The following is a 265,688-nucleotide window of genomic DNA, read 5'->3' as shown; positions in this document are numbered from 1 at the left end:
AATCTCATGCTTTTCCTTTAATGTGTAGCAGTTGGGGTGTGCATAAGAGCAGCTTATCTGATTCCGGCAGGCAGGTTATAGACCCAGCTCTCATGCTGTTTGCGACATCTGCAACACTTCTCTTCGTATCGAATTTCTTCGTATCTTCATTTTTCTCTCGTTTTTCCCGCTAAAAGTCCATTTCATTTCATTCCTCTGTTTTTATTTCCAATAAACTTTTATTGTTAGTGACCTAGACGGCGAGTTACCCTCCAAAGGCCCAAAATTGCTGTTATTGATTTGGTAACATCTGTATCCCTCTCCCTCCCCTTCAATAGGGATCAACATCGATGGTGACTGCTCTGAGACACTGCATGCCTTGCTGACCTTTCCTTTGAGACTTCTGCAGGCACATAAAGGCACTTGATGTGCTGGTGGCTACTAGGTCATTTGGTCAGCAAAACACATAGTCAGACATGGTTAGAGTTTCAGTATTTAATTGTTCACAGAATCACTTGCTGAAAGCAGGTATAGCTTGAACCACCAACAGCTTGAATTAGAATATTCCAAAACTGCAGTGGCTCCAGCTGCTCCAGATGTTTGAGGACTTTTGCAAGGTTCATTCCCTGTCGGCTGTGGCAGCATTGCTGAGGATGCATGTGTGGCTTAACTTTAGTGTCATCTAATGATAGCACAAGTAGAGATAATTTCCAGTGATCATTGTTTCCATGTTTCCATGGTTACTGGATCATTTTCTATTTTTGCTTCATGAAGCTATAAAAAAACCAGAATGTCTTCCAAATCTTTGCAAGGTTAAAGTTAAATCATGAGTAGACAATCTAGCCATTTTTGCTTCATCTGTGCAACCTTCTTACTCCCTTTTCACCCTTTCCATCAATTTTCACCTGCTGATCCAAAGCAAAGCTACTCCTCAGAGATAATCCCAAAGGGGACAACAATCAAATTCTTTCCTATGCAGTCCTGGAGAGACTTCGGACATCATTCATTCAAATAAAAAAAAAAGAAAAAAGAAATAAATATTGATTCTAAGGTCTAAGGAGGTTTGTATTTGTATAAAAAACAGGTAAAGCAGATGCAAAAAAGTCGGCAGTAACCTCCTGCTCCATTTCAATAGCAATTGGCCCCCCTACTATAATTATATTATAATAGGCCTCCTCTCCATAATTATATTGGTCCCCCTACAAGGGCATGAACCTGTCAGCTACAGGTACGTTTAGGGTGTAGTATTTAATGAAACCTCCATAGAAATACGTGTTGTTGCACTTAAAAAATTCAGTGGGTTTTTTTCAGTTTTCAGTCCCAGGGGATAAGAGAGCACAGTGATAGGTCCTTAGTTAGCAACCAGTCTGTACCAATAGGTTCTTCCATTCAAAGACAGAAGCTCAGATCTGTGTGAGCTATATGGCTATTTTAGGTCACTGCTCCTGAACAGTGTAGCCCTGTTGCTCTGAGGAGTGTCACAAAAGCACAGTGTAATACTGATCTGACTAGACTTCAAAGGTGTCTGCTCATTTGGATGTACTTTAGTGCCTTTCAAAGTGCACATGGAGGAATAAATACATATAGCCCAAATGTCCCTCCTGGCGTTTTAAAGGTTTCAGCTTCACATCACAGAAATACCCACCAAATTTTTGGAGACATTAACTATGAAGTTTACAAGACCTTTCCTAGAGATTTCTCCCCATCTTCTGTGGTCACTGGAAACTGCATTTTACTAAAACTCCCCAGTCATTGTATTGCACCACTATTGCATGTAAGTCTCTCAGACACATGCAGAGACAGAGATTGGAAAGAGACTGCTTGAAGATTTTGCAATGCAAAAGAAATGTAAAAGTAGAGAAGAAAATTAAAAGGCTGAGACATTAAATTATTCACCCAATTTCATACATGTCAGGTATCCCCTGCTTGCATATTTTATTAGGACTTTAGTCTTTCTAGTTTGTTGCTGTCAAATGTTTTCTTTGCTTCATATGATTCACATATACATGGACATGGCATGAAATATCCCAGGAACAGAATTAGGCATATTCCACCCTTGCATAAATTTCTGCTGGAGAAATTAGGTTTTTGAAATCAGAAGGCAGTTTTGTTAGCATCATATCCCCACTGTCTCATGCCAAGAAACTGCCTCAGGGTAACTGCACTGGAAGTATAAATTCCTCATTTCTTCCTCAACTGCCTTTTGGAGTTTCCTTCAGAAGAAATCAGTCTGCTTTCAGATACTGTGATTTGGAAAACAGACTTCAACAGGGCTTCAAGTAACAGCGAGTAACATGCAAAGGACTTACAAAGCCACTCTTTTATGCCCTCAAATGGTGACATCCTATTGTTCCTTTGCAAACAGGAAGTAGTTAAATTCCTTTTCATAGTAATAGAAAAGACTGACAGCATTTTTGTGATGAAAACTTCAAATTTTATACTGGATTGTGTTTTCCTTCAACTCTATCAAGTGTCACTGAGGAGCAATGCTGGGAGTTCAAAAGACAAGCAACAAAAAGTATGCTGCTAACATGTTCCTGTCATGTACACTGTGAATACATTATTTTTTTCTTAAATGATGAAACAGAGAGACCTGTAAAGCAACAATCTATTTGTAATGGGATTCTGCACCCAGAGTCCTGGTACACAGTCTTGTCTGAGACTGAAAGTCTGCCAGTATCAGACTGAGACAAGATGAGGGGAAACATTTGCCCAGTGAGAGCACAGGTGAGCAGCAGAAAGTGACAAGTCCTGTGCTACATCTCTGCCTGCACACAGCAAGGCTGGAGAATTTTGCCAGTCAAGGTCAATCTGTGCAGATGGAGGGAATGGTGAAAGGCAGGTGGTGGGATAAGCACTTTGAAACACATGTATCTGCTGGCAGCTTTATCATCCAGACTTAAGATTTTCTTTCTCCTAGTTTCTTGAGCCAAAACTTTACTTTGAATAATATTGGGGAATGTGAGACTGCTAGAATTTTGTCCTACTGACTGAATCTTTCTGGAGATCAATTCAAAGATGCCTTGAGTTTAAATAATATAAATTGGATATTCTTGTTGGGAGAAAAGTCTGGATATTTTTTCCTCACAGCTAGGGAGGAAAAGCAACAGATAGCATAGCCACATTTTCAGAGTTCTAACTCTGAAGAAAAAAAAGTGCTTAAAACAATCTAAAAGGGAGGAAACTAAAACATATCAGCCTCTTAGATAACTGTAATATTAAAAAAGTCATGTTCTCTATTCTGACAGTTTGTAGAAACCTGAGGCACTTACATCATAAAGAACAAAGTTATTTCAGCATTGTTCTTATTTTTGTAGAAGGAATGACTTTGAACTGTGAGCAGATTCACAATTTAATTTTGAAAGAAATGAATGTTCCCCCCCAGAATGATCTGCAGCTGGGACTGGTGTGAGTGGTCTGGTTTGCAGCCCCAGCACAGTCTGGGGATTTACAGAAAAAGAAGAAATTTCTCAGTTCTCGCTGCAGGTGTGGCCTGAGAAGTCAGCTTTGTGTGCAGAGCTTATGTAGGTCCTGTGGTGTAAAAGGATTTTCAGATACTGATTGCATTCTATGTACAGCTTTGATCACACTTTCTCTGACTTGTTTTGCATCACCTCTTTGAACTGTGCCTGCTGTCTAATCAATGATTAACTTCCTGCACATACCATTGGACTCCAGAGGATGGTGGCCTTAAGCAATGTCCCTGAATTCACCCTAGATACAAAGGTGCATTTGTGTTCCCTGACTCCCTTTGACTTAGGGATGTGAGCCCCATTACAGAGAAGCATCTCCTCACAAACCCCCTGAAACCACACCATAGAATTGATTGCACCATAGAAAGTTTCTGAGCAGCTGTGTGGATCAGAGGGTGCTCCCAGGAGTTATCTCCCAGAGGCACCACACAGAGGCTTGGGTTTCAGCAGCACTGGGAACTTCACTGGAAAAATTAAGTCAATTGCAGATAATTGAATGTGTTTCCTAATTCAAAAAGTGTTGCACCTTGTACAGCCCATCAAGGGAGATGATGGCTGCAGCCATGGGGAAAGTGCAAAGAGAAGGCTGGTAGGAGTGACTTGAGGGGCAACCTTTCTATGAAGCACATGAGGGATTTCCTGGGCTGTCACTGATGCTGCACAGCACTGCTTGGAGAGTTTCAAACTGCCCACAGTGCGGGGAGCTCCCACTTCTGGTTTGCTCTAACTGAGAGGTTTCTCCTGGTCATGAGATTGATTTTCCCTGGTAGTACTGAAACTCTTCCTTTTCTGGATCTAATTAGCCTAGAGATGTTACCAGTCATATTCCAGGACTTCCAGGAGTCAGTTCCTTGAGCAGTCTTTATCTCACAGACAGACCAGACTGAATTTCTTGTGCAGTGTCATGGCTTACCAGGATTAAAAAGTAATATGTCAGCAGGCACCTGCATGCAAGCATATACCCCTCTTAGAGAGACATCAGATGTGACACAAGTAGGGCGTGTAGGAGGATCAAACACCAGACAGTAACAGGCTACCAAGAGAATTTCAGCAGCTGAGTGTCTAAAGCAGCAATCTGTTCAAACAGCAGTGAGGGACACAGAGTATTCGGGGTAAGAAGGGTCAGATCTGTAATTTCTTTAATGTTTTAAAATGGCTTTCTTGGACTTTTAGAGCACTTCAACAGGCAAGTAAGATGTAATTCAATGCTGGAAATGGAGGAAAAGGACTGAGTTACAGTAGTCAAAATCTGTTATAAAAGTGTACTGCATTGGCATGTCTTGATGGATGTGGGTTCTCAACCCTTTTGAGAGCAGGAATGTATATGTAGGCGGCAAAATACAGATTTGAACCTTAACTGAAAAGATTGTGAATGGAGATATTTTACAGGTACCTGTTCTTATAATGAAAAAAATTATTTTTCCATCTCAGCCTTTCTCCCTCTTTTCTGTCAGAATTTTGATATCTGGTAGGCTACAGGAAGCATCAGCATGCTGCAGTACCTCAAGGCTAAGACCCTAATGCATGTGTAAGGGGTAAATGACCTTTGGATGAGGTAGAGCTTCCAAGTCAGAGAAGAAATGAAGTCTGACCACTGCAGGTTTTAGCTCAAAAGTTTCCACATATTGGCACAATCTAACTTCAGTACTAAACGAGACTAGGGTAGCAACCACTTATGACCCACAGACTGAATTGCAGGATTCCCAGTAGACCGTATGTCATTCCCCAGTCCACTCAACAGGTTCAGGGAAAGGTAGTTTGATTCACTCTGGGTGATATGCAGGAAAGCCAGCAAAATTCTCAGGAGGCTCAACAACAAACTTTTATTTGAAAACTTTAGGCCATTAAGGTAGAATAAGGTACCTGGCAAATTTTAAAACAGCATCCAGACTATGTAAGGCACTTCTCAAACTTTAACTCAGCAAACTTAAACATAACCAACTTTAACCTTACTCAGACACAAGGAATTGACTGGAGCTTTTTTTAGTCTGGTTTACAATATTTTGAGAAGTTAGGAGAAGAAAGAGAGAAGGAAAGAGAAAGAAAGGAAAGAAAGAAAGAGAAAGAAAGGATAAGAATAGAAAGATGTTACCACTCATGGATCCAGTGATGAGGCTTGATTGTTGAAATTTAGATGTCCCGTCATCAAAGCAATGGTTGCAGTCTTGATAGAATTGAGGCTGGGGGTAGGGGGAAGCCTGTGAAACACAAAGTTCAGTGGGTTTTCAGGTATAGGTGGGAATATGTGTTCGGGTATAGGTGGGAATGCCCACATACCTCCCTTGTGGGGGGAGTTTTACACTGTCTGATGCAACACTGTGGATCATGACAGGCCTCTGATGGAAGGCCCCAGAAAATGAGTCTGTGGGTGCTTCAGGGGTCTTTGGTTGTTTATGACTCCTTCTAAGACATGACAGCTGCCTCTTACATCAGTATTTTTAGCCAGTTAAGCCCCCTCAAAAGGGATTAATACCTTCAGGCCTATGTGTAAATGTCCCAGTACTTCCCAGAGGGAACTTTTCATACCTGAGCCAGTTGTGTAACGGAGAACATGATAAAAAAGCATTATTCCACCTGGTAGGATCTGCTTCTTATTGGCCTCTTCCCTTATCTGGCTCAAAACCCAGATTTTTGCTAGACAAAATTTGATTTGTCATGGTCATCCTCTGGTGCTTACCCTCTCTGCACCTGGGCTATTACCTTGCACATTGACAGCAAAGCACCCCTGCTTTTGAAAGTGGTCAACTGTTTGAGCCATTAACCATTACATTTCAGTCTCTCACACCCTAAAAAATAGAAGCTGAGAAAGCAGAGTAGACCTTCTAGGAGGCTTCTGTTTGCTTTAAGCCTCTCCTGGAATAATCCACTGTCTTACACCCCACTGGTTGTTACATCCCACTGACTTCACTCTTTTTATTGGATTTGTAAATTTTCATAGTTGGCTCTGCATTTATGTGTAAGCATGCTGGGTTGTACAGTATCTGAAGGGAAGGTGCAAAGATGATAGAATTAGGCTCTCCTCAATGGCAAGATGAGATAATAAGAACAAATTGAAACACAGGAGGTTCCCTCTGAATATCAGGAAACAGTTTTTCACTGTGTAACAGGTTGCTCAGGAAGGTTGTAGAGTCTCTTTCCTTCGAGAAATTTAAAAGCCATCTGGATATGATCCTAGGCAACAGGTTTTACATAGCCATGCTTGAGCAAGGGAGTTGAACCAGAAGACCTGCAACTAACCTAAACCACTTTGTGATTCTGCAATTCAGTGAAATGATCCCACTTTTATAGGTGTTTTCAGTGTTTGTCTCACATTTTTCTTGTCTCTCAGTACAGATACAGAAGCAACTCTAATAATGCCTTTACTATATTTGCAAATAAAACAAATCTCATATACCTGGTGGATACTGACTGAGATGTTGGTCAAGAACACCAAAGGCAAGAATTTTGGATGACCAAAGAATGTTTCAGTGATCTGCTTTTGACTGAAAGTTTCCTACCTGCTCCTAGAAAGGTTGCTATAGATTTGTGGGCAACTAATGTTCACTTCACATATACTGCTTGTGGGGAGCTAGTCACACTCTCAGATGCTGCTTTCTGTACAACACGACTGATAATTGCAAAGCTCTGGTTTTCCATTTGATGTATGTGAAAAGGTAAATGGGACAAAAACAGAGCACATGGACACTGGCAAAGGAAGGCTTTCTCCACACTGGAAAAATTCTGACTTCACATCTCCTAGTCCAGTGCAAAGCTGCTGCTTGGTTAGCCAGCGCTTCATTCCCGTGTTTCACCCTCCATGGGGAAATTTCTATCTCTGGAGATGTAGACAGCCTGGTTTGTGCAAACCCTACTCTTGTCATAGTCCAGCTCAGGATTCCCCTGCTGAAGCCACCCCAGGAAACCGCTTCCCTATAAGTCCAACCTCATGACATAGTCCATCTGGGTACTCGTGATGTTCAGAACCAGTTGGCCGTCTGTGCTGGAGACAGCCAAATGCTCCTCAGTCTGAGAGAGCCCAGTTCAGCTACTCTCACTGTCAATATAAGGGAAGAGTGGAAGCTGGTGCTGCTGGTGCACAGTGAGAGTCACTGAGTGACTCTCTCCACAGTGAGAACACACCCCAAGTCCCCCACACAGCCCATAGTGCCCATGGATGTCACCATGCTGGCTCCACACAGCTGGCTCACATCATCTGAGCAGGCTGCTGCTGGCAGTATTGATCTTGCTCACCAATGCAGCATGTTTGCCAAGATTTATTGTAATGTAGGAGGCCTTGGTGAACATAACTAAAGGCAAGGGACTGAGATGAAGCTCAGCCCATTTTGTCTCCTGAGCTCCACTTTGTCATATCAGAGTGATTCCAGCTAGCTGGAGCTGCTGCAGTTTGATCATAATGTTAAAGGGGAAGACATATTCCTTAAAAAACCCACCCACCCAGCCCTTAAAAAACACTGTAAGAGTGATTTGAGATAGACCTGCACAGAATAAGTGTGCCATGCTTGGGCCTAGATAGATGTGGGAAAGGAAGAAAAAGGATGCAGCATATGAGATGGAAAAGACATCTTCAGCCAGGGGAGCAGGGATAAAGACAGCTCCAGTGAGGGCTGCAGTGAGGATCATGCCTGCAGCTCATGCCAGGTGACATCTGTGAGCAACTGATGAGTTGAGAGTCCAGAGGGAAAGCACTGGCACATGCTCTGATCAGGATGGCCAACAGTTTGGGAAAAAAGTCAAAAAAGCACAATGAGGTTTAGTTATTTCCTCCTCCTTGCTAATTATTCACATGTTACAAGGCTGTCATGGTTCTCTTTCACAGCCTCTTTACCCCATCCTCACTTACAGTGTTCTCAGATGTTTCTTCTTTTAAGGAAATAAAGAATTGAATTAACACGCTGACTGCAAACTGTCACTCAGTCACAATTCTTGGCTGTTGTGTCTCATTCTCAGAATCTCTTGCCTTGCCTTGTTGAAAGATAAACTCTTTGGGAAAAGAACTGTTCAGTGCCCTGGGCTGTAGTGAGAAGAAAGAGTTTTTCAGCTGGGTACAGAATTACCAATAACAAAAATATCCTTTTTCTTATTTATGCTTGACAATTTTCAGGAGTCATTGTCTTGTGTACAAGTTGTGTGGTTATGGGTGAAAAAAATAGCTTATAGCTACTTGCATGAGTGATGATGCATTGTCAAATAAAAAAACCTATAATTAGTGATAATATATGAATTGAATGCTAGACTCCCATGGTTTGGTACTCAGACACTGATTTATGATTTACAAAAATGGCTTATAGCTATGATCTCCATGCTGCCATTACACCAAACCAATATTTCATCTCTATCTGTACATCTCCTGGGAATCTGAAGCAAAATCAGAGCATGCAATCATTCAGAAAAGGAGGAAACATTGCTTTTATGTCATGGTTTATTTTCCTTTCTTAACTCTGATTTCTACCTTGAAGTTAGACTGGCTAAAAATGTACAAAAGTTGTTTCTTTGCACTTTGTGATATCTTTGACAAAATGATCTTTAAATTTCATTTCCAGAAGAACGATACAGTTTATGTTTAAGAGAAGTAAGCTTCAAAAAGCATAGTAGGGAATATTATATTCTCTTTGCTTGAGGTATGGTGTCATTGATTTTGAGCTTTCAACTGATATCAGACAAAAAAGAGCCTTTCTTCTGAATCAGCTGCACTTCAGAAGTTGCAATTGGAAAGAAAATGGATCCATACCTCACTATATTTAATTCCTCAAACGTAAGCCTGAATCCCATAACTTTCTCTCAGTCATTTAAGAGTCTTTATGCAGTCCCACTGTGTTTCATAGATTTGTGCAGCCATCAGAGAAGACTGTGACATTGTTTGCTCCTGGTTTCATTCTCTGAGAGTCACAGGAGCATTGCTTTGGGTTTGAGCTTCCTGGTCTCACTTTAAAATTTTGGACCTACAAACTCAGTGGGAAATGAAGGGTAATACCTGTGATCTTACAGAGTTGCACTGCAATACAGCACACAATGTAGGGCTGTGTTGACACGGCCCTGGAGTGACCAGGCCTAGCCCAGGGGGGCTGTTGTCACTCTGGGTCTGGACATGGGCTGTCATCCCCAGACATCTCCAGGCCCAAGGGGACTGGATGTGGCAAAGCAGAGGGAAGAACCAGACTGGGGTTCTAGTTTCATCACAGGACAGGGACTGGTGGTGTTTTAAGAGGATTAATGTAAAAGTATTGCACAGGTCTGGTTTGTATTCTGCTGCTTTCCACCAGTCTGTGAAGGGTCTGAATTTGCACACAAATTCCCTTTGTGAGTTGAGCTGCCTCTCTAGCTCTCCTGAGGGTGACATGTGGAAAATGGAGTACCTGCATTTGAATTTTAAATTTCTTGTATTACATGGGAATTACCATTAGTATTACTATACTGATAGTGCTTTAGATTCACTAAATGCCAGCACTGACTTTCTTGAAGCCAGCTTTACAACCATCTCATATGCAGTGACATAACTGTGAAGAAACTGTTGTGGAGAACTTTGCGTGCACTCAGCCACTGTTAATAGAGAGAGAAAATAATTCCAGGGGTTTTATTTTGACAAGCAGTGTCTCTGTAGAAAAAATAATGTGCAATAAGCACTGTGTGTAGGATCGCCAGCCAGAGTTAAATGGATAATTCTTATTTGATATTCACATACAGTGCATAGTTCACTTGGCAATCACAAGGTCTGTTTATCTTTTAATACTCTCATTTGGATGTGATTATGAGATATTTTGCATAAAAGTAAAAAAAACAATGCTTTCACTAGAAATGTTTTAGATTTAGTCAATGCATTTCAAAATAGAACTTTTTTCATCTGTCTTCTAAGTTTGAAAATACTCTTTATATTAGTATTAGTATTGTCCCAAGTTGTGGTATAAAAAAATTACCCTTTATGTCAATGTGTACCATGACATCCACAGAGCAGAAAAACAAACTTTTCCTACTGCCAGTTGGTTCTAAACCAACTTGTTTTGCAACAGATATAAAGAGCTGTGCCACACAGGCATGCAGGGAAACTAATTTCATCAGCAGGCATGGCAGTGTGCTTGCCAGCATTTTGTAAGCCAAAATCTCCTGACAGCTTTTTTTGGAAGGATCAGCATAAGTCAGGCTGACCGTAAATTCAGAACACTTCCTTTACTATGTGGCTGATCTCAACATTTAGTGAGCACATGCAATAGTAACCACTTTAAGGATTTATAGCTGTACTTGGTAAGTGAGGAGGTATAAGATATACTGCCGAGCCAGCAAGACTGCAAAGTTCTACTGTGATAGATCTTACTGAGAGGAAGTACTGCAAAGCTGTCAATAGCTGCTTGTAAACAGTAGGGCTCAAAATAGGGAAAACGTGTTTTTTCCCCTGTCAGAATGGCACAAAGGCTTGGCTGAAGCCCTTGCCTGGCCTATCCATCTGGCTGATGTGAGAAATGAGATATCGATTTTTCTGATACCGTACAATTAGAAACTAAGAGGAGCCACAAGGCTAGCAAACAACACACAGTTTATTACACTCTCAATGAGATGTTGGAAAACTTTTACAACACGTATCTTTTTATTTACTAAATAAAACTTGATTCACATTATTAACAAAAGAAATGTAGAACACACACCTCTAGATTTGCTTCTGGTGAGAATTGATATAGTCAGGAACTGGCTTGCTGCAGCTTCCCATGCTACAGAGGATTTGTTCCTGAAAGGAAATCATTCTTTTTTTAAAAATCAGCTGTAAGTTTGAAATGTTTCAGAATCACTCCATTAGATTAGAAACACATTTGCTGCTCATTTCAAGGAAATGTGTGCAGCCAAACCCATTCTGCATCATTGAAACTCTCAATCTAAGCACCCATAATGATCTCTTATCTAGAAAATAGTGAACAAGAGGAAATCAGAGTGGAAAATATGATTTATTATATATTATATTATATTATATTATGAAATCACAGGGTAAAGTCAAAAGTATCTGTAGGTACTTACAAGAAATTAAAATCTCAATATACAAGAACATTAGATACTTCATTCTTTCTACTTAAAGTCACTTAGCTATAAGAATCAAAACATAGTAGTTTGAAGATCCAGAAATAACAGTGGGAATGAGAACAACATGCTCCTGGAATCAGTAGCAAGTTTGCATTATTTTATCTCTGCTAGAGAGGCATGGTAGCTGAAAACTTTCTTAATAAGCCAAAAAGTCCCAGAGGGCTGCAGTTTCCCATAGAAAAAACATATTTTAATCATAGACCATATCTTTTAATGATAGTCCAGCACTCACGTCCTAAGCATCTGTTCTGCTGACTGCCATTACTTTAAATAGCCACAGCATCAGTCTGTCTGCATCTAAATGAGCAAGGGGATAAACAGGCCTTTTTCAGTTTCCCAAAGTGTTGCCAGTGAGAAGGACAAAGGCCCAGCAGGATGGCCCCAGTGAAAGGCACAGATCCCCACGGCAGGCAGGCAGGCAGGGAGCCGCTCTGCTCAGAGCACCCTGGAGAACACCATGCTCCTCCTGACAAGAATTTTTCTAGGAATTGTTTTGGAGCAAGCCAGTTCAAAAGAAGGAGTTGAATATTCCTCAATATTTCCCAAAAAAAACCAGCCGTAAATGCAGAGTGATCCTGACCATGTAATCATATGGGAAGAGATAAAACATGAAAAACCATGTCCAGCAATTTGCATAAACAACCCTCACAATGAAACAAGCCTCATCATCTATACATGTATCTAATTTGAAGAAAACATGTGAGACATGGAGTCCAACCTTGACTAGCACTAAGCTGAGAACATGGAGTGGGTGAAACTCCCTTCTTTGTGCCCTTTGTTTTTGTTCAGGGTTCTGTACCCCATCCTGGGGCATATGCTAGCTAGCCAGGGGCTGTGGGTACCCCCTGGGCACAGCATGCACATCCCCTGTAACAAGGTCAAAAATTCCACCATCCCTTCAAACCCTTCCCGTGCAGGTCTCCTGCAGGTTCAAATTGGGTCTGAGCTCCATGAAGGCATGTGGGGACTGTCTGTGCCCATGTCACCCTGGGAATATCTACTGAACTCATCAGTGGTTTGCAGACAGGCATTGGGGAGGAGGTTCTTCTTAGCTGGACTGTACAGTTGGGGTTTTTTTCTTTGTAAGTGGATCCTTCCAAAGCCAATGAGACTGAGGGCTCTCCCTAAGACAGAATAGATCTACTGCATTTTTTATCTGGAATACTGTGTCCAAAACACTGTGTCCCTACTTTGATGAATAGCCCTTCTACTCTATTTTGCTGTTCAGGAGAGAAGAGCTGTTTAGCTACAACCTGTTCTGTCCTGGAGAGCTTCACAGGACCTGACACTTGCTTCCTTCTATGGAAACATGTTCATTCTTCTTTAAAAATTCATTATATCTATGAAAGGTTCATAAGAATTTTTTCTCTGGTTCATTTTCAGTGGCATTCTTTGGCATTACAGAGTTTATTACAACTGACTTCTGATGAGAGAATTTTGATCCAGAATCTCATATGGCTTATAGCCATATAAGATCCAACTGTAAGTCCCTCTAAGCCAACAGTCATCTGGTGGGCTCTTGGCTAGGGGAGGATAGGGAGTGTGGGGTTACATGACAACAGCTGCATGCACACTCCCAAAGAGCACCGCAGCTCGGGAAACACCAGTACCTCCCTGGCCAACTCATCCTGGTATCACAGGCCCATGCAGGGCTATACCTGCAGACCCAAGAGCACAATGCCCGAGTGCCAGGGGTGAGCCAGCACGGGGCACAGTGAGGGTGTGCTGCCAGTGCTTGACCCTGACCAGCACCAAGATGGAACAGCTGTTAATGGAGCCACCTGGCCTGGGGGCCAAGGGGAATGGCTCTGGGGGTGGGGCATATGGTGAATTCATGGTCTGAAGGCAGGGAGCCATGGCAGGTTCCCCACCCCAGGGCCACCAGACTCAGCACTCTCTAACAGGAATGGTTTACTCCAACCCTTGCTTTTGAGAAATTCTCACAGCCATCTTGCGAGCATATACATCAGGTCAGATGTATATACTGACAAGATGCTTGTTTTGACTCCCATCAAGGCTTCAGAAGGAGCTAGATGCTCAGCTGTCTAGCACATCTAGTCTGACAAGTTAAAGCCACCCTATTTGCTTGGGAGAATGCATGTGTTTGTGTGTGTCTCAGCTGTACTTCCAAATAGAATATTAAGAAGTATATCAGGACGGTATAGTTTCAAATGACCACTTCAAACAGTGTAAAGAAAGCCAGATGCTTTATGTTCCCCATGACTTGCTGTCCAGCAAAGGCATTCTAGGAGAACTTCTATTTTTCAGTCAGGTGTTGTCCATTTTGAATTAGTTGCTATACCTTTTTTTTCCCCTTTTAGCTTCCAGATTCAAGCCTAGAAGTGTATTTGTTCAAAGTGGTTATCATAAATAATTGAATTACACTAAGAAGTGAAAGTTTTCATTGGCTGATTTGTACAGTTGGGAGAGCAAAGTGGTTGTGACCTTCTGGCTCTATCTTTGACAAGCATATAATTGGAAGGCAAGAGGGAAGCTCAAAAGCATGCTACTACATGGAAAATGAGCCACTTTTGCTTATGAAGATAAGACATTGTTCTTCTAAATGGCTTCTCATTTATGCAATGCACAGTCTCTTTTAACAGCTCTGTTGATTTTTCCAGATATTCTTCAGTGGCTTGGTTGGTTAGGTATGGTTTGGTTTTAGTGGTCAGAGAACCTGAAAGACAAATGAGTGAAGACATTGTGCCAGGAACAGTGCCAGGAACATCAGCAGATAAACCTCAGGAACACAGAAAAACAAGAGCAGGGAAAGGAAAAGGAGGAGGAAAAATGTCCCAGATGAATTATTGTGGTTTTTTTCTGTCCCACTAATGGTCCTCAAAGAAAGGTGAAAATTCCTTCACATAGAAGTGAAGGGAATGACTTCCTTTGTTTTTTAATCATGAAGCAGAATTGGCTCCCTTATGGGTCACTTGAAATGCCTGTGAGCTCATGTCCTCTGAAGTTCATTCACTGGCTTTAAATCTTTCATGTCAATGTAAATAACTTGTGATCACAAAGAGAGAACCAGGTTCCTTACCTACCTGTCACCACCTAAACATGGGAGGGACTTTAGAAAAAACACCATGATGCCATTGATTCTGCTCATCTGCACTGCCCTAGTGCTTTCAAATGGTTTATTATTTATGGAGACAATTTTAGGCCTAGTGTAAAATACATTGTTCTTCTTGAAAAACCAAACCATACTATATTAAGCATGAATTTTATAGAATTTTTTATATTGTTAGCTCTTGATGCATACTTGGAAATGCACTTTGCAACAGTCCTTGTAGTCTCAGTGTCAATTTTTTATTAATGCTTTTCCTGTAATTTTGCATTTGTCTCTAATGTAGGTTGGGAGTAAACTGAAAGCTCTCCAGTGACTAATACGGCATTTTTGAAGTTTCATGGATGTTAACAAAAGACTGTGCAGTCCAGTGAATGAAGGCTACTCAGTAATTTATAAATTACACTAAGATTATATCCCATGTATATATTTTTAAACTAAAAATTATTTACTAAAAGCTTGTGACTGTAAAACAGTATTTTTAAAAGAATTTAGCAGTCCATGAATGAAAATGGCAAGTGCATGATCAGCTGCCATTCTGCTATTTGATTTTCTCTAAATCTCTGTGCATTGGCAGTGCTGAAAAACTCTTGACATTGGGCCCTTGGTCTGTGAAATTCAGCTTGCTGTCTCCTCAGAGGCATTCACTAAAGGGCAATTGAAAGTCCCAGGTGCAGGGCTTGGGGGGGCACACTGATGGAAGGTCCTCTCATCCACCACATGTCTTGCAGCAACTGGACATCCAGGAATGCAAGTGTTTTGGGCAAAAAGGAGACTGAGCTCAGTTCTAGGCTATGGCACTTAGCTGGGAGGAGAGACGGCATTTTTTTTTTTTTTTATCAGATTAAAAAGAAGCATAGGAAAAAGGAAAAGGTGGGAATGGGACCAGAAATGTGCAGGAGGTTATGGCTGGGCACTTACTTCCTGGGCAAGTGAAGAAGGAAACAGAGAAGGGTCTTGCACTCCAGTCTGCTCCATCCCAGAAGAGCACTGAGACATGCAACTGCAACACAGCTCAGCTGCATACAGCTCCTTTTTAGGTGAGTGATTCTAGATCTTCCCAAGGAGCCCTTGAAATCAAACATTCACCTGATTCATTACTGCCATTTCAGAGACTGCTCTCTGAAAATTTACAGTGCTGAAGCAAATATTTCAGAAAAAAATTCTCTATTTCTATTCATTTCTTCAGGCTAAAAATTTTCTGATATATACCTTACAAATTCAGGTAGTGATAAATAGAGTTCTTTAAAGACAGGCTTTGGTTTGACAAATTATGTCATTGTCCCATATCAATAACATTGCCAGTTCTAACAACACACATTATCCAGTAAGCTTATATATATCTGTTTTCTTTAAATACATTGAAAAAATGTTTGCTGCTTTAATGGGGTACATATAATTATAGCATAGGCCTTGTAGGAAAGAATATAGATTTGAGGAACTACTACTGTACTGTAGAGATAAAGGTACACATGATTAAGAAGAAAAAATTATATTCAGAGTTCAAAAGAAGTTTTGCCCCAGAATAAATGTAAATTACTTTTCTGCTGTTTCAGGGTTTGGGGTTTCTTTCTGGGTTTGAAGTTATTATTCTGACCATACAGGAGGGAAAGTATATGCAGCCATACAAATAAGATCAAAAATTTGGTCCATTTGAACTTTGGCCTATCAACTAAAAATGATGTGAATTAACTGAGGCTGTGTAACTAAGCAGAGCTAGGAAATGTCAGCTATGTTAATGAGCAAGCAGACATTTATCAGGCAACCACTGTGAAAGTAATCTTGCTAAGCCATTGAAGATAAACCAACAGGTTGCATCTGTAATTAGGGATACCAAGGCACACAACTTGGTGTGGACCCATGCTTTTCCCAGCCATGGTGTTTCAGTCACATGTCTGCAAGTTTTTCTTGTTTTTTGTGTCTGTAATTTTTTGCATCGCTGCCCCTAATTGTGCACTCTTTGGAAAGCTGCCCCATATCAAATGGATCCTTTTTTTAGGACACTTCAAGAGACACAGACAGGGCCTTCCTGACATTGTCACCCAAGTTTCCTCTTAGAAACCAGAATACATTAAAGATACATTTGACTTATTTTATTTTTGCCTCAGTCAAACAAAATAGGTCAAATTTATTTCTCATTGTCATAAGTTTCACATTTTTATATATTTATAGCTTCTTTGAACTTCATCCTGATGGAGAAAGTGATGGAAGAGAACATCTGCACTATGCTGGATGTGATATGTAAGTGCTCCAACCATACTAAAAACAATGGGCTGGTGACACTCTTTCATTTAGCATGTGAATAAATATTTCAGGGCCTGGCTCTGTGAGAGACTGAATGTCTTCCACCAGAGGACTGCACATGATCCCCAGCGTTTCAAAAGACAGTGTAAATCTAACCCACTCTGGGAGAGGTACCAGATGCTCCCACATACACCTGAACATACATTAACTTGTTGAACCCCATGTTTCATGGGACCCCCACGACCAAGAAGACCAGAGAGAACCAACAGGACAACTTCTGGATCCATGGGTTGTGATACCTTTCTACTTAATCTGTTTCTCTGTCACTCTTTTTCTCTACATCCCCTGCTTTTTTCATATTTCTTTCTATCTCTGCCTCACATTTATTATTAAATAAAATCCTTGCTATAGACTTCAGCATATGGTCAGTTTGCACCTTAATTCAGGGGGCACATTCCTGGGAGATCCTTCCTTTCTTATTAGAGAGGTATCTCTCTAATAAACAAAATAATCAGATCTTAACACAGGTCCTTATATGAGGGAAAATCTCCCAAGGCTTCTCTGGGTCTTGGATCAACTTCCTGAAGTCTGTTGGTGTCTCCTTGGCAGAGCTCATTGGTTCTCAAGACAGCAAGCTACCAGTTGCCAGCATCTGTGGCAGCTCTCCTTCTGCTGCCAGGTCTCCATGGCAGGAGGCTCCTGTCAGAACCAGGTGCTTTTGACCCAAACCAGCACAAAGGGTGTGGCCACACAGCCAGAAGCAAGCAGTGCCCACCTCCTGAGGACCTTGAGCCACAGCAGTGCAGCTTCATGTGCTCGCCCAGCCCCACTGCAGAGGAGTCAGCTGTACCTGAGCAAAGAAGGGGACAGCAGCATCCCTAAACTGCTCTTCCACCATCCCCTGATCATGTTCAGCTGCCTTTAATCAGTTGTGCAACATGTCTAAAGCTCAGCACCAGGAGTTGTTCAGTCAAAGACACTTTTTTACCCTGAAGAAGTTTTTTAACCACTGACCAATATCTGCACTATTCAGTCAGTGCCAGCTCAGGATTTTCTGGTGTAGACCAGTATACAGTACTCAGCAAATACACTATAACTTCACCTCCAGGTTTTTCCCTGATCTTACTCTCAAAATCTGGAAAAAAATTATTACCAAATTCACTTGAAACCATTCCATATATTTATTTTTGAACACAGAAAGCATTTTGGTGACAGTGAACTCTCTGCTTCTCTATTTTCTCATAAATGTCCATGTGTCTTAAGTTTTGATTCACACCAGGCAGGCAATGGCTGCAGTTGACCTTGTAGTGATTGATTTTTCAGAATCCAGGTTTATACTTATAAAGTAGATTAATGCAAACCTGCCAGAACACAGCTGAAGAACACAATAAAACACAGAAACTATTTCAAATACTAGATCAAACACAGTTTTGCCTTCAATGTGTATTGGGCAAAATTCATCTCTCTATAATATTTACTTTTGCTGACCAGGTGTATATATTTCAGGAATATATTTCATATATGAACCTTAAATTCTAATAGCTAAAAAAATTCCAATTCAACAGCTGAGAAGCTTTATGTGCAAAAGGATATTACCCACAAGAAGTCATTCAAATACATGAAGCATGCAAAAATCCCTTGAAAGATACACAAATGACAAAAACTTGCTATATAAGAAACAAAAAGATCACTTAAATGGGCCATATAATGTCTGAATATCTATAGCTTTTCTGGGAATTGATGAAGCATTTTAAATTTCAGTATAAGGGGATTAAGAAATTAGACCTATGATTGTGAGGGTGCAAACTGGCCTTCTGAGCTGAAGATTTTGGAAACCGCTTCTGTTAAAAAAAAAAAAAAAAAAGTGCATTCTTGGTTTGCTTTATTCATTCAAAAAGAAAACAAAGTTAATTAGAATTTCAGCAACCACTTACTCAGTTTGGTTCAATTTCCAGAGTAATAGAAAACACAGGTGAACCTGAAATGTGAAAACTGGGACTAAGGTAAGAACTTGACTCCAATATTTATCCAAATTCATTGGCCTTAATTGTACAGTATATTAGGAACATATGCACAGTGGGAATCTATATATTTGAGTTTTTCTAAAGAGATGGTTAACACTGGCTAAATCATCTGAACCAACATGAGTGATCTCTAGCCCAAGGAGTGACAAATTCCATGTAAGAAAGTTTGAAAAGGTGGGAGAATAAAAGCACCTGTTATGGAAGCCATGCAGAGAGAGGCCAACACTGAAAGTGATCTGCCAGGTACTGTCACTGGAGGCCACAGAGGAGATGAGGGTGGGAACAGCACCAGATAATTCCCATTATTGTGACAGGGATGTTAAAAGAAAGTGTTCTTGCTGCTGAGGCTGCCCAGAGCAGGCAGCCAGTGTCACTCACAGTGCTCAGTGCTCAGTGTGGGTTTCTGCTCAGTGGTGGGGGTGTCACAGGTTCCATGGGCTGCTCTTCTCTTTCCTTTGAGCACAACAGCAGCCAAACAGCCTCTCAAGCTTACCAAGAGAGGAAAGAATAATTTCTTCCTCACCTGCTGTGTTCTTCAAAGGAGCATCAGGGCCCATCAAATGCAATAATTACCCAATGAAAATTTAAAATTAAAGAAGAGACTGATTTTTAAAAGATCATTGAAGTAACATCAGTGTTATCCCCTCAGCTTGTCACCAGCACTGTCTACAAGGCCAAATTTTAACACCTTCTTCATTAACTGACTTTGACATCTGTAACCACGGTATTTTCTGAAAAATCCCTTTGCCAGGATTTCTTCTCCTGGGAAGCTGAGAGGCCTCAGAAAAGAATGAAAACAATAATTTTCTGATTGCTTGGGAATGTGGTCTGGAGATCGTTTACCAACAGGTGCATCTTTGATTGGTTCCATGTGAATTGCTTTTAATTAATGACCAATCACCATCAGCTGTGTTGAACTCTGAGGAGTCAGTCACGAGCTTTCATTATCATTCTTTTCAAGCCTGCTGATGAATCCTTTCTCTTTCTTTAGTATAGTTTTAGTATATAATTTCTTTTAATATAATATAATATCATAAAATAATAAATAAACATGGAGTCAAATTCTCATCTCTCACCTCATCCTGGGGACCTCACAACACCACAGACATCCATTTGTCACCAGACTGACCCATCTGGGCTGTGGTGTGCACATGTTAGGGTGATATGGGGGCTCTTGGGACAGGACCAATCCCACCCCTGCATCTCTTTGCACTGACAAACCATGTGACCTGCAAAATCCACATGCAGCAACCAAAAGGGGAGGCTTTGCCTTGCTTGCAAGGTTGCAAGAGGAATCAGTATGAGCTGGGTCATTCTGGTCACTGCTCATGGAGCACCCAGCTACATATAGCTGATAAAACCAGCAGGATTACACCTTTGGGTAGGGTGGTGGTGGTGCCTACAACTGTCTTGGGCAGGATGCTCCAGCTGTGATACAGTGCCTGCTTCAAAGGGGGCCACACCCATCCTGCATTGGCCTTTCCAGGCATTTTTCACATTTTTAACAAAGGCACTAAGAAAATGAATAGGAAAATGCTGTGGTTCAGCCAGTCAGATGAAATATTCAAAAGCAGCATCAGCTAAGGAGCTTCTTGTAAAAACTAAGGTAACCATGCATAAGGCTGCATCCCACTTCTTGTTCAGAGCAGCAGTCATTAAAAGAGGACAGGACCAAGTTAACACCAGTGGGATTGGTTTTTTTGCTTTGTTCCCTCTTCCTCTCCATGAAATTTCTTTTCCCACCATGAAATTGCAGCGGAGTCTACTTTGTTGTTCTATTTAGATGGAAGCTCTCTACGTGTAGTGATGCAATTCTAGTTATTCTGGTTTTCATATATGACTCAGTCCCAAAATAAGCCCTTAGATGATTTCATTTTATAATTCCAATCAATACTGCTGATACACATATGACATACTGAGAGTTATATTTGAATGGTAACATGAGATTACTGTGAAAACAATAACTATGCTTCATCTGAAATTTTGAGTTTGGCTATCCTATGGACAAAAATTATGCAATCAATAGATTTTTATGATTTAAACTTGGAAGTTTAACCTGGAAGTTATAGAAACAATCTATGAAGAGATTAGTAGGATATAGGGATGTAGATCTCCTGCTATAGTAAACAATGCCTGTTTGGTATTTTATAGACTATATAATTTCTGACAATAAGAAAATATTGGTTAGTGCAGACCTAGATGAGTAAGTGATTTCAAGAGCTGATTTTTTTTATTTTTATCATTCTGCATTAGCACCTTACTGTCAAAAAGAAAAAAAAGTGAAATACAGTGACATGCTAGTGGCCATTCACAAGGCTGATACACGGCCACAGAGAGATGGAAAATAGGTTTCAACACCACCTTTTTCTTTTCAAGCCCTCTCTAAAATGCTTCTCCTTACTCAAAACTCCAGTAGTACACTTTGTCTTTTCTCCCAGGACAGAGGTTTGGCCAAATCAACAAGAAGCTTTTAATTTTTAATTGGAAATTAAAACAGCAACAGGAGACATAGCCAGCATTGTGACTTAGTGAATACGACTGTGACTTGGGTAGAAGACACAACTGCTGTGGGCTTTTTACTGGTGCACTGAAGAAGAGACACAGGCCACCCACTCAGGAGATGCCAGAGCTGCTCTAGCCTTCTTACTTGTACTACTCTGAAACATTTTCTTTTTAGAGTTGGCAAAAGCTAGCTAGCGATTTTTAGCTTAAATTATTAACTGCTTTGGGGACAAGCTAAACTGCATTTGCCTGTGAGTAAGTTACATTATTAAAAAATAACTAGCAGAGCCCTACTTTAAAGCTGCTGCTATTTTTATCTGTGAAACCAAGGGAGTTCCCTCCTATTGAGAGGGCATGTGAGCTCAGCACTGCCATTTGCTGCACTTTGGGGAATCTGTGGAGGGGGAGATCCTACTGCATGCACATCCTGCATTTGAAGCCAGCTCAAATGTGGCTCATGAGATTGAGGTGACCCAGGATGAACTTGCTGTAGGCCAGTAGAGCTAATGGTAAGATCCTATGCTGGAAATGAAGGAAGGCACTTTTACAGCCCTCCCTGCACAAACACCCACTTTTAGGCATCCTATAAAAATGCAATGGCTAGTATTGCCCCTAGTAAATTTGTATGTACCAGAAATTCACAGGTGCACAGTTAGGTCCCTTTTCAACAGTTTTACAATGCTGCTGAATTTTGTCAACTTGTTTCACCATAGCACTGAATTCAGCATTGCAACTGAAGATATCTCTGCCATTATATCTATAAGTCTATTAACTTAGGGCAATTACTCTGCAGAGAGGTGACAATTCCTTTATGGAAGTTATTGAATTTTTGGTACTGCAAACAGTACATCAATAATGAAAGGCCAGTAAGACAGCACAATGACCCTGCATCATTCAGAATTGTTTTGGGGTTTTTTTATTGACTATATTGTCTAACAGATAATTTAGGCTTAGAAATTAGGCATCAATTTTTCATCATATTTAAATTTACTTTTCAAGGAAAATTAAAAGCACAAGGTACTAATTACTGGCTGGGCTGAACAGGAGGGAGATGGGGCGGGGGGGGAAGAGGGGTGAAAAGGAATGAAAACGAGGGTCACCAATATGCCTTCTTGGAGTTTGCTGACCTTTAGAAGAATTCCCAACTGATTAGCAACCTTAAGCATTGATAAATTAGACAATATTCACTGAGCCCATTCTCATTTTTTATTTAGTAGAGACTTCCAGCTTTGTTCAGTAGTATGACTTCTGCTCTTTACATACATGCAACACCGAGTGTCTCTCCAAGGATCAGATTCAAGTTTTTACCTTATGTCTCAGTTTTTGGATTTTTGGCCTATTAGTGTACAGGCCTGTGCTTCACAAACCCACAATAGTAGAAAGATCCTCCAACACTCAGGTCATGGTAAGTGACAATGAAAATGGATGGTGTTTTGTCATCTATACACCATTTCAGTTTTGATTAAAAGCTGGTACTAAACACCAGTATTTATTAGAAAAGAGATTGAGGAAATATTTTGGAGAAACTTTTCCTTAGAGTTCTCATATTTGTCATAGCTCTGAAACCAAAGTCAGAGGATGCACAGAACCAGATTAAAGACAGAGACACCTGCCTCACCTGCAACTTTTCTATTCACTGCCAAAACAGGGATGCTTACAATGTTACTTACAATGTTCTGTGGATATCTACTCTACCAGCTCCAGCAGTTCTCTTAAGAGCTTTGTACAGCTACTCACAGAGCTCAAAGATTCTGCCCTTGAAAAATGTTCATTCTTTAGAAAACCCTCTGGTCTTCATGCATTTTCTATGTCTATCTTGTACCTATTCTTGAATTAAATTGAAGTGCAGTTCTCAGAGGGTATACAACTTCTGCTAAACCTTCTCTCAGAAACAGGCAAGCAGCAGCTCATGAAATCCACTGGAGATGTGCCTCAGAGTCTGAGGCAAAAACCTGACCTCCTGACAATTACTAGCAGGCAAGAAAACATTGCAGAGAAAGCATCCTTTTTGGGAGGGAGCTAACTCTCCTCTTTAAAAATAGTGATTGCAGATTGCCAGGAATAGGACAAAACAGAAAAAAAACCCTGTGAATACCTGTTATTTGTGGACTAGACAAGGAAAAGGTTTTATTTGGTCTGGACATCTTCATAACTTTATTTTTTTCAATGTAAAATATCTATTTCAGTATTTTTCCCTCCAATTTTTAGTTTCTTGGACTTGTTTAGACTATTAGCATTTTGTGGCCTAGCATCCCTTGTATCCCATAATCCAAAATCATCCAGGTTCTAGGGAATACCTACCTGGATACATGCAATTGCATGACTTTCCTTTGATCTCCTGCAGTACATGAAACTGAAGTAATATCTGTTTGCAGGAAATAATTCTGTTTTGTAAAACCACATACCTGGACCTCCCTTAAGCTTTGTATCACACAGGAGCAATATTATTGGAAGTTTTGCCTGTCCAGGTTTCATGACCATCTACTGAACTTGTAAGAGAGATGGTGAAGAGCAGCAAGGCACTTTGAAAAGAATATGAGTACTAAAGTAGCATTTAAAGAATGCTGTCATCTTGGGCATCTTCCTCCTCTCCTCTTTTGCCTCCGCTGTTTGTGATGCATTCTTTACAAATTCAGCCTTTTCAGTCTGCAATTTTTAAGCATTGCTTTATTCTTTATTTCTCTTTGAGAATAACACAGGTTTGGTCACGTACCCTCCTTTATTTACTGTCCCAACAGAGCAGTAGTGACAAAAGGGTTTGCATTTTGCAGTAATCCTCACGCATTAAGATCCTTCACACAAACAACAAAAACAGCTGCAGAGCTTATGGAAGACAAACCAACCCTTGGCAGCTGGGGAGAGGAGGAATTTGGAGAAGATCCCCTGCAAATCTGAACAGATCCAAGTCACACACAAATGGTCTCTACTGACTCTGCCAACACCCCACTGGCACACAGGGGATCTTTAGGAATGTGAATTTGCTATTTAATCCACTGTAATGACAAATTACTTATGTGTATCTTAACAAAGATAAGACATGATAGGCATAAGGCCGTGCTGGGCATAAGCTCCCACACTTACAGGAGCTACATAGGCAACACTTCACCTGTATTGTCCAGATTCCCAGGAATACTGGCAAAGAAGTAACAGCATACATGAAAATTAAGTCCTTGAAAAGGAAAGATGGCACAAACAGAAATTTAAGGTAAGAGAAATATTTATTTAAATTTGCACAATAACGAGCTTATACTGAACAAAGTCAATCAAGAAATAATAGTAAGTGCAGTAAAACAAGGAAATATCGATGACTTTTCCCATCAGAAAACATTAAGAAGCCATGCCTGTGCATCACGGGTTTTCTTTATTTTTTTTTTGGATTTTTTCTTGTTTTCTTTTTATTTTTTACAGTAACTTCTATCTTTTTTTTTCAGCGCACATACTGTACATATCACATCTTAGCTGCTAGGTTCATTATTCCTGAAGGCTTCATCCCTTTACTCAAACATCTGCTAAGTTCTGCAGTAAGCAATCAAACACATTTGTGCAGTTCCAAATATGATTAGGTAAATCTGCTGCATCTGGTCAAGCGTTGGACTCTCAAAGCTTCAGAAGACCCTGTAAGAGCTCCTAGTTGATTTTAGATCTTGACATCATTATGTACAGCATTACAATGTGTCACTTTACACTAACCTAAACATTCTGCACAAGGATGCCAGACAGACAAATAGCCAGAAGATTTGGGCTTAACCTCATACAAAGGTTTACACATCTGAGCTTGTCTTGAGTTCCATAAATTTCACTCTGATTCAGGTAACTGAGTTCATCACATATCTGCACTTCAGATGGACAAAACCAACCTAATTTTAGTTTTAATTTTGAACAATTTTTGGTCTAAAGGTCTATTTCTGTGAAGGAAAATTCTTTATCCAGAAACTGCTTGTGAGAGATAGTTGTTGGTGTCACAGTTCCTGAAGGCACTGTGGATCCACTGAGCAACAGACATGGCCATTCTAAAGGATGGAAAAACAGAAAGAAGAATTGAAACAATTTGCATTTTGTACAAAACAAGTAAATTTAACAAGCTCAGCTGCTTGCAAATACCCATCAGATTTGAACATACAGATTTGTAAAATACAAAAGATGTACAGACTTGGATCAGATTCACAACATTGTCCTCATGTCCTTATGTTGCCTGAGGGAACAGGCTATTATGATTCCTCTAATTGCTTGGCTTGCTGTGGTCTGTGTCCCAGAGCTACAACACTCAAACTGAAAGAAGCTGGGATCAGTGGAAGGAATGCTCCCCACATAAAGGTATCAGGCATCTGCTCAAATACCTAAAGCTGTTGAACAAGACAAGGCACTTGGGAGTTTTATTCATATGAGGCAGAAGAGATTCTGGGTTTTATTTAGCCCTGAATGCTTCAACTTCATGCATCCTGGCTGTAACACCAGCAAACATTAATCCACAAACTTTTTCCAAATAGTCCAGATACTCTTATGAGAATACTAAGGGCAATTAAGGGAACAGATTGCCTATGGACATCATTAAATACTGGAGAAATAATTTCTGCATCTCTACTACTTCTTAAGTCTGATTCTTAAAATGCAGATAAAAATGACTATTATTTATAAATTAGTCCAAATACATTCAATTGACTAAACCAACAGGACTTATTAAAACCAAGGTCTGAATAATTCAAGCATTTTCTTTCACCCCTGTTACAGGAAGTTATAATCCTACTCTCCCCATTCTTTACTTGTGATTAGAATTGTTTTTGTGGCTAAGTCTGCTTTAGCTGATGCCCAGGTTTCTAAATTCTTAAAGGATTTGTGTAAACCTATTTTGCTATAGCTTGTTTAGAGAGGCTTAGACTGGAGCTTTGACCTTCCATGAGACGCTTTACAGAGAAGAGTGGGATGACACAGGATGAATGAGAAGGAACACTATACAAACTGGGCACACCAGACCCTGATCTGGAGGGAGTGGGCTGCTTGCCTGCAGAACTGCAATATTAAAATGCTGGCAACATGAGCAGATAATGTATTTCAAAATCAACACTGCTCTGTAAGGAGAACTGAATAAGATTTGGGCTTGTTTAGGAACTAAGTGGTACCTAACTAAGTGTTAGGCAATCACACCTGAGACATTAAAATTATGGAGTTTGGCAGAGTACCTGTTTTAATCCTCGCTATGTCCACATGGCAGCAATAGATTTGATAAGTCTGTGTATGTGTTTATACTGAATACCAATTAGTCAATGCTTAAGGTTCAGTCTTTGTTTAACACAAAAGGCCAGATGGGAGCAGCACTTAGGTGGCCATGTCAGAACTGATACATGCCTTCTGCATTGCCACTGATTAGCAGCACAACAAGAGCACATTTCCCAGCACCAAGTCTCAAAAGTGCTTCAGGGAAGAACCACACACAATAATTTCTTTTACAGATGGGGAACCAGATGCATAAGAATCTTAGCAACTTGCCTGAGCAAAAAGTAACTTCTGGCATTGAAACTGGTGTAAAGCACCAGCTATTGACCCCAAAAGTACAGGTTTTTTAACATCTTCTGAGCAACAGCTGGCTTTCTAACCATTAGCCAGTCTGTCAGATCACAGCATTTTCTTCTAATCACTGACCCATTCTGACATCAGGACAAATGCTGACACTTACTTGGTGCATACCACTGCCCTTTGAAAAGGACTGTGCCTCGACAGCAGCACCTATTGCACCCAGTATTGCATCAGAAAAAGCAGAGGAAGGAAGTGATGCTTGACAGCTTCTGCTGCCTGATCACACAGAATTCTCACAGAAGGAGGTGTTGAAGATAGATTTTTTTTTTTTACGAGCAACTTTTCAAGTAGTTAATTGTACCATGTATTGGAGTTTGGGAAGCACCTTGCTTGGGAAGAACAGAGAATAAAGCATAAAATCAACTGTGAATTTCAGTAGTAATTAAGAAACTGGGCATGAATCTTGCTCTCTCTCCTTGGCTGCTGTGGAAACACATATTGTCACTATTCAGTATTGAGTGGCAAAAACCACAATTAACTTTATGATCTTATTTTGAATAGAAACACTTTTGTTAAGCCCTTTTTCTTTTTCATCCGCAAAAAGAAATGCCACAATTCACATATGCCTGTAGCCATTAATTTTTCTCCTCAATCAATTTCTTTGAGTACAGAACCAGTAAATGTTCTAAACACATTGATTAAAGTACAAAATCTATGTAATCATATAACTAGTCCTTTTTTTCAGAAAACAATTACTATTCTCAGAAAGCAACTCAATCAGTTCCAGTAACACTATAATATCACACTGAACAAATTTCTTGTGCAAAGTCTAGGCTCACAGAGCCATACTTGCATGTTTCCAAGAGAGCATGGAGCTTGGAGCTCCATGTTTAAATTCAAATTGAGCTATCCCGTTGGAAAAGTGAAGGCCAGTACCTTGTCCACAGCACTCTGCAGCATGGGTTGTCCTGCTCCTGATCTGCTAGCATGTCAAACTGTGCTTCTAGCACTTGCAACAGTACAGTTAACTAAGCTGAACACTTTTACTGTCACCTCTGCTGCTTTAAAACAAGCGTAGACACCAACTGTTCCTTGACCAGACTCAGTGCCACATTAATATTTATGTGCCACAGAACAAGCTGGGAAGAAGCATCTCAGCCCCACCTTTATAACCTTGATTACCTTGCACTGGCAGAGGGTGCACTCTGTGCCATGCTTTATCCAGGAGGATCCAGTGAAGCGAATGACGTTGGTTTCATCCAGACACGTTTTGGTGATGTCGTTGCGAATGGTGTCGGCTTGGCAGGGGTCGGTGACACAGCGGGGACAGCACTCGTTCTCAGGGAGCACACTGAACTCACAGTCCACCTCTGGGCATGGCAAGGGCCAGCAGTCAACCTCTCCTTGCTGTTTTCAGAAAGAACAAGATATTATTATTAGCTTTTATTCTGTTCCTCATCCATTCCTCTGAATCAGCATTATGTTTCCTAGCTGGCTATTCTTTCCCATCTGGTGCTGTTCAGAATTCAGTACAGAAAACATTGATATTCATTGACCGTGGGACACATGGTGATTTTTTCAGGTGCTTTTTTCTGCATGCCATTCAGACAGTAGATGAGATTTAACTTGGTTCAGTAGACTCTCCATCAAGCTGCAGGTGAAAATTCACCACAAAATTATGCAATACAGGATTGTGGCCCTACTTCTGCAAGGGAGAGAAGTTGTAACATGACTGCAACTGCAAAAATGTGCCAAAATTTTCAGGGCTTTTTTTCAATTTTTCAGTGTTCTTTTTTTTTTCCCCAATGCAATAGGGAACACCACCACATTTTCAATGAGAGGACCTCCACCCACTCCACTCTCCATCCACTTAGGATATTATAAGCAGAATACCTGAAGTTCCAAGCTTTATCACACGTTCTGCATGGTGGATTTAGCACAGACAAGCTAAGAAAAGGTCTGGGCAGAGACTTGTGTTGGGCCAGCATATCCTTATGGGAACTTACTTTATGCCTGAACACAAATCTAAAGATGTTTAATAAAGCATATCTAGAAGCTGGAATAAATTATATACTAGAAGTTGGAAACAGCTTCCCTTCACTCTGGACAAAGGCAAAAGTTACAGATCTATTGGTCAAAGAAAAGACTTCACAGAAGTCAATCATATACTTTTTTTTTTTTTTAAGCAGATTTCTGACTTCCAACTTATTCAGCTCATTTGAGCACAGATTTAACAGTCTGGACTTAAGGGGGGCAAAAATAACAGCATTTAGCCCTAGGAAATTGGTTTATTCACAAAATATGTATTTAATTCTTTGGGAATGAGGAGTTTGCGATCTCCAAAGCAGAAGCTGAAAAAAAATCACAGACACTTGTAATAGCCCCAGATTTCCTCCACTTGTTGCAGAAAGTATTGCAAAGTTAGTCTTTTAAAAAAATCTCATCTGGGTCAATCTTCTTCTTTTGAATTGTGTGATGGTAAGACTGAAAGCAATTTTTTAATCCAGTCACTGATCTTGACAATCTATTTTTTGCAGTGATGGACAGTACAGGGAGTAGACATTGTCACCCCAAAAAGTCCATGGTCACTGAAAGAAAGCAGACTTTTGCTACAGAAGTAGCATCTTGAAAACAAAAGAAACATCTATTGAGAACCTAAATTGTAGGTTGGTTATTTTTTCATTTTTAAGATATTTAATGTAGCACATGGTTATCTATTTCACTGAATTTTGGCAGTGGTAGCACTGTGAGCACAGTCTACAGAAATGGGCTTCTGGCTGTTATTCATGATACCCTGACAAGCCAAAGCTGCTACATGGACCAGCCTTTATACTTGGAAATAACTTATGAAAAAAGCTAGTTGCTTTTATCCTGCGATTTTCTCTGTCACAGAAACTTCATGAGCAGTATTTTGCAGAATACATTTGCTTAGAGTCCAAAATACATGCCTAGGAAAAAGGTGACAAGCTTTAACAGATTTTTTCAAACTTCATTTCACTCTTTTGAAAAATGCAAGAAGTCTTATTATTTTTCTATTACTTGAAATGTCTGAATGAATAAATAAGTTTAAGTTTACCAGCATCCTTGAAAAGATCAGCTGTGATAATAAATACATATTTAGAATTTCCTTATAGAGCTTCATCAGTCTCTGAATAAGTGAGCGTGAGTGCTGCTGTGTAGGTGCCATATCCAAATGACCTCCACTATGCTGAAACCACCTTCATGATTAAGTAATTTATATTATGTCTATTGTGTCAAAGCACATTTCTGACAGAAACAGAAAATACTGACAAAAATCGAGGAAAACCAGATTTTAATTATACATGCACTTCAGGGAAAATTAAGTGGATGTTAATGCATGAAAATGAAACTATTCACAGATCAGAATATCTCATATCATTTTCCCTCCTGTCTGTGCAGCTGTAATCAGGGACCTTACCAGACAGCGGCACTGCTGACAGTTCTGTATCCAGGAATCACCACTGTTATAGGAAAACTCCCCACTCTGATGTAAACATTGACTGCTGAGCCTTGGGTCACACTCAGGACAGCAGAAGAGGTCAACGGTGGGATTTTGGCAGTCACAGACCATTCGCCGGCACATCACATATCCATTCTGGTATTAGAAGAGACACACACAGTGATGGCAGAAATTTGCACAACTAGCCAAACTCCAGCCAAAATTTTGTATTTTACCATGATTCTAAGCCATTAACAGCTCACAAGTTTTCCACCACACAGTATCTTTGCCAAAATACAATTCAAACCAAGCCAGAAATCCCCTTACACACTCACTAACAACCGTAAAATTCCCCTGTTGTCTTACGCACATCCTTCATACAACCGATGTCCAGGCAGTGCTCCCCTGAGGTGGTGAAACCCAAGGACATCTTCCCCAAGGGTTAGACTTTAATGGAGTGCACTAAGTTTTTAATTCTCATATAGATGCTTGATGAATCTTGCTTTAAACTTCTTAGAATATCACGGTTTCATAGAAAACCAGATTGGAGGGGGTCAAGGAAGAGAAGATCAACCCCTCTGCTCTGTAATTATTCACATAGGAAGATGATAGGTGATTTGAAACGAAACCATGTATGCTAAAGTTGAGCTGCTGAAATGCTCAGGACACTGTCAGCAGTGTTTTGGCCCTTTATTTTCCATCAGCACTTAGCTTGGGACCAAACTTCCCACAGCAAACATTTGAGGAAGTTAGCTGAATTATCCTGCACACACAGAACCTATTTCTATTTATAGTCATCTGCTTGAGATACTGGCATCAGACTCCAGCCCCAATAGGTGTCTAGACAGTTAATTTGCATGAAAATACTGCTACTCTCACCCAGAGAACACAGGTGGCATCTCTGCTAACAAAACAGCACTGTCATCCTTCTCCCAGTACCACATAATAAACTTCCAATGAATGTTTTGCTCATGCAGGTTGGAGAGAGAAACTATCTCCAAAACCCTATGTAATACATGATTTTATTTCTGTAGCTCCACACATGCACCTGAGAAGGCAGCTGAAACAGGAATTTCACTTGTATCCTGATGCTCTGCCCTTCATCCCTACCAGCACCTTGCAGAAGCAGCTACTTGCATTTGTACTGACCTGGCACGAGCAGACAGAGCATCTGTCATTCTCCAGCACCCAAATCTGACCATTGTGCTTGATTTTGCCTTCATGGATACAGTCTCCTGTGCAGTTCTTGCCATGGGGACACCGACAGTCATACCCGCCGTCCAAGTTAAAGCACACAGTGTCATTGGCACAGCTATGCCTTCCAGTTCCACATTCATCAATGTCTGCAAAAACATGCCATGGAATGCTCTCAGACCACATCCAATTAACAAAAGTTTTCTTGTGGCAGTCAATACAAATGATTCTTAGCCATTAAGACCTTCAGCTGAAAATTAATTTGTAGTTCACCAGAATGGGGAGATCTTAAAAACGAACAAAAAAATTTTTACGAGTCACATCAGCTCTTTTGGATCATGTTTTAACCTGATATTTTGAGTTTTGCTATACATATTTCTAAGTCAATGCTATTGAGTACAGTAGATAGAATGAAGAAACCACAAGAAACATGAGAGAAATAATAATTCTTAGCTCCCTAAAAAGCCTTAGTTTGTGGCAACCATACATGAGACATGTTCTGTGAAACAAGAACAGCTTCAGAATCGTGTTCTTAAAGCCTTTTGCTGGCTCTGTCTAGAACATTGGAGTTCACTTGATGAGAATTTAATGTGAAAGGTGATGTCTGACCTGCAAGCTCATTTAAGTAAGCACAACATGCTTTAAATTTCACCATTGATTAGAATGTAAAAACTAGAATATTTTAAATATTCAAGTTGCAGTGACAACTATAGCCCTTCTGTCTAGAAGAGAAAATAAAGAAAAAAATCCTGTCTCCAGTGAATAAAAATAAATTACCTCAAAACAAATATTTCTCAAAGAATTAAAAAGTACTTTAAAGGCCTACTTCTTTAAGGTACACACAACTATTTTGCAAAGGCAAACTAGCAGCACACACTGCCTTCTACTCAAATAGTCTTTATTTAGTTTTTACAGCTGTTTAAATGGAGAAAAATGGTCCTGGAAAGAAGCTTCAAAGGGGCATGAAGTAAATGGATATATGCAATAAAAAGTGGAAAACAGAGTAAAGACTAGAACTACAGTGATCGTAAATATTGAGATATTGAGTTCAACTCTAAACACAATTTCTCAGCACTATAGTCCAAGTTTGATTAAAGTTCATTAAAACTAGTGATGTTATAATTAAATGTCCACCAGAGGAGTGAGATAAAATAAGCAATATGGTCATGCATGTATCTTTCACCACCAGCATAAAACCCTAAAAAATAAAACACTCAGCTTTGGGTTCAACAACGGAAATGAAACCTCCAATCCACCTCAAGCACACTCAGTTTAAAGCAAAATAATTCAATTACCATTTTAATTCTAAGCGTGGCTATGGTCAAAAAACCAAAAAAGTTAACAAGTTGGTAACATGAATATGAATTGGGATGAAAAACAGCAGGGAAATTATTAGAACTCCATTGCACAAATCAGCAGCATAGTGGGTTTCCTTCAAATCCTTTGTGCAGTAACAGTGGCATAATCTTAAAAAGAATTGCAAAATTACTAGGGCTTATGGGAAGATTGGGGGAAATATCATTTGAGAAAAAATAAAAAGACATGGATTGCTCATGGATTGCTCATCTCTAAAAGAAAATGAGCAAGAGGAGATATACCAAAAAAATAAAAAAAAGAATACTCCAAAGAAGAAGACATGTTGAGAGCTTTTCTCTCCATACTGGCTAACATACTAGATAAGGGACAGTGAATGGAACTGAAAGACAACAAATTTATGCTTGATAAAAGCAAATAACTTTTCATACAATGCATAAACAAACTACGACACTCACTGCTACAGAATCCTAGGAGGCAAAAAACAATTGCATAGGCAAAAGTGTATAAAGCCAGCCAGAATATTCAATTTTCAGTGCTAACAGATATTTGGAGAGATTGTGATTTTTGGATACATTTCATGCGTTAGGGCCCATGGTACACATATTTATGTAACAGATAATCCAGAACAGGCAAATCATCTCAGATCTCTACATCTTCTACCTCCCTGCCTTCTGAGGCATCTGGAGGCAGTCACTGCTGCAACAGGGCAGGAGATAACTGGGACCATGAACCTAAGTCAGTGTGTCTGAAACATGACTGGCCCATCAGACACCCCAACAGTCAGGATACATAACCAGTGGAACAGTGGCCCTGCAGAGGCTGTCCAGAATCTCAGCCTGAAGGTTTTTAGAAAAGTAGAGAACAGGAATGGTTTGAGTGATGCCAGTTTGGGCAGAGCAGGGATGGAAGAGCTACTCTTTCCCTCCTATATTTTCTCTTAAATCCAGCCAGAAAGTAATATAACCTGGCAATTTAAAATTAAGGTATAGCTGTTCTTAAGTCATGTAATAACAAGAACAGACACAAATTCAGTTTAAATGTAATGATTTGGATTAACAGCAAGATTATCTTTATTATCAAAGTAATTTTTGATAAATTACTTTCCAAAACTTGTATTCATTTGTTTAGGACACTCTTTTGTACATAATTTTCACACAGCTGTCATAAATTAATAATGTCACTTCTCAGCAACCTATCTACTTAACAGAAGGCAGACATACTTAATGAGGTAACTGGACAAAGTTCAGCTGTCATGTAAATAAGAAAGCTTTCCTTTAAACAACAAATGGTAATCCTATAAACACTGACTCTGCTTTCAGCACTCAAACACAAGTCTATTTCACAACTTTCCCATGAGAAAAAGGCTTCTGAGATTTATTTTTCAACACAGTCACAGTTAGTGAAAATAATGGAAGTTTCATCATTGACTCTGGTATTGAGCCGAGCTTATCTGGCATTGAGAACTTCTGAAAATTCCCAAACTTGTTTTTTTCAGTTGTTTGATTTATGAAAATAAATGTTCTGGATAGGACAATTTAAATATCCCTAGTCACAGCAGGAGCTATTTACATTTTGATTCTAACCTAATCAGAAACAGCAGTGTGTTTATGATGCAGCAAGAGAAACACCAATTTTTCATGCATGAAACTCTCATCTGCATTATTCATCCACATCAAACTTCAGGCATTATCAGCAAAGAACTTGCACACATATCATCCACACCAAGCAAAACTTTGTTCAGTTATTTTTATTTAAGACTTTTAATAGATGGTGAATCATGTTACTGAAATTGTGCTTACAGCCATAACCAGCTATGGACAAGGGACACTGGGTGCTGCATCTTTTGTGTTTGAAAAGGGAAGATGGTAAGATTACAGATTGCATATTCCACTCTATCCAGCCACAAAGCATTTTATGACTTCTTCCATGCTGTTAACAAAACACACAATCAAACAACCTCCAGCCCCCTCCCAAAAGATACTAAAACAAAAAATCCCCAAAAGAGTCCCCCACAAACAACTCAAGAACAAATAGTTCACTTCAGGATATTTACAACACACTGCTTAAGAACCAAGCAGCTTGAATGTTAGGACATTAGAACATTATGTCTTAAAAGACTTGGAGGTTTGCCTCAATAAAAAAACCCGACAGAAATGAAATGTAACTAGTTATCTAGTGCTAAACTGAGAATCAGTTCTTATTTATCAAACCTACATGAAAAATTACAGCAGCTTTCATCTGTCTCATTTTTATTTTTAAAGATTTTCCTTTTCTTACATCATCTCTTACAACCTAATGTTGCAATAACAAAGGCATATCATGGGAGAAGAGGTAGTGATACATGTTACAGAAAACCAGGAGTTAATTCTATTACAAATAATTTACTGCCCACACAGGAAAAATACCGGACCAAAGCCATACAATATGGTGACAGTAGTTAGAATGACTAAACTCCTTCTCTGCAGTATTTGTGAGACTGCAGACATAGAAAACTCCATAAAAATGGGAATTTCAATTGCTCCAGGTTGTGACCCAAGGTTGTATTTAAGAGATTCACTGACTGTTTCCTGGAAGAGGTAGTCAAAGAAACACAGAGGAACAAAACACCATTTCATTTGTCCCTGAGCAGCAAGCAGCCTCTGATTCAGAATGTCTCATTGTTCTGATATTGGTTAGACTCACTTTTTTAAAGAAAAGGGGAACATTTGTATCACTGAGAAATATTGGAAGAGAGGACTCGGGAGGGTGGACAGCTCCTTTGCTCTGAAGCCACTGAAGTTTCTGTTACCTTTGCTCTGAGGAATAGCATTAGCTCAGCAAGGTGAAAGTACCAGGATACCTGAGTACCTTTTGCTTAAGGCAAAAAGGAAGGAGTACATTTGCTAGGGAACCCAAGCTCATCTGAACAGAAAGCTCTATTTCTGTTCTTTTCTGTCCTGAGTAGATCTATTGACTGGTGTAATCATTCTTCAAAAAGCAAGTGAATTGTGAATAATTTATTTCTGAGTTCATTTAAGCCACCTGTGAGAGTGCATACCAGATGTGGAAGATGAAGAGCTGAGACTTCAGATGTTGGTAACATCAGCTTGACAGAAATGTCATTTCCTTCTACAGTAAATGTGTTCAAATTGCTGTTTTATAAAATATAGCGGTCAAGTTTCTGTTTTAGCAGTCCTTTTATAAAAGACGAGAAAATCTGGAAATTTTGTTTTCTTTCCACACTCCAGAATATTGAAATACTAATGTGTCTCCATATCTACCTTCTGTGATGCTTACGGTGGGTTCACAAATTTAATACTGAAGCCTTAATGCCTATAGCTCTATTTGGGATAAATGGAAAAAAGAAAGAAGTCACTTTATTTGCTGACCTTTAATGATCATGAATAAAAGCAAAAGGATTTTGATGGAGCTTTGTGAGTGCTAGTAAGGTTTCCTGCTGAAGAGTAATGATTTTTTATTTCCTGTTTCACTTAATTGCTGTCAAAAACAAAGCTTCTGATAAACCTAAGTGTAGGACTCCAAACTGACAGTGGTTTTAACTTCAAGAAATCTCATGTACTAGTTAAAATGCCAGATGCGGTGTGAGATAAATTGAGACATCCCGACAGCCAGCAATTCCTCTGCCTTCCAGATCCAGAGACATAGATGCTAGAGTTACCATTTTGGACTTTGCTCACTCAGTAATGCTGGGGAGCATACTGAGGCTTATAATATGCCTCCATCCCTCATTATCCTGGATTGTTGAAAACAGACTTCAAATGGAGCTTCAGCCTCTGTGCTGTCAGGCTGGCTGCTCTGTCACACAGAGAAGTAAGTGATTCTAATTCTGGAACAGGATGGCAGAAAAAACCCATAAGATACTTCAGAACAGAAAATCCAAATGGGACTTCACATATGGATAAACCCTTACAACCAAAAAAAGATTCTTTTATGAATTGGACATTCTGGATTGATCTAGCCAAACCTTTCATTTGCATCTGTCTCATTTAAAGAATGTAGTACCTGCTGAGAGTGAAGGTACATTGATCTCACATTCTATACTAACAACAGCTGGTACCTGACAGATACTCTTGGTAAGTCCTAAGGGGCTGCCTTAATTAGGTGAGCTTTCTTTGGATGTGGATGTGTGCCAAACGTCCAACAACTGCTGAGGCATAACCTGCACTATTCTGGTACAAACCAATATAGCCTCTCTCTTCAACTGATTATGCAAGCTTTTAGACATTGCAAAGGACAAATTCAAAGGAACAAGGATGTTACACAGAACTGCAGGGCAAACATTAATGGGGCCTGAACTTTCTTATTTTAGGATTTTGCCCTCAGTTGTTCTAGTTTTTTTTACTGCAATGAAGCCTGAGGATGCAATATCTACTCCCTTAGCCCAGCTTTCTTTATGAAATGGTACATAAGAGACAACCTTCAGTACCAATAAGACTGTTTAAAGAAACTATAAAGAAAAGCTGTCAGGGGCAAAGAGGAAGATACAAGTTAATATACCATACTGAGTGCTATATTTACATATATAAAATTTAAGACTTCGCAAAGCCATACAATCTCAAGAACTACATGGCTGATATTCACTTTTCTGAAAATATAACAAGGCATAACATAATTTTATTTCCAAGGGAAAAACAGCAAGTGCTGCTAAGAGGTTGAAGCCCTACAGCTGCATTTCCCATAATTTCTCTCAGTAATTTTTAGAGACACCATAGGTCTATCTGGGGGTATAATGTGAATCAAAACTATTAGCAAAGAGATCTCTAGGTCTTCCATTGCCTGTAGGTACAATAAAATGGGATCATGAATTTTTGCATTCAAGTACATTAGTCAAAATATTCAATATTCTCAGTATGCCGAAGAAGCAGCAGTAGTCAAGGTCAATAGACGTGTAAAATAGGCAATTCAGTAACTATTATTTTATTATCAAGCATGGACAAAGTCTAGTGCTACCAAGGAGCCCAGCTCTAGGTAGGAATATTTAGTATGATGTCCTAAAAGAGATAGGTGCACCATTGGAATTCTGTTAAAATAAGGCTTTTAAGGAAATGCTCCTGTGCATCTGTGATTTTAACAGAGGTGTTTCCACATGGATTTTTAAAATTGGAGTCTTTGCTGAAGGAAACAACTGATTACACTGATCACTGAAACGCTTTGTGCAGTATTATCAGCACATGTGCAGGGGACACAAAGAGACCCAGCTTCGAGGAAGATGATGTAGAACAATCAAGAAAGAAAACCTTCCTTGGCTTTTAAAGGTGTTTTCCTCTAGAAGAAGGAACTTCAAGGCAACTCTAAAACTTACAAAAGATGAGTCAAGTCAAGCCTATTATGCGCTCTATACAAAACAATACTTTGAAGTAGTTTGCACTGTTCCTTCTACAGCTCTGCAAGCTGAAGCACTCGCATAAGATAGAAAGTTTCAGAGGATGCTGGTCCTGGATAGAGTTGAACATGAGAATTGGAGAACTGTGTTTCGAAATTAGAGATTAGTATAGCCTGGAAGCTGCTGCCCCATTAAAGTGACTGTCTAAAAGACCATCCACCAACAGCTCAATCTAATCACATCTAACTAGGGGTTACTGAAGAACTATCAAAAGCAATCCATTTTCTTTTGTCTGTAAAGCCAATAGGGAAATTTCTTACAGGGGAAAGATCTGACAGCAGAGAAGACAATTGCTTCTGCACTACGGTGTTGTGCTCCTGCAAGTTCAACTTCCCACACTGCAATGGATTTTAGGTTGTCTCTTCATGCCCCTTCTGGTTTTATTTTTATCTGAGACAATATGTCACAAGCTCCAATCCAATAAAAAATGATGTGGTAAAACTAATCAAATATGTAAACTTCCTTCCCACTAAAGCAGGGCTGGAGCAACCTGGTCTAGGGAGATGTGTCCCTGCCCAGGGGGGTTGGAACTACGTGATCTTTAAGGTACCTTCCAATCCAAGACGTTCTGTAATTTTGTGATCTCAAGTTGCTAAGGATCCCAAATGTTTGGAGCTGCAATCAATCAAACTGAAAGTGTTCCACTGTTAGTCACTAGGGTTGTCAGCAATGAAGATAGTTTTCTGGCATCTGTGATTTAATTCTAATTACTTGTTATCCTCTGTGTACGTTTAATAAAGAGCTTCTGGCTCTTTGTAGAAAAGATCAAAACAGTCTAATAATTGCAGCTTCTGTACACATGTAGCAATCCCCACATTTCATTTCGCTTGGCTTTTCATTTGTTTAGAATTTGCTGCTTAATTGATACTTGTTTGAACACATTGTAACACAGCCACTTTATATCTTGTATCTCTCTTGAGATAGCATGTGCCAAACCACTATCTTCAACCCACCAGGTAAGCCCTATACTGACATTGAAGATAAAACTTGGGATATTGAGAATATTTCCATAAATGCCTGAGTGGACTATTTATTTCCTGTGCCACGAGTGACAGAAGTGCAATGTTATAATCAGAGGGATCACAACTTATTCTTTGCACCTTCCTGTCCTAACTCCTGGCCAGCCAACACTGACATTTAGTTAGTTCTTGACAAAGAAAGCTCAACTTATGAAAGCAGTGGTTGCCTTAAATTGCTGATTCCTCCTGGGAATACAGGCTTTCAGCTGTGATGAAAATGTGTTGAAATAAAGTATTGATGATGGGTATACCAGAAAGGTCATTCTCACTCCTGGAGAACTGTCTGTGTGTCTGCCTTAGAGAAATTAATTCAATTGCTTCCCTTTGGGACCGATGCAGCCCACCAGTGTGAGTTTAAATAGCAAGAAGAAAGCTTACACTGTGAGCACTGAATATTTCAGTACTCAGAGAAAGAAGGGAGTAAGGGTGATAATTTTGCCCTGAGAAGTGCATGGCATAAAAAGACTGGATTGCTCTGTTATTTAGGAGCAGCAGCATGAAATATCTTAAGATATCTTAATGAATAGCGTTATAAGATGTTATTAAGATTAAGATATCTTAATGAATAGCATTCCATACTAAGAGATCTGCATCTTAAAGTAATTGTGTTCTTATTAATCTGCTGTTCTCTCTAACGTCATTCATGAACACAGAAAACCTTTCCATCTCCTTGTTGCCCTCTTGTCCCCTACACCTTGAGCCAGCCCTACGTCCACTGAGCTCCCTAGTTTGTAGTGCAGGTCTGCAAATTGCTGCCTTCTAGAAGCACTTAGCCATTACACAGGAGAAACACCACATATACATATACCTTACCTATACCTTGGATATACACACAGTATATCCAAGGTATAGGTAAGGGTCTCAGGGATACATAATCATTTTCTGTAGTGGGAAATATTTTTATCAAGAACTATTTCAGTGTACAAGGAACACAAAGTAGAAGAAATGAGGTCTGGATTGAGGCCCATTTCCTATACACAAAGAATCTGACATACAAACAGATTACTGTGGAGTGACAGATTACAGTGCATGCTACCAGCCCACGGGAAATCACTTATGCAAGGGACAAGCACAGAAGCAGATGCAGGGCCAGAGAAATTGCATTTCAATCACCATGCCTGATTTTATATATTATGTTAGTAAAACACAGAAATGCTCCACTAATGCTCCACATTCTAGGAATATTCATATTTTTATTCTTTTGCCTTTGATGATGATGCTTATTTAGACTGTAATTCTTTTGGGTCAAGGTTTAAATTTCACTGTAGTTTTCAAGACAATGCTTGACCAGTACAATCTGAAACACTAGACATTTTCTGTACATTTTCATGTGAACCATAAGAGTACCCCACCTTTTTTAGACACTGACCTTCACAGGATTCTCCACTTGGTGAAAACATCCCATTGTCATGGTAGCCATCTCTGCATTCGCAGTGGTACCAGCCGGGCAGGTTAATGCAGTTAGCACGGCTGTCGCACTGAACAAAGCCATCCGAGCACTCATCAATGTCTGTTTATTAACAACAACAAAACAGAGGAAAATTCACACAGAGAAAATTGCTGTATTCATTCAAGGAAAGAATGATATCCCTGGTGTTTCTAGGTTTCACAGAATTATTTTCATTACTGACACTTGAATTTGCAGAATTAATGGCAATGAAGTTTTGAATTGTTTCCATAAAAATACTTGGCTAATGATTTTGGGCCTAACAGCAGCAGAGGTACTGCTTATCCCAATTTACTGCCTACATAGTAACAACTCATTTTCTCACAAAACATGACAGGTAATCTGACATCTGTTTAAACTGCCCCTAATATGAAGAAAATAATTAGGTCCCAGTTCATATAATAAGATCTTAACCCTTTGAGTAATGCAGGCTGCCTGATAAAAGATAGTTCTTTTTGTACGGGTATATAAAAACATTAAATATTTACTCCGGTCCTTGCTTATGCTTTTGGTGACACCAATTTTAGGTTAGAAGGGCTTCCCTATCCTGTGGAGTTCCTGTTGATTTATTGATTTATTGATTATCCTGTTGGTCCTTATTGACCAGCACTTCTGAATCTCAACATAACTGACTGCAGGCTCCTCTCTAATCATCAAAGAAAACAACTAGGTTTCCAAGCAAATGCTTAAATCATGAGGGTGAAACACAGCACATTCTCCTTCTCCTGGAAATTACTTTGGGAAGTGTGTCTCTTAAGCCAGCAACTTCCACTGACTAAACTTTACAATAGCAATTTATCATATAATGGATATTTTTTTAAATGCACTCACTAGATTCAAAATCCACCAAAGCATGTTCTAAAGACCTGTACTCACGGACTTAGCAGAGATGCAGAGAAGTTTGTGACATGTTCACTTCCAGTGCCTTCAGGTACACAGTAAGCTGTACTAAAGAATAGGTCCCAGAGTATGAATGCTGTTAACAGTTAGGGAATACTGGAGTATGGAGTCAAACAGGAGTAAAACTGAGCTGTTCCCCCATCAGATCACTGCCTTATCACTGCGTTTTATAGCAGAAGTAGCATACCTATCTGAGCATCAAGCTGACTGAGAGGTGCCTACAGAACCAACACAAAGGGAGGCAAAACATGTGCAAATTGCCTTGAGAAACAAAAAGCTCTAATCACCCTCCACCATGAGTTTGAACAATGAATAAACTCTCAGTGTACTGGCCACTCAGGCCAAAGCAAGGATTAAACCTTTCTTCAAAGGTTGAACCTTTAAAACTAAAAGCTGAAGTAATAAATTAAGACTCAAACTCTTGAAGTACATCAGCAGTTGACCTAGCATCCTCTAGGACACAGATATGAAGGAGAGGTGTGATGTGACCACTGAGATACATGTGAAATACCTCAAAATTCTGCCCACAGTTACCTCCCATTTTTATGTCATTTGCTATTTTCATAGGAGGAAGTGTAAACTGGCTAAGAAAATAAACTGTCAGCTACAATAAAGTAAGGAATCAGAATAATAATGTGTGGCTAGATAGACATACTCTTACCAAAAATTTTGTGAAACCTATTCAAAGACAAACTTTTTAAAACCCTGAGACTTCCTCATCTATTGAGAACACTTTGTTCCACATTTCAAGGTGATAAAAATATTAGTGTGTGGGGAACACCTGCATCAACTACAAGGTAAAGCGCAGTCACCCACATTTGGTTTTGAGTTGTGTTTTTCTTATACATGACGGGGGTATGTGGGATGCACTCTGGGTATTTTATTTTCATGCTAAATAATTGTTTTAAAAATGTCTTTGAAATAACTGTACAACTGTATAATGAGCATATTGGTTTTTAAAAGTTTTACAGATCTTTGACAAAACCTCATTAGAAATTTTTGCTATGATGAATCAATCTGATTTTCTATTAACAGTAGCTCTAAACAGGCATCCCTGATGTACATTATCAGTATTTATGATGATAAAAACAACCAGTACTCCTGCTGCAATATTGCAGCAAGTGTACATTTTGCTGCTTTGTGCACCACAAATCAAGCCGTAAGTCTCTACTGGTTTAAAAAAAATTTCAACTCCACTATGAATTCCAAGATAATCATCTGAGTAGTTGTGCTGCAGGACTGAGAAATGCCAAACCTTTACAATCTTCCACTGCTCAGTGTGTTTCCTTCTAAATCAGTATAAACTCTGGCCTTTTTCTTGTGAGCAGCCAGGAGCCAGTGGGACCTCAGAGGTGTTTGAGAGATCAGAGGAAGATCAATGAAAATTATGTTACAGTACTGAGAAAAGGTTGGCTTGCAGTCTGTGTCTTATCTACTGCTACTTGCTCAGAAAGTCACAGATAACTCATGAAAAAGGAAAAGAAAAGAAGAAAGGACTGCAACCTGGAAGTTCCCTTACCACGGGGGAATATGCTGCCTGGTTGCCAGCTGGCCAGGCAGAACAGAAGTGACCCTGCTGAACACTTGGGATCACCTGGCCAGTACAACAGAACTTGTGGTTGGCTAAAGCTGCAAACCCCAGAGAACCAATAGTGCATGCCCACTCAGAGGCTGAAGGAGAAGAGCTGCTGTCAAGATTTGATGTTAATCCTCATACTGGCTACTAAATAACGTCGCATTAAGACACTGGATGGCATATACTTCTTTGGGAAACTGGAATGAATTTATCAGTGATGAGCTGGAGAAACAAGTGTTATTCAGGTCGAAGTAACAGATATGAATTAAAGAAAGAGGAGTCTGTGCTCCTCTTTTCTGAAAATTTTATTTGTGAATCTATAAGCCTTACAAGTGTAAGAGCAATATCACTTGCACAAGTGGAATGCATTCAGATGAACTCCTTGATTATTCAGGAAAAACAAGCCATGAACGTCACATCAGTATTGGTAAAGCAACAACAAAAGTACCTTCTCTGTATTTATTTGCAAACTAGCTGATGAATCTGTAACACAAGAAACATTACTTGGAATAAAATGCTTTATCTGATGTCAATAAACAAAGAAATACATTCTTCTGGTTTTGTTGTGACTGCATGCAAAATTGGAGTGGAGTTACATAAGAGAGCCTCATCGTAAGCATGTATAGAAGCACACTGCAGGTCTTGAAGAATGTCTTATCCTCACAGACTGCATGCATTGGAACCATTGCTGCATCCATGCTGAATAAGCCATTACTCCTTTCAGGATTTTGCAGCAAAGAAAGGAAATCCAAAACACTTCTCACCACTAATTTTTAGGTAAATGACATCTTAAGCACCTGCCAGTCGGTTTCAGGATATAGATGTTTTTTTATGCACAGAATTTTGTTTTCATTCTCACAGCTAATGCTGATTATTAATTCACATAGAAACGTGCTCTGTAATGGGACAAAATGTGACTGTTGCAACTCTGTTAAACAGGAAACCGCAGCAGAAATGTCTTACAAAGCAAAAGCACTGATTTAATGGAAAAATTTCTTGACATTTGGATAAAAAGATTTCTGTTTTCAAATAGGCATAGCATGGCTCAGGAAGTGCTGCAAAAGTATCTACAACTGAAATTATCTTATTAGTATGGGAAAGGCAGACAGAAATAATTTTCCCCTGTCCTATGGTGAAACCTTCTTGGATGAGTCATCTTGCAGCTGCTCAGTCAGAGGTGTGAGCTGACAAGAGAAGAAAAACTGATTGAAGTTTTGCTTGGCCAGTGGCTATGGTCTATCAGTGGGCTATATGGAATATTAACAGTGATAATGAAGTCCTGTTTGATGCTGTACTAGAAAAGCATGGAAAATGAAATATTACCCTATAAAAGAAAGTTAGCAAAAGGCTTTATATTTTCACTTATGCCAGTCAGCCTTCTTATTTCCATATTTTGTTACCCATTTTTCAACTCAAAATTTTAAACTTTTTTTGCTGAAGCCTCATTCTAATAAAGTAGACACAAAATCAGAGGCATTTTGAAAGTAAGAGCTCTATATGCCTAGCTCCCCTTGACATGACATTTGCTCTCCCAGATACCTTCCTTGTACCTCAGGATCACTCATTTCCTTAACTGTGCCAACAGTTTCAGCTATTATACCCTTTTCTTTTGGGAACACTGAGAAAACTCTGCTCCCTGAAGAGTAAAGTAAGATCATTAGCAAATTATCCACTGGTACAAAAAGAAGAAAAGTAGAACTAGCTGTCTGATTCATATTATTAGAGAATTTCTGTATAATAGGACTTTTTGAAGACTGAAAGTGATATAAAATTGCCAATTAGAAAGATAGCAGTTCTTTTGCATCCAGCAACAGGACCAAGCTCTAATGTAGTCAAGCTGTACTCAACAAAGAGCCATGGTGTGGGGGAGGGGTGTTGCTACCATTGTATTTTACTCCTTTCAAGACTTAAATGTTAATCATCAAATCCTCCTCTTAGAAAAGCCTGCATTCACAAACTTAGAGGAACACAGAGCAAAACACAGTCCATAAATATTTTCTGTCATAAACTGCTTTATCCAAGTCAATACAAACCAAAGTCCTTGCTTGTCAAAAAGTCAACACCACAGATTGGAAGCTGTGTATATTTAGAACTTAGCTGTCTCCACACTGGAAGGTTTTCTGCGACAGAATAATATCTGGCACCTAGCTAAGATTGCCAATTAATAGAGTTTCCCAATTGCAATAATCTGTCCCAGTGCTAGCTGGGTTTTGTCACTGGGTATGGCTACAGAGATTAATGAGCAGCCAACATCTTCCAAAATGTTCAGTCACTCCTGACTCAGCCTAAATTTGAGATCCCATTTCAATGGCAACAGCCTTTCCAGCCTCATGCTAACCTCCCAAGCCATCCACATCCCAGCCCCATATATAGCATAAATAAAGTGCAAACAAACAACTGAAAGAAAAAATAATTTCAGCCACAGATCACTGAATAAGTGCTTTAGGAGACTTGGAAGCTGCTTAAACAGGCAAATCTTCAATATTTGGGATTTTTTCATGGGTACATTTGGAACAGTCAGACTCCAATATGCCTTTGCATATGTCAATACAATTTCAAGGACATTATGTCTGGCTTGTATGTAAAAAGGTCATGTTTCAACTATTCAGATTTATGCTCAGATAACAGAATATACAGCAGTATTAAGATGATGTCTGGGTTATCTAATTTTAGTAAATACATATGAAAGAAGGAAAAGGCCTTATTCAATAGGACTAAATAAAAGTTCACTGTACTACATGAAGTATTTGCTATCAAGGACTCAGTTTTCTGGACTAGCCTTGAAAAGGGTTCATCTCTGCTGCAACTTCTAAAGTCCCATGTCTTGCATTTAAGAACCAAAAAGTGTTTGTTTTGGATTTCATGTGACAACAGATTAGTTCAATATACTGGAGCTATCTTTGTTAAAACAAAACAGTAAGGATTTTGGGATTTCTATTCCACTACATTCTCATATACCATATGCATATAAATATCAAAAAGAGGAATAAACCCCCCAAGAATATAGTGGCGAAGAATGCTGACATAATCCAGGAAGATATCAGTTATACCAGAAAACTTAAGTTGTTTGGAATTACTTTTAAATCTATTTTGTAAAGTTTGATCAGCTCCTTTTTTTTTTTTTTGTAACACTGCACCTGACTTCAAAAAGAACTTTCTCCCTCTGTCAATCACAGTCCTAGAGCCTGATTTTTGTTTACAGTCTCACTCTGATTTGTCATGTTTGAGGAACTCTTTAAAGATATGATATCATATCTTGATTACTAGAACATTCTTTTCATTGTATGGGTTCTCACATCAAAGTTGTCATTAAACCATAGAATATTCTTGATTTTAATTACAATTTCATCCCAACATTTTATTCAGTTACAAGTTTAAATCATAAACAGCAAGATTACGGATGGCCCATGGGACGCAGCAGGGAGAGGAGTCACCCACAATTCTACCCTACCATAACACAGCTCCATGAGCAGAAGAACTTTTTCTACACAGCACTAGAAACACCAGTTATCTCAGATACAGCCTTCAGAGAAAAGTAAAGACTGTGGCACTTCCTCTCCCTGCTCCCCTGGATAATGAATAAGGCCTATCTTGGGGGAAAAAAAAATATTTGGAATGTCTTTGGAATTGCTGCTTCCATCTCAACACCTCCCAGATCTAGCAGAACTTCTGGTTAAGTCATCTTAAAATTGCTTTGACAGGTGGAGCCAGTGCTGCAGATGATATGTTCTTCACTAAAAATTTCCAACTGTCATGTTGCATGAAAAAATAGCTACTATTATAACAGGTCTTTTTTTTTTTCATTTTAATCCCAGCAAGACCATGATTGCAGTTTATAAAGTACCCTGTCCATGGAAAACTAATTTAGTTACATTAATGAAAAGGAAGCGAAATGTGATTGAGAATGTAATACAGAATTATAGTTCATTAATTCTTCAAGTATGCAATTTTCCAGGCTCCTGATCCCCCATTGATTTCTGCACACCCCCATAGGTCCTGCTAAATGCCAGGAAAAAAGAAATTCAATCCTGTTGGTATTTCATGTGTGGCAGTGGCAGTGCTCCAAAATTAGACAGAAATGTTATCAAAGGGAATTTTCCACTGACTGCTTCACCATGTGGCCCTGCTAACAATTCTTTGTTGTGAAAAATTGATCAATTACAGATCACACCAATAATTGAAACTATGCCTCCCATTGCACACTCAATGTCATCAAAGGAACTGTATTTGTAGCAAATACAAATTGAAATTCAGAGCACCTAATTGGCCATGAACTAGGTGCATTCATGAATACTGTAAAATAAAAATAATTTTTTTTCAGCTCTATTGTGTGACACTGATTATGCCAATCCTCATTAGAAAGACTAATTAAGAGGAATTGGGCCTTATTTGTAGTTGTTGACAAATAGGTGGTTTTGCTTTCACTGAGTTCATCATTCTCAGTACAGCATCTCATGTTAACTGTAACACATGCTTCTGTTTGCTCATTAGCCCTATCTTGAAAAAGAAAAGTACTTCTTTTCTCCAAGATAGCAAAATCACTTTTATACCTTGACATACCTGTTTCAGACACCTACTAGTATCTGAAAGTCACATCACTCCATCTGCACAAGAGAAACAGGACTAACAAACACACTAGTGGCCAGCTGCTAAAGATGGGGAAGGGTAGCTGAGTTCTAAGCAACAGGGAACTAATTTGAAAAGAGAAGAACTAGTTTTGCCAAATGTTACCTCTTTTCCAGTGGTGTGAAGGAAGCCTTCACTTGCACAGTGTACTGACAAAAGGTCTTGGGTTTCCTCAAGTCAGGAGTCAAGACAGTCATAACCATGAGTTAGGATGTCTACACATGAAAGGCTGATGCAACCAGCACATTCTCAGCCTTGTAAAAGGTTGTTTCAGATCAGCTCTGTTAAGAATTGCAGTAAATTCCCAAGCATTTAGTTCAGAGGTAAATTATGGAAAACAAACAAAAGAGCCCTCAAAGCAACTCAAACACAGCTTGGGGAACTAGGAATTGTTTTTGACACCCTGATTTTGAGCTTGGTCTCCTGCCACAGTCCTCTACTCTTTGGTCAGGTTATTGCACATAGTATATGTGTGCTAAAGTTTAAGAAATTCTTACATACATGTTCTTACCAGTGGTTTCTTACCAGGACTCTTAGTCCACAGACAACTAATTTGCATTGCTACTCCTGAACTGTCAAATCAGGTAGAGATTGTATAAAATTGCTGAAGCACAAAAAAAGGAAAAAAACCACACACATCATTCTTTCATGCTATAGCTGACAACAACTCATCAAGAAAACAATAAATACTCTCAATATAAGTATGAAAAAGCTGTAGAAACAGCTTAAAACTAAATCACTATTCCTTTGCTTGGGCTATAAACATATCATTGGCATGATATGTACAGAGACTGCAGACATCCTCATGTTGACAGCAAAAGGAAGAGCTCCATAGGGATACAGGACAATGACTGGCAGTGTTATAGATTTTAATTCCACTAATAGTTGAATGACTCATAATTTATGAGAGAGCTTACAGTGAGTGATGAAGGTCATCCCCATCTTCCTTATATAACAGAAGAAAATTCTATTATAATGCTGCCCAGCTGAACTATTCACATTCTATTTATAGCCCACTGTATTTTAAGAATGTAGTTGAAACTTTAGTTTTCATGTTTAATAAAGGACTTTTTTCCCCATAGCAAATAATAGCTAAGTAGTGGATACATTTAGATTTTTTTAGAAATAACATGAAAATCCTGTCTCCTTAGAGCTCTTTTGTAGTATTCTCTCTTCCCTGGTTTCTTTCTCCCCATTTTTTTTTTCTTAAAGTGCTACATATATGATTGGAGTTTTGCAACAAGCTAAAGAAAGATATAAAGAGAAAAAGGTAAGTATCCGTACATGACTCTTCAGCAAAGAAAAAATCTTTTGTGATTTAAAACTGTTGACAGTGAGGAAGGAAAGAAATCATATCCACCCAAGAAGCTGTGTCAGGCAAGGAATATGGAGAAAAAGACACAGAAGGATGAAGCAGCAAGGCATCTTTAGTTATAAAACTGAAAGGATGAGGTAAGCAGGGTTCATGCCTAAATCTAGAATGCACATTAAATTCAATATAGGCATTTTTTTTTAAATTCTTTCAAAGATTTTCTTTGAGAATAGTTATAAATAAAAATGAAAGCAAAGTAAAGCAAGTAAACATTCTAAGCTTCTAAAGTAGTTTCACTGCCATTTTTGAGCTTGTTTTTCCTATCTGAGAAAAATTCAGGTGAGAACAGGGAGCCTGATCTTCCTTTCAAACATTTCAAGCCGGCAAAAGTATCTGATCTGCAGAACCCTGGCTTACCTCTTTGCTTGCTGCAGATCTCATTGTTTACTCTCAAAGGCAAGTTTTAAACCTTTTTTTTTTTTCTCTATATAATGAGATAGCCAGTTTTGAAAATGCCCTCCGGGAAGGTCAAAGGGGTTTTTTTTAGGTTTTACAAATTCACTGACTTCCCACTGACAAACAATATGCTATAAACCCCACCATGTTTTCTCTCAGCTATTGACATATTTAACAGAGGGGCAAGGGGAGAAGAAATGAGATTATCTGCTACTGTCCTCTAATGGAAACTTTGTCACCTATTCAATTTTCCTTGTGTGGCTTGATCCCAAATCTGTAAAATGAGGAGAAAGTGAGGTACCATCTACCCCTTGCCCTTTCTCTCCCACCTGCTTTATTTGGTAGTACAGATAGAGCACAGAAGTCACAAGGACACTCACTGATAGTAACTGTCCATATTAGGGCTGATGTTATTTAATGCCTTCATTAATGCCATGGATGAAGGGATCGAGTGCACCCTCAGCACGTTTGCAGTGACACTGAGCTGAGTGGTGCAGTTGACACACCTGGAGCACAGGATGCCGTCCAGAGGGACCTGGACAGGCCTGAGCAGTGGGTCCATGGGAATCTCATGGGGTTTGACGAGACCAAGGGCAGGGTGCTGCACCTGGGTTGGGGCAAACCCTGGTATGAGCACAGGCTGGGGATGGACAGATGGAGAGCAGCCCTGCTGAGAAGGGCTGGGGGTGCTGGGCGAGGAGAGGCTGGACATGACCCAGAGAGTCAAAGCTGGGCATGGTCCAGTAAGCTAAACACATCCTGGGCTGCATCAAAAGAGACAGGATTAGACAGTCGAGGGAGGTGATTCTGCCCCTCCTCTGCCCCTCTACTCCACTCTGGAGAGACCTCACCCACAGTGCTGCAGCCAGCTATGGGGTCCCCACCACAGGGAGCTCATGGACCTGCTGGGGTGAGTCCACAGGAGATCCAACAAGATCATTAGAGGGATGAAGCACTTCTCCGATGAGGAAAGGCTGAGAGAATTTGAATTGTTCAGCCAGGAAAAGAGAAGACTTCAGGGTAACCTAATTGTGGCCTTCCAGCACCTGAAGGGAACTTAAAGGAAAGATTGGATGAGACAATTTACAAAGAGCATGCAGTGACAGAACAAAGGGGAATGGCTTGAAAACCATTCAAGTAGGTCTAAATCAGATGTTAGGAAGAAGTTATTTACTATGAGGGTGGTGCAGCTGGAAGAGGTTGCCCAGAGAAGCTGTGGATGCCCATTCCTGAAGGTGTTCAAGGCCGGGTTGGACAGAGCTCTGAGCAACCTGGTACAGGGAAAAGGGTCTCTGCCAACAGCAGAGGGGCTGGAACTAGATGCTCCTAAAGGTCCCTTCTAATCTCAATCATTCTATGTTTTTGTGATACTATGACTGAAGTCTTGCATTATTTTTTTTCAGACAGATCTCACAATGTAGACCACAAATATTTTTGTAGAAGTATAATAGCCCCCATACAGTTCTGCTGCTCTCTAAGGATGTTTGATTTTTACAGATACTTGAAATACTAGTCTGATATAGCACCAGCACCCAGTCATTAACTTCATATTGTTATACATTCTCAAGGAAAATATTTGGAAAAAGGGAAGAGCAGGAAGTTGTTTTGTACACAAACACGAGTTTCAGAATCTCACAAACAGCTTATCTACACCATTTATGCCAAGTTTGCAACCCATCCATTGGCTGCACATGTCTATCTTTCTGTAGCCTTAATTAACACTTGGAACATTGTTAACAGAGCATTCCTTGCAGGAATGGCACATTCTCCAGGGGTTAGCTGAACACAGTTTCTGAGATTGCCAATCATGTTTTCTTTTTCTGTTTTAAACTTCCTCTTAATAGTAAATACAAAGACTTGGCTTTTATGGGAGCATAGTTAGCTGAAGTTTGCTGAAATTATTAATTATAATAACAATTGAAATGTCAATAATTTATTATTTGCTAGATTCTTATCAGTATTGAGGAATATACAGTATTCTCTTTTGAGCAACACTCCTTTCTGAATCTAAACTTGAACTGTAAACATCACAGACTCAGGTTTCTATGCTTATTTCTGAATAAAAACCTACAAATTTATTAATCTTTTCCATGAGGAAAAAAATCTTATGGAGAAGAGTTTCAGCAGAAACTCTGTGCTGTAGTTTCTGGTACTCTCTGTAAATGATCTTCCAAATTATTTTGAGCTGGAGAATAAACTTTAACCACTTTATGCCCTTCACACAAATGAATGGAGAATCTTCAGGCAAGACAAAGGGAACACAGATGCTATGTTGAGTTTGCATGGTCAGGTTTTCTAAGGCAGAGAGGCTACAGCAGTGGCTGCTGTGAGAAGTTGTCTGAAGCTTTCCCCATGTCCAAGAGAGCCAACACCAGCCCCCTCCAAGACGGACTTGCCACCGGCCAAGCCCAAGCTGGGATAGTGTATTTAAGAAGGGGAAAAAGGTACAACACAGTTAGCTACTGCAGAGTTTATCAACAGAAGAGAAGCTGGAAAGATGATGATTCCTAACCTCATGATTTATGTAAGGCTTATCAAGAAGACTACAGGAACAAAAATACAGGAACCAAAAGCACTCTCTGCTCCAGAGCAGACAAAGAGATTTTTCAGAAACGTTCTAGGAATATCAGATTTCACAGTACAAATTAGGCCTGTCTGCCTGGAACAGTCACGCTCTGTGAGTGGGGTTATTTCTCCCTATTTATCTCCAGTCAGAAGCAGATACAGATATTGTGCCCTATGCAGTACATCAGGAAACTCCATTAACCAGAAGCATGTAAGCAGTGCAGAAGTCCAAATTCCTAGGATTACTGTTCTGAGAAACTATTTCTCTGAAACTGAGGCAAGTAAAAAAAAATATTAAAAAAAAAATAAATTTCCAAGTTCTGAAAGGACTTGGTGATACCACCAAGATATTGGATTTGACAGTTCAAGGGAGCCCAGTTCAGTATTTGAGTGAGTCATTGCTCTTATGCACATACAGTGTCTAAGTAGCTACTACATACAGTCGCTCAAAAGGTAAAATTTAATCGTTTTCACCCTGGGCAACACGAAAAGTATAGTAAAGTGACTGTGCAAATAACTGTGTTGATTTTAGCCTACTCCTTACAAGTTCTTGGTTGCATTTCAAAAGTCACCTTATATTTTGAAAGCATTAAAAATTTTTACAACCACAAGGAAAGCAGCACTGTTATCCCTCAGATGAGTGGTACATTTATATGGCTTTGTAAGGATATACCTCATACAGCCATATCCTGCTAACCTCTCCGCAAGTCACCAAAAAAATTCTACTTGAGGATGCTTATTTCAAATTGCATAATTGTAGTTCATTGATACGACTGCAGAACACAAATTATACATTCAAAATTCATTATTAAGGTTCCTGGAAATTTATCATAGTGACATATTAGTGTAAGTAAGAACTAGCCACTATGCTTAAAGAAGACACAGAAGCTGGTGTTATAGGATTCTTCCCATAAGTTTGCTCATGATTGTACTATCTGCTTTTCCTATGGACAACACTAAACACACTAGTTATGTGCATTGCCCCAATAAACCAAGGCTAGCTCAAACACTGTTCTAGCTTCTGAAATGAGTAGCTGACATGCAACATAGCCATCTTTGAGAATGGCAAGACTGTAATGCAGACTACTCGTTACTCACCCTGTGCAAGCTGAGGAATGACTTTATGTAGCAGAGATGCAATTTATAAAGCATGTTTCAACATCCTCAGCAAAATCATTACATTATTTTTAGCAGCTGGGCCCTGTCTCTTTCTTCTGAAATGGAAACCACAGAAGATATTATTAAATGAAGCGTAATTCAGAAGTGTTTCCATTTCAGAGATTCAGCTCCCAAGGATAAAAAGCACACCCTGTTAACGTTTAGGTTAAGCCTGTTTAAATAGGACATTGAGATCTCTGTATTTTCATCTATATTCAAGCTACGGCTGGAAAGCTGAAACCTCTGAACCCAACATGCCACATATCCAAATTTCAACAGGGCAGGAAGCTAGGAGACTTGCCAAGGAAATGGAGAGCACTTGGAAGTACTCAAAGAAGAAAAATGGCAATGATTCCCCAAGGCTATGGCAACAAAGTCCAGCAATGAGCTGGACATGTAGTAAACTGGATCTCAACTACTTGCAAGGCACAATTGAGTTTCTTTGGGCTCTGTTCAGGGCGATTTTTGAGGATTTTTTTTTGGTTTTTTTTTTTTTTTTTGCATGCACCAAAGGAAAAGCTTATATTAGCTCACAAACTTTGAAAATTACTGTCATTGAAATGCAAGACTTTCAGTGACTCCAAAGGCCTGACTTTCAGAACATAATGAATTCCTATGGCACACTGGCATCTTTTAAAATGTTTTATGCCGCAAATCATGCTTAAGAACTATTTGTTTGCAGAAGTTTTTTCTAGACTCTATAGAGTAGCTCAACTTCCTCTTATTTCCACGAATTCAAGTCAGACCTTAATGCAAATAGAATATTCCCTGACAAAAATATCCTCTAACTTCTAAATTTCAAACTTAGGAGCCCAAAACCAGGAACCTGAATACTCAAGACACCAAATTCCAAACAAGTCCAGTGGACTGTGAAAACAAATAAAACTGGGGAGGTGTCCCTTCTTACTCTTGCTTTGGACAGTCCATGCCTGTGTTCCCTTTATGTTTATTCCACTTCTCTTGCTCCCTTCTTCTGTTTGTTCCTTCACTAAACCCCCCAGCAATCCCTTAAGGATTTCAGAGAATGAAAATATTAGCCCTAATGTGCTTTCTGCTCAAAGAGTCTCTTGTTATACTCATCTACCCCAGGACACAACTGGCTTCCCCTGCTAGACTATGAAGGGCACACATCTTACTCCAGCTTTGTGCAGGACCTTGCACACTTATACCACAAAATTCAGCCTCTTGGTTTTATTGTTATAAATCCCAATCTGCTATCAGTAACTTAAAACAGAGCAAATGGCAGATTCCTGAGTTGCTCAGAAAGTTTTGACTGTGATACTCTCACAGCTTACAGACAGTGAAGCCAAGAATTCTTAAGAATTCTGCCAAAAGTCATTTTGGTTCGTAAAGCCTTGTTTCAAACTCTATAGGCTTCAAATACCATTTGTGTCACAGCTTTACCTTCAGAGCCTACCTGGCCACAAGATGATGGTGGTTGTTTGAACTGAACACAAGGGATCAAGAGCTTAAATGGAAGCCGTTCTCTTGTCATGCTGAAAGTACTAAACCACTTCATTTTTGCAAACTCATCCAAATTAACAAGCTCTCTGGTTACTTTGACAAAGTCTTCTTTTCCAATACAAATAAAACATTTTTCCTAATAACTGGGAAATCATAATTAGAAGATTTTCACAAGCTTTCTTTGAAACAGAAGTAAAAACAGCCTTTAATACCCTGAGGTCTATTAGGGTCAGTGCACATGAAAAAACTTATCTGGATTTGCTGAGAAGAGTAATAGTTATGCATATTAATTATATAGCTTATATAGATTATTTAGCTTATACAGAAAGTAGCACAAAACTGACAAGGTCTGATCTACAACAATTATTTATCAAAACCACTTCTCTGGGTCATATTTCAGCATGCTGAACCACAAATGTTGCAAGAATCTGTTTTAGCAACATCCCTTAAGGGGGAAGTTTTCCATACATGGAAAAGAAAAAGGAGAAAAAATGCAGAGATCCAAATAATATCTTTTACTTGTCTTTGGCTATTTCTGATAAGAGCTCAGGTGAGAGAGGGTCATCTCACCCTCATCTCACAGTCACCACTTTTTTCCATAAATTCAGTTACACCTTTAATTAAGCCAAATATTAGTAATAATGTATGGCTGAATTAATGTAGAATCTCTAAGCTAAAATTTTTCTCAATTGTTGCTTTCAAAGGTAACAGCTTTGTCTGCCAGTTTATTTTCAGCAGCTTGAATGTGGATTGTTTAGTAACAGGTGGACATGATTCCTGCAATAACCAAGGAAAATTCATTAGCAGGAAATTCAAATAGCAGAAAATCATCCAAAAACTTGCAGCCACCTGTTAACAAAATCTACATCAAAACACTACTAGTAGCACACTCTGCTTTTTTATCTCATGCATAATTAAAAGCTATCCACAGGAATACTCAAAGCACAAAACAAGTGTGGAAACTCAAAAAAGAAGCTGACAAGCAGCAAAAATGCAGTAATCTTGTATGCATACACTAATAGATACGCATATATAGTAGGAGAACAGGTTCACCAGATTAATGGAGAGTTGCAGTAACATCAAGCAAATCTAACAAAGTAATCCTGTTCTGAGTTCTAAATCTAATAAACTTCAAATACCATTTAAGACAGAGCTTAAAAATGCCAATTGAAGAATTCAAAATTTTGCAATCAAAGAAGACAGTATTAAATCAGGTATTTTGAAAAAGTTTACCAGGCACAAATACATTTGGATTTACTTGGTAGTCTCATCTCTACACTGCAGAAAGCTGCTCTACTTGATAAACTGCTGGTGTGCCTTATAAAACTTTAAATTTTTTTAATCTATAAACCCCACTTCCCTAAGCCAATGAATGTATCTCCAACATCAATAATGTCTCAATCTGTATCCTTTGGGAGGAGACACAGAAATTCTCCCACTAATTTTTGTGACTTGATGACTTTTAGCCTAGTTTTTATGGCTTAATACCATTTTTTTAAAAATGTGGTATAGGCTGATATATCTGCATATGATTCTTCCATCTGCTGCGTCATTCCACTGGTCCATTTCCACATAACACAGGTCATGATTATTCTAAAAGGCTCCCAACAGATCATTCAAAGGTGTTGTAACAGCCCCATGTGCTCTGTTAACTGTAAGACAGTCCACAGTGAATACAGCACATTGAAATAGCCAACCAGCAGTAACAGTTGATTCTCCTTCTTGTGTTTCCAACAGAAATGAGACTCCTGCTGATGCCCCAGAAGCCCCATTTTGGAAGCAAAAAAATTGTATGAACCTCCTCTTACTTACATAGGACTTCACTTCTCTTTACAAATCTAGCAGAATTTAGGCTGCACAAGCAGGACCTAAGCATGGACAGCATCATCCCTCTCAGGCTTTGGGAGAAATATAGATACTGATTGAGTATGCAAAGATGGGTTTTGGAAAGGAAATTCTAAACAGTGAGATGCTCAACACCTCCTTTTTTGGTCTTTTTAGGTAAGATTTGCCTTCAGGTGTCCCAGGTCACCAAGACCAGTGGAAAATTCTGTCTGAAGCAAGAAAAATCTGCCCATGGTGGAGAAGGATCAATATCTAAATAAACTGGAAAAAAACACAGGTCAATCAAACCTGACTGGATGCACCCAGGATTGCTGAGGAAGCTGGATCATGTCACACTTGAGGCCAACCTGAATTGTCTTTGAAAGGTCAGGGTGACTGAAAGAAGCTCCTCAGAAACGGAAGAAAGAAAATACTCTTCCTATCTTTGAAAAAGGCAAGGATCCAGAGAACTATAGATTAGTCAGTCTTACCTCCACCCTGGGAATATTATGGTATCCTCTAAACAGGATTAAGGACAAGAAAGTAATTTGGAACAGACAACACTGATTTATGAAGAGGAATAAAGATGACTAGGTTTGGTGAAAGGGAGAAGAGCAGTACATGTTGGTTACCTTAGTAAAATTTTTGATACTCACATAACATCCTGAGACAAGCTAAAAAGTGCAGGCTAAATAAATAGACAGAGAGATAGACAGAAAACCTGCAGAGTGCCCAGTGTCAGAGAGCTCTGATCAGCTGTACAACATCCATTTGGAGACTAGTCACTTATCAAACATACACCAAGGTAAACACCAGGCGCTGGGCCAGGACCGTTTAACATCTGCTCAATAAGGCAGAGAGCACCCTCAGCACATTTTCAGATTACTGGAAATTTGGAGGAGAAGTTGCTACACCAGATTTAATGATAGTGACATTCAGAGGGACCTCCACAGGCTTGAGAAACTGGCCACTGGGAATTTCTTCAAGTTCAGAGGGAAATGCAAAGTCCTACAACAATTAAGAAACAACCTCAGGCACCAGAAGGGCAGTGGAAAAGCTACTTGATTGAAACCAACCTGGAGGTTGGTGCACATGAGCTGAATATGAGGCAGCATTGTGCACTTGTAGCAAAGGCGGCCAACAACCTCCAGAGTTGCATTAGGATGAGTACTGCCAGCAGGTCACGGGACATGATCGTGCCCCCCTATTTCATACTGCTAGATCCTCTCTGGAGTGCTGGATCTTGCACTGTTTTCCCTAGTACAGGACAGACATGGAGCAAAGCCAGTGCAGTGCAGTGAAGATGATTTATGGATTAGAGCACCTGTCATACCAGGAGAGGCTAATAGAGCTGAGATGCTCAGCCTGGAAATGAAAAGGCTGAAGGGAAACTTGTAACCGTGTAAAAATACCTAACAGCGATGGAAGAAGCTAGAAACTCTCAGTCACGTCCAGAAAAGGGACTAGGGACATGGCAAATTTTATGTGAACATAATGAAAATAATTTTTTTGTACTCTGAGGGTGATTGAAAACTGGAATTGGTTGCCCAGAGAATTTGTGGAGTCTCCAACCCTAAAAACACTCCAAATCCAACAGGGCACAGTCCTGTATGCCAGCTGTAGAAGCTAGTTTTATTTGACCCTGCTCTGAGCAGGGGGGTGAGACAAGATGATCTCCAGAAGTCCCTTCCAACTTCATCCTTTCTTTTCTATGATTTTGAGAAATGATTTAAACAGAACTCCTAAACCACCTTTTACAGAAGGAAACAGTAAGAACTGATGATTGCATTTTCTAGGTTATTGTTGGGGTGTGGATTCAATCTCCTGATAATTAATTCATAGGTTCGGCAGCTGCCGACAATGTCTACGTAACTGAATATTTTAAGTTTAAAATCCCAGGATTCTTCAATAAGCAGTTTTAAAATATGTGTATCATAAACAGAAATAAGTGATGTGCAATTTTAAAACAAATTTGGCACCTTTACATGAATCTTCCCCCTTCTCTGTATGCGACAGCAATGGAAGACATCTGCCTAGAGAAGATTGCATCACCTTTGCAGACACAGAGACTGTTCAAAGGGAAGCTTCCAGCATAAATTATTTGTAGTACGAACATCTTGAAACATTTCAAGCCTAACGAGGAGTACCTTCAGCAAAACTCAGCTACATTTGCTATGAGTGAATGTGTACTGTTTGAAGCTCCAGTTTTCTTTTAAGGCTATATACAGCACCCTCTTTCTTACAGTGCAGTCTCAAAAAAAAATCAGCTTTTACTCTTTACCCACCAGATACTTCATCCATTCGCCACTCTCACCATATTTCAGATTGCATGTTTCAAAGCCATGCACAAGTAGATGATGATCCTACTCTGCATATTAGTCTCCACATGAGCTCACCAGACCTGTGCTCCTGTTGCCGACCTCTAGCATTATTTATTTCTACAGCAGGAAAAAAATACCATGTTCAACAGAAATTAAACAGGAGAGAGGGTCTTCTCCTCAGAAAACTAAGCTATGAAATTGGTTTGGGGCTGGCAATTGGCTCCACATCATAGCAACATTATCACTAGCTATGTGATATCCGGTCACCACCATACTAACTTGATATTAAACATTGAGATCAGGTATTCAGAAAGGCACAAGATGTGCTCCAAGCCTCTGCCTGCCTCCCTATATGTTTCCTGAAGGGCAGGGAGGATGGAAGTTAGGCCAGCAGTTCAGATTCTTTTGAAAGACATTTGGGGCTGAATGCAGTTAATCTAACTTAAGTCAGCTTAAGGTACTTGAATTTACTAGACTGGGGACTGAGTGTCCCTGGTTTGTCCTATAAAGAAGGGAGTATAGGCAGGACTTCCAGGGTCAATTCTAAAAAGCCAGTAAGGTCTCTCTTTGATAGTGACTATTAATATTGACTATAGAAGGAAACTAAGGAGAATATGCTTCCAGTCTACACACTTCAGGATAGGAGTACAAAGCTGCAGGAGATGATTATGCACTTTGAAACTATACATGTTATATTTAGTTGAAACCAGGAGAGCAGTTCAAGGAGCATATAAGACAGCTATCACTAAAACAAATTAACTGCTTTAATACTTCAGCAATATCTTAGCATACAATTTATTCCAAGCAGTGTTACAATGGAGTGACCTTGGTACCCTGTACTATGGTATGTACAGTCTGTAAAATAGCGAGCAATATTTGAAAACTTGTTCTTTTAACATTGTTTTAGAAATACATGAGCAATTAGGATGCTGCTTTTCACATAGCAGCCCTTGTTTGTTCTGTGGGAATATCTGATCAAATACAGAAGAATGAAAACAACCACATTTCTCACCTCTCAAATAGACCAGATAATACAGAATTCAGACTGGTCTGTGTTTTTCATTAAACAAGATATGTTTACAAGTCAAATGAAAGCAATACTTGCTCAAATGACCTCCTTTCTACTGTTTGGAAGATTTATTGAAGGCAATATAGAACAGCAACAATAGTCAATCACAGGTGGCAGACTGCCCTTTTATTAGGCATACTGAAGCCAATTAATCTAAGAAAGCTTTCTCCCTTTACCTCCTGGAGGCAAGTATGCTTAGAATGCACTTAAAAATTCTGCAGCAATAAAGGTGCTGAAGCTATTAATTTGAACTTTGAAAAATTATTTACAGGCACTTGAGATGCTAAGAATTAACATTCTCCATACTCTACTGGGCAATATAATTTGATTAGATCTAAGACTTAAAAAATAAAGTTCTAAAACAAAGCCTTGTGATACTGCCATCCTCAGGGGTAGCAGGGGAAGATAAAGGAATGCTTGTGAAAGGAGGTAAAAGCAGTAGGAACACTGAAACCTGCCTTAACACTGAGTAAAATAAGCTGGGTTAATCACAAGTCTTCAAATAAGGTTGCAAATGAAGGTGGGTTACTGAACTGGGAACACATATACAGCACAAAAGTAATCAGTTACTTAAATTTATTTCCAGATGTCAGATTATCTGTTATTTATATAAGACACCAAAGGCCATTTGAGGTGAAAAGCAAGTCCGTAATAATCTTATTAATTATGAAACATCAAAACCCAAGATGTCTTAATTCATGTTCTAATTTTTGCAGTCCATGTGCTTCTAATTAGAATTGCTGTAATATATTCTCTTGGGAAGCATATAAGAAAAGTGAGTAACGTTTTAGTGGCAGCTTCCTCTTTTAGGGCAGAACCTTAAATTCTCCTTTATTCTTGGATTACTTGAAACATCCTCCTTGGATTATCTTCATTGTAAATTAAGTTATAATCTTACCAGTTTCACAGCTGGGCCCAGTGAAGCCTTGTGGGCAGGCACACACATTGGAAGCAATGCAGGCTCCTCCGTTTCTGCACCCGTCTTTGCAAAATGCTGCAAGATGCAAAAGCACAGTGTCAGGGTAAGAGAATCCCACTCAGCAGCCCTGCAGGTGGGCACAGTCTGCCAGCAGGCTGGCACAGAACGCCGCCCGTGTGGCACAGAGTGCAGACACTGCCTCCTCCCAAGGATAGAGGTCACAAAGAGATGGTTTATGGCCCCCCTGCCTCACTGGCCAGATGGGCTGACAAGCTACAGAAGGAGATTAGAGTAAATCATCTGAAGACAACAGCTCCCATATGTGCTCCTTCACATGCACTGGGAAGCAGTGAAAGACAACATCTTCCCTTGGAACAGACTCTTTCCTAGGGCAGTGCTGGTCTGTTCTGCTGCCCAAATAAAGGCCTGAACATAACAGGCACAAACTGTCTGGCTACCTCAGTCCTTTATTAAGTAATTTAATAGAAACAATAAAAATACTAATTTTGTTTCAAGGGATTCTGAAGAACTTTGAAACTTTTAGCATTTACAGCTTAAAGTCAATCCTTGGGTTTGTTCTTTGGCATGCTGCGCTTACGTATTTTTGGTGTAGCATTCTCCAGGAGTGTGTGCTTTCAAGAGCCACTTCTGTAGACCCAGAAATGCAACCAACTCTGCTTGAAAACATAGTAGCTGTTAGTTGTTCTGATAGCATCTGCAATATGGAATTGGAAATGCTCTGGCCAGAAGAAACTGTAGGTGAAACTAGGCATCTGGAAGTTATAGCCAACACAAAGAGCTGCTTCGGGGCACTGGTCTAGCCCTGCCAGAGGTAACCAGCCAGAGGTGCCAGGCTTTGGTTTGCAGCTGCTCTGTGTAACTGCAGCACTGATGAGCTCTTATGGCTGAGGGAAAACTGTTATCTGCTGCTATCCAGCTCTCAGTTTTGAGACACCAGCCCTGTGGTGAGGGAGCATTGCCACTGAGACACGTAAGCTTCCTGATCCAGAGGTGCATCGTGCACAGGACTGCAGCTGGTAGCACAGTGCATTGAAAGCTGCCAAAGACATGGGGGCAAGAGGCATATCCAGGTCTCTTTGACAGACACTGGCATCCGAGCCAGGGCTGCGGAGAAGTACATGTCTCAGATTTCAATACACAGTCTTAGAGCCTTCTCCTGCATACTGTCTTCTCAATATTGAGGAGGGAGGGCAGGTATATTCTTTTCTTTCACAGTGGGGCCAGGTGCCCTCTGAATTGTCAGATCTGCAGTCAGAGCCCTTACTCAGAAGAGCTGAACACAGTGCTACAGGGTTATGCACCTTCTCTTTGATCCAAAGAATCTTTTAGTAGCTGACTCCCCTCCAGCAGAATAATTTGGGACTACTACCAAGCACAGGGCAGGAATGAGCTGTGTTCTTCTGAAAGAAGTTGCTTTGGGTTTAAACCTCATCAGGGTAAGACTTTCTTCTTACTCCCCAGAGAGTCCAGCACAAAAGGACATATTTGCTGACACATGTCCCTCTACCCATGTGTTTGACTGGAAGTGAACCAGGGTGCGATGTTTTACAAAGAGCTTTTCTTTGGTAATATAGAAAAATTGTACTGTTAATCAGGTGATGGAATAACTAGTGGTAAGACCTTAATCAGACTTAGCAATTAAAGAAATTCTGGGTTGCTTAGATTTGGCAATAGACAGCAGCAGAAGGCATCTATGTGACATTACCAATGTTAGCTCTGGACTTTTAGATTCTATGAGATCAAGAGCACCAAGGCCCAACCTCAAGGAACACTGGCTGTGATATTGCTGCATCTGTCCCACTTCTCACATCTGAGCTTATTCCCCTACAGCTACAATACTTTTATTTTCAAGCACTCTCTATATCCTGTGGTCAGAGCTTGAGAAATTCCAAGGATTTGGGCCCAGCTACCAAGTATAATTTCTTCTGATGTGAAATGCAACAGGAATAAAAGCAGTCTTGTACCTCTGGGAAAGCATCTTTTTAAGACTAGAAATTTAAGTCCTAATATTTAGCAGTGAATCAGAATGTTAGAATACACATTAGAAAACACTGCCTCACTTGTAGTGGAAGTTTTGTATGCCCATGTCTACTGCTTTTCTCACTTAGGATAACAAGACATACCAAACAATTTTTAGTTCATCCAAGTAAAACAGCAAGTCACTGACCACGGACAATATAAATCTGACAATGTTTTCACAGACTAAGTTTTTTGGTAACTGCAGGCCTCCTTGAATGCTGTACCATATATAGAAACTGCTGACACAAAAAATGAAACATAACTACTTCAAATTTTAGAGCCTAATATCTCTGTATGCATCATCTTCAAATTACTGCAGACTGCCAATGCAAAGTCAGTGTATATAAGCCTGTGAAGATCATATAGGTGAAGGACCCAAGTGCCTAGCTTGGCGTTTTGTCTCTCTTGTTCAAGGCAAACTACCAGAACTGCATCAACAATGACAGAGCATCTCTTTCAGGTTTCCAGCAGCTTACCTTTGCAGATGGTGCCATTTCCCGTGTACCCTGGCTTGCAGACGCAGTTGTGCCCACCCACGGTGTTAAAGCAGAGTGCATTCTCATCACAGTTGTGCTGGTTTGTTACACATTCGTCATGCTCTGAAAAGGGAAGCAAGAATGGTCCTGAATTTTTAAAAACCACAACAAAATAGGAGATTTGTATAGGTTTCCAGATTAGAAAAGAGAAACACAGTAGTATTTACTGGCAATGTATCCTATGTGAACGTGTAACCATGGGACAGGCAGGGTATCTATTTTTATCCCATACTAGTATGTAGTAACTGCACTGCAGTTCCACCTTCATTAACAGGGAGCCACCATCATTACACTTTCTATGTGGGCTACAGTATTCTCTTAAACATTTGCCGAAGAGCTGGCTAGCATACTGAAAAACCATATGCTACTTCTACTGTGTAATTTATTCATGCAGGTTGATCTTATGTGGGATTCTTTGGGTTTCCTTCAGAAAGCTGACTAACGGTGTGAGACGCACGCTCCAATCTGCAAACGCCGTGGTTAGCAGAAGGCAGGTCTTCAAAGTGCAGCCCATGTTTTCCTTCCCCTCAGCCCATACAAAGCACTTTATTTAGATGAAATAAATAACCTGGAAACAGAGGTCTGCCTGCTTTTCAAGGGGCTTCTAGCATGGTATGTCTTAGCACCGGAGTGTGATGGATGAGACTCCTCAGTCTGGTGACTAGGACATGCTAGGAAATATCCCTTTTGGGAATAAATTAACAGTCTGGAGAATGTGATTTTGTGTTGGCTTGTAGTGCACTACTTAATCTGGAAAAAAAGAGCATTGCTTAAGTATTTAGGGTACAGAACTTTTTAATGTTTTAGCTTGTGATTTTTAAGAAATGGTAAATGGAATCTTAAAATAAGATGCCCTAATGCGTCATTTCAAAATGATACATGAAAAGCTCTATTATTTTCAAAATGCAGTATCTTAGTCTGTAGGCGTCAAAATAAAATGCTTCGATCTTCTGGAAATACTCCTTGCATTTTTTGTTAAATCAACAGTATTCATCTATCCACATATAATTTCAGAGTCCTGAAATTTAAATTTCAGGAAAACCAGCTGTTTGGAGAACATAAAGACATCTAATTTCAATCAGCACACATGGGCTAACCTGCATGTGAAGTTTTCATAGCTATCATTCTGGCCAGGTTTTAGTGAATTTTATTAGTGCAGCTTAGACCAGTTCTGCCTTTTTAGCCTAATCTGGAATCAGATGCTCTTTCTTCCCCCATTTTGAGGGGGAAGACTGCTCTGAATCTTCCTCTTTATAAATAACGACTGCACATATCCCACTGAGTTGTCAAGAAAATTAATTTCTTAACATTTGCAAATCACTATGGAAATTTTCAACGTGCTATTTCAATAGTGGCCATAAAACTGTAGGAGTATAAAACTGGCAGAATGACACATATCCAATCCATCAGTAGAGGCAAATTTTCCTCTAGTAATGGCAGGGACCTGTTATTTAAAAGGAGGAAACATTCACCTTAATATAACTAATAAATTTTAAATGCTACACAAGTTTAGTTTTATTTTTGTGGGTTTGCTGTTGTTAAGTGTTTATTTGTTTGGTTTTTAATAACATTAACCTAATATCCCTCTTCTAAACAAGGAGTTGTGTCTGTTGTACCACCAATCATGCTCTCTTCAACCCTCCCTGGGTAGAGCAGAGCACAGGCTGCAGGCCTCTGCCCTACAGCATGAGATTTAATTACTTTGCTCTCAGCACGAATAACCAAAATTGTTATTGTTCACCAAATGATCCAGCCCCTCTAAAATCCACTTAACAATATTTGGCTCTGACCTCCTAACATAGTGAAATCACTTATGCTGGCTGAAACAGAATTTATGTGAAACCACTCCATAATACAAAAATAAAGTAATGGTCATGCAAATTTGGTTTAAAAGTATAATCTATATTGTAACAGTACCCTGGCTTTCTTATTTTATGTTAATATTATGATATTATTTAAATATGGGGTTTTATTTAAATATTAATTATTTTGTATTTTTTAAATAACACACAAGAAGTAAATTATTATGAGAATATGTGAAACTTATTCATCAGGCCAAAATACCCTGCAAAGACATTATCTTGGTATCTCAGGAGAAGGAATACATCACACTGGTAAACTCAGCTTAAATAACTACATTTGACAAATTAAGTATCATGCTCAAAGAGCAAGCATAGCCATCCATCTTATGCCTTAGGAATGCAGAAGCACCCCTGGCATGTACAGCAGCTCTTAACGAGAGGAAAGAGTATATTAGAGAGCAGCAGGTGATTGCAGACTGCCACAGCAGGAGGAAGGGCTCTATGTGTGTGGCTGGAACAGCTCTGGAAGCCCACCAAGGTTTGCAGGAGCAGAGCCTTGAAGATCATTTGCACAGGTGAGTGTCCTTCATATAAAGAGATGACTGCCACATTTGAGTGTGCCTTGCTTTTTGGGGGTAAGAAAAACTACTGAGTCTTTGAAGATGGAATTTTCTTTTTCTTAAAGCATACAAGATCAATAAAATTAACTTTCCATGGGCTAAATAGCAGGACTTGGATGCAAAGGTAATATCCCTGGTATCCTACTCTACGTAAGCTTTGGGGTTTCTTATCCTCATGCAAGAAAGTTCATGGAGTATGCTTCTGCACAAACTGTATTGAAACAGCCATCACTTCTTCTGTGGTTACCTGCTCAAACTTCAGATCTATTTTTATTGAAATCACATATTACTGACTCATAAAAAATTCATGTTTTAATAAATGATTCCTGGATTGAAGTTTACATGTCATTTTTAGGTGGAAAATGTTTCAGAGAGGAGAAAATCTGTGATCCAATTAAAGGAGATTTTAACATGATTGGAATACAAAAAAATTGGCAAAAAAAGGAGGATCAGTAGGTTTTACAATCCATCTAAATTTGTTTCTCTGTATCACCTGATCTTAGCTTCAATAACACAAAATCATCTAAAGACAGTGTTTCTTCATACTGCTTTCTACAGTGACACCTAACAGAGCAGACAGCTTAAACTTCAGGAGTGGCTCTTTTATGGACTGCTTACATGGCTAAACTACACCTGAAGAAATCCTGTACAGAAACCATGTCACTACATCTTCTCTTTCAGCACTTGGCACACTATCCACACCAATTTAGAGCCCACCAGAAACAGGTTTATCGCTAGTGATAACAAGACAGATTGTTCAGCTTTATTAAAACAGAAATACTTATTCTTAACAAAAAGGGTGGTGCTCTGTTCATAATTCTTCCTTAGTTCATGCTTATCACTTTGGTTTCTTTTTTTAATCAAACACTTGGAAAGTCACCTTAAAAGAAAAAGGAGAAAATTGCAGTTCCTGAGTTGAGCAACCTTAAATACCAAATCAGAAACTGCAGAAGCAGATAGGACCATGCATTATAAAGAAGCAAAAAAGCAATTTATAAAAGAATCATTAAAACAGACGCTACAATCTGGTTTTTAATTTCAAAAACCAGTCTTGAAACATTATTTGCCTGATTTAGAAATGCTAAAATTTTATTTCTCGAGGCCATTTATTTCAAAACTCTTTAGAAATCATGCCACATTAAATGAATGTTCCATACTTATTTCACTGCACACTATAATGAAGATAGGGACAGGCTGGAGACAATTACAGAGGCAAAGAAATGAAAATTATTTCTGCAGAGAAATTTCAATGAAATTTTAATGAAATTTTAATGATTTCCCAACCTGAACTTGCATAAACAAAGACCAAATGCACTGGTTTCAACGAATCCTAAAGCTTTATTACCTAGTATATCTGAAATCCATTTTGCACTGTCCAGGACTTAAGCTCAACACTGTTGAATTTCATAACAGCACTGTTCTGGGAATCAAATGAAGTCTTAAATACTCTATTTATATTGACTAAACTACCTCTGGAATGAGATCTTTCTAGATAGAGAAAAAATTTTAATTCAAAATTTGCTATTGCCTCATGGTAAGAATAACAGTAAAAGTAAGTGCTTATGTATGTCTCATTAAATAATTCTTAGGATACAGACAACAAGGCAAAAATTATGTGATGATGCAATTGATTTACTTTTGCATATTTGTGTATGCAAATACATTATACACACAAAAATATATATACATATATATATACATGTATGTGTATACATATATACATGCATGTATATACGTGTATATCTATACATACACATATATATGTATATATATACATATACAGGATATATGTGAAGAATATAGTAAAGGTTAAGAATTTTATTTTGACTTATTGTGAAATACTATTTAAGAATATCCCACATTGCTTGTTTGAGAAAAACTTTACTTCAGCAGGGTATCTAGGGTGAAGTATTGCCCCCTACAAAGTGAGACTGGTGGAATAAACTGATCCAGACCTACTAGATGCTGTGATGCATCTCAATGCAGTGACAGCTGGGGACCTGTCTTTCCGAATTTGTTATCTGTGCAGAGATTCTTGCTGAACTTAGTAAAATTTAATATGTTGTCCACAAGGTGTGGCACCTGCCTCCTCGTTCACACTATGCAACATCAGCCCCTATCCTTCCTACTGCATATTTTATGATTAAAAATAAATGTCTGTATAAAATTTCCTACATGCACACTGTGAATCTTCCCAATATATGCCTTGTGTATCCAGATTCTGAAAAGGTCTAAGAAAAAAAAATAATCATAATCCAATCCAATAGCAAATAGGAATGACAACTGAGTTGAATCCCTTACTTAGGGATGGAAAATATGCTGGCAGTTTTCATGAATCATCCATTAACAACACTGGAAAATATGGGCTGAGATAATTTTTAAGGTGCAGAAATGCATAAAAGTTCCCAAAAATTTAAATAGAATACATCCCTGCAACTGTAATCTTGAAACATGATGCAACAGATATTCACTGCTCCGCGAAGAACTTGTGAACCCAGATTAAATTAAAATAATTTAAATAATAAGAATGTATTAGGTATTTTTCCCTTTTGATCTCTCTGCATTCAAAAATTACAATTACTTCGGCCTTCTGTCTCCTTTGCATTGATTTGGTATAGAACTACAGAACCATGGTGACCAGCTGGCTATCTGGTGTGGCAGTGACAACAGATGAGATTTACTTGCATTATCAATAGCCAACACACTTAAATGCGCACTTAGAGTTTATCTTAATTACAAGGGGTTTTTCTCCCACTTATAGTTCATGTACAAGACAAAAATTAGTAGCAATTATATATGTAATATGGAAGACTTATTCCATTAAGATCATTTGAGAAATGACAGATGGTTAATCTCTTTTAAGACTTCATATTAACTCATTTAAACTCTAATTGGCAGAGTTAATTTAAATCGCAGTATATGTACACTATTTTTAAAGAGCAAATGCTGTAAATTTATTGATCTATTTGCTGGAAAGTGTCCAAAGAAGGGCACTGAAACTGGTAAAGGGACCAGAGAACAAGTCTTATGAGGAGTGTCTCAGGGAACTGGGATTGTTTAGCCTGAAAAAAAGGAGGCCAAGGAGGATCTTCTCCACAACCAGCTGACAGGAGGTTGTACACAGGTGAGGGCTCAGTCTCATCTCCAAAGCAGCAGGCAACAGGACAAGAGAATTGACGTCAAATTGTGCTTGGCGGTTTAGATTGGATACTAGAAATACATTCTTCACTGTAAGGGCTGTCAAGCACTGGAACAGGCTGCCCAGTGAAGGGTTTGAGTAACCATCCCTGGAGGCATTTAAAAGACATTTACATGTGGCACTTTGGGACATAGTTCGGTGGTGGACTTGGCAGTGATGGGTTGGACCTCATGATCTTAAAGGACTTTTCCAACCTAAAAGAGTCAATGATTTTATATTTTCCATATATTTATGTTAAAATTTTTGATTTATATTTCCCAATTCATTTTTTTCTATAGACATTTCTTAATTTAAATGCAAAATAAAACCTGTGTTTTAATTACACATAGAGTTATAATCACACAGTTTACCCTTAGTTAATGCTTGAGTCATTAATGACCACCAGCAGCTTCAGTTCAAAGCTGGGGACACCAAAAGCCAGGTCTACAAGAGTTTGTTCCCTATTAATCCTGTTGCTTGACTGATTTTTCTCTTCATATATCCCCATACATATATTTTTGTCTTCATATATTCCCATATATCCATGCTATTCTTGGTCCTCATTTTCTAATTCTTTCTTCAGTGCAGTCATAAATGACAATTTCTGTAGAGCAGCTTCTTGCTCCCACCCACAGCAGGATCAGGGAGATAATCAGAAGGGGAAAAGCCATAAAACTCATGTTTTGAGACAAAAAAGACAAGTTGATGGATAAAATACATATTTTGTGGCAGGCCTACCCTTATTCCCTCCATCTTCCTCTACAGCTCTTCATTTAATGCCTTCAACTTTGTTAAACCCACCTAAGATTCATCTTCTTCAAAATGTGTTTTGTAATTTCCAATTTCATGGAAAAATACACATTTTTACAAAATACACTCCTCTCATGAAGGCTTCTATTGCAATATTAATCAGTGTTACTCCATGATAAAAATTACATCCTGTAATTTTTATACTTTTCCACCAGTTAGGCAGAGTACATATATTAAAGAATATTTTGCCTGACAGCTGAAGTTAAAAAAGCTTTCATTAAACTCCACTTTCTTTCAAGTCTGCCATTTTCTATATTCCCTCTTCAATAGAAAAGTTTAAGAGAAGGATTTTCTAAAGCATTTAGCAGAGACCCAACTGTTTCCCCTACAGGAATGTCTGTAATTCCTACTGATTACAATGGCAGGATTGTAGCGTAAATGCAAAATTATTCTGAAATCCTACTTTAAGAGATTTCAGTCAAGATCTTGACATGGACCTTGTCACCCACTTCTTTTTGCCTTAATTCAAACTGATCTCTTAGTATCTTTCACCAGTGACATTTTAAAATGAGGTTTCCAGCTTTTAAAAGGTATTTAATTGAGTACACTTTCCAGACTTCCTTCACAGATTAATTTTTTTTTTAATCTAGCCAGATGCACTATTTATTCCCAGGTAAATCTTACTTAATTCCAACTTCTTTGTATACAAAAACTCCCAGACACTTATGATAAACTGATGCTTTCAATATCTTCTATTATGTGGTCAAAAGTGGTGACAGTAAATTCTGCATCTCCAGTGGTGCTCCCTACTTTATTGCTAGTAGAACAGTCAGACTAGAGCTGCAAGTACTATTTCCTCAGCCAACTGAAAAATGTATATTTTAATTCTTCTAATTCCAACCCTTTTATTTACAGCTTCCTTACTAAAAGGCTCCATGTTATTACAAGTCTGCCACTAGCAAGAGATACCCGCTGGATATTTGGCCTCCCTCCCACACATATTTCTGCTACACAAATAAAAGCTGTAAAGTAACCTGACTGCTGTTGAGGCTGGCAACTTGCTGCCTGTTCTCATATTTCATTAGTACCAACTTTGAGATTACTCACATGACCAGAAGGCTCAATAAAAACACCTCTGAACACTTTCTCAGCACAAAGTTAACAGAAGGTGGATATGCAAAAGTGATAGAAGGAAGATGTCTCAGCAATCAAAACTGCCAGAGAACAGTAATGTTCTCAAAACTCTCTAGAAACAGCTGGTGCTGCTTCTATTCTTTTTGGAATAGCACTGTGGCCAGGGTTTGTCAACACATTTCAGGGGCTCCTGGAAAATCAGTTATAACATCACAGCATTATAACCTAAGTCAGCACTTGTCTGGCAAGGCACCACAGTGGTGGATGAAATGCTGCTGCTGCTTTGATCCTGCTCTTGTCTGCAGGAACCTGGAGAAACTTACCTAACCATAAATGTTGGGAAACAAATGGGCTTTTTTTCTTTCTTCTCATGCAACAGAGAATTCTTAATCCGTTAAGTAGTTCCTCTCATTTCCCTGGCAGTGCTGTGACACAGACACTCAGATCACTCACTGTCTATAAAGACAGCACTATTTTTGATAAGACAAGATGCTTGAGCTCCCAAGGGAGAGAAGGCCTTCTTTCAGTGTTGCTCACCTGATGTTAAAGAGAGTTCTCTACTCAAAAACAGGGACAAAGTTATACTTCAGTGATGGTAAGGTAAGGCAATATTGCTGCTTTTCCCTTCGGTCAGCCTTGATGCCATCTCCAGTGATACAGCCAATTTTCCCTAGCATACATCCTCCCTGGTGGTTTACAGAGGCACACCAAAACAGCACAGCAGATGTATCCTTCATGAACAGTGCATGCCAGCTGCCTCCCCTGGCCACAAAAGCACCTGGGGAGAATGGCACAGCCAGTGCTCAGCACTGTGCAGGATCAGGGAGGAGCTAACCCACACACCCGGCCTTGAGAGCCATGAAGTGCTCCTGCCTGCTGCAGTTCAGATAGAGCCCTTGATGCCAGAAGATAACCTGCAGAGCTGCCTGAACTGATTCTAACAAAAAGCTGCACGGCACTGTAAAGGAGATGCAATGAAATGTGCTCTCACCTTCCTTCCCCCACCACTGTAATGGTATGAAACTTGACACTGGCTAGCTTGTTTCATGGGTAGATTTTCCAGACCACATGTTTTTGTTGCCACAGTTCAATTGCTATTGTCTATCAAGCTTACAAATAATTAGTTCTGTACTTACATGCATCATAAAATCATTAAGGTTGGAATACCTATAAGATACTTACGTGTATTTTATATTGATAAATAAATACTTGCATAAGCACATCTTAGCAAACTGCATATATCTGAAAAATTCTGCCATCAAATTTGCTGCCTTTTTTAAGGACACCATGAATTGTTCTAACATGCAAAACCACAGATATGAAATCTACAGTATTTTTCAGGTCTCAAGAAGTCAAAATATTAATTTAGAATCGATCAAGTTAAGACAAAAGTAAACTTTGACCAGATATTCCATTTTGCTACTATTACTATCATCCCAGAATGACTTCACCTCTGTAACCCTACTTCCTTCAAGAGTCTGCCCTTTGGAAAAGTTACAATTTAAGCAGAGATGCTGTGAACAACTCTGGAGTACTTAAATCTAAGATGAAGCCCATCCTATGGAAGGTGAATTAAGGTAAACACGGCGTATTCAAAGCAGACTGTAATATCTGTTCAGACTACCACCACCAACAACTTTATTTACTTCTCAGGCATTAAAATGATGCAGACAGAATTAAAGTGCACCCAATTTCACCTTCTGAAGGGTTAGGAACAAGGTAACAAACTTTTCTTTCCAAATATTTGCACACTCCAAAATTTCAAAAACACTTGAACAAATTAGAACAGATACTCTTGATGAGTGCTCACCTTTCTAGAAATCAATCTTATCTTGAGTAACACTGCCATTTATCCCTGCTTTGAGCAGTGTGAAACCTTTAGTTTTGTTTCTTTAAATGCACTGTCATTAAAAGACTCTACTACAGGTTTCCAAATCCTAAACATCAAAGTTAACACAGTGTGACAGCTGGTGTGTTCCAAACTCATCACATTTATGCGTCTGTAACAGGATAAATGACACAATTACCTGCTGTAATTACTCTTGCTGACAATATATTTTTCCTGGTGATTGGTCTGTGAGACTCAGAGCTACTTATCTTTGTCAGTCCAGTCCAAATCTCCATTTCCATGTGACTTGGACATTAACTTACAAAGTATTTACAAATTAGTTCAAATATCTGTCAAGACAGATATTTGGGATAGTATAAATTCATCTTTTATTGCGTGATTAAGCAGTATACCACTCTAATATTATTTTGCATTAGAAAATAACTATGCATGATTAAATTCTGTGCCCCATTCAAAGTAAATTGGAAAGGAGACACACTCAAACAAGTGAGTATAATGAAGAAATAAAATCTAAATAAATAAGGACATTGATTTTTTTTAAATGTTTATTCCTAAAGCAAAACCTGAATTGAAAAAAACAAAAGGATAAAACATTTAGATATTTAATTCTAAATGCTTTCTTGTGACAATTTTAAAGAACAGCTACAGAAGACAGCAGTGACTTTTTATTTTGAGCAGTGGGAGTTACAGGCTAATCAAGCTAGCTTATGGCATGTGTTTTCTCTGGAACAACTTTTACTTTGAAAATATGAAATAGATACAATTCCTTGCACCATTTCTCCAAATAAAATATTTTGGAGGATGTGAAAAGACTGCAGCATATAACAACAGAAATAAGCAAATACTGTCTTTTTGAGATTATTTGGAAGCTTGTCAGGATGAAAAAATACTCCCACAAAAACTCCTGTGAACCATTTAGTTGGAGCAGCTTCCTATTTTATTGCTAAGCTTGTTGAGAGAGCTCTTGGTCCTTGATACAAACATTGATATATTCAAAGGTTTTTTTGTTATTTGATGAGATGGGGGTATGTCAATTTTTGCACAACTGACTACATGAAGAGTAAAGGGCATGGTTTCAAGAAGGTGAATGGAATACCGTTCCTGAAATAATTTTGATTTTCAGTTTTCTAGATCAATCTTGAAGATGCCACAAACCCACCAGCGTTTTCTTAAAAAAAAACAAGACAGAACAGTTTTGTGAGTTTTGTGTATTGATAATACCAGGAAAATATCAAGTATCTTTAATAGACACAGAAACATTACCTCACAAAATGCAATTTCACTAAAAGGGAAATTTCAACCAAACCCCTTAGGATTATATTGTACAGCAGCACAACACAGACAGCAATGCTCCCCTTTGTATCAATGTGATTTTTTCAAGTTACTGATGATGATTTCACTGGTCTTCCTTGGGGCATTAGCAGATCACAACCCTAAGGATGGCCAACATATTATCTCAGTGTTTGTGCCTTCTTGTTGAGCCGCTCTTTTTGAGTGCTGTGAAGAGGCCTTGCCAAAGACTCTGTTGACTTTATCCATTTACACGAGCTGGCAAACACTGACAGAGCAAATACAGGAACTGAAACTAGTTTTAGACAAAATCAGAAGGGCAGAGGAAGTGAGAATTTAACCTGCACACTATGCAATCATGCATGACCAACCACAACCTGGCTGCAGAATCATCAGCAGATTTCAGTGTGAACCAGAAGTTAACATGCAAAACTAAAAACATAAACCGTTCTTTGGGACTACACATAGGCACGCAGACACTGGGTGAGTACAAGGTTTTCTAAGTTGATAATCATCAGTCCAAAAGACTGACAAAAGGTAGCAAATATTGATAGAGAACAATTGCAGAGATAAACTGTCACAGAAGATGACATACTTAGTTGCAATGACTGACAGTATAAAACAGGAGTTAAGGAAATCGTCTTCCATTATTATAAAGCAGATTAACCTCTCATAGGCATTTCATGAAAAACAAAGGACACTTCTAACTTGTTCAGGAGTCAGTGATTATAAGATGTGCCATTTGGCATGCATTTGGAATCAAACTGTAAAAATTAAAGGTTCCCATGCCCATAGATTCTCTGAACTGAAATAATTCAGATATTCCTATCTATCAAAACAGGAATCTTCCATATTCATTCAAAGAAAAAATTGCAACTGTAATATTAAAAGAAAAGGCTTCTGAAGCCCTGGAAAATATTAAAAAATATTATGTCTCCCCTTAACAGTGTTGGAAGTTAGCTTTCTCACTCTCTTTCTTCTCTAAAAACTGTGTTGTCTTAGATTAGAAATGTTTTTTTGACAGTAGAATGCCAAAAGACAGACATGATGCTCATATACTGCCAGTAGTATCCACTACCCTGAAACCCCAGCTAAATGGTATCATGGCTATAGACAACTTACTGTGAATGTGTAGAAAACCACTGACTTCAATACAGTATGATCACATAACCTTAAATAACCCCACTGTTCCTTTTTTTAAAAACTGTCTTGCTTCATGCAGTAGCTCCAGTCTCTCACTGACCTTGGCTGGAGTCCCTCTGAGAGCAGGCAACACTCTCCCAGCATGAGGCAATCACCAGCTGGCTCAGACTTGATAGATGTGAGCCATCCAACTTCCCTCACTTCTGGCTTGCTCAGTGAGACAGCAGCAGATTCCCATCTCCTGAGCCAGAAAGATCCTTATGACTTCAAACAAACTGTCCTCAAGGCTGCCTACTGTGTTTCCTGATCTGTACAGTCTATCTGTCACAGCCTGTGATCATCCACAGGAGGACAGGCCAGGGGACGTCCAGCTGTGAAGAGATGTCCCGCTGCAATGAATCAAGGTCTTGGGTTGGATCTGCTAATCCTATCATGATGATTGCCTCCAATCTGTAAATAGATAAGTGAGTTGGGTCCAGCTGAATTCTTGACCTCTGTTGATTAGAATGTAAGTTTAGACAAAAGAGATGTACATTAGAGTGTCTTAACTGCAAACTAAATGCCACCTTCTGCATCAATGTCAGCAAAATTCTAACATAAAGGGTCAATGTAATTACCTCAGGAATTAATAATTCATTTAGTGCTGCATGATTTGTCAGATTTTCTATTTTTTACAATATACTGTGTTAATTTTGCTATACTCCTACACTTCTACGTTCCAATCATATTGTACTGACACAGCACATAACTGCACTGTAGAAGCTGACAAGGGATGCTGAGTGATTGAAAAGCTGTAGAGTGCTTCAGAACACTGAGAAAAATGAGGTACACTGGATGTCTGTCCTGATGCTGTGATATAAATATTAAGAAACATCAATGCTTGGAAATATTGTAATTTCAATTTTTTTACATTTAAAAGAAAAGGTTTCACTTTTTTCTGAGTTAGTTGTAAGCTGAGTATATTCTCAGTTCTGTTCTAGAAGTCCTTTAATATATTGAAAAATTCCTCACTGCAGGAAGAATGCAAAATAAATTATTCCTTGTAGAAGAAAATAATCAATTCTGATGTATGCTTCTGCAGAAAGATAAATTTTAAACTGAATACAGAAATTGTAGAAATGCAAAATTGAGACTGCTTTTGATATAATACTATTTACCAACCTTTTCTCCCAAGGCCAATAGGGAATCCATGTTATATAGTGCATTGATAGACACATAGATAAGCACATACACACACACACACATATATCAAATAAATATGTAAATAATAAATATGAATAAATATTTGGTAAAAAAATTATTTATGTAAAAGAATTATGTATTTAGTACTGAAAATCATGCATTCACATCTTTGTCAAGGGAATACACTTTCTGTTTAACAACTCAAATCATGTTCTACCAAGGACCCTTTAAAAATGCGTTGGATTTTGATCAGCTGAGAAATCCATCCTGCTATAATTGCATAGCCAGATGAACAGTTGTCATGAACTGGGTCAGTAACCAAGGAGAAGATGGGACCTAAAAATTATCCTCTAGGAAAAAAAAAGTTCTCATTCCAAGTTGAAACAGACTCCAAACTAAGTTGCCAAGGATAACCTGATTCAATCCAAATAAAGCATAATTGAGTTCAGTTGTATAAGATACAGCAGATATATAAAAATTACTTGTGTTGTTATCTTAGTAATGTGGTTGCATAGCAACAAGCTCAGTCTGAGCGATCATTCCTTTATTAGCTTTGTGAATTATCGTACCGCTAGGAAGTGGATATTGGAGAGAATTTATCCTCAAAGAAGATTGAGAGCTTTGTGTAGGCTGACATACTATAAAGCAGAATGGAAACTGGGCCAAGTAATAGAAACCAGAATCAAATAGGCTTTGAGTTAAAAAGGCTCCATGCACACAAGCTGACTTCTACAGTGCTTATGACTAACAGCAACCCTGGCAGTATAGCTGGACACCATCGCCTCTGAGGAGTTTGCATTGCTCTGTGTGATAATGCATGTACACATTACTTCTAACATAACTGGGGTGGGGGTGTAACCAAAATTGGAGATGGGGAGACAGATGGTTCATTTGCCCACATCATATATTCTCCAGTGGTTTGCTGACTAAAACATTTCCTTAGTCAAGCTGTGGTATGCCAGTACAGTGATGTTACAACCAGCCCCTGTCAGTATGCTTGTTTATTGCTCTGTCCCTTGCACCATACTGAGCAATTATTCTGCTTTTATTTAAGCGCTGTCAATGAACTCAGCTCCTCTATAAGCTGCAGAACTTGAGGAAAACTTGAATGTTGCTGAATTAATAAAAAATAAGTCAAGGGAAATAAACAGGAAGAAATTAGCTTTTTTATTGTTATTTCTCACATTGCAGCATTTTCATGTACCCAAGTTGGGACACTATAAGCCTATGACTCCTCTGAGGTAACATTCCACTTTTTTAACTTCCTTGCAGCAGTGAGGGGTAAAGGGCATACATAGTGCTGAATGAAGTTGAGGCCATATTTAGTCACTTATTAAAATGTGGTCTCATTTATCGAAGTACTAAGCACTATGAGTTCTTATTGCCTTCAAGATGACTTGTGGATACACGTGTGTGTCTGAAAAAGCAGGCAAATTTTATATTTTAACTTAGGACAAGCATGCAGCTTTAAACAGAAGATGGATGACTTCATTCAACTCTGGATTACTTCAGTCTTACCCTAGCTTTTTTCCATGGAAACTCAGATAACCACATTACTCTTAGAAGAGATTAGTGTTGGTGCTAAAACACAGCATACACGCCTCACATGTAAGCTAGATTTATAATTTTAAATACATAAAGGTATTCCTTTTCAGTTTTCAAAACTCATTTTTGGGATCTGAAATGTTGAGTTGGAAAAAAAAAAAAAAAGCTAGCAATACATGATATTGGAAAATACCCACACTTCACTTCACAGGTAGCTGAAATCCTACCAATGGGTAGGACCATTTTGTACCAACTGGTACAAAATCATTTTCCACCTCACATCAGAACCCAGAAATTAACTTTTCCTGAACATGTGAATTGGTATGTGCTCTAGGGAATAAAGATGGATTTTACCTTCAGCATTCTCACAAGAAACTCAACAAAACTTTTTCTCAAATCTCCCTGCCATTAACCTTCACTGCTACTGCACAGTATAGAAAAAAGTACGAGATTTCTCAGACTGTTTATGTCCCAAACAATTGATGGATTTATAAGTCAAAAATAAACCAATGAAATCTGAACAGAAGCCCAGAGGCAGATGCACTTTTATGAACTTGAGTTTCTAGATGCCAAGAGGAATCATTTTTCCAAAGTGTGTCAGAGTACTATGTTAATAAAAACCCCATATGACAGGGACTGTATTTCCCCTCAAAAATAAATGTAGCTTGCAAGAAACAGAGGATAACAACGTGGCTAAAAGCTGAAGTCTTGATAATCTGGGCATCTGAATTTGATAATCTGGGCATCTGAATTACAAATGGTATGAGCTGTAATTCCAATGAAGTTGCATGTCCTTATAACTGGAATTTTAAAGTCCTTCCAGATACCAGACTGCTGGTTCCCAAAGTGGAGGAATCTGCTCTTAGGGGATAAAGATGAATGCATTTGCACTGCAAAGACACCCCTCTGTTTTCTCATAAGCACCCTAAGGAGTTATATTGTGAACAAAGCATTAATGAATGAAAAGGAGGCAAGCCCAAACTTTGGCTACACACTATATGAAAAAAGGAGCAAAATACCAAACCAAAAGGTATTATTCTTAAGCATGGACATCACTAGTGGCATTAGCTGAACTCCAAGCAGATGTGTAGGTCGTTTATAAGTCACAGATAGCTAGAAGAATAGGGCCAAACAGGAGAGCTTAGGAAAGACACAGTTTTGATTGCTATGGGCAAAGCAAATGTAAAATAAATCCCACTGATGTAGCCAGTTGGAAAACATTAATGGCTGCATGGGAAAAATGGCAGAAAGGTGGACAAAAAACTATCAGACACATGAGAGTTGAATGGGCTAAGTGTGGCAATCAGTTCTCTATGTATTATGTCAAGGGGAATTTTTCCAGTCATCCCACAGGATCATTAGAGAGTAAAGACTATGGGTCAGACTTGAAAAACTAATGTCAAAAGGTATGGCCACGTATCTGCAGGCCAGTACTTTCCCCTACATTTCCCTTTTGCTATTGAAACCTCCCAAATAATTATTGATTAGCATTAATGTTATCATAATCCCTACTTTATGCACATTCATCATTGTTATGCAGCTAAATGTGTAGTTTTCTCCTTAAATCTTTTCCATATGTCAAATCAATCTCCCCAGCCGCTTAATTATTTTAATGTTGATCTTGGAATTCCTTCCAATTTGCAACAGATTTGTGATTTAATTTGATTTGCAAAATACGCAGAGCTGCTAGTATGCCCAAGAATTAACGTTTCAGGTGTCACTCAACTTACTACAACCATGTTTCTTGGTAATTTATGTGAAAACTATTATTAGACTTCAGTTTACTGCGAGAGGCTATCACAGAAAATAAATGCTGCTGAATGCATTGACACCATTTTCAGAAAAATGTTGTTAGGAAAATCTCTGAGACTCAGAAAGACACATAGGCTGGGGCAGAGGAGGAGGGAGGTCCAGCTGGATACAGTTAGCTATTGCCTGGTGAATTCAAAATACTCCTCATTGCTTTGAGTAGTTTTTTGCCATATGACCAAGTCAAAAAGGCCAAAGACCAAAGCTGTGGGCTTTGAGCAACCTGATCTAGTGGAAACTGTTCCTTCCCATGGCAGAAGGGTGGAACTAAATGGTCTTCCAAGTCATTTCCAACCCAAACCATTCTATGATTCTATGAATCTAAAGAACTACCTAATCTCTTCTATTTTGACTCTGAGGAAAAACAACCCCAAATGTACCACACATAGTTATGAGATGTTATATGAAAATCCTTCACCATTTTCTTTAGAAGTCAGAAAACAAACCAAGGAGCACAAACGTGATGGTACCAGGCTATAATGTACAATAATGGTCTCAGACTTAAAATCTCCACTTGGCTTGCCAAATTTTCTGGCAAAAAATCAGCATGACTTGGCTAAAGTTAAAATTAAAAGGAAAGACAAAATAATCTGAAATGGATTGACAAAAGTGGTTATGAAAAAACATTATATGGTCTGCAGACACTTAAAACATGTATGTGAGCATCCAGCTCCACATGTGGCAGTGGTCCCACACAGCTCAAATGGACATCATTGCTAATTTGGCCAGAGCATGCTTGGAAGAAGTAGCCCACAATTTGCAACATTCCTGGTGTGCTTTCAATAATTAATCAGTTAAGAATTCATATGTATTTTCTGCTAAAGTACAGCATAATTGCAAAGTCTCACTACTGGTGTCTGGGTACAAAGTTGTAGATTACTCACTTCTCTCAAAAAAAACCCAAAACCAAACCCTAACAAACCACAAAACACAGACAGAAAAAAAAAAACCTACGAGAAATATGTAATACATAATTTCATAAACTCCAGAAAACAGCATGTGCAATCATTAATTCAGAGATTCTGGCTCCTATACTCACACATCAAAGGACTGACTGGAAGAAGAGCATATATCATCTTGCCCAGACCTCAGGCACAGGGGGAACTGAATATACTGTCCTGAAGAGCACCCACACTTGCCCCTCCAGTGCTACCAAATGTGAAACATGAGACCTCAGGAGGTCTCTGAGAGGGCAACATCAGCTGCATTACCTCACCCACATCATCTCAGTGACTCCAAACCCCAGGAGAGGCAGAGCACACTACCAGCACTTCCATCAGAGCAACTTCCCCCTTTTATGCCAAATGGAAAGCAAAAAAATAAATAAAAGGTGGTCCATGATTTTGCACATAAACAGAGCCTTAAAAGCCATCTGAGGCTCAGAAGATCCATGGCTTCTCCAGATCAGGGAATGCACCTTCCTCTGCCTTAATACAGTCTCCAGAGGAGGCACTAAGTCTCACAGGGTCTTGCATCTTCTCTTCAATTCTTATTGGATTACTCAGTTAGGCGAGCGGTCCCAATGGAGACAACTAAAGACAATTGTTGAGACTAAACATGATTGACCATTCACTGTGCTATGAGCCACAGTGTGAAAAAGAGAGCTCCCACCTCTCATTTCCTAACCTCTCCCATAATAAATTGTGGAGGAAAAGACATTCACTATGCTGCTCAGAGCAATGCTACCAGCTGCAAATTACAAGACTGAAAGACTGGAGGTGACACTGTGTTCTTCCTTGTTTCCAGAAGTAAAACTTTCTTTTTTAAAGCCAAGAAAACAGTACATGCATTTCTGTAATCCCATGCAAAGTAAAGATGTGAATATTATTATTTCAGAAAATAATTAAAGCATCCTGATCTGATCCCAGCTAACAGTGACAGTACAGCAGCACACTAGTGCACATATAAAACTACCCCAGCAGAGACTCATGCCGTTATCTACCTTCCTTCCCCTGGCACAACATCATTACATTCCAGCTTCTGGAAAGCAAAGTGGAAGGGGAATGAGACGTTATCATTGTAGGATACCAAAGCATGGTAGCCCAGGGCATATTTTTATGACTTTAATTTGCAGTTTGTGCACCCATTTGGCATATGGGTGTAACTTAAAAGCTGTCTGTCCTTCTCATAGCTATGATTGATTTCTGAACATAAAAATCAGTCATGAACAACAGATTTCTGTGTAAACACAGTTGTGACTAACTCAACCTAACCCTGAGAATCTTAGTTCCACTATGAATACAAATAACACTACCTGAAATTGATGTCTTCATTACATCTTTTGTTGTGAAAACAAAAACGTAATTCAAATCTATTGCAAAACTTGCAATAAACAAAAGAAACTGGAGCTGTTTTGGAAGCAGCTATGGGTTGTCTAAATCAGTCTTTTGTGTGGACGACTCTGACAGAGATAGATAGCACAGATTTCTTTTCAAATGTCTCGTACAGGAGAAAAACCCTTCAATGTCACTGATTTTATGTCTCTTTTCTCTTTTGATCAATGACTGCTAAATTATATGTATGTTCACAGGATAGAACAATAAGGTATGTTAGTCTGCCAGCAAGTTGTGGACATCAGTTACATCATAACCTGCCTAATCAAGGTCCACACATAATTTTTCGACATCTTTTTCAGGGATTCACCTATCCTGTGCAAACAATGACATATTAATGCCGAGTTACAGAACAATTTTTTTCCTGCTCAGTAATATTCCAAAGGATGTGTTACCAGAGCTGCCTCTCCAGTTTATAGTGGCAGCTATTTTACGCACAACTACAGTTCCATAACTGAATTAAATTGCACAGCATTACAAGAAACTGTGACCTGAAATATATTTTAAAAATTTTAACACTTAGTAACACAAAGGGTAAATTGTCGCTTGTTTGCCCTATTCTTGTTATTCCTGAACTGGATTTAAAAACAGCCTCCTCCTCAGTTTCTTTGATATTTCAGTTGGCAAGTTAAACCTAGAATTGCCAATAAGGCAAATAGAGACTTGCTAAGAACTTTAAACTCTGCAGAGGGAAAAAGAGGGTTGAATAACTAATACATTTATCATAAACATTGACAAAATTCAAAGTGCACTGGGCTTTGTACACAAGTACTGAGAGATTTGGACAGAAGTGCATACTATACAACCCCACCAACATAGTCCTGAATACATATTAACTTAATTAATGAACCAGTGCCTCCACAGTGAAGGTGCTCACACAATAGCTGTGGAACCAGAAAAAATAATGCAGTTATTTTGTGACATATACACTTTATGATGTCAGGTTGCCATTCATTGAAATTCCATCATCCAGCAGGGACTGTATCCTCATGGTTGCCTGTACCCAAAATCCAATATGTAAAATTTAACTTCAAAAAAACTCCAGGTCCCAAATAATAGTAAGTGGCATTGCTCATACACATAGAGTCTTTGACGTGCACACACAGCATGACTTACAGCTCAGATGGCCTAGCAGGTCTTATGATTTGAAATCTTACAAAACTTTTTCATCTAATTCCTTTTTTTAGCATTGACTTTTCCCAGCTTGATCGACAAAGGTGGAAAATAAATAATTCATTTTGTCACCCATCAGGCTGATTTCACAGGAAACTATGATTTACAAATGTGGAACTACATTCAGTTTGGAGTGTTGGATCTAAAATGGATTTCTAACACCTTTTACAGAAGTTTGACTGCCTAGAGCTCTTAAATACTCTGTATTTCATAACAGTTATGTTTCAGCAAGTATGAGGAATGCAATATGAGGACCCTCAAGAACTACCTTTATTATACTTATAGGCACCCAATGCCCCAGCAAAGTTGGTGATGCTTTACCATTTGCAAAGTTCAATCAGAACAGAAAGTTAAGGGAAGCCAAGCAGAAAAAGCATCCCACAGATTTAGATACAGTTGGTCCTAAAATAATCCCAATATTCACACTCAGGAGATAGTGAAACAATTTCTTTACTCAGTGGAGAGTGTGGAAAATGTAAGAGAATGATCAGAAACATACTGGCTGCTTCAGGAAGGACCTCCTGTGGGCAAGCTTTATAACTTGGGCCTTCAAGAAGTGGGTTTACTGCAGTAAAACAGTGCTTGCCAACGTATGAGAGGAATGACAAGTATAGGTAAGACAGCATTCACAAAAATCACATGGATGTGATTTGAAATCCATGTCCCTGAGTGTTGTGCATGTTCAGGCAAGGAAATCATGCGAGATCATAAGAAGCTGTTTCTGTACCAAGACATATCATCGATGCTAAAAATCCAAGACACAATAGACAGAAAAAAATCAGAAATTAATTTCACAGTGCTGCCTTCACATTCCAAATACTCTCATACATTTATAGCAAATTTCTGTTAGATAATACAAACTTCAAGAACGCTTTACTGAAAAAATGAAGCCTTTTATAGAAAAAGCTAATTTGTTACCCTGTGCACGCAAAATAGGGATTCTATTTTTTTCACTGAGTAAACATGTCACATCATCAATTCATATTTTCTTTATGTTGTAGGAAAAAATACATGAACACGTAGAGTGGGTCTGATACAGAAGGTTGTTTCAGATGTCCCATGTTCGTTCATTCCATAACCCTAAATTATCTTGCAATAAAAGAAGAGTAGAAGAGAGAAAGTCACTATGAAGCAAACATGTCCCCTGGCAGTAGAGCAAAAAGGGAAGATACAGAGGTGAGACTGACCATGTTGTCCAGTGGCTCAAGGCAAGCAGAACTCCTGCCCTCTGAACCTGGGAGAACTGAGCCTGGAGAGTCCAGAATGAGGACACAGCCACTCTTAATATGTACCAAATTTAAATCCATCCAAAGTTTGCAGAAGAGTTGCTATAATCCAAGAGAAGCTGTACTGGTGTGGAACACGAAAACCACATAAAACAGCACTACTTTTGCTCACTTATTTTCCTCTTCAGTCTCCTACCTTCACCTTTTTAATCAGCACCCAAAACAGTGCAGACCCATAAGACAATCCAGCCTACTTTACAATTTCAGGAAAACAATATGACCTACACATAATCTGTAAAATTCATTAGATTTCTGTACCGCATTATGGTGTTTATGCTGTTTAACATGTCATTTAGATGTTCTGTGACTCCAACAAAGAATAACTTCAGAAGAATCATATCAGTATTCCTAAATACCACCATCCTGCTATTTCCTTGCAGAAACACACAGCCCTTACCTGTACATGAATAATCATCAATGCGGATGTATCCAGTTTTGCAGACACACATGAAGGATCCTGGTGTATTCACACACATGGTGTTCTCACGACAGTAGTGCCGTCCTTCTGCACACTCATCAATATCTGTCAACAAGGCAAAGAGGAACACAAGTCAAACTCAGCAGTTATTTTTTGCAATCTCTCAATACACTGCTGTTCACTTCCATCAGTAGTGGGCTAGACTAAAGAGTTACTTAAATGCCAGTGCATTTTGGAAGCTTTTTGGCTTTCTCCTTTTAAAAAACCTGCTTGAAATATTCAAACAAGGGAAGCACCATGAGTTTCTGTGAACAGCTGTTAGTGGAGTTACAAAGAAGATTACACTGGCTTACATCTTTCCTTTTGAAGTACCTCTGATGTTATTCCTATCATTTAAATAGAACAGGGGAAAAAAAAAACATAGTCCCCAACAACTGAACAATGACCTCAGCACTGCAATGTCATCCAGCACTGCACTCTGTGCAGTCACCTCAGTCACCAGCACACAAAACACACAGCTATATGCACACTACATGCCTTTGATCTAATGGGAACTATTGTTTGGAAAGTAACTGTAAGGAACAGGGTAAGATCTGAAAAGACCCTGAAACTTAGTATAAATTTCTCTTAAAACAATAAAATAGTCAATCAGTATTTTTAATATATTTAAACACATGCATCTGTACCTGCAAATATCTACATACGTATGTATATAGATACATATGCACACTGTACCTGAAAGGAACCTGTGAGACTCTCACTCATATATAGATCTGCTCTGACAGAACAAAATGCAACTTGATAAAATACTTGCTGGGGCAGAACACCTGTTGCAGTATAAGGTCCTAGAGCAAACTCCCAACATAAATGACTGTAGGCATGGAATTCAAAACCTTATTTGTTTTGGTACTCTCTTGGGTTTCAAAATCAGACATATTTCTTTTATCAGGTTACAATTCAATGGTAAGACAGAGAAAGCACTACGAATAACAAAAAACCTTCTGCATAGTATTATTATACTGTAAAAAAGAAAAGCTATATTAATTTGGAAGTGGTCAGTAGCACACTGTTCCTGTAACAGTAATGATAAAGACATCATTACTGAGATGCTCAGTACAGCTATTTCTATTGCCATGCAATGTGTCACTGAACCTTGCTACCAAAGTATGCTAAAAATCAAATGGGTGGATTGTTGGCCCAGTTTCTTTCCTGCTCATCAGTTTTGATTTTTTTCTTGTTTTCAATTATGTTTATAGCTTTCAGTGTTGAAAATAAAATCTCTGTATGGAAAAGCACTGTGTTGCAGAGTCTAATGATAACTCAAGATAAAAGACTGTATATACAAACTCAAATCAGGGTTGATTTCTCAATGCTGCGATGCTAAATGTCAACGTTATTAACTCCTGCATTTTGCTCCTGCTTAGGTTGTATGCTTATCCTCCATTTCTTCTTATCCTCCCTGTATCTTTAAATCAAAAGGAATTTACCAACTGCACTCATTAACTGCTCTTTTCTTCCCCCCTTTGCATTCTTAGAAGATAATCTGCCTTCCTGTACAAGCAGTGTGACGCACTGAATATTACTGATTCTGTAGTAAATTCCTAATTTCATCCAGTTTTGGAAAAAGAATTTTCCACAGGTCCTCTGCCCACAGGACTCTGCTGGAGAAGCTGGGGGCAGTTCACTACCTAACACGAAGGCGTCCACTGCAAAAGAATTTCATGGCTGATGTACTTTGGCTGGTTTCCTTCCCTTTACCTTGTAAATTCTGCAGGCATGAGAGAATCATAGGTGTATTAAGGTGCTAGTTTGGAAAAGTTAATATCACAATTTTTATGTACACGTGTACTTGCACAAATGAGCATGCATTTACAGTGAACACAGTGAGCACACTAAAGCTCCAAACACATTCTGTGAACTTCATCTAAGAACACCAAAAAAAAGTGAAGCTATCATAAGACCACTACAGCTGGTTTTGCACAGAGAGTGGAATGGGGCACAGATCTCCCAACTTACAGATGTTCTACAGAAACGCAAGTGTGCTGTTCAGAAAAGCAGCCAACGGTTAAAACATATGACTCAGCCTCTACAACAAATGATGCAACTTGTGTCTTTCATAATTCCAGCTAACAACTCCGTATTAAATTAATTGTGTTGATTTATACTTAAGTAACAACATCAGTCTTCGAGTAATTAGAGGTCTTGTGTTCTCAGTATCAACAGACTGCCTAGAAGCCAGCTCTGGCACTCTCAGAAAATTCTACTTAAAAATCCAGTGCCTCAGAACCATTAAACAGAACTTTCTGAAAACTATAATAATGATTGCTCTGGAAGGTAAATAGCCACAGGAGATCCAAAATGCCAACAGTTTTTATTTTGCAGGGAAAAACTTAAAGTCACTCCTTTGATTCAAATCTCCTAATTCAGAAGTGCTCTAAATAAAAGCTTTCACTTTGCCAGCATACCACATATTAAGATTTTAAAAAATGTTTTATTTATAATCATCTTTTTTTTCACAAACCTTGCTTGTTCAACTGATTAAAAAAAAGGGAAGAAAACTCAACCCACATCTATTCAGGTTAATTCTGAAGTGTTCATTTGGACAAATCTGATGTACTGTTTTTTTCAAACTGATTTGCAAAGGAATTGCTCATATTTTTTAAATGCTCACTAGAACTCAGAACTCCCACCTAACCCTCTGTTATTGCTACTAGCACAAGTTTATTTTACATTGGCACCTGAACACCCTCTATACCATGGACACACAGCAGGTAAGAAGATACTTTTACAAACAATTTACAACTTTAATACTAGATAAAGATAATTAATACAAAAAAGGGTAAAATAACAGTCAAATGACAACTAGTCACACAGAGATTGACCATACTAAAAGCCTGCAATTCCACTCCCCCTTTGGCACTCCATATGGGAGCTTAGGTTAAGGTATTACAGATCAAGGAGTACTGAACTAGGGCAGGGAATGAGCCCAACATCTGTTGTTTTTCAAAGCTACCAAAATAAAAGCCTCTTCATCCTGTTCACTGGTTGAAAACACCAGTGTAGCCAGTCATGGTGTGAGCCCAGTCAGCAGCCAAGCCCCAGGCAGCCACTTGCTCACTCTCCAAACAGTGGGATCAAGGAGAGAATCAGAAGGATAAAAGATAGAAAACTTGTGGATTGAAATATAGACAGTTTACTAGGGAAAGCAAAGGCTGCACACACAAGCAAAGCAAAACCAGGGGTTAATTCACTGCTTTGCAATGGCAGGCACGTGCTCAGCCATCTCCAGGAGAGCAGGGCCCCATCACATCTAAAGGTGCCTTGGGAAGACAAACTCTATCAGTCCAAAAATCCTCCCTTCCTCCTCCTTCCCTGCAGTGCATACACTGAGCATGATGGCACATGGTCTGGGATCTCCCTGTGGCCAGTTTGGGTCACCTGTCCTGGCTGTGTCTCCTCCCAACCCCCCAGGCACTCCCAGTCTCCTCCCCAGTGTGGCAGCAAAAAAAGTAGGAAAAGCCTTGACTTTGTGTAAGCTCTGCTCAACAAAAACATCTCTATTATCACTGTGTTCAGCAAAATCCCAAAATACAGCCCCACACAGCCACTGTGAAGAAAATTAACCCTCCTAGGCCAAAACAAGCATGCCACCTTTAGATAGAAATGCACAGTAGAAAATCTTATGCATTTCCATATCTAAGAAATCCTACAACATCTATCTTAATTTCCTTTTGCCAAAAAGCCTCGTTAGCATATTAATGCATATTCAGGTTTTACTGTTCAGCCAGTAAGATACTGAAGTCAGTTCAATAGGATGAATGCACCACTCCAATGGCTCTACACATTCAACAATAAAGACTTGTGTGATTGAAGTCTGTGATGTGATACTGAGCCACCAGCTGTGATGTACTGACAACAGTGTAGTCATGGAGATCATCAACCTGCTCTGTTCCCAGTGGAACAGATAAAAGGGGCACCTCTGGGAAAACTGGTTAGTGCAAAAGTGTTTGGAATCTGCACTTCAATGATTTATTTATACTTGCAAAAACATCAAAAACAGAAAAAAAAAAAACAAACTGAAAAACCTGCCTTTCTTGATTCCCCCAAGCACTCAAACAAAATTTATGCAAAATATATAACCGAAGAAAAGTTTCCCTGTACCCCGTTCTCCTGCACCCTAATGAGTTTGCTTCCCCAGAGTAAAATTCCCAGTTATATTTTACAATCCCATTAATAAGAACAGAACTTGACCTGCAATCTATAAATCATTGTTGACTAAAGCCTCACAGTAACAAACAAAGCCTCTCCTTAGGCCTCCCTATATACATCACTGCCTTTATCTAGCACAAAAGCCTTCCAGATCAAATGAATCTGGTCATTATCACTAAGTCAGTAATTATCAGCTGTTATGAGAAGAGGCTACTCCCAGAACTGAGGATCCTTTATGGATAGTGTCCTGCCTCCAGATATTTCCCTTAAAACTCAATAGTGTCTAACACCAGTGATCCCTGGTCACCCTTAAAGAGGTATATGGCAGCCAGGGAGATCACTGGTGTTAGACACTATCCAGTTTTAATGGAAGGGCTAAAACTCTTGCAGGATTTTTTGCAACAAGTAACATTAACTACCCAGTAAGAAAGGGAACAGGGACATGAAAAGCCTTATTTATTAAAAAATTATTTAATAAACACATTAAAAATTACCCTGAACACAAGAGTGGAGTAGATTAGACCTACAATTTAAAATAAAACAAATAAAACCCCTATGGGTTTTATCTTAATAAAACAATATGTTTTCACAGCCTATAAATATCAAGCACCACCTTTACCTGCTCAAGAGGCTAATGTTTTTTCATCACTCACACAACTTCATCAGCACAACTCCATCCTTATCTGAGGAGATCTGCTCTTACTCTGCTGGTAAGAGCAAGGGCATCACCACTCTCTACTCCTGTGAATCCTGGGCCTCCCCGCTGAGAATCCCAAGGATGGATACCAGTTACTATGATCCCAACATAGGCCTTTCAGGCCCTTAGCTTTATCACTACCAACCTGACTCATACAGAGAGACAAGCAGGGAAAAATTGAGACTCTTCTCTTGGCCCTGACCTAGAAAAAGGGCATCATAAAATCAGCAGGTGCTACTCAACAATTAAGGTACTATGAAAATGAACAGTGACCACTCACAGTAACCAATACCATTGAAAAGGTAAATGAGGATTTAAAACCTTTACAGCAAACATAACCTGTTCTGCACCTGGAACAGGATCACAGAGGAAAAGAAGTTCTGTCCATTTACTTTCTCTTTGTCATCTCTCCACCAACAAGTCCTACCTTTCTCACTTTCTACCTCTGACATCAAGCTTCTCTGCTGTTTTCCTCCTGCAACCACTTTCTACCTACATTTAGTCCTGTCTTCAGATTTTGCTCACTTTGTCTCTCCTCCTGTACTCAACCCATCAGCTCTTATTCCTTAAAAGAAAAAGAACAGAGCATAACTTTGAAGTAAGATCCCACCAGCTTACCCATCTGTGAAAGTATTTGGCTTTTGTATTTCCACCACCAAACACACTACCTTCCCAACTGCTCAAATGTTTAGTATGCTAAAACTTCCTCATTGCTCTAATAAAAATATTCCCAGTAGGGTCTCTCCTACTCCCTTGATCTTATTTCCAAGCTCCTACTCTCTTCAGTTTCCCTCCATTTTCACCTACTGCCTCGTTTCAAAATCTTGTGTGTTTTGGTTTCCATAACACTGTCTTCTACATGTCTCTTTTCATATAAACCCTTTCTCACTTGCCATCTAAGATGAAAAAGTATCTTGGGGCTCTGGCACAGCCCTTCCTCCTCCTCCTCCCACTACTATTTCTAAACTCTCCATCACCTGTCAAGCCTATGGTTTGACTATTGCTGTTGCCTCCAGTCAGTTACAAAACAATCATTGCACTTTTGTATTGCTTTGCTCTATCAAATCCACTGCAGCAGTTTTTACAACTGACATATCCCACAAAGGATGTAACCATCAACTTCAATCAAAATTGTGTATTTTTTCACATTATTTATTCCAGCTGACAGCACCACCATAGTTGTTATCACTCCTACCCTCTTTAGATAATTTTCAACTTTTTCTTCTCTTTAAACCCTGTGCTTTTGCTGCTACCAACAGCCAGTGAAAAGCCTGGCCCCTACAGCAAAATTAGCAAGAGGTAACATGTATACAATCTAAGTCCAAAATTGTTTTTTGCTCTTGGGGAGTTTTATTACTTTTATTTTTGTCTACCTTTCTAGACCTGTGTGTCTCTCCTCCCCCAAAGAGAAAAGCACTAGAACCTAAGGAATCACAATTAATCTAGCCCTGTGAATCAACTATAAGAACATACTTCTCATGCTGAGTTAAAGCATACAAAAATTACCTCAAGCATACACAAAGACCAAGAAGAAAAGGGTAAAATAACCTTCCATTATTCCTACCATGCTGGTCCCAAAAAAGAACTTGGCTGCTAACAACTCATGCAGCAGTGCATAGGGAGGATAAGAAGAATTGGGCAGTTACTAGTGTATATTGATTTTATTGAATTATTAACAGATCTGTAGAGAAACTGGGTGAGGTGGATTCTAAGTGTTAGCACTCTTGTAAGTAATCTAAGAAGATGTTATTGATGAAATTGATAAAGCATTAATTAGACTAAAAATAAATTCTAACTGCTGCTTCTTCACATAGGGCATATTATTTCCTAGCCCCTAACTAAACTGCACAGTTAACACATATATATTGTACACATGCTGGTTCTTTTCCCTTCACGCTCTTTTAAATCTCTGATCTTTGCTTAAGTTCATGATTTCTCTGTTCATCTCCTGCAGCCTCTGAAGAGGCCATCAGGACAAAAAAATACTTGAAATAAAAGCAAAGTCACTCAAGGTTTACGTTCCTTGACTCAAGTTCTATATAGCTTTGCAAGGACACAATGCAACAATACAGCATTTCAGAAATATCATTTTTAACAGTACAAAGAGTTGTTTTTATTTCAACTTGCCCCAGTTTTTGGAAAGGAAGACAGGCTGTAGAGATAAAACTGTCCTTGTTAAGACATGCAGTAGGAGATATTGCTCAGCAGCTACTTGTGAATGTGAGACTCTTGGAAGAAATGGAAGTCTTTATCTCAGTCTTGTGAAAACATTACTGGACTCCACAAATATGTAGTTTTAAAAATATGTATCACATGAAAATTTTGAAAACAAATATTGTCTGCCATCATGGAATATTTTACTTGTCAAACTGCATCTTCTTACAATTTAATACCTTATAATTAATTCATATAGTAGTGTACATGTGATGAAACAAGTACCTATATATAGCTATTTGTCAGACATGAAAGCATCCCAGGAGGCCTTTCGTTAGGCTCCAAATAACTAGTCTGATACAGATGCATACTGAGAATAAAAAGGATGTTGTATATGACTAATTAGTCAATTCTGAAAATCAGAACAACTTACTGGAACTCCAGGTCATGATCCAACGCCCTTCAGCACTGGACTTAGTTAGGATTACATCTTTAAATCTGAATTGCAAAATAATATTTTTCTTTTCTTAGTTAAGTATGACAACTTATCATTTTGAACTGTGAATGTCAAGAATTTCAAATACTTGCCACTCATCGTGTTTTTGTTTTCCCCTATTTTAAAAGGGTAATGAGGAGCATTAATATTTTTATACAGAGACTACAAATATCTATTGGGTTCTTCTCAGGAAGACAAGGCACAGATTGTACTGAACCAATGTACTTTAAAGCTCCCTCTTGGAAGACAGCAAAGACAGCACCTGTGAGCAGTGGTAAGGCCCCCACGTGTGGGTTAAACTGTCTTTGGGTCTAAACCATGCAGCATATTCTTGTGAGCTACCTAGTAGATCACTGCCTCTTCTACAGAAAAGTGTGATACCACAACTCAGCTGTCCCTCAAACTGTGCCAAACTAGTTACAGGTACCAGAACAAACACTGTGGCTGCTATTGCTCTGCACTCTTCATGAAAGAACATTTGTTTTAAATTCAGTTTGCCCTAACGTAAGGCATTTCTCTGTCCTTTTTACAACTCTTGGGAATCCAGCCTTTATGTATTGTTAAGAAATGTTGCACTTTTAGACTGAGGTTTTAAAAGTTACAAAAGAAACCCGACCATTTGGCTGTGGGTACTTTTCACATAGTCAAAACACCTAATTTTTTCAGTAGTCACCTCCCAGCTAACAGTGAAAACTGAACCGAAGGTAAAATAAGAACAAAACTAAGGCTTTATTTTCTTTTCTCTTTTGCTTGCAGATCTACTTAATTTAAAAATTTAAAATCTACTTAATTTAAAAAACTCTCACCTTCTCATCTGAAGACAAATCACATCATATGTTTATATTGCAAGTGGAAAAGGGCTGCTCTCAGTGCAATAAAACCTCTCCTTACCAGATAGTAGTAGCAGAGTTTAAAAAAGTTTTCAAGAAGCTCCCTTCATATGATTAGTTTCAGCTGTTTGTTTTTTTCTTAATTGTAGTAACATCTTTCTCAACCCTGGCTATGGCTGGATGATAGAATCATTCCAAACATAATTAATGCAGAAGTAAACAAAATCAAGTAACACTGAATACATCCTAAAATTTGTACATATACAAACTATCTCACTGCTACAAGTGATGACACAATCTGTACCTCGGTGGGAACCACAGTCTATGAACTGGCGTCAGGAATACTGCTTCTGCACTTTAAGTTAGGAATAAACTTTACTATTTTCCTTAACTAAGGCTATATCAGACAAGAAGGATTGGTCCCACTCCACCACACTGACACATTAAAACTGCTTTTCTAATTCCACATATTAAGATTTCTCACTAACATAATGATGGAAATAAGATGACAGTGCTTTTGATGAGAAAAATATTAATAATTGATAATACATTAATGCTATTTAACATTAACATTTCAATTTAATATTAATACAATTTAATTAGTTTTTTATAGAAATTTGGAAATAAAATTCCTCCCTCCTAGAGTGAAAGTTTTTCTTTCTGCTTGATTGGTTTCCCAACCCAACTCAAAATGACTAGGTAGTGACTCAAACAAACTGCCAGCTGATGGAGATGGAAATCTTTATTTCTTATCTATATGTGATACTATTGACACTTTTCACTTCCAAAAAATACTTTTTCTCAGAAGAGGGAAGTGTGAGTAGCCTCCCGAGGTTCACAAAAGCTGACAGTACTGCAGAGCTTTTAAGTAGGACTTTTACTCAAAAAAAATGGTGCACACCATGAAGACAGCAAAGCTATCAAATAGCTCAGTACTGTCTATTAAAGACCCAGAAGACTTAATAGAATATATTATAATACTTTGAGGGTTATCTCTATTATGGAAGTCTCTTGCTTACACTCTCCCAATATTACACTTAATTTAAGAAAAAGTATGTTCTTTATAACTCTACTTGGCCAATATGATGCAACACATATCCCACTGCAATTTGATTGTAACTACTTATCCTTTGTAGGATATCTTCTCTTCACTACAATCTGTGGAAGTCTAATTTTGAAAATGTACTTTATTTTTGTAATCCAGTAGTTAAAACCAACAAGATTAACAAGAAGATTAACAACAGATTGTACTAATTAAGTAAGTGAAGAAGTGAAATATTCCTATTTTTGGGGAAGAGGGTTAATAGTATTTTTAAGCATACACAGGGATAAATTAGTAAATCTTTCCAAACAGAATAGTAACATACAACTGTGAGCTAAGGGACACCTGATAAAGTCTAACCAAGTGTCATTTCTGGCGTGCTCCAGAAATCTCTGGAACAAGGCAATTTCTCCTCTAAGACTGCTTACTTTCCTCCATTAGCAATGATTCAAATCAAGCCAGCTTATTCAAAAGCATATTTCTCAACTGAAAACCATCTCCCCTCAAGGGACAATCATCAGTGAAGCTGATGTAATTCTCAAATCCAGACAAAGTCATTCAGTCTTTGGTCTAATTTCATCTGCTACACTTGAAACTGGGACAAACATGACAACAGCAGAGAAACTAGAAGAGTTAGTGAGGAGAAAGAATAAATTAGAATATAAATTGAAAATTGTTTCACAAAAAATCATTTTAAGTTAACTATGTTGTATACTGTGTAAATAGTACAACTAAATTTCCAAATATCAAAAAATAAACATCATGTCCACACACCCATAACATAAATTTGTCACATGTAGAGGGCTGACCCTGGTCAACAATTTGGCACCCAGCAGTTCCTTTCTTGCTCAACCCCTCAGTGGGATGGAGGGATTAACAAAAAGAGTGAAAGTGAGAAAACACTCATGAGTTGATATAAATGAAATATTTTTGATATCATAAAATAACTGAAGGGGGATAGGAAAAAAAAAGGACTCAAAGGTAACCACTCTCCAGCTACCACCAGCAGACTGATGCTTGACCAATCTCTGAGAAACAGCAACACTGTACTCCTGTTTTCACGACTGAGAATGGCATCACAAACCTAAACCACAGCACCACACAGGCTGCTATGAGGAAATTTAACTCTATCACAGCCAAGATAAATATGCGATGTAAAATCGCCTCTGCATCAGGCAAAATCCTCTTGGTAAACAAGTAAATAATGCAGTTTTCTCAGATCATGTTCTGTCTTGGTCTCCACAAAAATTATTGTATTTTCTTGTCTTCTTTCTCAAGCTTCCTCTGTCCTCTATTTAATCAGCAATCCTTGGCAGTACTTCTGAACTGAAACCATATTTTGCAGAGAGATAGTTGAAATATGCTCCTCTAGATGCATCAGATTACCTTGGCAGCCAAGAGTCACAAGCTTTATCCTGAAAAGCCTTTTCAGCATAATTCCACCATCATAAAAGCAGGGGGTATTGAAAATTATTTGAAATATATTCCAGAGAGTAATCTTCAGTTTGAGAGTACTGCACATGTAGCTTCAGAAAAACTAATTACACTTTACCAGAACACCTGTTTTAGTAAGCTGTTATTGTTAGGTAGGATGCTGTATTAAAAGCACCTACACCTGGGCAGCAGAGCATAATCCATACACAACCTGCTCACAAAGTATCTCAAACTGCATAATAGCCTGAGGCAGAAAATAGATTTATAAGTATTTGGAATAAGGCTTCCAGCATGTAAATTAAGAAATACCAATTCTTTAAGTACTGCTTTATGCAGTACTCTGAAGGAAAGCTAAATGGGATGTAAATATTAACAAATATTATTATAATATAACAACACCATAAAAGCATCTAGAGACATCACACAGCTTTGGAAAAGCACTGGTTCATTCTAGGACAGAAGCCAAACTCTTCCATCATTCAGGTGAAATTTATGCAGCTTTTTCAGACCCACACTGAAACCAGTTTTGAGGTTTTTATTTTTGCTTTTCTCCTTAAGGAGTAGTTCTGCAAATGGGAGCATCATTACTTCTGTTTATTCTTTCCATTTTGATAGTGCTAGAGCACAAATCAGGATTGTATTTAGTGAAACTTGGCTCTAACACAGAACCAATGACATCCAATTTTGCAGTATATCTGAAGTTTGTGCAGTGCAAACACAGAAAGATCTGTGGGCTCTAGGCATTACAAAAAGCCTTCTCTGAAAGGCTTTGTGTTAACTCTACAGTTCTATACCTGGCACTGCTTGCAATTAAACACCGAATAATAGCAGAGTGAAGAAAGGGTATCCACTGAGAAAGGGAGGTTGGGACATTTCAGCCTTTCAAGATGAGGCCCAGGACTCTGAAAAGACTTGGTGTTACACTACTGCCATTGTGCCTTTTGCCGTTTGTTAGTTTAGTATATAAAGTAAGAGTCACTCTCCAGAAATAAAATCCCCTGCTCAAAGAGACACTTGAACTGAAAAAGGGATACAATAATAAAAGCACAACTCTGAAGAAACATGGGTATTTTAGTCCCCTGCTCCTTCCATAAAAACAATCCTGAAGTTTTGATTTGTGGCCTTATCTCCCACCCTTCCAGCATACAACCCCACAGTCATTCAGGGATGGACAGTCAAGGGCAGGTCTGGACCCCAGTACCAACTGTGCATGGCTCAAGTGTGGTGCCAACACCACAGCTACAGAACAGAACCAGAAGCAAAGCCAGGATGTTTGCCTGTTGAGGCAGCTTCACCTCTGGCAGGGAGAACCTCTAGGGAAGTGAGCCAACTCCTGAGCTTTGCTCATGTGGGTACATCTTCCTAATGTAACTTACTCCCATCACCTTCAACATGGGCAAGTGTTCCGGGACCAGGAACATTTTTAGGTTACAATTTAATGCCTATACCTGTAATAAGCAAAATTATTATTTTTATGTAAATAACACGTCCCAATCTTTTATTCACTTATGCATGCTCTCTGAAAGAAGTTAAGCAGATTCGTAATTACCACCCAGAACCAATGTCATTTTCCCATACAGAAACAATTGGGCCAAGAAATCTTCTCAAAAGATCATCATATTGAAATCAGGTACTGCACAAACTGGTAAATCCTCTTATAATAAGAATGCATCAGCCTCACATATGATAATCTACTGTGCCCTCATCAAACATTTCACCCTCAATGCTGATTAAAAAGTTTCTTTTCTTTTTTTGCTTATGGCATGCCTGGCAAGTTACACACAAAGCAACAAACTCTAATGTGAGAGACATGGAGATCACCAAGAAAGTGCAATTTGTTTTTTTGCTTTCATTTGGCAGAGTAACAATAGAGCTGCACGTAAAAAAACCTCTTAAAGCCCCTAAATTCACCAAAACTCCATTGCTCCAGTGACTCCCTAAAATAGGGAATGGCTGCTGAGTTCCCAGGAACACAGATCCACAGCCTAAACCACAGCAGTCTCCAGGGACTCTGGTATAAAAAGCAATTGATGCTACAAGTTACACAGCAGGTCCTGGTGTCAGATACCTCCTGGAACATGATGAGGGGCAAGGGATTTGGTTCTGGAAGATTTTTAGTTCTGCTTCTCAAAATCAGCTTACATCAGAAGGCTTACCATAAAAAATAAGTAGAGATGTATATAAAGCTGCATTAATTATATGCTCCTTTCCCAAAACCAGCCACAAATTCTCAAATGTAAGTCTACAAATGAGCATCCCCGCTGACGTTAATGCAGCTACTAACTCAAGCAAGCACTGGGCATTAACTTCAGCAGAGTTCAGCCAAAGGAACAATCTTAAAAGGCCTCAATTTATCCCATTTATTGTGCATCACCAGAGAATAATGCAGGTATTAGGTGGGACTGCAGACCACCTTAAACTACATCTCCTCATAAATGCTTGACTTTCAATTTAATCTGAACAGAACTGCTTACTAGTCAAAGCCCATTCTGCTGCCATCACTTAAGCTTTATGGTGAGAAGGGCCTGACAGCACACTGGTATTGTGTTTACAGAATCAGGGTTTTCATGAGGCAGAGCAACAGTTAGCACCAACACTGGGAGACTCTGCAGAGGATTTTGGCTTTCACTGCTGGAGTGGGGATGAGTTCCTTTCATCTGATGATGCTACATTTTACAGAAACACAATGTTTCTGTACTGATTAAATTTCTCTTCTGATTAAGTAGCTTGTTGCTTCCTGATAACAATAGAGCAACACAAATAATGAATCTTTACTCAGTAAAGATTAACAATGTGATTAACAATACTAGAATCTATAGCATTTCTTGCTTCCTGAGGAGAGAAAATAGGAACATGCAGCACTCAAAACAGAAACTAAATGTCACACTAGTAAGTTTTTCAAATGGTTGAATTTAGATTGCCTAAGTATCTGAATACCTTGGAAAACAAAGGAAAACTCTCCTATGGAAGCACGTTTCTAATTCAAGATCTCAGCCATATTAAGTGCTTACCTCCATGCTGATCAGATTTTTTTAGTTTTCTTTTAATGAACTTATTTGAAGAGATTATTTTAGCTGATCAACATCTAATTCACTGTATTGAATATGTCAATCCCTTTGACAGCTTATGAATCTATGGACTCATCCCACAGTAATTTATAGAGAAGTGCCAAGCCTGTGCACAGGGCATCACCTTCACAGTAGGCATTGTCCTCTCGAAGGGCTCGGAAGCCGTCCCGGCAGCTACAGACAGCTCTGTCCTCCAGGTTCCGGCACACAGAATGCTCCATGCAGTTATGTCCTTCAGTGCAAAAGTCATGGCCTGTACGGAAACAAGCATGATTGAGGGTTAAAAAGAATCCAGGGATTACAAAACATACCTGTCAAAGACAGTGCAATCTTTTTCTCGGCTCTTTTTCTCAGTTAGGTCAAAGAATACCTTTCTATTGTCTGTGAGATACAGAAAAATAAATTGTACCAAGAATGAAATGGATGAGAGGAGTAGTAAAGGCCACCAGAGCGGACTGTCTCTAGGTCTTCAATTCAATTTCAGGTTATAGCACTGATCTGAAGCAGCTGGGTAGGAGGTTTGCTCAAATCCCCTTACTGTCTCCTTGTCATTGTTAATTACTTTCACAGGACATGTCTTAATTATATAGTTCTTGTCATTTTCTTTTTTTGTGTGTTTGTTTGTTTGCACATTTATAAAAGACCTTAACAGCTTAGACACTCAGCATCTCATTTACTAGTGATATTACTTTTAGCACTTTTAGTTCCCAGGTGTATTTGCAAAATCCTTCTATATTTAACCAAAAGTCTTTGATTAACATTGACTTGTTTTGCTTTGCTCTTATCTCTTCCCTTCCTCCACTAACTGAATACTCTTTCCTTATTACATCATTCTTTCCATTACAGAGAATTTTATTTTTAAATCTCACCTGTTAGCCATCCCTGTTTTCCTATTTTCTTATTTTTTTTTCCTGAGTGTGGCCATTTTACATTGTACCTTAATTATAAATTTTTAAGATTATGAAGTTCTTTTCCAGGCAGGAAAATTTAGATTGAACCTTTGAACTCAGTAGGTTTCTTTTTAAATTTCTTCTGTTTGCTCTCATGAAATCTAATGATTTAACGTTGTTGAACAACATGAACTGGTTCTAGAAACTGACTTGAACCTTTCACAGTTTCCAGATCTGTAGATAAAGGTGTAGAGCTTGTCTCCTTCCCTGTTTTCTCATTAATTTTATTTGTTTCAAGTTTCCTTCTTTCACTGAAGCATTAATTGATCAAGCAGCAGCAGTGTTTTCCAATAATTACTTTCTTCTCTGAAGACCACAGAGACCTTGGGAGCGTAGGCTAAGCTCAGGGGACAAGGACTGGTGTAACAGCAACAGCTCCAGAGTGCAAGCTGGCATCAGGCTGCAACACAAGCCTCTTGCAAAATAGCAAAAAAATATTTTTGGCAGTAAGATTATTAGTGTTATCATTCCACCTGGTTTCTGCTTCATATTTTGCTGTGAAAGAGCTTCTAACCCTAACCTCACAGAAGCTTAGTTAAACAAGGACCCCAAGCAGGACAGTGGCAGCAGAGATGCTTGGAGGTCAGGTCAAAGAATTCTTTTGCACCTAAACAGCTCAGGAACAGTGTAAAACAACAGGAATGAAGCCAAAGAAGAAAAGGAAGCAGAAGATCCCATAAAGACAAAATGTTTTAGTACTGAGACCCAGTGACATGGTTATGACGGAAACAATCACAGACCTACTGTGATACGACAGGCTAATGCTTTTCTTCCTCCTGCTGTGGGTTGTTCCTCTAAACCAAAGGCATGCTTAGGTAATGCTACCCAGACATCATTATCCACCACAGCCACCACAGTGATGGGATCTAACACAGAACATTATGGAGCAAAACATTCTACAGTTTAATTGTGCCAGAGGGTCTCCAATACTCCTTGACGACAGCAGCAGCAGGTGCATCAGGAGCAGCCTCTGGCCATGGCAACATCTCCTTTTTGCCTTTTTGCTTCCCTCCTCACTGAATCCTCAGTTCATGGAAAAGCAAGAGGCTTATTTCTGGATTGTATTGGATTGCATCAGATTTTGACATTAACTATGAAGATATATGTCATCCAGAAAGTATGAGGGCTTTCATACTGATTATTATTAAGATTCTCAACATTCATATAGTGGCTGCATTAATAAACAAAATGCATGCTACTGAATAATAGCCTACAGCAGCTTCTCATTTAAAGAATAAGCTCCTCGCCTCATGAGAAGCCAAGCTAGCATAGCTCAGGGAGGATTGAAACTATTCAGAAAGCACTCAACCAACATATATTAAAATTTTCTAGCTATACCAGCCATAAGAAACATAGACTCCTTTTCTCTAAGCTACTGAAGATTTTACAGAAAATTACCATTAAAAAAATCCTTTTGGACTGTGACAGACTTGAAGACCTGTCTTCTCTTAACTTCTTCTACTTCCTTATCCCTCTGCTTGATGTCATTAATCATATTCTTCATGTTTGTGCTGAGTTGCACAGAAATAGCCATAGCTGCAATCTTTGCTGATGTATACCTAAAATCAGGCCAAGAGCCTAACACATTCCTTCATGCCAGGTTTCAATTTATCTTATTTAGTTATAGAAGAAACAGATGTAGCCACTTGAAGATGCAAATGCTAATAGCTTTGAAGATACCAGTGTTAGTCCAGATCAAAAGGGTGGGCCAAGGACTCAGAGCACTTCCTACATCGCTCTCCTTTGGTAAGGATCAGACTGGGTGTAGCACACAAAGGTGCACAGCAGACAAAAATATTTCCCAAAGTTTCTGCTTATAGATGTAGACTACAACCCCAGGGAGGTGAACAAGTTACCCAAGTACTTGAACAACTGCTTAGCACAAATGGCCCTCTGAAAGAGATATCTCAAAGCACTCCAGAAAGATGCTGGGAAACATGAATATTTCTCCAGTCTATTTCATTTGGACACTGGAGTGGGTGAAGGGAAGAAAAATCACTAATTATATACATGATTTCTTAGACTCTCCACCCATTTTTGGCTGGAATAAAACACAAAAACTTGTTTCACAGAATTTACATTACTAAACATTTTACTAACAACTTTCAGATGTCACAGTGCAGTTGTTACCTATTCAGCTTCCCAAGATCTACAGTGATCATCATGCATAGGAGTGTCTTATTCAAAATTATCAGAAAAAAAAATCCATTTGCAATCTATAAGAATGAAAAATTACACTGAGCTTATATATATCCTGCTACTACCTTACCTTTACAGACTTTGCAGCAACTGTGGGATAAGGGGATCTGTTGAGATTCTGGGCAGTTCAAAGCTGGACAGATGTCTCTTGGAATTCGCTGCATTTTGTGGTCCTGTTAAATTGAGGTAATTGATCAATACTGCGAGATAGGAAATAAAGGAAGTTGTAACTTTAGTGGAGTTTCACCATTATAATGTACACAAAGCCAAGCCTAGGCCAAACTCCAGGTACCTTCAAAAACCATTTGAGAGGACAACATAGCACAACAAAAGCATCAGGAACTGTCCTATACTCAAACCTTTTCAAGCAAGCAGAAGTGTGGCAACAACTCTCATTCTTCTCTTATCATAGCTGTCAAGTAACTTGTCTCAGAAGTTTCTCTTAGCATTATGCCTGTAAGAGTTACAATTATTTCTCAAAAACTGAGGCAGCAGATTCCAGAGTCAAGGGTCCCCATAATGAAAACTCTAAAGAAGCTTGTTATATATACAGCAAGTAAAATCAAACTTGAGCATCTCTGATCTCACTGCTTTCAGTGGCAGTAACACTGAAAGAAACTGGCACTGAGTCCCTATTAGGAAAGAAAGGTTTTTATTAGGCATCTGGAAGTGTACAACACCACAAGAAGGTGCACAAGCACGTTCAGGCACTCAGTGCAGGTCACCTGAAATTGCTGCAGTACGGCCACACAAAATGCTTGCCTTAGCAACCTGGCTACCATGGGTGTACCTCCTTTAGGCTCCCTCAGGCCATAAAGAATGTGTCTTGATGTACTCTAGTCATGATAGGGGCAAAGAAAGAAAATAAGGCAAACAACAGCACGTTCCTCAGAGGCATCTGCCATAAAATAAGTAATGTGGTTAAAATAAGACTTCAATGAACTCAGCACTATGCATTTCTGCATGCAAGAAAAACATCTACAATAATGCATCTGCCCTTGTATTTGTGTGTATTATTATTATTATTATTATTAGTCTAGTATTTAATTTTAAATCCTCTTTAAGCATGAAATATAAAGATGAACATGTCCACAATGGCCAATATCAAAATGACTGCTCAAACTTTACCTTAAACAATCTTGACAGAGAGACCAGCCTTAATCTTATAATACAATAAAGCAAATCAGACAGAGATGTGCTGTACACCAGAACAAACAAAACCCAACAATCCCATAAGCTAAATTAACCTTTGATAGAAATAACATCAATTAAGGTAGTCTGGATTTTATTTTAATCTTTTATAATTCTAATTTGGAAGATAATCTTTCATTCACTTATTTATAATATTCAAACAGAGAAGTGCACACCTATAGCATACACAATTCCAGCAGCCAATCAAAACAAAACATGAGGCTTTTAATTACATCCAGACAAAATGAAAAATTTCCATACATTGCCTTGATAACATCATTATAATCTTTCAAGCATGAAACCAGTACCTGTGCCATTCCTATTAATACCTCTTGACCTGAAGTCATTTATTATATCCTTTTATGAGAACTCTGGTAGAAATAAAATAATTCCCATCTATGAATTCCTAACTGACCAACAAAGTTTACAGATTTTATGCTCTCTGAATCATCATTCACGAGGCTGTTCAGAAGAAACTGTGCATACTTCAATCCTTGAAAAAGCAACATTTCAATCCAAGCCAAAGTTGCTGCTTACTATTTCTACCAAGACAGTGAGGCAGCCTACCAGAAAATGAGTCTAATCAACAAAACACAGACTAGCCCAGACAACAGAGGCATTTTTTTTTCATACAGTATCACAATTTCCAGCTGCAAGGAACACAAGGCAATGTCACATAACTTTTGATCATTGTTAATTATATCCATTGACTAATCATAGAATTCATGTCTGGGGTGCCATGTCAAAAATACAAGCTCATAGCCCCAAAAAAGCCTACAGCTGAATCCAAAATTATTTCTGGTCAGCTTCTTTTTGCCATTCTCAAAAGAGTGTGAAAGGCCCTACTGCAGCAATTAAGCTCATAAGGATTAAAATCAACAGCAGTTAGAAAAGAATTCCCAGTTCTTCTTTGTAAGATACACTTTTTAACAACTGTATGAAAATGTTTGAGATTTCCAGAAACTGGTCTGATAGGCTGCTGCATGATGAGAAGGGAGAGGAATTGCTCGCCTTTTTTTCTCTGCTGAGAAATGTGTGTTCAGGTTTTCAACTCCAGCCCACAGCCTGCAGCTCTCTAAACAGACAGGATTTTTCCCCATCCCTCCCCTAGAGAGACAACACACAACTCACTGCAGCAGTTTGTGTAATTCTTAACCCACAGCTGTCCCTGAGGTATATTTTACCCTTAAAGTATATTTTTGCCCTGAAGAGCAGCTGTATTCATGCAGCAGGGCAAGACTGACTCAGCATCAGGTATATTCTGTTTACAAATAAATCACCAAGCCTACCCCATTTCCATCACTAGAAATACCAGATACCTGGTGTACCAGCTCTTTTTCTTCTTTTCCCCCTAGCTTTTCCTCTGAAGAATGATCCTGAATTCCAAACTATGCCCCCATTACATCTGTGTATCTCTTACCCCTGAGCACATAATTTTGAACAATAACACTGCAGATGGAAACATAAGGTAAGCTGTTGATGTTTCATTACTGATGGTGGGGACAAAATAAATTTATTTGCAAAAATTTGATGTGGAACTCAGACAACATAAACACAGGACCTATTGGATGCCTTTTCTGTCACTTCCTAAGGTACACCTACCTATATTTCAAAAGCGTGACTTTGATATTTCTAACATGCAAGAATTTTTATTCCATCAAGAGTATTCTTACCTTGCACTCAAAAAGAACACAGTCCCCTGAGCCTGAATACACAGTTTCTCTTTGTCCTTCAAAGTAGGTTCTGCCTTCAAATACACACACCGCTTCAGAGAGAAAAAACAAAACAAAACAACACAACACAATGATTTTTGTATAAACATGTTGGCATGCTACTTATAGAATAGATATATTTTCTTAAAGAGAACTGCATTTCAGAATAAAAAGACTGATTCAGCTGCAAGAATATTCTAAACCCATCTACACGACTCTAGGATATCATAAGAAAAAAATTTAGAGGAGAAAAAGTCCCCACAAAGTCCCCAAAGGCACATGTAAGTAGAAAGGTGAAGGATGTTGAAGCAATATGGAGTACAGATAGCTACTGAGAAGGCAGAAGAGACATGTCTCAGGTGACACCAAGAAAGGTGACTGCCTTTAACACAGCTCATGGCTGCACAGGAAAACGGAGTGTGAGAGCAGAGCCAGTGGCATTAATATATAATTAGTTTCTTGAGAGGAATGTTGCATGATGAAGGGTGATCACTGAAGCCACATGTTTATTTGTTATCACAGTCCTTTGATGTTTCCTCACCCCACACATTATGTTATTTAAACATTATGGATTTGTATCTTGAATATCCCCGTTCTTTATCATTACTGCTAAGGCATATTAAAGTATATGAATTTTATCATACAGTAATTATTTTTGTGACTGTCTTTTTTTTTATCCCCCAACAAAAACAGGATCAAGTCTCCAATGATCAAATGACAGATGTCATTTGGTGTTTGTCATAGCATGGCCTTGGTGCCATTCCTGCACCCCAGCAGCACCAGGTTTTACAGCAGCATGCTGACACAGCTCGTACTGGATTGCTCACTAAAACTCCTATTCAGTATTTAAGACTTACATAAAACATCTTCACAGCAAACTGTCTTGCCTTTTTTTTTTTTAATGGGTCCATTACTGCAATTGCATTATGCAAAGTATAAAGGCTGAGTAACATAACTGCTAGGTACAGAAAATCAGATGTCTGTCTCTGTTGCTTAGGACACAGTCAAGGCTCATCAAGTTAGCATAATCATGAAATAACAGGAATAGGTTACAACTTTCAAGTTCCAGATTACATAGTTAGGGGTCTAATTTGCTAACCATTGATTTGAAGATGCAAATCAATTATACTTTCACAGAAGGATTTCTCTATTATGTATAAATAGACTGCATTTTTTAGACAATTTTAAAATATCTAAAAGTACAAGACTTCTTGTTTTATTCATTTTTTACTTTGAATGACCTATATTAATTAGCATTATTCCTGCTATTTTCATTTCTTCTTTACTTTCGTTTTTTAACTTGCAGCTCTTTCTTACTACTTCATCAGCATGAAAAAATTAAAGTTTTGGAACTGATGATGAAAAATGATGAGTATAGCAACAAAAATGGGGTTTTTGAAAATCAAAAATATTGGTTATAATTACATTATAAAATATATATTATCCTGTGTGATATAAGCATCCAAAGTGCTCTCCCAGGCCTTATCTCAACTCACTAATTTTTTGTTACATTTCCTCTTTCCTATACAGCTATGGAGGGGAGTGGGAGAGCGGCCTTGGGAGGTGCCTGGAGTCCAGCCAGGTTCAACCCACTACATGCAGAGTGTGTGACTCACAAAGAGTCATAAAAGCTCAATACTGTGTCTCCTTCCTCTCCCCTTCTCCCCAGACTTCCTTCTCCTAGAAGGAAGTATATTAAATTATTCTATAAAAACCTTTACCACAAACTAGCAGATTTTGAATCTAGGCTAGACAAGACAATCACCCAGTCATACATATCACCTCCTATGCATTACATGCCATGACACTAAACTGAAATATTCAAAATATTAAGCCCTTTCCCTTGTCCCATACATTTCAGTTTCTAAGAACAACTAAATGTGACAGGAAAAAATACAGTGCAGTATTGCCTGAGGATCACACAATGGCAATGAACTGTTAATTTAACACATCCTCATGTTCCCAACAGGAAGACTATGACTGTTCACAGAAAAGGCAGAAGACATCAAAATCACTGTCATTCTATCTTAGAAGAAAATATGCTCCTGAAGCCAAAATACTCTGAACATATGAGTGAGACTAGCCAGGCATCTTAAAAAAAGTAAAACAAAGTTAAAAAAAAAAAAAAACTAAAACAAAAAACCACCTCAAAACATAGTCCACTGAATCCAGTCTCCTTCTTAATGGCAACAAACCTGATTCTTCAAAGAAACATAGAAAATAACACGTACAGAAGAACCATCAAAAGAAAACATCCACCCTAGTGTGAAATCATAATGCTATTTTTTATTTCACCAACAGTCTTTGGAAGTCTTTGCATTCTAATGCAGTGACACAGTATTAAAAACACTTGCTTTCAACAAGAAAATCAGCTCTTCTCCATAAAGTCTTGGAAACAAGAAAAACTTAGAAATTCTGAGTCTGTGAGAGATGGCTCTGCCCAGGTGGCCCTTGACCCTTTCCCATGTATCTTTATGCACCCAAGGATTGTTCTCAAAGGTTAGAACACGGCAGCAGAGTGCATGATTCGAGCCTGTGTGGTTGCCAGAAATTTCAAGCAGAGCTTACATGCCCACCTCCACCATCACAACACTTGGCCACCATGCAGCTAAGAAAATTATATCTCATCCATTGAACTCTCCTAAATAAACAATCCAAGCCTTTTGCTGTAGTTTTGCCAGCAAGGTTATAATGTCTCCAGGAATCAGGGACCTGCCTATATAGAATGGCCAAACTATGTCTGATAAAAGAGAGAAAACCCAACAAACAATAAATGCCCAATTTAAAAGAACTAATGGAAACTGAATTGAAAACCTGCTAAGCTGAATAATCTAAGCACAAGCTTAAGCATGTCTTCTTATGGACTGCTGCTCTCACTGACAACATTCAAAAGGGGTATTTCTTCTTAAAACCATGGCTCCATGTTTAGTTATCATGACGGGCACTGGTGGGTTTTGTGATGGTGTAAGTTTGCTAGTGAATACTGTCCTTTCTTTTCCCAATGCTGCCACAAATGCCTCTTTTTTCTGTTTCTTGCCAGTCCACTCCTCTTCCACTGCCCACTGAAAGGCATCCTGACAAACAGTAAAGGGCAGATTTACATCAAGCTACCTAGAAGCTTCTAAAAACTTTAAGATAATCTGGTTAGGTGAGTATTAAGCACACACAGAAAGATTTCTAGAAAGACAAATCTACTAACATTTTTCTGTACCCCTTTCATCCTAAGACATTGGCACCCACACCCCAGGCAGTGTGGAACAGAATGTTCCTCCTGCCTCCTGACAGCAACTGTCACAATCAGTAAACATCCCATGATGCTGGTAACTCCTGTCTTTATTTTCTTTCAGAAATAAAGATGTTTCAACAACATGAACATCTGGACTAGAACTGTGTAAATGGAAAAGTCCGGCGAAGATTTAATTTCTGCTTGGCTAGATGCTTCCCAGGATACTCTGATTAGTTTGTGATTGGTATCTCTCTGGGGAAGCATATAATCCTTCATCTTCCGAAGTCCTTTCATTCAATAGACTGAGTCACAGTCAAGACATTACCTGATGATTAGCTGTTCCAGATCTTGATAGTTATTGCCTATGTAGGATTTCATCTACAGCTGAAATACATCAACCATTTCTCTTGCCATCAAATTTCCACATTCCCCTAGTACCTAAAGATAATATATATTGTTCAAAGCAGAGGTTTCTAAGATGAAACAGGAAGCCTACAAAACCTGCTTAGAAGTTTGACTACTCTTTATCTATTTGTATGCAGACAGTGATCAAATATTACACTGGTAAGCATCTGTGTACAGGGTCTAAAAAATTATTAGCAAGGTCTGCTTACATTTACACAGCTGTATTAATAATGCAACTATCCTTTAGTATTATCTAAAGGATATTATCACATTGTGATGACATGGAATCTTCTCCATGTTCTTCCAGCAAAAAGAATCTTTCAGGAGCCCCCTTGCTGTTGTGTCTGTTCAATTAATTATCAATAGTTTGTTAAATCATCCCTTCTCTTCCACAATCCTTCTTCCCACTGGCCTCCAAATGACACTTTCCTTTTGAATTATTTGAAATGTCCATGCAAGATCCATGACCCACCAAACTCCTGCCATCCGTTCACTGAGTTCTCAGAATGTCAAGTAGAACATTTTCTCATTTCTGCATTTATCACCTTCACTGTCTACATTGGGCATGCCTTCCCCTGAGGAATGTACATACACTTCCCTGTGGTATCTCAGTTAGTTTGGATTCAGACTTATCACCAAGGGAAAGCAGGAAGTTCAGCACGTTGGTCAACTCCTCAAACCACTTTAATTTCTTGTATTCACAACTGCCCAATGAGTGGCAGATAGGACTTGCAGTTTTGTGAAATTTGTCAGTAATTATGAATGGACAACCTAAAAACCGGTAATTAAGTCTATCTTGCCTCATTCTTTGTTCACTTATGTTGGTTGGTTGGCAGGGAGGAAACACATCCAAAATTATCTCACACAGAAAAACCCCCAAACCTGTCTCATTCACTTGTTTTTCCTACATCCTCCCTGGAATCTCTTTGATTACATTTTCTGCTGTTCAGAGATGAAGGCCTAGGCATTGTGTAAGTCCCATTAATCCTACTTTGCAAGCTTACATAGCGCAAAACCACAGTGTGGCTCTATCCTTACAAGTACAGAGATAATCACTACCTCCCTGAATTTCTTTCTCTTGACAGCCACATCATTACTAGGCATGGCTCTCACCCCTTTCTCATTTATCTTTGGGATTTGGGCATTATTTCTTCTTTGCTCATTCTCTGGAAAGCACAAACTCCTCTGTTGCTGCAGTCAGTGAGGCTGCAGACTTACTTCATTTCATGCCATCTCCCTCAACAATTCAAAATTATTCCAAATTTCAAGCTGAAAAATATATTGCAAATTTCTCCAGTCAATCACTGCTGAAAAGCTGCATATATCTGCTTCTGCTTCCTCAGCTGAAAAAAAAAAGTATTTGAAATTTTATCATTACAAGGAACCAATTACTATTTGTGTCTTACATCTTATTAGCTGGAAAGGCTAAATGTTTCTATTGCATTTAAAACACAAAGTCACTGTTCGATATCCGTCTTAGAATCACTCGAGAGTATCTACAGTGTGAGAGACACCTCCAACACTAACAGGCTGTTTAGTCACAGTGGCAAGGAGTCAATCTGAAATCCTGAATTCCTTCCCCTACTTCTCATATTTCCTATATTTCCATCAACTGCTACCAGAAAATTACATAATTCATCTATCCTATGTGGTATTGTTGAGAAGCTTTCTATAGAAATCATTTCAATCCTGGAATACAGGCTCCTTGAGTCATCCTTAAAGACTAAACAGGTAATCCAAGCTCTGAAAAAGCAGCGAAAACATGACTAAAAACTCTATTGACAGCAGTTCAGCTGAGGTAAATAGACCTAACAGCTGAGTAAAACTTTTAAAGTAGACTGCCAGGCAGGGGAGTCTGGGAAAGAGGCTGCAGCCAATCAAAGCCAATGGACACTAATTGCAAAAATGGAGGTGTATCTTGGTAAGCAAAGATCCAGTCGGGACAATGTGTTTGATGCCAGCTTCCCCTAAAAAGGGCATTACTGCTATTCACCCTGCAACTTCAGCTTGGTTAAACAGAGCAGCCAAAACGGTTCTAGTGAATGACAGGCAAAACTTTGGCTTTAGTGCAATGGACCATATTCTGCTTGTTAAAGAGAACTGGAGTATTTTGGACTATATACATAGCATTTTCAAAACTTGGACATGCCTAATGTGAACAAAATGCCCACCCATTTTATAACAAATTCACTATATTCAGGTTTGTTGTCAATCCAGTACCCAAACAACTTTCACAGCAAAATGTCAAACTATAAAATCAAACACCTTAGACAAAAGCCTTAGAGGGTGTCAAGAGAGGAAAAGCAATTGAGGTTAATATTAATTAAATGACAACTGTATTACAATTATCTTAAAGGTTTATAAATAGCATAAGAATCTGACAGACAAAAAGAACTCCAAGGCAAATATTCAAATACAGGCCTGCTTAATCCCTACAAAGATGGGATTTGACATTATCTGATCAATTCCTTATGTCAGCTATCCACAACACCAGTGACATAGCTATATTTAGTGAAGGTGCTAATAGATAATTTATCAAATGCTGGCAGGGAAATTTGTACTTTGGTTCACCTTTTCTCAGCTGGACTGCTGGCTAGTTGTAAAAGATACTTTTCTGAAAACTTGGTTAAGAGAAAAATAGCAGAGTTTAGAAAACTAGACACCTTCCTAGAGCACCTTATGCTTCAAGACATGCTTAAATTCACCCATACACCCACCGGAATGCCTCAAGTCACAGGTATTCACATGGAAGATGAAATTGAATAAACTGATTCAGATTGAGTATTGAGAATTTATGAAATTAATGAAAAACTGCTTAAGACTTGCACACTTTTGAGTCAGTATTTTGAAATCTATGAGAGCTAAACAGGTATCACCAATCAGCATTAATTTATTACATAAAAAGAGGCTTGTGTTCTCCATTGTAAGTTAAAACCATCCATGGACATGACATGGGTGGGAAGACACGCACCTACTTCTGCAGCTGTGCTCACAAGATTTAACTCTGCTCCCCAGATACTTCCAACAGGTGGCAGAGGAAAAATCAAATAATGTATTTTGTTCATTAGGATATTTTGCCCAGATTTGCCACTAAGAAAAAGAGTGCTCCAACTATGCATAATTTTAAAAGACATACTTTTGCCCATGACAACTGAGATGGTGGCTTTCTGCAGCTTTGTGGACACAAATGATGTGAACATGTTCAGTAAAAGGCAAGTGCCTCTCTGAGCAGCACTGTTTTCCCAGATTCTGACAGTTTCATTTGACAGCATTAAAAAGATCCTATGCAAGCTACAAAACTATAAGCTCCACCACCTTATAGTAAAGCTGGCATTTATTAGGGTGAAGAAAACTTGGAAGTGAAGTTTCCATGCTTCCAAGTTAAAGGTTCCACACAGCTTCTGCTCCAAAAATTTACAGCAACCTTCAACAGTCATGGAGGATTTTGACCAACAGCTTGTCATATTATTTAAGTACTTACAGACTACACTTATATTTAAGCAACTATCAGGGACCCTACAGATGCTTTTATTCTCAACCAGAACATCCTTGGTCCAGAACAGTTTCCACAGATGTTTTAGCTAGAAATTCTGCACTATCACTTTGCTGCACACACCTCCCTAGTGAAGGCACAGCATCATGTGACCTGGAATCCATCTCACTGTATTTATTTTCCTCTCAGATCCAAGTTCTTTCACTTCTCCTAGGAACCGCAGCCCCTGGTTAAGCTGGCTGTTACAGCAATACTCACGTTTGCCTTCTTGGTGCAGGCCAGTCTGATGTGCTCAGACATTCCCAGGAGTCGAGCACCACATCCACTGCTGTTGTTAGCTCTTTCTTTCAAAGCACCTGCATCTAGCTCTGTACAGCAACTGACAGGGTTTCATGCTCCCAACTCTTCTTCCATCCACTTCTGTTCCCACATAAGGAATCTGCCAATCCTTCCATCCCTCCCTTCAGCCAGAATGACAGGATTAGCTGGCATAATCACAAACACTCCAGATAACTGCATTTAACATTCTTAAGCTAAGTCCTTAGCATTAGGTCAGCAAAAGGTTTTTAACACAGACAGCAGCGTAAACGCATTTTTGGAAATCTTGATTAAAACTGGTTACCGAACTGGCTTTCTCAGTTTTTTATATACTCAATCCCAACCTTCATTATCTAATAATATTTAACCAAAATTTAACATTAAAAAATCAGGTATTAACAATAGTTTTAGAAATTTTCAAGAGACAGTTTTTAAAAGAAACCTATGTGCATCTAACATTCTGTTTCCCGGCTCCTAGAAGTGACTATTATCCATTGTGCATTCCCAAACAATATAATACTTCATGTCTGAAGTCAGTTCAGGATTTGAAATAATTAAAAATTTAAAAGTAGCTGGAGCAGATGTTCACAGATTCTGCTATGTCACAGCTAATTTCTCCCAAATGTATCTGTCGATACTCCGATTCATCACAGAAAAACAGTAAACTGGAGTTCATAGCAGCTGTTAATGTAACTACACTCCTTTTTTTCCTTGGGAACATTAGTGAAAGAAAGCTTTATAGTTGCTGATAATTTTTAAAAAATCATATCTGTAAATACTCCTATTGTCCTTAGGAGGACCTTTCTAAACATCAGGCAGAATTCACACACTGTGCAGTTAAGTCTGTTTATCTATATGGAGCTGTATTCAACTCCAACTGAGCTCTGGCTGCAGCACTTTTCTCCCTACAGTGGCAAGCAGCATCTCTGTATTCCTCCTATGTCCCCTGACCTTGCTTCCACTGGGCATATACCTTTCCTTTTTGGCCTTAGCTCCATCCAAAAGGTCCCTTTTCAGTCAAGCTGACCTTCTGTCTTATCTGCTTGACTTCCAGCATTTTGGAATTGCCTGCTCCTGTGCTCTTAAAAAAGGGTGTTTAAGAAGTGACCAGCACAGACAGAACCAGTGATTCCCCAAGGATGTGATTTATTAATTTATATGTCTATTTTAACTTTCTACTGTATTCATCTATTCCCATGTTTCTTCACAGCAACTCACCAACAGAATACTACAAAGTTAATAAAATGGAAAAACGTGTGCTTAGGGGCTCACATTGTACTACCACCACTGTTCATAAAGAGTTACAGAAGACAATGGACAACATTTAAGCATCCCATAGTCATATGCTACTACTGTTAAGAAGCCTGTCTGAGAAATTCACAACAACCATACCAAAACTCTTATCTCTTCTATGCTATACTCAGATTTCATTTCTCCTTTACATGCCTTGAAGATCTACAAGGTTTCTAGATAAAGCATGATGAAAACATCTACAAAACTAAATTCCCCTTTACAAGACTGTAAAATTAGCCTAGAGAGAAACACTGCACTTTAGTCAATATGGATATAACTTAGTGAGACATCTAAAGGAAATAATACCTGAATTTACATGTCTTTATCAAAATAACAACAACATAGAGACAAGCATGCCTGTTCATCTTACCTACCTTCAAAGTACCTGACGTGCTTGCTTACTAGACAAAACAGGTTATGTGCCTGTTTTCCAGATGATTCAAGTATATTTACTTGCTTTGATTTCAGGATGGGGGGGAAAATCTTACAACTGAAACCAGGTGTTTTCTGAACCAATTTATTGCATCAAACAATAATGTCACTGTAATTCTAACACTACTATGTGTGTAGTACATACAGAGACATCAGAAACAAAAGGATAATTTGTTGGACAATAGGAAAAAAAAAAGGAAACTGAATAATATCGTCAAATTTTTTCATCTGTTAGGAAAAGAAAAAAATTCTAGATGTAGAATAATGTTAAGGGATTTTGAGAAAATGTCACAAATTAAAATGAAATCAGGAAAACAGTCAAAATTATACTTGAAAATAATTTAAAGCAAGAAGGGGAATACCAGAATTTTCACTTACAATCAGAATCTTACACAAATAATTTCAACAAGCAGAAGGTGAAAATGAACTAATCAGCTACCCTGTAGAGAAAGGCTTAGGATGATCAGCCATCCTCCAAAACAAATGAACAGGGCTTTCTTCTTAATAGAAACTGGTAAAAAATCAAAACACCCAAAAAGGTAAAACTTACTAAAAATTCTCTATATTGGCAGAACAGAGTTACAGAAACCCCACAGAGTCCTGTGACTGGTACAGTGACAAAAGCAAACTGCAGAAACTCTTCAAATAAAGAGGATTGCAATGACCTTTTTGAAGGCAACAGATGAGGAAAGGAGGATAAAGGTCTGCTACATCATATCAGACAAGATTTTCATTTTAAAGTTGTGTCTCACATGGGACTAAGTGACCATTATTTGAAGCTGAATATATTTTATGAGCTGACAGATGTAGAAACAGTGATCAATAACAGCCTGGAGGTCTATACATCACACTTCAGATATCTGCAAGCAGTAGTTAAGAGAAGTATACCAAGCAGTAGATGGTTTAACTCAGTACATGTTTCCACTGAAAAAATGTCAAACTTCTGCAGTCCAAAAGACAGAAAGCCATGGGTTTAAATCATTATCTTCACAAAAAGACAAATAAAGGGTAACAGTGTACATCATTTTATATTAATCTCACTGAACCAACTTCATTCATATTTTACCATCCCTTCCATGGGAAATAAGATCACATTATTGACAGTTTTGTGGTGAGTTTTCTTCCAATAATTTATTTATTGAGTTTCAGCCTTGACAACCTTCCATTTTTTCATTTCACAGACATAGGCAATATCAAAAAACTGTATGTATGCCTTCTTGTACACTCCCATATTTCCTTCCAGTGTCTCCCCTAGGCCAGCTTTCCATCTAAACAATCCTTGTCAATGTGGCAATCCTGTTCTGAACAGGAGTATGTCAAGTGCAGACTGGTCTTTGAAAAATTGTGCAAGCCAAGAATCCCATTTGGTTGGTTGGATGGGTTTTGCAACGCCTTTACTCCATCAGTACTCTCTGCCTCCAACTTCTCACACTTCTGTGACCTTGTCCAAAACCTTTAGTTCTGGGGGTTTCAGCTAAGGCTTTCCTCTTTTTTTTTTTTCCACAGCACATACCCATTGAAGACATTTGCTACTGCTACTATAGGTATTTCCAAGATCTAGAGAGTAAAAGGTCCAGGCAAAACCAGAACATGAGCTACAAGCTGCTGATTTGGCAACGTGCTTCTGGTTATGGGACCAAAAAAAAATCCCCAACAACTCCCCACACAAAAATCCTGAAATAAAGCAAAAAAAACCAAAAAAAAAAACCAAAACCCACCACCAAAACAAATCAAACAAAAAGAACCTCATAGATCAATGATGCACATATAGTGACATAAGCACATCACTGCTGAGAACAAACATATTGAAATCAACACACAGGCATGTGAATGTTTACATATCCTAGATTATTTTTGTAATTATAATTAGAACCTTTTTTTTTAAATTATTATTTCATAGCTACCTAAGAAATTCTGCTGAAATCAGCATTACTAAAGTTAGGGTACCAACTTATTAGAAGCTGGAACACTGCCAATCTGTCCACTCCCAGCTGTCTGAAAGCAAATATATTCATATCTAGCATCTGTTAATGCTTTATTTGCACTGGAAATTAACTAAAATAATAATACACTGCAGGTATTTTATATTTTATGAACTCCCTGGTAAGAATATAATGAAAAAGGAATGGAAAATATTAGCTCTTTTCCCACACAACCTCAACAAAATAGGTTATAAGGAAAGCATAGCATGGCCTACAGCAAAATTCTCCATGTAAAAAAAAATATTTTTAATTCTCTGCCAATAAAGTTACCAATATTATGTTTCCATTTCCTTCTTTAGTGCAGATTGCTACATATGCAGTGTAATGTATTTTAATGAATAAGGATTTTCTTAAGCATACTTTATTTTAGTATTAACTCCTCAGGCACACAGTAAAACTACATGATTTTACCATTAACTGGAGTTCTCCTTGTATACTGATACACTGCCTCCAGATCTAGAGTCTTCTGGTGGAGCTCCATTATGCATGGGGTCCAGAGTAGCTAAAAGGCCACTCACCTAGGAGGAAGCCACACTTCAAGGCATGAAAAGTCTAAGACAGGCACAGGCACTGACTCCCCCCAGTCCTCCTTTGGTAACAAGGAAAAACAAAATTCAAAGAACATAGGGAAGTAGGAAAGGAAACCAAGTAGGAAAGGAAACAAGACATTTTGAGAAGTCCAAAATTTCACTATGCTGTAAGCTATATTTTAATTTATAGAGAACAACAGACATACAAGGAATGGGTTTCCTGCTCAGAGGGGAATGGCAAGTCAAAAAAGACTCTGTTTTCCTTCTGATGAGGAATACTGCCCTTACAAGGCTTACAAAGAACAAAGGTCACCTGAGACTTCATGCTCGGCAGCAAAAATCCCCTAACAATTCTGTCATGGGCTATTTAACAGAGATAAACCAACTACTGCTGTAGTGTAAGAGTAGTTTGAAAATTTCTATAGCTTTACAATAGAAAATACAGCAGAGACTGAGCACCTTGGGTCATGGGTTAGACTGGCCCTGCCCACCAAAGCCAAGGGGATTCCTTCCACTGTCTTCAGCTGGCTTTGAGCTCAGGAAAGGCCCCAAGACATTCTTAGAGTGTCTCAACTTCCTGAGATGTTACACATCCCAGAAAAGTGAAATCTCTGAGGAGATCTTCCCAAAGTGTGTAAACTCCTGCTGGAAAGGACTGAAGAAGAGAAAGACAGGCTGTTCTCAGTGGTGCCCAGTAACAGGACAGGAGGCAATGGGCACAGACCAGAACACACAAAAATCCATTTGGAGAGCAGAAAATACTTTGTTACTGCGAGGGTGACCGAGCACTGGCACAGGTTGCCCAGGAGGATGTGGGGTCTCCATCTGTGTAGATACTCAAAAGCTGCGTGGCCACAGCCCTGGGCAGCCTGCTCCACACAGCCCTGCTTGAGCAGGAGGGTGGGACCAGGAGGCCTCCAGAGCTCCCTTCCAACCTCAGCCCTCTGGTGAGACTGACACTGTAGGAGCTATGCTGGATTCACACATGACAGGTGCAGCTAGTGCGCTTTTCTATTGCGGCTTTGTAAATCTAAAACATCTCCACTGATCTTATTGACGTACCTGAGTTCAAGGACATTTTTTTTCCTCTTGCAAAAGTATTTAATTAGAAATAATATTTTTGTCCTATTTTCTAAATGAATATGGATACTGGCTTTCTTTTGAAATCACAAAAAGTAATAAAATGGTTTAAACAGTTGGTAAAGTACAGTATAATTCATCTCAGTAGTACAAATGGTACAACACAGTACAAGTACAATAAAAATGCTTTTTATTTGTCATTCCAGTGTGGTACTATCATTATATGTAATTCAAAAGCCTGAAAAATAAGGTTGATGTGAATCATTTCAGCACAGAAAATCCAGATAGTAGAGGCTAAATGGACACTATTCTGCTAAATAACATTCAGAAGTTCTGCATGCTGACTATGGGAGGTTATAGTAAATATTACAGCTCTACGAAACAATCTAGTGCTGGCTATAGTCAAGATATCTTTTAATACGATTTTGAAGTAGGCTAATTTATCTGAATTTTCATATTAAAAAGAAACCTCAGAAGAACAGAATTTATGCTCTGTATGCACTTATATTCTGTAAAAAGCCACACATAAGTATTTAAAATCAAAAAGCAACTATTTGTTTTTATTAACCAGAATGTTGCTTCTCCTTTATATTCTAAAGTGTGCATTTTTTAAAGAACTATGATAAATGAGAAATCATTGTTTTACTGCTAAAAACTGCCTCTTCTTCCTGCAGTACTGATGCCTGCTCTGCCACCCCAAGCCTGCTGGCTGCCCACAGCCCTCAGACTCATGCCATGTTCCAGCCAGCCTGCTGGAGATGCTCTTCCATTTCCCTTCTTCTGATTCACTTCAAGGATGAGATGACCTGTTCAGTCAGTGACTAATCATTTCTCCAAGCTGCAGCCTCTTCTCTGTGCCACACTGAATGCAGAAACTTCTCCAGCACTTGGCTGAACAAGGCAGGGGCTGGCACCCCACTTGGCTACTGATGGAAGTCACCTCAGGCTAGAGGATGAAAGCCCAGGGGAAAAAGTGGCAATTTTGTACAAATATGGAACTTGGTAAACAGCACAGGCCTAAGTCCACAACGCTTGAAACTACCTGGATTAATTATGAATTTCAGAGTAAATTTAACCCATATTCCTTAAGTTTCTAGATTAAAATTTTGCACTCTTGCTGATGCTTAATTGCTGCTGCAAAGAAGAAGCAGATGGGCTTTCACAGCTCCTTCTCTCTGTGTCAGTAGACCACAAGCGCTGGAGTTTGCAGAAGAGTTTGGGGGAAAAAATGGGTATGAAGAAAAATTATGAAGAGCAAGATGAGAAATCCCTTTAATTTTAATCATAAAATTAAAAGTTTCTGCAAGATAGCAAGACAGATCACTGCACCAGAAACCCATGCATGTTAAGAGCTACAATGTCGATATTTGCTTTAATTATTTTACTAAAAATCCAAGTTATAGAACCCCTTTACACACACTCTCTCTCCACACCTGCTAACACCAGAACTGTGACCTGATCCAATACAACACTAATGTTTCTCAAAGTTGCTTAAAATACTTGTGTTAGACTGAGAACTTGGCTACAATGCACCAGAAACCCATCAAGTATCCTGTCTCAAAAAAAAAAACCAAAACAAACAGGTATAAGGAAAAATCACAGCCTGCAGATTTGAGCATAATGGCTCAGATTTTAACCTCTACTGGAGTCTATTGGGATGGATTTAAATAGTTTGCTGTTAGGTTAATAAGTATCTGCAGTGTCACTGGGAGGAAGAGAGTGATGAGAAGAGAGCAATTGCTTCCTGTAAATCAGTCTTTGGTGATGGGAATTATTACTGCACCAGATATTGGCACAAATATCACTGCTGGTCTTAGAGTAACAAAAATCACTTAGTTTGTTTCAAATACACTAGTTCCATTTTAAAAAGAATGCATATAGCTTTTGGAGGTGATGCATTGGTGTTAACGCACTGACTAATGAAAACATTACCATAATAGGATCTGCTGACCAAGCACCAATTCTCTCAGCTGCTAAGACATTGGCAGTCCTTCCACAATTCACTTAAAATAAATGAACTTGTCCTTGTACTTCTTAAGCCAAGCCTGTGGTCTAAAGCAATATTTATAGGTTCAGTAGGAAAGCTTAATCTCTCCTCAATTTGTACTGGTACCCATCACCACACAAAGCATTTGTCTCCACAGAGGACAAAAAAAAATTAATGATCTTTTGCACATACCTTCTCAGAATTCTTTAAAATTGCATTGAGCATAGAAAAAAGTAGTCTCTTCCTTCCAGCTTCAAACAATTCTCCACAGGAAGCTCCCATTGACCTAAGATGTATGCTATGGCAGCTGGACTGAGTTTTGCATTGTCTACAGCTGAAACATACATCCAACACACTGGCCCATTCATCTGCCCCAGAAGATTGCTGCTTCTTTGAGCCCATTACAGCTAATAGAAAACACAGTGATAATTTGCATTCATTGCCATTCCCCATGCTACCAGCATTGACCTTCACACAAGACAAAACAGTACAAGTTGTCTGAATGGCCTGAAACAAAGGTATGGAGTTAAGAGAGAAGATCAGGGTTTGGTTTTTTGTTTGCTTTGTGGCTTTTTTCCTTTGGCTTACAAAAAGAACCAAAGTCAAAGTAACATTTGTTTTTAAAAAAATATCTAAACCATTCCTTACTAAGTGTTCTTCCCTGAACTAAACATTTAAGAAAAACATGAATAGACAATTGTGCTGAAATTTCCAAAGTGTTGAAAATGTCATTGAACAAGACGAAACAAAGCTTTGCTGTCCAAAATGTAAATGGGCTGAAATTTAATTCCTAGGATTTGGCAGCATGGGAAAGTCTCTTAGCACAACAGTTTAATGCCAGAATCAAGCTTAAAAATCCAGCACTTTCCATTCCTATCTTACACACCTGATATGCATCACAGTAACTGATGCAAGATTAGTCTCACGACTTCAGCTGTCTAAAAGTTCAGTATCTGATCTAATCACCTGGGCTCTGTATACAAAGCCATGGAAGGAGCTGTCCACTTCCAGAAGGCAACTCATCCCATCCCTTCCAGCCCCTCTCAGCACCAAGTGCCTTCTGGAGGTTCCAGTCCCTGCAGCTTGTTATCAAGAGAGCCAAACTGGTGATGTCCACAACTAGTAAATGAAACCCATCAGGTAAATGAAACAGCAAATGGCAGCAGGCTTGAAAATGCTTGGTTATGGTGTGTAACTCTCTCTGCAGTCTGAGTGTTAGCACACATCATGGCATCATGTCACACTGTACCAGCCAAGATGCTCTGAAGCAGTGCCAAGCACAAGCTTGGGGCACAGCCCTGATCAGAGGCCATTCCCAGCCAACCATCTGGATGCAGATAATCTGCTGGGGGTGGGAAAGGGGAAGAGACTTCAGCCATGTGAGCCACAAGTGCCACAGGACTGTGCCTGCCCTATTTCATTTACTAGTATAAGTGAAGCCACTTCAGATTGTATTCCCAAATTCTACATGCCTAAAACCATGCAGAATGACTCCATCCTCTGTCACTGAGGGGAAAAATAAAACCAACCAAAAAAGCCCAACCAAAAAAAAAAAAAAAAAAAGAAACAAAAATCCCAGAAAGCCTGCTTGCTGGTCACTGAAACAGCCAGAAGTGCTGTACTCTTAACTCTTCTCTGCCAGCTGTCATTAAATCCAACATCACTTTTTTGATTTTTGGTGGCTTTGTTTTAACACCAGCAGAAGAAAGGAAGTGTGGAGGGAAGCACTCAGCCCTGGGGGAGTGAGACACAGCCAAAGGCTCCAGCAGCTGTCACTGCCTGGGCACTTCTACTCAAACAACAGCCTGGCAGAAACAGCCCATCATCTGGTATGAGATAACAAATACCAGGGGAAGCATCATATCCATACATGTTCTGTCTTGAAACAAATACTAAATCCAGCTAAAGAACGGTCTATCAGGCATCATTTTTTCTCAGCACTTATGATTGCTTATCCAAAACCAAGGCTATGGCTCCATGAGCAACACTCCCTAACTGGGGGTAACCCCCTAAGCTGTTTTCCCAATTATAAGCCATCTGTGTTCACTCTGTATTATCCAGTCAGAAGCTACATCTCTTCCTGTTGTTCTGAGCACTGCAAACAATTAAGTTATTCTCAGAACCTGTCCAAATGGAGCCACTGAGCTTTGAACCCCTCCAGCAAAACCAAGTTCAACAAGCACACTGACCTCAATCAGCTCAGACCCTGACCCAAAGACATGAAGACAGAATACAGCTGGCATAAGTATATGAACTCAGAGACAACTTAGCATTTCCACCAATCTGGCCTGGAGAATAAGTGAGAGTCATGCAGCCTCCATTGCCTCTAACTTCCACTGTTTCACTGGAATTTAACTACCCTGTCAATGAGACTCCAATTTACATTCTCTGTCCTTTGGTTCCAGGAATCCAGCCACTGTAAAAATTGTGTGATTTTTATTTTTTTTAAAGTCACTTTAAATAATCTAGATGAAATTAGGAAAAAAATTTCAAAAGCAATTTTTATTTATGTTTTCTGATCTAATTATTTTTCTGGTAGTTTGTCAAGAAAGTGGTATGTTTTCATGTTAGCTATAAATTGAAATATGTACTGGCATCAAATTAGCAACACTCAAAGCTAAGACACTTTGATAATATTAAGAATATCAAACAGGAAATTTCAGACATCAGTGTGCTGTACCAGAAGTGCATCTTAATTCAAAGAAGTATCAATGCTCTCTGACAAGGTCAGTGTCCATATGCTCATTCACATTTCTTGACTTTTGTCAAGACTTCCAATAAAAACAACTTTGGAAGAAGTCATATGATGTGAGTGCTTCCCCACTAACACCCGAATAGAGAATTCCCAACTCAATTTACAGGCAGTACATTACAAAAACAAACTTCAGAGGATCAGGTTTTCAAATTCTGCCAACATGGTCAGAGATTCAGATAGCCTCAACAAGAGGCTTGAATGCCACACGTATCACATTCCTGAATTACCAATTACCCTGAGTTATGTAATATGCATGGAAATTCTGTGTAGCTGGTTAAAAAAAGTATTTGAATTTTTATTTCCTCTTAATTAGAATTAATCTACTTGAGTAAGTTAATAAGGTTTCATAAAAAGGGATGGTTTGTGTAACTTCTAACACAATTAAATATTAATAAACTCCTGTGGGAGCTAGATCAATGGAGTACAAAACATCTTCCTGAGTTTTATCTTAAAACATGTCATTTTAACCAGCTATGTATTTCTCTACACTCTGTAAGAAGTTTTATACAGCAGCAGAACAGTGATGAAACCACACAGAAAAATCTCAACATTTACAGAATAAAGAAGTGTGCGCATCTCATTCTCAATTTTAAGAATGGATTTCACCATTCTGAAATAACTAGCTATCACATATGGAATACACATACATAATCAATCTGAAATACTATATATAGTCCATCTAGATAGTGATTAACCTGAAATTCCCCTTCTCTGGCTCTACTTGCAACAAAACCAGAATACCATAAAACCTAAAGTTAATAATGTGTCCAATCCTAAAATACAAAATAAATCACCTTTTTCCATTTTTTCCTTTAATTCTTTAATGACCTTTTGTGAAATAGCACCCCTAGGTGTCTGGGTTTTGCTGGTTTCTTCTTTTCTCTTAACTAAGGAAGAAGAATCAAAAAATCTGAACCTCCATTTCTAAGCTCAATAACATAAGGTTGGTAGTACTCTCTTCATGTGATAAAGGTGCTGGAGACCCTGGTCAAACATCAGGCAATTGTTCCTGAATTTGTAGCAGCTTGGTCTAAAGCATAGATAATGGAAGTCTGCAGAAAGCTTTGTAAGCAAATATTTTTTTCTTTTTAAATTTTGAAAATAAATATGTGTTCTAAATAAAAACAACACAACTAAACTGAAACAAAATATCCCACATGAAATATTAAGACCTTCTGTTATCAGTTCCCCAGAACACTTGAAAGTTTGAAGTCTAAGTTCCCTGACTCCACAACCCAACTATTTAATGACCAGTTCTTTCACTGACATACTTACAGAAAGGTTCATATTATTTAATATTTCAAAGCATTCATTAGCAAGAGGCACAACAGTGAAACTTACACTGACATTCCTTGCAGCACTTGCCATCCACGTAGGCCAGAGCAGAGTTCAGAGGACAGTCAGCGAGGGGGCAAACCAGAGCCTCGCACTGCACAGTGCCGTTCTAGGAGAACAAAAGGTGCTTAACTGGGGGTTTTATTTAGCAGTAGCAGAGATGTTCTCAAACACAGGAACTTGAAAATCTATTTTTAAACACAATGAACTTTCTAACAACCTCCAAAAAAAGATAGTTTAATGTGGGTCTTTTAATAACTGCAAGAAGAGAAACCATACCTTCAGAATGTCACATACAATCTTTTAACATGAATGATGTGCTCACTGAGATGATAATGATTAATTTTTTTTTTCAGAGGCAAACCTATTTGGAGGCAAAACATTCTGCCAATCAGGAAAAATCTGACAGATTACTGTGAAAAGACAACTGCACAGAACAATACTCTGTGTCTGATTTTTTGTTAGAGAGAATGTATGTCTAAAAGGTAACAATATTATAGCTGTGAGAAAAATCCAAGACAAAAATATGCAATGAATTTAACTCTAAATTCAAAGAATTTTAAACATTTATCAGCCAGATTTGATGCTATAAAATACTAAAAGCAAAATGAAAAAATGAAAACCCATCCAGAAATATAAAGGTAAAAAAAATATTAAGCTTAAAGAGACCCATTTAGCCAATTATAGATAGCAGTAAATCAATCTAAGGTGCAGTACACACAACAACCACCTTTTCACTGGCTTCTAATGGCCTTTGGATTAAGGACTTAATGAGTTCAAATGGAATTAAAGAGTTTTATATGAATGGACAGCAATACAGACACCCTAGCTTAGTATCTGGAAGGATACTTGCAATCACATATGGAGTTGTGATACTGGGGAATCTTCCATCCACCAAATCTTTTTCATTGGTAATATAACAAAGCTTGCATATGACCCTGACATTTTACTTTTTATTACTTATTGAGAGGTAACCAAAGGCAACCAAAGGAAATCGGGCACAAGGGATCTATTAAATCATTTGGTAAGAAAAAGGCTGTGTTTTTAGAGACAAAAAGCAAGGACTTAAAATTCCAGAGAAACTGTTTGCAACTCAGTGCAATGGAATAACATGAAATCTAAGTATATTCCCTAGCACCTGCGAATTTATTAATACTATTCCTTAGATTTGGAACAGATTTTTAACTTCTTTTTTGTTAGTACCTAGCATACATCTGGAAGTTCTCAATAAACCTATTCAGAGGAAACACTGGAATTCCTGACTCTCCACTCAAACCATAGCCATACCATGCAAGTGCAGTTCTTACAGCCATCCGTCCAGGATTCAAACTCTCTGTAGGTTGTGCCCTTCATTGTGCAGGTTCTCTCACAGTAGCACTGATCCAACTTGTTCATCCTCTGCTCAGCTTGAGACAACTGTATTTACAGTTCACAAAAATGGTTTTGAATTTTTAAGTGGCCTCCATATTAGTAAAAACACAATTCAAACTGTCCCCAGTACACAGATGAGAGAATACATTTAGGAAAACACAATCAGAGACAATAAAACAATTTAATCATGTTGTATTGTTAAATAAAACATGATTAAACCACCAGCCATTCAGAGACGGAAATTGAGAAGTGAGACACAATGCATTTCATCTTTCTTATCACCCTGACATCAGGGACATCATAAAACAAAATGAGCAGGTCAAGATGGGTACAGCTCCTCATTTCTCATCTTTGTATGGGCACACTGATCAGGAATCTTGCTCCACATAAAGTACTCGCAGACAGAGGGGCCAAATAAGCTCAGAACCGACATTAGTAATTTTTTTCTGTTCTTCAGCCAAGGCATTTCTAACGTTAGTGTATCAAAGCAGCTAGGTAACAGCATTCCAGCAGATATCTAAAGAACTGACATTTAAAATCACAGCAGTCTATTTTCACCTGAACACATGAATGTTTTTGGTGTAATATTCTACAGGAAAGAAAGAAGAAAGTCCTGGTTTGGTTCCTGATTCTTAGTTCCTTGTCTTGCATATATTTTGTCTGAACGCGCCTTTGGCAGCTCAGGTCTTGAAAAGTCTTGGTAAGTTTTGCTGTAATAAACACAGTTACCTATTTCATTCTAGGTTTGATTGATTTATTAGCCTTATAGGTAGAGTTTGGATATCTATGAGCCCTTTCCTTGCTCAGGGATTTGGATGCTCTTTACTATTAAAATTCATGATTCTATAAAAATATTAAAACACAAGAAAACTCTCTGAACTGAGAATCTGTATGTATAAATTAGGCAGAGATATATAAAGACGCAAACATACCATGCAGGGATGTTCTGCACACAGCCATACAAGCATGAATAATCTAAAAATACAGCAAATAAAGACTGGCAATCCCAATTTCTTCTATGAATAGAGTCCTAGTAAACATTACCTTAGCTGATGTTTTTGCTAAAATGTCTTGCAGTTCCATAATTTTCTGCACAAGTCCATGGAAGTCATTACAAGTTGGGCATGCTGGAATAATACAATACATGTTAATAAATTAACTCACAATAGGTTCAATCATGCCAAAGTTGACAAACAATACACTTAAATCCAAGGTTTTAAGAAAGCTTGTAGGACAGAAAGAAGGTAAAAAGCACACCTTTCATTTTATGATACAAGAATTAATAGACTTACTGCGATTAAGATCTGGGCACTGAGAAATAAATCCTTGAGGCATGACAAGTAATTGCACATCTTGCATTATGCCCTATGTGTTAGTGGAGAGAAAACAAAAGGATACATTCTTTTTACCTGTCAAAATTATGTTTTTTCATTCACCATGTAAAACATTAAAGCCCACAAAGAAAAATTACCTGATTTAAAAAAAATACTTATGAATAAACAGCTTCGTGTCTGGACCCAATTCAGTGATAGAAGAATAAGTAGAAATAAAAATAGATGTACAGGCGTACTGAATAATTTTTAGAGACATAAGATTAAATGTCAAGATATAATTATGTGGCAAGAGTTTGGTGGGTTTGAATTCATTGTTATTTTTAGTTAGTCACTGCAGAAAAGCTTGCAAATGACCTTTAAAAAGTAATTTGAAAACAGCTGCAGTTTCAGTTACTTAGAAATACTCTTTTAAATAAAATGCAAATTTTTTACAAGCTATAACTCTTAAATATATTTGAAGACTAAAGAAACTAGAGTCAAGAAAAATATATTAATGCAAACCCTTAATGAGTTTGTGCTGGTTTTGGCTGGAGTAGAGGTAATTTTCTTCACAGAAAAGTAGCTGGCATGAAGTTGTGTTTTGGATTTGTGCTGGAAACATCACTGATAACACTAGGATGCTACAGAAATTACACAACAGCAAGGCCTTTTCTGCTTCTCCTACCACCCCACCAGTGAGGAGGCTGGGGATGCACAAGGATTTGGGAGAGACACAGCCAGGACAGCTGCCCCAGCTGACCAAAGAAGGGGTCATATCTGAGACCATAGGGCATCAGGCACAGCATTTAAAGCTGGGACAAGAAGGAAGCAGGGAACGTTTGGAGTGGTGGCATTTGCCTTCCCAAGTAACCATTACAGAGCCCTGCTTTCCTGGGGATGGCTGAACACCTGCTTGCCTATGGAAAGTGGTGAATGAATTCCTTGTTTTGCTTTGCTTTACCTATTAAACGCTGTATCAAACCACAAATTTTTTAGCTTTTACCCTTCCAATTCCCTTCCCCATCCCACCAGGGAGGGAAGTGAGCAAGTGGCTAGGTGGTGCTAGCTGGGGTTAGACCACAACAAATTCTGATGGGGATCCTTCCACAAAGCTTGCAAAATGCTGAGCAACTACATGTCTGTTACACAGCTGCAGAGCTGCATGTTGTTAAGAACTCAGGGAGATTTCAGCATGAAATTCAACTACGATGTCTGGAAAGGGATGATTTCACCCAGAAGAATAGATCCCATGCTTGCTGGCAGATTTTACATGCTTAGTTAAGATATAATTAGTAGCCAGTATGCTGCTCTCCAATAGCAAAGGCCAAAGAGCAATTTCAAAGCAATCCAAGAGCTGTGTTATGATTACAGAAGCACAAACTGATTGAGCACAAACAGATGACCTCCTGAGGTCATCTGCTCCAACTTCCCTGCTCAAGCAGGATCAGCTATAGCAGATTGCCTAGGACTGTGTCCAAACAGCTTCTGACTATCTCCATAGTCGTCCTTCTTTGACAAGTCTCACAGTAGAATTGTTTTCTGATGTGGAGGTGTTTCAGGTTTTGCCCATTGCTTCTTGGCCTGTCAGTGGGCCCTAGTGAGATAAGTCTGGATTCCTTATCTTCATTTCCCTCACATTTATCCACACTGATGAGATCCTCCTGAGCCTTCTCTTCTCCAGGCTGAACAATTCCAAATCTCTCAGCCTCTCATCATATGAAAGATGATTCAATCCCTTTAATAATTTATTTCACTCTATCTTTCAGGGAATGCATACCTTAAAATAACCATGTGCGGTATTCCTCTGTCCCAGCCAAAAGGTTGTACCCAAAGGTAAGTCCATGAAAGGCTTCTCCACAACTCTTTCATAAATTCTGAAAAGGAACAGGAAAATACAATCCCAGGTTGTTATCATTTAATTTACTCAGAACTCAAATATTCCAAATGTGACAACTTCTTATAAAACAGCACTCTTTACTTACTTATTGCAATCCACATGTAAAATCAAGTGAGAGGCACTGATTGCTAAGGAAAGTCTGTGCCATTTATCATCTGCCAAAATGTATGGGAACACTTCTGTGTGGGAGCGATGACTGCCTGAACGATAATGCAACCTGATTTCATTTCGATGACCGCTGCTTTCCAGCTCCAGGTACCTGTACCATAAATGCATCATCATGTCATGAACCATTCTTTTCAGCACAGCAACATTTTACATAAGACATCTTCTCATCATCATGCAAGAACTATTTAAAAAAAGGCAGAAAAACATGCAGATACAAAGGCAAAAGTAGACCCTTTTCAGATTTCCACTGCATCTCACTTCTCAGCTACAAATAATAGCAGGTTCAAACTTTCATGTAACTACACAAAATTCCAAGCCAAATATGTTTTCCTCTAACAAAACCATTTTCCATAACATGATCTGAATTACACTATTATAAATAATTGCCTGATACAATGAAAGCACAATAGGAATACTCTGAAGGTCTGAATGCACAAAAGACAACTCCAAGTTCTGCAGTAGCCACATCATTAGTAATTACCAAGGGAAGTAAAGACTGAGACTGAACACTGCTTTGTTGGCTTTTATATGAACTGTTACATCTTCTTTCATTTTCTGTAATAAAATTTCTCCAAAAATATATAAAATCAAGAAATGCTAACTCCTCGGAACAATTTATTTTATTTATTTGCTTTGTTAAATTATGTGTATTTGCAGGGTGGGTGTACACATACATATATACACATCTATATATGTATACACATATATATGTAAATATGGATATATATTTAGCAAAAAGCCAGCAGTGCAGCTGTGCTACATGCATCTAGCAGATTGCAAATACAAGCTTTGATGGTGAAATTCCAGCTGTTCAATTTAAAAAGCACTCCACAACCAAACTCAGTTCTTAGACAGGCTGTCTCACATGTCGGACATCTTCTGGGAAAAAGCCTGACTAACTGTTTGTCTTTTTAAAGTACTAGGTTTCTCATTTTAAAATTCCCCAAGAAAATTATTTTTACACAGGAAAGAGAAACGGAAATAGAGATTCTCTAACAATCATTTGCAACCTAAAGTTAAAGAGCAAGGAGAATAACGGATGGGGTAAGATACACAACAACTGGGAGAATGGACAATTCCTTTTTGTCTATTTTTGTGGCTACATCTGCAATCAGACATGGCAGTGGCTTGTAAGCTGAGTGCATGTCATGGGTGTTGCCATTTACTTTAACAGACTATCTATATTAAGGAATAGAAAAAGACAATGATTGTGGTTTTGAAGAGTAAAAATGAGACCAAATCAAAACTATCCTGTACAATCATCATCTCTAGGAGAAGGCTGGGCTTACTGCACATTCTTGCTTCCTTCAGGGTGTTCCACAGTGGAACATACCTAGCAACAGCACAAAAACAACTAGTTTTTTGCAAAACCAGCAAAGGACAATTTCTTCTTCCTCCCCAGTATTAAGAAAGCAGTTAACTAGAGTCAGATATAAATTTTATAATCAATTTACCTCCTCATCACCCAAAAATAATTTTTGCATTGGCAAGAAGTGGAAACTAATTGAAGGCCTGGCTGGAAAAATTGCACAACAGTGGCAGGACATCAGTCAACTTAATAACCTCCTTCATAACTCAAGCTTCGAGGATAAAAATAAGGTTACTCTCAACCCAAAAGAGAAGGGGAACATTAGAGAATTTGACTCCTCCAGCAACTTTTAAGTGTCTCCACCCAGCTGCAGAAAATAAATGGAAAACAAAAGGCATGGATATGTTGAAGCATTCATTACCTGCTGGTAGCACTAAGAGCTCTCCTTCATTCCAAGTCAATAGCAGAACTGATGGCAGCACACAAAGATGCAGGCAGGGAAGAAACTACACTACTAGACATACAGTCACCACAGAAAGTCTAAAACAAACATTTGTGTTGCCCTTATGCATGTAAGATAATGAAATCTCTGCAGATGAACCATGGATTTTTTAATAGAAAGAAGACATTGCTGTATAAATTTCATGAATTAAGAACTGCTGAGAGAGGATGCTGACAATCAATGATGCTGTAATAAGCAAGAAAATTTTCCTACACAAAGCTGCACAGAAACTGTGGACACTTGTGGTTTTGTTTTAATGGTGATTAACACACTGTTTTGATATTCATAGACAATATCTTTTGTTCTTCCATTTGGTAAACTAACAAATATAACTACCTTTGAAATGAGAAAACATGCATCAAAATGAAAAAGAAAATAACAGCCATTAGGAGAATTATTAGGAGAATCATTTATGGTTTATTAATAATCTGTAGAGGCAGCAGCAAAACACAATTAGAAAAGCAAGTAAAATGACAGTCAAAGCAATACTGCTTTCAGCTTGAACAAATGCCATGATGCTGAAATACAGACATGAAAGTGAATCATTTCTACTCAAATTTTTTACAAAATGCTGTGCTTGCTATTCCCCTTTTCTACATTTGTTTAACTGCCTGGACTTACCCAGTTCTGTCTCAGCCTCATGAGTTTCAGGAGATAGAACAAGACTCAGCAGTGACAAACATATATGAGTGAAAATGCAAAGTCTGCCCACAGTGAGGCTTCTTGTTCCATCCATGAGGCTCTAACACTTGGGTACATGGTTTCCAAAGGTTTGGAAGAATCTTTCAGAAAATATGATAAGCATTAACAAACAGACCTGGATTTTAGAAATTCATGTCTGGTGACAAAACCACTCTATACTTCTCGGTACAGTCCAGATTACTCATCATTTGAGAGAAAAAGGAGGGTGCTCTCAACTCCTGAAGGACTTGCTCCCAAAAGAAAGAGTAACTGCATTGTACTGCAGTCTTCTCCTGGCCAAGAATCTCATTACTGAAAAGCTTCAGGGGAACCTCATCAGCTGAATCACCAGCTCCTTGTCCACATCAGCCTAGCCCAGCCCAGTCATTGCAGTGAGAGCAGCAGCCAAAGATATCCCATTTTAAACATCACTGTTGCTTCTCCCAACAGCTCCAAGGTCTTCTATGCTGCAGAAGGCAAATGACTATTGGGAGTGAAAATAAACCACAATGAGAAACCCAACACAACAGCAGAACCTGCACCTCTCTTTCTAAAATCTGTAATCTCTGTGGTTGTTTAATCACTACCAGCCTACCTGATTTTAAGTCCCCCCAAACAACCACACCCACCTTGGGTTAAACTTGGATTTAACTTCACAGGGAGATTATATGTGCTTATGTTTTGCTATGTTCAACATGCAGAGAAGAAAATGCCAACCTGGAAAAAAAGGTTGCTACATCTCTGTAGATCACTCTGTGTGTGCACAATCACTGCAAAGGCAACAGCCAAGGCCACAGCATCAGATCAGCTGCTCTGCCTGGAAACCAGCCAGCCAGTGATCCCTAATGTACTGACTGTCTTTGTAAGAGGAAGAAATTTGTTTTGAATGCCCTGGAGGAATCTGAGACAGAAAACAGTGATGCTTGCTCTGCTGCTCAGCACTGATCTATTGTAACTTCTAGGTAAGAGCTGGGACTCAGCAGATCTGCTCAGCTGTGGAGCTCTAAAGACCATCCACAGGGCATGTGGTCACTCCAGCCTAGGCACAACCCACTCTTTGCGAGGTGACAGAGGAGCACAAGGGAGACTCTGAAGTAAAAGTCAGGATGTACAGCAAAAAGTTAGAGATTTAGGGGGTGAAACACCAGCTGGTCTCAGTGCCCACAGCAGCAGTCTTTGAGAAAAGGGAGCTATGGCCATTCCAGCTAACAGGCAGTGTTGGCAACGCCAGGTCTTGGATGGCTCACTTGTTCATTTGGCATCCTTTCTCATACAACAAATGCACACACTTACTCCACACAACTAATAATTTCAACTTGCATTTACACCATGTAGACAAGTACTTCAGAAGCTAAAGGCAAAATATCATGTCTGCTGCTTATGAATTTATAACAGGGTGGTGGGGTTTCTTAACTTTTCCTACTCACATTTATAGGTATAATGCTAAAATATTTCTTCATGGCTCTTTGGCCTATACTGAAAAAAAGGCAAATAAATAAAATTAAAGAGCAATATGTACTTAAGAAAAAAAATTTAAAATCCTTATCTCCATTACTTATAAAAAAAATCTTTATCTGAAAATTTTTGCTGTCAAAGTTGTGCCTTTTTTTGTTGTTTATTAACATAAAACATTAAAAAAGAAAAAGGAGATCCTACAAAGTAGGCCTCATTGCACAATAGCAGCAAGCAATCCTGCTAGGAGTAGATTATGAAGATATAAAAGCAACTCATGCAGCACTACCATATTCAGTAATGCATTATTTGTTATTTTCTGTGGTATCATGACTGGGTGGTCAGGAGCATGAGTTTTATTCTTCTGTCTTTCAGAACACTTAATTTGGAAGTAACACTAAGTGTTATGAAACACTAAGTACAAGTTTTTATTGCTTAGTGCATCCCCTAGAACAACATGGCACCAAAATATCCCCAGACAGATTATAATTTTTTCAACCGAAATGATTCTATGGCTATATGAAAAGTCAATTGGTGGCTTCATTTTACCTGTAAGAATCTAGTTCCCACCTCTCACTCACATTACTGCTTGATCTTACTGGTTTTATCCTTTTCCATCTAGAGCTCTACCTAGACAAGAGAAGACTAGCATTTTTATCAGAGAATTATTAGTTAAAAATTTTTCTTTGCTTTTCTGGATTAGTTGTAGCCCTTAGTGCAAGTGCACAATGGGCAGGAACGCCACCAATTCCATTTCTCACCCTTCCTTTTGCTGAATGTAGTTTTAAAGGTGGACTGTCATTTTCTGATTTAGGGCATTTTTGTTCAAAAACATTGATCCATTCATTAAAATCAAATCTTTTGACAGAAATAAACATTCTCACAGCAAAACTTGTGGGGCCTAGGATGTCATCCTTGCTAAAATGGGAGAAAGAGAGAGAGCAAATATAAGATTCTCTGGAAGACTTTCTCAAATATCTTTAATGCCATGATTATTACCTATATGAAAGCAGAAATCCCAAGTGACGAGAGCTCAAAAATTAGAAGATCCATATCGACACAGATTATATAAACAGCAGAACAGCAAAACCATTCTCTCAAATTTCTATTATAAAACTGGTGCTCCACTTCAACTCATATCCATCTTGATGATCTCTCACACTTTTTCCCTGAAACTGGTGGGCTTTTCCACACTGACTGGTGGAAACAGGCCTGGGCCAATGCTGCTTCACAGACTGCCCTGACATCATGTGCAAGGGTACTAACTGCAGGAGACAAAAGCTTGCCAACAAGATGCTAACAATTATGCAAAATGGACAGCAGCAAGCCATTGCTCCAGCCTGGGCACTGTTTGGTCTACTAGCAAGCCCTTGGCAGGCACTGCCAACAAATCTGCATCAACACTGCATCAACTGGAGAGAAAAAAAAGGAGAATGTCAATCCTCAGGGCACTTGTCTAAGGTGGAAAAAAAAAAATACAAGTTCCCGCTCCAAACCAGGCAGAGCAGAAATTAACCTTGTGAGGAAAATGCCTCTGAAGCACCCCAGTCAGACACCAACTGATCATTCTGGCATTTACATCTCTCTTGTTTATTTTCTTCCACCACAAAAACACTCATGCACTTCAGCTTTGTTCCAGCACAGCACTGCTCCTTGTACTGGACAGATACGGAGAACAGCTGTGGAGGAGGAAGGTGCATGCATGATGTGCTCAGGTGATGGAGCCAGCACTGGGACGTGCATGGAGGAACACCCTCCCTGTTGGGATGTTCATGGGAGAGAACGGCCAGGCAAGAGATAACAGCAGGGCAGAGAGGCATCATCCACACACATGCACCTGCACAAGCTACTGCTGCACAGCTTCTCTCCACACAGAAAGAAGCACAAGGTAGCAGCTAGAAGTGAGATTGCAGTACCCTGATGTGGAAGTGGAAGTTAGGAAACAAACACGTGAGGCTGTTCAAATCCTTTCCAAAACTGCGCCACTCAGTGTCTGTGCCTGATTCAAACTAATAAAGCAGGCAGGGAAAAAAATGTGTGTCAGTAAGATATTGCTCTTATCAACTCCTTGCAGCCCCTCATCTGATTTCATTGGGACTGCTGTGGTCTGGAAGCCTTTGAAGTCAAGACCCTGCCTCTCACCTGAGAGACCTCTTTGCTTACCTCCCACATTTTGAGGTCAACCAAATCAGGGAGGCAAAATCTTGCCTTACCCCCACTGCAGTGTTCATAGCTTCTGCTGGGTTTAGTGCTATGATCCAAGAGCCCATGGCCATCACAAAAGCAAGATCCTCCAGCCCATCCAATGCTACTGCTGATGACAAGGCAAGGCTCCCAGCTGGCCTTTCCACAACCCTTATGGGAGCTCAGAAGGAGCCAGAAGCAAGAACTGAGGTCTCACCAAGCTTTTCAAAGCACTCCAAGGAAAGCTGTTCTTGCAAAAGGTGTGGGCTTGGTCTTGGAAAAATTCAACCCCAATATTACAGCACATTGCCCTTGCCGTTCCTATTTGGGCCATGCATATGAAATCAAATTCCCAAATTTAAGAAATAATTCTGAAACACTATTTCATGTCTTTGAGCAATTGCTCTCATTCCTCCCATTTCTCTCACTAGTTTCATTTATCAATATATAATATATATTCCATTTTGTTCTCACTAATATATATTCACATTCCCAGGAATATGACTCTTGCCTGCCTGAAGCTTCCTCTTCTACTAAAAATCAACAAGGGAAGAACTTTCTCAACTCAATCACTGTAAAAACAAATGGCATAAACCATGACTCTCATTCCCTTTTCTTGACAAATTTTCTCCAAGGAGAGCAAGAGGACTGTAAATACAATAAAGAACTTTCTAGTAGATGTATTAGTAAAAGAAAAAGGCAGTTTCAACATAACTGTTTCTACTTCCGACCCCAAAAGAATACAGATTTCTCCGTTATTTGTTTGCTCATAGAAAGCCTTATAAACAACATAGGAAGAAAAACAAAATCTGTCAAAACTCACATTTCAGCTATTTCAGTGACAGTTTTCAACATCACAGGAAGAAACAAATCTTCTGTCTCTTATTCAAGAAGGCCTGTCACTAATCTCAATTCAAAAGGTTCCAAATGCATATAAGCATTCTGTAAGATGTTCTCAGGCTATTCACCCTGGATTAGCTGGCACTGCAATGATTTACACTGGACAGGCTGGCCTCACTTGATTTAACAAAAAGTTATGGAACAGTTAGGTGCATGAACTACAGAAACTTACATCCTACTGCCAATTATTTTTCTTTTTCTTTGGTCAAGAGTATAAGCTAAACTGAAGCAAAAAACCCCATATCCAAGCAAGAGTGACATGGCATCAACCAATTTTATGATAATCTTTGTAGCCAACACTCAAAGAAACACATCATCCCTAACACCACGAAGGCATTAAACAGAGTGTAACACAAAATTGCTGCTTTACAAATATTTCCATCTAACACCATGCTCAAGGATAGAAGTTAAATCTCCCAAACCAACGCAAACAAGGAACTTTTTTCTTTTGGGATAAAGAGCCTGGTCAAGCTGTCAGTGTCTATAGAGAGAATCCTTTGTCCCACAGAATCTTCTCACGCACTGGAAAAGCAGTGAATGAATGAATGAATGAATGAATGAATGAATGAATGAATGAATGAATGAATGAAAATACCTTTTTTTGACACCTTTGATGAAACGTGCAAACTGCATCAAAAGAATAGAAGACTGACACCAGAGAAGTTTAAAATCACTACAGGAATTCAAAAGCTGTTACAAATAAATTCCAGTGTGTTCATAATTATTATCAGACCAGCAAGAAACAGAAACTAAGATTTAATACCAAATAAACAAAATACAGAACACTACCTTCTCTCTTCCAACAAAGAACATCATGGAGTGTTCTAAAAGCAGAAATAAGCTACTGCCTCTTTTGGCACAGGGAACAGCCATATACAGCTTTAATGTTTGAAAATTAATCCCATATTACCTAACATCTGCTCTGCAGTTATTGGCTTAAGTAGCGAATATTGGCTTAAGCGGTAAATACTGAAAGCTTTTCTCAGTGTAAGAGTTTTGCAGCAGATTTTGTGGTGTCAGAGAGGACACTTCACACTGCAGTCCAGAAATACTGACACTCATACATCAAAAGCAGGGAACGTACAGTTCCACCTCTATTTTAATACAATGGTCAAATGAGAGAACAAAATTCATGCATCGGGAATTCACCTCTGGCAACTTATCTCCTTGTAGCATAAATCAGTACGAGAGAAAATGTCACAGATAAGTTCCTCCCACATACTGAAAGAGGTTTGAAACGGTTGTACAGTACAGCCCATTTGACTGCAGATAATCACAAGACACCAACTGCTGTGAAAACAAATGCTAAGGAAGGCAGAAATTGAATAAATTAGTAGAGATACAAATTAAGTGTAGGAAATGCCTGTCCATAACATACTATTGATTTCAGATCTCTGTTGCAGGATATAAAAAGCAGAAACCAAAGGAAAGAATCTTTAAACTACAACCCAGCAGCTTCATCCTTTAAGGGCTTAATATGAAGTATCTCAAGAGATATGAATGCAAGATTAGTTACATAAAACCATCTAACCACAAAAGGAGGAAAAAGCTTTATTATCATCAGCTCCACTGTTGATGATTAAATGAAAATATATGACGGAATAGCAAGACCAAACATATATTACAACTCCACCACAGAGTAAAACAATCTCTCTGCTGGTTCTTCCATCAAGAAGAAGGTGAGACAAATTCAGAACTGAGGAGGATAATACAGCCTTAACTGAAAGATGAAATACAGAGCAATCAGTGTTTAACAGTGATTCTACTCAGATTTTAGGTATCCCTTCATTAACACAATTGAAAATATTTACCTTGCTACCATGAAGTACAACACATTTTAGGCAGGGCACTCTCTCTGGTCAAGGTAAAGCCCTGAAGCCAAGAAGACATTTATAACTTCTATCTTTCAGGCATATGTCATATAAATCTGCCATATATAAAAGATGTGTTCAGCTGCTTGAAATTCATCTGAACTATTACTGATGTGTAATTTGAATTCCCTGACACCACAAGAATTTTTTCTGAAATTATCACCTCCACACTGTGCCCAAAACTACCACTGCCTGAACTCCTTGGCTGCTCTAATCAGTGGGGAAAATCCAATGTCTGTGGAAATGTATGGGCAAGTTAGGAAAGGACAGTTACAGGTATTGTTTCAGATTCTTTCACTTTAAGACTAATTTTAAAATATTTTAATACATTAAATACTATAGAAATGCATTATCATTGTAAGAGGGGAAGTCAGCTTTGATACTTAATTAGGAAAAGAACAAAGCATTTAAGTGAGTATGAAAAGGTTACTATATTTTCAGCAGAACATTTCAGGAGCATATTTTTGTGATGACAGCAACAGCCCAGCCTCAGCAAATGCCCAAGCCTGAGATTTACATGGAGAACTTCTGTATCTCTCTGAAAGCCCAAGGACAGCAGTCAACACATGACATTAGAAGGGAAACTGTGAGACCAGCCCTGTTAACTTCTTAAGACACAAAGCCTTAAATAGCTGCATGACCATGTCTCAGTGGAAGTATTCATCTTTGATGATTCTCAAAAGGGAGCCAGCAAAAAGGAACAAAAATAAAAACTTCATAAAACTAGACAACACAGACTGAATCACTCAACTCAGTCAACTCTGAATCACATAAACGATTTTAAGTTTATAAACAAAATTACACATTTAAAAAACCCCTACAATTCAGGAAATGCCCTCAATGTAAATTCACATAATTGCACCAACATCCCTAGATCCATGCAAAGAGAGGATGAGTTTTTACTCTGACTTATTTTCAAAAAGACAAAGTATTAATAAATGCACCTTTTCCCACTTCTTAGACATTTTTATTTTCTTGTACCGTAGAAATGGTTTTACCCTAGAACCAACAGCTGCCATGCAAGCTCTGCAAAATAAAGCACATGAAAAGGTACTTGTGTGATAACTAATTACATCATTCAGTTACTGCCACCTTCAGCCTTCCTCACCCTCATTCAGCTCCTCACTGCAGAAATGTCAGAGCTAGTACTGACCTCTGTAAACTGAACTGCAAGGCAGCAGTTCAATGCTAGTGTAACTTGTTTTCACATCCGTGTGATAAAAGGCTGAGGCTAGTGCAAAGCTAGTGCCAGTCAGGTCTGGCATTACTACTTTTCCCACTAACTACAATAACTGCTGTGACAGAGACTTCACAAAAAGTTAAGAACTAAAAGAGCTGTTATAGCCAAGTCCCTGGTCAGAGGTGGGCAAGGTCAGAGGTGGAGATCCAGCACTGAAGAAGCAGCTATTGAATATAGGCCATCCAAATGCTTCCTTTTAACAACTACCTTCTCTTGTCTTTATTGTCATTCATCATAAAAGAACATTAAAACCATAAAAGAAACTACACAAGGTGCTTGTCTGGTTGCAGTACTACCCACACCTAGGTCAGCCCTCATTTCAGCACAGTGAAACTGAACAAACACTACTCTGGCACACACACAACTCTCCATACAACCCTAGCACAGAAGAGACCTGAATGTGTTTATTAAAAGCCTAAGGGCACATCTAATGCCATCCATGAGACATTTAACTACTCCTTTACAAGTATGAAAATCCTGTTATAAACTTGGCATAATGATCCTTGGGAGTGTTGTCCTTCTTCTTGTTTGTTTTGTGGTTTGTGTTTTGGTTGGTCTTTTTGTTTGTTTTTTTACAAACAGCTAAATTGCAGAAGATGAGGCCTCTTCTGCAGAAATTGACTGGAGCATCTTCCAGCACAAAATAATTGTCACCATGCTTCCTAATGAAAACTTGTACCCTTATGTAAAAGAAACACACATTTTGCTGTGCTTGAACATGTCTTTTTTGTTGTTGTTATTTTGTAGTGACACTGTCAAGAAAGAATTATGGGATTGTACACAAGAAAATAAAAATAACTAGGAACCTAAAAGCAGAGCTCACCTGTTTCTTGTGCTAATGACTGTTTAGAAAGTGCGCATTTGAAAACTCCTTTTTATTCTGTCAGAGAATGATAGGGCAGTTATCTTTAATAGCTATTACTCAAGCATATATATAAAAAGTATCTTATTTCTCTAGCAGTCTTGATTCTATTGAAAGGATAATCCTTAAATCCTATGTGTCATTCACTTTAGTTTTTTAAGGTTGACAACATTTTGAGTAAAGTGCTTTGCCATTCATGGGAAGATGGAAACCCATAACTGGAGGATTTTTTTTCTTTTTTAAGGACTGCTTGCATTGTCAAAAACAATGAAGAGGTGGACTTACAGGGCCAGGCTTTGTCAGTCAGTGTAGGTATAGTGACATACATAGTGACAGTTTTACACCAGCTGAGAATCAGCTTTTTGTGGTTATGAACAACAATGGAGAACTAGCTTTCCATGCCCTTGGTGGTAAGAGACATGTAAAGAAAAACCCCTCCCGACCTTCCCCTGTGACTTTTGACAAATTTGCACAATGTACCTATCCAAGCACTATAAATAGTTACAAGTTATCTGCTACACAAAAATTTTGTTCTAATTTATGTTCAATTTTTTATGCATGAATTCATATAGTTGCATTAGCCAGCAGACAGGTATCAGTACTTACCTGTGATCTAAATGGTGAATAGAGAGAATAACCCCTGAATTCAAATGGGCTTGTTTTAAGGTCACCAGGATTGTGAATTCACATTTATTTCTTAACTTCTGAAAAAAGATTTCAGCTGTTTCTGGAGATGCCTTCACATTTCTTGAAGTACCTAAAATAAACATGAGAGGAAAAAACACTCAGTATAAAATCTTACTTTACTTTACATTCTCATTCAAATAGCTTACAAAATAACAGGCTGTTTCTGAGAAGCACAATTGAACAGGCAAAAGCAGGGATCAAAGTATTTAAAACATTAGTTTTGCATACAGTGGAAGCCATTTAAAGGAAAGAGAACACATTTTCTAGGACACCTGTTCTGTTCTGGGGAGGGGTGGTATTTTGTTTTGATCCAGGGTCATAACCCTTACTTTCTTCAGGGGTGGCCAGATGGTACCTTTAATATCCCATCCAAAGTTTGAGCTCACTAGCAGTGAAGCACAGTGACAACACCAGGCATGAGCCTAAACCCTGACATGTGACCTGATCAACTTTTTAATGACTTCTAATAGATGTTATGCCTAATAGCATAAATACATAAATAAATAAACTAATTTAAAAAACAACAAACAATTTACTCAGCTTTAAGTAATAGTTTAAAAATTCACCAAATTTCAAAATATTTTATCACTAATTAATTGCTCTATACTCCATTTGGGTAGTATTTTCCTGCTGCTTCTTGCACAGGATGTCATGAACATTTATTGTATACATGTGCCACTACTCTAACAAAAACTTTTAAAAACCCACACAAAGCCTAGACTGATGCAATATTTCTGCTGAATTTGCACATAACATGCATAGAAAATAAAAAAGGCCCAAGCTTAAAACCTCTAGAGAGATAATTTACAAATAAGATGTCAAATGCTAGAAAAATAATTCCCAATCTCCAGAATACATTATACCAGAAAAAAAATTAATATACATTTTTAATGCACAAAATCAATTCATTAGCATGTGTAATCAACTGTGTAAGAACTAAATCAGTCCACAAGCTTCTTGTCACAGCAATTTGACCACTCTGGTCTACTTGGGACACTAACTCAGGAACAGCTGTCAAGAGTGGACAGCAACAGAACTGGTGATTTTCTTTCAGCAGCACTGGAGCTGGGCTCTCAAGTACACCACTTCCAGCTTACACTATTCTTAAAACAGTTTTACTCTTTAAGCTGGACCTATGAAGATGCTGGTCTCCATTAACAGAAACAGTTTATTGTGGTTTATGGATCAGGAATATTTAAATATCTGTTCAGGAAACGCAACAACCTGTGCAACTGTGAAGTCCTAACCAAGCTCCTGAACAGTGTCACACCCAGTCGAATTTCATTTGTTTTACACAAAGGGGAACCCAAAAGAAAGAAAAAAAGGAAGAAGTTAATTTCTACCAAATTCCTATGATAGTCTCATAAGCAACTGATGAAAAAATATATGCTTAACACCCCTACCCTTAAAGAAGGCCAGTCCATAGATTTATAACTATCCCCGATCCCACAGGCCCTTTTATTCTAACTGGAGCTATTGGGATGCGAACACTGCATTACAGCTGGCCTGTGCTCTAGCAAAGAAACAAACCCTCACCATCACATGGATGTCTCCAGAACCACCTCAGTCCTCATTGCTGTGTGAGAGGCAGGGGAAACAGAGCTGCCACAACACCCACAAGGCAGGAATAATTTATGAGGTATCTTCATGTCACCCTGAATCATTACCTGATCACTACAGCGGATGAGAATTTTCCATCCTTTATTCTATAAAACCTTATCTGGGTACCCTATAATCATCCATTGTGACCTCAGACAACCTTCTCGTATACAGACAACAGCAGTAAGACCTGATTGCATCATGCTGGCAGCCTAAATACTAAGGTTACCATCACGCTAAATGCTTGGAGTCTTATATTGCCAAAACACATGGCCATTCAGTTTTGGTATTGCAAATAGGTCAGATTGTACTTGCTGCTCAAAAAAGCTACACAGCCTTTTGAATTATTACTACTCTTATGAAGCACAACATTCTTTGCTCAGGGCAGGCACCAGGTGGAGTTCTTAAAAGCAAGATGACTGAAAGGTCCTTGATCTGTCAGATCCATTCTTTTCACACTAACACAAGAGTGCAAATCCCTCCTTCCAACTGCCTTTGAACACTAGCAGTAGGTGCTTGATAGATCACCAGCTGTGCTCAATAAATATTGCTTCAGGCTTCTTCTTGATATTTGTCTCCTAGTAATCAGTTTAAGACCCAACAAAAATACTTCACTGGAACTGGGCTTCTTCCATAATAGCTTGGAAAAATCAAACTGGTATATCTCAGTCAATAATTTGCAGTTTCTCAATAGTTACATGAAAACCTCATACTGCAAACATTTCTAATACACAAAGAGGCATATTTTTTTTCAACTTAAGAGTGCAAAAATAAGGAGAGAATTATTAGTTTGAACAAGAAATTTGTCTCTAACCACAATATGTATATTTTGGGTTTATTTTCCTAGAATATTGCGTGTGTTTGGTTTGACCACAGCAATTCACAAATCCATAGCGTCATCACTCCATCTTTAACTTACAGAAACATGAAAGTGACAATTAAAGAAACAAAAAATCCAAACTCAAAGCATGTCTCACTCCTTGCTCAGGCTAGATCCTTTAAGAGTTAACATTGCAAAGCAGCCTGAAAGCCCAGTGAGGAAAACCACTGACCATAAGACCTGCAGGAACTCAGCTCTTCAGAAGACAAGCTTAGCGGCTGCCTATGCTCCCAAAAGCCCCCGCTATTAGGATACATTTCCCCCTCAGAGACAGTCTGCTATCAGAGCTCTGCAGCAAATACCAACATCACACCAGCGTCTCCTGGAGGTGTCAAGAGCAGGCAGTGTCATTTCAGTCATGCTCATGAGATAATCATTACTGCACTTTACCAAAGACAGCAAGTAACTTTCACCAGGACTTGCTCCACAAGTCCAAAGGACTTCCACCAGTCCAAACAGGTAGTGGACAAAGAAGCAGTTTTAGCCTCTGCAGTCATGCTCTCATCTTCCCTGTGGTGACAACTGCATTCATAAAAAACTTATGAGGAACTATTACAGGCAACTGATCCAGTCTTAACTGATCAAGCCATGCCTCCTCACAACAAACAAAAAAACAAAACAAAACAAAACCAAAAAAAAAAAAAAAAGGTGCTGGAAGTAGCCACCAACAAGTTATGGGCAGTAAGCAGGAAAATTTCCATACACAGCACCAGCAAGATACTAAATCATACTAAACCACAAGCCATTGACTACCATCATTCATTTCCAGACCACAATAAAAGAAAACAGTTATTAAATGGAATGAGTACCTTTTCCGAGTAAAGAGTGTGCTCTCAAATTTTTGAAGAGCATCTGAAAGTACACATACAGTATGAACTGAATTATAAAACTAATTCTGGCAGAATAGTCTTTGAAGGAGGCATTCTAACTAATTGAGCTCACAGTTTGCTTTATGTGCACATAATCAGCTTCTAATAGCAGCATCTATAAATCAATTCTGCATCTGACTGCAGCTCTGCTGAACTATCGAAATTAAATTCTAGTGGCTTGTGAGAAGAAGGAGGGCTGAAGGCTAAAATGAGGCTGAAAAATATAATTGGCTCAATTTTGTTTCAATTTCCTACACTAGGAGGGATGAGTGTCAGCAGCATATATTCACATCCTGTCACGTTCCCATATTCAAATTTTTGGTTAATATTTTTGCAACTAGGGATTTCACACAGCCTTCAAAGGGCAACTGTTTACTTGATATGGTTCTTTTATTTAGATAACAAATATAAACTAGGCTGCACCCAGTCAACCGGGCAGCATTCAAAGCCAATTCAATAGCAAAATCTTCACGAGGCTGACAGTACAGCAGGATTTTAAGGGGAGCACAGTGCATTCAAATTCAGGAGTTGCATTCCTCTAATGAAAAATGAAGATATAAAGAAGTAAAACAACCTTTATTAGACCAAAGCCTTGCTAGATGTGACATGCATTAAATTCTTCAGTAGAAAGGCTGGTTGTTTTGCTATTTAAACTGCTATAAGATCAGCTCATAAAACATTTTGAACTACTTTACCTATAAATTTTTCTGTTCCCTTCTCAAAGATTCCCAGTTGTTTTAGAGAGAACAGCAAAAAAAGCAGCTGTAGTTTTCCAACCTACACGAACCTGAGTTGGATTCTCCAAGGCTGTAGCAAGGAGCTCTCCAAGAGTCTGGGGGAAGGTGTTGCAGTTTCAACTGAAGTTTAAAAGACTACAAGATACAGGGTAAACACTAACCCTGTAAGACTCCCACTGGGGCCATTCCCAAAGGGTGTGCCTACACTACAGGGCCAGGAGCACTGCCCAGCTCCCAAACCTGGGTGAACTCTAGGACTACAATCAAAACGTACATCAGGATACAGCCAGGTACATCCAGACCTCTATGCACTCAAGTGCCCCCCATAAACTGAATCCAACCTGATCTCCCCAGAACAAACACTCACAAATGCCAGGAACAAGGACTCTAGTAATTACTTTCTCAAGTGGCATGATCAGGAGCTTGGGGTACCCCACAGACTGTTTAGGGACATAGCCCACAAACTGCCCTTGTAGTTTTGACACCCCCATGGTGTGGCATTTCTGCCTTCTTATATCCACTAAAGAAATGCTTCAGCAAGGACACATGCAGATAGAAATGCAGTAGGTGAGAAGGAGAAAAGGAAGAGGGCAAAATGCTCTTCAGCCGAGACAAAACAATCGAAACAAAAACTGACTTGAAGCCAAATCATTAAATCAAATAAAAACAAGGGGGAAAATGTCACAGTTTGTTCTTGCAGCATTTGGGGAGGTTCCAACTGCCTTTGCTTTGTAGCTTCCTCTGTTCTGAATGTCAGCTGCAGCTTTGGTGTGTCATCCAGCAAGGGCTTTCCTCCAGCTCAAACCATATGTGAAGTCCCACAAGTCACAGTGGGCTGACACTAAAGACCAGAAGACCTGTTTCTGAAAACATTTTTCCCCCAATTACATTGGATGTTCATACTTATGTCCTTCAAAAACAGTAAGCATATCACACCTGGACAAAACTCTGGCTAACCTATATGCTACGTACTTTGATGTTTAAAGTCATTTTGGCACAGCTGAGAACAAATCCACTGTGGGACAAGAGGAGGGAAAGGTACTGAGAGCCTGGACAACTGGGCTTGAATCAGGACAACTAGGATAGACTTTGCAAATCCATGACTGTCCGTGGAAGACGACAGCCATAATATAATACATATTCCCTGTGAACTGACAATATTACCACTGAAATCTGCCTAGAAGCATTCTGCAAGAGATGATACAAAACAAGTCTGGGGGTGATTATACTAGTGGCTGGGTTAAGCCTCTGAGCTGATATACCAACCAGCTGCTTCTAGAAAGCAAGGCAAGTCAGATGGGACCAAATCATTCTGCAATGGATTCAGTACCATGGCTCTCTATCTTAGTCTTAACCTGCACAATGCTAAGACACTTAGACATCTTTCATCTTTCCTTGGGCTGTTATCCCTTCAGCAAAGAGGGAATTTATACCAGGATTACAAGTGGGAATAATTTCCTGTAATGTAAAACAGCCCAGCTGCACCACAAAAAGTCAGGCATGCTCTTCCAAAAATGTCAGGTCCATGAACAAGGATTTCATGACTTTTGGACTCAGCAGGCAAAAAGTAAATAAAAGATAAATAGTTATAGAACAGGTTCTAGTGACTGTATCTGCAATAACATATTTCTGACAGTTTTTCAAACCTTTTGCAAATGACAGGATAAAAAAATCTAATTGCAGGCAAACCAGAACTTTGAACAAATAGGACTGCAGATTAGAAGTCTGTATTCTCAGCACAGGAGGCTGAAACAGCTGATTTGCTAACAAGCAATACAGATCCTGCCACACTGGATTGTTAATAAACAATTCCTATCAAACTGCCACAGAAAATGAGAATGTGCTCTCCTGAACACTTCTGAAAGGAATTTTAGAAATGTATAGATCAACACACAGGGAAACAGCACACATAGAAAAGTACTATCAGGAATTTTTCAAGGCATACATGATACAGAAAACTTCTGCTCCTTGTACCCCAGAAATACTATCTCTTTCCCAGCAACTGTCATCATGCAAGATACTATCACCAGGAGAGAAGGTGCTACTCATTGGGGACCTATGACAAGACAGCAAAATAATGAAGATAAAAGACTTCTGTTCTTGTTACTGAAATTCCACTCCTAGGAAATTAAAATGTGTGCTGCACAGGATGCTCTGCACCATGTATTTTTCATTGTAATGCTTTCTGGTGATTTATAGGTTACAGGTTATCGATTTTAAGTTGCAATAGCTTTTTTGATTACCAGTTTTTCCTGGCCTATACTTCAACACTATTCTTAAACCCCTTTTAAGTTTTGAAGATGTTTTGTACCTGCTCCCTCAGAGGTAGAATCACATACTGCTACTTAGAACTATGTTGTTTAGGTTTTGCACAGCCAATACCACTATAAAACCTACTATGTTTGAACAAGGACACCGATGTAGCACAGAGTGGGATTTCTTTTGTTTCTTCATTTTGATGGAGATTCCAGCTATATTTAAAAGGTTACAGCTACTATAGCTTTATAAATATACATGTGTATATAAACATGAACTCCCTTTAGGCACAAAACAGCTTTCTAGAAGCTGCTTTGAGAACACCTTGAAACCTGTGGAGAAAATCAAGCCTGCCTTGTTTTCCTTGCAGCTGCCATCTGTGGCATATGCACCTAGTTATGCTTGGTTGCATACTGTCACATGAGCACTTTGTGTCAAAGTGACCTAACAACAAACAAAAGGATCACACCAAGAAATGCTGTTAACACTGGGACGTTGAAGAGCAGAACAAAAACAATGCATCATCTTCCAGCCCTACTAGTACTATAATAAGGGCATGACACACATGAGAACTGCTACAAGACTGATTTTATTTTCATTGTATAACATGGCCAGGATTTTAACAGCTATTCAATTCACAGCAAAAGGGGAGGACAGGAGGAGGAGAAGGAGATAGTGTTGTCAGCCTTTTCCAAATGAAAGGCATGCTACCAAAGGTAAACAAAGCCCAATGAATTAACAACAATAAAGTACAAATTTAATGGCAATAATAAATCATGCAAGCAGATTATGCTAGTTGTAGATCAAGCTGCATCACATGCCCTACCCTTCTCTCTGAAGCTATGATGCAGCTCAAATTTGCAAATATATCCTATTCCAGTGGTGAACTATCATACAATGGCAGACTGTATGAGATCAGCACCCACCACAGCACCTCTGAATTAGGATCATGCTTGGTGTAGGCAATCCAATCCCCTCTCAGCAACACACCATGTCTCCCCCTCACTTGGTTCTCACAGTGCAAGTCTCAGTTGGACTTACTCATGCTCTCTGCTCAGTCATGTTCTCTCAAAACCTCCTTTTATTGTGACAAGTATGCTGTTCCTGAGGACCTAACTCCTCACGCCAGCATTTCATAGATTCATTTAGGCTGGAAAGGGCCTCTTGAGATCACCCAGCCCAACTGTAATCATTTGTGGATGACCTAGAAGGTTTACCTTTTTTCTTCATGAAGAACCTGTTTCTCCCTCTTGGTAGTGATTTGGATCTCTCATCCTAATTTTTCTTCATCCCTGGCTTTCTAGGGTATAACTGTTTTTTGCCCACATTACGGTTAACTGCCTTCAGCTAACAAAAACTCTATCTTTTAAGAATTTAAGTGCTGATTTCTTTTCACACAACACAATGGTGAGCTTAAGAAAGCATTAATATGAGATCATTTTGTAGATGACCACCACAACCATGCAGTCTGCATGAAAGATTAACTTCTGACACAAGAGAATGGCCAACAGCCACTAACACAGATAAAAAGCACCAGAAAACTTAAACCTGTATCCTAACAGCAAAAATAGAGCAAGCAGGGCAGGGGGAGGGAGGCCACCAGTGAAAAAAATGTATCTGAACACATCCAACACCTCTGTTGTTAGCCACAGGTCTCCAGCAGCAGACTGAGCAAACAGCAGCAGATGGGGGGAGAAGGCTGAACTGTACTGAACTGTAAACAGAATTCAAGCACTAGCAGAAACAGGAAGTGGCAGAGAGACCACACCTGAGGGTAGAGGTAGGACACCAATGCCACCAACCATACTGGCATGCTTGGAAAAATCTCTACTCAAAGGATATCTATTTTGATGCCAGAAAAAGGAAAGAAAAAGATTTTGAATTGAGAACATCAAAGAGGAGAGATACCAAGGAATACCATACACACAACTCAGCTGTAAGCAGGGCAGACAGGTAGAAAATATATGGAAGGTTCGAGTCAACCTTTACCAGACATTTCAAGAAAGCTGGGAAAGACCAGAGTTCAGGTTTTTCAGAGTTCTTATTTAAACCAGGTATTAACAGAGTCCATTCTTCTGCGAATGTGCTCACTAGCCCTGAATCAGCTACAGGCTTAAACTCATGCTCAATATATAAGCTCGGATGAGTTAAAATTAAAAAATGCATCCAGGCTCTAATTTGCTGTTGTAGGCTTACTTTAGCCCAGCATCATCAAAATATATGTAAGTGCACCACAGAACAAGTTTCGGGAGAATACAAAGGCGCTGGTTTGATAATTGTGTACTAAGTGTTTGATGCTACTTTGTGTCTTTGAAAAACTCCCCCTATCCTGATCAATTTCACCAACACTCCCACTCTCCAGAGTACAGAAAGACTTGAAGGGTCATCCACTCAGTTCTTAGCCGATTACCTGACAACTATGTACAATAACTACAGCATAGCTAATCTTCCTAGATATTTTATTTCAGGCTATCTTCTAAAAACATCAAAAGTATAGAGATTTCCACCACTTCTTTTCAGCAGCTATTCCACAATCTAAACTAGTTCACTGTGAAAGTCTTCTTTTATCTTAAATCCTCTCCATTTGTAGTACCATTACATTACTCTTACCTCTAGCTCTTTGAATACTAAATAATTCCTTCATTTTAAACCACTAAGAATCTTCTAATACTAGACACTTATCATACAACACTTTTGTCATTTCTTGGACAAGCTGTACATGCTCAAGTTCTTTCAAAAGCTTTCTTACTAAGCCAGACCTTTTGCTATTGTATAATCAGGTTTGCTGTTTTTCTCTTCAGTCCCTGCAATTCATTGATATTTTTCTGAAATGCAGAAACCCAGAGTGAATGCAATAACCCAGACACAATTTTTTACAAAATTCAACCTCCCAGATCTCTTACTCCCATATGCTTTCCTTATGCTAATGATGTGTGCAAGGATTCCTAATAAGAGCAACACTGAACAGGGTACACAAGGTTTTCCTCAAGTCAACCCTCTTCCTTGAATGAGAGCTGAGCAAATCTAGGGACTATTTCAAGTTCAAGGCATATTAATGTTACAGAAAATCTTAAGACTGTCTTTGGAACAGCTGGGGCACAATATGCAAATGCATACTTAGGGAGCTATTAAAACACAGATTATTGACCTCAAAACTAGAAAACATCCTTTGGAACCCTTCTGGATCATTTCACAGCTGTATCTAAAGACTGATGGATATCCAGACAGAGTCAAGGCTGGTGCATGTCATCTTTGCTTTTAGAATAAACACTATGGACGTAACCACCATCTAATTATACTTAAATAAGCATTTATGCTGGGGAAATTGTATAAACATTGCTCTAACAGAGTATAAACATTGCTCTAACTCTACAACTGGAGGTCTTTTTGTTATTATACTCCATGTTTTCAGAGAAGGAAATAGCCACTCAAATTCCACTAAAAGAGTTCTCAGTTATGGATCGCTAGCAATATTGATTGTAATGGCTCCCTCGGAAACATTACAGTCTATCATAGCAATTTTGGTGCTGCAGCAAATATGTTAATCTGCTAAAAGCCTTTTGAACATTGTGTCTTTGGAAGTCTCTTTCAGTCTGCTGGCTCTTTTAAACCATGCCCATTGCTTTAGCACCTTGCAAGAGCCCAGAACTGTGAGCAGCCACTCATGAGATGACTCAAGCTAAAAGTCAGTTAGTTCTAAGTTTGTGTGTCTCTCTGAAGTCATCAGCATCACACACACCTCCCAAAATCAAAATCAAAGCAAGCACCAAAAAACCAAAAGCAAATAAAACATTAACAAATCAGAATTTTTTGCTGTGGAATTCTTCCATGTTGAAAATGGCTACAGAAAATTTTTTCAATCTGAAATATCTAAGTGAGCATTCATAGTAGGTGTTTATTGTGGAAAAAATGTCCAGGCAAAAAAAATTTAAAAACCAAAGTACCCTTTCTTATATTTCTCCTCATATTATCCTGAGAGGAAATGATTTGGACAATGCCAAGATGGAAAAAAATTGCATGTCTTAAACATTGAGACAAAATATAGAGGAGTTTAGGCAAAAACAGATGGACAGTAAAAAAGAATCCAACAGTGAAAAATCCTTTTTCACCCCTTATTCAGCTGTGCATTAGTAGCACAGGTAGGAGAATACAGCTGCTCAGTGGATCTGCACCTTGGCACAAAACCAAATGGGACGAAATATAGGGAAGAGTCACTACAAATTACAGTTTTCTGTGACAGCTATATAAAATTTCTAGCCCTTACCAATGGTTTTAAATAACTTATGAACTCAGTGCTGTACATCCCTTAAGACTCAGTGGAAGCAGTGAAGTTAACCATACCTGGAGCCATTTTTCCAAGGTAGCACCTGTATACCCTGGAGGATATAGACTAGAAGAACATAAGCTGGGGAGGAGGGGAGAGTAGAAAACCTATTTCCCACATCTTATAAGCAAAAAGTAGAGGGAAAATACACACTGTGATTGATCTAGAAGGGATGTGTAGGAAATGCTGCTATCCTTTGTGGCATCTGACTGAAGAATGAGCCATGCTGCAGTGGGGGAAGAAACCATAAAAAAAAAAAAAAAAAAAGATTAACCTAGCAAGTCTCAGGCACACTTTGTGACTACAGAACTATGCCACAGCAAAAGTAATTATATAAGGGTAGCAAGACCTCATTTTCCCCCATCACTTCCTCTTGCTAATGCATTCCTCCCCCAGCAATATGGAAAGATGCACTTGACAGCTACCTAGAAGGGCCACTGTCCTCTCTCTCAGAGCACATGTGCTGGGTTCTCTGTGGCACACAGGACAGAAGCTGTCCTGCTGTCAACATCACATCTTTTAACTTCAGCAAACACCACTGCTGAGAGAGGCTTCCAGGTGAGCAGCCATCTGCACCTGCCTGCCCTTCACAGGGATATCAACATGGAGAGAGGCTCTTTAACCCCACTCCTCCAACCATCAGGTCCCTTCTCACAGCACCAACCAGGGCTCTGCCCCACATCCCAACACGGACACCATTGTAATGTATTCCCCTTCCATACGTGCCTTAGAGCTGTACATAATACTCATCTTCAGCTTTCCAACAAAATGCCAGCTGGAGCCCTGAGATAATACAAGCCCCAACAAGGATTTTGTACTTGCAATATTCTAGAAGAGGCCTCATTGTAAAGGCACGAAGAAGCAAATGCAATTCTGTTTCCCCTTAGTCAGTATGAATGGTTTGGGGCAATACTGAATATATAAACAATACATGTATTTGCATTAACTTGAAAAACCAGACACTCATTAAAAAAAATTTTAGAGATTCATCATCATCCCAGCAGAAAACAGACCCCCAGGGACTTCAATTTATTGCAGGTATCAGATACAACTTTGCTGTGAAAAGCACAGGCTCAAGTCCACAAGAACACAGTAAAACACAACATTGCTTTAAATTGAGTCACACCCTGCTGATAAATAAATGCAGGTATTAATTCACTCCAAAGGCTGAAGTATCAGAGACTGGAGATGTTAGCTGTCATACCAAGCCCAGGCAAAGCCACCAAAGTCATGCTGGAATTTAACAGACAGAAAGGTGACAAGAGCCTGTATCAAGACACATGGAAAGAGGCGGGAGTAGAAAAAAAAACAGGGAAAAAAAACCAAAACAAATCAAACAAAACCCCAACAAAACAACAAAAAAAGCCCACAAGCAACAAACAACAACAAAAAAACCAACCCTAAAGAATTTAAATGGAATATTTAATCTCTGAGATTATTACCTCACCCTCCCCAGAAAAAGCCCACTGCAGAAAACCAAAAGAAAACTAAACAAAAAAAAAGGACAACAAAATAACACTTTGTGTAAAACACCTTTCCTTGGGATGAATAATGACAATGTTTAGAGCTGAACATAAAACAACTTTGTTGCTTAACACTTATACTTCTGTGATAGTAATGCCGAATACACGCTCTCAAAAACAATATTTATTAGAAACTTTCAGCATAAAACAGATGCAATCACCAAATGCCACAGGTCAGGCCAAGTTTTATGCCATTCCTTAACATTATTTGTGTCAATTCTGCACTAATGACTACATTCAGAGATTACAAGCTTTTCTTCTCTCAGTTTCTGTATCTGCAATACTTCAGGTTCCTGTTCACTTTCCATTTCTCAGCCCTACCCTCTACTGTACCATTACAAGCATCAATCAGAAGCTCAAGATATTTAAGTCTTTCTTCCATAACTTTTTCCTCTTTATTTTACAGATAAACCAGCACAACCAGTTAGCAAGCAACACAGTCTCCAGTTCTGGGCATATTGATGAATATTCAGTAGGGGTAAGTGCATCATAGTTCTCCATGCATTAAAACTCATGGCTTAGGATGGAAAATTGATGCAGGACCCTCACATGCTATCTCCTTTTATGGGCGGGGTTCTCAAGCAGCAGACAGTTCGCAAACACCTCCTCTTGCTACAACTGCTCCTCCTGCCCAGAAGAGGTTGAGTTCTTCTGGAGCAAGGGTATGTCTCAGAGGAGCAGCTTGACCAGCAAAGGCAGCCCAGCTTTTCAGGGCTCTCCTGCTCTCCCTCGGCACCCAGCCTGGCTCCCCAGCAGCATTAATCACAGTCCTGGCAGTGCCCTACCACAATGGTTACTGTTTGCACAGGTGCAGAGGTGACTTTCTAAAGTTCCAGAAGTGAAAGGCAGCAAAGGGAAAGCTTATGCTGTTATTCCAGATACACCAAAACCTTTCTGGCTACCACATTGTCATAGAGCAATTGCTTACACGAGGCATTTCTAACATCAAAAAACATGCCAGTGCCTACTGAAATTAAACTTTGATTAAAATTTCTGTTATCTACAGATGATCTCTGTGATGGAGGTCCCACATTTTGAGGATTCAGTGCTTCTGAGTGAAAACAGTTTGCATGCAAGACAAAAAAAAGCTGCAGTAAGTATTCACTCTGCAGTCAGCTAAGACAGTTGGCAACATTAACATCCTCATTCCCAGCTGTCTGTTACCACTCCTTTGGGAGATGGATACAGCTGGAGGAAGGGGATTTTACAGGACTGTAATCCATGTCACTGCAGTCAGCCAGGTTTGCTCCTGAAGCTGGCTGATTTTGCCATCAGCAGACATGGGAACACTCGGATAATCTCTTGCTTTGGAGGAGTTGTGGGGACAGTAACCTCTAGCTTCTGGGCAGTGATGAGCAGCTGGGAACAGAAATATTTTCAGCAGGCTCAGCTGGAACCTGGAGAAAGCGTCTGCCCACAGTTTCAATGACAGGTGGCAAGGAAAAAGCAGTGTGCGTTGTAAAGTGCACAGGCAATGTAAATCCTATTTCTGTGACAAAGTTTACTCATCTCTGCTTTTAAGGCTTTTTTTAGCTTCCTTATTTAGTAAGTGTCCAGAGATGACATCATGAGACAAAACAGAGTGAACTTTCCAAAGGGTTATAAGATAGAGTAATATTTTCTTGCTAGTATTTTAAAATAACACACTAACGATCCACTCATACAACAACAGATAACACATCACTTATACCAAGAAGCCTGGTTTAGGGGTGCTTTTCTTTTCTGCCAGCATTTTGTGCCAGCCAGCACCAATTCAAACAACAGTACTGCCGAGTCCTTTCATTCATCCCACTGACAGATTAAATTATTTTCTGGTGTTTCATAGCACATCTTGATCCCCATCAGAATATAGCATATTTTGTCTCTAAAATTGCCCCTCCTCTGAATAAATTCCAAATTCTGCATTCAGATACATAATCTCTCACATTTTCATGACTGACACGTCCTTCTTATCTTTTACTTAAATGCATGTCTCTGTGTTTGTAGCCATCTGACTGCACTCTTCTGTCCACCTTTTAGCCTTCCCTTTGAAGAGAATATACACCCTTTGATGGGCATATACTGTCCTCACACATCACCTGGCTTTCATTTGTGTTGCCTCTCATCCCTTGATTTACAGTGTACCTTCCACCCCTCTCCACTGGTGCTGGAGGCAGTTGGAAGGTGTCTCCATTACTACACACACACACACTCTCTTTGGACAAAGACAGTCTGATGAACAGTATCTGCTCTCGACAAGAGAGACCCAGAATGACTACTGAAATACTCTATCTATAAAATATATATAATACAGAATTTAAAGGGAGGGTGACAAAATGTTATTGTCTAGTGAAATGCCAGAGAGCAAGTTACTCTTGCAGCCTCTCTTTAGAGTGTCACATCTCAGAACACCATTTCCTACTGCCAGTTGAAATATCTGGCTTTACTGGGACCTTGCATGAGCTTCATGTTGTATCTCCTAGCACAGACTTCAGTCAGTCATGCAAAACCTTCCTCATCCTTCAGCCTCTGTTGTTGTGGTTTTGTCTGCTTCTTCAAACTCCCCTGCAGTTACATATGCAATAAGTCCTCTTGAAGCAATATGATTTCCATATTTACATAGGAAAGTAGCTACATTGGACTTTCATCTTCACCTATCTCCTCAAATCGCATTAATGCGGTATCCTTACAAAAAAGAACTATAAGAATGACAATGTGTATTTCTCCAAAAGCCCTTTTTAACAACATTAATTACACTTCAGTCCACCCATCTGGTTTGGGCTTTACCCAAGTGTCATCCCTGTTTTGCAAAGGGAGGAACAAAGGTGTTGAAAATTTCACTGACTTACATAAACAGTTGCCAACAGAGAGACATTAGTGACACAGACATCCTGACTTCTGCTGCTCTGACCAGCAGAGGAATAATTTTCCTCTCAACATATTTTGACATAATAATATCTGCTGTTGGCTAGAAAGTGCTGGCAGATGTTCACATACAGCAACACTAACATTTTTGAAGACTTCCTCCTGTTTTCTATTCATAATTGTATCTTCCCACAAGCTACACTGGAACATTTTACAATTACTTTGCAAATCAAATTTCCAGAAAAAGAGGTCCCTGCAGCTAACTAGACATAGATTACAGTAGCATTCTGTTGCTACCATTCATGACAACCAAGGAGCACCAGACACCTAAAAAGCTTTAGAATCCAGCACCTAAATCTGATGAAGTCAAGTACACACACAAACACAAAAAAAGTCCAAGTAACAGCAGATTTCAAATGGCTAACATTATTTCTAAATCACGGCATGACACAAGACTGTATGAGTATAATCTAAATTGTCTTGACTGGACAGTACCAGACTAAAATTACCTTTAAAGAGTAAGTGCTTACTGTCTTATATGACCAAGAAATACAAGTACCTTTGAAAAGTCACTTACACAAGGGAGAATTTGCCAGAACAGCCAATCAGATGCTAAACTCCTATATTGAAAATTGATGCTACATCTAATTAAGCAGTCAAAACTGACTTTTTGCCTAGAAACTAAAGAGACTATTCTGCTTTAACTATATATATAATTTTCCCATCATACATCTTTAATTGTCTATTACCTGTTGGCAGTTCAACATGCCACATTCATAATTTCCTTCTAAAATAGAGAACAGCATTCAGGACTTCTGAATGCTTTAAGCTTATGTAAAGTAAGGCTTTAGAGAATGTGGTCTATCAAAAAGGCAGCATACTAAAGTGTTGTAAATACCTATATGATACAAGAAAATATTCGCTGTCTGAAGAAACCAAGAGGCAAAGAAAGGATGGATCACAAGTTGGAGCTTCCAGAGTAAGTTCACAGATCATTTAAAGTAATTTGCATCGTTCCCACAAAATCTTTTCTGTCTAGGACTAAGGCTTCAGCTGGAATAAGGAAAAACCCACACAGACAAACCAAATTTCAAGGAAACACACACACGTTATTTGAAATTCACACACTGCAAATACATACGTTAAGAGGCACACATTGCAGCAATGTTCCCAAAGTGCGAGTTCTAAGAGCAGAACAAAAATGACTAAGTGGACCCAGTGGTCTGATCAAGGAAGGAAATTTCTCTATTTCTAAATGCAAGCTCAAAAATTAAAATCTCTCTGCTCAGTAAGGACCCAATTTACTATAAGAAAATCAGTAGTCATCTTATGCAGTAGCAGGGAAAATTATCTCCAGTCCTGCAGGGCATTGAAGACTTCCTAAGGGACACTGAGTGACTTCAACCACCATTTAGACACAAGTATTTTCATCCTTGTTATTCCTCCAATTGTTCTCAACAAAATAAAAAGGCTGCTGGGAAAATTTAAAACTCCTGTCTTCTTTTGTTACAAATAAACTGCTAACCCATTTGGGAACTATGTACACTTGTAATTGCAAAGAACGAGGGAAAAATTTGAAAAAAAGTAATTTTTTAGTAACCCAGTAATTTTTTGTCCTGACACTGGGAGAATATACCAGCAGGTCTTATTCTTCCAAACCTCAAATCCTGCAACCACTGAAGACAAAGTGAGTTTTAACTTCCCTCCACTCCTTCACCCCAATCCACTGTAGCACAATGGGGCTTCAACTCAGAACTTAAAAATTACACCTATTTTAGGACACAACACCAATCCCACTGGCACACAAATGCATTTACATGCTAAGCAGCAGACCCCTTCACAGAGGTCTCTGCTCTGCAGCCAAAAGCTCATCACAGATGTTTAAAGCCAGCTTGTGCCAGTGCTTCTTAAGGCATATGCCCATGTGTCTCCACATTCATGTCCATAGTGACACATGCTGGCAGCTCCGGGGAAGAGCACCACTAGAGAGGTCACCTTAAAAAAAAAAAATCCTTTGGCAACTATTAGCTTCCTGATAAATTATCTCATTAATGCAAACATGAAAAAGAAATTCCCTTTCTAGATCTTATCTCCCTTGGATGTTAACTCTCCTGTATTTGAAACACAGCCTCTTGTCTGTTGCACTAGAAATCTCTTCAGATCCAAGCTAAAATCCTGGCATGACACAAGACACCAACAATGAAGTTCCCCTACCTTGAAAGTGCAAGCTGAGGTGGAGATGTACTTGTTTTTCATCAGATGTTGAGCCACACTCCTTCTTCTTGCTTAGTCATAGATTATAAGGAGCATTTAATCATCTTTCAGAGAAGAGACTTGATTCTAAGGGCCAGTTTTAGGCTTTCTTTTTGTTTAAATAAGATAGACTTGGGGTTTTTTTCCTAAAACTATTTTTGATTCCAGCTTCATTTAACGTATCAGTATGTTATTAAAGTGTAATTCAAAAACACACTGACAATGAGCAAGTGTATGGAAAGTAACCAATGCCAATATATTCAACAAGATATTCAGAGTTATTTCACAGTCTTTTATGAATTACAATATAAGAAAGCTTAATAGTTTTTAATAATCTCAAATAAAACTCCTAAATGTATTTTTGGAAGAGAGAAGACTACTATTTTATTTCTATTCCCACTATTAACAAAGAAACAATCACAAGCACTAAAAGAGACCAAAACTCATTCATGGTTTCTCAGGAGGGGTATGTCACAGAAGCGCCAAAGGGCCACTTTCCTTTGGCAAAAAAAAGGTTGCTCTTATTTCAAGCCATCTGCCTCCCTCCTCCAGGGCACTTCATTTCAACATTTTGCTCGACTCACATAAAACTTTCAGTGAGGTTTTCCTTAGCTGGAACTGGGATATGTTTAGCGTTTCCCAAGTAAAGCGGTAGAGTGGGTGGTGCTATTATTCATCACCGCACCCCACGACTCACAAACATGCCATCTGCCATCCCCGTTCCTGCTGTACTTTAATTAAGCGTCTACCAGTCAAAGAAAAAAAAATGGGGTGAGAGAAAAAAAATTTATGAAATAATGGGAGGGGAGCGGTAAAGAAGAGTGCAAGAAAAGCGAGCAGGAAGGGAAGGTATGGAATCCCGAGGTCTCAAAGCGAGCAAGCCTCTGGCGGTGGGGGGACCTGGGGGGACGTGCCCGTGCGCGGCGCCGGGGCCCGACGGCCACGGCCGGGGCTGCGGGGCCGGGGCGGCCGTACCTGTGAAGAGGAAGGCTTTGGTCCCGTTGTGCAGCCCCGGCACCTGGCGCACGCCCTCCGTGGAGCCTCCCAGCTGTAGCTCGGACAGCACGTCGATCTGCAGCGAGGGGTCCACGCCAAAGCCTGAAACTGACCAGAAAGTGCCGTCACCCACCCGCCGACACCGCAACTTCCCGAGCACCCCCCCAGCCCCTCCGCCGCTCTCCGCACCTGCGGCTGCCCAGGGGCCAGAGCATCGCCGCTGCGAAGCTCCGCCGGCCCCGCTCCCGGGCGCTCTCCCGGCGGGTCCAGCATCCGCCTACCTGGCCCCAGGCAGAGGAGAAGGCAGAGCGTGCTCAAGCGGATGCCCGACTCCATGGTACAGCGATGCGCTCAGTCCATAGTCCCCCCCTCCGGCTGCTGCGAGCGAAAAGCCTCCGGGGCACGGGCTGGGTCCCTCCCCGCCTCACCGAGCGGCGCGGACCCCGCGCCGCCCCGCAGCGCGCATCACGGCGGGCGCCGCGCCGCCCCGCGCCGGCCGGAGCACACAAAGGCGAGGGTGGGAGACGTGCGGGCAGCGCAGCCCTCCGCCCGCGGGCAGACAATGGGGGAGCCCGGCGGAGCCTCCCGCCGCCGCCGCCGTGCGAGCGAGCGAGGCCGCGGCAGACGCAGGCGGCGCGCCCGTGCCCCGCAGTTCCCGGCCCGCCGCCGCCAGGCGAGCCCCTCCGCTGGAGAGCAGCCGCAGCCTCCGCCCGGACCCCAGGGCAGCACCGCTCTCCTCCCCGCCGTCCAGCGGGGACAGGGGCGGCGACGGGAGGGGCCGCCGGTTTATGCCACGGCCACAGGAGCCGCCCACCGCCTCCGCCGGGCCGGGCAGGGCTGGGCAGGGCTGGGCAGGGGCGGGGGAGGCGCCGCCGCGCCGCCCCGTCCGCCGAGGGAGCGGGAGCCGCTGTGGGGGGCTCGGCTGGGAACTTTGAGGGGAGCAGCGGGGAGGGCCCGTGTGCCCCCGGAGGCCGCGGCTGGCAGCGCCCGATCGGCGCTGGCCGTGACCCTCGGGGCGCTCTCCTGCCTGTCGGCAGTTCTCGTCTGCCTGTGCTGAAGTCACCGCTTGGTTCCCGTGCCGAGGTGGTGCCGTCCAGGGTCTGGCGAAGCCTCCGGTCTTTGAGCACGAATAAAAATAATTTGGGAAAGGTGGGGGGGAAGGGAAGAAATCAGGACGTTTGCAGTAGCTGACTGAGATGGGAATGTGCAGAGCTGGCGCCGGGCTGACAGAGGCAGGTTCGTTTGCCCTGTCGTAAAGGACGATTCCACACAGCGGTTCTGTCCTCTTTAACAAACCCTCCTCCCGCCCCAGCAAGTGACATTTCTGTGCCGTACTTTGTGTGCTTATAAAGGGGGCTACGAATAGCCTTATTCTTCCCTTCCCTTTCACAGACTCCCAATGTGCAGGGCAGAAATCTCTTGTTGCCAGTTTGTCAAATTCTGCAGGATGAAGGACTGGGTTTTTGGTTTTTTTCTCCTTAATTTCATATGCATGTCAGTAAGACCCTGACGTCACCTGGTGATTCCAGTATTGTATATTGACCTCCCCCAAGTTCATCTTCTATGGTCCTTGCAAATTATAAAATCTTTACAAGTAATCTTTCACATCTTTCTCAACAATAACTGTGAAGGCTGAAAGAGAAAGCGGCTCTTTTCCTCGGGGTTTTTTTCTCCCCCCCAAGATAACCATGAGAGTCCATGGTAAATCTCCTTTGTGGACTAAATTAACCAACTGTGATACTAAGCACCATACTAAGCAAACACCCTCTTCCTTATAAGAAAGGAAAAAAAGAGAGAGAGAGAGTGTCCATACATGAAAGTGGGAAATGCAATTCATCCCTCAACCCAAATCCAGAGCACAGGCATTAGAGTTCAGTTCCAGTGTGCCCAACATGCACGTCACCCTCAGAAGAGCTACAGGCTTCATCTCCATTGGTGAAGCCATTACAGCCATTACATTGCAACTGGTCTGAAAACAAACAAAAAATAAAGGAGCCCTGCTGCTGGTACCACCCATGTAACTTGTCACACAGCATCCCTGATGTTGTATGTTGCATAGTCATCAGTGAGATCCCACCCCATGCCAATCAGCCTAGCATCTCTTCTGCAACAAAGCTTTGTCTCCAGCCTGTTGCCAACATGGAACTGTGCTTCCAAACTCATGAAGTCCACTGGCTGCCAAAGCAGTCATAATAAAGTTTTCCTTGGGAGAGTTAACAGGAGACAGCCACATATCACTGATTGTTTTCATGCTATTTCAATCCCATTGGTTACAGATAAGTCAGCCAGAAGCAATTAATTTGTGAAGAAGTAGGTTCAATGTCTAGAACAATAATGGTGCATAATGAGCCCCGCTGCCAGTTGGATCAGGCATACAAGTGAACAAAGCAAAAGAGGCAAACATCTGCCCGAAGTCCTTTGCAGCTGCCAGCAGACAGTGACATTCTCCATTTGCTGGGGCTGCCAAAGCAACAGGAGCATGTAAATCAGGGGAAACCCATCCCTTTAATAATCTGCTTCTTTCTCAAAAGATCTCCAAGGAGTGGCCACTCATATTCACATATATGAAAAATCACTCGAAACACCATCCAAGCTGCTTTACCTATTCCCCCAGATCTATGTGGAGCCCAGGGCAGACCTTATACACATTACATGGAGCCATGTTTCTGCTATGTTAAATGTCAATAGTGACAATATTCAGCTAACCAAGAAGTGAAAAGAAATAGATCTCTACTAACACAAGGAATTATTGATGATTAAATGTTTCAAATGCATGCCTAGCCATGGGATCACTTTCTGATCACTCTAAAACCACAGTTTCACAGTTTTTTGGAGGCATGTCCCTTCTTAAATTTGAATAGTATGGAAATACCTGAAAGAAAATGGGTTTTATACTTTTAGATAGCTGGAATGCTGTTCCTTTTGATGGAAACTATGTGTTTTAGCCAAGAGAACTACAAACACTTCATACTGAGGCTCACCATAATCTAGTCCACACATGGAAAGGTGGACAAACCTAAGAAAATGGTGCAGCATATGTGTCTAATAACTATGCATCAGTGAAAGTGTTTTCTATGTTACGCAAAGTTTCTGTCTAAAGAAGCGCATTTCAGATCCTAACCTTTACATGTCTCAGCAATTTTCAAGGCTCTCCAAAGGCTACATGTCTTAGAGGTAGTTTGGGTTTTATTTGGTTTTGGGAGATTTTTGGTTGATTGATAAGGCTTTTTTTAAGTTGGTTTGGGATTTTTTGTTGGTTTGGTTGGTTTGGTTTTTGATGAGCTAAGGTGGTTTTTACCCATGCTCAAGGTGAGATTACTCAAGGAAACATCCGTAGAAGACAAGAGTAATCTTCAGCACTTTTTATTCTTGTCCTGGGGCTTTCTTTGAAATGCCACCTGGTCACAGGTATTACTACATGTACATTAAAACACCTTCTCTTAAACTTCTCTTTACAAAACCTCTTGGATGAAATGGCATCCTGTAATCCCACAGCGATGGACATGTCAACAATAACACAAGCACATTTTTTCCAAGTGCAAGCAAAAAGGCTTCTTGAGGAGACAACCCTGGAATCAGTCACCATAATCTTATATTTACAGCAATTTTCATATTAAATGAAGAAATAAGGCATGTGTTGCAATCCTCAGATTCATGAATGGTTTCATTTTAAAAGGGAATTTCATATTTATTATGCACATATTAATTGCAATCATATTAATTAGACTCATATTAATTACACTCATATTAATTATAGGTAATCAACTGGACCAAGTAGAGCTCTTAAAGCATGCAGAAGCCAATCCAACACCAGAAAAGCATTACCTCTCTTACTGCAGCTTATGTGGGTCTATTTATTTTTAAAGAAAAACATGAATATTTTATTCACAGTAGTTTTATCCATGTATTTCTATGCTGGAATTGGGATAGTCCATGTGAATTTAAGAAATACATAAGGAATTGTCACTGACCTACTTATAAAACACTGATGCAACTTTTTTCTGAGAGTATGTTGCAAAACACAGAGTTGTTTACTCAACACTATAATAGTGCTTTAATGCAGCATTTATACAAAAAATATTTGTAAAACATGGTGTTCCATAATTAATACCTTTTGAAGTGGAACAAGAATAGTCTGTTGTCACAGAGAAGCAGCTTTTTAATTGAGTAAATTTGATACTGCTGGGCTTGAGGACTTTTTATTAGTTACAGTCAGGGAAAATGCAAGAGGCAAATTATGTTGCAGCACTTTCTGTCAATACCCTTCAATGTGGACTTCTGTCTTCATTATATCATTATGATCCTCGTTTTCTGTCTATGAAAACTGTCGTATGTAAAAATGGTACAATTGTTGGGTGATGTGTAAAATGCCATGAGGGACTAAAGTGAGACCACCATACCTGTTTTCACTTGTTTTCTAAATGATGGCTTCAACAGTGAAGAACAAACTTAGATGCTGTTTTTGAAGAAACCCCAGTTGTTTTATCAGATAGTTTTTTCTTGCTAGCTTCCTAATCAGATCTGTGAATTTCTTTTGTGGTACTCTCTCCCTTCAGCACATATCCCCTTATATTTTATCTGTAAAGCACAGAAGACTGTGCAGTCTTCTTTTCCCAATTCCCCAGATACTTTCCGTCCTTTAGCAAAGTCCTCTCGCACAGGTGCTCTCTCTTTCCCTCCTTCTCAAACACAAACTTGCGTGCACAGCAACTCTTTTGCTCATCTTCTTGCAATTTTTTAGTCTTGCAGCCCCCCTGAGGCAAGAGCTAGTACCAGTATTAGCATCCTGCACACTGCAGGCTACACTCTGCCTTTCTGACCAGGAGAACTTGACATTTAAATCCAGCACTTGGCAAAGCCCCAGCAGAGACTGACAAACTGAGTAAGCTACACACCCAATGATGACAGCACCAGCCCTGCTAAAAAGCTTTGGCATCAAAGGCATCCCTCTCAAGCATGCATCAGCTGAGGAGGCATCACCCAATTTTAGCTGCAGTTATGAATGTTTCATACTGATTTGATATCGCCCCACTTGTAATTGCAAAATTTACTTGCTATCAAAAATAGAGCTGTGAAACAAAGACTATAGCTATTTGAGGAACACACCTTAAGTCTCAGAATGCTTCATGCCTTCCTGGGGTTTTATACCATCTTCACTTGATTATGCTTCACACTCTGAGCCTAAGGTTGCAGCTTTGGTGAGTGGACCAGTGCAATCAGCAGTGGAGAAGCAGCACTAGGCAGGGTGGAAACGATATGGTTGTTGTACAGCTGCATTCTTCTGAGTGCAGAAAGAGAAATGGAGGCAATTACATTAATGAGAGGTAGACATAAAGGTATTTTTCAGAGTTTTCTCAAAGATTCTTGTTTGATTCAAGGGCAAGCAAGAAAGTCTGCAAGTGTTGGTTGTGCTGTCTTTTTCCTAAATTTGAACTTAGACACTTCCGAGTTGCAAGGTCCCCACATTAACCTTCCTTGACAAAGTCTTGTTTTTTATACTAGCTTTATTTTCTTCCTCCAAGAGAGTGCACATCCCTTTGATGTAAGGTAGAAGTGATAGACTGTCCTGCTGGCAGCCTTCACACATTATGATGCCTAAAAATGTCTTTTCATCGAAAATGTCAGCTAGGATTGCTGGCATTGTATTTGGCACATGGAACCATATGAAAGAGAAGAGGACAGTTCATGATCAAGATTTAATTATCTCAGTTCTGTCTGTCCAGATCACAATAACAACTAGGCAAGATTAGAGTTAAATTACCTTGACCTAACTGTGCTCCGTGCTTTGATTATTTTCTCATCTGAAGTATTATTCCCTATTAAAAAATGAATCTGCATATCCATCAGAGATATTTATGATAACAAAGCCGGCGTGAAAAGACTTTAATATTGTATGTTTTATTTCTGTAATAGAGAAAAATATCTATGCAGTCCTCACTACAGCCAGACACGGGTTGGAGTACGAGTCCCTAAAAGAAGTTGGTGTAATTTCATTCCACCACCTAATACAATAAGATAATTCTATCTACAGGTACTAAAACTGGGAGAGAATTTCTGGTAATAGAAGACTTTCTGTAGAAAGCAAAGGGAAAACACCATCTAGTATCTGAGAATCAAATTAGAACAAATTCATATTTGACAGCAGAATTTTTAATGACCGGCAAGAGGCTCAAGGAATCCTCAAGGCATTCTCTCTTTTATTGCCATTAAAAGAAGATGCCATTTTAGAGAACACAGGTTTGTGTTAGGCATATACACACTGGAGAAATTTTTTACAGCTTTAAGTCATGGTCAGAGTCAGTGGAGAGATTTCAGACAACTTTGGATCAGGGGCCAAATCCAGACCCTGTCCCAAGACCTCAACCCCATCCCCAGACCCCACTCACTCAGAAAGAACAAGAGACACTTGTGATGCTGGGCCCTCCTTTGCTTTCCATGTGCTCAAGCTGCCACATGAACAAATTTGCCAAACCTAACACTGGTAGCTTAAAAACATCCAGTCTGCCTGGTGTGTCCTGGGTGGGACTACTGTGGAACAGTCATGATCCATTTCGTTTTCAGTTGAGCTAAGCTAGATTTTGGCTCTTGCATGTAGAGAGAGGAAAAAATAGTTTAAAACATGGTTGTGACCTCAAAGGTACAAATTTTACATCTCCTAGTATAGTCTAATTGCTTCTGCAGTATTGGGAGAGAAAGTATCACAGGATCTCTTAAACTGCCTGACAAATAATAGGCTTTTCAAACTTGATCTGTGCAGTTTTCACACCCAAAGTTATATATAGTAGGCAAATGGAAATAGTTTCAATGATTCTACCAGTCTATCAAATAATTAAGAAGGCCTTCAAATAATTAAGAGAGCCTGGTGTAGTATTGTGTATTAGTAGTAACAGTATCAAACTCCAATTCTTAAAGGACTTTGGATTTCTCCTGCCTGAAGAGAAAAATGTAGAAGAGAGGGACCAGCCTGGGTAGTGGAGGAGGTGTTTACACACTGGTGCAGACACCTGAGCCCCATCTGGCTGTCCTGCTAGGAGAGCTCTGAAGCCATGTCAGCTCTGGCCTGCAGGGCTGGGACATTCAGAGTGGCTGCCAGACACCCAGAGGTACTTTAGAAGAGCACTGCACTCTGGCAGTGCCTGGACTGGAGATTCCTGAACCCTGTGTCACTGCAGAGACTAAACATGCCCAGTCCCAGTCCCACCAAATCTCCCTGCAGCCAAAGGGAACCCTGACTTGCATTGCTAGGAAGAGGAAATGCACGCTGTACCTCAGGCCGCACTTCCTGGGTTAGTCCTACAGGGATGAAAGAAGCTCCAATTCCAAAGAGCCAGAACAGTCTGATAAATCATTACTGAATATGATACTAAGTAAATTCCATTGTTTAAATTTTTGAATAAACAAGAGGAAAACAAAGATTTCTACCTGTTTGTTTTTAAAAATTATCATTCATAGACACATATTTTAGATCCCATTCCTTGTGCCCTGGATAGCAAAAATGTATGTAGGGCTAGGATGACCACGTTCAAGTACCTGCTTCATCTGATTACAACTTATTCTTCATCCTGGTTTGTCTCGACTGCTAGTGAGAACCTAACTCTTGAGTTATTTCTAGCAGAAAATTATTTCATCATAAAGCACTTGATTAGTCCTAATCTAAGTGGTCTGTTTTTCAAAAGTCTGAGCACTAGGCATTTCTCATGAACATCACCTGTAGTTTTACTCATTACTTATTCAAGCACATATAACTTTGAGGTTCTGTATTTTAACAGGCTCGGGTATGGGAGGCAGACTGTTAATCGGGACAGATGGTGGTCAATGTCTTTGGTACATAACCACTGACGGAAAAGCAACTTCAGATGCTGGAAATTCCTTACCTTCTTGTGTCTGAGTGCTAATAACAGTGTAATCTTGAGAAATAAATTAGACATGTAAAATAACATCTTCTTGAATGAGGGGAGGAGGATTCATCACAGGTGTGCAAATAACAAATGTTACAGAGATACAGAAGGGAAGGGTCACGGATGATTGAGAAACCAGTACTAAGTTGGGAAGAAATGAAGCAACTGTGAGTAAGAAACTCTTATTATAAGGGAATATCAAAAGATGTTCAATGATTAGTTTGTTTAGAGGAAGATAAAGGCAAGAGTTAAAATGTGCTACCTAAACCACTGAACAGAATTCAACATGTGTAGGAGAAACTGACTCTGAGCACACAAATTCTAGATCTGAAAAAAAACAAATCCAGTGCTGTAAACACAGCACATGCCATGAATCAAAATGAGTAAGCATGAAGAAATACTACATGTAATGGAGTTCATTAACTACTGGATTTGTTTCAGAGAGTATGGTCCCAAGTACAATAATTACTATGAAAATAATTATGATTGATTTACATGAATATTTACCTTGAAGCTGATAGAATTACCAGCCTGGGTGAATGAACTCATATTCAAGATCAATAACTTGAGCAAAATATCAGCATTTTAAGATAAAATATCATCATTTTAAGATAAAATATCAGCATTTAAACCAGGTATTTTTCTCCCAGAGAAATAATTATTTTTTTAAATGTTATGAATAACTTTAGAGTGGAAGCTATTTATAACCTGTGCTTTAACAGATCTCCACAGTTCAGAACAAAGAAACAAGGGAAGGCATAGGATAATTAAATGGTAAAATTCCAGGAACAATTTTTATCCCCAAAGCATCTTTCAGGAAAGGATACTCAAAGCAAAGCAAATAAAATGGAAGATTTGACAGGCAAAGTACAACTCATACATCAAGTTGAACCTCAGAAAATATGCAAAACCAGTCAAGGCATGATGACAAAGAAGCAATGCAAGTAAATCAGATATGGAAAGCTGCGTAGGTTTACTGGACTGCTAAGTGTAAAGAATTAAATCACAGGGCGAGGAAGGATTGCAGTGAAGGTAAATGATTCATTTGGGAGTCAGAAATAGTCTCAATTCAAGTCTCAATTCACTTGAGAGTGAATATTTACTCTGAAGTTACATGCAATGATGTGAAATCCCTATTGGGTAAAAGATATCAAAATTATCAGTGGTGTAATAACTTCAAAAATATATGTTCCAATAACTCATAGAACCAAATGGAATTTATCGGAGACTGAGGAAATCCTAAGAATGGAGCACAATTTCAGCCTACCATAATTTATCATTAAAGATATGTAATTCATCATTAAAACAGCCACTCTTCTGGGTAACTGGAAAATGGCCAACACTGTAGCAATCTTTAAAATAGCTCTAAAGAATGACCCTCAAAACAGAAATCTGAAAAACCTTAATTCGTTAATGGAAAAAATAGCTGAGAAAATAATTTAAAATACTTATAAAACACCTACAGGTGGTATGTAGGAGAGAGGGAAAAAATCAAGATGAATAAATTGCAAGTCAGCACTGCTCAGCAGAGATAAATTGATATACTTATCAGTGAGGATAAACTGTGCTTTTCTAACCTGTTCAAATGTTACAAAGTGGTGGCAAAATATTGACTAAAAGAGAATCACAAGATATGCATTTACAGAGACATTTGATAGTATCATTCACCACAAGGCTTTTAAGGAAACTCAGTAGCTCTGGGGTAGGAGATAAGGGTTTTTATGGGTTAAAAGAGAGAGAAAAAGATGGCGATAAATGGCAGATAACTGGGATGAAAAGGTGGTAAGAGTGTGATGCCACAGAAACTGTGCCAGAGGATCACTGCTGGGATTAATTCCACTCTTTCTCCAGCCCCATCTATTTATTAATGACCAGGAAGAGACAGAATACAATGAGATGGCAAAACTGCTGACAACACAAAGCTGTTAAATTAGATAAAACTAAGGTGTCTGTAAATAACTCTTGTGACTTGTTGCAAAGCTAGCAACAGGAAAGGAAATTATGTTCAGCATAAGCAACTGCACAGATATGGCCATTAAACAAACTGCTTAAACTGCTTATACTCATTAATAGGGTCTGAACGAATTATGGGAGAGCCCTGCTGAATTGCATGTAAGAGAGAACTACTATATTTTCTTTCTTATTTACAACTAAATAAGAAACTATTTTACAGGGACTATTTTACAGTAGAAAATAATACAAAAAATCTCCTGCTTGTCTATATAAATAGTTTGGATTTCATTTTATCTGAACCTTTCCTACCCTCTGAGTGGTACTCCATACTCACAGTGACATACCACCACTGAGAAGGGCAGTGTCTGCCTCTCTCTTCATAGTTGAGAAACCTTGGCAAGCAGATGGTTCTGAGCAGTGGGGCCAGCTAAGCAGTCTGTCATAGCCTCCTTCCATCACCCAGTCTCAGAGCCAGAGGACTCCTGCTGTGGGAGTTTTTATATCTCTTCATAAAAAACACCGACGACATGCTAAAGATAGCCTCTGCTAACGTGGGGCAAGCCAAACTGCACAGAGGGAAAAAAATGAACAGCCTTTCCATATGGCAAGATATTTTTCACACATTACGGTGCTGTTGGAAGGGGCTTTGCTGGAAGCTCCTCTTGGCCAATCCATGGAAGAATTTGCTTCCCTTTTTCTGACCCCAAGTGACTCCAGAATATATGAAAGGGGGAAGAGGAGGAAAATTCCAGAGGCGCACTTGCACGGAAAACCTTTTGCTGGGTTTAAGCCTCTTTTCCTTGCACTAATGTAAATATGGAGTCACACCACAGAATCCAGCAATAGGGCTGGGAGAGAGAGCAGCATGTGGAAGCACCAGCACTTGGTCCTGAGCTGTCATTGCCAGCACCCAGCCGCACAACATGGATGGATGCTGCTGGCATGTCCATCTGTCCTGCTCAAACTTGTTCAATCCTGAGCAGAAAGAGGATACAGCTGACAGGGATGGACTGATTTCCCAGGACTATAAGAAGACTCTACGGTCCTGCCGAATGTCCTACTGTCACCATGCTTTAACGAATTAAATAAAGGTAAACATTTCCTTACCCCTTCATGAAGTTATCAGCAGTGGAAAGGAGAATTATTCACTTCTTTGCCTGTTGACTGAAATATTCCTTAGGGGATGGGAATAACTCAATAGGGAAGCAGCAGAGAAAGCAGAGCAGCAAACCTTTTATGAAAGCTTGTGGGGAGGGAGGAGAATAAAGGGCACACAACACAGAAATGATAATCACTGCTACCCTGTCTGACCTTTCCTGCTTGTACATACCTGCATTTCCCTGCATTTATTACAGTTTAAAGTATCTTTGCAACACAGATGAGCAGAAATGCATATGATCTGAACTTAATACCTTTTCCATGATACTAATTCGTTCACAACTCTGCTGCATATTCTCACCAGGTACGTGTTGGAGCATCATCTTTAGCTGTTTCTCATAGCCATATAGCGTGGGGGAGCTTATGGACATCCTATGGTCAATCAGCTTGTTCAGCTCTCCTTCCTCCAGTTCAGGAACCCCTTTCCTACAGCAGAAGTTCTGGTGATTAGTCTTCAAGGGCATGATTTTGCACTTTGGATTATTAAATTTCATGCTGTTTCTGTTCTGCTGTTCCACAAGGTCATCTAATTTTTCCTGCATAATAATCAAGTCTTTCTCTGGACTGTATTAGCTGTACATACCAGCTTTGTGTCATCGGCAGATTTTGTAAGCACATGTCTAGTTCTTACACCAAGGTCACGAAGGAAAACAATGAGCCAGGCTGGCCCCAAGGCTGCCCTCACATGCAACATAACTTTTGCTCTGCAATCCTGTTGTCCAGCAGCCTCCTCAGCTCTGCAAGGTCAGAATTAATCTCTTGTCATTTCTTACTCAAATATTAGTTCCTGTGAAGCACACCCAGTCTCAATGTTTTTCTTAAGGCTAGAGAGATTCACTCCACTTTTTATTTGCTTTTATCTTCCATATTTCTTCCCTAAGATCTTCTCTGGTGTTCAAATAGGATTTGTGATTATCTCCCTCAAACACTCCTTCCTTTTTTCTTTTACTCTTGTCACGAAGCAGCATGTTTCTCTCTAGGGATGGCACCAGCAGAGGACAAGAACTCTGCCACCATCTCCTGGGGAGAAAAGAAGCTCCTGATCAGGTGAAGTGTCAGGACAGATAGAAGTAACATTTGAGCCATCACCCAATCCTACTTTTGTGAGTTTGTTTTGTTTTATTTTTTTTTTTCACTAAATCTTTAATACGTTTAACAAACATGCAGGTTCAATATTATTGGGGGCATTTCTTTCAAAGAACCTCAGAGACTCTTACTGAAGGAAAAGAGCATTCAGGAAAAGCTCCCTGTACTGGCAAGGACTCCGTATAGATCCTTGCAGCTTTTCCAAAATGAAAGAATGCTGGGGCATAGAGGGGAAGATGCTTGGGAAAGGCAGGGCTGAAGGCCAGGCCATGCAGAAAGCAGGATGAAACTGCAGCCTGATGACTTAGAGAACAGAGAGGGAAGAGAGGAGAGGACTGCTAAGCAATGACAACAGATATGCTCATCCACCAAAAAATGAGCAGGAGGAGTTCAAAGGGACCATCTCCCACATCCACCAGCTCCTCAGCTGGATGTGGGAGTCAGTTGGGTTGCCTTTCAGATACATGTGCAGGGCTCTGACAGCTCAGGACTTGTTCAGTTTTTTTTTAATATATATGCAGCTGCCTTAGTTTGTATAGATTAGGGGAGCATCAACTCTCCAAGCCTCTCACTGCCCCAATATCATTATCAACCTGGCAGCCAGCTAACCCTTCTCACCTCACCCAGCACAGCAGTGGAGAAGATGTAGTCAGGATTAGTGCCAGCAAATTATTTTAAATGTTTGACCTGCCCATGGCAGATTGCTCAGGTTTCCCCTTTCAATATGTTCAAACCCTACAATAAAATTTCTGTTTGCTCAAGGCCATCTGCCTAACTTAGAGTCTGGGGGTGGGGAAGTGTCACTTGCTGCTTGCCTGGGCTGGAACTAAGTTTCCCACATTTCCAAGTGGGTGCTGAAGCCAGCTTTACTTCGGGTTTTCACTAAGGATGGCTCAAAATGGGATGGAGCCTCTCAAGCTGCCAGGCAGTGAGTGCTGGGTGGAGGGGCTGCATGAGAGCAAGGTTTACTTTTCTGCAGCCACACTGGTGCAGCCCAGCAGAGCCCACTTCCCAGCTGCCTTCCACCTGGCCAAGCCACAGCAGCAGCAGAGCTGCTTCTCACCTGATGGCAGCATATTGTGTCAATGTGCCATCTGTTTGCTTTGCCTCAGGAAGGGATGACTTCCACCACCCTGCCATCCTCATTCACATCCCAGTGCTATCTCTAGCCCAGATCCTGGGAATGGGATTCATTTACTGTTTGGCCATACCTGGGATTAATCTTTCATCTCTATCTGTCAGCCAGCAGCTCTTCTTGTTCTCTTTTTGTTTAACAAAATATAGCATCTCCTGCTATTTTTTTCCTTTGGTATTTTTCACAAGGTACAGCTCAGCAAGGCTTTTGAATGTTTTTGGTTTAGCTCTGCATTTTCTGACCTTTGGGACCCAGCAATCCCAGCTTTCAGTTTCTTTTCCATTAGAGGCAGGTTTTTTCCATTAAATTGGGCCAGTGCTTATTTTTGCCCGGTGGGTCAACTTTCCTTTCCTACCATTTTCCCCTTGTGCCTGCAATATGCAAGAAAACTCTTAAATAATACACTGGCTTAAATTAACTCCAAGCCTTCACATTAAAATTTTTGAGCTCTTAACTCCACTGAGCCTTATTTCACACACACAAAAATTGTCATTCTGAATCTTACTTGTTGACCTGTTTCAATTGATTTGCAATCACTGATCAAAGATGATTTTTGACAGCCAGTTCCTTTGTAACTCTGTAAGATTCTGAGTTTAAAGCAGGATCACCTCTGGTAGATATAATGACCTTATAGCAGAACATGCAGACCTTCTCATCCAAAAATACCAGGACTTCACAATTTCTGGTAGCATAACTTCCCAGACTATATGTACAAGTCAAAAATTCCTACCAACAGATAATTCTTCCATCATCTTACAGAGATCTCCACCCATATCCACAGCTGAGCTTGAGGAGATCCACAACAGATGGCTCTGACAGAAACATATTTTCTTCTCTGTGCCTTCTGTTCATCACAAAGCTTCTGTTCCTGTACCTTATTCCGACCATAAAGCCCTGAATAACTTAGTAGTACCTTTTCTTGCCCTTCATAATTATACAGTTTCCCCATTAAAAAAAAAAAAGCCATTTAAAAAGCAGGGAAGTTTTGATGTCTGTCTCAGCAGCGCTCATATTTTACTTCAACTCTTGGGATGTTTGCTGTTTTTCTGAAGGCCACAGCTAACAGCAAGTGATTGCATGAGACTCTTAACTTTCATTAAAGAAAAAATTTTTAAAATTAAAAAAAAAATGGTTTTCATTTATATTTGTAGATAAAAGCTTGAAAATATTACTAAGATGCAGCTGAAAACTCTGAAGCAAGAAATGAAATGAGGAGACCCCTGAAATTATTTTTTCTTAAAGGCCAGCATAAGAAATGTCAAAAGATTTGGAGTCTGAGCCGCGGTTTTAGAAAATTGAACCTGAGGGCAATACCGTGATAAATAGAGGGAGAGACAACTGAAGGCAGCTCAATGCTTGTATGCACTGCAGAAAAGGAGAGGTGAACCTGTGCACAGGAGTGACCTGAAGGATCACAGTCCTTGTATTAAAATTACAAATTATCTTCTATCATTGGCACCAGGAATCATGAGGTGAAGTAGATTTCATGACAATAAAGTCTTTTAAAGAAGCCAGGAAAGTGGTACAGAACATAGTTTCACATGTAATATACTTTGAAATATTTTATTACAGGTGCAGTGATGTTGAAAATGGTTTAATCAACTACTGTGTGCTCCTTTCCTAGGGTAAGTTTACCATACTGTTAAGATACTTCAAATAAGAACATAGATCATGGAGCACTCCAGTATATGAAGAAAATACATAGAAGCAAAACCTTTCTTCCCTTGATCTCAAAGCTCTCTGTGGTACAATGTGCTTGGAACCAGTACGGGCAATACAAATTTTGCAGTGTGCATTTTTGTGTGTATTAAATGACTGAATAAAATCAATTGGAAAAGACACATTAGCATACAATAGGTGTTACAAGGGAAGTGCATAAACTTCTGACAATTCCATGAATTACACAACTAGATTTTAAACCTGGACAACTAAGAAAGAGCTCATCCAAAAACACAGTAACAAGAGTCTTCCTTTAATTTCTCACCTAAAACATACTTTCTCTTCTTTTCTCCTACTTTTTATAGTTTTTTCCTTCCTTGGGTGTTAATAATACGTTTGTGTCATTTTTCAGCTGGATGTAAAGACCATGTGGATGCCATCTTACCTTAATGTTCACAAGGTTATCGTAAATAAAAGAACACAGAACATTAATAAGTAGCAGAATAACATGTAATGCCATTTTGAAGAATTCTCACTACTGTTATTCATCTTCTGTGACCATTTAATAGAGGAAGTGTCTGAAAGGACAGATGGGAATTGAAAGCAATGGGCTCAGAAGAAAATGGAGATTACAACTATGCCTCCAATAATTTGAAACTGATTCTCAAGCGTCTTCAAAAATAAATGCAGAGCTCAAGGTCAGAAAATACATTACTTAGAATCAACCATTAGAATGTAGAACAGCCCCACAGCAGATTTTGGTGTCTGCAGATATCCTACATTTGTCTTCATCAGCAGTGAAGTATCCAAGTTACTGCGACTGTCTTGGAATACTGGGATCAAGTCGTTTATTGATTGCAATATACAAGCTGTGCAATAGTAGCAAAACTGCAGATACCCAGCCAGAGCCCAAAGTCACAGACTAAATGAACTCAACAAACTCTAATAGGGATGATCTGCTCCTAAGTGAATATTGTCTGTATGTAAATATATATATATATATGTATATGTATATGTATATGTGTGTATGTGTGTGTATATATGTATCTACATATTTACCTATATATTTAATCTCAGAGGACTGGAAGTGTGATGATGGTTAGCTCCAACATATTGGAAAGCCTGGAACCTGGCATGACAAAAATATTATGGAATAACAGCTGGATACTGTTCTGGTTTTGGCTGGGATAGAGTTAGTCAATTTTCTCCCAAGTAGCTGGTACAATGCTGTGTTTTTGATTTAGTATGAAAATAATGTTGATAACACATTGATGTTTTAACTTTTCCTAAATAGTGTTTAGCCTAAGTCAAAAACTTTGCTGTTTTCCATGCTCTGCCAGTGAGGAGCTGCACAAGAAGCTATGAGGGAGCATGGCCAGGACCTAAACCAGCCAAAGGGATATTCCATACCAAGTCTATAAACTTGAGGGGAGTTGGCTGGTAGCTGCCCATCACTACTTGGGATGGGCTGGGCACTGGTTACTGAGTGGTGAGCATTTATATTGCACATCACTTGTTCTTCTTGGGTTTTATTCCCTTCTCTCTTTCTCTTTCACCCCCTGTCCCTTTTCATTACTGATATTATTATAGGATTTATTATATTATTTTACTTTATTTCAGTTGTAAAACTGTTTTTATTTCAACACACAAATTTTAACTTTTTCCAGTTCTCCTCCATTGCACCAAGGTGGGCAGCTGGGGAGCAGCTGCATGGTACCTAGTTGCTGTCTGGGATTAAACCATGACACTGGGTCACATGTGCCAGTGCTGATGGATTCTGACACTATTTGGTAAGCCACATCTGTCAGTGCTGGGCAACAATACAGTGGAGAAATGTTTCCATGACAATGAGTACTACTTCTTTCTCTCCCCTCCCCTCCTACTTCTTCCTTCCTCCTCCTGACTTGCATTCATAATTGCTCTGCAAAAACTCAGTGGCTTGCTGTAGATGCTTTTGGACACCAGCCCGTGAGAAATGGTAGCTCTGCTCTCTGGGTGGCATGCTGTGGGGGAGGTATGCGACATGGAGAATCTCTAGTCCTGTTGGAGCAGGTAACCAAGATGAAGCTACTGTAGTGAGTGAGCTCAGAAAAGTGAGGAATTAACTTCTAGGTCTCCAATTCAAAATTACCCCATACTTCAATATCATTCAAAATATAATTTTTGAACAGCTTACTATACATTCTTGATTTCTTCAGAATCATTATTGCAATCTTGTTTTAGGAAAGAAATTTCTCTTCCTTTAAATTGCTTAGCATGTTTCTATCTTGTACTGGTCTGTCTCCTCTGGGTTTGACCTGCAGTAGTCAGTTTCTTAGAGATCTGCAGAAGCAGATGGCAAATATAAAGTTTTAGCTGCCCTCAAATAGTACCACTTCCTGTGGGAGATGTATAGACTGGAACAGAATTTGCATTCCCACTGCTGTTGGTTTTACAAAGCTAGCAGCATCTTCCTTTGTAGAGGATCCCACCTAGCAGTGAGAGAACCCAACACCAAATGTAGAAATTGAGACAGGCAGCAACAGGAGCTTTTCTGGCCCTACATCTGCCTTTTAACAAAATGCAACACTGTGCATTGACCAGATACAGTAGGAAAAGGCAAAGGTCAGGGATGCATTTGGCTCAGTGTCTATCCCCACATGCTCTGGACCAGCTGTGCTGAATCCCTCTCTCCTCCCTTCCCTGCAGTGTCACTGCCTCTCAGCTCAGTCCAGTTGCTGTTGATTGTGCTGGGGATACAGGGAGGCAGCACCAGTACTGGGACATTTAGCACAGCAGCTCCAGTAGAATGCAAAGGGAAGGGAGGGAGAGACTGTACCCTGTGTCTCCAGCAAGGAGAAGACAGATCCTGTATGGCCTCCTTAAGTAAATCACAGAACCACTCCTCTGTGGTTAAGCAAAGCAACCAGGTGGGTTGCCAAGACTCTGCTGTTGCGTGATCCAGAGTACTTCTCTGCCCAGTTCCAGCCTTCTCTCATGCCCTGGGCAGTGCCTTTACTCTTCAGACAGGGTTTTGAAGGGAAAAGTGGCCAGATTTCATGTCAAGCACATCACTACTTCCAGTGCTGCTGGTTGCAATCATGTCATGACTGTAGTGGCCAGCTGAGCCACCAAGGTGAAGAGGAACGTCTAGATTAGTAGAGTAGACATACAGTTGGAGTCCAATGAAAAGACTGCAAAAGGTGAGTTCTTGAGGATCCCAAGCTGCTACAGGGGCATTTAAATCACTTTATGGTTCTAGTCCCAGTTTTCTTCTGTGTAATCAAGGACTCACTTCCTGTAGTCTGGTGGGATGAGTGCCAAAGGATGCAACTGAGCTCCAGCTTTTTTGTGGATCTCCAACTCCAACTGATGTGCAGCAGCTTCTCTGAATGTGAAGGGTTCTTCTTCCTTTTCTTCTTTGTCTTCCTTCTTCTTATTCTTATTTTGCTTTTTATTGGTCATATTCTCTCACCTTCTGAGTGAGCTTTAAAATTCAGTCTTGGTTTGCCAGTGCTTTATCAGAGTAGCTCTGTCAATCATGTGTCTTTCTAAACATGGGGTATTGCAAGACCTCTAGAAAGAAGGAGTCAAACTAAAACAGGCAAGTAAAAATCAAAAAGAAAAAAGAGTGTCCCAGGAGGTACTGAGCAGAATAGCAGCAGACCACAATACCAAGGAAAACAAATATTGAGTTGGGTTTGGAAGGCGTGCCTAACTTACACATTTCTTGCAACTTTACTAAATAGCTCATGCTGTAAGAAAACAAAAATCAAGTTGTTCTCCCAGAAACTAGTGGGTGGGAGGAGAAGAGCCCTACTGTCATTCAGTGTAGCAGTTACACTGAAGAAATCTGTTAATGAAATAAATATGGGGCCATATCCTGCTTCTCTTATTTATTTTGGCAGTCTCATGAAAGTTGGTGGTTCATGTAAATACATGAGAAGGATTTAGCTTGAGGTGACAGCAGGTGAGCCCTCAAGCAATGAGGGAACGGAAGTGAGACTGTCCAAGATTAGAAATCTAATGCTCTCCCTAGATTAATTTAATAGGGAAGACTGAAGCTGTGTGGTGTTCAGCCTACTGTACAGCAATCCATCATTAAAAATGGAAGAGGCGGAGAAGAAAAATGAGAAAAAAAATAAGATTTCTCTGCAGATAGATAGTTTTCTAAAAGGTACATCTCTCTAAAAAAAAGGCTGCAAGGGTTGTATTTGCATATTTAATCATTGCTTTTAAAGATCTTTTCACTTTGAAATTTCAAAGCATAAGGAATTTATTAGTAAAATGACATTTTGTATTGAATTTGAATATATTATAGCTTAGATGATAACCTTTTTACAACAAGAAATATTTTTAAGTAGTCTCATTTAAAATTGATAGATATACATTCTGTGCAGCCAAATGTTTAATTTGCTACAAGTACTGCCACCATTTTTATTTCTTGTAAAAGGTCTTCAGAACGATGCAGACACAGCATGGCCACTTTTGTTAATCTTTTCATAAACAAGCAGTTTTCTTTCATGTAAATGTGTTAAAGGAAATTTGCTTTTGTGCTATGAGTATTTGAGGGAGGAAATGGAATCTTGAAAAGCTTTGAATTCACTGGTCCACACCAGTACTTTTATAATACATGTGAAAATCTGTAAAGTGACATGTGATTTTCCTGTAATGAGTTCACTACATTGCAAGTACAATATTTAGGGATGCTGTTCTATAAAAGGTATGGGAGCTAGTTTTAGATACCTTCTGGTACCTTTACATGAGCTGCTTTGTAGCATGTCAGGTTCATTTCAAATATGTACAGTGTAAATCATACTTTTCCCTTTTGCACTCCATCCCCTGTAGTTATGGCAGGAACAGCTTGCACCAAAACTGTCAGTTTTATAGCAAAAATCTCTCAACGTGCAATGCACATTCTGAGCAAAAATGTCAGGATGCATTTTCCTGATGTGCATGTCATGCATTGTTTTCATCAATCTTTTAGGAGAGCAGGAAAAAAAGGCCTGTTTTCCTTTACAGATGAGAAAAAAAAAGGAAGAAAAATAATTTAGTTAACTTTCCACATTACTTCTGTTTTCTTCAGGAAGATGGAGCTGTATTTCATCTTCTAGCATATACTCTACATGCTGCACACTTGTTTCTAAAAATATTAAGAAAACCAAATCACAGTATCAACTGATTGTCCAGAGTTTTGCATTTTAAATCTCCTGTCTGACAGCTAAGTGTCTCTGCAATTATCCATTGTTTGTGCCAGCTCTCTACCTGCTTAGACTTCTGTGTCATACAAATGCTGCTTGTGAGAAAAGAGAATAAGTGCGTGCCTTGGAACATGACACAGAACTGATTAAAAACCTGTGGGGGAGAGTTAGTATTTTGGGGAAGATTATAATACTTCATATCAGATTATAATCATTGCATGCATTGGGGTGTCAGGTAGCAGAGTGCCACAGTGGGACACTTTGGAATATGAGACAGGTAGATTCACATTTCTTTTATATGAGTTTGGGGTGAATAGGTTACATATAAAGGCAAGTGGGTGACAGACATTGTGCCTTCCTCAAAAGAAGGAGTATTTCCCCCCCTGCAATTGATAAACAGCACACTGTGTTTTTATACCAGCTCTCATTTGCATTGACTTTCCATTGACGAGCGTAAAACAGGTATGGATTTATTAGATGGAAAGAAGGGAATGTTCAAAGGGGCTGTAACCACCCTTCTCCACCGTCAGCATGACCTGCTACTGCATATACATCTCTCATCCCAGGGCACAAGGCCTTGTGGTATAACACAACCTTCCTGTTTGCATTTGATTGGGTTGCAGCTTTAGCTTTCTGTGGAGGAAAACATTAAATTATTTTTTCAATATTTATCTTGTGACAGAAGAGCTGATAAATTGAATATTTTTTTGTTAATGTTGATCATCATTAAGAATACAACAAAACATTGTTCAAGATAAACTATATCATAACTGCAATTTGAGCACTCTAGGGAATTAAAATCTTATCCATGACTATCAATCTCAAACAGACAGTCTAGGAAACATGACCTAATAGAACTAAAGAAATTAGAAAGAAATTAAGGATTGAATTCTAGAGAAAACTTCTCAGCCTTCTACCGGACAACCCAGGAAAAAAGGTAGATAGGTATATTCATTTCACCTAACCTGAGACATTTGCAATACAAATGCTTCCATCTGAGCTTATAACACTAAATACCCTTCATCTGGAGGAGGCACTTCTAGGTCTTGAGTCATCTGACCCACTTTAGATGTTGGCTTCAGTGTGAGATTATAATAGCACAGGAGACCCAATTTCTCTTTATAAAGGAAGTCTAGATTACCAGCGGTGCTGGGTTTGGCTGGGGCAGAATGAATTGTCTTCAAAGTGGCTGGTATTAGGTTGTGTTTTGGATTTTACTGACCACGGGGTTGATAATACAGAGATGTTTTTGTTATTGCTGAGCAGAGCTTACACAGAGCCAAGGCCTTTCCTGCTTTTCTTACTGCCCCACAGGGAAGGAGGCTGGGGGTGCCTCGGGGGTTGGGAGGAGACACAGCCAGGACAGGTGACCCAAACTGGCCACAGGGAGATCCCAGACCATGTGCCATCGTGCTCAGTGTATGCACTGGGGGGAAGGAGGAGGAAGAGGGGGACATTTGGAGTGATGTCATTTGTCTTCTCCAGTAACCATTACATGTGATGGGGCCCTGCTCTCCTGGACATGTCTGAACCTCTGACTGCCCATGGGAAGTAGTTTTGTTTTGTTTTGCTTATGTGCAGCTTTTGCTTTTCACATTCTTTATCTCAACCCACGAGTTTCTAGCTTATACCCTTCCAGTTCTCTCCCCAGTCTGCTGGTGGAGAAGTGAGCAAGCAGCTGTGTGGGGCTTGGCTGATGGCTGGGGTTGAACCACAACACCAGCTCAGACCTAGATGTGTACCAATCCATCATCAGGCAGAGCAAGTTTTTACAGCATAAAGCAAGTTATAAAATGGATCCAAGTTCTGCCACCACCTTTGTTTTATGCAGTGAGACATCTGTACTTGCCAGAGATGTATGGGTCTCTTCTGAAAGACTGAGTCATTTTAAAGGTCTTAACTGGAGCTTTTATCAACCACACTGCATTATCTTAAGAAATGGTGTTTCCTTAAACTGAGGTGAACAAGAAGTATATGCTACTAACTCCAGTTTCCAAGTATCAACTTTGGCTCTCTCTGAAGTTCAACTAAAAAGTGATAATTCAAAAAGATACTGTAGGAGAACTTTGTTCAGTTTTGCCCATGATTTGGATATCCAACTGCTTCAGCCCAGAAGTTACCTTAGTGAAACAAATTTTTTTGTCTTTCTTACCATAAAATTTCCCAAGGCAAATAATTTCCAGGCAAACTAAATTATTAAAATCTCTAAATCTCTAGAGAAGATAAAGCAAATCCAGTTTTCTCTTACTAGACACTGATGAATCTCCAAAAGCTCAACATTTCTGAAGTCCTCCAAGGAAAAAAATAAGAAATCATATCTGGCAAAGGGTATGTCAGAGATGAAATGACAGCAGAGGAGGTGAGAAAATAGAATGTTGAGTATACTCAAGATTCACACCACATTTTAAAGAAAGGTCATTTGAACACCTCACTTTCTTCCAACCCTGCCTGCTGAAGTCTCAGCCAGAGCCTGCAGCTTCTTTTAGTCCCATGTAGTGATTCACTGATGAGCCTTTTGGGCCACAGACCAACAGGGAGGTTGTGCACTCTGCTGCTGATAGGGAAGGGGTTTGCTAAACCTTCTTTTAATGTGATTTATAAACAACCTCCCACAAACTGTTTGCTTTTTTTGAGGCTGCACAGCATATGTTCACCTTGGAAGGAGGTTGCTGCAGCAGAGAGAGCAACTTCTCCAACAGTCCTTCAGGCTTACACCCACTAGCCCCTGCTTTTTGCCACTCTCCATGATCCCTTCCCCCACACCAGCTATTTTTATTCTAGTGAAAATATCAGCTGTGCACTAACTAAACTTATTTTCAGATCTCCTTTCCCTTAGAAATGGTAACAAATACTGTACCCAAACACTTACACTTCAGTCTATGAAGGGCTTTCAGCTGCAATGGTGAAATGTCCCAAATCACAAATCACATGTCAGCTGAATTCACATCATTATTTCTAACATGCTTTTTGAATTTTTTCTTTATAGTGTATTTACTTTGACTGTTTTGTCCTCTTGCAGCTGCATTTTCTTTCTATACTTGTGCTCGTTTCAGTCATTTTGTGTTTTATGGGGTTTTTTAATGTCTTTCCCAATATATCACAAATGTTGATGAAGGAAGAGAGTGGTTGAAGAAAAGAAAGTGAAGTGGTACAGAAAAGGAAAAGTAAAGTGATCAGCCTTTGGCTTAAATCATTCCAATGGTTAACCATGAACCTAGTTTTGTTCTGCTGCCCTGATGTTAGGGGAGGGCTCATAGATTTGGGGGTTGGGTTTTTTCAACCATCTTCAGCAAAACAAAGCAGAATTTGGTATGTGTTTCTTCATTATGCTGGCGAATATGTTCAATACACCTTCTTTACAATTCCCTCCTATTAAAAAAATATTGTATAATCAACAGGGATTTTGTGGCTTTGTTTTCCAGGCTTTTATTACCATGAGAGACTGCAGCCAGTGCAGCAGTAGCATAATTACTTTTGTTCAGAAAGGAAAAATGCAATTCCTCAGAATTTAATTGGCTACACTGAATTAATGACCTTCCTGGTCCTAATCAGAAACAATACAAGGAAAAATTAAACCAAGAATTATCCATTTCCTGCAAAATCTCTCCAAATTATGTCAATGCAGCCATTAATTGCTGAATCCATTCTATGACTCGGTGCACAATAAAACAGTCTAGCAATTTTAGAAACCTTTACTAACTCTCTACATATTTTTATTATAGCACCAGAAGTTCCTGTAAAAAAGTTCATCAGCTAGTTTGGAACATGCTCACAGGTGAGAGAAACAGTAACAACCTAAGTCACTAAATGTGAAATTTCAGCTGCTAGACATAATAACTTTGTTTAATGTAGGCTTAGGGTTTAGAAACTGTGGGTTGGGGTTTTTTAAGTAGATTTTGACAAAAACCAAAACAGAGTGAGACCTTTGCAGATGTCTCTTAACCTGTGTGGCTTGGCTGGCACAGAGCCTTGTTAAAGGAGAATGTTGTTTGACAAGAGGCATCAGACTGGGCTGGCCAGTGAAGGGGAAGACAAAAGCCCAGGAAAGAGTAAAGATCACCACAGCAGGTGCGTGGGGGTGGTCTGGGTCCTGGTGAACCTTTCTGCTTAGTAAGCATTTAGTAGAAGCATAAGGGAAGTCATTAGTGGAAACTAATGCACATAATTTAAATCTAATACTCTTCTCTGTGGGTGTTTTCATGCACAAACACAAAACATAAACAGGTATTTTCAAATCCCTGAATAGTATATTTCTGAATATGACAGCTCTTTACTCCTACGTAGACTTGATCCTCTGCACACAGGGGGGTTTCTGGAAAAATCACAGAGCAATCTGAGGAGAGCTATATTTGGAATGCCTGGATATTTATTCAAGTGCCTGACAAGGACTTTGGGTTAGTTGAGGGGGTGAGAAGTCCAGCTAAACATCCATGGGCAGTTCATATGCATCCTGCACTGCTCTGTGCATTCGACAAATCCTGCAGAAGAAAATGTCAGAAAGGGGAAACAAGACTGAGAGAACACAGGAAGCACCATCTTGCAGTGATTTGTATCAATACTTCAGGAGCAGAAAAATCAGAGTACCTGCAGAGAGTGAGGAAACATGGAGAGCGTTACAAATATGAGGCAGAAAAAAACATTAACAACCTCATGCCTTTAGGCCAGACTCTTGGAGCTTGGATGCAATATTTTCCTCTTCTGTTGGGTCTGATGATGACTGGGGTCACTAGAGAACAAAGTTTCTAGTTCCAATAGGGCCAGGATGTGTTTCATAAAGTAAGCTAGATAAAAATTAAGGTTATTGGAGGACTTCTTTATGCCCCAGCCAAAACATAAGGCAGATTCGGGAGTGGAAGCTGCTGGTCAGAGTGCTAAGCAAAAGCTAAAGCTAAGAGCTTTTGCTTTAAACTTTTCAGAACCAGTGGGTACATTTTCTTTACATTTTCAGGCTTATTCCTCTTCATTTGAGGAATAATATCCTGATTACCCCATGTCCCATCTCATGGGACTTTGGTGAAGATTGTTTTGCATATATGGGATGTTTTAATGTGATAATAAAAATCAAGATGGAAATGAAAATTTATTGTCTGAGAGGGTTCAGAGTGTGTAGGAAAGTAGACCTCATCCAAATGTATGTACTTCTCTCTCCCTGATTAATAATTCTTTCCCTAATCTAAAAAACCCTTCCTTTGGAGTCTGGTATATATATGTTCTTGTTTTAAGAAAAATACAAGAGGCAAATAAGCATTGTGCAATGAAGTTTTGTACATTATAAAATCAATAACAAGCTTTGGGTGACATATTAAAGATCTTTGCTGTCAGTCTTAAGATTCTCTTTCCAGTACAGAGGGCTATGTGATCTTCCTTGACCATTTCCTCCAAATTTGCTCCTTACTTATTGCTGCCCTATCCTGAGGCTATTTCTTCTCCAGCTCTTGACTAACAAGTGCAAGTGCTTTTGCTACTTCTGTAGCTCTAATTTTCTCTCAACTTCGTCAATCTCTTTCCTCTCCATTCAGTACAAATGGGCTTTTTTTTACAGGAAATCTGTATTTCTACATCTCAAGTTTCTTATCTCAGTGCTAGTTTTACTTACAGAAGAATTTATTCTTCTCTTCAATCTCTCTCCAATCTGTCTCTTCCTGTGAAGAAATACCCAGTCTCAGTATTCATGTTAGAATCATGATGTCCTTGCTTACTCCCTAGTCTCTGGTCTCCTTCCCCATACTGGTGGGCAAAACAATCTCTTTCTCAGTGACTGGCTAGGCTGCTTAGCCAAAACTGTTAAAATAATTTTGCTGAGAGGCTATAATCTCAGGATAGAGAATTTCAAACAGAACAGACTTTAACTTCGTCATAAAAATTGGTTAAAATGGTCTCTTACAATCAGATAGGTTTTATGCTACAGGCCCCAGGTATACTGAAGAGTCGTTTCTCTAAGATAACTGAAGCAAAGTAATCTATTGAAAGTGATATACTGCACCAGATACACTTATTCCAATTTATAAAACAGAAAGTTTCATGGCCAATATTAATTTTCTTTTGCTGCAATACATGGTTTTATTTCATGCTCCATTAACAAGTGTAGGTGTACTTGACACTAACTCAGCTCTTTCTAATTAGGTCTCATGCATTCATGCTCTTCCTCCTACAGTGCAAAAAGGGGGACAAGGTAATGTTAAGAAAAAAGATGACTTATTACTCATAGGCCTGAGAACTTTTAGTTTCTATGTACAAACTATTCCCAGCTTAGCAATTCCCTTAAGATGAAGGTGGTCAGCGACCGACTGACCAAACAACTAATCCAGCCTGTCCAGCACTGTCATGGTTACAGGAGAAAGAGTGTCAATATGGGAGCAACCAAACTATGTCTTCTACACCCATCTACCTTATTCCTGGTGAACTGTTCCTGGTGGGTAATTTGCAACAGCTGCCTGGCCCCTCAGGCTACCAGCTGGGTGTTTTTTGAGATAAGGATAAAGAGGCAACCCTTCTAGGCACGATAATGTTTCTTTTTCTTCACACCAATGACTCATCCCCATTGTGAAGCTCCCTGCCCTGGGGGAGGTACGGAACATTCCTGCCTGGGTTTGAGGATATATAATCTGGGGACTGGGACCACTACCACCACTGGACATCCAGAGAAGGACACGAACTTCCACAGGAGGACCAGACCTTCCACAGGAGCACTGCCTTTGACAAGACTGCAACCACCACTTCAGCAGGACTGCAACCACTGCTTAACTGGCCCATGCCCACCACCCTGACTGACAGGGGCCAGGTTGTAGTCTGACTTGGTGTATTTAAGCCATTTTTTCTGTATTGTTGCATTTATTGTAATCTTTCTATTAAATTGTGATTTCCATCTTGAAATCTCTTGCAAAGAGATTTGTGTGGGGTTAATTTTTCTTCCACTGGTTTACCTTCAAACCCTCACAAGCACCTACATCCCTCCTTCTTCCAGACCCTCCTTGAATGCTCCCCAGCAGCTGTCCCAGAGTAAACACTTCATTCTGAGGTGGCACTGGGTCACTGTTTCCCCTGAGGCTTGGCTGCTCCGTATCTTGTCTATCTCCTGGTGTGTCATGTGGTCCCCAGGAAGGTGCAGCTGAACCATCCCATGGCCCTGACCTGCCCAAAGCAGCAGACTGGGGAAGGCTGGGAAGGAATTCTGTGATTATTTTGTAACTAATAGGACACTTCTGTCTGCCTCTTTTGCCAGGGTCAGCCTCATGGCAGCAGCAGGGGTTTATCTGCACACGCACGCAGTGTATGCAGGAGCAGTGAATGCTGCACAGGACAGCTGTAGATTGTCCTGTAGAATGTGGCTCTGAGGGCTATGGTCTAGATGACAAAGTGGTGACCAGTCCTAGGCTGGACTCAATGATCTTGGAGCCTTTTCCAAGCTAAATGGCTCTGTATGTCCAGGAGATGGAGGCAGACCATGGGGCAGGGACTGTGGTACCTGGTCCTTACCAGCCACTAAAGGAAGCTTTGTGGCCTGCTTGCCTAGAATGGTTTAAACTAGAAGATAAATGTGCCTCTCATGTATCAACAGTGTGCTGTTTTTATGAACAGGGATAAACTTTATGAAAGCAATTCCCAAAAGCTGAACTGTTTTATCAATTATAGTGCAAGTAGTAGACTAAAATCCTCCATGCAGGTCAGCGTATCTCCTGTTAACCTCACTTACACCTGTCCTGACTGTCAATAGTAATTCAGCTAAATAAGATGCCTGTTTGTAACATTTTATACTGCCAGAAAAATGTGCTGTTGTTAGAAGAAAATGGCGAACTGAGGTCTTCTGAGAGGAAAAAAATCCCCATATCAGCAAGCACCTAAGTAAGGACACTGTATAACACTGAACTAATATAATAAATCCATTTATTTGAGAAAATATCTTCTCTAACACAAGATTGCTAAGTCATATCCAATTTTACTTCTTACAATGATGGTGCATTTAATTACAATGTTAGCAGTATCATCACACTGCTGGAAGATGCAATTTAGCTGAGTTAATTTTGCAAAAGTACAGAAAAAATAGCATTTAAAGCACTCATGTTCAAAATAGGTGAGATACCCAGATGAGAAAGAAGGGATGAATTGTAATTCTCCTTTCAGAGATGAGGACTGACACACTGAGAGAAGAACCACTCTCCCTGTTTTTCTCTTCATCTCCTTGACACCAAGGTCGCAGGGAATCATGGCAGTGAGCAGAATTGCTTTCAGCTGCTTTAGAGCGCCAAGCCCAGGCTTCAACCATACCCTACCTAAAGAAGGTTTTTCAAATCAATGCAACAACAAAATTAGACATTTTGACATATCTTATTATACTTAATTGGATAGAATTGTGTCTCCTTAATTGCCTTTATTATATGCCGATTATATGCTGATGACAGGCATTGTGTTTTAAATTCTTAGCAAGAAAGCAGGTTTTTAAGTTCACCTTTCAAACTATCTTTTGTGGCTTTGGCTGTCTGTAAAAAGTATGGAAAGTTCCTTCATGGAACTTTAAATCTATACAGTTTACCACAGCTCTATGAAGGAAGCATTTGAAAGACTGCACTGTGGTTCTGGACTCATTTTGTTACCTTGCTGCTTTTGGATAATTTCCTGAGCTGTGATTCTTTTTTTTTTTTTTTCCCAGAGCTGATCCCAGCTTGTATCTAGAAGGAAACTCCTGGGTCATTGACAAAAGAAAAATAAAACCCAACAATGCTCTTGCAGTTATTTTTAAATTGCAGCAGGGAGGCTGGGGAAGCTAAGGAACTGCCAGATGTCAAGCTTTAAAGTGGTCTTGTATCTTGATTCTACAAAACGGTTAGGCATACTCTGAGATCCAACTTTCTTCCAGGCAGCAGGAGATTGCATTTAGGTACATGCAAAAAAAATGTACTATAATAAGCCATCCATATATTGCAACCATCTGGGATGCATATAAAGTGTACAACCACAAAATCCTCCTTTTGCTGTACAAATCTATTTAATGGAACTAGTTTTATTTGTCCAGTAGTTAAACAGCAGTGGGGCCTGTTCAGGTGAATTATTTTGGCCAGAATTATTAATACCACCAGTTAAAGCAACTACCACGCCCTTTTTCCTTAAACTATAAAATCTCCTGGAAAAAGTCTCTTCAAAGTGTTGTTTTGTTCTGAAAGTTTGTCTCTAGAAAATGAAGTTTACTGCACTCCTGTGTTGTTTCTAAAGTATTGCATTGCCATCTTGTGGCAAGAAAAGCAATTTAAAATGGGTACTGATTCTGGCTGAGACAGAAATTAAGCAAAAAGCCTAAAAAATTAAACAAAGGAAATGAATTAAGGAATAAGTATCCTGAGGCAGAGGTTTTATTAAGAAGGGGTAGAAAATAATAATTTCTCTACTCTTCATCATATTTCCTCCAAGGGTTTCCCAAGTGGTTAGATGTGGTCTCTGCTTGGCAAGAGTTTCTTCCATGGAGTTGTTACATCAAACCCATCAATAAAGGGTCTTCAATACTTTAAACCGTGGAAAACCACAAAATTCTTGACAATATCGGCAGTTTGAGGTACCATCCTCTAAACAAGCTGCCCCAGCTTCACATCTTCAGGGTGCTTTTGGCATACACTGCACTGCCTGGCTACTTTCAGAGACCCATAAGCAATGCTGTACGTGTCCTACACTTGATGCCTTTCCTTCCCATCAGCCCAGAAATCCCCCTTTTCTGTGTAATGATCCCAACACCATCTTGTCCTCACAACTTCACCACATCCTTTCCATATCTTTCTTTCTCACACAGATGTGGGTACGTGCAATGATTTCACAGAATAAGCTGAGTTGAAAAGGACCCAAAAGGATCATCAAGTCCCACTCCTGCTCCTGCACAGGACACCCCAAGAGTCCCACCATGTGCCTGACAGCAATGTCCGAATTTGTGGACTGTCAGACTTGGTGCTGTGACCACTTCCCTGGGGACCTGTTCCAGTGTCCAACCACCTTCTGATACCAGGTAACAAAATGATGTGAAAATTAAATGTAACATTTGATGACTGGAGTAATATGGACTGGGAGAGAGGATAAAATTTCTGATACCTTACAACAGTCATAACCATTTTCTTGGGAGACATAGGACATATCATCTGGTCATGGAACAGAAGTACAGTATTATTAATGAATGCCTTGACTACATCAGAATTAAATGATCAGCAATCCAGAAAACCTATTAGAGACAAAACAGTTCTAAAAAGAAAAAAAAAGACGGTAAAACCAAAATTTTTGAAAAGAACAAGTATATAAACAAATTAATAACAAGGCTGAGAGTTCTCCCAAGTTTTCTTTCACTGTACATTTTGTCATAACCAACACTTGTCTTAAGAATTGAGCTTTTATATCCAGGGTTCCAACAGAAATCAAAGACATTGAGTAAAGCTCCAGCCATTTAAATACTTATGTATATCCCTAATATTTTGCATGATTCAAGGAGACAACTAGCAGACCAAAGTAAATAAAACTGAATGTTGTCATGTAAATACAACTTTTTTTGAGGGAAAAAACCCCTCTGCTCTAAATTTTCTGGAGGGCTTTTTCCCCAAATTAAAAAAATAACCTTTCTCCTGGTTTTTTGTTTTTGTTTTTTTGTTTTTGTTTTGGTTTTTTTTGTCTGTTTGTTTGTTTTTTTTGAGAAAAGGGAAATTAAGTTCAAACTCTTCAGTACCAGTCTTGGCAAAGAAAAAAGATGCAACATTTAAAAACTAAAAGGGTTTTCTTGTTTGGGAGACTGGGATTTTTTTTCTTTATCCTGACTTACATTGTCCTTTTGCCAGTCCTCTGTTAACTATCTACCTGTATTTACAGTCAGGAGGCATAAATCTGCAAGGAGGTAACTCCTGAAGTCATGACCCTTTTCCCATCAACCATTTTGCTTTAACTGCTGTAGCTAGGTCTGAATCTCAAATTCTCCTTTGCCTTTCTGTCTTTAAAAATCTATTATCATGCTAGACATGTAGGTCAATTTCTAAAGAGCCCTCACCAGGACCTCTGAATTCATGTCTCAATAAAAAATAGTATGCTGACATTTAGCTCCTTGATTGCAAACACAAGTGTTGCCTGTCACCTCAATGCAGAGTTAGATATCAAAATGCTCTTTCTTTTGCCATTTGGCTGAAAGAAAACAAGACTGTTGGACTGTTTGAGAATTTTTTTCTCTAGAAACATTTCACACAATTTACAGCTTGTAATAACAAAAGCTTTAATATATTTCTTGTTATTTTCTGTATTACATACACTGCTACCCTCAAAAACTAACATAGAGGTTTGAGGGTAGAAAAGCTACCCTCAAAACCTAACATTTTCCAGTAAATGACAGATGATGTAATTGATAAGGGAAGAAAATGTGGACTTTGGTGAAGTTTTTAGGAAGCTGCAAAATGTTGTCTTCTGTTATGCCCTTATGGCATTATATATTTTATAATATATATTTTATTGATTTTATATATTATTCATAATTGAATAAATGCTAAACTCTTCTAATAATGAAAGTGTTTGTTTAAATGCAATTCTTCCCCTTCTTACCTTTTACATTTCTGTATAAGAAAAGGGAATATATATATATATACACATTAAATCAAAACATCTCCAAGTATCAGGGAGCCCTGGCAGGTTTGCATTCAATTGAGAAAATACTGTTTGAATGGCTTTTTGCTTTGGCCAGATGGATATTTGGTTGTGTAGAAATCATACTGACTGATTCTTTCCTTTGCACCTGGAAACTACCACTTTTATTTGGGTTTGATTTATCCTTCCCAGAAGGACTGAAAAATTAATCTTCTTTCAGCTGTTGAATTCCATGTAATTTCAGTTGCCTTTTCACTTGTGCTAAAATGTTATGCAACTTTTATCAAAGCAGGTGGCCTACTGACTTCAGCAAGACAAAGTAAACATTGTTTGTCCATCTCTCGTAATTCTGCCACCAGGGACCCACTCTGCTCATAAGTGAGACAGCCCTCTACTCCTCCATTTAAAAATGCTCTTCTCTCCAACCTGGTCAACAAATACCCTAATAAATTGACTGAATGTCTCATTTTTCCCCTTTGCATTTCCATCGTATTGTGTCACTTCCAACTGCTTCCCAGAGACCCTGCTGAGGATATCTGTACTCCTATCCTGTGTCAGGGTATCCTGATAGTTGACAATGCCATAGGGCAGACAGTCACACTGCTCCTCAGGGCTGGTTATGTTTTACCATCCCTCCTTCACATTCACACTAGTTTTTTTCATCTCTTTATTCTTGTTCCTCTTGATGCTGTGTTTCGTCAGCTTCAGTGTCACTGTATTCATTATGTTACCCAGTACTAGTTCCTGATTCACAAGGGACACTTTGCCGTCACCTCCAGACTTGACATCCTGGTCATTGATCCTCCTTAGGGTATTCAAACTGAGTGTAAAATGCTGTGCCATCACTCTTTGACCCAAGTCAAAGGCTCACTAGGGTGTGGGTAAAGGCTGCTGTAAAGGATCACAGCTAAAGATTAGCTGCTGTCTAATATCCAGCCTTGCTCTGCTTCTTCTGTCCAACACCCAGCTCTCAGTTCACTGGTCTCCTGGATTTTCTCTCTTCAGAAGTGTTTTGGAGTAGTTATCTGTAGGAGAGAAAAAGAAACTTTAATCCACAAGACAAATTATCAAATCTTCCTGTCAGAGTTGGAAGATCCACTGCTATTAAGCAAACAGAGCCCCATGGAGGTCAGTGGTGCTGTGTCAAATTACAATGATAAAAACTGGACAGTAAAGGCAACACATACCATGTGCAACAGATAAGAAACATGTTGGCTGTTGGAAAAAAATCTAGTTACAAGATAAACTGCTACTGCTCTACCATCTTTGGATTTATTGCTTATGATTGACTAGAGTTTAGTGGCCTTTGGTAGCCTTTAGTTCACATCAACTTCATTTTGTCATGTAACTGACAAATTCCACAAATTACAACAAACACAGAAAGGTCAACATCCAATGACAAAATATGACTAAAAATTAATTGAGTATAAAACCAAAATTCCCTATTGCCTAACTAGAGGCTACTTCTACAGGTCAAAGTTAAGGTAAATTTATAGAATAATGGAGAAAAACCTTTGCTGTGACCTCCTTCCCTTCAAGACAGTATAAGCTCTGGTCAAGATCATCCTCAATTAACCTTGCATTGTGAAGTGACTCATTCAATGTCTCCTAATCACTGAAAATCTACCACATGATAAGGACACCAGACAAAAATTAGTTCCACATGTGCTCATGCTTGAAGCACACTTATAATGATTTGAATTGTATGAGTCAAATATTTGCTAATGGGCAAAGACAAAATATTAACTTGTTAAACAATAGACTGAGTTTCTCAGACAATATTTATACATTACCTAAAAAACATTAAATTAAAGATAACATTTTCAAGGACCCTGACTTCAGCTCCAACTGACTTTCCCATCTCTTTTCTGTTCTCTTTTTTTGTTCCTTTGAAGAATCACCTGATAAATATCAGGCTACTTAGATAACAATGTGACTCCAAAGAAGAGTTCTCTCCCATTAAATGATATACAATGCACATTACAGAGAAAATTGGAAATCAACCTGTTCACTATCACTGTAGACTTCAAAATACCTCATTCTAATTTATATCATTTGTCACATCACTAGTATTTTTAATAGTCTTTATTTCAAATTAAGAATTTGTTTAAAATCTTGCCTGGAGTTAGTTTTGCATTAGCACTGGATGTGAATGAGAATCCCAAGTACAATGGCAAATCTCAACTGAGAGTATTTAATTTCAGCTTCCATCTTCTAAAATATCAGAGGTGGTTCTGCAGGACTTCGTTGCTGCTGTCTGTTCCTCAGACCACCCTTTTGGCCCTGGATCACCCTATTGGGCCTGGATTCTCCACAAATGCAGAAGGTCTTACTTGGATGTAGCCCTTAAGACTTCAGGCTTGAACTCCAAGAGGTACTCAGGAGTAGCTTTAAGTAATCCTGCAGCTGTCAGACTGATCAGTTCAGCTAGCAGACATTCATAGCCATACATATATTCTCATACTCTGCAGAGCTGATGTCTTTATATTCATTTGCTTTGACAGTTTTTCCCTTCTAAAGACATACTCTGCCACTGACAAAGAAACAGACAACCATGCCATTTTAATTAAATAGCAAATAGTTGCTATTCAAGCAAATAGTTACTATAACTTAGTATGGCTACTTAATGTCATACTTAGTGACTTGTATATTTACATACATTTACATGACAGACTCGACAGTGGGAGAAGAGAGGAAAATATTTCTGTCATGTCAGGAGTGAAGAATGAGGAAATATCTATAGTTCAAAATCTATACACATTAAAAACCTACCAGAACTGTTCTTGCTAAGCCTTAGGCTTTTTAGCATGATGATTAATGGCCCCAAATAAATAAGAAAGATGGTGTGACAACATACTTCCCTATAAAAATCTCACAGCCTTTGGTTCAGTAATTGTAAATCAAATATATTCTTGATAATTAAATTTCACTGTCAACATATTCTGTCTGTAGTTTAAAGAAAGGAGCATTTGCTAATGAATCTGCCTGTGATGGTTCCTTCAGGGGTCACATTTTTCACTACAAAGTCTAGAACAAGTTTTCACTGATAGAAATTGTCATTTCCTAAAGATCATTAATATCTGGCGATGCACAATTATAATTTATTTCTTAATGCCAGACACAGTTTTCCATTTGACCATGTGATGGTTCATTCATTTTTGTACAAACATCAACTAAAACACCTGCATACCTAAGAACAGCTGCAAAGTCCAATAACACATCCATAAGATAACACTGAGAAAAATACAGTGTTACATTTTCTTCATTTTATTTATCATATAATTTTATTTCCTACAGATTTTTTCCACTGACATTCCAAAAAAATCCCCAACACTATTAACAGTACCTTGTCAAGCAGATGGGAAACTTAAATCAAAAGGGATGGGAACACAAAGGTTTCTCTAGCCTGTGTCAGAGGTGAAGAAAAGTTTGCTCATTCTTCTCATTTGCTGAGTGACAGAGCAGCCTGGGCAGTGAGCTTGAAATGCTGAACATTTTTGGCCACCTGGGATCTTCCTCCTTTCGCCAGGTTTTCTAACCTCAAACTGGCTTCCCTTCCTATTCTCCCATTCTTTCCAAGCTTCACATCTGAGCTGGTTATTGCAGGGAAAGGCAATTAGATATATTTTTTGCAGGAATAGATGTTAAATAGATGTTAGTTTCTTCTGGCTGGCCTTATGTTTTTTGTTAGCACTGTTTACTTTTTCCTTCTCAGATTTTCTCTTAGCACAAGCCAATTTTTTTCCAGAAATTTTCTTCTACTTTTTTTCCTTTTTCAATACCATAGACTTTACCTTGTTGGATTTACCAACAAGAAAAGAGCTGAATGTTACAAGGATGTGTCTTAGGGCTAGTGAACAGCCAGTCACCTACACCTTAGACAGATTTATGAATTCCTGGGAAAGGGATAAAAATGAATGGGGCAGTTCAACCTCATGCCACACCACAAGACGGGTTAGGCTTGGAGTCTTAAAACATCATGGATTTAATCAGAAACACAAACACTTTTGCTCCATAGCAGGCCTTTCCATGGTCCTTTTTTCTCAACTCATGTTTTTTCTTCTATTCCATCTTGTGGTCAGGGTGATCAGAGAGGAGCCAGGGGGAGCAGAAGTCTCTGTAACAGAGTTGCTCTTGGCTTTGGTGTGCTTAAAGCTTCAATTTCCCACTCTTCTAACAGGCTCTACCCTGCCTACTTGCAGCTGGAACAACCCATCCCTGGCAGCAGATATGCACTAAGAGGTGGTAGGGTGTCTGGTATATAAATCAGGAACATCATCAGGCATTTTCAGAAACACAGTCACGGTAAGGACTCTTCCCATTACTTGTGATTTAGACTCTGCCATTGAAATAGCACTGCCTCCTGACAGGACTGACCACACAGATAGGCACAGAGCCACAGCACCCATGGAGCATGAGGACCAGCAGATGAGGACCAGTGCACAAGAAAGAGCAGTGCTTGGCCTCCATCTTCCTTTGCTCCTGGACTCAGCTGGAATAAGAAGGGCTGCTCCAAACAGCTGTGGAGATCTTGGCAAGTGACACACTAGTCCTTGCAGCAAAGTCCAAGAAAACCCTGCAGTTCCATGGGTCCTACAGTTCCAGTATGGAATTTATGTCTTTCTTTTCTCAGAAAGATGAGGAGATGAGGAGAGCTGACTGGAAGAGTCTTGTACTCCTGGCTGGTTATGCCTGGTTCAGAATTTTTATTTCTCTGCACTTCTTTCACACAAAGGTCAGCTAGAGCACATACACAGGGGAAAGTAAATTTTAATTTGCATGACTGCTTCTCCCTTTTGAAAGCATATTCTGGACACTCATTTTAAATAATTCCTGTCCTGGGAACAATAAGGATTATTAGAAAATGCTGGAATGAAGCCTTAAGTTACATTACAGTAATTTGTTATTTAATTATTTCCTTTGGCAAGAGTTAGATGTCAACATATGAGCATGATAATTATATATATACGCACACATTACTCATTCCAATTAGTTTTATTTTAAGTATGTCATATTTCATCCTTGTCAACTCTGACACACAACAGGACCAGTGGGTTCTTAACATTTGGTAGTAGGTTTATTTTTTCCAAGGAGTTTGACAGAGACACGTGAAAGACAGACACACATTCCATGTGACAGTAAACAAATTTAGAGTCAGCAGCCTCTATAAATAATCTATGTTCATCATCTTACATAAGAAAGTGGAAGGTTAGGCACTTATTCCAATCTATTAAATGGTTTGCAGCAGTTTAGTAAGAAAACCTGCAGGGTTTCTTGTTATCGCTATGCTGTCACATGGCTGCAGTCAGATGACACAAGAATAAAGTCCATAAACATGTGAATATAAATGGAAGTACAAGTCAGTGATTTGGAAAGACACACACACACACACAAAAACCCTCTAGAGAAAACGAAGGAGCAATTTTTCTTTTCTGATTCTGAATAATTTGTCATTTTATACAATATTTATTGTAACATAAATGTCAAAAGCATGTGCACTTTTCTCAGCATGGAGCACCCAGTCTGTCCAGGGAAGGATTCCTGAGGTTAGAGCACTGGAACTGAAAGGCATGGGGGTTTTTCCCAGCCAGGAGGACCCCTTGCACCATCTTGGAAGAGTCACTTTTCCACTCAGTGTTTCTTCCATCTGTAAATAACTGAAATGCACATCTACTAACCCACTTACAGGTGAGATAGTATGCACTATCCAACCCCTAAGCAGGGTGGTGTATACTGTTAGTACCTCCTAGGAGTATGAGATCTGGTTCTCTGCCTCCCCCATCCCCTGGGTACGGTAGGTGGGGTGGGCAGGGACTAGAAAAGTCTATAAGGAATCAGGATTTGTTCCACAGAAGCCATGCACAACTCAACTGTAAACTATAAGCTCAGATATGTATTTTCTATTCTTGTGCAAATTCACCCTCTTATTGTCAATTTGTAGCCTTTTGGAAAAGGAAAACACTCTGCATACGTGCAATATAACCTTCTTAGTATTAGCTGGAAACTTTCTAACCAATTCCCCCTCCACTCAACTCCTTCATCCCAGAGATAATGCAGCTTTAAACTACCAGGGGATAAAAGATCTTGGCTATGATCAGAGTATGCACCATCCCATCTGCATTGCCTCTGTTTCTATGCTGCTCTCTGAAATCCTGAAAGAAGAATATGCCTGACTCAAACACAGAGAGGATGTGTACCAGTCCCATGCAGAGCAGTTTGGGAAGCACAGGTAGAGGAGAGCAGGACCTGAATTTTTCCTTCCAAGCTTCAGGTACATTCTGTCAATCTTCAGGCCTGACTAGTGAGAAAGCAAATAGAATGGTGCAAAAATTCTGGTGCAAGGAAGAGAAGGAATATTAGGTTTAAAGGAGGCAGACAGGATAACTAGAAGCTCAGTCTGAGGAGAAAGACTCGTAAAAGATGTAGGAAAATTGTGCAACAGGTTGAATAGGTATCTCAAAACAAGAAGCAGGGGAGAACTGGAGAAAATATCCATGTAGTAGGAATATTTGGTGAAGGGAATACCTACCATGTATCAATGTCTCAGTACTGGAGAAAAGACTGACAGTTCTGTCTAATTACAGCACAGCCCCTTTACAGCTTGAGAGGGAACAAAATGTTCCCAGGTCTCACTTAGTGCAACCTTAGTGTCAGCAAATATCTTCCCAGATATACCCAAATATACCCTTTCCCCAGAGATAATAACTTACCACTGCTATCAACTTCTTGCCTTAGAAGAAAAATGAAAATAGACCTCAGTGTTCCAAGCAGAGGTGGGTGAAACTACCTATATTTTTGCCAGTGGTTGTGGTGAGGGAAGCATCTTCAGAAGAGCAGAGCTGGGACCTAAACCAAAGACTTTTATATCTGAGTTCAGTAAAGATATTACTTATATATGAAGCTTTTCATATATGATGTGAGGCTTTTCTTCAAGTACTATTCATATCCTTTGAATGGCAAATTGACTATCCAAATGAATACATAATTTCACTGTGATTTTTCACTTATCTACAAAATGGGCATGATAGCATCCATCCACCTCAGGAATATGCTGGGATAATAAATTAACTAATGTGTGTGAACAGACATATATTTGAGAGCAATAGAAAGATTCCAAAAGGAAAATGATTATGTATTCAGAATGGGTTGGAACAGTGGGTAGTAAAGAAGGCATGAGAGCATACAGTGATCATTAGGAGAAAACCAAAATTCAATAGCCACTTATTCAGTTGAATAAGCCAAAGTAGAAACCATGAAAAAAAATACCATTCAGTCATGTCATTAAACATATTAGCTTTTATGCACAAAGAGGGCAAAGATTCTATAGCATAGTTAGTATTTCCAGCCTCAGCAAGGAGCAATCAAATGCCTTGATAATATTTCAAAATATAAAAATAATGTAGCAGAAACTACAAAGTATTTTTAAAAATTGAGGATCTATATATTTATGTCATTTTTCCTGTGATTCCTGCCGTGAACAAAGCAAAGCTTGAGATATTGCCAACTCCTCTATGCTGTAAAATATTATTGTCAGTGGGGAGGGCACACCTTGGCAACACCTGACACTAGACAGATATTAAATTAACTGCAGTTAGGTTATGTCCATACTACACTGATAAAAACCCTGGATATTTGGTACCTCTGACAAGATTTTGTTCTACAATGATGACTTCAATATGGTGGCAGACAGGAAGGTACAATTTTAATGAAGCATAATTTCAAATCTGTAGACAGTCATAGTGTCTTCTTCCCTACTTCACTAAATGCTCTAAATAACTTGATTTCCTAAACAAAGGACATAGCATGTATTCTTTCTAGATGGATATTAGAATTAACCCTGGGGATTGCAGTTCATTTTCAACTGCAAATGCGTATCAATAATATAAAGTCAGGACCCAAAACTTGTCTTTGTGACATCAGTGAACCAAAAGCAAATACAGCAAAGTTAGTGAAGCTATACCAGCATGATGTTCTAACCCAGTGTTTATTGAAGTCAGCCAAACCTGATTTGAGTGGGCCCTGGGACATGGCCTTGAAACTGCCACCGTTGTGTGACAGAGATATCTGTATTTCCTTAAAATTCTCACAACTGAGGTAATGACTTTCCCTGAAATTTATCTCCAGGCAATTTCAGATTATGAGCTAAAGAACGCATTTTTGCTTGACGCACTTACATAATTTATGTATGCAAATAATAAATACATAATTTTATTTTCCTCTACAAAAAAAGATTGTTGAAATACAAACCCATCTCCTCTAAAGTTTAACACATCTTTTTATTATGTTACTACTGATCCTCTTGACACAGCAGTGATACACTTCATATCAGGAGAAATACTTGAAATACATAGAGTTATTACAGCACATAGGAGACACAGTATAGACTATCCTATATGGACACTGTAAGAAGTAGAAAGTATGATGATGATGATAATGCACCTTTATAGGTAGGGTGCAGCTTCTTTTGAATACCCGAGGCCCCTCATAAATTCCCCTCCAAGTTTTGCCTTCCTCCTTGACTTTTTCCCCTGATTTTGCAACATTTGTGAGCTTAGATTTGGCATGTTTTAGTTTTTTGCACTGCCCTGATAGAATTCCTATCCATTTTCTCATAGTCACAAAATTGCCCAAATTTCCCAAGTTTCTTTTTTTTCTCCTCCAATTGCAATTCCTTTGATGCTATCTCCTTTCCAGCGTGTTTCTAAGTCCTTCTTCTCTCTTTTGGCCTTCAGCGGGGATCCGTTTTGGCAAGCTTTGCTGCATCTGCCTGCACTTGATAGCAGATGGGAAACTTTTTTGTTTTTTTTTTTTTTTTTTAAAAAGCACCCATGCCATGTCTGTTATATTTTCCCCTCCAAGTTTAGTCTTCCTCCTTGACTTTTTCCCCTGCTTTTGCAACGTCTCTGAGCTTAGTTTTGGCATGTTTTGGTCCTTTGCAATGCAGCTGATTTCCTCCCAGACCATTTCTTGAAGACACTAAAATTCCCAATTTTCTGGTTTTTTGGGGATTTTTTCAATTGCATTTCATTTGATCCTATCTCCTTTCCAGAGTGTTTCTAAGCCTTTCTTTACGGATTCGCAAGATTACGTTTCCTTCCCGAAAGGAAATGAAATTTCCTTTCGGGAAGGGAAACGGAATCTTGCGATTTCAATGGGGACTAAGAGAGGAATCTTTGGTGCATGTCCCTGGACTTGATGACATGCCATGCCTTTTGATGCCTTGAACTTCTTAAAACATTTTTTTCTTTTTTTTCTAGTTTTTTTTTTAAGAGTCCATGCCATGTCTATTATATTTTCCCCTCCAAGTTTAGTCTTCCTCCTTGACTTTTTCCCCTACTTTTGCAACGTCTCTCAGCTTAGTTTTGGCATGTTTTAGTTTTTTGCACTGCTCTGATAGAATTCCTGTCCATTTTCTCATAGTCACAAAATTGCCCAAATTTCCCAAGTTTCTTTTTTTTTCTCCTCCAATTGCAATTCCTTTGATGCTATCTCCTTTCCAGCGTCTTTCTAAGTCCTTCTTCTCTCTTTTGGCCTTCAGCGGGGATCCGTTTTGGCAAGCTTTGCTGCATCTGCCCGCACTTGATAGCATATGGGAAACTTTTTTGGTTTTTTTTTTTTTTTTTAATAAGCACTCATGCCATGTCTGTTATATTTTCCCCTCCAAGTTTAGTCTTCCTCCTTGCCTTTTTCCCCTACTTTTGCAACGTCTCTGAGCTTAGTTTTGGCATGTTTTGGTCCTTTGCAATGCAGCTGATTTCCTCCCAGACCATTTCTTGAAGACACTAAAATTCCCAATTTTCTGGTTTTTTGGGGATTTTTTCAATTGCATTTCATTTGATCCTATCTCCTTTCCAGAGCGTTTCTAAGCCTGTCTTTACGGATTCGCAAGATTCCGTTTCCTTCCCGAAAGGAAATAAAATTTCCTTTCGGGAAGGGAAACGGAATCTTGCGATTTCAATGGGGACTAAGAGAGGAATCTTTGGTGCGTGTCCCTGGACTTGATGACATGCCATGCCTTTTGATGCCTTGAACTTCTTAAAACATTTTTTTCTTTTTTTTCTAGTTTTTTTTTAAGAGTCCATGCCATGTCTATTATATTTTCCCCTCCAAGTTTAGTCTTCCTCCTTGACTTTTTCCCCTGCTTTTGCAACGTCTCTCAGCTTAGTTTTGGCATGTTTTAGTTTTTTGCACGGCTCTGATAGAATTCCTGTCCATTTTCTCATAGTCACAAAATTGCCCAAATTTCCCAAGTTTCTTTTTTTTTCTCCTCCAATTGCAATTCCTTTGATGCTATCTCCTTTCCAGCGTCTTTCTAAGTCCTTCTTCTCTCTTTTGGCCTTCAGCGGGGATCCGTTTTGGCAAGCTTTGCTGCATCTGCCCGCACTTGATAGCATATGGGAAACTTTTTTGGTTTTTTTTTTTTTTTTTTTAATAAGCATCCATGCCATGTCTGTTATATTTTCCCCTCCAAGTTTAGTCTTCCTCCTTGACTTTTTCCCCTGCTTTTGCAACGTCTCTCAGCTTAGTTTTGGCATGTTTTGGTCCTTTGCAATGCAGCTGATTTCCTCCCAGACCATTTCTTGAAGACACTAAAATTCCCGATTTTCTGGATTTTTGGGGATTTTTTCAATTGCATTTCATTTGATCCTATCTCCTTTCCAGAGCGTTTCTAAGCCTTTCTTTACGGATTCGCAAGATTCCGTTTCCTTCCCGAAAGGAAATGAAATTTCCTTTCGGGAAGGGAAACGGAATCTTGCGATTTCAATGGGGACTAAGAGAGGAATCTTTGGTGCATGTCCCTGGACTTGATGACATGCCATGCCTTTTGATGCCTTGAACTTTTTAAAACATTTTTTTCTTTTTTTTCTAGATTTTTTTAAGAGTCCATGCCATGTCTATTATATTTTCTCCTCCAAGTTTAGTCTTCCTCCTTGACTTTTTCCCCTGCTTTTGCAACGTCTCTCAGCTTAGTTTTGGCATGTTTTAGTTTTTTGCACTGCTCTGATAGCATTCCTGTCCATTTTCTCATAGTCACAAAATTGCCCAAATTTCCCAAGTTTCTTTTTTTTTCTCCTCCAATTGCAATTCCTTTGATGCTATCTCCTTTCCAGCGTCTTTCTAAGTCCTTCTTCTCTCTTTTGGCCTTCAGCGGGGATCCGTTTTGGCAAGCTTTGCTGCATCTGCCCGCACTTGATAGCATATGGGAAACTTTTTTGGTCTGTTTTTTTTTTTTTTAATAAGCACCCATGCCATGTCTGTTATATTTTCCCTTCCAAGTTTTGTCTTCCTCCTTGACTTTTTCCCCTGCTTTTGCAACGTCTCTCAGCTTAGTTTTGGCATGTTTTGGTCCTTTGCAATGCAGCTGATTTCCTCCCAGACCATTTCTTGAGGACACTAAAATTCCTGATTTTCTGGTTTTTTGGGGATTTTTTCAATTGCATTTCATTTGATCCTATCTCCTTTCCAGAGTGTTTCTAAGCCTTTCTTTACGGATTCGCAAGATTCCGTTTCCTTCCCGAAAGGAAATGAAATTTCCTTTCGGGAAGGGAAACGGAATCTTGCGATTTCAATGGGGACTAAGAGAGGAATCTTTGGTGCATGTCCCTGGACTTGATGACATGCCATGCCTTTTGATGCCTTGAACTTCTTAAAACATTTTTTTCTTTTTTTTCTAGTTTTTTTTTTAAGAGTCCATGCCATGTCTATTATATTTTCCCCTCCAAGTTTAGTCTTCCTCCTTTGCTTTTACCCCTGCTTTTGCAACGTCTCTCAGCTTAGTTTTGGCATGTTTTAGTTTTTTGCACTGCTCTGATAGAATTCCTGTCCATTTTCTCATAGTCACAAAATTGCCCAAATTTCCCAAGTTTCTTTTTTTTTCTCCTCCAATTGCAATTCCTTTGATGCTATCTCCTTTCCAGCGTCTTTCTAAGTCCTTCTTCTCTCTTTTGGCCTTCAGCGGGATCCGTTTTGGCAAGCTTTGCTGCATCTGCCTGCACTTGATAGCATATGGGAAACTTTTTTGGTTTTTTTTTTTTTTTTTTAATAAGCACCCATGCCATGTCTGTTATATTTTCCCCTCCAAGTTTAGTCTTCCTCCTTGACTTTTTCCCCTGCTTCTGCAACGTCTCTGAGCTTAGTTTTGGCATGTTTTGGTCCTTTGCAATGCAGCTGATTTCCTCCCAGACCATTTCTTGAAGACACTAAAATTCCCAATTTTCTGGTTTTTTGGGGATTTTTTCAATTGCATTTCATTTGATCCTATCTCCTTTCCAGAGTGTTTCTAAGCCTTTCTTTACGGATTCGCAAGATTCCGTTTCCTTCCCGAAAGGAAATGAAATTTCCTTTCGGGAAGGGAAACGGAATCTTGCGATTTCAATGGGGACTAAGAGAGGAATCTTTGGTGCATGTCCCTGGACTTGATGACATGCCATGCCTTTTGATGCCTTGAACTTCTTAAAACATTTTTTTCTTTTTTTTCTAGTTTTTTTTTAAGAGTCCATGCCATGTCTATTATATTTTCTCCTCCAAGTTTAGTCTTCCTCCTTGACTTTTTCCCCTGCTTTTGCAACGTCTCTCAGCTTAGTTTTGGCATGTTTTAGTTTTTTGCACTGCTCTGATAGCATTCCTGTCCATTTTCTCATAGTCACAAAATTGCCCAAATTTCCCAAGTTTCTTTTTTTTTCTCCTCCAATTGCAATTCCTTTGATGCTATCTCCTTTCCAGCGTGTTTCTAAGTCCTTCTTCTCTCTTTTGGCCTTCAGCGGGATCCGTTTTGGCAAGCTTTGCTGCATCTGCCTGCACTTGATAGCATATGGGAAACTTTTTTGGTTTTTTTTTTTTTTTTTAATAAGCACCCATGCCATGTCTGTTATATTTTCCCCTCCAAGTTTAGTCTTCCTCCTTGACTTTTTCCCCTGCTTTTGCAACGTCTCTGAGCTTAGTTTTGGCATGTTTTGGTCCTTTGCAATGCAGCTGATTTCCTCCCAGACCATTTCTTGAAGACACTAAAATTCCCAATTTTCTGGTTTTTTGGGGATTTTTTCAATTGCATTTCATTTGATCCTATCTCCTTTCCAGAGTGTTTCTAAGCCTTTCTTTACGGATTCGCAAGATTACGTTTCCTTCCCGAAAGGAAATGAAATTTCCTTTCGGGAAGGGAAACGGAATCTTGCGATTTCAATGGGGACTAAGAGAGGAATCTTTGGTGCATGTCCCTGGACTTGATGACATGCCATGCCTTTTGATGCCTTGAACTTCTTAAAACATTTTTTTCTTTTTTTTCTAGTTTTTTTTTAAGAGTCCATGCCATGTCTATTATATTTTCCCCTCCAAGTTTAGTCTTCCTCCTTGACTTTTTCCCCTGCTTTTGCAACGTCTCTCAGCTTAGTTTTGGCATGTTTTAGTTTTTTGCACTGCTCTGATAGAATTCCTGTCCATTTTCTCATAGTCACAAAATTGCCCAAATTTCCCAAGTTTCTTTTTTTTTCTCCTCCAATTGCAATTCCTTTGATGCTATCTCCTTTCCAGCGTCTTTCTAAGTCCTTCTTCTCTCTTTTGGCCTTCAGCGGGGATCCGTTTTGGCAAGCTTTGCTGCATCTGCCCGCACTTGATAGCATATGGGAAACTTTTTTGGTCTGTTTTTTTTTTTTTTTTTTAATAAGCACCCATGCCATGTCTGTTATATTTTCCCCTCCAAGTTTAGTCTTCCTCCTTGACTTTTTCCCCTGCTTTTGCAACGTCTCTGAGCTTAGTTTTGGCATGTTTTGGTCCTTTGCAATGCAGCTGATTTCCTCCCAGACCATTTCTTGAAGACACTAAAATTCCCGATTTTCTGGATTTTTGGGGATTTTTTCAATTGCATTTCATTTGATCCTATCTCCTTTCCAGAGCGTTTCTAAGCCTTTCTTTACGGATTCGCAAGATTCCGTTTCCTTCCCGAAAGGAAATGAAATTTCCTTTCGGGAAGGGAAACGGAATCTTGCGATTTCAATGGGGACTAAGAGAGGAATCTTTGGTGCATGTCCCTGGACTTGATGACATGCCATGCCTTTTGATGCCTTGAACTTCTTAAAACATTTTTTTCTTTTTTTTCTAGTTTTTTTTTAAGAGTCCATGCCATGTCTATTATATTTTCCCCTCCAAGTTTAGTCTTCCTCCTTTGCTTTTTCCCCTGCTTTTGCAACGTCTCTCAGCTTAGTTTTGGCATGTTTTAGTTTTTTGCACTGCTCTGATAGAATTCCTGTCCATTTTCTCATAGTCACAAAATTGCCCAAATTTCCCAAGTTTCTTTTTTTTTCTCCTCCAATTGCAATTCCTTTGATGCTGTCTCCTTTCCAGCGTCTTTCTAAGTCCTTCTTCTCTCTTTTGGCCTTCAGCGGGGATCCGTTTCAGCAAGCTTTGCTGCATCTGCCCGCACTTGATAGCATATGGGAAACTTTTTTGGTTTTGTTTTTTTTTTTTTTAATAAGCATCCATGCCATGTCTGTTATATTTTCCCCTCCAAGTTTAGTCTTCCTCCTTGCCTTTTTCCCCTGCTTTTGCAACGTCTCTGAGCTTAGTTTTGGCATGTTTTGGTCCTTTGCAATGCAGCTGATTTCCTCCCAGACCATTTCTTGAAGACACTAAAATTCCCAATTTTCTGGTTTTTTGGGGATTTTTTCAATTGCATTTCATTTGATCCTATCTCCTTTCCAGAGCGTTTCTAAGCCTTTCTTTACGGATTTGCAAGATTCCGTTTCCCTTCCCGAAAGGAAATGAAATTTCCTTTCGGGAAGGGAAACGGAATCTTGCGATTTCAATGGGGACTAAGAGAGGAATCTTTGGTGCATGTCCCTGGACTTGATGACATGCCATGCCTTTTGATGCCTTGAACTTCTTAAAACATTTTTTTCTTTTTTTTCTAGATTTTTTTTAAGGTGCCATGTCATGATTCTAGATTTTTTTTGAGGTGCCATGTCATGATTTCTAGATTTTTTTTAAGGTCCATGCCATGTCTATTGTATTTTCTCCTCCAAGTTTAGTCTTCCTCCTTGACTTTTTCCCCTGCTTTTGCAACGTCTCTCAGCTTAGTTTTGGCATGTTTTAGTTTTTTGCACTGCTCTGATAGCATTCCTGTCCATTTTCTCATAGTCACAAAATTGCCCAAATTTCCCAAGTTTCTTTTTTTTTCTCCTCCAATTGCAATTCCTTTGATGCTATCTCCTTTCCAGCGTCTTTCTAAGTCCTTCTTCTCTCTTTTGGCCTTCAGCGGGGATCCGTTTTGGCAAGCTTTGCTGCATCTGCCCGCACTTGATAGCATATGGGAAACTTTTTTGGTCTGTTTTTTTTTTTTTTAATAAGCACCCATGCCATGTCTGTTATATTTTCCCCTCCAAGTTTTGTCTTCCTCCTTGACTTTTTCCCCTGCTTTTGCAACGTCTCTCAGCTTAGTTTTGGCATGTTTTGGTCCTTTGCAATGCAGCTGATTTCCTCCCAGACCATTTCTTGAGGACACTAAAATTCCTGATTTTCTGGTTTTTTGGGGATTTTTTCAATTGCATTTCATTTGATCCTATCTCCTTTCCAGAGTGTTTCTAAGCCTTTCTTTACGGATTCGCAAGATTCCGTTTCCTTCCCGAAAGGAAATGAAATTTCCTTTCGGGAAGGGAAACGGAATCTTGCGATTTCAATGGGGACTAAGAGAGGAATCTTTGGTGCATGTCCCTGGACTTGATGACATGCCATGCCTTTTGATGCCTTGAACTTCTTAAAACATTTTTTTCTTTTTTTTCTAGTTTTTTTTTTAAGAGTCCATGCCATGTCTATTATATTTTCCCCTCCAAGTTTAGTCTTCCTCCTTTGCTTTTACCCCTGCTTTTGCAACGTCTCTCAGCTTAGTTTTGGCATGTTTTAGTTTTTTGCACTGCTCTGATAGAATTCCTGTCCATTTTCTCATAGTCACAAAATTGCCCAAATTTCCCAAGTTTCTTTTTTTTTCTCCTCCAATTGCAATTCCTTTGATGCTATCTCCTTTCCAGCGTCTTTCTAAGTCCTTCTTCTCTCTTTTGGCCTTCAGCGGGATCTGTTTTGGCAAGCTTTGCTGCATCTGCCTGCACTTGATAGCATATGGGAAACTTTTTTGGTTTTTTTTTTTTTTTTTTTAATAAGCACCCATGCCATGTCTGTTATATTTTCCCCTCCAAGTTTAGTCTTCCTCCTTGACTTTTTCCCCTGCTTCTGCAACGTCTCTGAGCTTAGTTTTGGCATGTTTTGGTCCTTTGCAATGCAGCTGATTTCCTCCCAGACCATTTCTTGAAGACACTAAAATTCCCAATTTTCTGGTTTTTTGGGGATTTTTTCAATTGCATTTCATTTGATCCTATCTCCTTTCCAGAGTGTTTCTAAGCCTTTCTTTACGGATTCGCAAGATTCCGTTTCCTTCCCGAAAGGAAATGAAATTTCCTTTCGGGAAGGGAAACGGAATCTTGCGATTTCAATGGGGACTAAGAGAGGAATCTTTGGTGCATGTCCCTGGACTTGATGACATGCCATGCCTTTTGATGCCTTGAACTTCTTAAAACATTTTTTTCTTTTTTTTCTAGTTTTTTTTTAAGAGTCCATGCCATGTCTATTATATTTTCCCCTCCAAGTTTAGTCTTCCTCCTTGACTTTTTCCCCTGCTTTTGCAACGTCTCTCAGCTTAGTTTTGGCATGTTTTAGTTTTTTGCACTGCTCTGATAGAATTCCTGTCCATTTTCTCATAGTCACAAAATTGCCCAAATTTCCCAAGTTTCTTTTTTTTTCTCCTCCAATTGCAATTCCTTTGATGCTATCTCCTTTCCAGCGTCTTTCTAAGTCCTTCTTCTCTCTTTTGGCCTTCAGCGGGGATCCGTTTTGGCAAGCTTTGCTGCATCTGCCCGCACTTGATAGCATATGGGAAACTTTTTTGGTTTTTTTTTTTTTTTTTTAATAAGCACCCATGCCATGTCTGTTATATTTTCCCCTCCAAGTTTAGTCTTCCTCCTTGCCTTTTTCCCCTACTTTTGCAACGTCTCTGAGCTTAGTTTTGGCATGTTTTGGTCCTTTGCAATGCAGCTGATTTCCTCCCAGACCATTTCTTGAAGACACTAAAATTCCCAATTTTCTGGTTTTTTGGGGATTTTTTCAATTGCATTTCATTTGATCCTATCTCCTTTCCAGAGCGTTTCTAAGCCTGTCTTTACGGATTCGCAAGATTCCGTTTCCTTCCCGAAAGGAAATAAAATTTCCTTTCGGGAAGGGAAACGGAATCTTGCGATTTCAATGGGGACTAAGAGAGGAATCTTTGGTGCGTGTCCCTGGACTTGATGACATGCCATGCCTTTTGATGCCTTGAACTTCTTAAAACATTTTTTTCTTTTTTTTCTAGTTTTTTTTTAAGAGTCCATGCCATGTCTATTATATTTTCCCCTCCAAGTTTAGTCTTCCTCCTTGACTTTTTCCCCTGCTTTTGCAACGTCTCTCAGCTTAGTTTTGGCATGTTTTAGTTTTTTGCACGGCTCTGATAGAATTCCTGTCCATTTTCTCATAGTCACAAAATTGCCCAAATTTCCCAAGTTTCTTTTTTTTTCTCCTCCAATTGCAATTCCTTTGATGCTATCTCCTTTCCAGCGTCTTTCTAAGTCCTTCTTCTCTCTTTTGGCCTTCAGCGGGGATCCGTTTTGGCAAGCTTTGCTGCATCTGCCCGCACTTGATAGCATATGGGAAACTTTTTTGGTTTTTTTTTTTTTTTTTTTAATAAGCATCCATGCCATGTCTGTTATATTTTCCCCTCCAAGTTTAGTCTTCCTCCTTGACTTTTTCCCCTGCTTTTGCAACGTCTCTCAGCTTAGTTTTGGCATGTTTTGGTCCTTTGCAATGCAGCTGATTTCCTCCCAGACCATTTCTTGAAGACACTAAAATTCCCGATTTTCTGGATTTTTGGGGATTTTTTCAATTGCATTTCATTTGATCCTATCTCCTTTCCAGAGCGTTTCTAAGCCTTTCTTTACGGATTCGCAAGATTCCGTTTCCTTCCCGAAAGGAAATGAAATTTCCTTTCGGGAAGGGAAACGGAATCTTGCGATTTCAATGGGGACTAAGAGAGGAATCTTTGGTGCATGTCCCTGGACTTGATGACATGCCATGCCTTTTGATGCCTTGAACTTCTTAAAACATTTTTTTCTTTTTTTTCTAGATTTTTTTTAAGGTGCCATGTCATGATTCTAGATTTTTTTTGAGGTGCCATGTCATGATTTCTAGATTTTTTTTAAGGTCCATGCCATGTCTATTGTATTTTCTCCTCCAAGTTTAGTCTTCCTCCTTGACTTTTTCCCCTGCTTTTGCAACGTCTCTCAGCTTAGTTTTGGCATGTTTTAGTTTTTTGCACTGCTCTGATAGCATTCCTGTCCATTTTCTCATAGTCACAAAATTGCCCAAATTTCCCAAGTTTCTTTTTTTTTCTCCTCCAATTGCAATTCCTTTGATGCTATCTCCTTTCCAGCGTCTTTCTAAGTCCTTCTTCTCTCTTTTGGCCTTCAGCGGGGATCCGTTTTGGCAAGCTTTGCTGCATCTGCCCGCACTTGATAGCATATGGGAAACTTTTTTGGTCTGTTTTTTTTTTTTTTAATAAGCACCCATGCCATGTCTGTTATATTTTCCCCTCCAAGTTTTGTCTTCCTCCTTGACTTTTTCCCCTGCTTTTGCAACGTCTCTCAGCTTAGTTTTGGCATGTTTTGGTCCTTTGCAATGCAGCTGATTTCCTCCCAGACCATTTCTTGAGGACACTAAAATTCCTGATTTTCAGGTTTTTTGGGGATTTTTTCAATTGCATTTCATTTGATCCTATCTCCTTTCCAGAGTGTTTCTAAGCCTTTCTTTACGGATTCGCAAGATTCCGTTTCCTTCCCGAAAGGAAATGAAATTTCCTTTCGGGAAGGGAAACGGAATCTTGCGATTTCAATGGGGACTAAGAGAGGAATCTTTGGTGCATGTCCCTGGACTTGATGACATGCCATGCCTTTTGATGCCTTGAACTTCTTAAAACATTTTTTTCTTTTTTTTCTAGTTTTTTTTTTAAGAGTCCATGCCATGTCTATTATATTTTCCCCTCCAAGTTTAGTCTTCCTCCTTTGCTTTTACCCCTGCTTTTGCAACGTCTCTCAGCTTAGTTTTGGCATGTTTTAGTTTTTTGCACTGCTCTGATAGAATTCCTGTCCATTTTCTCATAGTCACAAAATTGCCCAAATTTCCCAAGTTTCTTTTTTTTTCTCCTCCAATTGCAATTCCTTTGATGCTATCTCCTTTCCAGCGTCTTTCTAAGTCCTTCTTCTCTCTTTTGGCCTTCAGCGGGATCTGTTTTGGCAAGCTTTGCTGCATCTGCCTGCACTTGATAGCATATGGGAAACTTTTTTGGTTTTTTTTTTTTTTTTTTTAATAAGCACCCATGCCATGTCTGTTATATTTTCCCCTCCAAGTTTAGTCTTCCTCCTTGACTTTTTCCCCTGCTTCTGCAACGTCTCTGAGCTTAGTTTTGGCATGTTTTGGTCCTTTGCAATGCAGCTGATTTCCTCCCAGACCATTTCTTGAAGACACTAAAATTCCCAATTTTCTGGTTTTTTGGGGATTTTTTCAATTGCATTTCATTTGATCCTATCTCCTTTCCAGAGTGTTTCTAAGCCTTTCTTTACGGATTCGCAAGATTCCGTTTCCTTCCCGAAAGGAAATGAAATTTCCTTTCGGGAAGGGAAACGGAATCTTGCGATTTCAATGGGGACTAAGAGAGGAATCTTTGGTGCATGTCCCTGGACTTGATGACATGCCATGCCTTTTGATGCCTTGAACTTCTTAAAACATTTTTTTCTTTTTTTTCTAGTTTTTTTTTAAGAGTCCATGCCATGTCTATTATATTTTCCCCTCCAAGTTTAGTCTTCCTCCTTGACTTTTTCCCCTGCTTTTGCAACGTCTCTCAGCTTAGTTTTGGCATGTTTTAGTTTTTTGCACTGCTCTGATAGAATTCCTGTCCATTTTCTCATAGTCACAAAATTGCCCAAATTTCCCAAGTTTCTTTTTTTTTCTCCTCCAATTGCAATTCCTTTGATGCTATCTCCTTTCCAGCGTCTTTCTAAGTCCTTCTTCTCTCTTTTGGCCTTCAGCGGGGATCCGTTTTGGCAAGCTTTGCTGCATCTGCCCGCACTTGATAGCATATGGGAAACTTTTTTGGTTTTTTTTTTTTTTTTTTAATAAGCACCCATGCCATGTCTGTTATATTTTCCCCTCCAAGTTTAGTCTTCCTCCTTGCCTTTTTCCCCTACTTTTGCAACGTCTCTGAGCTTAGTTTTGGCATGTTTTGGTCCTTTGCAATGCAGCTGATTTCCTCCCAGACCATTTCTTGAAGACACTAAAATTCCCAATTTTCTGGTTTTTTGGGGATTTTTTCAATTGCATTTCATTTGATCCTATCTCCTTTCCAGAGCGTTTCTAAGCCTGTCTTTACGGATTCGCAAGATTCCGTTTCCTTCCCGAAAGGAAATAAAATTTCCTTTCGGGAAGGGAAACGGAATCTTGCGATTTCAATGGGGACTAAGAGAGGAATCTTTGGTGCGTGTCCCTGGACTTGATGACATGCCATGCCTTTTGATGCCTTGAACTTCTTAAAACATTTTTTTCTTTTTTTTCTAGTTTTTTTTTAAGAGTCCATGCCATGTCTATTATATTTTCCCCTCCAAGTTTAGTCTTCCTCCTTGACTTTTTCCCCTGCTTTTGCAACGTCTCTCAGCTTAGTTTTGGCATGTTTTAGTTTTTTGCACGGCTCTGATAGAATTCCTGTCCATTTTCTCATAGTCACAAAATTGCCCAAATTTCCCAAGTTTCTTTTTTTTTCTCCTCCAATTGCAATTCCTTTGATGCTATCTCCTTTCCAGCGTCTTTCTAAGTCCTTCTTCTCTCTTTTGGCCTTCAGCGGGGATCCGTTTTGGCAAGCTTTGCTGCATCTGCCCGCACTTGATAGCATATGGGAAACTTTTTTGGTTTTTTTTTTTTTTTTTTTAATAAGCATCCATGCCATGTCTGTTATATTTTCCCCTCCAAGTTTAGTCTTCCTCCTTGACTTTTTCCCCTGCTTTTGCAACGTCTCTCAGCTTAGTTTTGGCATGTTTTGGTCCTTTGCAATGCAGCTGATTTCCTCCCAGACCATTTCTTGAAGACACTAAAATTCCCGATTTTCTGGATTTTTGGGGATTTTTTCAATTGCATTTCATTTGATCCTATCTCCTTTCCAGAGCGTTTCTAAGCCTTTCTTTACGGATTCGCAAGATTCCGTTTCCTTCCCGAAAGGAAATGAAATTTCCTTTCGGGAAGGGAAACGGAATCTTGCGATTTCAATGGGGACTAAGAGAGGAATCTTTGGTGCATGTCCCTGGACTTGATGACATGCCATGCCTTTTGATGCCTTGAACTTTTTAAAACATTTTTTTCTTTTTTTTCTAGATTTTTTTAAGAGTCCATGCCATGTCTATTATATTTTCTCCTCCAAGTTTAGTCTTCCTCCTTGACTTTTTCCCCTGCTTTTGCAACGTCTCTCAGCTTAGTTTTGGCATGTTTTAGTTTTTTGCACTGCTCTGATACAATTCCTGTCCATTTTCTCATAGTCACAAAATTGCCCAAATTTCCCAAGTTTCTTTTTTTTTCTCCTCCAATTGCAATTCCTTTGATGCTATCTCCTTTCCAGCGTCTTTCTAAGTCCTTCTTCTCTCTTTTGGCCTTCAGCGGGGATCCGTTTTGGCAAGCTTTGCTGCATCTGCCCGCACTTGATAGCATATGGGAAACTTTTTTGGTTTTTTTTTTTTTTTTTTTAATAAGCATCCATGCCATGTCTGTTATATTTTCCCCTCCAAGTTTAGTCTTCCTCCTTGACTTTTTCCCCTGCTTTTGCAACGTCTCTCAGCTTAGTTTTGGCATGTTTTGGTCCTTTGCAATGCAGCTGATTTCCTCCCAGACCATTTCTTGAAGACACTAAAATTCCCGATTTTCTGGATTTTTGGGGATTTTTTCAATTGCATTTCATTTGATCCTATCTCCTTTCCAGAGCGTTTCTAAGCCTTTCTTTACGGATTCGCAAGATTCCGTTTCCTTCCCGAAAGGAAATGAAATTTCCTTTCGGGAAGGGAAACGGAATCTTGCGATTTCAATGGGGACTAAGAGAGGAATCTTTGGTGCATGTCCCTGGACTTGATGACATGCCATGCCTTTTGATGCCTTGAACTTTTTAAAACATTTTTTTCTTTTTTTTCTAGATTTTTTTAAGAGTCCATGCCATGTCTATTATATTTTCTCCTCCAAGTTTAGTCTTCCTCCTTGACTTTTTCCCCTGCTTTTGCAACGTCTCTCAGCTTAGTTTTGGCATGTTTTAGTTTTTTGCACTGCTCTGATACAATTCCTGTCCATTTTCTCATAGTCACAAAATTGCCCAAATTTCCCAAGTTTCTTTTTTTTTCTCCTCCAATTGCAATTCCTTTGATGCTATCTCCTTTCCAGCATCTTTCTAAGTCCTTCTTCTCTCTTTTGGCCTTCAGCGGGGATCAGTTTTGGCAAGCTTTGCTGCATCTGCCTGCACTTGATAGCATATGGGAAACTTTTTTGGTTTTTTTTTTTTTTTTTTAATAAGCACCCATGCCATGTCTGTTATATTTTCCCCTCCAAGTTTAGTCTTCCTCCTTGACTTTTTCCCCTGCTTTTGCAACGTCTCTGAGCTTAGTTTTGGCATGTTTTGGTCCTTTGCAATGCAGCTGATTTCCTCCCAGACCATTTCTTGAAGACACTAAAATTCCCGATTTTCTGGATTTTTGGGGATTTTTTCAATTGCATTTCATTTGATCCTATCTCCTTTCCAGAGCGTTTCTAAGCCTTTCTTTACGGATTCGCAAGATTCCGTTTCCTTCCCGAAAGGAAATGAAATTTCCTTTCGGGAAGGGAAACGGAATCTTGCGATTTCAATGGGGACTAAGAGAGGAATCTTTGGTGCATGTCCCTGGACTTGATGACATGCCATGCCTTTTGATGCCTTGAACTTCTTAAAACATTTTTTTCTTTTTTTTCTAGATTTTTTTAAGAGTCCATGCCATGTCTATTATATTTTCTCCTCCAAGTTTAGTCTTCCTCCTTGACTTTTTCCCCTGCTTTTGCAACGTCTCTCAGCTTAGTTTTGGCATGTTTTAGTTTTTTGCACTGCTCTGATACAATTCCTGTCCATTTTCTCATAGTCACAAAATTGCCCAAATTTCCCAAGTTTCTTTTTTTTCTCCTCCAATTGCAATTCCTTTGATGCTATCTCCTTTCCAGCGTGTTTCTAAGTCCTTCTTCTCTCTTTTGGCCTTCAGCGGGGATCCGTTTTGGCAAGCTTTGCTGCATCTGCCCGCACTTGATAGCATATGGGAAACTTTTTTGTTTTTTTTTTTTTTTTTAATAAGCACCCATGCAATGTCTGTTATATTTTCCCCTCCAAGTTTTGTCTTCCTCCTTGACTTTTTCCCCTGCTTTTGCAACGTCTCTGAGCTTAGTTTTGGCATGTTTTAGTTTTTTGCACGGCTCTGATAGAATTCCTGTCCATTTTCTCATAGTCACAAAATTGCCCAAATTTCCCAAGTTTCTTTTTTTTTCTCCTCCAATTGCAATTCCTTTGATGCTATCTCCTTTCCAGCGTCTTTCTAAGTCCTCCTTCTCTCTTTTGGCCTTCAGCGGGGATCCGTTTTGGCAAGCTTTGCTGCATCTGCCCGCACTTGATAGCATATGGGAAACTTTTTTGGTTTTTTTTTTTTTTTTTTTAATAAGCACCCATGCCATGTCTGTTATATTTTCCCCTCCAAGTTTAGTCTTCCTCCTTGACTTTTTCCCCTGCTTTTGCAACGTCTCTCAGCTTAGTTTTGGCATGTTTTGGTCCTTTGCAATGCAGCTGATTTCCTCCCAGACCATTTCTTGAAGACACTAAAATTCCCGATTTTCTGGATTTTTGGGGATTTTTTCAATTGCATTTCATTTGATCCTATCTCCTTTCCAGAGCGTTTCTAAGCCTTTCTTTACGGATTCGCAAGATTCCGTTTCCTTCCCGAAAGGAAATGAAATTTCCTTTCGGGAAGGGAAACGGAATCTTGCGATTTCAATGGGGACTAAGAGAGGAATCTTTGGTGCATGTCCCTGGACTTGATGACATGCCATGCCTTTTGATGCCTTGAACTTCTTAAAACATTTTTTTCTTTTTTTTCTAGTTTTTTTTTAAGAGTCCATGCCATGTCTATTATATTTTCCCCTCCAAGTTTAGTCTTCCTCCTTTGCTTTTTCCCCTGCTTTTGCAACGTCTCTCAGCTTAGTTTTGGCATGTTTTAGTTTTTTGCACTGCTCTGATACAATTCCTGTCCATTTTCTCATAGTCACAAAATTGCCCAAATTTCCCAAGTTTCTTTTTTTTTCTCCTCCAATTGCAATTCCTTTGATGCTATCTCCTTTCCAGCGTGTTTCTAAGTCCTTCTTCTCTCTTTTGGCCTTCAGCGGGGATCCGTTTCAGCAAGCTTTGCTGCATCTGCCCGCACTTGATAGCATATGGGAAACTTTTTTGGTTTTGTTTTTTTTTTTTTTAATAAGCATCCATGCCATGTCTGTTATATTTTCTCCTCCAAGTTTAGTCTTCCTCCTTGCCTTTTTCCCCTGCTTTTGCAACGTCTCTGAGCTTAGTTTTGGCATGTTTTGGTCCTTTGCAATGCAGCTGATTTCCTCCCAGACCATTTCTTGAAGACACTAAAATTCCCAATTTTCTGGTTTTTTGGGGATTTTTTCAATTGCATTTCATTTGATCCTATCTCCTTTCCAGAGCGTTTCTAAGCCTTTCTTTACGGATTTGCAAGATTCCGTTTCCTTCCCGAAAGGAAATGAAATTTCCTTTCGGGAAGGGAAACGGAATCTTGCGATTTCAATGGGGACTAAGAGAGGAATCTTTGGTGCATGTCCCTGGACTTGATGACATGCCATGCCTTTTGATGCCTTGAACTTCTTAAAACATTTTTTTCTTTTTTTTCTAGTTTTTTTTTAAGAGTCCATGCCATGTCTATTATATTTTCCCCTCCAAGTTTAGTCTTCCTCCTTTGCTTTTTCCCCTGCTTTTGCAACGTCTCTCAGCTTAGTTTTGGCATGTTTTAGTTTTTTGCACTGCTCTGATAGAATTCCTGTCCATTTTCTCATAGTCACAAAATTGCCCAAATTTCCCAAGTTTCTTTTTTTTTCTCCTCCAATTGCAATTCCTTTGATGCTATCTCCTTTCCAGCGTCTTTCTAAGTCCTTCTTCTCTCTTTTGGCCTTCAGCGGGGATCCGTTTTGGCAAGCTTTGCTGCATCTGCCCGCACTTGATAGCATATGGGAAACTTTTTTGGTTTTTTTTTTTTTTTTTTAATAAGCACCCATGCCATGTCTGTTATATTTTCCCCTCCAAGTTTAGTCTTCCTCCTTGCCTTTTTCCCCTACTTTTGCAACGTCTCTGAGCTTAGTTTTGGCATGTTTTGGTCCTTTGCAATGCAGCTGATTTCCTCCCAGACCATTTCTTGAAGACACTAAAATTCCCAATTTTCTGGTTTTTTGGGGATTTTTTCAATTGCATTTCATTTGATCCTATCTCCTTTCCAGAGCGTTTCTAAGCCTGTCTTTACGGATTCGCAAGATTCCGTTTCCTTCCCGAAAGGAAATGAAATTTCCTTTCGGGAAGGGAAACGGAATCTTGCGATTTCAATGGGGACTAAGAGAGGAATCTTTGGTGCATGTCCCTGGACTTGATGACATGCCATGCCTTTTGATGCCTTGAACTTCTTAAAACATTTTTTTCTTTTTTTTCTAGATTTTTTTAAGAGTCCATGCCATGTCTATTATATTTTCTCCTCCAAGTTTAGTCTTCCTCCTTGACTTTTTCCCCTGCTTTTGCAACGTCTCTCAGCTTAGTTTTGGCATGTTTTAGTTTTTTGCACTGCTCTGATAGCATTCCTGTCCATTTTCTCATAGTCACAAAATTGCCCAAATTTCCCAAGTTTCTTTTTTTTTCTCCTCCAATTGCAATTCCTTTGATGCTATCTCCTTTCCAGCGTCTTTCTAAGTCCTTCTTCTCTCTTTTGGCCTTCAGCGGGGATCCGTTTTGGCAAGCTTTGCTGCATCTGCCTGCACTTGATAGCATATGGGAAACTTTTTTGGTTTTTTTTTTTTTTTTTTAATAAGCACCCATGCCATGTCTGTTATATTTTCCCCTCCAAGTTTTGTCTTCCTCCTTGACTTTTTCCCCTGCTTTTGCAACGTCTCTCAGCTTAGTTTTGGCATGTTTTGGTCCTTTGCAATGCAGCTGATTTCCTCCCAGACCATTTCTTGAAGACACTAAAATTCCCAATTTTCTGGTTTTTTGGGGATTTTTTCAATTGCATTTCATTTGATCCTATCTCCTTTCCAGAGCGTTTCTAAGCCTGTCTTTACGGATTCGCAAGATTCCGTTTCCTTCCCGAAAGGAAATAAAATTTCCTTTCGGGAAGGGAAACGGAATCTTGCGATTTCAATGGGGACTAAGAGAGGAATCTTTGGTGCGTGTCCCTGGACTTGATGACATGCCATGCCTTTTGATGCCTTGAACTTCTTAAAACATTTTTTTCTTTTTTTTCTAGTTTTTTTTTAAGAGTCCATGCCATGTCTATTATATTTTCCCCTCCAAGTTTAGTCTTCCTCCTTGACTTTTTCCCCTGCTTTTGCAACGTCTCTCAGCTTAGTTTTGGCATGTTTTAGTTTTTTGCACGGCTCTGATAGAATTCCTGTCCATTTTCTCATAGTCACAAAATTGCCCAAATTTCCCAAGTTTCTTTTTTTTTCTCCTCCAATTGCAATTCCTTTGATGCTATCTCCTTTCCAGCGTCTTTCTAAGTCCTTCTTCTCTCTTTTGGCCTTCAGCGGGGATCCGTTTTGGCAAGCTTTGCTGCATCTGCCCGCACTTGATAGCATATGGGAAACTTTTTTGGTTTTTTTTTTTTTTTTTTTAATAAGCACCCATGCCATGTCTGTTATATTTTCCCCTCCAAGTTTAGTCTTCCTCCTTGACTTTTTCCCCTGCTTTTGCAACGTCTCTCAGCTTAGTTTTGGCATGTTTTGGTCCTTTGCAATGCAGCTGATTTCCTCCCAGACCATTTCTTGAAGACACTAAAATTCCCGATTTTCTGGATTTTTGGGGATTTTTTCAATTGCATTTCATTTGATCCTATCTCCTTTCCAGAGCGTTTTTAAGCCTTTCTTTACGGATTCGCAAGATTCCGTTTCCTTCCCGAAAGGAAATGAAATTTCCTTTCGGGAAGGGAAACGGAATCTTGCGATTTCAATGGGGACTAAGAGAGGAATCTTTGGTGCATGTCCCTGGACTTGATGACATGCCATGCCTTTTGATGCCTTGAACTTTTTAAAACATTTTTTTCTTTTTTTTCTAGATTTTTTTAAGAGTCCATGCCATGTCTATTATATTTTCTCCTCCAAGTTTAGTCTTCCTCCTTGACTTTTTCCCCTGCTTTTGCAACGTCTCTCAGCTTAGTTTTGGCATGTTTTAGTTTTTTGCACTGCTCTGATACAATTCCTGTCCATTTTCTCATAGTCACAAAATTGCCCAAATTTCCCAAGTTTCTTTTTTTTTCTCCTCCAATTGCAATTCCTTTGATGCTATCTCCTTTCCAGCATCTTTCTAAGTCCTTCTTCTCTCTTTTAGCCTTCAGCGGGGATCAGTTTTGGCAAGCTTTGCTGCATCTGCCTGCACTTGAGAGCATATGGGAAACTTTTTTGGTTTTTTTTTTTTTTTTTTAATAAGCACCCATGCCATGTCTGTTATATTTTCCCCTCCAAGTTTAGTCTTCCTCCTTGACTTTTTCCCCTGCTTTTGCAACGTCTCTGAGCTTAGTTTTGGCATGTTTTGGTCCTTTGCAATGCAGCTGATTTCCTCCCAGACCATTTTTTGAAGACACTAAAATTCCCGATTTTCTGGATTTTTGGGGATTTTTTCAATTGCATTTCATTTGATCCTATCTCCTTTCCAGAGCATTTCTAAGCCTTTCTTTACGGATTCGCAAGATTCCGTTTCCTTCCCGAAAGGATATGAAATTTCCTTTCGGGAAGGGAAACGGAATCTTGCGATTTCAATGGGGACTAAGAGAGGAATCTTTGGTGCATGTCCCTGGACTTGATGACATGCCATGCCTTTTGATGCCTTGAACTTCTTAAAACATTTTTTTCTTTTTTTTCTAGATTTTTTTAAGAGTCCATGCCATGTCTATTATATTTTCTCCTCCAAGTTTAGTCTTCCTCCTTGACTTTTTCCCCTGCTTTTGCAACGTCTCTCAGCTTAGTTTTGGCATGTTTTAGTTTTTTGCACTGCTCTGATACAATTCCTGTCCATTTTCTCATAGTCACAAAATTGCCCAAATTTCCCAAGTTTCTTTTTTTTTCTCCTCCAATTGCAATTCCTTTGATGCTATCTCCTTTCCAGCGTGTTTCTAAGTCCTTCTTCTCTCTTTTGGCCTTCAGCGGGGATCCGTTTCAGCAAGCTTTGCTGCATCTGCCCGCACTTGATAGCATATGGGAAACTTTTTTGGTTTTGTTTTTTTTTTTTTTAATAAGCATCCATGCCATGTCTGTTATATTTTCCCCTCCAAGTTTAGTCTTCCTCCTTGCCTTTTTCCCCTGCTTTTGCAACGTCTCTGAGCTTAGTTTTGGCATGTTTTGGTCCTTTGCAATGCAGCTGATTTCCTCCCAGACCATTTCTTGAAGACACTAAAATTCCCAATTTTCTGGTTTTTTGGGGATTTTTTCAATTGCATTTCATTTGATCCTATCTCCTTTCCAGAGCGTTTCTAAGCCTTTCTTTACGGATTTGCAAGATTCCGTTTCCTTCCCGAAAGGAAATGAAATTTCCTTTCGGGAAGGGAAACGGAATCTTGCGATTTCAATGGGGACTAAGAGAGGAATCTTTGGTGCATGTCCCTGGACTTGATGACATGCCATGCCTTTTGATGCCTTGAACTTCTTAAAACATTTTTTTCTTTTTTTTCTAGATTTTTTTTAAGGTGCCATGTCATGATTCTAGATTTTTTTTGAGGTGCCATGTCATGATTTCTAGATTTTTTTTAAGGTCCATGCCATGTCTATTGTATTTTCTCCTCCAAGTTTAGTCTTCCTCCTTGACTTTTTCCCCTGCTTTTGCAACGTCTCTCAGCTTAGTTTTGGCATGTTTTAGTTTTTTGCACTGCTCTGATAGCATTCCTGTCCATTTTCTCATAGTCACAAAATTGCCCAAATTTCCCAAGTTTCTTTTTTTTTCTCCTCCAATTGCAATTCCTTTGATGCTATCTCCTTTCCAGCGTCTTTCTAAGTCCTTCTTCTCTCTTTTGGCCTTCAGCGGGGATCCGTTTTGGCAAGCTTTGCTGCATCTGCCTGCACTTGATAGCATATGGGAAACTTTTTTGGTTTTTTTTTTTTTTTTTTAATAAGCACCCATGCCATGTCTGTTATATTTTCCCCTCCAAGTTTTGTCTTCCTCCTTGACTTTTTCCCCTGCTTTTGCAACGTCTCTCAGCTTAGTTTTGGCATGTTTTGGTCCTTTGCAATGCAGCTGATTTCCTCCCAGACCATTTCTTGAAGACACTAAAATTCCCAATTTTCTGGTTTTTTGGGGATTTTTTCAATTGCATTTCATTTGATCCTATCTCCTTTCCAGAGCGTTTCTAAGCCTGTCTTTACGGATTCGCAAGATTCCGTTTCCTTCCCGAAAGGAAATAAAATTTCCTTTCGGGAAGGGAAACGGAATCTTGCGATTTCAATGGGGACTAAGAGAGGAATCTTTGGTGCATGTCCCTGGACTTGATGACATGCCATGCCTTTTGATGCCTTGAACTTCTTAAAACATTTTTTTCTTTTTTTTCTAGATTTTTTTAAGAGTCCATGCCATGTCTATTATATTTTCCCCTCCAAGTTTAGTCTTCCTCCTTGACTTTTTCCCCTGCTTTTGCAACGTCTCTCAGCTTAGTTTTGGCATGTTTTAGTTTTTTGCACGGCTCTGATAGAATTCCTGTCCATTTTCTCATAGTCACAAAATTGCCCAAATTTCCCAAGTTTCTTTTTTTTTCTCCTCCAATTGCAATTCCTTTGATGCTATCTCCTTTCCAGCGTCTTTCTAAGTCCTTCTTCTCTCTTTTGGCCTTCAGCGGGGATCCGTTTTGGCAAGCTTTGCTGCATCTGCCCGCACTTGATAGCATATGGGAAACTTTTTTGGTTTTTTTTTTTTTTTTTTTAATAAGCACCCATGCCATGTCTGTTATATTTTCCCCTCCAAGTTTAGTCTTCCTCCTTGACTTTTTCCCCTGCTTTTGCAACGTCTCTCAGCTTAGTTTTGGCATGTTTTGGTCCTTTGCAATGCAGCTGATTTCCTCCCAGACCATTTCTTGAAGACACTAAAATTCCCGATTTTCTGGATTTTTGGGGATTTTTTCAATTGCATTTCATTTGATCCTATCTCCTTTCCAGAGCGTTTCTAAGCCTTTCTTTACGGATTCGCAAGATTCCGTTTCCTTCCCGAAAGGAAATGAAATTTCCTTTCGGGAAGGGAAACGGAATCTTGCGATTTCAATGGGGACTAAGAGAGGAATCTTTGGTGCATGTCCCTGGACTTGATGACATGCCATGCCTTTTGATGCCTTGAACTTTTTAAAACATTTTTTTCTTTTTTTTCTAGATTTTTTTAAGAGTCCATGCCATGTCTATTATATTTTCTCCTCCAAGTTTAGTCTTCCTCCTTGACTTTTTCCCCTGCTTTTGCAACGTCTCTCAGCTTAGTTTTGGCATGTTTTAGTTTTTTGCACTGCTCTGATACAATTCCTGTCCATTTTCTCATAGTCACAAAATTGCCCAAATTTCCCAAGTTTCTTTTTTTTTCTCCTCCAATTGCAATTCCTTTGATGCTATCTCCTTTCCAGCGTCTTTCTAAGTCCTTCTTCTCTCTTTTGGCCTTCAGCGGGGATCAGTTTTGGCAAGCTTTGCTGCATCTGCCTGCACTTGATAGCATATGGGAAACTTTTTTGGTTTTTTTTTTTTTTTTTTAATAAGCACCCATGCCATGTCTGTTATATTTTCCCCTCCAAGTTTAGTCTTCCTCCTTGACTTTTTCCCCTGCTTTTGCAACGTCTCTCAGCTTAGTTTTGGCATGTTTTGGTCCTTTGCAATGCAGCTGATTTCCTCCCAGACCATTTTTTGAAGACACTAAAATTCCCGATTTTCTGGATTTTTGGGGATTTTTTCAATTGCATTTCATTTGATCCTATCTCCTTTCCAGAGCATTTCTAAGCCTTTCTTTACGGATTCGCAAGATTCCGTTTCCTTCCCGAAAGGAAATGAAATTTCCTTTCGGGAAGGGAAACGGAATCTTGCGATTTCAATGGGGACTAAGAGAGGAATCTTTGGTGCATGTCCCTGGACTTGATGACATGCCATGCCTTTTGATGCCTTGAACTTTTTAAAACATTTTTTTCTTTTTTTTCTAGATTTTTTTAAGAGTCCATGCCATGTCTATTATATTTTCTCCTCCAAGTTTAGTCTTCCTCCTTGACTTTTTCCCCTGCTTTTGCAACGTCTCTCAGCTTAGTTTTGGCATGTTTTAGTTTTTTGCACTGCTCTGATAGAATTCCTGTCCATTTTCTCATAGTCACAAAATTGCCCAAATTTCCCAAGTTTCTTTTTTTTCTCCTCCAATTGCAATTCCTTTGATGCTATCTCCTTTCCAGCGTGTTTCTAAGTCCTTCTTCTCTCTTTTGGCCTTCAGCGGGGATCCGTTTTGGCAAGCTTTGCTGCATCTGCCCGCACTTGATAGCATATGGGAAACTTTTTTGTTTTTTTTTTTTTTTTTAATAAGCACCCATGCAATGTCTGTTATATTTTCCCCTCCAAGTTTTGTCTTCCTCCTTGACTTTTTCCCCTGCTTTTGCAACGTCTCTGAGCTTAGTTTTGGCATGTTTTAGTTTTTTGCACGGCTCTGATAGAATTCCTGTCCATTTTCTCATAGTCACAAAATTGCCCAAATTTCCCAAGTTTCTTTTTTTTTCTCCTCCAATTGCAATTCCTTTGATGCTATCTCCTTTCCAGCGTCTTTCTAAGTCCTTCTTCTCTCTTTTGGCCTTCAGCGGGGATCCGTTTTGGCAAGCTTTGCTGCATCTGCCCGCACTTGATAGCATATGGGAAACTTTTTTGGTTTTTTTTTTTTTTTTTTAATAAGCACCCATGCCATGTCTGTTATATTTTCCCCTCCAAGTTTAGTCTTCCTCCTTGACTTTTTCCCCTGCTTTTGCAACGTCTCTCAGCTTAGTTTTGGCATGTTTTGGTCCTTTGCAATGCAGCTGATTTCCTCCCAGACCATTTCTTGAAGACACTAAAATTCCCGATTTTCTGGATTTTTGGGGATTTTTTCAATTGCATTTCATTTGATCCTATCTCCTTTCCAGAGCGTTTCTAAGCCTTTCTTTACGGATTCGCAAGATTCCGTTTCCTTCCCGAAAGGAAATGAAATTTCCTTTCGGGAAGGGAAACGGAATCTTGCGATTTCAATGGGGACTAAGAGAGGAATCTTTGGTGCATGTCCCTGGACTTGATGACATGCCATGCCTTTTGATGCCTTGAACTTCTTAAAACATTTTTTTCTTTTTTTTCTAGTTTTTTTTTAAGAGTCCATGCCATGTCTATTATATTTTCCCCTCCAAGTTTAGTCTTCCTCCTTTGCTTTTTCCCCTGCTTTTGCAACGTCTCTCAGCTTAGTTTTGGCATGTTTTAGTTTTTTGCACTGCTCTGATAGAATTCCTGTCCATTTTCTCATAGTCACAAAATTGCCCAAATTTCCCAAGTTTCTTTTTTTTTCTCCTCCAATTGCAATTCCTTTGATGCTATCTCCTTTCCAGCGTCTTTCTAAGTCCTTCTTCTCTCTTTTGGCCTTCAGCGGGGATCCGTTTCAGCAAGCTTTGCTGCATCTGCCCGCACTTGATAGCATATGGGAAACTTTTTTGGTTTTGTTTTTTTTTTTTTTAATAAGCATCCATGCCATGTCTGTTATATTTTCCCCTCCAAGTTTAGTCTTCCTCCTTGCCTTTTTCCCCTGCTTTTGCAACGTCTCTGAGCTTAGTTTTGGCATGTTTTGGTCCTTTGCAATGCAGCTGATTTCCTCCCAGACCATTTCTTGAAGACACTAAAATTCCCAATTTTCTGGTTTTTTGGGGATTTTTTCAATTGCATTTCATTTGATCCTATCTCCTTTCCAGAGCGTTTCTAAGCCTTTCTTTACGGATTTGCAAGATTCCGTTTCCTTCCCGAAAGGAAATGAAATTTCCTTTCGGGAAGGGAAACGGAATCTTGCGATTTCAATGGGGACTAAGAGAGGAATCTTTGGTGCATGTCCCTGGACTTGATGACATGCCATGCCTTTTGATGCCTTGAACTTTTTAAAACATTTTTTTCTTTTTTTTCTAGATTTTTTTAAGAGTCCATGCCATGTCTATTATATTTTCTCCTCCAAGTTTAGTCTTCCTCCTTGACTTTTTCCCCTGCTTTTGCAACGTCTCTCAGCTTAGTTTTGGCATGTTTTAGTTTTTTGCACTGCTCTGATAGAATTCCTGTCCATTTTCTCATAGTCACAAAATTGCCCAAATTTCCCAAGTTTCTTTTTTTTTCTCCTCCAATTGCAATTCCTTTGATGCTATCTCCTTTCCAGCGTCTTTCTAAGTCCTTCTTCTCTCTTTTGGCCTTCAGCGGGATCCGTTTTGGCAAGCTTTGCTGCATCTGCCTGCACTTGATAGCATATGGGAAACTTTTTTGGTTTTTTTTTTTTTTTTAATAAGCACCCATGCCATGTCTGTTATATTTTCCCCTCCAAGTTTAGTCTTCCTCCTTGACTTTTTCCCCTGCTTTTGCAACGTCTCTGAGCTTAGTTTTGGCATGTTTTGGTCCTTTGCAATGCAGCTGATTTCCTCCCAGACCATTTCTTGAAGACACTAAAATTCCCGATTTTATGGATTTTTGGGGATTTTTTCAATTGCATTTCATTTGATCCTATCTCCTTTCCAGAGTGTTTCTAAGCCTTTCTTTACGGATTCGCAAGATTCCGTTTCCTTCCCGAAAGGAAATGAAATTTCCTTTCGGGAAGGGAAACGGAATCTTGCGATTTCAATGGGGACTAAGAGAGGAATCTTTGGTGCATGTCCCTGGACTTGATGACATGCCATGCCTTTTGATGCCTTGAACTTCTTAAAACATTTTTTTCTTTTTTTTCTAGATTTTTTTAAGAGTCCATGCCATGTCTATTATATTTTCCTCTCCAAGTTTAGTCTTCCTCCTTTGCTTTTTCCCCTGCTTTTGCAACGTCTCTCAGCTTAGTTTTGGCATGTTTTAGTTTTTTGCACTGCTCTGATAGAATTCCTGTCCATTTTCTCATAGTCACAAAATTGCCCAAATTTCCCAAGTTTCTTTTTTTTTCTCCTCCAATTGCAATTCCTTTGATGCTATCTCCTTTCCAGCGTCTTTCTAAGTCCTTCTTCTCTCTTTTGGCCTTCAGCGGGGATCAGTTTTGGCAAGCTTTGCTGCATCTGCCCGCACTTGATAGCATATGGGAAACTTTTTTGGTTTTTTTTTTTTTTTTTAATAAGCACCCATGCCATGTCTGTTATATTTTCCCCTCCAAGTTTTGTCTTCCTCCTTGACTTTTTCCCCTGCTTCTGCAAGGTCTCTGAGCTTAGTTTTGGCATGTTTTGGTCCTTTGCAATGCAGCTGATTTCCTCCCAGACCATTTCTTGAAGACACTAAAATTCCCGATTTTCTGGATTTTTGGGGATTTTTTCAATTGCATTTCATTTGATCCTATCTCCTTTCCAGAGCGTTTCTAAGCCTTTCTTTACGGATTCGCAAGATTCCGTTTCCTTCCCGAAAGGAAATGAAATTTCCTTTCGGGAAGGGAAACGGAATCTTGCGATTTCAATGGGGACTAAGAGAGGAATCTTTGGTGCATGTCCCTGGACTTGATGACATGCCATGCCTTTTGATGCCTTGAACTTCTTAAAACATTTTTTTCTTTTTTTTCTAGTTTTTTTTTAAGAGTCCATGCCATGTCTATTATATTTTCCCCTCCAAGTTTAGTCTTCCTCCTTTGCTTTTTCCCCTGCTTTTGCAACGTCTCTCAGCTTAGTTTTGGCATGTTTTAGTTTTTTGCACTGCTCTGATAGAATTCCTGTCCATTTTCTCATAGTCACAAAATTGCCCAAATTTCCCAAGTTTCTTTTTTTTTCTCCTCCAATTGCAATTCCTTTGATGCTATCTCCTTTCCAGCGTCTTTCTAAGTCCTTCTTCTCTCTTTTGGCCTTCAACGGGGATCCGTTTTGGCAAGCTTTGCTGCATCTGCCTGCACTTGATAGCATATGGGAAACTTTTTTTTTGGTTTTTTTTTTTTTTTTTAATAAGCACCCATGCCATGTCTGTTATATTTTCCCCTCCAAGTTTAGTCTTCCTCCTTGACTTTTTCCCCTGCTTTTGCAACGTCTCTGAGCTTAGTTTTGGCATGTTTTGGTCCTTTGCAATGCAGCTGATTTCCTCCCAGACCATTTCTTGAAGACACTAAAATTCCCGATTTTCTGGTTTTTTGGGGATTTTTTCAATTGCATTTCATTTGATCCTATCTCCTTTCCAGAGCGTTTCTAAGCCTTTCTTTACGGATTCGCAAGATTCCGTTTCCTTCCCGAAAGGAAATGAAACGGAATCTTGCGATTTCAATGGGGACTAAGAGAGGAATCTTTGGTGCATGTCCCTGGACTTGATGACATGCCATGCCTTTTGATGCCTTAAACTTCTTAAAACATTTTTTTCTTTTTTTTCTAGTTTTTTTTTAAGAGTCCATGCCGTGTCTATTATATTTTCTCCTCCAAGTTTAGTCTTCCTCCTTTGCTTTTTCCCCTGCTTTTGCAACGTCTCTCAGCTTAGTTTTAGCATGTTTTAGTTTTTTGCACTGCTCTGATAGAATTCCTGTCCATTTTCTCATAGTCACAAAATTGCCCAAATTTCCCAAGTTTCTTTTTTTTTTCTCCTCCAATTGCAATTCCTTTGATGCTATCTCCTTTCCAGCGTGTTTCTAAGTCCTTCTTCTCTCTTTTGGCCTTCAGCGGGGATCAGTTTTGGCAAGCTTTGCTGCATCTCCCTGCACTTGATAGCATATGGGAAACTTTTTTGTTTTTTTTTTTTTTTTTTAATAAGCACCCATGCCATGTCTGTTATATTTTCCCCTGCAAGTTTAGTCTTCCTCCTTGACTTTTTCCCCTGCTTCTGCAACGTCTCTGAGCTTAGTTTTGGCATGTTTTGGTCCTTTGCAATGCAGCTGATTTCCTCCCAGACCATTTCTTGAAGACACTAAAATTCCCGATTTTCTGGATTTTTGGGGATTTTTTCAATTGCATTTCATTTGATCCTATCTCCTTTCCAGAGCGTTTCTAAGCCTTTCTTTACGGATTCGCAAGATTCCGTTTCCTTCCCGAAAGGAAATGAAATTTCCTTTCGGGAAGGGAAACGGAATCTTGCGATTTCAATGGGGACTAAGAGAGGAATCTTTGGTGCATGTCCCTGGACTTGATGACATGCCATGCCTTTTGATGCCTTGAACTTCTTAAAACATTTTTTTCTTTTTTTTCTAGATTTTTTTAAGAGTCCATGCCATGTCTATTATATTTTCTCCTCCAAGTTTAGTCTTCCTCCTTGACTTTTTCCCCTGCTTTTGCAACGTCTCTCAGCTTAGTTTTGGCATGTTTTAGTTTTTTGCACGGCTCTGATAGAATTCCTGTCCATTTTCTCATAGTCACAAAATTGCCCAAATTTCCCAAGTTTCTTTTTTTTTCTCCTCCAATTGCAATTCCTTTGATGCTATCTCCTTTCCAGCGTCTTTCTAAGTCCTTCTTCTCTCTTTTGGCCTTCAGCGGGGATCCGTTTTGGCAAGCTTTGCTGCATCTGCCCGCACTTGATAGCATATGGGAAACTTTTTTGGTTTTTTTTTTTTTTTTTTAATAAGCACCCATGCCATGTCTGTTATATTTTCCCCTCCAAGTTTAGTCTTCCTCCTTGCCTTTTTCCCCTACTTTTGCAACGTCTCTGAGCTTAGTTTTGGCATGTTTTGGTCCTTTGCAATGCAGCTGATTTCCTCCCAGACCATTTCTTGAAGACACTAAAATTCCCAATTTTCTGGTTTTTTGGGGATTTTTTCAATTGCATTTCATTTGATCCTATCTCCTTTCCAGAGCGTTTCTAAGCCTGTCTTTACGGATTCGCAAGATTCCGTTTCCTTCCCGAAAGGAAATGAAATTTCCTTTCGGGAAGGGAAACGGAATCTTGCGATTTCAATGGGGACTAAGAGAGGAATCTTTGGTGCATGTCCCTGGACTTGATGACATGCCATGCCTTTTGATGCCTTGAACTTCTTAAAACATTTTTTTCTTTTTTTTCTAGATTTTTTTAAGAGTCCATGCCATGTCTATTATATTTTCTCCTCCAAGTTTAGTCTTCCTCCTTGACTTTTTCCCCTGCTTTTGCAACGTCTCTCAGCTTAGTTTTGGCATGTTTTAGTTTTTTGCACTGCTCTGATAGCATTCCTGTCCATTTTCTCATAGTCACAAAATTGCCCAAATTTCCCAAGTTTCTTTTTTTTTCTCCTCCAATTGCAATTCCTTTGATGCTATCTCCTTTCCAGCGTGTTTCTAAGTCCTTCTTCTCTCTTTTGGCCTTCAGCGGGGATCCGTTTTGGCAAGCTTTGCTGCATCTGCCTGCACTTGATAGCATATGGGAAACTTTTTTGGTTTTTTTTTTTTTTTTTTAATAAGCACCCATGCCATGTCTGTTATATTTTCCCCTCCAAGTTTTGTCTTCCTCCTTGACTTTTTCCCCTGCTTTTGCAACGTCTCTCAGCTTAGTTTTGGCATGTTTTGGTCCTTTGCAATGCAGCTGATTTCCTCCCAGACCATTTCTTGAAGACACTAAAATTCCCGATTTTCTGGATTTTTGGGGATTTTTTCAATTGCATTTCATTTGATCCTATCTCCTTTCCAGAGCGTTTCTAAGCCTTTCTTTACGGATTCGCAAGATTCCGTTTCCTTCCCGAAAGGAAATGAAATTTCCTTTCGGGAAGGGAAACGGAATCTTGCGATTTCAATGGGGACTAAGAGAGGAATCTTTGGTGCATGTCCCTGGACTTGATGACATGCCATGCCTTTTGATGCCTTGAACTTTTTAAAACATTTTTTTCTTTTTTTTCTAGATTTTTTTAAGAGTCCATGCCATGTCTATTATATTTTCTCCTCCAAGTTTAGTCTTCCTCCTTGACTTTTTCCCCTGCTTTTGCAACGTCTCTCAGCTTAGTTTTGGCATGTTTTAGTTTTTTGCACTGCTCTGATACAATTCCTGTCCATTTTCTCATAGTCACAAAATTGCCCAAATTTCCCAAGTTTCTTTTTTTTTCTCCTCCAATTGCAATTCCTTTGATGCTATCTCCTTTCCAGCATCTTTCTAAGTCCTTCTTCTCTCTTTTGGCCTTCAGCGGGGATCAGTTTTGGCAAGCTTTGCTGCATCTGCCTGCACTTGATAGCATATGGGAAACTTTTTTGGTTTTTTTTTTTTTTTTTTAATAAGCACCCATGCCATGTCTGTTATATTTTCCCCTCCAAGTTTAGTCTTCCTCCTTGACTTTTTCCCCTGCTTTTGCAACGTCTCTGAGCTTAGTTTTGGCATGTTTTGGTCCTTTGCAATGCAGCTGATTTCCTCCCAGACCATTTTTTGAAGACACTAAAATTCCCGATTTTCTGGATTTTTGGGGATTTTTTCAATTGCATTTCATTTGATCCTATCTCCTTTCCAGAGCATTTCTAAGCCTTTCTTTACGGATTCGCAAGATTCCGTTTCCTTCCCGAAAGGAAATGAAATTTCCTTTCGGGAAGGGAAACGGAATCTTGCGATTTCAATGGGGACTAAGAGAGGAATCTTTGGTGCATGTCCCTGGACTTGATGACATGCCATGCCTTTTGATGCCTTGAACTTTTTAAAACATTTTTTTCTTTTTTTTCTAGATTTTTTTAAGAGTCCATGCCATGTCTATTATATTTTCTCCTCCAAGTTTAGTCTTCCTCCTTGACTTTTTCCCCTGCTTTTGCAACGTCTCTCAGCTTAGTTTTGGCATGTTTTAGTTTTTTGCACTGCTCTGATACAATTCCTGTCCATTTTCTCATAGTCACAAAATTGCCCAAATTTCCCAAGTTTCTTTTTTTTTCTCCTCCAATTGCAATTCCTTTGATGCTATCTCCTTTCCAGCGTCTTTCTAAGTCCTTCTTCTCTCTTTTGGCCTTCAGCGGGGATCCGTTTCAGCAAGCTTTGCTGCATCTGCCCGCACTTGATAGCATATGGGAAACTTTTTTGGTTTTGTTTTTTTTTTTTTTAATAAGCATCCATGCCATGTCTGTTATATTTTCCCCTCCAAGTTTAGTCTTCCTCCTTGCCTTTTTCCCCTGCTTTTGCAACGTCTCTGAGCTTAGTTTTGGCATGTTTTGGTCCTTTGCAATGCAGCTGATTTCCTCCCAGACCATTTCTTGAAGACACTAAAATTCCCAATTTTCTGGTTTTTTGGGGATTTTTTCAATTGCATTTCATTTGATCCTATCTCCTTTCCAGAGCGTTTCTAAGCCTTTCTTTACGGATTTGCAAGATTCCGTTTCCTTCCCGAAAGGAAATGAAATTTCCTTTCGGGAAGGGAAACGGAATCTTGCGATTTCAATGGGGACTAAGAGAGGAATCTTTGGTGCATGTCCCTGGACTTGATGACATGCCATGCCTTTTGATGCCTTGAACTTTTTAAAACATTTTTTTCTTTTTTTTCTAGATTTTTTTAAGAGTCCATGCCATGTCTATTATATTTTCTCCTCCAAGTTTAGTCTTCCTCCTTGACTTTTTCCCCTGCTTTTGCAACGTCTCTCAGCTTAGTTTTGGCATGTTTTAGTTTTTTGCACTGCTCTGATAGAATTCCTGTCCATTTTCTCATAGTCACAAAATTGCCCAAATTTCCCAAGTTTCTTTTTTTTTCTCCTCCAATTGCAATTCCTTTGATGCTATCTCCTTTCCAGCGTCTTTCTAAGTCCTTCTTCTCTCTTTTGGCCTTCAGCGGGATCCGTTTTGGCAAGCTTTGCTGCATCTGCCTGCACTTGATAGCATATGGGAAACTTTTTTGGTTTTTTTTTTTTTTTTAATAAGCACCCATGCCATGTCTGTTATATTTTCCCCTCCAAGTTTAGTCTTCCTCCTTGACTTTTTCCCCTGCTTTTGCAACGTCTCTGAGCTTAGTTTTGGCATGTTTTGGTCCTTTGCAATGCAGCTGATTTCCTCCCAGACCATTTCTTGAAGACACTAAAATTCCCGATTTTATGGATTTTTGGGGATTTTTTCAATTGCATTTCATTTGATCCTATCTCCTTTCCAGAGTGTTTCTAAGCCTTTCTTTACGGATTCGCAAGATTCCGTTTCCTTCCCGAAAGGAAATGAAATTTCCTTTCGGGAAGGGAAACGGAATCTTGCGATTTCAATGGGGACTAAGAGAGGAATCTTTGGTGCATGTCCCTGGACTTGATGACATGCCATGCCTTTTGATGCCTTGAACTTCTTAAAACATTTTTTTCTTTTTTTTCTAGATTTTTTTAAGAGTCCATGCCATGTCTATTATATTTTCCTCTCCAAGTTTAGTCTTCCTCCTTTGCTTTTTCCCCTGCTTTTGCAACGTCTCTCAGCTTAGTTTTGGCATGTTTTAGTTTTTTGCACTGCTCTGATAGAATTCCTGTCCATTTTCTCATAGTCACAAAATTGCCCAAATTTCCCAAGTTTCTTTTTTTTTCTCCTCCAATTGCAATTCCTTTGATGCTATCTCCTTTCCAGCGTCTTTCTAAGTCCTTCTTCTCTCTTTTGGCCTTCAGCGGGGATCAGTTTTGGCAAGCTTTGCTGCATCTGCCCGCACTTGATAGCATATGGGAAACTTTTTTGGTTTTTTTTTTTTTTTTTTAATAAGCACCCATGCCATGTCTGTTATATTTTCCCCTCCAAGTTTTGTCTTCCTCCTTGACGTTTTCCCCTGCTTCTGCAAGGTCTCTGAGCTTAGTTTTGGCATGTTTTGGTCCTTTGCAATGCAGCTGATTTCCTCCCAGACCATTTCTTGAAGACACTAAAATTCCCGATTTTCTGGATTTTTGGGGATTTTTTCAATTGCATTTCATTTGATCCTATCTCCTTTCCAGAGCGTTTCTAAGCCTTTCTTTACGGATTCGCAAGATTCCGTTTCCTTCCCGAAAGGAAATGAAATTTCCTTTCGGGAAGGGAAACGGAATCTTGCGATTTCAATGGGGACTAAGAGAGGAATCTTTGGTGCATGTCCCTGGACTTGATGACATGCCATGCCTTTTGATGCCTTGAACTTCTTAAAACATTTTTTTCTTTTTTTTCTAGTTTTTTTTTAAGAGTCCATGCCATGTCTATTATATTTTCCCCTCCAAGTTTAGTCTTCCTCCTTTGCTTTTTCCCCTGCTTTTGCAACGTCTCTCAGCTTAGTTTTGGCATGTTTTAGTTTTTTGCACTGCTCTGATAGAATTCCTGTCCATTTTCTCATAGTCACAAAATTGCCCAAATTTCCCAAGTTTCTTTTTTTTCTCCTCCAATTGCAATTCCTTTGATGCTATCTCCTTTCCAGCGTCTTTCTAAGTCCTTCTTCTCTCTTTTGGCCTTCAACGGGGATCCGTTTTGGCAAGCTTTGCTGCATCTGCCTGCACTTGATAGCATATGGGAAACTTTTTTTTTGGTTTTTTTTTTTTTTTTTAATAAGCACCCATGCCATGTCTGTTATATTTTCCCCTCCAAGTTTAGTCTTCCTCCTTGACTTTTTCCCCTGCTTTTGCAACGTCTCTGAGCTTAGTTTTGGCATGTTTTGGTCCTTTGCAATGCAGCTGATTTCCTCCCAGACCATTTCTTGAAGACACTAAAATTCCCGATTTTCTGGTTTTTTGGGGATTTTTTCAATTGCATTTCATTTGATCCTATCTCCTTTCCAGAGCGTTTCTAAGCCTTTCTTTACGGATTCGCAAGATTCCGTTTCCTTCCCGAAAGGAAATGAAACGGAATCTTGCGATTTCAATGGGGACTAAGAGAGGAATCTTTGGTGCATGTCCCTGGACTTGATGACATGCCATGCCTTTTGATGCCTTAAACTTCTTAAAACATTTTTTTCTTTTTTTTCTAGTTTTTTTTTAAGAGTCCATGCCGTGTCTATTATATTTTCTCCTCCAAGTTTAGTCTTCCTCCTTTGCTTTTTCCCCTGCTTTTGCAACGTCTCTCAGCTTAGTTTTAGCATGTTTTAGTTTTTTGCACTGCTCTGATAGAATTCCTGTCCATTTTCTCATAGTCACAAAATTGCCCAAATTTCCCAAGTTTCTTTTTTTTTCTCCTCCAATTGCAATTCCTTTGATGCTATCTCCTTTCCAGCGTGTTTCTAAGTCCTTCTTCTCTCTTTTGGCCTTCAGCGGGGATCAGTTTTGGCAAGCTTTGCTGCATCTCCCTGCACTTGATAGCATATGGGAAACTTTTTTGTTTTTTTTTTTTTTTTTAATAAGCACCCATGCCATGTCTGTTATATTTTCCCCTGCAAGTTTAGTCTTCCTCCTTGACTTTTTCCCCTGCTTCTGCAACGTCTCTGAGCTTAGTTTTGGCATGTTTTGGTCCTTTGCAATGCAGCTGATTTCCTCCCAGACCATTTCTTGAAGACACTAAAATTCCCGATTTTCTGGATTTTTGGGGATTTTTTCAATTGCATTTCATTTGATCCTATCTCCTTTCCAGAGCGTTTCTAAGCCTTTCTTTATGGATTCGCAAGATTCCGTTTCCTTCCCGAAAGGAAATGAAATTTCCTTTCGGGAAGGGAAACGGAATCTTGCGATTTCAATGGGGACTAAGAGAGGAATCTTTGGTGCATGTCCCTGGACTTGATGACATGCCATGCCTTTTGATGCCTTGAACTTTTTAAAACATTTTTTTCTTTTTTTTCTAGATTTTTTTAAGAGTCCATGCCATGTCTATTATATTTTCTCCTCCAAGTTTAGTCTTCCTCCTTGACTTTTTCCCCTGCTTTTGCAACGTCTCTCAGCTTAGTTTTGGCATGTTTTAGTTTTTTGCACTGCTCTGATAGAATTCCTGTCCATTTTCTCATAGTCACAAAATTGCCCAAATTTCCCAAGTTTCTTTTTTTTTCTCCTCCAATTGCAATTCCTTTGATGCTATCTCCTTTCCAGCGTCTTTCTAAGTCCTTCTTCTCTCTTTTGGCCTTCAGCGGGGATCAGTTTTGGCAAGCTTTGCTGCATCTGCCCGCACTTGATAGCATATGGGAAACTTTTTTGTTTTTTTTTTTTTTTTTTTAATAAGCACCCATGCCATGTCTGTTATATTTTCCCCTCCAAGTTTAGTCTTCCTCCTTGACTTTTTCCCCTGCTTTTGCAACGTCTCTGAGCTTAGTTTTGGCATGTTTTGGTCCTTTGCAATGCAGCTGATTTCCTCCCAGACCATTTCTTGAAGACACTAAAATTCCCGATTTTCTGGTTTTTTGGGGATTTTTTCAATTGCATTTCATTTGATCCTATCTCCTTTCCAGAGCGTTTCTAAGCCTTTCTTTACGGATTCGCAAGATTCCGTTTCCTTCCCGAAAGGAAATGAAATTTCCTTTCGGGAAGGGAAACGGAATCTTGCGATTTCAATGGGGACTAAGAGAGGAATCTTTGGTGCATGTCCCTGGACTTGATGACATGCCATGCCTTTTGATGCCTTGAACTTCTTAAAACATTTTTTTCTTTTTTTTCTAGTTTTTTTTTAAGAGTCCATGCCATGTCTATTATATTTTACCCTCCAAGTTTAGTCTTCCTCCTTTGCTTTTTCCCCTGCTTTTGCAACGTCTCTCAGCTTAGTTTTAGCATGTTTTAGTTTTTTGCACTGCTCTGATAGCATTCCTGTCCATTTTCTCATAGTCACAAAATTGCCCAAATTTCCCAAGTTTCTTTTTTTTTCTCCTCCAATTGCAATTCCTTTGATGCTGTCTCCTTTCCAGCGTCTTTCTAAGTCCTTCTTCTCTCTTTTGGCCTTCAGCGGGGATCAGTTTTGGCAAGCTTTGCTGCATCTCCCTGCACTTGATAGCATATGGGAAATTTTTTTGTTTTTTTTTTTTTTTTTTAATAAGCACCCATGCCATGTCTGTTATATTTTCCCCTCCAAGTTTTGTCTTACTCCTTGACTTTTTCCCCTGCTTCTGCAACGTCTCTCAGCTTAGTTTTGGCATGTTTTGGTCCTTTGCAATGCAGCTGATTTCCTCCCAGACCATTTCTTGAAGACACTAAAATTCCCGATTTTCTGGATTTTTGGGGATTTTTTCAATTGCATTTCATTTGATCCTATCTCCTTTCCAGAGCGTTTCTAAGCCTTTCTTTATGGATTCGCAAGATTCCGTTTCCTTCCCGAAAGGAAATGAAATTTCCTTTCGGGAAGGGAAACGGAATCTTGCGATTTCAATGGGGACTAAGAGAGGAATCTTTGGTGCATGTCCCTGGACTTGATGACATGCCATGCCTTTTGATGCCTTAAACTTCTTAAAACATTTTTTTCTTTTTTTTCTAGTTTTTTTTTAAGAGTCCATGCCGTGTCTATTATATTTTCTCCTCCAAGTTTAGTCTTCCTCCTTTGCTTTTTCCCCTGCTTTTGCAACGTCTCTCAGCTTAGTTTTAGCATGTTTTAGTTTTTTGCACTGCTCTGATAGCATTCCTGTCCATTTTCTCATAGTCACAAAATTGCCCAAATTTCCCAAGTTTCTTTTTTTTTCTCCTCCAATTGCAATTCCTTTGATGCTATCTCCTTTCCAGCGTCTTTCTAAGTCCTTCTTCTCTCTTTTGGCCTTCAGCGGGGATCAGTTTTGGCAAGCTTTGCTGCATCTGCCTGCACTTGATAGCATATGGGAAACTTTTTTGGTTTTTTTTTTTTTTTTTAATAAGCACCCATGCCATGTCTGTTATATTTTCCCCTCCCAGTTTTGTCTTCCTCCTTGACTTTTTCCCCTGCTTTTGCAACGTCTCTGAGCTTAGTTTTGGCATGTTTTGGTCCTTTGCAATGCAGCTGATTTCCTCCCAGACCATTTCTTGAAGACACTAAAATTCCCGATTTTCTGGTTTTTTGGGGATTTTTTCAATTGCATTTCATTTGATCCTATCTCCTTTCCAGAGCGTTTCTAAGCCTTTCTTTACGGATTCGCAAGATTCCGTTTCCTTCCCGAAAGGAAATGAAATTTCCTTTCGGGAAGGGAAACGGAATCTTGCGATTTCAATGGGGACTAAGAGAGGAATCTTTGGTGCATGTCCCTGGACTTGATGACATGCCATGCCTTTTGATGCCTTAAACTTCTTAAAACATTTTTTTCTTTTTTTTCTAGTTTTTTTTTAAGAGTCCATGCCATGTCTATTATATTTTACCCTCCAAGTTTAGTCTTCCTCCTTTGCTTTTTCCCCTGCTTTTGCAACGTCTCTCAGCTTAGTTTTAGCATGTTTTAGTTTTTTGCACTGCTCTGATAGCATTCCTGTCCATTTTCTCATAGTCACAAAATTGCCCAAATTTCCCAAGTTTCTTTTTTTTTCTCCTCCAATTGCAATTCCTTTGATGCTGTCTCCTTTCCAGCGTGTTTCTAAGTCCTTCTTCTATCTTTTGGCCTTCAGCGGGGATCAGTTTTGGCAAGCTTTGCTGCATCTCCCTGCACTTGATAGCATATGGGAAATTTTTTTGTTTTTTTTTTTTTTTTTTAATAAGCACCCATGCCATGTCTGTTATATTTTCCCCTCCAAGTTTTGTCTTCCTCCTTGACTTTTTCCCCTGCTTCTGCAACGTCTCTCAGCTTAGTTTTGGCATGTTTTGGTCCTTTGCAATGCAGCTGATTTCCTCCCAGACCATTTCTTGAAGACACTAAAATTCCCGATTTTCTGGATTTTTGGGGATTTTTTCAATTGCATTTCATTTGATCCTATCTCCTTTCCAGAGCGTTTCTAAGCCTTTCTTTATGGATTCGCAAGATTCCGTTTCCTTCCCGAAAGGAAATGAAATTTCCTTTCGGGAAGGGAAACGGAATCTTGCGATTTCAATGGGGACTAAGAGAGGAATCTTTGGTGCATGTCCCTGGACTTGATGACACGCCATGCCTTTTGATGCCTTAAACTTCTTAAAACATTTTTTTCTTTTTTTTCTAGTTTTTTTTTAAGAGTCCATGCCGTGTCTATTATATTTTCTCCTCCAAGTTTAGTCTTCCTCCTTTGCTTTTTCCCCTGCTTTTGCAACGTCTCTCAGCTTAGTTTTAGCATGTTTTAGTTTTTTGCACTGCTCTGATAGCATTCCTGTCCATTTTCTCATAGTCACAAAATTGCCCAAATTTCCCAAGTTTCTTTTTTTTCTCCTCCAATTGCAATTCCTTTGATGCTATCTCCTTTCCAGCGTGTTTCTAAGTCCTTCTTCTCTCTTTTGGCCTTCAGCATGGATCAGTTTTGGCAAGCTTTGCTGCATCTCCCTGCACTTGATAGCATATGGGAAATTTTTTTGGTTTTTTTTTTTTTTTTTAATAAGCACCCATGCCATGTCTGTTATATTTTCCCCTCCAAGTTTAGTCTTCCTCCTTGACTTTTTCCCCTGCTTTTGCAACGTCTCTGAGCTTAGTTTTGGCATGTTTTGGTCCTTTGCAATGCAGCTGATTTCCTCCCAGACCATTTCTTGAAGACACTAAAATTCCCGATTTTCTGGTTTTTTGGGGATTTTTTCAATTGCATTTCATTTGATCCTATCTCCTTTCCAGAGCGTTTCTAAGCCTTTCTTTACGGATTCGCAAGATTCCGTTTCCTTCCCGAAAGGAAATGAAATTTCCTTTCGGGAAGGGAAACGGAATCTTGCGATTTCAATGGGGACTAAGAGAGGAATCTTTGGTGCATGTCCCTGGACTTGATGACATGCCATGCCTTTTGATGCCTTGAACTTCTTAAAACATTTTTTTCTTTTTTTCCTAGATTTTTTTAAGAGTCCATGCCATGTCTATTATATTTTCTCCTCCAAGTTTAGTCTTCCTCCTTGACTTTTTCCCCTGCTTTTGCAACGTCTCTCAGCTTAGTTTTGGCATGTTTTAGTTTTTTGCACTGCTCTGATAGAATTCCTGTCCATTTTCTCATAGTCACAAAATTGCCCAAATTTCCCAAGTTTCTTTTTTTTTCTCCTCCAATTGCAATTCCTTTGATGCTATCTCCTTTCCAGCGTCTTTCTAAGTCCTTCTTCTCTCTTTTGGCCTTCAGCGGGGATCAGTTTTGGCAAGCTTTGCTGCATCTGCCCGCACTTGATAGCATATGGGAAACTTTTTTGGTTTTTTTTTTTTTTTTTTAATAAGCACCCATGCCATGTCTGTTATATTTTCCCCTCCAAGTTTAGTCTTCCTCCTTGACTTTTTCCCCTGCTTTTGCAACGTCTCTGAGCTTAGTTTTGGCATGTTTTGGTCCTTTGCAATGCAGCTGATTTCCTCCCAGACCATTTCTTGAAGACACTAAAATTCCCGATTTTCTGGTTTTTTGGGGATTTTTTCAATTGCATTTCATTTGATCCTATCTCCTTTCCAGAGCGTTTCTAAGCCTTTCTTTACGGATTCGCAAGATTCCGTTTCCTTCCCGAAAGGAAATGAAATTTCCTTTCGGGAAGGGAAACGGAATCTTGCGATTTCAATGGGGACTAAGAGAGGAATCTTTGGTGCATGTCCCTGGACTTGATGACATGCCATGCCTTTTGATGCCTTAAACTTCTTAAAACATTTTTTTCTTTTTTTTCTAGTTTTTTTTTAAGAGTCCATGCCATGTCTATTATATTTTACCCTCCAAATTTAGTCTTCCTCCTTTGCTTTTTCCCCTGCTTTTGCAACATCTCTCAGCTTAGTTTTAGCATGTTTTAGTTTTTTGCACTGCTCTGATAGCATTCCTGTCCATTTTCTCATAGTCACAAAATTGCCCAAATTTCCCAAGTTTCTTTTTTTTTCTCCTCCAATTGCAATTCCTTTGATGCTGTCTCCTTTCCAGCGTCTTTCTAAGTCCTTCTTCTCTCTTTTGGCCTTCAGCGGGGATCAGTTTTGGCAAGCTTTGCTGCATCTCCCTGCACTTGATAGCATATGGGAAATTTTTTTGGTTTTTTTTTTTTTTTTTAATAAGCACCCATGCCATGTCTGTTATATTTTCCCCTCCAAGTTTTGTCTTCCTCCTTGACTTTTTCCCCTGCTTCTGCAACGTCTCTCAGCTTAGTTTTGGCATGTTTTGGTCCTTTGCAATGCAACTGATTTCCTCCCAGACCATTTCTTGAAGACACTAAAATTCCCGATTTTCTGGATTTTTGGGGATTTTTTCAATTGCATTTCATTTGATCCTATCTCCTTTCCAGAGCGTTTCTAAGCCTTTCTTTATGGATTCGCAAGATTCCGTTTCCTTCCCGAAAGGAAATGAAATTTCCTTTCGGGAAGGGAAACGGAATCTTGCGATTTCAATGGGGACTAAGAGAGGAATCTTTGGTGCATGTCCCTGGACTTGATGACATGCCATGCCTTTTGATGCCTTGAACTTCTTAAAACATTTTTTTCTTTTTTTTCTAGATTTTTTTAAGAGTCCATGCCATGTCTATTATATTTTCTCCTCCAAGTTTAGTCTTCCTCCTTGACTTTTTCCCCTGCTTTTGCAACGTCTCTCAGCTTAGTTTTGGCATGTTTTAGTTTTTTGCACTGCTCTGATAGAATTCCTGTCCATTTTCTCATAGTCACAAAATTGCCCAAATTTCCCAAGTTTCTTTTTTTTTCTCCTCCAATTGCAATTCCTTTGATGCTATCTCCTTTCCAGCGTCTTTCTAAGTCCTTCTTCTCTCTTTTGGCCTTCAGCGGGGATCAGTTTTGGCAAGCTTTGCTGCATCTGCCCGCACTTGATAGCATATGGGAAACTTTTTTGGTTTTTTTTTTTTTTTTTTAATAAGCACCCATGCCATGTCTGTTATATTTTCCCCTCCAAGTTTTGTCTTCCTCCTTGACTTTTTCCCCTGCTTTTGCAACGTCTCTGAGCTTAGTTTTGGCATGTTTTGGTCCTTTGCAATGCAGCTGATTTCCTCCCAGACCATTTCTTGAAGACACTAAAATTCCCGATTTTCTGGTTTTTTGGGGATTTTTTTAATTGCATTTCATTTGATCCTATCTCCTTTCCAGAGCGTTTCTAAGCCTTTCTTTACGGATTCGCAAGATTCCGTTTCCTTCCCGAAAGGAAATGAAATTTCCTTTCGGGAAGGGAAACGGAATCTTGCGATTTCAATGGGGACTAAGAGAGGAATCTTTGGTGCATGTCCCTGGACTTGATGACATGCCATGCCTTTTGATGCCTTGAACTTTTTAAAACATTTTTTTCTTTTTTTTCTAGATTTTTTTAAGAGTCCATGCCATGTCTATTATATTTTACCCTCCAAGTTTAGTCTTCCTCCTTTGCTTTTTCCCCTGCTTTTGCAACGTCTCTCAGCTTAGTTTTAGCATGTTTTAGTTTTTTGCACTGCTCTGATAGCATTCCTGTCCATTTTCTCATAGTCACAAAATTGCCCAAATTTCCCAAGTTTCTTTTTTTTTCTCCTCCAATTGCAATTCCTTTGATGCTATCTCCTTTCCAGCGTCTTTCTAAGTCCTTCTTCTCTCTTTTGGCCTTCAGCGGGGATCAGTTTTGGCAAGCTTTGCTGCATCTGCCCGCACTTGATAGCATATGGGAAACTTTTTTGGTTTTTTTTTTTTTTTTTTAATAAGCACCCATGCCATGTCTGTTATATTTTCCCCTCCAAGTTTAGTCTTCCTCCTTGACTTTTTCCCCTGCTTTTGCAACGTCTCTGAGCTTAGTTTTGGCATGTTTTGGTCCTTTGCAATGCAGCTGATTTCCTCCCAGACCATTTCTTGAAGACACTAAAATTCCCGATTTTCTGGTTTTTTGGGGATTTTTTCAATTGCATTTCATTTGATCCTATCTCCTTTCCAGAGCGTTTCTAAGCCTTTCTTTACGGATTCGCAAGATTCCGTTTCCTTCCCGAAAGGAAATGAAATTTCCTTTCGGGAAGGGAAACGGAATCTTGCGATTTCAATGGGGACTAAGAGAGGAATCTTTGGTGCATGTCCCTGGACTTGATGACATGCCATGCCTTTTGATGCCTTGAACTTCTTAAAACATTTTTTTCTTTTTTTTCTAGTTTTTTTTTAAGAGTCCATGCCATGTCTATTATATTTTACCCTCCAAGTTTAGTCTTCCTCCTTTGCTTTTTCCCCTGCTTTTGCAACGTCTCTCAGCTTAGTTTTGGCATGTTTTAGTTTTTTGCACTGCTCTGATAGCATTCCTGTCCATTTTCTCATAGTCACAAAATTGCCCAAATTTCCCAAGTTTCTTTTTTTTTCTCCTCCAATTGCAATTCCTTTGATGCTGTCTCCTTTCCAGCGTCTTTCTAAGTCCTTCTTCTCTCTTTTGGCCTTCAGCGGGGATCAGTTTTGGCAAGCTTTGCTGCATCTCCCTGCACTTGATAGCATATGGGAAATTTTTTTGTTTTTTTTTTTTTTTTTTAATAAGCACCCATGCCATGTCTGTTATATTTTCCCCTCCAAGTTTTGTCTTCCTCCTTGACTTTTTCCCCTGCTTCTGCAACGTCTCTGAGCTTAGTTTTGGCATGTTTTGGTCCTTTGCAATGCAGCTGATTTCCTCCCAGACCATTTCTTGAAGACACTAAAATTCCCGATTTTCTGGTTTTTTGGGGATTTTTTCAATTGCATTTCATTTGATCCTATCTCCTTTCCAGAGCGTTTCTAAGCCTTTCTTTACGGATTCGCAAGATTCCGTTTCCTTCCCGAAAGGAAATGAAATTTCCTTTCGGGAAGGGAAACGGAATCTTGCGATTTCAATGGGGACTAAGAGAGGAATCTTTGGTGCATGTCCCTGGACTTGATGACATGCCATGCCTTTTGATGCCTTGAACTTCTTAAAACATTTTTTTCTTTTTTTTCTAGATTTTTTTAAGAGTCCATGCCATGTCTATTATATTTTCTCCTCCAAGTTTAGTCTTCCTCCTTGACTTTTTTCCCTGCTTTTGCAACGTCTCTCAGCTTAGTTTTGGCATGTTTTAGTTTTTTGCACTGCTCTGATAGAATTCCTGTCCATTTTCTCATAGTCACAAAATTGCCCAAATTTCCCAAGTTTCTTTTTTTTTCTCCTCCAATTGCAATTCCTTTGATGCTATCTCCTTTCCAGCGTCTTTCTAAGTCCTTCTTCTCTCTTTTGGCCTTCAGCGGGGATCAGTTTTGGCAAGCTTTGCTGCATCTGCCCGCACTTGATAGCATATGGGAAACTTTTTTGTTTTTTTTTTTTTTTTTTTTAATAAGCACCCATGCCATGTCTGTTATATTTTCCCCTCCAAGTTTAGTCTTCCTCCTTGACTTTTTCCCCTGCTTTTGCAACGTCTCTGAGCTTAGTTTTGGCATGTTTTGGTCCTTTGCAATGCAGCTGATTTCCTCCCAGACCATTTCTTGAAGACACTAAAATTCCCGATTTTCTGGATTTTTGGGGATTTTTTCAATTGCATTTCATTTGATCCTATCTCCTTTCCAGAGCGTTTCTAAGCCTTTCTTTATGGATTCGCAAGATTCCGTTTCCTTCCCGAAAGGAAATGAAATTTCCTTTCGGGAAGGGAAACGGAATCTTGCGATTTCAATGGGGACTAAGAGAGGAATCTTTGGTGCATGTCCCTGGACTTGATGACATGCCATGCCTTTTGATGCCTTAAACTTCTTAAAACATTTTTTTCTTTTTTTTCTAGTTTTTTTTTAAGAGTCCATGCCATGTCTATTATATTTTACCCTCCAAGTTTAGTCTTCCTCCTTTGCTTTTTCCCCTGCTTTTGCAACGTCTCTCAGCTTAGTTTTAGCATGTTTTAGTTTTTTGCACTGCTCTGATAGCATTCCTGTCCATTTTCTCATAGTCACAAAATTGCCCAAATTTCCCAAGTTTCTTTTTTTTTCTCCTCCAATTGCAATTCCTTTGATGCTGTCTCCTTTCCAGCGTCTTTCTAAGTCCTTCTTCTCTCTTTTGGCCTTCAGCGGGGATCAGTTTTGGCAAGCTTTGCTGCATCTCCCTGCACTTGATAGCATATGGGAAATTTTTTTGTTTTTTTTTTTTTTTTTTAATAAGCACCCATGCCATGTCTGTTATATTTTCCCCTCCAAGTTTTGTCTTCCTCCTTGACTTTTTCCCCTGCTTCTGCAACGTCTCTCAGCTTAGTTTTGGCATGTTTTGGTCCTTTGCAATGCAGCTGATTTCCTCCCAGACCATTTCTTGAAGACACTAAAATTCCCGATTTTCTGTTTTTTTGGGGATTTTTTTAATTGCATTTCATTTGATCCTATCTCCTTTCCAGAGCGTTTCTAAGCCTTTCTTTACGGATTCGCAAGATTCCGTTTCCTTCCCGAAAGGAAATGAAATTTCCTTTCGGGAAGGGAAACGGAATCTTGCGATTTCAATGGGGACTAAGAGAGGAATCTTTGGTGCATGTCCCTGGACTTGATGACATGCCATGCCTTTTGATGCCTTGAACTTTTTAAAACATTTTTTTCTTTTTTTTCTAGATTTTTTTAAGAGTCCATGCCATGTCTATTATATTTTACCCTCCAAGTTTAGTCTTCCTCCTTTGCTTTTTCCCCTGCTTTTGCAACGTCTCTCAGCTTAGTTTTGGCATGTTTTAGTTTTTTGCACTGCTCTGATACAATTCCTGTCCATTTTCTCATAGTCACAAAATTGCCCAAATTTCCCAAGTTTCTTTTTTTTTCTCCTCCAATTGCAATTCCTTTGATGCTATCTCCTTTCCAGCGTGTTTCTAAGTCCTTCTTCTCTCTTTTGGCCTTCAGCGGGGATCAGTTTTGGCAAGCTTTGCTGCATCTCCCTGCACTTGATAGCATATGGGAAATTTTTTTTTTTTTTTTTTTTTTTTTTTTAATAAGCACCCATGCCATGTCTGTTATATTTTCCCCTCCAAGTTTAGTCTTCCTCCTTGACTTTTTCCCCTGCTTTTGCAACGTCTCTGAGCTTAGTTTTGGCATGTTTTGGTCCTTTGCAATGCAGCTGATTTCCTCCCAGACCATTTCTTGAAGACACTAAAATTCCCGATTTTCTGTTTTTTTGGGGATTTTTTTAATTGCATTTCATTTGATCCTATCTCCTTTCCAGAGTGTTTCTAAGCCTTTCTTTACGGATTCGCAAGATTCCGTTTCCTTCCCGAAAGGAAATGAAATTTCCTTTCGGGAAGGGAAACGGAATCTTGCGATTTCAATGGGGACTAAGAGAGGAATCTTTGGTGCATGTCCCTGGACTTGATGACATGCCATGCCTTTTGATGCCTTGAACTTTTTAAAACATTTTTTTCTTTTTTTTCTAGATTTTTTTAAGAGTCCATGCCATGTCTATTATATTTTACCCTCCAAGTTTAGTCTTCCTCCTTTGCTTTTTCCCCTGCTTTTGCAACGTCTCTCAGCTTAGTTTTAGCATGTTTTAGTTTTTTGCACTGCTCTGATAGCATTCCTGTCCATTTTCTCATAGTCACAAAATTGCCCAAATTTCCCAAGTTTCTTTTTTTTTCTCCTCCAATTGCAATTCCTTTGATGCTATCTCCTTTCCAGCGTCTTTCTAAGTCCTTCTTCTCTCTTTTGGCCTTCAGCGGGGATCAGTTTTGGCAAGCTTTGCTGCATCTGCCCGCACTTGATAGCATATGGGAAACTTTTTTGGTTTTTTTTTTTTTTTTTTAATAAGCACCCATGCCATGTCTGTTATATTTTCTCCTCCAAGTTTAGTCTTCCTCCTTTGCTTTTTCCCCTGCTTTTGCAACGTCTCTCAGCTTAGTTTTAGCATGTTTTAGTTTTTTGCACTGCTCTGATAGCATTCCTGTCCATTTTCTCATAGTCACAAAATTGCCCAAATTTCCCAAGTTTCTTTTTTTTCTCCTCCAATTGCAATTCCTTTGATGCTATCTCCTTTCCAGCGTGTTTCTAAGTCCTTCTTCTCTCTTTTGGCCTTCAGCGGGGATCAGTTTTGGCAAGCTTTGCTGCATCTCCCTGCACTTGATAGCATATGGGAAATTTTTTTGTTTTTTTTTTTTTTTTTTAATAAGCACCCATGCCATGTCTGTTATATTTTCCCCTGCAAGTTTAGTCTTCCTCCTTGACTTTTTCCCCTGCTTCTGCAACGTCTCTGAGCTTAGTTTTGGCATGTTTTGGTCCTTTGCAATGCAGCTGATTTCCTCCCAGACCATTTCTTGAAGACACTAAAATTCCCGATTTTCTGGTTTTTTGGGGATTTTTTCAATTGCATTTCATTTGATCCTATCTCCTTTCCAGAGCGTTTCTAAGCCTTTCTTTACGGATTCGCAAGATTCCGTTTCCTTCCCGAAAGGAAATGAAATTTCCTTTCGGGAAGGGAAACGGAATCTTGCGATTTCAATGGGGACTAAGAGAGGAATCTTTGGTGCATGTCCCTGGACTTGATGACATGCCATGCCTTTTGATGCCTTGAACTTCTTAAAACATTTTTTTCTTTTTTTTCTAGATTTTTTTAAGAGTCCATGCCATGTCTATTATATTTTCTCCTCCAAGTTTAGTCTTCCTCCTTGACTTTTTCCCCTGCTTTTGCAACGTCTCTCAGCTTAGTTTTGGCATGTTTTAGTTTTTTGCACTGCTCTGATACAATTCCTGTCCATTTTCTCATAGTCACAAAATTGCCCAAATTTCCCAAGTTTCTTTTTTTTTCTCCTCCAATTGCAATTCCTTTGATGCTATCTCCTTTCCAGCGTCTTTCTAAGTCCTTCTTCTCTCTTTTGGCCTTCAGCGGGGATCAGTTTTGGCAAGCTTTGCTGCATCTGCCTGCACTTGATAGCATATGGGAAACTTTTTTGGTTTGTTTTTTTTTTTTTAATAAGCACCCATGCCATGTCTGTTATATTTTCCCCTCCAAGTTTAGTCTTCCTCCTTGACTTTTTCCCCTGCTTTTGCAACGTCTCTGAGCTTAGTTTTGGCACGTTTTGTTCCTTTGCAATGCAGCTGATTTCTTCCCAGACCATTTCTTGAAGACACTAAAATTCCCGATTTTCTGTTTTTTTGGGGATTTTTTCAATTGCATTTCATTTGATCCTATCTCCTTTCCAGAGTGTTTCTAAGCCTTTCTTTATGGATTCGCAAGATTCCGTTTCCTTCCCGAAAGGAAATGAAATTTCCTTTCGGGAAGGGAAACGGAATCTTGCGATTTCAATGGGGACTAAGAGAGGAATCTTTGGTGCATGTCCCTGGACTTGATGACATGCCATGCCTTTTGATGCCTTGAACTTTTTAAAACATTTTTTTCTTTTTTTCTAGATTTTTTTAAGAGTCCATGCCATGTCTATTATATTTTCTCCTCCAAGTTTAGTCTTCCTCCTTGACTTTTTCCCCTGCTTTTGCAACGTCTCTCAGCTTAGTTTTGGCATGTTTTAGTTTTTTGCACTGCTCTGATAGAATTCCTGTCCATTTTCTCATAGTCACAAAATTGCCCAAATTTCCCAAGTTTCTTTTTTTTTCTCCTCCAATTGCAATTCCTTTGATGCTATCTCCTTTCCAGCGTCTTTCTAAGTCCTTCTTCTCTCTTTTGGCCTTCAGCGGAGATCAGTTTTGGCAAGCTTTGCTGCATCTGCCTGCACTTGATAGCATATGGGAAACTTTTTTGGTTTTTTTTTTTTTTTTTAATAAGCACCCATGCCATGTCTGTTATATTTTCCCCTCCAAGTTTAGTCTTCCTCCTTGACTTTTTCCCCTGCTTTTGCAACGTCTCTGAGCTTAGTTTTGGCATGTTTTGGTCCTTTGCAATGCAGCTGATTTCCTCCCAGACCATTTTTTGAAGACACTAAAATTCCCGATTTTCTGGTTTTTTGGGGATTTTTTCAATTGCATTTCATTTGATCCTATCTCCTTTCCAGAGCGTTTCTAAGCCTTTCTTTACGGATTCGCAAGATTCCGTTTCCTTCCCGAAAGGAAATGAAATTTCCTTTCGGGAAGGGAAACGGAATCTTGCGATTTCAATGGGGACTAAGAGAGGAATCTTTGGTGCATGTCCCTGGACTTGATGACATGCCATGCCTTTTGATGCCTTAAACTTCTTAAAACATTTTTTTCTTTTTTTTCTAGTTTTTTTTTAAGAGTCCATGCCATGTCTATTATATTTTCTCCTCCAAGTTTAGTCTTCCTCCTTGACTTTTTCCCCTGCTTTTGCAACGTCTCTCAGCTTAGTTTTGGCATGTTTTAGTTTTTTGCACTGCTCTGATACAATTCCTGTCCATTTTCTCATAGTCACAAAATTGCCCAAATTTCCCAAGTTTCTTTTTTTTCTCCTCCAATTGCAATTCCTTTGATGCTATCTCCTTTCCAGCGTCTTTCTAAGTCCTTCTTCTCTCTTTTGGCCTTCAGCGGGGATCAGTTTTGGCAAGCTTTGCTGCATCTGCCCGCACTTGATAGCATATGGGAAACTTTTTTGGTTTTTTTTTTTTTTTTTAATAAGCACCCATGCCATGTCTGTTATATTTTCCCCTCCAAGTTTAGTCTTCCTCCTTGACTTTTTCCCCTGCTTCTGCAAGGTCTCTGAGCTTAGTTTTGGCATGTTTTGGTCCTTTGCAATGCAGCTGATTTCCTCCCAGACCATTTTTTGAAGACACTAAAATTCCCGATTTTCTGGATTTTTGGGGATTTTTTCAATTGCATTTCATTTGATCCTATCTCCTTTCCAGAGCGTTTCTAAGCCTTTCTTTACGGATTCGCAAGATTCCGTTTCCTTCCCGAAAGGAAATGAAATTTCCTTTCGGGAAGGGAAACGGAATCTTGCGATTTCAATGGGGACTAAGAGAGGAATCTTTGGTGCATGTCCCTGGACTTGATGACATGCCATGCCTTTTGATGCCTTAAACTTCTTAAAACATTTTTTTCTCTTTTTTCTAGTTTTTTTTTAAGAGTCCATGCCATGTCTATTATATTTTACCCTCCAAGTTTAGTCTTCCTCCTTTGCTTTTTCCCCTGCTTTTGCAACGTCTCTGAGCTTAGTTTTAGCATGTTTTAGTTTTTTGCACTGCTCTGATAGCATTCCTGTCCATTTTCTCATAGTCACAAAATTGCCCAAATTTCCCAAGTTTCTTTTTTTTTCTCCTCCAATTGCAATTCCTTTGATGCTATCTCCTTTCCAGCGTCTTTCTAAGTCCTTCTTCTCTCTTTTGGCCTTCAGCGGGGATCCGTTTTGGCAAGCTTTGCTGCATCTGCCTGCACTTGATAGCATATGGGAAACTTTTTTGGTTTTTTTTTTTTTTTTTAATAAGCACCCATGCCATGTCTGTTATATTTTCCCCTCCAAGTTTAGTCTTCCTCCTTGACTTTTTCCCCTGCTTCTGCAACGTCTCTGAGCTTAGTTTTGGCACGTTTTGTTCCTTTGCAATGCAGCTGATTTCTTCCCAGACCATTTCTTGAAGACACTAAAATTCCCGATTTTCTGGTTTTTTGGGGATTTTTTCAATTGCATTTCATTTGATCCTATCTCCTTTCCAGAGTGTTTCTAAGCCTTTCTTTATGGATTCGCAAGATTCCGTTTCCTTCCCGAAAGGAAATGAAATTTCCTTTCGGGAAGGGAAACGGAATCTTGCGATTTCAATGGGGACTAAGAGAGGAATCTTTGGTGCATGTCCCTGGACTTGATGACATGCCATGCCTTTTGATGCCTTGAACTTTTTAAAACATTTTTTTCTTTTTTTTCTAGATTTTTTTAAGAGTCCATGCCATGTCTATTATATTTTCTCCTCCAAGTTTAGTCTTCCTCCTTGACTTTTTCCCCTGCTTTTGCAACGTCTCTCAGCTTAGTTTTGGCATGTTTTAGTTTTTTGCACTGCTCTGATACAATTCCTGTCCATTTTCTCATAGTCACAAAATTGCCCAAATTTCCCAAGTTTCTTTTTTTTTCTCCTCCAATTGCAATTCCTTTGATGCTATCTCCTTTCCAGCGTCTTTCTAAGTCCTTCTTCTCTCTTTTGGCCTTCAGCGGAGATCAGTTTTGGCAAGCTTTGCTGCATCTGCCTGCACTTGATAGCATATGGGAAACTTTTTTGGTTTTTTTTTTTTTTTTTTTAATAAGCACCCATGCCATGTCTGTTATATTTTCCCCTCCCAGTTTTGTCTTCCTCCTTGACTTTTTCCCCTGCTTTTGCAACGTCTCTCAGCTTAGTTTTGGCATGTTTTGGTCCTTTGCAATGCAGCTGATTTCCTCCCAGACCATTTTTTGAAGACACTAAAATTCCCGATTTTCTGGTTTTTTGGGGATTTTTTCAATTGCATTTCATTTGATCCTATCTCCTTTCCAGAGCGTTTCTAAGCCTTTCTTTACGGATTCGCAAGATTCCGTTTCCTTCCCGAAAGGAAATGAAATTTCCTTTCGGGAAGGGAAACGGAATCTTGCGATTTCAATGGGGACTAAGAGAGGAATCTTTGGTGCATGTCCCTGGACTTGATGACATGCCATGCCTTTTGATGCCTTAAACTTCTTAAAACATTTTTTTCTTTTTTTTCTAGTTTTTTTTTAAGAGTCCATGCCATGTCTATTATATTTTCTCCTCCAAGTTTAGTCTTCCTCCTTGACTTTTTCCCCTGCTTTTGCAACGTCTCTCAGCTTAGTTTTGGCATGTTTTAGTTTTTTGCACTGCTCTGATAGAATTCCTGTCCATTTTCTCATAGTCACAAAATTGCCCAAATTTCCCAAGTTTCTTTTTTTTCTCCTCCAATTGCAATTCCTTTGATGCTATCTCCTTTCCAGCGTCTTTCTAAGTCCTTCTTCTCTCTTTTGGCCTTCAGCGGGGATCAGTTTTGGCAAGCTTTGCTGCATCTGCCTGCACTTGATAGCATATGGGAAACTTTTTTGGTTTTTTTTTTTTTTTTTTAATAAGCACCCATGCCATGTCTGTTATATTTTCCCCTCCAAGTTTTGTCTTACTCCTTGACTTTTTCCCCTGCTTCTGCAAGGTCTCTGAGCTTAGTTTTGGCATGTTTTGGTCCTTTGCAATGCAGCTGATTTCCTCCCAGACCATTTCTTGAAGACACTAAAATTCCCGATTTTCTGGATTTTTGGGGATTTTTTCAATTGCATTTCATTTGATCCTATCTCCTTTCCAGAGCGTTTCTAAGCCTTTCTTTACGGATTCGCAAGATTCCGTTTCCTTCCCGAAAGGAAATGAAATTTCCTTTCGGGAAGGGAAACGGAATCTTGCGATTTCAATGGGGACTAAGAGAGGAATCTTTGGTGCATGTCCCTGGACTTGATGACATGCCATGCCTTTTGATGCCTTAAACTTCTTAAAACATTTTTTTCTCTTTTTTCTAGTTTTTTTTTAAGAGTCCATGCCATGTCTATTATATTTTACCCTCCAAGTTTAGTCTTCCTCCTTTGCTTTTTCCCCTGCTTTTGCAACGTCTCTGAGCTTAGTTTTAGCATGTTTTAGTTTTTTGCACTGCTCTTATAGAATTCCTGTCCATTTTCTCATAGTCACAAAATTGCCCAAATTTCCCAAGTTTCTTTTTTTTTCTCCTCCAATTGCAATTCCTTTGATGCTATCTCCTTTCCAGCGTCTTTCTAAGTCCTTCTTCTCTCTTTTGGCCTTCAGCGGGGATCCGTTTTGGCAAGCTTTGCTGCATCTGCCTGCACTTGATAGCATATGGGAAACTTTTTTGGTTTTTTTTTTTTTTTTTAATAAGCACCCATGCCATGTCTGTTATATTTTCCCCTCCAAGTTTAGTCTTCCTCCTTGACTTTTTCCCCTGCTTCTGCAACGTCTCTGAGCTTAGTTTTGGCACGTTTTGTTCCTTTGCAATGCAGCTGATTTCCTCCCAGACCATTTCTTGAAGACACTAAAATTCCCGATTTTCTGGTTTTTTGGGGATTTTTTCAATTGCATTTCATTTGATCCTATCTCCTTTCCAGAGCGTTTCTAAGCCTTTCTTTACGGATTCGCAAGATTCCGTTTCCTTCCCGAAAGGAAATGAAATTTCCTTTCGGGAAGGGAAACGGAATCTTGCGATTTCAATGGGGACTAAGAGAGGAATCTTTGGTGCATGTCCCTGGACTTGATGACATGCCATGCCTTTTGATGCCTTGAACTTCTTAAAACATTTTTTTCTTTTTTTTCTAGTTTTTTTTTAAGAGTCCATGCCATGTCTATTATATTTTCTCCTCCAAGTTTAGTCTTCCTCCTTGACTTTTACCCCTGCTTTTGCAACGTCTCTCAGCTTAGTTTTGGCATGTTTTAGTTTTTTGCACTGCTCTGATACAATTCCTGTCCATTTTCTCATAGTCACAAAATTGCCCAAATTTCCCAAGTTTCTTTTTTTTCTCCTCCAATTGCAATTCCTTTGATGCTATCTCCTTTCCAGCGTCTTTCTAAGTCCTTCTTCTCTCTTTTGGCCTTCAGTGGGGATCAGTTTTGGCAAGCTTTGCTGCATCTCCCTGCACTTGATAGCATATGGGAAACTTTTTTGGTTTTTTTTTTTTTTTTTTAATAAGCACCCATGCCATGTCTGTTATATTTTCCCCTGCAAGTTTAGTCTTCCTCCTTGACTTTTTCCCCTGCTTCTGCAATGTCTCTGAGCTTAGTTTTGGCATGTTTTGGTCCTTTGCAATGCAGCTGATTTCCTCCCAGACCATTTCTTGAAGACACTAAAATTCCCGATTTTCTGGTTTTTTGGGGATTTTTTCAATTGCATTTCATTTGATCCTATCTACTTTCCAGAGCGTTTCTAAGCCTTTCTTTACGGATTCGCAAGATTCCGTTTCCTTCCCGAAAGGAAATGAAATTTCCTTTCGGGAAGGGAAACGGAATCTTGCGATTTCAATGGGGACTAAGAGAGGAATCTTTGGTGCATGTCCCTGGACTTGATGACATGCCATGCCTTTTGATGCCTTAAACTTCTTAAAACATTTTTTTCTTTTTTTTCTAGTTTTTTTTTAAGAGTCCATGCCATGTCTATTATATTTTACCCTCCAAGTTTAGTCTTCCTCCTTTGCTTTTTCCCCTGCTTTTGCAACGTCTCTCAGCTTAGTTTTAGTATGTTTTAGTTTTTTGCACTGCTCTGATAGCATTCCTGTCCATTTTCTCATAGTCACAAAATTGCCCAAATTTCCCAAGTTTCTTTTTTTTTCTCCTCCAATTGCAATTCCTTTGATGCTGTCTCCTTTCCAGCGTGTTTCTAAGTCCTTCTTCTCTCTTTTGGCCTTCAGCGGGGATCAGTTTTGGCAAGCTTTGCTGCATCTCCCTGCACTTGATAGCATATGGGAAATTTTTTTGTTTTTTTTTTTTTTTTTTAATAAGCACCCATGCCATGTCTGTTATATTTTCCCCTCCAAGTTTTGTCTTCCTCCTTGACTTTTTCCCCTGCTTCTGCAACGTCTCTCAGCTTAGTTTTGGCATGTTTTGGTCCTTTGCAATGCAGCTGATTTCCTCCCAGACCATTTCTTGAAGACACTAAAATTCCCGATTTTCTGTTTTTTTGGGGATTTTTTCAATTGCATTTCATTTGATCCTATCTCCTTTCCAGAGCGTTTCTAAGCCTTTCTTTACGGATTCGCAAGATTCCGTTTCCTTCCCGAAAGGAAATGAAATTTCCTTTCGGGAAGGGAAACGGAATCTTGCGATTTCAATGGGGACTAAGAGAGGAATCTTTGGTGCATGTCCCTGGACTTGATGACATGCCATGCCTTTTGATGCCTTGAACTTCTTAAAACATTTTTTTCTTTTTTTTCTAGTTTTTTTTTAAGAGTCCATGCCATGTCTATTATATTTTCTCCTCCAAGTTTAGTCTTCCTCCTTTGCTTTTACCCCTGCTTTTGCAACGTCTCTCAGCTTAGTTTTGGCATGTTTTAGTTTTTTGCACTGCTCTGATACAATTCCTGTCCATTTTCTCATAGTCACAAAATTGCCCAAATTTCCCAAGTTTCTTTTTTTTCTCCTCCAATTGCAATTCCTTTGATGCTATCTCCTTTCCAGCGTGTTTCTAAGTCCTTCTTCTCTCTTTTGGCCTTCAGTGGGGATCAGTTTTGGCAAGCTTTGCTGCATCTGCCTGCACTTGATAGCATATGGGAAATTTTTTTGTTTTTTTTTTTTTTTTTTAATAAGCACCCATGCCATGTCTGTTATATTTTCCCCTCCCAGTTTTGTCTTCCTCCTTGACTTTTTCCCCTGCTTCTGCAACGTCTCTGAGCTTAGTTTTGGCATGTTTTGGTCCTTTGCAATGCAGCTGATTTCCTCCCAGACCATTTCTTGAAGACACTAAAATTCCCGATTTTCTGGTTTTTTGGGGATTTTTTCAATTGCATTTCATTTGATCCTATCTCCTTTCCAGAGCGTTTCTAAGCCTTTCTTTACGGATTCGCAAGATTCCGTTTCCTTCCCGAAAGGAAATGAAATTTCCTTTCGGGAAGGGAAACGGAATCTTGCGATTTCAATGGGGACTAAGAGAGGAATCTTTGGTGCATGTCCCTGGACTTGATGACATGCCATGCCTTTTGATGCCTTAAACTTCTTAAAACATTTTTTTCTTTTTTTTCTAGTTTTTTTTTAAGAGTCCATGCCATGTCTATTATATTTTACCCTCCAAGTTTAGTCTTCCTCCTTTGCTTTTTCCCCTGCTTTTGCAACGTCTCTCAGCTTAGTTTTAGCATGTTTTAGTTTTTTGCACTGCTCTGATAGCATTCCTGTCCATTTTCTCATAGTCACAAAATTGCCCAAATTTCCCAAGTTTCTTTTTTTTTCTCCTCCAATTGCAATTCCTTTGATGCTGTCTCCTTTCCAGCGTGTTTCTAAGTCCTTCTTCTCTCTTTTGGCCTTCAGCGGGGATCAGGTTTGGCAAGCTTTGCTGCATCTCCCTGCACTTGATAGCATATGGGAAATTTTTTTGTTTTTTTTTTTTTTTTTTAATAAGCACCCATGCCATGTCTGTTATATTTTCCCCTCCAAGTTTTGTCTTCCTCCTTGACTTTTTCCCCTGCTTCTGCAACGTCTCTGAGCTTAGTTTTGGCATGTTTTGGTCCTTTGCAATGCAGCTGATTTCCTCCCAGACCATTTCTTGAAGACACTAAAATTCCCGATTTTCTGTTTTTTTGGGGATTTTTTCAATTGCATTTCAGTTGATCCTATCTCCTTTCCAGAGCGTTTCTAAGCCTTTCTTTACGGATTCGCAAGATTCCGTTTCCTTCCCGAAAGGAAATGAAATTTCCTTTCGGGAAGGGAAACGGAATCTTGCGATTTCAATGGGGACTAAGAGAGGAATCTTTGGTGCATGTCCCTGGACTTGATGACATGCCATGCCTTTTGATGCCTTGAACTTTTTAAAACATTTTTTCTTTTTTTTCTAGATTTTTTTAAGAGTCCATGCCATGTCTATTATATTTTCTCCTCCAAGTTTAGTCTTCCTCCTTGACTTTTTCCCCTGCTTTTGCAACGTCTCTCAGCTTAGTTTTGGCATGTTTTAGTTTTTTGCACTGCTCTGATAGAATTCCTGTCCATTTTCTCATAGTCACAAAATTGCCCAAATTTCCCAAGTTTCTTTTTTTTTCTCCTCCAATTGCAATTCCTTTGATGCTATCTCCTTTCCAGCGTGTTTCTAAGTCCTTCTTCTCTCTTTTGGCCTTCAGCGGGGATCAGTTTTGGCAAGCTTTGCTGCATCTCCCTGCACTTGATAGCATATGGGAAATTTTTTGGTTTTTTTTTTTTTTTTAATAAGCACCCATGCCATGTCTGTTATATTTTCCCCTGCAAGTTTAGTCTTCCTCCTTGACTTTTTCCCCTGCTTCTGCAACGTCTCTCAGCTTAGTTTTGGCATGTTTTGGTCCTTTGCAATGCAGCTGATTTCCTCCCAGACCATTTCTTGAAGACACTAAAATTCCCGATTTTCTGGTTTTTTGGGGATTTTTTCAATTGCATTTCATTTGATCCTATCTCCTTTCCAGAGCGTTTCTAAGCCTTTCTTTACGGATTCGCAAGATTCCGTTTCCTTCCCGAAAGGAAATGAAATTTCCTTTCGGGAAGGGAAACGGAATCTTGCGATTTCAATGGGGACTAAGAGAGGAATCTTTGGTGCATGTCCCTGGACTTGATGACATGCCATGCCTTTTGATGCCTTGAACTTTTTAAAACATTTTTTTCTTTTTTTTCTAGATTTTTTTAAGAGTCCATGCCATGTCTATTATATTTTCCCATCCAAGTTTAGTCTTCCTCCTTGACTTTTTCCCCTGCTTTTGCAACGTCTCTCAGCTTAGTTTTGGCATGTTTTAGTTTTTTGCACTGCTCTGATAGAATTCCTGTCCATTTTCTCATAGTCACAAAATTGCCCAAATTTCCCAAGTTTCTTTTTTTTTCTCCTCCAATTGCAATTCCTTTGATGCTATCTCCTTTCCAGCGTCTTTCTAAGTCCTTCTTCTCTCTTTTGGCCTTCAGCGGGGATCCGTTTTGGCAAGCTTTGCTGCATCTGCCTGCACTTGATAGCATATGGGAAACTTTTTTGGTTTTTGTTTTTTTTTTTTAATAAGCACCCATGCCATGTCTGTTATATTTTCCCCTCCCAGTTTTGTCTTCCTCCTTGACTTTTTCCCCTGCTTTTGCAACGTCTCTGAGCTTAGTTTTGGCATGTTTTGGTCCTTTGCAATGCAGCTGATTTCCTCCCAGACCATTTCTTGAAGACACTAAAATTCCCGATTTTCTGGATTTTTGGGGATTTTTTCAATTGCATTTCATTTGATCCTATCTCCTTTCCAGAGCGTTTCTAAGCCTTTCTTTACGGATTCGCAAGATTCCGTTTCCTTCCCGAAAGGAAATGAAATTTCCTTTCGGGAAGGGAAACGGAATCTTGCGATTTCAATGGGGACTAAGAGAGGAATCTTTGGTGCATGTCCCTGGACTTGATGACATGCCATGCCTTTTGATGCCTTAAACTTCTTAAAACATTTTTTTCTCTTTTTTCTAGTTTTTTTTTAAGAGTCCATGCCATGTCTATTATATTTTACCCTCCAAGTTTAGTCTTCCTCCTTTGCTTTTTCCCCTGCTTTTGCAACGTCTCTCAGCTTAGTTTTAGCATGTTTTAGTTTTTTGCACTGCTCTGATAGCATTCCTGTCCATTTTCTCATAGTCACAAAATTGCCCAAATTTCCCAAGTTTCTTTTTTTTTCTCCTCCAATTGCAATTCCTTTGATGCTATCTCCTTTCCAGCGTCTTTCTAAGTCCTTCTTCTCTCTTTTGGCCTTCAGCGGGGATCCGTTTTGGCAAGCTTTGCTGCATCTGCCTGCACTTGATAGCATATGGGAAACTTTTTTGGTTTTTGTTTTTTTTTTTTAATAAGCACCCATGCCATGTCTGTTATATTTTCCCCTCCCAGTTTTGTCTTCCTCCTTGACTTTTTCCCCTGCTTTTGCAACGTCTCTGAGCTTAGTTTTGGCATGTTTTGGTCCTTTGCAATGCAGCTGATTTCCTCCCAGACCATTTCTTGAAGACACTAAAATTCCCGATTTTCTGGATTTTTGGGGATTTTTTCAATTGCATTTCATTTGATCCTATCTCCTTTCCAGAGCGTTTCTAAGCCTTTCTTTACGGATTCGCAAGATTCCGTTTCCTTCCCGAAAGGAAATGAAATTTCCTTTCGGGAAGGGAAACGGAATCTTGCGATTTCAATGGGGACTAAGAGAGGAATCTTTGGTGCATGTCCCTGGACTTGATGACATGCCATGCCTTTTGATGCCTTAAACTTCTTAAAACATTTTTTTCTTTTTTTTCTAGTTTGTTTTTAAGAGTCCATGCCATGTCTATTATATTTTCTCCTCCAAGTTTAGTCTTCCTCCTTGACTTTTTCCCCTGCTTTTGCAACGTCTCTCAGCTTAGTTTTGGCATGTTTTAGTTTTTTGCACTGCTCTGATAGAATTCCTGTCCATTTTCTCATAGTCACAAAATTGCCCAAATTTCCCAAGTTTCTTTTTTTTCTCCTCCAATTGCAATTCCTTTGATGCTATCTCCTTTCCAGCGTCTTTCTAAGTCCTTCTTCTCTCTTTTGGCCTTCAGCGGGGATCCGTTTTGGCAAGCTTTGCTGCATCTGCCTGCACTTGATAGCATATGGGAAACTTTTTCGGTTTGTTTTTTTTTTTTTAATAAGCACCCATGCCATGTCTGTTATATTTTCCCCTCCAAGTTTAGTCTTCCTCCTTGACTTTTTCCCCTGCTTCTGCAACGTCTCTGAGCTTAGTTTTGGCACGTTTTGTTCCTTTGCAATGCAGCTGATTTCTTCCCAGACCATTTCTTGAAGACACTAAAATTCCCGATTTTCTGGTTTTTTGGGGATTTTTTCAATTGCATTTCATTTGATCCTATCTCCTTTCCAGAGCGTTTCTAAGCCTTTCTTTACGGATTCGCAAGATTCCGTTTCCTTCCCGAAAGGAAATGAAATTTCCTTTCGGGAAGGGAAACGGAATCTTGCGATTTCAATGGGGACTAAGAGAGGAATCTTTGGTGCATGTCCCTGGACTTGATGACATGCCATGCCTTTTGATGCCTTGAACTTCTTAAAACATTTTTTTCTTTTTTTTCTAGTTTTTTTTTAAGAGTCCATGCCATGTCTATTATATTTTCTCCTCCAAGTTTAGTCTTCCTCCTTTGCTTTTACCCCTGCTTTTGCAACGTCTCTCAGCTTAGTTTTGGCATGTTTTAGTTTTTTGCACTGCTCTGATAGAATTCCTGTCCATTTTCTCATAGTCACAAAATTGCCCAAATTTCCCAAGTTTCTTTTTTTTTCTCCTCCAATTGCAATTCCTTTGATGCTATCTCCTTTCCAGTGTCTTTCTAAGTCCTTCTTCTCTCTTTTGGCCTTCAGCGGGGATCAGTTTTGGCAAGCTTTGCTGCATCTCCCTGCACTTGATAGCATATGGGAAATTTTTTTGTTTTTTTTTTTTTTTTTTTAATAAGCACCCATGCCATGTCTGTTATATTTTCCCCTGCAAGTTTAGTCTTCCTCCTTGACATTTTCCCCTGCTTCTGCAACGTCTCTGAGCTTAGTTTTGGCATGTTTTGGTCCTTTGCAATGCAGCTGATTTCCTCCCAGACCATTTCTTGAAGACACTAAAATTCCCGATTTTCTGGTTTTTTGGGGATTTTTTCAATTGCATTTCATTTGATCCTATCTCCTTTCCAGAGTGTTTCTAAGCCTTTCTTTATGGATTCGCAAGATTCCGTTTCCTTCCCGAAAGGAAATGAAATTTCCTTTCGGGAAGGGAAACGGAATCTTGCGATTTCAATGGGGACTAAGAGAGGAATCTTTGGTGCATGTCCCTGGACTTGATGACATGCCATGCCTTTTGATGCCTTGAACTTTTTAAAACATTTTTTTCTTTTTTTTCTAGATTTTTTTAAGAGTCCATGCCATGTCTATTATATTTTCTCCTCCAAGTTTAGTCTTCCTCCTTGACTTTTTCCCCTGCTTTTGCAACGTCTCTCAGCTTAGTTTTGGCATGTTTTAGTTTTTTGCACTGCTCTGATAGAATTCCTGTCCATTTTCTCATAGTCACAAAATTGCCCAAATTTCCCAAGTTTCTTTTTTTTTCTCCTCCAATTGCAATTCCTTTGATGCTATCTCCTTTCCAGCGTCTTTCTAAGTCCTTCTTCTCTCTTTTGGCCTTCAGCGGGGATCCGTTTTGGCAAGCTTTGCTGCATCTGCCTGCACTTGATAGCATATGGGAAACTTTTTCGGTTTGTTTTTTTTTTTTTAATAAGCACCCATGCCATGTCTGTTATATTTTCCCCTCCAAGTTTAGTCTTCCTCCTTGACTTTTTCCCCTGCTTCTGCAACGTCTCTGAGCTTAGTTTTGGCACGTTTTGTTCCTTTGCAATGCAGCTGATTTCTTCCCAGACCATTTCTTGAAGACACTAAAATTCCCGATTTTCTGGTTTTTTGGGGATTTTTTCAATTGCATTTCATTTGATCCTATCTCCTTTCCAGAGCGTTTCTAAGCCTTTCTTTACGGATTCGCAAGATTCCGTTTCCTTCCCGAAAGGAAATGAAATTTCCTTTCGGGAAGGGAAACGGAATCTTGCGATTTCAATGGGGACTAAGAGAGGAATCTTTGGTGCATGTCCCTGGACTTGATGACATGCCATGCCTTTTGATGCCTTGAACTTCTTAAAACATTTTTTTCTTTTTTTTCTAGTTTTTTTTTAAGAGTCCATGCCATGTCTATTATATTTTCTCCTCCAAGTTTAGTCTTCCTCCTTTGCTTTTACCCCTGCTTTTGCAACGTCTCTCAGCTTAGTTTTGGCATGTTTTAGTTTTTTGCACTGCTCTGATAGAATTCCTGTCCATTTTCTCATAGTCACAAAATTGCCCAAATTTCCCAAGTTTCTTTTTTTTTCTCCTCCAATTGCAATTCCTTTGATGCTATCTCCTTTCCAGTGTCTTTCTAAGTCCTTCTTCTCTCTTTTGGCCTTCAGCGGGGATCAGTTTTGGCAAGCTTTGCTGCATCTCCCTGCACTTGATAGCATATGGGAAATTTTTTTGTTTTTTTTTTTTTTTTTTTAATAAGCACCCATGCCATGTCTGTTATATTTTCCCCTGCAAGTTTAGTCTTCCTCCTTGACATTTTCCCCTGCTTCTGCAACGTCTCTGAGCTTAGTTTTGGCATGTTTTGGTCCTTTGCAATGCAGCTGATTTCCTCCCAGACCATTTCTTGAAGACACTAAAATTCCCGATTTTCTGGTTTTTTGGGGATTTTTTCAATTGCATTTCATTTGATCCTATCTCCTTTCCAGAGTGTTTCTAAGCCTTTCTTTATGGATTCGCAAGATTCCGTTTCCTTCCCGAAAGGAAATGAAATTTCCTTTCGGGAAGGGAAACGGAATCTTGCGATTTCAATGGGGACTAAGAGAGGAATCTTTGGTGCATGTCCCTGGACTTGATGACATGCCATGCCTTTTGATGCCTTGAACTTTTTAAAACATTTTTTTCTTTTTTTTCTAGATTTTTTTAAGAGTCCATGCCATGTCTATTATATTTTCTCCTCCAAGTTTAGTCTTCCTCCTTGACTTTTTCCCCTGCTTTTGCAACGTCTCTCAGCTTAGTTTTGGCATGTTTTAGTTTTTTGCACTGCTCTGATAGAATTCCTGTCCATTTTCTCATAGTCACAAAATTGCCCAAATTTCCCAAGTTTCTTTTTTTTTCTCCTCCAATTGCAATTCCTTTGATGCTATCTCCTTTCCAGCGTCTTTCTAAGTCCTTCTTCTCTCTTTTGGCCTTCAGCGGAGATCAGTTTTGGCAAGCTTTGCTGCATCTGCCTGCACTTGATAGCATATGGGAAACTTTTTTGGTTTTTTTTTTTTTTTTTTAATAAGCACCCATGCCATGTCTGTTATATTTTCCCCTCCCAGTTTTGTCTTCCTCCTTGACTTTTTCCCCTGCTTTTGCAACGTCTCTGAGCTTAGTTTTGGCATGTTTTGGTCCTTTGCAATGCAGCTGATTTCCTCCCAGACCATTTTTTGAAGACACTAAAATTCCCGATTTTCTGGTTTTTTGGGGATTTTTTCAATTGCATTTCATTTGATCCTATCTCCTTTCCAGAGCGTTTCTAAGCCTTTCTTTACGGATTCGCAAGATTCCGTTTCCTTCCCGAAAGGAAATGAAATTTCCTTTCGGGAAGGGAAACGGAATCTTGCGATTTCAATGGGGACTAAGAGAGGAATCTTTGGTGCATGTCCCTGGACTTGATGACATGCCATGCCTTTTGATGCCTTAAACTTCTTAAAACATTTTTTTCTTTTTTTTCTAGTTTTTTTTTAAGAGTCCATGCCATGTCTATTATATTTTCTCCTCCAAGTTTAGTCTTCCTCCTTGACTTTTTCCCCTGCTTTTGCAACGTCTCTCAGCTTAGTTTTGGCATGTTTTAGTTTTTTGCACTGCTCTGATAGAATTCCTGTCCATTTTCTCATAGTCACAAAATTGCCCAAATTTCCCAAGTTTCTTTTTTTTCTCCTCCAATTGCAATTCCTTTGATGCTATCTCCTTTCCAGCGTCTTTCTAAGTCCTTCTTCTCTCTTTTGGCCTTCAGCGGGGATCAGTTTTGGCAAGCTTTGCTGCATCTGCCTGCACTTGATAGCATATGGGAAACTTTTTCGGTTTTTTTTTTTTTTTTTAATAAGCACCCATGCCATGTCTGTTATATTTTCCCCTCCAAGTTTAGTCTTCCTCCTTGACTTTTTCCCCTGCTTCTGCAACGTCTCTGAGCTTAGTTTTGGCACGTTTTGTTCCTTTGCAATGCAGCTGATTTCTTCCCAGACCATTTCTTGAAGACACTAAAATTCCCGATTTTCTGGTTTTTTGGGGATTTTTTCAATTGCATTTCATTTGATCCTATCTCCTTTCCAGAGCGTTTCTAAGCCTTTCTTTACGGATTCGCAAGATTCCGTTTCCTTCCCGAAAGGAAATGAAATTTCCTTTCGGGAAGGGAAACGGAATCTTGCGATTTCAATGGGGACTAAGAGAGGAATCTTTGGTGCATGTCCCTGGACTTGATGACATGCCATGCCTTTTGATGCCTTGAACTTCTTAAAACATTTTTTTCTTTTTTTTCTAGTTTTTTTTTAAGAGTCCATGCCATGTCTATTATATTTTCTCCTCCAAGTTTAGTCTTCCTCCTTTGCTTTTACCCCTGCTTTTGCAACGTCTCTCAGCTTAGTTTTGGCATGTTTTAGTTTTTTGCACTGCTCTGATAGAATTCCTGTCCATTTTCTCATAGTCACAAAATTGCCCAAATTTCCCAAGTTTCTTTTTTTTTCTCCTCCAATTGCAATTCCTTTGATGCTATCTCCTTTCCAGTGTCTTTCTAAGTCCTTCTTCTCTCTTTTGGCCTTCAGCGGGGATCAGTTTTGGCAAGCTTTGCTGCATCTCCCTGCACTTGATAGCATATGGGAAATTTTTTTGTTTTTTTTTTTTTTTTTTTAATAAGCACCCATGCCATGTCTGTTATATTTTCCCCTGCAAGTTTAGTCTTCCTCCTTGACATTTTCCCCTGCTTCTGCAACGTCTCTGAGCTTAGTTTTGGCATGTTTTGGTCCTTTGCAATGCAGCTGATTTCCTCCCAGACCATTTCTTGAAGACACTAAAATTCCCGATTTTCTGGTTTTTTGGGGATTTTTTCAATTGCATTTCATTTGATCCTATCTCCTTTCCAGAGTGTTTCTAAGCCTTTCTTTATGGATTCGCAAGATTCCGTTTCCTTCCCGAAAGGAAATGAAATTTCCTTTCGGGAAGGGAAACGGAATCTTGCGATTTCAATGGGGACTAAGAGAGGAATCTTTGGTGCATGTCCCTGGACTTGATGACATGCCATGCCTTTTGATGCCTTGAACTTTTTAAAACATTTTTTTCTTTTTTTTCTAGATTTTTTTAAGAGTCCATGCCATGTCTATTATATTTTCTCCTCCAAGTTTAGTCTTCCTCCTTGACTTTTTCCCCTGCTTTTGCAACGTCTCTCAGCTTAGTTTTGGCATGTTTTAGTTTTTTGCACTGCTCTGATAGAATTCCTGTCCATTTTCTCATAGTCACAAAATTGCCCAAATTTCCCAAGTTTCTTTTTTTTTCTCCTCCAATTGCAATTCCTTTGATGCTATCTCCTTTCCAGCGTCTTTCTAAGTCCTTCTTCTCTCTTTTGGCCTTCAGCGGAGATCAGTTTTGGCAAGCTTTGCTGCATCTGCCTGCACTTGATAGCATATGGGAAACTTTTTTGGTTTTTTTTTTTTTTTTTTAATAAGCACCCATGCCATGTCTGTTATATTTTCCCCTCCCAGTTTTGTCTTCCTCCTTGACTTTTTCCCCTGCTTTTGCAACGTCTCTGAGCTTAGTTTTGGCATGTTTTGGTCCTTTGCAATGCAGCTGATTTCCTCCCAGACCATTTTTTGAAGACACTAAAATTCCCGATTTTCTGTTTTTTTGGGGATTTTTTCAATTGCATTTCATTTGATCCTATCTCCTTTCCAGAGCGTTTCTAAGCCTTTCTTTACGGATTCGCAAGATTCCGTTTCCTTCCCGAAAGGAAATGAAATTTCCTTTCGGGAAGGGAAACGGAATCTTGCGATTTCAATGGGGACTAAGAGAGGAATCTTTGGTGCATGTCCCTGGACTTGATGACATGCCATGCCTTTTGATGCCTTAAACTTCTTAAAACATTTTTTTCTTTTTTTTCTAGTTTTTTTTTAAGAGTCCATGCCATGTCTATTATATTTTCTCCTCCAAGTTTAGTCTTCCTCCTTGACTTTTTCCCCTGCTTTTGCAACGTCTCTCAGCTTAGTTTTGGCATGTTTTAGTTTTTTGCACTGCTCTGATAGAATTCCTGTCCATTTTCTCATAGTCACAAAATTGCCCAAATTTCCCAAGTTTCTTTTTTTTCTCCTCCAATTGCAATTCCTTTGATGCTATCTCCTTTCCAGCGTCTTTCTAAGTCCTTCTTCTCTCTTTTGGCCTTCAGTGGGGATCAGTTTTGGCAAGCTTTGCTGCATCTCCCTGCACTTGATAGCATATGGGAAATTTTTTTGTTTTTTTTTTTTTTTTTTAATAAGCACCCATGCCATGTCTGTTATATTTTCCCCTGCAAGTTTAGTCTTCCTCCTTGACTTTTTCCCCTGCTTCTGCAACGTCTCTGAGCTTAGTTTTGGCATGTTTTGGTCCTTTGCAATGCAGCTGATTTCCTCCCAGACCATTTCTTGAAGACACTAAAATTCCCGATTTTCTGTTTTTTTGGGGATTTTTTCAATTGCATTTCAGTTGATCCTATCTCCTTTCCAGAGCGTTTCTAAGCCTTTCTTTACGGATTCGCAAGATTCCGTTTCCTTCCCGAAAGGAAATGAAATTTCCTTTCGGGAAGGGAAACGGAATCTTGCGATTTCAATGGGGACTAAGAGAGGAATCTTTGGTGCATGTCCCTGGACTTGATGACATGCCATGCCTTTTGATGCCTTGAACGTCTTAAAACATTTTTTTCTTTTTTTTCTAGTTTTTTTTTAAGAGTCCATGCCATGTCTATTATATTTTCTCCTCCAAGTTTAGTCTTCCTCCTTTGCTTTTACCCCTGCTTTTGCAACGTCTCTCAGCTTAGTTTTGGCATGTTTTAGTTTTTTGCACTGCTCTGATACAATTCCTGTCCATTTTCTCATAGTCACAAAATTGCCCAAATTTCCCAAGTTTCTTTTTTTTCTCCTCCAATTGCAATTCCTTTGATGCTATCTCCTTTCCAGCGTTTTTCTAAGTCCTTCTTCTCTCTTTTGGCCTTCAGTGGGGATCAGTTTTGGCAAGCTTTGCTGCATCTCCCTGCACTTGATAGCATATGGGAAATTTTTTTGTTTTTTTTTTTTTTTTTTAATAAGCACCCATGCCATGTCTGTTATATTTTCCCCTGCAAGTTTAGTCTTCCTCCTTGACTTTTTCCCCTGCTTCTGCAACGTCTCTGAGCTTAGTTTTGGCATGTTTTGGTCCTTTGCAATGCAGCTGATTTCCTCCCAGACCATTTCTTGAAGACACTAAAATTCCCGATTTTCTGGTTTTTTGGGGATTTTTTCAATTGCATTTCATTTGATCCTATCTCCTTTCCAGAGCGTTTCTAAGCCTTTCTTTACGGATTCGCAAGATTCCGTTTCCTTCCCGAAAGGAAATGAAATTTCCTTTCGGGAAGGGAAACGGAATCTTGCGATTTCAATGGGGACTAAGAGAGGAATCTTTGGTGCATGTCCCTGGACTTGATGACATGCCATGCCTTTTGATGCCTTGAACTTTTTAAAACATTTTTTCTTTTTTTTCTAGATTTTTTTAAGAGTCCATGCCATGTCTATTATATTTTCTCCTCCAAGTTTAGTCTTCCTCCTTGACTTTTTCCCCTGCTTTTGCAACGTCTCTCAGCTTAGTTTTGGCATGTTTTAGTTTTTTGCACTGCTCTGATACAATTCCTGTCCATTTTCTCATAGTCACAAAATTGCCCAAATTTCCCAAGTTTCTTTTTTTTTCTCCTCCAATTGCAATTCCTTTGATGCTATCTCCTTTCCAGCGTCTTTCTAAGTCCTTCTTCTCTCTTTTGGCCTTCAGCGGGGATCCGTTTTGGCAAGCTTTGCTGCATCTCCCTGCACTTGATAGCATATGGGAAACTTTTTTGGTTTTGTTTTTTTTTTTAATAAGCACCCATGCCATGTCTGTTATATTTTCCCCTCCAAGTTTAGTCTTCCTCCTTGACTTTTTCCCCTGCTTCTGCAACGTCTCTCAGCTTAGTTTTGGCATGTTTTGGTCCTTTGCAATGCAGCTGATTTCCTCCCAGACCATTTCTTGAAGACACTAAAATTCCCGATTTTCTGGTTTTTTGGGGATTTTTTCAATTGCATTTCATTTGATCCTATCTCCTTTCCAGAGCGTTTCTAAGCCTTTCTTTATGGATTCGCAAGATTCCGTTTCCTTCCCGAAAGGAAATGAAATTTCCTTTCGGGAAGGGAAACGGAATCTTGCGATTTCAATGGGGACTAAGAGAGGAATCTTTGGTGCATGTCCCTGGACTTGATGACATGCCATGCCTTTTGATGCCTTGAACTTCTTAAAACATTTTTTTCTTTTTTTCCTAGATTTTTTTAAGAGTCCATGCCATGTCTATTATATTTTCTCCTCCAAGTTTAGTCTTCCTCCTTTGCTTTTTCCCCTGCTTTTGCAACGTCTCTCAGCTTAGTTTTGGCATGTTTTAGTTTTTTGCACTGCTCTGATAGAATTCCTGTCCATTTTCTCATAGTCACAAAATTGCCCAAATTTCCCAAGTTTCTTTTTTTTTCTCCTCCAATTGCAATTCCTTTGATGCTATCTCCTTTCCAGCGTGTTTCTAAGTCCTTCTTCTCTCTTTTGGCCTTCAGTGGGGATCAGTTTTGGCAAGCTTTGCTGCATCTCCCTGCACTTGATAGCATATGGGAAATTTTTTTGTTTTTTTTTTTTTTTTTTAATAAGCACCCATGCCATGTCTGTTATATTTTCCCCTACAAGTTTAGTCTTCCTCCTTGACTTTTTCCCCTGCTTCTGCAACGTCTCTGAGCTTAGTTTTGGCATGTTTTGGTCCTTTGCAATGCAGCTGATTTCCTCCCAGACCATTTCTTGAAGACACTAAAATTCCCGATTTTCTGGTTTTTTGGGGATTTTTTCAATTGCATTTCATTTGATCCTATCTCCTTTCCAGAGCGTTTCTAAGCCTTTCTTTATGGATTCGCAAGA

The 265,688-nt window shown here is 39.2% G+C and overlaps 1 protein-coding gene across 2 annotated transcripts; it reads right to left on the bottom strand.

Annotated features, from left to right (window-relative positions):
- Positions 1–24,549: 24,549 nt before the first annotated feature.
- Positions 24,550–158,961, bottom strand: NELL2 (neural EGFL like 2). 2 transcript variants are annotated; one of them, XM_066550363.1, is made up of 20 exons: positions 158,777–158,961; positions 158,475–158,603; positions 140,134–140,284; positions 128,444–128,617; positions 128,239–128,335; positions 126,441–126,513; positions 126,193–126,275; positions 125,065–125,193; positions 123,784–123,886; positions 104,903–104,994; positions 102,109–102,211; positions 99,014–99,142; positions 84,939–85,064; positions 63,388–63,510; positions 60,851–60,946; positions 40,604–40,744; positions 31,471–31,664; positions 30,301–30,477; positions 28,044–28,268; positions 24,550–25,360 (listed from the first exon to the last, which is right to left on the bottom strand). In XM_066550363.1, exons 1-20 carry the CDS (start codon positions 158,829–158,831, stop codon positions 25,310–25,312), a joined length of 2,451 nt encoding a protein of 816 aa, XP_066406460.1. In that variant the 5' UTR covers positions 158,832–158,961; the 3' UTR covers positions 24,550–25,309. The 2 variants fall into 2 exon arrangements, with proteins under 2 accessions (XP_066406460.1, XP_066406461.1); XM_066550364.1 differs by having other exon boundaries at positions 158,475–158,597.
- Between the last annotated feature and the right edge of the window lie 106,727 nt (positions 158,962–265,688).

This window comes from Molothrus aeneus, chromosome 5, assembly GCF_037042795.1.
Source record: "Molothrus aeneus isolate 106 chromosome 5, BPBGC_Maene_1.0, whole genome shotgun sequence".
NCBI classification, from domain to species: domain Eukaryota; kingdom Metazoa; phylum Chordata; class Aves; order Passeriformes; family Icteridae; genus Molothrus; species Molothrus aeneus.
This window is presented reverse-complemented; position numbering and strand designations above follow the sequence as displayed.

Coding starts and splice junctions, on each gene's coding strand:
- NELL2 (XM_066550363.1), bottom strand. CDS start 158,831: ATGGAGTCGGGCATCCGCTTGAGCACGCTCTGCCTTCTCCTCTGCCTG. Junction 126,514..128,238: donor CCGCACATGGTTATTTTAAG/GTATGCATTCCC, acceptor ACTAACACATAG/GGCATAATGCAAGATGTGCA. Junction 30,478..31,470: donor GCTCTGTCTGCTCGTGCCAG/GTCAGTACAAAT, acceptor TTCTAATACCAG/AATGGATATGTGATGTGCCG.